Genomic DNA, 288,358 nt, shown 5'->3' with positions numbered 1-288,358 from the left:
CTATGGTCGGGATAAGAGGAAGCCTCGGCATCAACATCTACTGAGGCAGCACCAATTTCAAAACCAATAACACCTTTGCTGGCTCAGCCACTGAGATCTCTCTCCCCAGAGCCGACTCCACATCAGTTGTTTGCTCCTTCAGTGCTCATGGTTCGGCATAGAGAGCCTACTTTGATGTTGAAGGCTTTGATATCAAGACCTCAAACAGCTGTGACTCCCTCAGTATTGAAGACGTTGGCATCGAAACCTCAATCTCCACAGATAAGACCTCAAGCTCCATTGCCTCTTCAGCAGGCTTCACTTTCACCTGTGCTGACACCAATGCAATCTCCAGCTTCGACACCAACGGCTCGGCATTGAGAAAATCCTTCCTCTTTAAGCACCCCAACTTTCTCGATATCCAGACAAGTAACACCTCGATGTTGAGAACCAACACTGACCTTCAACAATGAAAACGATGATATCGAGGGGATTGAAGCAGGCTTGGACCCTTCCACTGCTCACACTCTTCAATGACTCCAACAGTATGGCTTACTATGGATGTGTCTCTAACAGGGTGGGAGCCCATTGCAATGGCCATCAAGTACAGGGACAGTGGTCAGTACAACAAAGCTGACTTCACATTCACTTCTTGGAACTGCTAGCTGTGGTACTGGGCATGAAGGCTTTCCTTTCTCAACTGAAAGATCAGGTGATACAAGTACAATTGGACAACATTACTGTGATAGCGTACATCAACAGGCAAGGGGGCACTGTGTCTAGGTCCCTTTATGGATTGAATCTATAGATGTGGCATTGGTGCATATGCGATCGCATATTTCCGATAGCAATACATATAAAAGGTATAGACAATGTCCTGGCAGACAACCTGAGCCATACATTTGCACGCCAGCAACAGCATGAGTGGGAAGTACACTCGGATTACTTGAAACCAATTTTCAGGGCATGGGCCTTCCCAACAACAGACCTATTCACAACATCAAAGAATGCAAAGTACAAGTGCTTCTGCTCATGAGCAGGGCACAACCCTCTTTCTCTCTCGGGAATGCTTTCCAGATGGACTGGTTGAGGGGAATTCTATACATATTTCCACCTCTACTTTTAATCGGTCGAGTGTTTGAAAACTTAATGACTATGCAAGCAAAGGGCATCCTTTTAACCCCTTGGTGGCCAAGACAATTCTGGTTTCCATTGGCACACAGACTGTCCCGCCAAAAGTACCAGAGGCTGCCGCAGACTGCCAGATCTTCTGTCCCGCAACAGAGGACAAGTACTGCTCCTGGATATAGCTACTCTACATCTAACAGCATGGAGAGTCGGCTTGTAGACAAGATACTGCTCAATAAAAGAAAGGTATCAACAAGACATAATTATGCTAGCAAGTGGAAGGGATTCAAACATTACTCAAAATAAAAAAACTTCAAACCAAGGAAAGCTTCAATTAGGGATGTTCTCCTCTACTTGACTACTTTAAAAACTCAAGACCTAGCAAATGTATTCATTAAGGTACGCCTTGCTGCGCTTTCAGCAATGCATCCCGGATGGGATGGTAAAACCTTATTTACTCACCCTGACTGTAAGAGTTTCTTAAAGGGACTAATGAATTTATACCCTCCTATTCGGCAATCTGTGGCTCAGTGGAGTATTTCACTTGTTTTGTCAGCACTGATGTTGGCACCCTTTGAGCCCATCGCAACAGCCCACATTAAATTAGATACATTAAAAACAGCATTTCTGATTACAGTCACGACTGCACAAAGAGTGAATGAGCTGGTGGTGCTTTGCATAGATGCACCATTCACATGGTTCTACCCGGATAAAGTGTTGGTGCATATGGATTGCCAAAAATAGTGTCAGATTTTCATCTAAATCAAGATATTGTCTTACCAACATTCTTCAGTCTGCCAGCTTCGCCACTGGAAAAAGCCATGCATTCCCTAGTTGTGCGCTGGGCCCTCCTATACTACCTTGACCATACAAAGGGATTTAGATTATCAAAATGCATTTTCATAAAGGGGTCTTCTAAGGGGCAGTGAGTGTCTAGACAATGCTTGTCTCACTGGTTGGTGGAACACATAATTTTGGTGTATAAAATTCAAAAAGTTGAACCACCTAAGATGATTAGAGCATCTTCCACCCATGCCTAAGCATCCTCAGCAGCACATTTTCTAGGGTTACATTTAAAGACATCTGCAAAGCAGCAATTTGGTCAACAGAGCTACCTTTTATCAAGCATTATGCCTTCAAACTGTGCTCTGCAGTGGAAGTAAGTTTTGAGAGAAGCGTGCTTAAAAGGGTGTTGCAATGACTTCTACACCCTCCTCTGAGGGGAGTTTGCTAAACACCCATTACTTATGGCTGGCAATGGATCACGATCCAGATAAACAGGTTGCTTACCTGTAACTGATGTTCTGGTAGTGATCTGTTGCCATCTATAAGACCCTCCCATAAACCTCCCCGCTGCAGTAATATATGTACTTACAACTGCACTATGTGCAAACAGAACTCACCGGATTGGATGGTCATCAACTTCAGTGGTCATCCAGGAATCAAGCAAGATGGTGTCTAGCTCACCTTAAATATCAACCATGCCAGTAGTATGGGGCGGAGTGTGGGCACCATGAGGAGCTTTAGAACTTAGCTGAGGAGGATCCTGCACAGGCGCAGAACCCATTACTTATGGCTGGCAATAGATCATTACCAGATCATTATATAGGTAAGCAACCTGTTTTCTTCTGTCTCACCCTTTGGCTCATGATGACTACTAGGCTTTGATCTTGGGTGTGCTACAGACCCTTGGCTCTTACTTGACCATCCTGGCCCCTGACTGTCTACCTGGTATGACCTGGTGTATTAATAGTTTGTACAACCTTGCATATATCCCAAAGAAGTCCTTCCACTACAGGCTGTGCAACATTGTGGAGCACCACAACTTCACACAGCTCCACAAACTACTTACGTGTGTGTAATTTCTCTTGTTGCACTAGTGCAACACTAGTCTGGATGTTAGCCAATATTATATATAATGCAACTCCCCCTCCCTTTCTGTTTCCATTCCTTTGGGACAAGTTCTGCCAGTGTGGTATAGTGGTTAGAGTGTTGGACTAGGAGTGGGGAGACCTGAGTTCAAATCCCCACTCAGCCATGAAACTCACTCTGGGCCAGTTACATATATCTCAGCCTAACCTACCTCAGAGGGTTGTAGTGAGGATAAATATAATGGTGCAGCGGGAAATGACTTGTTTGGCAAGCATGAGGTTGCCATTTCAACTCCCCGCTGGTATGTTTCCCAGACTATGGGAAACACCTATATCGGGCAGGAGTGATATAGGGAGATGCTGAAAGGTATCATCTCATACCATGCGGTGGATGGCAATGGTAAACCCCTCCTGTGTTCTACCAAAGAAAAACCACAGGGCTCTGTGGTCACCAGGAGTTGACACCGACTTGACAGCACACTTTACCTTTACACTGCTCTGGGTTCCTTGGAGGAAGAGCAGAATATAAATGTAATTAAAAATAATAACAATTTGTGTACTATATTCCAGTTTGGAGTCTCATTCCACCAAGCTTCAGCGGTACCTATTTTTGCCTTTCTGTATTAGGATTTCAAATTCATTTTGTTTGTTTCCCATACTCTGTGTATAAATAACAGAGATCATGGTTATCACCTTCTATTGGTTTCCCTGTAGTAGTTTCTCAATTCTACTTGCCAAGAGACCTTAGCCTTCATCCTTATTGCTAGGGTGAAAACAGATGTACATCAGTTTAATGGTAAGTCTGGACGTGCACTCACTGCATATTAATACTGATGATGATGATGATGATGATGATGATGATGATGAGGCCAGAGGCGTAACTAGGGAAAATGGTGCCCGGGGCAAGCACTGAAATGGCGCCCCCCCACCGCGCCCCCACCGCCGCCCCCCCAACATACTACATTATACTTAGGTTTTTCCTCACAAGCACCCGCCACCGCCGCCAAGCCAGGCCACTGACTGGCCGCCAGGCGCCAGCAAAGCAATGGGGGGGGCGGGCGCAGGTGGCGCAGAAGGGACCGCTCGTGGAGAAGGGGGCACCAACGCGCTCCCTTGACTGCTGCAGCGCTGCTGCACTGAGCAGGAAACATTTGTATTAACAAAAAAATTAAAAATTTAAAAAAAAAATTTGGTCATGGCAGCGCCCCCCACGTGACCAGAAAAGATGGCGCCTGGAGCACGTGCCCCCCCGCCCCCCCTATAGTTACGCCTCTGGATGAGGCTCAAAAGAAACCTGTTTTGTTTGGGAGCAGAAATTGACATTGCACAGCACTGATTGGTTGGCTCTTGTGACAGTCAGGAAACTACCTCCCTTCCTCTTAAGATAGATAGATAGATAGATAGATAGATAGATAGATAGATAGATAGATAGATAGATAGATAATGCCGAATCAGCTCGAATTCTAGCCAAGCCAGGATTCTGGTTCGGGATGGCAAAACTGAACATGCCCAATCTGGTTCAAGTCCAGTTTGGACTCAAATTGGACAAATCAGTTTTGTGCACACCCCTTGCCTCCAAGGCTGGGAGGAATCAGGATTTGATGAGGAAGAGGATTTAAACCCATGTTGTAGTCTCATCAAAAATGCACCTTCCATGGCTGCTTTTTGTGTTAGGAGGAAAATTTTCATTCACACTAGCAGCAGCTTCTCTTCCAAGGAAATAGCAGCTGTAAGAGTCCATTTTCATGAGGGCTGTGGTGTGGAGGTTGTTTAAAAAAACCTCCTGCCAGCTAGGATCTCAGTCCTGATCAGTCTTCTTCCCACAGAGGAGTAATTCCTCCTTTACACACACACATCATAGATGTGATTAACATCTCATCTTATTTGGTAGTAAATGGAACAGGGGTGGGGGGATTTCAGGAGGGAGGAGGGGGAAAAAGGGGTGTTCTTTTTCCTTCTCCTCCTCTTGATATGTCTCCCCCACCTCCATTGAGCCTGTTCCATCCTGGCTGAAGCCTCAACAAAATAGAAGTGCTTCTGTTCTGGGCCAGGGATATACAGCAACATTTTGATATGGATAACTACCATATATGTCCTTTATGTATTGCATCCCTAATATTAGGTGGCTTAGCAAGAAGTCAAAATTGTCTTTAAGGAAGAAAGGGGGCCCACACAAACTCTGGCATTCCTGGGTTACCTGAGCTGGTCTTGTGGTAGCATGCATGACTTGTCCCCTTAGCTAAGCTGCCCTGGTTGCATATGAATGTGTGAGCACTGTATGATATTCCTCTTAGGGGATGGAGCTGCTCTGGGAAGAGGAGAGGTTTCCAAGTTCTCTCCCTGGCATCTCCAAGATAGGACAAGATTTTTTTATTCAACCAACAAACTACCAAAGCATACAGTACGTTGCTAAAGCACAATTATATACAAAGTGGTTGTTTTTACATGATATATCTACAAAGATTTACACACAAGGATTTGGAAACCCACACGGTTATGAAGTATATGCAGGTAGTACTGTAACTTGGGGGTGGGGGATCACAAGGCACATCAGGTAATCGGGGGGGGGGGGTTACGTCCGACGTCCATTTCCACAATTTGTCCCATTGCTGTTTAGAAGAGATACTCTTGTCTTTTTGCACATAACCATACAAACTTTTCCAGAAGAGATTTACTGTCTCATCTGCGTGAACCTCTTGGTCGCATCTTCCCTCCCTATTCCTATGCACGAGCATTGCATAAATTACATACAGGTTTACTAACCTGATTACGAGAAGGGGGACGTTCCAATTCCCTAGTATGAGGGCACCCATTCCGTCCCGTTTCCTTGAAGGTTTCTTTCTGGGACCTCGAAAGGAGGTTCTATCGCTCAAACCCGAGGTTAGTTCTTCCCAAGTCTGTTTTTCCAAATCAGGCTACTCTAACAGCTTGCTTACTCCCTGCCACACTCCTTTGGCTACCACACACTCTTTTAAGAAATGTGAGTGGGTTTCCCTGAATGTTTTGCCTAGCTCACTAGCTTTCTGTTTGCAGGTGATTTTAGGACACTCTTGCTGGTCCTCTGGGAGCCATGGCTTAGCCGCATTAAGTGGCAGTACTTGGTGGTATAAGCACCGCCTTGTTTCCCATAAATGGAAAGGGACTTTTTTCTCCTTAAAGAGAGTGATAGGGTGATTGGGTTGCAACAAGTACTGTGAGGTGCGGTGTTTGTAGCGTTTACGTTCTAAATCCGGTTTTTAAAAACCCACTTCTAGAATCTCTCCATAAATTGTTTTCCTTAGCTGCTTAACTGAGGAGGATCCTTTAAATAGATCTGGTTCAACCTTCCATTTTTAAAGTGTGAATAACAAATCTCTCAAGTAGTCTGGGTGTTCTCTTTTTAATACTTGTGTGATATTATCATTGAAAGATCCTTTCCCCCACCATGCTATGCCCCATGCTGACTTGCGCCAACACAGAGCGAAAAGCGAGACCCAGGTTTTTTGCAGGAGGTTGGACATATTATGGACATTCATGAAAATCCATTTTCCAAAATTGTAGGACATGAATTCGGTTACAAAATAGGGTTGCAGGGCAGGTAGGGCTAGGCCTACCCGCTCAACCTCCTTAAATGCTACCGCACGGGCCAAAGGGAAGGATGCTGTGTGCCATACTAGACGGAAGATCTGGCTTTCAACTCTCCGAAGGAGATCGAGCGGGGGAGGATAGACTACCGCCAGGTTATGCACCAGGGGTATCAGGTAAGTCCGGATATAAACGGCTTTCTGGTACATGGCAAGGCTCCATTTTTTCCACATGGTGATTTTAAGCATTACTTTTTCTTCCCAATCTGTCCAATTCCCCCCCCCCAGACTTTTTCCTTAATCCCATATTCAATCCCCCAAATGTTTACTGTATCTACCCACTTCAGTTTGGACTCTGGGGCCCCTTCGCTTTTACATTCGGAGATGGGTAGGCATGAAAGTTGCTTGCGTCCGGGGTCCATTTTAACAAATACACTTTTGTCAGCATTTAATTCTGAGCCCGAGATCTTGCCATATTCCCAGAAGAGGTCTATTATTACAGAGATTTCATTTTCATCCAATAACAGTAATGTAACATCATCGGCATGAGCTACAAATTTTACCCTAAACTCAGAATGCGGTTCTGAGTGGACAGGTGGTTCGGCTATCCCATCACTCTCCCTCCTCCTCCCTCCTGGGAAGATCTCGCAGGGCGGAGGGATAGAGACTGAGAGTCCTTGCAGATGGGGTTCTCTCTGAATCCTGATCAGGATCGGATCCAGGGCAAAAACATAAAGTTATGGGCTCAGTGGGCATCCTTGGCGGACACCCGAATGCAAAGTTTTCGGGTCGCCCCGCCATCCATTAATCTGTGGTGTCACCTTTGCATTCGTATAGAGCAGCTGTATCCACGTAACGAAGAGGGGTGGTATACCTTTAGCTTTCAACAATGTCCACAGATAATTGTGGTTCACTTTGTCAAAGGCCTTAACTTGATCCAATAAGAGGAGGTGACCTTTCCAACTTTCATTCTGTATAGAGTAAAAAAGTTTTCTCAGCAGACACAATGAGTCTGTCATCTTTCTTCCCGAGATAGCGCTTGTCTGCAAGCTGTGGACCAATTTAGGGGCCACTTTCACCAATCTATTATTTAGGATTTTGGCAAAGATTCTGTAATCGATATTTGTGAGGGTTATCGGTCTCCAGTTTTGTGGTAAAGTGGTGTCACCTTTCTTGGGGGGAAAAATTAAGAGGCCGTCCCCAAAGGACCTATTTAAACGCCCATTGGCTAGGACAAAATTAAATAATTTTACTAAAACTGGTAGTAGCTGGTCTGCGTAAATCTTATAGAAAGGCCATGTCAGACCATCAGGCCCCAGGACTGATGTGTTCTTTCCCGCTGAGATAACTGCTCTGACCTCTTCTATTGTTACAGGATGGGTCAAAGAGCATTTTTCCCCCTCAGTGAGGGAATAGCCAAGATCATATTCATTCAGACTACAGAACCTACCTAGATAGGATTGAATGTCCTTTAGAGAAATATCCTTCAATGCATACAAGTTTGTATAAAACTAGGCCATGATCTTTAACATATCGTGTGGGTCGGCCATTAGTGGGGTACTTCCATCCGATTGCAGGCCTTGGAATGTCAAACTTAGATGCATGCGTCTTGTCCTTTGCCCACTCCCCTTTTTCAACTATAGATCCTTTGAAGCGATACCGCTTATTTTCTAAATGCCTGTGCCGGAGCTCATTTTGAAATGTCCTGATTGTCTCTTTGAAGCGGCGGCATGATTCCACATCGAAGGCTTTTCCCCTGTTCATCTTATCAACAATCCTCAGATGTTGGGTGATTGCTTTCTGATAATTTTTGACCCCTATCTTATATGTCCAGCTGGTCACTGCCCTAGTACGGCAGCCCACCCTCTTTTTAAGTGTCTCCCAGGCTTCCAAAAGATCATCTTCTGCTTCTAATAGCCGAGGGATCTATCACCTCAGTTCTGATAAAAGGACACCTTTGAGATATTCATCACTTAACATTTTGGGGCGTAATCGCCACAAGGGCTTACCATGTGGAATTACCTCAGAGAGATTACAAATAAATCCCACAGCCGCATGGTCTGACCATGGGGTAAGTACTAGTTTACACCTGTAGACTTCAAAAGAAGGGGGAGCCCAGAGTCTATCTAGCCGCTAGCTGATCTCGGGTGGTAATATGTAAATTTGACTCCGGTTTTAAATTTATGTCTATACTGCGATTTAAAGTTCTCTTCATGACGGATTGGGGGAAAATCCAAATCACTATATACCCCCAAGGCCTTATCATCTAAACCCAGAGTCTCACTCAGAAAATGTTGGAGAGCTTTTTCCTCATTCGTTAGAGAGGGACTTGAGGGGGAGACTGGGAGGCCTCCCAAAAAGGCTTTCCTGTCGCTCAGTTGGGCTCTGTTATTAAAATCCCCCATGATCAGGAGGTGGCGCTTGGTCCAAAGAGCCTTCCTAAGGTGTGATTGTACCAGGGCATATATGGCGCAGAGTCTAAAGACTCGGTCGAGCCTTAGAGTGGTTGTCGAGCTTGGGTCACCCCTGACAGTAAAATCTACATACATTAGTCTGCCCTGATCAATTTCCAATACCCTCTCGATTTTGAGATCAGGTCTGTCTTTGAACAATATCGCTACCCCTGCTTTGCCGCTCCCATCGTAGGACCAGAAGGATGGGCCCACTGTCCATTGCTGTTGTGCTAAAAAGTGGTGGCTCTCATTTTCGAAATGGGTCTCTTGCAGAACATAGATGTGATAGTTCCATTTTGTTAAAAAGTGTAGGATCTCTTGCCTTCGATTTGGTGACCGTAATCCATTAACATTCCATGTAAGTATATTATAGGAATTGGCCCGACAACCCATGATAGGAGGGTGTTATGTGTAAGGCATGGACCCATTTGGACAAAGAGTCGCTGTTCATGTAGAATCAAGGCAATAGAATGGTAGGCATTTGTTCCTCAGATCTAAGATCGTGTCAAGTATTGTTCAAAGGGGCTTATTGGGTTAATTCAACACTTACCTCCATGTCTTCCATGATAGTATAACAGTATTACGTCCTACCCCTTTCACATTTACTTCACATGAAAGTGTAGACCTACTTTGAGGCAGATGGGCCCCGGGGAAGGTTGGTAAGGGGGAGGGGGTTTTGGGTTCAGAGACAGGAGGCAAGGCAGGGTGGTTTGGGATGAGAATAAACCCATTTTTGCTCCCAGGTTCCTGGGAGGCCTCTAAGGGATGTTCTTTTTCTACATTTTTATCCCAGTTCTTTTTAGGATCTGTCCCTTCATAGGGCTGAGAGAGATTCCTGCCTGCAACCTTGGAGAAGCCGCTGCCATTCTGTGTAGACAATACTGAGCTAGATGGACCTATGGTCTGACTCAGTATGTGGCAGCTTCCTATGTCCCTATGAACTGTCTCCTGCTACTGCCTTGTGCTGTTCTGCCATCTGGTAGCAGAACATTGGCTTAGGGATGGATGGACTTCCCTTTATTGTTCCATAGGATTGCTCTGCTCCCACTCCTCCTGAACTCTGGAGTTAGAGCCAGCAGACTTTGCCACAGCTTTCTGTTCCTTTACTTGATTTGTATCTCTCCTTTCCACCAACCCCATCACCAGTGCACACAGGTGCATTGATAAAACATTGCAAAAATCAATCTGGATATGATCATACATATGACTGCATCAAGATCTTCTTTGAGTGGTGATTTACTGATACAAGTTAATAGTGATAACAATACACTAAAAATTGTGACAGTAATATATACAATCATATTGAATTTTCGGGGGGAGGGACGTTGTGTGATTTTTATTAATGTACCCATGTGCATCAATAAAGTAAAGTGAGGGGAAACGATAGGAATGATTGGAAGGAACTGAACTGCAAGAAAATGTGCATGTATAGTGCCCTATACAAAAATTCAGCATTGGACCCTCACTGGGAAATTCTAGCTTGCAACTCACATATATTTTGCATTTTATCATCTCCTGTACCCTTTTCTTTGGTTGTTTTATACCATCCCCTTTCCATATACTATTTATAATACTGTTATTTTAAAAATCTAATAAAAACATAAACAGTTAAAAGATTTTTTTTTAAAAAAAAGAACTTCAGAAACAAGAGTAGCTATTTTGGAAATTCAAATTTTGAGGAGAAATTTGGAAAAGGACAATTTTGAAAGCATTCCTACCTAGTTCACAATCTGGTAATTTTGTTATTTTATTAAACCTTTTGATAAATTGTAAATACTATACTTATTTAGTGATCATGCCAAGCAATTTGTTTTTGTTAAATATCTGCTCCCCACCTCCAGCTCTTAATGAAGAAATCTGTCAGAACGCTACATAAATCTACATGGAAAATATGACCTCTATGGGGAGAACAAAAGCACATGCATCACAAAAATGGGTCCTTAAAATACTGTATAATGTTTTGCTTTCTTATATTTTCTTGCTAGGATTTTTATCCTACACAGACTTTTACACATGGCTGTTTTAGACTAGTCCTGCGATTTATGTTTGTCCATAAACAGGTCTCTAATTTTAATTGTTAGCAACTTTTGATACAAGGCAGGTTTTAAACATTTTCATGTCCCAGGGGACTATTTCCTTTGGCAAGTACAGAAAACGTTTTGTGATTTATATTCCTCCCAAGAAGGAAATGCATAATAAAACCTAATGTATTCTATAGGCATGAATGATAATATCAACCAAAAATGCAGGCATATTTTGCATCGGATAATTTCATCCCCATTTCCGTCATGATTGTTCCAGTTTGCATCTTATCATGGAAATATAATCTTCCCAAATGTCTCAAAGCTTTGCTATATGTCTAGTCTCTTCCACTACTAGCATCCATATTCAGTTATTTTCAGTTGCATTTATTTAAATGTGCTTGCATATCTTGTGGCAGGAAGTATGCAATGAAAAATCAAAATGCCTTTATATATAAAACTTGTAACCATGTGGTATAAAATAAGAGGTCTTTTCCCCAAAATATATTCCATCCATCTAATTATAAGAGTCTTCACTAGAAGATGTAGGAAGTATAGGTATCCCATGTAATCACAGGGGCAACAGAGAGGGGCTACATTTCTCCTGTCTTCTGAGGAAAATTTGCACTCAGTCCTATGCATGTTTACTCTGAAGTATTATTTTCAATGGGGCTTATTCCCTAGTAAGATTCACCCTTCTAAGGGGATATCCTGGGAGAGTATAGTGGAAAACCTCTCCATTACAAGCAAGACTGAGCAGTCTTAGGCCAAGGACGTGTGACTAGGCAGGGTCCTATGAAGAGTGACATTCAATAACAACAAGGATTTGTTTTTTTAAATGCAATGATGAAAATGCAGAAGGCTTCAGCAAGGCTTCAGGGAGTACTTCTGGATCCAGGCCTCCCTCTGGTTTCCCAGGTTGAGGCGGTGGCCAGAGGTGCCTTTTATCAGCTTCAGCTGATATGCCAGCTGCATCCATTTCTTGAGATGAATGACCTCAGGACAGTGGTACATATGCTGGTAACCTCCAGCCTGGACTACTGCAATGCTCTCTATGTGGAGCTGCCTGTGTATGTAGTCCGGAAACTACAGCTGGTTCAGAATGCAGCATCCAGGTTGGTCTCTGGGTCATCTCAGAGAGACCATATTACTCTTGTATTGAAAGAGCTACACTGGCTGCTGATAAGTTTCCGGGCAAAATACAAGGTGCTGGTTATAACCTATAAAGCCCTAAACAGCTTGGACCCTGGGTATTTAAGAGAAAGTCTTCTTTGGCATGAACCCCACCGCCTATTGAGATAATCAAGAGAGGTCCATCTGGCTATTAGCTGGTGGCTATTCGGGGACGGGTGTTCTCAGTTGCTGCCCCAATGCTTTGGAACGCGCTCCCTGCTGAAATAAGATCTTCCCCATCTCTGACAATTTTTAAAAAATCTTTAAAGACACATTTGTTCACCCAGGCTTTTAATTAAATACTGTTTTAATAGTTTTAATTTCATTTTAAAATATTGTTTTAAGGTTTTAAATTCTTATAATGTTTTAACTTTTTGTTGTCATTTATTTTAACCAATGTTTTAATTTGTCATTTATTTATTTTAACTTTTTGTTTTTGTTGTAAAGCGCCCAGAGACGTACATTTTGGGCAGTATAAAAATATGATAAACAAACAAACAAACAAACAAACAAACAAACCCGGCCTCCTTTCAGACAAACTCCCAAAGAATTACAATAAAGTTACAACACAGACCCACGCACTTAAACAAAGATAATTCCCTGGCGTATCTGACTAAACTGGTCCCTATCCTTTCTCTTATTCCTAGGTAAGGAACTCCCAGATGATTCCCAGCCAAGGCTTCTGAACATGCTGCTCTCTCTGAAAGGCCTCCAGGGAAGAACTGACTCCAGAATAGAAACTCTTCCAGCGCCCCTATAGGCTGTTGTCCAGTAAACCCTGCCCCTCACTCTGGATTGGTCCTTTAGTTTTGATTTTCCCTGGCTTTCCTCTTTAGTAGGAAAGGCTCAACCTCCAAGAAATTACTCTGAGGCCTAGTCCTCACCTGAAGTCTTACTATCACTACATAGCCATAGAAAGCTTCATCTTCCCTCCAGCTCACTGGGAGCCCACAGTCACCACAAAACTGTCCCTGCACACACAAAACAGATAGGCCCGGTTCAGACATAACATGGAACTGCGGGTCCAATTGACCTGCGGTTCTGCACCACCCTCCCCCACTCTCTCATCCACATTCAGACATTGGGGAGAGCTGCCTCTCTGCAGTCAGTGAGACTGCAGAGAGGCAGGGAAGCTGACTGTGTGGACTTCCTTATTTTCTGAAGGACAGCCCGCACAACCAATCAGGCCTCAAGTCCCTGAGGCCTCCCTCCCTCAACACTGGCACTGCAGAAATTGAATTTGCAGTGGCAAAACTCTACTCTGTCCGAAGGTTCAGAGTGGAGCTTGGCGAGGGAAACTGCAGGCCGAAACCAGTCCATTTCCCCAAATTTGGACGTTCGGGTTAGGAAACCATAGATGAAGGGATCTCTGGTTTCCTATTACATCTGAACTGAGCCGTAGTTACTTCAGGAAAACAATTTATGTCCAGGAATTTATGTCTACCCTGATCTTCAAAGCCACCTGAGTAGAGATAGTGAGCAACCAGTCTGTGACTTCATTTTTAAAAGTCAGCAAAACAATGGCCACAGTGATTGGAATTTTCAGTTTTGCATTGATTCCAAATTATGCTGCTGAGATGAGCCGCTAGGCTGTTCTGTTGTGCTTCCAAGTAGGGATGTGCAAAACGTTTCAGGCACAGATCGATCTGTGCCCGAAACGAGCAATTTTGGGTGATTCGGGGCCGAGCCGAATCACCCCCGATGCCCCCCTATATTTTTGTGCCCGAGCTGAATCACCCCTGATTCGTGCCCAAAAAATTCGGGTGATTCGGGATGACGTCTCTTTGAATTTCCCGCCTTTTTGCATCCATTGATTTCAATGCAAAAAGGTCTGATGTGACATCTGCTCGAATTTCGGGTCCCAGGGGCAAAATAGTGGGGTGGGGTAGTAGTGCCTAATGGGTGGAGGATACCACCCCAATTGCAGGGGAATTCAGCAAAGGGCTGATTTTTGGGGAAATTTTGATGTTTTAGTGTCTTTGGGGCAGTTTGGGGGCATAGCGTAGGATCTGGGCAAAAAGAGTGGGGTGGGGTGGTAGTGCCTAATGGGAGGAGGCTACCACCCCAATTTCAGAGTGATTGGGCAGAGGGCTGATTTTTGGGGGGAATTTTGATGTTTTAGTGTCTTTGGGGCAGTTTGGGGGCATAGCGTAGGATCTGGGCAAAAAGAGTGGGGTGGGGTGGTAGTGCCTAATGGGAGGAGGCTACCACCCCAATTTCAGAGTGATTGGGCAGAGGGCTGATTTCTGGGGAATTGTTGAAGTTTATGCTTCTTGAAGGTTTTTCTCCATAAAGAAGCACGGAGGTGTCAGCAAATGTATAGCTTCACGTCGGGGGCAAAGGGGTGGCCTAGAGCAGTGTGGGGTTGGTGGTAGTGCCAGGTAGGGGCAAGGAAGCTACCTGAATTTTTTCAAAGGATTTGGGCAGAGGGCTGATTTTTGGGGAATTGTTTAAGTTTACACGTCTTTAAGGTTTTTCCTCATAAGGTATAATAATGGAGCTTTCAGCAGCCCCATAAGTGCACTTGGGGGGTGCTGGGGTGGCCCAGAGCGAGTGGTGGTGTTGTGCACATAGGGTTCCAACCACCCCCATGGGTTTCTAACCCATGGGGTACAGGGTTCTGTTGTTTCTGAGGTATTCTGAGTGTGGATTCTATGATAGCAAATTAGAGTGGATTCATGGTGTTTCATCGAAAATCTCATTTGCTATCGGGGTGGGGGGAGGGGGACCTCTGAGGACCCCCTCTGCCACCTTGGAGAAGCCCCCCAGGGGAGTAAGTTAAAAAAAGAAGAAAAAGATTTTTTTTTTAAAAAAGGCTTGATAATTTCACTTGCAAGCATATAGAATATCTGGCCTCCAAAAGATTAAAATATGGTATGATTAACTATCATTTGGCTCTCAAATTTTCACTCACAAGGAGAAAGTTTGTTTGACAGGAGAGGGTTAAACTAGCACAAGAAACACAAATTAGTTAGTATCAAAAGATTAAAATGTCACAGCACTACGGAGTCCAAGAATACAGAACAGGTGTTTATGTGTGTGTGCCTTGCAAATGGATTTGTCAAAAGAAATGGATTTTGGAATGGCCACCTGAATTTTTGGATCAGGATTTGAAAGTAATGAAACCAACAATCTGACTGAAATCTGTATATTTATTTTTCCAAATTTTGGCAACAAATGTACAAAAATCTATCTGGCCAGATAGAGAAAGCTCTGGCCTCTGAGCCAGGAGAGTCTTGGATTGAGTCCAAGCATTGCCAAGTGCACCAGATACAGAATAAAAAGTCTAAATGCCCAGTGCCAGAGATAGTGTGTGAATAGTTAGAAATGTCAGCATGAAAAGCCTATCTAAACTGGGGAGCTTGGTCTGAGCTTGGCTGGGAGTCAGTAACCCCAAGAAAGCATAATGTGCTTGATGCAGAAGTTTGAATAACCAGGATAGTGGAAGGAGATTTTCAGGGTTCAATTACCAGTCTATCTACTAGATTTTTAAAATAAGAGGTTTTAATTAGATTTTAATCAAGTTGCTTCTTGGCAAGAATATGATGTATAGTATTGTTGAAACAATCTATGTACATTCCTCTTTGGGAAATTAATTTCAGATCATTGCTCCAAGTTTTAAAATTGGTGGTATCATTTAGTCAAACTAGACTCCAGATACTGCCTATTTTAAAGTTTAGTCCCTCCATTAATTGATTAATATGTTAAAAGCAAGACAACTCATACTCTAAGTTGTAATCAGTTAACATTGCTAATTCTTATTTTTAAACTTATAATTCTCTCTCTCTCTCTCTCTCTCTCTCTCTCTCTCTCTCTCTCTATATATATATATATATATTCATTCATTCACTCTGTTCTAGTACTCTGTTCTGCTGAGTTGCCAGCATATTTCTGACAAAGCTTCTAATAATATATGGTATCTTAAAAGATCTGAGACTGAAAACAGCATCTACTTTGCATAAAGAAGAGCATAAATACACAAAGACATTAACAGCATTATGATTATTCAGATAATGTGTTTTGCTGACTTGGAAACAAGTTGTGAGATTAATAGCACAGAAAACATCTACGGGGAATAGAATTACCATTTAACATGGTGTTTCAGAGGGGTTTGCTTTAGTGATGTCTCATCTCAGAGATATTAGCAATTAGTCTGTAGTGGTGTACACCAGCCAATAGAGGAGAGTAGTACGTATTTTTATGCTATCAGGGATTCCAATTATCAGTTTCCTTTGCCATAGCTTTTAATGCCTGCTGCATATTGCCTAGGATAGACCTGTTTTCCTTGAGACAAAAACATTTTTTGAGCTGTCTGTCAACATGGCCCTTAATTGAGTCAATGGTTCATTAACTATCGGGCAGACAAGTGCAGCTAATAAAGGGAATATTTGTTGCAAGAGTGGCTGAGTGTGTGGCTGGAAGTCCTCCACTGAGCTCTCATCTCTGCCACACACTCACTAGGTGGCCTTAGACAATCCATTGTCCTTTCATCCTTCCTTAGTATTCCCACCCAGAGTCTAAAATATGGAGTTATTAATAACTGATCTAACTTGCAGGATTGTTTTAAGGATTACTGAGATAATGTACATGAAGTACTTTAGACAAGCCTATAATATGCCATTAATATTGATAAATTTAGTTGATTTACAAGACATTTATTTATACATTTATTCATGTAGTTATTTATATTACTTAGTTGTTTGAAAAAAAACTGAAGTGTGTTTCCAAGAAGCATTCAGGATGGTCCTCAAAAGTTATCGCTTAAATCAAACACAATAAAATAGAAGATTTAATGGCTGAACTGTTCAAAAAAGACCCTGCGTATTCAAGGGCTTTTCGTTAGGATAAACAAGTACAGAAGGCCACCATACGCAGCACCTTGGAAAGACTTCACCATTCACAGCTAAGAAAGAGGCCTGCTCGGCTCCCAGCCATTCCATTTGTTGCTGAGGCTGTTGTTGTCCAGTGATGCAGAGCGAGGGACAGGTTCAGGGCAGCTTCTTTGCTTGCAGGGGTGGGGTGGGGTGGTGAGCGTGTTTGTGTGTGTGTGTGTGTGGTGGACATGGGTTGGGAAAGGACAATAACTTTATGCCTCCTTCCTTTCCCACACATCAAAAATGCAGGGCTTTTAGCTTGTGCCAAAGAACAAAACCAAAGCCTCCCCTCACCCCGCCACCAAAAGTCTGAAAAGAATGACTGCTTCTGGATAAGACCCTTGCTTTGAAAACATTAATAACTACCTTGATGTCTCTGTGTTACGATGCCACCAGCAAACCAGTTCTCTGACTTAGATTTATGCATACTGCTTTTTAAACACACACACAAGCACACACCTACTCTAATAATGTTATGCGACAAATTTACAATAAAATTGTCTGTAAACATGTACACTAATGGTTTTTGGCACACATTGTCCTGATGCAACAACTGGTTTAACTTTAACAGAGTTTCAGGTCTTATGTGCTTCCTTTCTTTGGTGAAAAGCTTGTTTCATAAAAACTGAAGAGACCGCAAAACTCGCCTGGAAGAGCTTCCTCCAGGATGTCCAACCCAATGCCTGACAATAATTAGTTCAGGTTAATTACATCAAATCTGTAGATTTGTAGCCTCAAATCATCTCATCCTCTAAGCTGCAGCCTCCTGAGGTTCCTTTGATGAGCTCTGCATCCTAAGGGTGGATTTAAAGTAATGAATTTGCTTCTAATAAGATTCATAGGTTTGTTCCCTAAGCAATGGTGTCAATTATACAGTCTAACTCTGATGGCTTATTTTGCTGGAAAATGCTGAAAATTAGGGTTTGTTTGTTTTTTTTAAAAAGTCATGCAGGTTTTAAACATTCTTCTTTTATCTTTTTGTAATTGCAACTGTAATTTAGAGTAGAGAAATATAGAGGAAAGCCTATAACAACAAACAACACAAATTTCCTCTTCCTACTAAAAAGAAAAAATGGATTAAAATGAATAGGATTCTGCTTTTTGGAATAGTGCATTATACCTACAGTACACATAAATGGTTATGTATTGGTCAGCAATAATTCCTGTGCAGAGGGATTAAATATGAAGAAAACGGCACATTTAGCAAGAATGTCAGTTACTAAATGCTGTAGTCTGCTAACAATTAGTATGTGTTCCTTTATGATAGGAGATCAACAACGGAAGAACTCAGAGACAAATCCAGTCCCTAGCAATCATTGTTGCCTTTCCAACCCAGGCAAGAAAAGTGTGTGGAGGAACTGATGGGGGTGACAATGAGTACACGTGGTAGGAGGGACTAGGGATGTGCAAACAGTTTCACCCCCCAACCTGGCTGAAGTCAAACTGGTTCAGTTGGACCGTTTGAGGTGAACAGAACCGACCCCCCCCCCAACAGTTCGGGGGGTTCGCAAACATTTAAAGTTTTGTTTTTTTTAAATACCTTTGCAGCCCTCCGTGGGGTTCCTGGAGGTGGCGGGGGGTCCGTGCGGGTCCCCCCTGTCCCCGCCAGCCTGGGCCGTGCAGAGGCCTATTGTGCAGGCACCCAGTCCCCAACATGGCCACTGCCCTGCCGGGGGGAGGCCAAAAACTGGCAGAAGACTGCCCAAATGGGCGACAAACCGGCCAAATCGGCTCTTTGGGACCATATAGAAGGCAGGTGGGGGGAGGGGGATCCCCGTGGACCACCACCACCTCCTCCTGGAACCCCACGGAGGACTGCAAAGGTTAAAAAATATTTTTAAAGACCTTTAAACATTCACAAACTCCCTCAAATCGAACTGAACTCAAGGGGGTTTGCCAGGGTGCCAGATCGAACCGGCCCAGTAGGGTTCGAGTGCAGTTCGCAGTCGAATTGAGCCGAATCAGCTGGTTCCATGCACATCCCTAGGAGGGACTTAGCTCACTATCCTCAATCTCCTCCTATACAGTTACTTGCTAATCAAGGCTGTGGTGTTTTTGGTTAATCCATTCCTTGATCCAGGCCAGCTTTTGAATGGGGCTTTAGTTACTTGTATTCCAGTCCTGGTGTAGAGGTGGGGCTAACAAACAGCCAGCAGCAAGAGCACCGAAGAGCAGTCTGCACTTCCCTCTCTGTACATAATATCTATCTCATTAAACTGTTAATTTTCCTGATTCCACTCCACTGCCTTGTCCTTGCATGCCACAACTCTTTCCCTTGGATTCTACAAAGGCTTTATGGCTCTGATGACCAGATGCAAAGGAGAGCATTGTTAAGAAAGTCATCTAAAAGGAGACATGTTGGCAGATGCCATTTCTCATGCAGGAATGAAAAAAGCTATATATCATATGCAGAAATCCACTTTTGTACACATTACAGGCGCAGACTCTGCACTGTGCTGCAGAGCCCTCTCCATTGCACCTGCTCACCCTACCTTTATCTAGTCTGTGGTCATAAATAAAGCAGCAATTTGGTTTTGTTATGCTGCCGTTTGGAAAGAAGAGAGCACGCACAGTTGTCCCAAAGAGGCACCTTTTAGAGTGGTGCTTCTCTTATATTTAGCAGGGGGAGAGCAGCTGTCCCTATCCAATCCCAGCACAGCATGCTTACAGTCGTTGGTGGTGGTAGGGAAGTGCACGGAACCAGTTTGGCGCTCCTTTTCTGGAGAGCCGAACCGGTTCAAAATGCTGGCATTCAAGCCAGTTCGGAGGCCAAGGAGGTTACTTTAAGGGACAGGGTGGGTGCCTCCTACCTGCCCATCCTTGCCCCATCACTTTCCCACCTCCAGCGCTCTCCCCAGAAGCATGGGCACAGGGCTGCAGCATTCCTCCTTGCAGCCCCATTCAGCATTGCCACACAAATGGGCGATGCACGTGAATATTGATAGAGGCTATTCACACGATGGGAGAAAATCGGGCTAGCGGAGGCTAGCTCGATTTTCTCCCATCGTGAGAACCACTGGGCTCGGCTGTGAGCCAGGTGGTTCTTCAGCGGGTAACCCGCTAAACTACCCCTGCCCTTAAACCAGGCTTGCTGATCAAGCGCTCCACAAACCTGTTTTTTCTAATTGTGTGTTGCCATGGCACGACTCTGCCGCGGCAACTCACGAGTAGACCCCTGACCGGGAGGCTGAAAAGCAGCCACCCAGCTCGGGAGTCTCTCCAGCATGCTCGCGCAGGGCATGCTGGAGCTTCCAGGGGTCGCACGGCCCCTGAACCTCCCAGGCCCCTGCGGCTCTGTAATGGAGCCGGCAGTCGTGTGGGCAGCCATTTTTGCTGCCCGGAGAAGACTGCCTGCTTGTGTGCGGGGAGAGCGGGCTAAGCCCGCTCTGCCCACTAACCCTCCCCAGGCGGCTCCCACATATGCAACTTTTGTTTATAGGACATTATTAAAAATTTATATATCCTAGTTGTATTGAGCTTTTAGTAAAAAAATGTAGTATGTTTAATATTTAAGTGATCCAAAAACCTTCAGTTTAAGATGAGAGTTAAGATGCTTTACATTTTCACTCATGTTCTAAGAAGAATGGAAATTGCAAGTTAAGGTGCCCATCTTAAATTCTGTGCCATAAAAGCTGTAAAGATTTTGTACAGTCTGATATATGATGATGGCTTTAGAAATGAGGCTTCATGCACCCACAAGTGAAAATGTAAAGCATCTTAACTCTCATCTCAAACTGAAGGTTTTTGGATTACTGAATTTCCAGGCATTTTAAAAAAGGGAAATCTGATTGTACACTATGTGGAAGAGCTTACCCAATCCACAAGGTAGAACTTCCTGATGTTTAACACCAAAACCTGTGTAAAACCTTCAACTAAGATAAAATAACATTTCCCCCTCTGCCTGAAAAAAGCTGAAATTATTGGATTCAGTAATAGTAACAGTGTGATCCCACCTCATGATTATTCAGCAGTGAATAAGGACACAAGAAGTAGAGGGGAATTTGTGTTCACTTTAAATCTGTATTTTGATTTTTTTTCTTTTTCTTTTAAACACCACACACACACACACACACACACACACACACACACACACACACCAATGATCATTGAAATAGCAAATGCTTTAACAACCATGTTCAAAACTACAGATTCTCTTCCCAGAAATTCCCCATAAACCTGGTTCACCTGCTTAATTTAATTTCTTTTTGAATGGTGTTTTCCACTTCTGGTTAAGATGGTGATGAAGCTAGATGCACTTCAGTGTGCTCCAGAAGCACCTGATTTTCTTATTCTGAACTGCTTAAACTCCTCATAACCCTGGAGACTTGCTCATTAAACAGGTGATTATTTTTCCTTTTCTATTGGGAAAGTCCAGCTGGCAAATTTCATAATGGCTTCTAAGGGAGGGAGAGAGGAAGAGAGGGAGGAAGTTCTGCCTCCTTCTACGTCCCCCCTCCACCCCGAATCCTCTCCTCCAAGAAAGTTTTCAAAGGAAAAAGAAGGCGATCATACAATATTTGTTAAGACACAGAGGTTGTTCTCACGCACAGCCTAAACCAGGCTAGGGACACCCAAGCACTTCTTTAACCCCATTTACTTGATCATGTGGCAGTGTTGGCTGCTTTCAGCCAATGCTTCAACACTGACGGGTGCCCACCCATAGCTGGGGGTATCCCCACAATGCACTGCAGACTCATGTGGTGCATTGTGGGAGTTCTGGGGGTCAGGACAAAGCACCCCAAATCCCACACCTCCATGCTGCCAGGGGAAGTGCAAGTGCGCAGGGCATGCTGGCGAGACCCCCGAAGCCAGGAGGTGGCTTTTCACCTCCCCTCTGGGGGTCTCCTCATGAGTAGCTGCGATGCGGAGCCACGCCGTGGCTACTCATGATCAGAAAGCCCGGGTTTGCGGAGCACTCGCTCCGCAAACCCGGGCTTTAGGGAGGGCTACTTGAGCGGGTTACCCGCTCATAAACTACCAGGCTGGCCTGCAAGCCCGGTGGTTTACACGATCAACAAAAATCGGGCTAGGCTCTCCTAGCCTGATTTTTGTTGATCGTGAGAATAGCCCCTGAGTCTATTTACTTCATTAAAGAGTTCCTTCACAAAACCTTTACCCTGCTGGAGGAGTATGAGTTGGAAATCGAAAGAGCTTATTGTATTTCTACTCTTCCATCACTTGGCACCGACAAGCCTCATCCATTTATTGTAATGTTTTAAAAATCTACGGTTAAATAAGATCTTTTGAAGTGTGCCCAAGAAGGAAAGGAGTTCATGTGGGATAACTGTAGCATCATATTTTTCTTGGATTTTCCTAATGAAGTGGCTGCTAAACATCATTCCTTACAAAAGGCACATCAGTTGGTTAGAGAGAGAAATCTGCAACACCATGTTTCCTTCCCAGCAGTATTTTGCATTTATTAAGAGAATAAATTAAAACTACCTGATCCGGCACAGAACATCTGTGCCCCTAGTCCCCCCACCCCCACTGCTTTTTTGCTTCCCACCCCCACCGCATTCTTCCCAGCTGCCCCTCTTCTTCTCCCCCTGCCCACAGCCACTGCGTCTGCCTGCCGGGTCCATTTGCCATTCGCAGCCACTTCAGCTGCCCACTATTTGCTGCTCTGGCTGGCCACCTGCCCACTATTTGCAGCCACCTGTCTGCTGGGCCCACTCGCCAGCCATGGCTGCTGTAGCCACTCCGGCCGCCCAGCCCCCAGTCGCAGCTGCCCACCTGCCATTTGCGGCCACCATTTGTGGCCGCCCATCTTCTGGGGCCCGCTCACCGGTCACAGCCACTCTGGACGGCTGCCTGCCGGGGCCACTCACCTGTCCACCAGGCACCCATCTTCTCCCTGCTCCCCCCAGTAGCCGGCCATATTCCAGGCCGCTGCTTCCCCCCATGGCCAGCCATTCTCCAGGCTGCTGATTCTCCCCCACTGCGGTCCCCCATTGCTAATCAGCAGCTCTCTTGCAAGAGCTGCCACACATGGGATTAGTGATGGGTATGCCTAAGAGAATTAAATATATAGATCTTTCCAACATTTTGTAGCTACTGAGAAGTACATAGCTGGACTGAATCCTGCAGGAGCAGATTAATTGTTTTACCTATTCTCTCCTATTCACATTTGAACATCTGCCAGTGGACTCCTGCAATTGGTATCTCTGTGTAATGCAGGACAAGGTCTTTGTACTAAGTCCTATTTTGCAGTCTTCATCCTGATTTTAATTGAGGGTCCACTGGAGTTCTCTGTGAGCCAAGATTACTATACTAGACCTGGGAGTGCAAACTGGTTTTTCCCTTGGTTCCTCCCATCTTCTTCTGGTTTGTTGTTATATTTTTCCTCTTCACTTATTGCAGTAATTTATGTTGGTATTATGTTAGGTTTTGCCTGTTAATAATTATTTACTGGAGTATTTGCACCCTATTAAGCTCTATTCATTTACTTCTTTATTCTTGCATATATTTATCATTTTCTATGAGCCAGTTCACACTGTTTGTTTCTGTTTTGGCTTTTTTGTTATGATGTTTTCATTAATTGAGTATGGCAGTTTCCATGGTAACTTGTAATGTGAAGGGTCTAGGTCAGCCTTCAAACCTCCACTAGGGATGTGCGAAACGTTTCGGATACAAAACGTTTTGTACCCAAAACAGCCTGTTTCGGGTGTTTTGTAGACAAAACAAAATACCCATTTTCCAGATCCAAAAGTTTTGTATACAAAACAAAATGTCCCTGTTTTGGCTACAAAACGTTTTGTTGTTTCGGACCTCCATTTTGTAGTGATCTCTGAGTCAGTCTCCATTTTGTGTTTGACATCTCTTTGAATTTCCCACCCTTCCAGCCTTCTGATCGGTGACCTAAATCATGGGCTGACCTGCTGACAATTCCCTCCTTGTTCCCCATTGGCTCTTTTGCTTCTTGCCACTCTTTACTGACCCCACACTGGCCAAGGGAAGGGTTGCTAACCCATGGGGTGCTGGGTTCTGTTGTTTCTGTGGTGTTTTGAGTGTAGATTCTCTGGTAGCATATGAGAGTGGATTCTTGTTTTTCACTGAAAATCTCATATGCTACCAGAGAATCTACAATGAACACCTCAGAAACATAAAACCCATTACCCCACAGGCTTGTGGGTATGGGGGTGGTTGGCACCCTATGTGCACTACACAACCCCTCGCTCTGGGAAAGTCCAGTGCCCCCCAAGTGGAATTATGGGGCTGCTGAAACCTCCATTATTCCCTATGGGAGAAATCTTAAGACACGTAAACGTCAACAATTCACAAAAGATCAGCCCTTTGCCCAATGGAGAGGAGAACTGGTCTTGTGGCTGAGCGTGACTTGTCTCCATAGCTAAGCAGGATCTGCCCTGGTTGCATATGAATGGGAGACTTGATGTGTGAGCACTGCAAGATATTCCCCTCAGGGGATGAAACCGCTCTGGGAAGAGCAGAAGGTTTCAAGTTCTCTCCCTAGCCTCTCCAAGATAGGGCTGAGAGAGATTCCTGCCTGCAACCTTGGAGAAGCCCCTGCCAGTCTGTGAAGACAATACTGAGCTAGATAGACCAGTGCTCTGACTCAGTATATGGCAGTTTCCTATGTTCCTAATTCTTCTGAGATAATTCTGGAAGTTTCCTTGCCCCCATTGGGCACTACCACCCACCACACTCCGCTCTGGGTCATTCCTTTCCCTTTGATTTGAAGCGATACATTTGCTGGAATCCCCATTATTCCCTATGGGGAAATTCTTAAAGATGTGTAAACTTTAAAAATTCACAAAAAATCAGCCCTTTGCCTAATTCCTTTGAAATTTGGGTGGTAGCTTCCACCCATTGGACACTACCACCACCACCCACTCTTTTTGCCCTGGGACCCTTTTTAAAAATCCAAATCGATTCGGATTTGGAAAATTCAGCTACAAAACAAAACAGGGCTGATTCGGATTCAGAACATTTGGGTACAAAACAAAATGGGGGTGTTTCGATTCGGATACAAATCGAAACAAGAAAATTCCAAAATGCACACCCCTAACCTCCACCAGGTGTTGGGGGAAATGGCTGTTGAGGTTGCTTTTGTATAAAAAACCCCATATTTTGCAAGTTGATAAATTGCTTTTGTAATGGGCATGGGTGGGGAACATGGTAAGTCTAAGAGGGCGAGGAGTGTGACTATTTTAATTCACAAAACTTCTAAATTAATTATTGAACAGGAAATAACAGAGATGAAGATCGCTTTCTTATACTTATGGTTAGTATGAGTGGTCAACGTTTGGCGTTAATGAATTTGTATGGTCCAGTCAGTTTTATGTGGTGTCCAGTGTCTCTTGTGTATTTAGGCATAGTAATTTCTAGGAAGCTTTCTCTATTAGTAAATTCAAATTCTTCCAAATATTTGGTTCAAATGAAAAATAACTTAGATTGGTGGGCTACAATTCCGTTGAGTATCTCAACGTGAAATAATGTGATTAAGATGAATCTAATGCCAAGGCTCTCATATAGTTTAAGAGGTCTTCCAATTCTTGTACCTTCATCATATTTTAAGCAAGCCTATAAATTAGTCAATGACTTCTTATGGCAAGAATACCTGCCCAGATTTTCTCTTCATAAACTTCAGCTACCTATTGAAGAAGGCGGGTTTAACTTTCCACATTTTCAAGCTTATCATTGGGCATTTATTCTATTTTCAGAGTGGAACAATGAGATCCAGGTTTCAGTCATGCCTTGGGCACAGCTCAAAAGTTATTATTTCACCCACTGAAATCTTGGCAGGTGCTGGGTTCATCATATGTTCATGGATCTAGGTCATTACTGGTGTTTAAAGCCACAAGGCATATATGGAGAACTTTGGGTTCTAGACATGGTTTCAATCCTTTTTAGCATGAAAAGTTTACATTGTGGGATAATCCCTGTTTGAAGATTGCTCATAAATCTTTTTATTGGACTAACTAGACAATGTCATTATGCTAGATCAATTTATGTCTTTTGAATCTGTTTTTAAGTCTTTTGATGCTTTGAGAGCTGAGTTTTTAATCTTTAAATGCTAGCTGTCAGTTTATTCCACTAAAACATTTACTATCCTGGCTTTTTGGTCCTGATGTTATTGCAGCTTCTGAAATTCAATTTCTATTATTAGACCTGGAACATTTATTGGATGCACTCAAGTCTGCAACCTTGCTATTTTAGAAGCTTAAAGATATTGATAAGATTGATACTGATTATATCCAAGGTCTTTGGAACAATGATCTTGAATACCCTATCTTATAAAATCAATGGTGGGCTGCTTTGAAGGCAGTGAAACATGCCTCTTTGGATCTCAAAATGTGGCTAATACAGCAGGAACATTTATTCTGTCTTTATTGGACACCTCAGATAATGTTTAACAAAAGATGATCACAGAATTCTAGGCTGGAAGTATAATCTATATGGGGATAATGTAAAGTTGTACCCTCGAGTTGGTGTTGACTCCTGGCGATCACAAAGCAATGTGGTTTTCTTGGGGTACACTTACACATATGGTTTGGTCCTACCTGGTTATTGTGCCATTTTGGCTTGAAATTCATGAGATTGTTAACATGACATTGCAGCAATCATTGCCTGTCAAGAAGGACATTCATGTTTTGTTAGGGTACATCCCCAAAATATGGAATCTAGCATTACATCAAGAATTGTGGATTCTTTGTGCTTGGGATGGGGTCTCCAAAAGGATTATAATACAGCACTGGAAGGACAAATGCACTCTTGAACTTCAACTTTGGATAATTGACGTGTTCCTTGTCAGCTGTCAGCATTTGAACCCTCCCTCCCCCACACATACACATACAGAAAGGTAATGAAGAGGAATGTTCAGCTATTTGGTCAAATTTTAATGAATTGTTTATGCTTTGAAAACAGAAGATATATATCCTTAGAAGAAGGTGGGTGGACCGCCTTCTCTTTCATTTTTCCTAGGTAGGTTGTATCTTATTGTGTTATGCTATGTTTAAAAGTTATGTGAGCCACTTTGGAAGGGCAGTATATCAATCAATCAATCAATCAATCAATCAATCAATCAATCAATCAAATTTATTTATTTATTTATTTATTTATTTATTTATTTATTTATTTATTTCCCCCCCTTAGTTGTACATGCATAATTGCTATCCTTGATCATCTTATAAAATGGGGGGATGGGGTGGTGGTGGTGGTATTATCAGCAAAATAGTTGTAGGCCTTAAGTCAATTTAACTGAAATAGTAGGCCTTAACCCTCTGAATTGTGCCTTTTTACCATATATAGTGACATACTCTACTTTATGAGCCCCCTAGAGAGAAAAAGCCCCCCAATTCTTGAAATCCCAACTCTTTTAAGGGATGGAAACCTATAGGAGCCCTTCTGTCTTCTTCTTTTTCTCCTTCCTTCACTCAGGACTCATAGATCTTGAGCAGCAGCCCTCCCCCTACCTCTCCAGGGCCTGTTCTCTGACTACAGTAGAGCTGTGAGGAGCTGATATGAGCTCTTTTGACCTTGGCTCTCCTTCTTTTAATAAAGTTGTGGCATGTTTTAATGATACTTATTAGTGTCTGTCTCCTTTCCTTCTGTAGTACATTTTCTTTCCTTCCTAGTACATTTAAAAAGTTGCACACAAGTGACGTAACCTCCAAGTAGGGTTGCCAGCTAGGGACATTTATAGAGGACATGTGACTGTTTTGGGAGCCAAATGACTTTTTCTGGTGGAAAAGAGACTATTTTGGGGACCAAACAACTTTTTGTTGCCTTTGTTGTGGTGTCCAAAGATGTGGGGACAGCTGGAACATTTTATTTGCTAAGAACACCCATGAGCAGCTTCACTTGCTCTGTCTCCTTCCCCTGATGGCAGCCTACTGACCACCCATCCAATGGGGAAACCATCCAGCTCAACAGAGAAGAAGAGGGAGAGTCCATGCACTTCCCACCCGCTGCTGCCTGGAGTGAGAGACCAGATGGTTGCTGGGGTTCCTTCTGCTGTTGCCTGCCTGCTTCTGCTTCCCCTGTGGGGCTGCAGCCTCAGGTTAACATCTGTGAGAAGTGTGGGCAGGATTAGGACCAGCCCCTGAGTGACTCAGCTGTTCCTTGGGTCACCTGCTCACTTTTGGGCTTTATAGGAAGGCTCCTTGTGAGTTCAGGGTGTTAGAAGCCCAGCAGAGAGGTTGTAAAGTTTTAATAAAGTTCTACTGCCTGCTGTAGAAGTATATTTGCTTCCACTATGCTCTGTATATTTGTAAATAAAGCAAATGCTGTTCTTATAGTGATCCAAAAGAAACTAAACACAATAGCACTGCCTTAAAAGTATTTTTAAATATTATTAGAAATCATTGTATACATTACTATAACTGCTATAATTCCTATACCCCTGCTATAATTCTACCTAACACATTGTGCCAAAAAAGTATGACCATATAGTCAAATAGTATAAGGAACAGCTACTGAGATTCAGAATGGTAGCTTAGTTATGACATGTCACTATGTAAGAGTAACATGTCATAATAATAATACCTGACATCTATACAGCATATTAAAAAAATTAAAAATTTTGCACATGTATTATCTCAGTGTCCTTACATCAACCCTCAAAGGCAGATTAGTATCCCCAGACTGCAAGCAAGTCTGAGGCTGAGGCATAGTGACTTGCCCAGGCCACATAGTGAGACTGTGTATTCCTCTAATCTGGTGCATGAGCCCTAGTCACAGTTTTAGGGGTGAATGGGAACCCCACTGTCTCCAACAGCAAAGCTTTCATCAGGCAGCAAGACTAGCTCCTCCCATGTCTGTATGAAGGGGCGAGAGGAATTCTTGCTACAGATGACTAGTGGCCATACACCATGCTGCTAACAGAGGCATAGTGACAATTGAACAAGGGGGGACAATTTTCCCCAGGCTCCAAGGCTTCCCCTCACCCTCAGCCAGGTTGCCCCCTCACCCCCTCCCACCTCCTACAACCAGCCGGCAAGCAAAGCACTCACTGGCTGGGAGAGTGAGGCACACCTCTCTCAACTCCAGTCAGCATTTCAGTGAAACACTAGCTGGAGAGGGATGGATTCTCCCACCACTACCACAGGCATAGGCCCTTCCCCTGCAACTGATGTCAGACACAAGGAGGCAGGGCCAGCACTGATAACATAGTTTCATTTCTCCTGTCAGTGGTTGGTGGAATCGCTGAAAGGGAGCACCTTTGCAGGGAGAGGAACTCCTTCAGCAATTCCACCAACCACTTACAAAGGAAATGAAACTCTGCTGGGGCTGTGACAGCCCCCTTATCAGCACTGACCTCACCCCCTTGCATCTGACAGCAGATACGGGACATGGCTTGGAGGCACGCATGAAAGAACATCAAAGGGGTAGGGAAGCCGCCTCCTGTTTGACTTTGTCCCCAGCCCCCACCAAGCTCCCTACACCCCAGCTGCTAACCATTTGCAGCATTATTGCCATTGGCAGCAGCACTCTATCTGGCAACACCTAAAGAATTACCTTGGAAGCATGACACACAAACTCTCCAATGTGGTCCTTTCATGGAAGAACTAGCAATGAGATGACAACACCCATGGAATTAACTCTAGGAACTCAATGTAAGGTAGCAGAAATGCTACTGTGTGTTGCCAACTAGTAGAAAGATAATCATCTCTAGGATTTTGTATTCATAGCTGCTAAAAGAATATGCTTCTTTAATGGCATTTTCTGACTTGTGACTACCAGGTACAAGGCAAATCCCACTTAACTAGATCAGGATTGGAGGGAAACTGGCAGTGGGGGTGTAGCCAGAGAAAGAGAGAAAGATCTGAGTGTATGCAGCTGGTTGGTATGAAGCAGCCCTTTGGAGACACCAAAGGTTTATGTTTGGGGGAATTAAGGCTGCTTTACAAACAAGCACTGTCTGACTGGATGCTTATCTGCTGCCCCACAACCAACATGTAAATGCGTAAATAAAAATATATCACACAAAAACCTGCAGAAGCCTCACAAGGAAATTGATCCCATAAATGATGCCCCTGAAACTTCCCAACACTTGGGGAAATGGGGAACATAAAATGATGTCATATATTTTGTTGTACACAAAGTATTCTGTTTAGCAAGACCATTGAGTAAGGTTCAAATGTGTAAAATCTCCCTGGTTTAATCCTGTTTCTTAATAAGAACCCTCTCCGGTTGAAATTTGTAACCCGTTAATTACCTTCTCCTCATTTATATGATAAGTGGTTCATTTTCTTTTATTGTGATTGAAGCCTCTGCCAGTGTTCTGGGAAGGGGGGAAGTTACAGAGGATGTTTGATTGGATTTCATTGCTGTGGGCCATTTCTTAAACTGGTTACAGGCTGACAAACACAAGAGAAAGGGTCGATATCCATCCTCTGCCTCATTGACAAGCCAATCTTTTCTGTAAACATTTCATCAGTACCTGCCATTTGTATACATACCTGCCACATGGGGACTGGGGGAAAGCTTGGCTTTATATAGTTTTAGGCAACTAATAAATGAAACGAAACCTGTAAGTGGAACAAATCTCCAATAAATTTGCAAATTACCTTTTGTTGTTTAGCTTGCCTCAGAAAAAAAACACAGGCACTTTAAAAAAATAATACTTAGATTTAAGTGGGAGTTTGATATCTTGGTATTCTGGAATAAGCTGTACAGTAGAATTTCATTTAAATGGAAACATTTGAAACCATGCAACAAACAACTGTGGAAACACTTGAGTCAAAAGAAGAGTAATAATCCCCTCTTTCAAATATTAGATTGCTTGTAAGGAATAATTTGCACTATCGTTCAGGTTTCTCGCCGGCATACAACTGCCCAATTCTCCTCATTGCTCTACCTCCTGCTACCATTGTCAACAGCCAATATTTTACTGGTCCAGCTAGTAAAACTGTGCTTTGCCAGGTAACTGGCACCGAGATTTGAAAAGCCAGACAGTTCCAGATTCTGACACAGTTAGTACGTGAGCTGTCAGGTTCTGCTAGGCGCCACCTATAAAAAGTGCTGCTCTAGCTCTGCTTCCAAATTGTCAAGTTCTGTCCTAGCTCTGCCTCTGCCCTGCCAAGTTCTTCCCTGCCTTTATTTCCTCTGGCTCTGCTCCTGGCACAAGTGGGGAGCTTGTGGTTAGCCTGTTGGATTGGACCAAAGTACATCTAGTCCAGCATCCTGTTTCCCACAGTGACCCATCAGATGTTTCTAAGAAGCCCACAGGCAAGAGGTGAGGGCATGCCTTCTTTCCTTGTTCCTGTTGCTCCCATGCAGCTAGCATTTAGAGGCATCTTGCCTATGAGGCTGGAGGTGGCCAATAGCAGACCAGAAGCCTGTCCTCCATGGATTTGTCTAAGCCCCTTTTAAAGCCATCCAAGCTAGTGACCATCATCACATCCCTTGGCAGAGAATTCTATAGATTAATTATGTGCTGTGTGAAAAAGTACTTCCTTTTGTCAGTCCTAAATTTCCTGGCCATCAATTTCATTGGGATGACCCCTAGTGTTGTGAGAAAGGGAGAAAATGTTCTCTCTGTCTGTTTTCTCTGATCCATGCATAATTTTATAAACCTCTATCATGTCTCCCCATAGTTACCACTTTTCCAAACTAAAAAGCCCTAGATGCTGTAGCCTTGTCTCATAAGGAAAGTGCTCCAGGCCACTAATTATCTTGGATGCCCTCTTCTGCACCTTTTCCAGTTCTACAATGTCCTTTTTAAAATACAGTGACTAAAACTGCACACAGTACCCCCAACTGTCGTCATTAAATCAAAAACCCCATATAGCGGGATATAGATTGAGTGGGATACCTTGCAGTTGATAGATTTTACTCTGTGTCCTGAAGAGGGTTGTGCTGAAAAGAGGGAAGCTTGCAAAAAAGAAAGAAAGAAAAAAGCAGAGGAGGTTCATGAAATTATCTGGGTGTGGCTGTAGGGGTAGGCCTGCACAGCCTGTGACCACTGAGCCAAACACAGCTGACCAGCCAGGTATTGTGGCCTGCTGCCAAGGGCTTGACATCCTCTTGGTTTTGTGTTGTATTCTATCTAGTAATTTTTTGTATCAAGAGAACCTACTCTTCCCTGGAAACAATGGAGGTTTCATTTTAGCAATTACCTCCTCATTATACAGAGCCCTGATTTTACTCCAGCAAAGCAGAAAGCCATATTTCTTCACTGCCTGGGCCTTGAAGGCCAAATAATATATACTCATTTGCCCTTTCCTACCAACTTGGAAGGAGAGGCCAACCCTTATGAAGCTGTTCTTCAAGCCTTAAATGATCATTTCAACCCTACTTTGAATGTGATTGCTGAACGATCCCAACTGGCTGGTGAATCTATCGAACAATATGCCACAGTATTGCATGCTTTAAGTAATCTGTGAGTTTGCCAACTTTACTGATGAAATGATGAGGGATCAGATTGTTATGGAAACAAACTTCTCCCAACTGTGTGAAGAACTGCTACTGGAAGGGAAATTTACTTTGGGTAAAGTTATAGAGATGGCTAGGAAGGTGGGAAATGCTCTTCACTGTGCCAGATTGTTCTCTGGTACCCCAAACCCAGTCTCCTGAAATCCAGGCTGTGCAGTCTCTGTCCTTCCAAGTTCAATCTTCTCATATGGCACTGCCCCAGAAAGTGGATGCACAAGAAAGGAAGAACTACCAGTGCTACTAATGTGGAGACTCAGTTTGCCCACAAAGCCAAGTTTGCTCATTGTCCTGCACAAGGCACTTGCAACAGGTGCAAGAAAAGGGGACGGCTTGCTAAGGTTTGCAAGTCCGCAGTCCACTCCATTATTGATTCACCATATGATAAGGAAGGGGCAGATAAACCACTTCCTGACAGTGTTTTAAGTGTGACAGACTCAGGGCCTGCTTATCCACATTGTCAAGTAAAACGTAATAGCCATGAAGTGCAGATGATAACTGATTCTGGTTCTCTATACACTATCATTTCCCAACTACTTTACAAGAAACTCCTTACTAAATCAGATCTGCACCTGTAGCCTTCAGACATACACCCATGGGGATATGGAGGTTCCCCTATTGCCATAAATGGATACTTCACTGCTGTCCTATAATACAAAGGACATACTGCAGAAAGGACAGCACGCGTGTCACAAAAAGGAGTCTCAAAATTGGGCTGGAAACATCAGAGGGGTCTAGTGTTAGACCCAAATAGCACAGAACCTGTATTACAGATGATAGAGAATCCATATGCTAATATGATAGCTGATTTCTCAGACATTTTTGCTGTTATTTCTGGCACTGCCATACATTTCAAACATAAAATTCAAATGAAGGCAAATGCAATATCCATAAAACATAAAGTGAGGAACATACCCATTGCATTGTGCCAACTATTTAGAGAGAAGCTTTCAAGACTACAGCATGGTGACCTTATAGATCCTATTGATTCATCAGAATAGGTCTCTCCCATTCTTCTTGTACAGAAATCAAATGGTACACTTCGAATGTGCGTAGATTTAAGAGATGTGAATTCCAACATGGTAGTGAATTGTCATCCATTACCCAATGTCAATGAAATGCTGCTTACTCTGAAAGAGGCCTCCATGTTCACAACTTTGGACTTTTCTTTGGCCTATCATCAAATTCCTCTACTCAAAAGTTCCCACAAATACACAGCCTTTATTACCCCAGAGGGTCTTTTTCATTTCAAAAGACTGCCCTTATTTATTTATTTATTTGATTTGATTTCTATACTGCCCTGCCAAAAATGGCTCAGGGCAGTTTACACAGAGAAATAATAAATAAATAAGATGGATCCCTGTCCCCAAAGGGCTCACAATCTAAAAAGAAACACAAGATATACACCAGCAACAGCTACTGGAGGGGTACTGCGCTGGGGGTGGATAGGGCCAGTTACTCTCCCCCTGCTAAATAAAGAGAACCATCATGTTAAAAGGTGCCTCTTTGCCAAGTTAGCAGGGGTAACTTGGTAAGTTAGCATTAGCCTCTGCAGCTTCAGTATTTCAAACGATGCATGCAATTTTGGGGACTACAGATAACTTAATTTACATTTAGGATGACATTTTAGTGTATGGCAAAAATATTGCAAAGCATGATGCTAAATTGACAGAAGTCTTAAGAAAACATTGACAACACGGACTTACTATCTCTGCAGATAAATGTCAGTTGTGTACACACTCGGTGACATACTTAGGACACACAATATCTCAGAGTAGTGTATATCCCCAAACAGTGAAAGCTTTTCGGTAAGCACCAGAGCCACACAAGGATGCATTTTGATCATTTTTAGGACTGTATTACTCTAAATTTGGAAGACAATTTGCCTCCAAAGTAGCTCCACTGCATTTTATTTTTAAAATGTATGTAGCTTTAACTGGGATTCATCCTGCAAGGCTAGTTTTCAGACTATCAAACTGGCAACTGCTGAAAGCCCTGCTCTCACATCTGTTGACACCAACAGGAGGTACAATATTGTAACCACTGGCTGCCGATATGTTTCCGGGTGAAATACAAAGTGCTGGTTATTACCTTTAAAGCCCTGAATGGCTTGGATCTGGGCTACCTTAGAAAGCGCCTTCTTCTGTATGATCCCCATCACACATTGAGGTCATCTGGAGAGGTCCGTCTCCTGTTATGCCCGGTGGCGACCGGAACCGGGTCTTCTCTGTTGCTGCTCCTGTCCTATGGAAAGCACCCCCATCAGATATCCTCAGTTTAGGCTCACTGTTGGCCTTTAAGAGAGCTCTAAAGACTTACTTGTTTGGCCTGGCCTTCCACTAATTGCACAAGGTTTTTAGATTTTTTAAAGTATTTAAATTGGTTTTAAATTGTGTTAAATTTGTTTTTATATTGTTTTAAGTAGTGTGTTTTAAATAATATTTGTTTTTATGTTTTTTAGGCTAGTTGTACACTGCTCAGAGCCTCTGAATGGGGTGCTTTACAAATGTAAGAAGTAAGTAAATAAGTAAGTAGTAGAAGACTTTTAACACCCTTGACTCCAGTAGAGTATCCCAATAGTTCCAGGGAAAACCTTGATCTGGATATAATGGGGCCTTTTGATAACCAACCCACAAAACAAAGATTTGTTATAGTGAAGGTAGATTATTATTCCAGTTGGCTAGAAGTTTCATTTGCTTACAACATTACTACCATGTTTTCAAAGACAGCCAAACATACAATGCATTGTAGTAATCTAAGCAAGAAGTTATCAGGGCATGAGTAACTGTGGCCAAGCTATCCCTATCCTGGTAAGGTCACAGTTGGCGTATCAGCCGAGGCTGATAAAAGGTGCTACAAGCTACAGAGGCCATTTGAGCGTCTAACGACAGTGCTGAATCAATGAGCACCCCCAGACTGTGAACCTGGTCCTTCAGGGAGAATGTAACCCCAGCTAGAACACGCTGAACATCATTCACCTGGACAGAGGACCCACTGACCAACAGTACTTCTGTCTTCTCTGGATTGAGTCTCAACTTGTTCACCCTCATCGGATTCAGAACAGTTACCGCCTCACCTCGCCTGTGTCTGATGAAAAAGAAAGATACAACTGAGTGTCAACCGCATACTGATGACACCTCAGGCCAAATCTCTGGATGACCTCTCCCAGCGGTTTCATGTAGATGTTAAACAGCATAGGGGAAAGAATGGAATCCTGCTAGTGATGTTCCTGGTGACTGACAATTGTGTTTTTAAATTGCAGTTGAAAAAAATGTTACTCTGTCTGGCCTTTTAACATCTAGGATTTTATCAGTTGCTGACTTTCATCTGCTGCCTTTGTTATTTTTTGAACTGCATTTTCATGTTTTGTTGATTTATTGTTTGTAAGCCACCTTGAATGAATGCACCACTGAGAGACCTTAAAGGCCAAGTTGAAGAGAGATCATCCTGGAGAGAATCTATCTATGTGGTCGCTAAGAGTTGACACCAACTTGATGGCACTTAATCTATCAATCAATCAAGCCACCTTGCGATGGCATAAGTCAGAAAAGGCATAACATAAATGTATACAATAAATAAATAAGCTCTCAATTAGAAACACATGAAAAAATGTGCTTGGGAAAAGTTACTTGCTGAAGTAATGTGCAGCAGTACAGAGCTGCTGCACACCACATCAGGACTATTACAAACTTGGAGGACTGTAGAGAATGGACAGTTGTGCAGGCAGTGCTGCCACAGTTTCTCCCATTCACAACAATGGAAGAAACTGTGGCAGCACTAATTGCACAAAAGCCCATTCTTTACAGTGCCAGGGCTGCCTTCTGGGTCTACAGCAACCCCGAGGCAGGGTGTTACAGAGACGTAACACTGTGCATAATGTAGGCCACTATCCCTTTCATCTGACATGCATCTACATAACTACAGTAGTGTTTTCTGAGTGTTCAAATTATTCACATACATGATCTCGAGTGATCCTTACAACCACCTGAAAGGGAAGCCCGTATCGTCATCTCCCTATTGCAATAGAAGGAGTGAGAGTGAGAGAGTGAGAGTGAGAGAGAGAGTGAGAGTGAGAGAGAGAGAGAGAGAGAGAGAATATGACTGATCTAAAAATTAACATAACATATAAGAACATAAGAACAGCCCTGCTGGATCAGGCTCAAGGCCCATCTAGTCCAGCATCCTGTTTCACACAGTGGCCCACCAGATGCCGCTGGAAGCCACAGGCAGGAGTTGAGGGCGTGCCCTCTCTCCTGCCATTACTCCCCTGCAACTGGTACTCAGAGGCACACCCTTGAGGCTGGAGGTGGCCCACAGCCCTCTGACTAGTAGCCATTGATAGACCTCTCCTCCATGAAGTCATCCAAACCCCTCTTAAAGCCATCCAGGTTGTTGGCCGTCACCACATCCTGTGGCAGAGAGTTCCACAAGTGGATCACGCGTTGTGTGAAAAAGTACTTCCGTTTGTTGGTCCTAGACCTCCTGGCAATCAATTTCATGGAGTGACCCCTGGTTCTAGTGTTGTGTGAGAGGGAAAAGAATCTCTCTCTTTCCACTTTCTCCACGCCATGCATGATTTTATAGAACTCTATCATGTCTCCCCGCAGTCGTCTTTTTTCTAAACTAAAAAGCCCCAGGTGTTGTAGTCTTGCCTCGTAAGAAAGGTGCTCTAGGCCCCTGATCATCTTGGTTGCCCTCTTCTGTACCTTCTCCAGTTCAACAATGTCCTTTTTAAGATGTGGTGACCAGAATTGTACGCAGTACTCCAAGTGTGGTCGCACCATAGTTTTGTATAAGGGCATTATAATGTTAGCCGTTTTATTTTCAATCCCCTTCCTAATGATCCCTAGCATGGAATTTGCCTTTTTCACAGCTGCTGCACATTGAATAGACACTTTCAACGAGCTGTCAACCACAACCCCAAGATCCCTTTCCTGGTCCGTCACCGACAGCTCAGATCCCATCAGCATATACTTGAAGTTGGGGGTTTTCGTCCCAATGTGCATCACTTTACACTTGCTAACATTGAACCACATTTGCCATTTTGTCGCCCACTCCCCCAGTTTGGAGAGATCCTTTTGGAGCTGCTCACAATCCGTTTTGGATTTCACTACCCGGAAGAGTTTGGTATCATCTGCAAATCTGGCCACATCGCTGCTTACCCCTGCTTCTAGATCATTTATGAATAAATTAAAAAGCACCGGTCCCAGTACAGATCCCTGGGGGACCCCACTTCTTACTTCCCTCCATTGTGAAAACTCTCCATTTATACCTACCCTCTGTTTTCTGTCTTTCAACCAGTTAGCAATCCACACATGTACTTGTCCCCCAGATCCATTCCTAAATTGCAGATCCATTCCTAAAAAAAAAATCCAAGACCCACAGTAGGGCAATATTCATTCTCTCTCTCTCTCTCTCTCTCTCTCTCTCTCTCTCTCTCTCTCTCTCTCTCTCTCTCTCATATATTTATATACCACCTGATATGTGTATCTCTAGGCAGTATCTTTATTATAATATTTGTAATTTATCTTATTTTTGTAAGATATTTATATCTTTATCAGAACCAACTAAAAGGACACAGAGAAGTAAGCAAGCTTTCAAAGTAATAAAAACTCTTCATAAGTCTAGATGTTAAGCAAATACATACACAAGGGACTGAAAAGGAAGAAAAGGATGTTGTCAGGTCAATGAAAAAGTCCAAGTCTGCAGATTGAAACAATCTAAATGGAAAAGGGCCAGGGGTGGTTTGATGCAGACTCTGGTAGCTGTCTCACTTGAGCCCTTTAGTGCTGTTCAGTCCCTGCTTTCCCACAATCATTTGGAATCTTAATTAAAAGAGTGGTTTCACACACAGTATATAGCACAGCATCACCTGGTAATGCTGGTCTACATAAACAAGATCCTTCCATAAATGTTTGTGTAGAAGTAAGCTCTGTTCAGAAAAGGGTCCCCACAACTTAGCAGCTTCCTCCTTGTCACTTTTGCTCTAATGGCTTCCAGTTCAATACAGCCATGGCATGACTAATAAACTGGCCCTTAATTAGATAGATCCTGTTCTCAGGGGGTTGGGGGTGTTAAATACTGGTTTCCATTTTTTAAAATTGCAAAACAATTCTGAACAAGAAGCAATTAGAGGGAGAACTTGCAAGGGTGAAGCTTCCAATTAATTGCACAGTAGTTCTGAAAAACAAGAGTGCTTGGCCAGTCCACACTGGACAGGTTGGTGCTATAACTGCATTTTAAGTGAGGAAAGCGGACAGGGGGCAGGACTTAGATCAGCTCATGGAAATGTCAGGAGGGCACCACTGAAATGCAATGGGTTCGTAATGATGGGTTTGGGGTTGTCTGAAAAAAGTGAGCCAATGTGGGTGCAATGGTTAGACTTGGACCAAGAAGACCTGGGTTCAAATACCCCGCTGTCTATGGAGCTCACAAGGTGGCTAGCTCGGGCCAGTCACTAGCTCACATCTCATTCAGTGTTCTGTGGGTGTTTTGTGCACAGCAGCTTCAGCTTCCAAATGCAAGTTGCGCTAGAACACATTTGCACAAATGCCAAAATTGCACAAGGGAGTTGCATGATCACCTGGCCATTGGAAATAATGGCTGTGCAACCACGCAACTGCCTCACATAATTTTAGCATTTGCACAAGTAGCTGTAGCACAACTTGCATTTGAATGCTGCAGCAGTACCTGCAGTGCCCCAAATGCCTGCAGAATGCCGTTGTCCCCAGCGGCCTCTTGGAAGATGCACATGGAGGTGCTGGGAAGTGTAGTCCTACCCAGCACTTTCCCCATAGGGCTTGGTGGGGAGAACACTGAAGACTACACTTCCCAGCACCTCCGTGTGGATCTTCCAAGATGCTCCTGGGACTCAAGAGGGCTCTGTGTAGAATCCAGAGGAAAGAGTTGTGGTATGTAAGGACAAGGCAGTGGAGTGGAATCAGTTTAATGAAATAGATATTGTGTACAAAGAGGCAAGTGCAGGCTGCTTTTCAGTGCTCTTGCTGCTGGCTTTGTTAGCCCCTCCTCTACTCCAGGACTGGACTACAAGCCCCATTCAAAAGCTGGCCTGGATCAAGGAATGGGTTAACCAAAAACACCATACTCTGTTCCCCTTATAAGAGTCCTACTGGCCCTGGGCAAAACACAGCACTGCATGGTGAGAACAGCCACCTCCATGTGGTGCCAGGAAGGCTGTGTATAGACTTCACACATGCCTAATAAACAATTAGTCAGGGAGTTGCATTTAGGGTTGATGGGAACCAGCACAGGCTCCCAGACCACCCACTGTCATTGCATCTGACACGGAAAAGTCCCAAGATGAAGGGTTCATGATTCCCCAGCTGGACGCCAGGGGCTCTCAAAGTGACGTGGTGGTAACACATAAGCCTGACTCTGACAAAGACAACTTGCAGGATGAGGCAGGGATCAAAGGGTCCTCACCTCCACCAATAGAAACTCCAGCATCTGCTTACCCCATCCACACACCCTTGCCTGTGTCATCTGAGTTGGCGGAAGAACCAGAAACACCCCAATCCCCACCAGCAGCCAGTACTTAAGGGCACAGCCCCAGGCTTGGGCAGGACTGCAGTGCTGGCTCCATATTTAAGGCTTCAATTTGGCTCCACTGTTTGCTAAAGCAACTCTTTTTTTTGAGTGGATGTGTGCTCTCTGGTTTCTGCTCTTGCTCTTGGATTTCCTGGCTTCTGCTCCCTTGCTTGTTTTTAGACCTTGACCCTGCCTGCTCCTAATGGACTGATCTTTGGGTCCTTCTCACCATCTGTGTGGTTGATTTTGCTTTGCCTGCCCCAATGGATAGATTTCTGGCTTTTGACCCCTTGCTGGTTTGACTCTGACTTGTCTGCTCCCATGGTGTGCTTCCTGCCACATACAGGTATGACACCCATGCCCCAATGCAGAAGCAGTGGTTGGTGGGATTTGGGGCTATGAGCCATTCATTGGGGGGCTGAGCCCTGGGGGCCACCCCCTATTGATGCCCCTGCTCAATGGTGTGGATAGGGCTGTGGAAAGTACTTGGAGTCCTGGCAATTGCAAGGGTGCTGTTAGGCATGGACCTGGGGGCCCAGGTCTGTGTGCCCACTCTCCTAGGGGGCCCTATGGTGTTCTCTTATATTTATAGAATGGCTTTGCCTAGAGTTCTGAAATTAGGCATGTGGGACAGGTTAACAGAACACTGTGTATTGATCTTGAAGCAGATTAGTCAATCTGTTGGTTTTTAATGGTTTTTTTAATTTTCAAAAAACTTCAAAAAGTCCTATAAGTGGCTTGTTTCATGGCAGAAAACTACAAAAACTCCTGGAACTGAAGCCCCTCCCTGCCTCAAACCATGTAAAGGATTCTCCCCTTTGCCTTCATAAAAAAAGTTCAAGATGCTCCCCACCCTTGCCCAACCTTTTACATTTCCAGTATGGCTGGAATTAGAGTTCTGAAGTTGGGCACACATGCAGCCCAACATGGCAAGACTTTGTTTGTCTTTATTTCAAGTAAATTGGTTAGTGTTGTGATTTTTAATGAATTTTCCCCTACTGCAGTAAAGCTGCCAGAAAGTGTTATCTCTATCCATAGAACATATCACAACTAGTGAAAATGGAACTAACTGTTACATCTAAATAAAATTTTCTACCGATGCACTATGCTCAAGTTGGTTTGTGATCCAAAAGGTCTATATGAGAACAGTGAAGCAAGGGGCATGTGTTGTGGTTTTAATGTATTTTCCTTATGAATTTACTATATGTCCAAGTTGGTTTTGTGTTTGAAGTGTGGAGCAAGGGACACATGTTGTGTCCCAGTTAGTGAATGCTCAAGAAGCTGTGTGAATCCATTGGTTTGTGTAGTCTCTCCTCACCCCAACCCAACCCAAATGCTCCCTGGCCCAGACCTGTGGGTGTGTATATATACACAGAGAGGATACTTATTTTGTAGGGGTGGGGGCAGGGGCGTAACTACCATTAGGCAAGGGGAGGCAGTCGTCTTGGGGCCCCACTGCCTCGAGGCCCCCCCTGAGGCACATCACATGACTCCCCACCCACCCATGTTGCACCCTCTATGAATTATGTTGAGTCTCTTGGAGATCGGCAGGAGCAGAGAGTAAAAAAACTAGATTCAATGTGAACTGGATATTCACCGTATTCATAATGGGGATGTGAGTGTGAGTGCACTATATATTGTGAAGTGTGTTTATATCTGCGAGGGGCCCATTTTAAAATCTTGTCTCTGGGCCCCCTCCAACCTTGCTACGCCCCTGGGTGGGGGTGTAAACTCATTGAGTCCAGGGTCCAAAATTACCTAGCTGCACTTCTGGGCAATAGTGAATTAAGCAGCAGCCAGACAGGCATGGTGAGTAGGGCTGCCAAAACATACAGAAGCTATTCTGGGTGTTCCCCCACCCCCCAATATTTTTTGCAATATCAAGCCATTAACATCACCAAGATCACTTTCAGTAGTCACTTGGAAATTGATGTCTCTTCCAGGCCAGTCCTGGAGAGCTGACAACCTTAATGGTGAGCTCATAATCAGATGTCTCAGCTTGCAAAACCCCAGACAGGAATCTGGACTGAACAAGTGGGCAATGCTAGCAAGAGAAACCTGGGCCAGAATGTAAGTAATCTGGACTGCTGGTCAGAATAAATCTGCTAATGGCTGAAATACTGATGCAGGGAGTTCTGGATTCTATATCCTTGGAGAAGATCAGCTTTCAGTTAAAGGGGAAGCAGGCTGAGGCATTTTCTCCAGCAACCTTGGTAGGTCTGGTGCTGCTCACCTCCAGTGCTTGGTGTGTTGGATGACGTGAGCCATGAGCATAACAATCAGATTGCATTGGCAGGGAGACTTCCTCAGGTGACAAACACAGCTGGGTCCTTTTCCTCCTCATCTGTAGAGGTCTTTGCAGGGTTGGGTTCCTCAGGGGCTACTTCCCAACTTCATTTATTATTATTCAGTGTCTGTAATCATATATTCTAGGTGGTGGGATGGTTCCAAAAGTGGACTCCTCTTCCTCCCCTAATGCAGAACTCAGATCCTGGGCCTTGACAGTTCACTGTCTCACAGAGTTTACTATTAACATTTAAACATAGAGAAGTAAAAAACAAGCAGGGAAAGGAAGACAAGGGTAAGAAGAGTTGTTTCTTCTGGCCTTGCTGCAAAACTGTGTTTTCCATCACAAATATATTTTGAAGGTAAAGGGGGAGCAGTCTGCATTTGCTTTAAAGGTCAAAAGGATTGGTTTTGTTTGTATTAATTACCTTGTTCTTGAGACTTAGCAACACCTTTGGCTTAATTCCATTGGGGCTTCTCCTTGCCCATCAGAATGAGGGGGAAGTTCATTGATGGCAATTGATTAAATGGTCCAGAGCACAAATTATGATAACATAATACAAAGAACTGATTTAGAAGTTGGCCAAATATTTTGTTTTTTGAATATGGACTCTGAAAAAACTGTAAGATCATTTATCTACATCAAAATAATGTAGATGTATTTTTCTCAATCTCTGAATGCCTTTAGTGAGTGAAGAGACAATGCCTAAATAATGCGGTTGACGTGTAATAGTCTGGGGAAGGATTTAATATGAAACATTTCTCTCAATTAGTGGTCTCTTTTCATATTATTAAGTTAAGCCTTGCAGGTCTGAGAACTTTCATTCTGAACCTTTTATTTTTGTTGTTATGTCGGTTTAGACTAATTGGGTGAGCAGATTAGAATGGGCTAATTCAGGAGGGGAAAGTAGTTCCCATAACAGTAGGTTAATTGCTGTTAAATGCTGCACTAACAGTTTTGGTTATGTTGATTCATGGCCTTTGTGGGTAGCTGAAAAATCACTGGAGCTGTTGAAAAAAATCATTAATAGTTTTAAGACTTGGACCATTGTGATGGATGTGGAGAAATTGTTAGCATAGCTTTACATACTGTTCATCAGAACTATTTTGCATGCAAGCAAAATAATACTATGGTCCTGCCAAGATTACCACAGCTGCAGTTCTGCCTTCACCAACACAAATGACTAAGTGGCATCTATGTTTGCAGCATACATCGTTTTTATACCAGTTTAACTATGAGTACATTCACACAATCAAAAACTGTATTCTACCCGTGTTTGGGAGCTGTGTATACTCCCAATTTTCAGTTGTGTGGAAGCAAGGTAAGAAGAAAACCTGTGTAGGTGTGATTGTGTGGAAGCAGGGTAGGAGGAAAAGCTACCCAGTTTTTCCTCCTATGGTTCAGCAACAGTGAGCCCCTCGTAGCCTCAGTAACTGCACACCTCACCTCATTTACCACTGCATCATCAGCCATGAGCAATTCCCTTGGCAAGAGTGCATGGGAAGCAGTAATCGCAACTCACGTGCATGAGCAGCCCCAACATTTTTACAAATTGTTTTATGAAATAATGTTTTGTCATAAATTTCTAAGAATGAAGGGGAAGGAGTCAAGGTCTGCCCTGTTGATGCTCAAGAATGCTCTTCAAGGACTAGAAGGCATGGATTCAAATGCTGCTCAGGTAAGTGCTCCCACTCTCTCTCATCAGCTCTGAGCTTGGTTACAAGTCAAAACCATGTATTATGGTTACTGTCATGCTTGTGCAATAGTTTTAAATGAAGAGGGAGGCAGTAGATGCAGCAAATTCAATAACAAGGGTGGCTCTCTAGCTTAAGTCTCCCATTCAGGACAGCCACATTGTAACTGTCTAGTAGAGACATCACATTCCAAGATAATGCGAACTTGGTGGAGTTGCTTTGTTAAAATTCATTGTGGTTTTACAGTAGAAAGCTGCTAATTTTTCTATGTTTTTGTGAGGTTTTTCTTATACACTGGTCTTTGAAATGTGGAAAGCTTTTTCTGTTCACAGAGCTGTGGGTCTCTGGGCAGGATAGCATCAATGGTCCCCTTTCAATCTGCCAAGATCACATGCATGTACTCAGACATCAAGCAACCTACTAATGATGTCAGAAGAAGCAGACTTTCTAAGCCCCACCTGAACTGAGAGAAGACCTGAGGCAAAAATGATAGTGTTGATTCAGTTGAGGCATCAGTCAAGGTCAAGCATTTGCTAAGCCAGCCCAAAGTGGTTTGGCCCTTAGCAAATTCCAGGCCTTGCTACCTGCAGCTGCCACCATTTAATAATTTTTGTGGCTAGATACCAGCTTGTACCCAAACACAATTACTAACCAAGTCTAGAGGGATCTCCTATGAAAGCACTGTACAATTCTGCTATTTTTTTTCTTTGAATTCCTCTTAAGAACATAACAGCCCTGCTGGATCAGGCTCAAGGCCCATCTAGTCCAGCATCCTGTTTCACACAATGGCCCGCCAGATCAGGGACATAGCTAAGGGAGAGGGGGCCCGAGTTCACTCCTCTCTCGTGGAGTGAGGGAGATAATGAAGATGGGGGGATCTGGGGGGGGGGCTCTCGGGAGCTCGGGAGCCTGAGTTCTTTGAACCCATCCGCTCAATTATAGTTATACCCCTGCACCAGATGCCTCCAAGAAGCTCACAGGCAGGGAGTGAGGGCTTTCCTCCTCTCCTGCTGTTGCTCCCCTGCAACTGGTATTTAGCGGCATCTTGTCTCTGCAGCTGGAGGTGGCCAATAGCTACCAGACTAGTAGCCATTGATAGACCTGTACTCCATGGCTTTGTCTAAGTCCCTTTTAAAACCATCCAATCTAGTGTTACATCTCTGCCACCCTGCAAATCTCATCACCTTGGAAATTTTATACAAGTTACAATAGAGGCAGTTTTAAAAGTGTATTTGCTTTAAGGAAAAAATTAATATTGTATAAAATGACCCAATTACGTTAAGACATATGTACTCTTGGCCAAAAAGAGCAGTAAACACAGGCAAGTGTTCAGCAGCTGCCTAATCCAATGTTATGCTTCCCATTCAGGGGAAGAGTAACACTGCCATCTACTGGAAAGTAGTTAGCCTTAGTAAGTGGAATGGCTCTGTGCTTCAAATGTCACTTGCTGGAATCATTTATATGCTGAATGGAAAATATGTGTTGCTTTCCTACAACCCTAATATGTTAAAGGAGAAATAAAGGCCTCTTAGAAGCATACGATTCACATTGCTAAAGTTGTAAGAGAACATAAAAGACTTTCAAAGCCAAGACGATGTGGTGCGAGAGAGAGAGTCTTTACAGACAATAGTCCATTTCAACATGATTGCTGATTCCTATGGGCAATTTTGCGGTTGATCCAGATGACATTTTGCACATCCTGTAACTTTGATCGATCTGTGTGCCAATCCAAGAAACACCAGTATCTTTATAATTCCTACATTTATGTTTTCTTGTTTACAGAATGGGGAAAAATTGTAGATGGACCACAATGCAACTTGTAGTGGAATGCTTATCTGTGTAGGTAATGGTGTATGAGAGAGTTGCCTCCCACAGGTATGACCCCACCACACCCTCTCACTTCTGCACCTGAGTGCACTCTTCATCCCATTTTTTATTTATTTATTTATTTATTATTCAATTTATACCCCACCTTTCATTAAGAAAATCTCAAGGCGGCTCACAATAAAATGTAAAAACACAATTATAAAAAAGACACATTAAAATATTGAGCTAAAAAGTATAAAAACAGATCTGATTTTTTTTAAAAAAAAATTAAAACACCAGCATAAAAACAATACAAAATACAAGAAGCGGCAGCGGAGGCAATCATATAAAAGCCTGGGTAAAAAGCCACGATTTGACATGTTTTCTAAAAACTGTGATGGAGACGGAGGAGCCAATACCCACCGGGAGAGCATTCCAGAGTCTGGGGGCAGCAACAGAGAAGGCCCTGTCCTAAGTGCACAACAACCTAGCCTCCCTCATTGTCCCTCATTGTTTTCACCTTGTGTGGTTCTTGTTCATTTGGTGGTGCGGGGGAGGGGGTTAAAATCCAATTTGATCATATTGCAATCTTTCAGCCCTCTATTATATTTTCCATTTTTATCAGCTTACATTCTCCACATGGCTAAGACAATGGAAATAGTCCTGTGGGGATGCAAAAAGATTTGAATGAACTCCACAGCCCTAGCAGAGGCAGAAGGGTGGTCCAGCTCAAAACTCCAAATAATACTATATATAGTGGTGATGATATATGCATTCTCCCTTACTCCAGACAAGATATTAAGACCTCTTTAGTGAGTAAGTAAAACAATTTAAAACAAAGATCTTACCAAACTTGAGCAAACATGTTTCAATGTTAAGAGCATTGAGAATGATGCTTTATCTAGAATGTGTATATCATTACCACCACTATATCGTCTTATTTGGAGTTTTGAGCTGGACCAGCTTCAGACGCAGGTGATGCATGAAAGTTTGGATTTATGAACAGCATAGGAAGACAGAGAGCTCTTACAAGTTTCTTTGGCGAGGTCAGCAAGAGTGATTTATTCCTCGCATTATTGACCAGAAGACAAAACATATGTTTCAATGAAATGAGCACATTTGTGAACAGGTATGAGCCTTATAATACAGTTTATTGAAGAATGAGTTTTTGGACTGGTTATTTAGTTTCAGATGCTGTATTTAATCTCAAGAGTTTTCCATTGTTTGAGATGAGCATTGAGAATATCCTTTTCTTGCAGCCTGAAGTGATGCAATCCAGGAACAACTTCCAGAGGGGTAACCATGTCCGTGTACCAAAAATAATTGTGTGGCCCCTTAAAGAGTAACTAGTGTGTCGTAGCAAAGCTTTTGTGGACTAAAACTCACTTCATGTGATCTGTTGGTTTTGCAGACTGGCCACCGGTTTAGATTAAAGCTGGATATTTTTGCTCTAAATGTCCTTCTTGTCACATTTGCCTTTTGACATTTGGCATCTCTAAGTGATTGATAGACCACTTCTGAATGTAGACTTCATAAACTTAGCGGACTGTTAGAGGCAATCATGCAGACTACACGTTTGTGTTTAACATGTCTTGCCAAATCGTCATTCTTCCTCCATTTAGACTCTCACTCTCACACACAGATAGAGCCCTCCCTCCCTTAAAAGTGTAGAACCTCAGTGACGTTTATCTGCAGGGAAGCCAGTGAGTATCCTGATTATATACTCAAGAAACAAAAAATCCAAAAGGGGAATATTGTAACCTCACAATATAACTTTTCATTAACACTATCCTCCTCAAGGGAAATTTCTAATTTAAAGGTTAGACCAAACCACTAACCCCAAACATGTTGGGAGTGGGGCTTTTTTCACATCATGACCAACAAAAGTTTGTAGGAAGCGACACACAAGAATAATAATAATGGCACCTGCTTTTTATATTCTGCACAAGGTGCCTAAAGAAAAACTAAAGACAAAGGCAAAACAAATTTCTGGGGAGCAACATTCTCCTTACTGCTACCCCAAATTTTGGTAGATTACCTAAACAAATTAGTGCTGTCTGCATATGTTCCACTCCAATTCCACCACCCCATTCACAGTTGGCAATACGGGGGCACATGAGGGTGGGGATGAAACACATTGTGGGCATAACTCCTCCCAGCACTCACAAGCTGGCAGCCATCATTTCTCATCCCAGAATTCCCTGAGAATGACACTATGTTCTGGAGTTTCCCTCTGCAGGGACTTTTTGGGGGAAATGGTGGTTCCCAGTGCCACTGGCCACTTTCCCCCACAGAAGCCCAACCAGGTCAATACTACAACCTGATGTAACATTGCTGTCCAGGACTCTTTGGGGGAAATTACAGCTACTGGGAGGATTGCCACCCAGTTTGTTTGTTTTTAAAAGGGTACAAGGGGCAGTCCCTCCCCCTCTACCTCTGTGCATATTCAAGCCAGAAGACATCTGTTGCCAACTTTTGGCTTCGCTCCAGTACAAATGTAATGCCATCTTATTTGTTTGTTATCTTATTAATAATTGTTATCTTATTAATAAATAAGAGGCATCTTATTTGTTATCTCTCTTTGTAAACCACCCTGAGCCATTTTTGGAAGGGCGGTATAGAAATCGAATTAATAATAATAATAATAATAATAATGATGATGATGATGGAGCAGGGCAGGTGCTGCTAATAAACCCTGGGGCCTTTTGAAAGAACTGCTTGAGACCCAGCCTGGTGGTGTAGTTTAGGGGCGTGCACGGAACCGTCTGGCCTGGTTCGGTTTGAGGCCGGACCAGCTTCGAACGGAACCGGGCCAGTTCAGTCCAGCCCGCATCGAACCACCCCCCCCCCCCCCACCGGTCCAGTCCGCAAACTTAAATTTTTTTTTTAAAACGTAAAAGCAAGTACCTGTAACCCCTTCGGGGGGCTTGCTCTAGCTGCGGTGGGGGAGGGGTGTCCCGCGCAGGTTCCCTCTCCCCCCGCCGGCCTTCCTCACCACTGCTGCGGCCAGGTAAGCAAAGCCTTTTGGGCGCTTCCGGGCCTCTGTAAAAGCAAGTGGCTGCCATTTTGGCGGCCGCCGCACATGTACAAATGCCCTCTGCGAGGCCAGGAAGGCCAGCGGGGGGAGAGGGAACCTGCGCAGACCACCACCATCACCCCCGCTGCTACAGCAAGCCCCCCGAAGGGGCTACAGGTACTTGCTTTTACGTTAATTTTTTAAAAAAAAGTTTGTGGACCTTCCGGTCTGGTTCCGGTCCGACGGAACCGGGGCAGGGGTTCGGTTCGATCACGAACCCCTGGACCGAACTGTCAGACAGCGGACCGCTGGACCGGTTCTGCACATCCCTAGTGTAGTTAGAGAGTTGAACAAGGACTAGGGAGTCCCAAGTTCAAGTCCTCATTCAGCCATGAAACTCCCTGGGTGACTCTAGGTCAGTTACTTATTTCTCAGCCTAACCTACCTCACAAGGCGATGCATATAAATATAAAAATAAATGTTTCAAAATCCTGCAAAATCACATGCATTTCCCTGCCCCCCTCCCCAACTCAACATTATTGGCTGCTGCTGGAATATAACAAGACACTATGAAGTCATTCTCATCAGCACAACTGCAGGATGTGGAGAAGGTTAGTGGGGAGGCACCAGCTCGTCTTCCCCCACACAATCCTTGCTGCTCCCAGGATCTGCTGTGCTGCATGCCCACATGACAAGCATGGAAGGGCTCCCAGAGCAGCTAGAGGAAGGGGGGAGAACCAGGCTGCATCCTCCCATATCCCACAATGCATTGCATTGGGGGAGCTCTGCGCTGCCTGGCTGCTCCCCCCGCCCAGCTCCTTCCAGCAGCCCGAGCTTCCACGTGACCAGGCAGTGAAGTAGGAGGGCACACCCGGTGAAGGAACGCTGGGATCAGGACTGAACCTGGCGGTTCTCACCACTAACCTTACCCAGGTAGGGCTGGTCATGAGAACTACCTTAATAGGAGGGCAACGGAAAATAATACAATATGGGATTACATGTCAAGTTTTGGCTTTTACTTGTGTTTACTCCAATAATAATCAGCCTTCAATCCTCAAATTGCAAAGTAAATATCTACAGGGTTGTAACGTGGGGGGAAAGGTATTAAACCACCATTCTGTAGCAAAACAAGAGTGGCCATAACAGGAGGCATTTGTTTGACTTGCAAGGCACATGTCAAGTACCTGGGATAGTTATGTAGCAACCGGATCGGAGTGCTGGTGAGGATCAGTTCCCACCTCTAGCAAGTACCTGGAGCAGCCTGGACAAACAGCAGGTAGGCAAGAAATCCAACAGGACAGATGGAAAAGGCAGTGGCTTCACTTGAGGAGGTGCAAAGGCTTGGTGAGTGCAGCAAAAATATTTGGCAAGCACTGGCGTAGAACTGGCTCTCTGAAATTTCCTGAGACCCAAGAAGTCTAGCCTGGGGCATTCTGACTTGAACTGTCTTCAGGTCTCACCTCCAATGGTCACAGCAGCTAAGTAGCAGGGAATTGGTATCTGACCCACAGAGCTCCTGGATGAAACCCCATGGTGCCCAACAATGTTAAATTAAGCCTCGCCCAACAAGCAAATAAAAAGATGTCCATCAGTATCCCAACCTACCTTTTAAAAAGAGCTTTACTCATTCTATATACAACTATGGTTCCCAGACCTCACTCCCACTCCCTTTTGCCTGACATGACAAGTTCCCTCCTCTCCTATTCTTCTGTATGGGAATCTCTGAAGACTTCTACTCTCCAATTTAGATACAAAACTAGACGTGCAATTTACCATATTTACAATGATTCTCACTTCCTCATGGAGTCCCAATGGACTTCTCTTTTCTGTCAAATTACTGCTCAGAACATTGACAGCAGTTCTAAATCATCGCAAAAGTGATGAAGATCTGTTTAAAAACAGCCATAAATATTTAATATGAAAATACTTTATTTTCAAATATTCCTTATGCTGCATTGAATTCCTGGTAACATTTAAAGGGATCGCGTATACAGCACACATTGCAACATGATTGAGCTGGAACAATTTAATATGCAACGATGAAAGGCAACGTTTGTATTCTTTTTTAATCCTACTCCATTTTTTAAAAATACAAGCTTAAAAGTTGAATATTCACAAGCTGAATATTCACAAAATTCAATTTGATCAAGGCTATAAGAATATAAGGAAGTGTGGGATGGGGTGAAAATAATGACTCTTAGTGGCAGCACAGCTGGGATAAAGGGTCTGCCCACACCCTGGCCTGAGGCATTTTTGTTCCAAAACTTTCATCTATCAGTGTTTATTAACTATCTCTGGTATACTCCCTAGTATACCCTGAGGCTATTCACGTGACCACTTGAAAGTGGGGTAAGGGAGCCCAGCCTGCTTTCGAGCGGTCATGAGAATTGCTGGGAGCCGCATGGCTCCCAGCAGTGAGCCCACTTAATCCCCTCCCTTAACTGAGGTTAGTGGAGTGAGTGCTCCGCTAACCCTGTTTTGGCGATCGTGAGTCGCCATGGTCACGACTCCACACCGACTCATGAGGAAACTCCCAAGCCTCCCGGCCTTGGGGGTCTCCCCAGAATGCCCTGTGCACTCATATGGGGCGTTCTGGGACTTCTGGGGACTGGGTGGCCCCTGATCCCCACCACCCTTATTGGCTCCGTGACAGAGCCAGTAGTCGTGTGGGTGGCCGATCCAGGCGCCCAGGGCAAGCTCCCTACTTGTCTGCGGGGAGAGCAGGCTAAACCCACTTTCCCCGCAAAGCTTATTTAGGCTCTACACATAGATCGTGTGTAGAGCCTCACTAAGTAGTAATCCTATTCTTAGTTCTTGATGTTAGGTCTCAGTGAAGACAGAGGACTTAACCGCACAGAATTGTAGCTAATATTGACTCTGTGGTTACTATTTTTTTAAAGTGTTTGCATATGGTCACCCCAATAATGGGGAAATGCAGGATTGATTCCCAGTGTGCAGTTTCTTAACACGTGGAAACTGTAACTGAGTTCCAGATGCTAGCATTACAGACTACAGCACGAAATATTATAAACCATCTCAGTTTTCTTGGGAAACTACACACAGCATGAAATAACACCACATATTATTTCAGATGTATTAAAATGCCAACATGAAGAAGCAACACGAAGAAGCAAGAACAAAATGTCTATTTAGAATGCATGTACCCCACCACTTTAAAAAGTACCCAAGTAATCCAAATTTTGTACCAAGTAAAGCAGAATTATGTGACTTGCATCCATTATACAAACGGAGAGCATATATTTATAATTGCTCTTATGTGACTCCCCCCCCCCCTTTTGGCTATCTTTCATTATTTATTCTGGTTTGGTAGTCATTTAAGGGGAGGGAAAACAACACTGTAACCCAGCCCTTTCCTCCTGAATATCTTAGTCACACTTCTGGGTTTTTTTAGAAGAGTTTTTTAAAAGAGTTTTTCTTTTACAAGTGTCACCTTCTAAAGTGGTGATTCTCTTATATTTAGCGGGGGAAGAGCAACTGTTCCTATCCAACCCCAGCACAGCATCCCTCCAATGGCAATTGATGGTGTCAATTTTGTGTTTCTTTTTATTCTGTGAGCCCTTTGGGGACAGGGAAGTATCTTTATTATTTATTTTTCCATGTAAACTGCTTTGAGAACTTTTGTTGAAAAGCAGTATTTAAGTATTCGTAAATAAATTTGATATGTTAGCTGGTTCTGGCCACACATTTCCAAGCATATTTTTTGCAACCATAAGGGTTAAGAACTTTCTTCATTCTTTCTTCTTGGAAAGAAGAAAGCAGAGTTTTTCAGGAAGCTGAATTCTGCACCAATTTTTTCTTTGCATTTCCATGGAATTGCAGCATACACAAAACCCCGCAGTTCCACTTAGGAATCTAATAGTTCAGGAATGGGAATATTGTTCTAGGAGAGCAGCTGATTAGAGGGAATACAGTATTTCTCACACAGTCAAGGAGCTAAATTGGGGAAGGTCAGGAGAGAAAGAAGGGGTTTGATTTCTAATGATGGGGAAAGTATCTCAAACTATATGCCTTCCCCTAGTCACCATTAATCGGCCACCTAATGGTGCAGTGGGGAAATGACTTGACTAGCAAGCCAGAAGTTACCAGTTCAAATCCCCACTGGTAAGTTTCCCAAACAATGGGAAACACCTATATTGGGCAGCAGCAATATAGGAAGATGCTGAAAGGCATCATCTCATACTGCACGGGAGATGGCAATGGTAACTACCCCCTGTATTCTACCAAAACCAACAACAGGGCTCTGTGGTCGCCAGGAGTCAATAACGACTCAACGGCACACTTTCCCTAGTCACCATTAAGACAGACATATATGTATATTTTAATGTAAACTACTACAGACACCATATCATGTAAAATGTCAGCTGAATTGAAAGTGGAGGGAAAACTGTGCATACTTCATGCTAACCATTTTGAACTTTTACATCCAGTCAGTCTAAATTCTGCACCAAAGTGAATTCTACAACCTATTATGAATTATGCGCATATGCTCAATTTGCAAATTTTCTGAAGCATTTTTTATTTTTGTGCATAGTTGGTTCTGATTTTTGTTAGTCATTGACAGAGACAAAAAGCTGTATCAGGCACTGAAACTCTGCCCTCAACCACCAGAAATTTTATTCAGTCACCCCTCTAAGCTTTTGATATTTCAGCAGCATTACCCACATACTTTCAAGCATAACTTCCCAGTCAGAAGGGCTAGGAACCTGCTTCGTTTGTTTGCTTTATATGAATGCCTAGAATCTCAAGATGCTGGATTGGGCACCCAGTATATAAACTGCCTGTACTCGGGGCTCTGAGGGAACATACAGCATTTAACCAAATCTCATGAAGGTTCACTGTGTGCAAGTTTTGCAGCCAAGTTGTAGCTATCCTTTTATTCTAGAGCTGACTTTTAATTGAAACATATTTCATGACATCTCTGTACCGCATTGATTATAAAATAGATAGCAGTTTTCACATGCTGTATCCCAAGTGTTACCCAATAAGGCTTGTCTATCATAATCTACAAGATCACTATGATTTCCACACATGCAATTTGTCACAGAACACAAATGTTACTTTCAGCACACATCGAGGCTATAGGAGAGAGCCCTGAAACAGCTAATCAAAAGGCACTAAAACCATAACAGAATGAAATACCCCACAAAGTTGAAAGGAATGTATAAGCAACAATTTTGGTATCTTGGCCAAACTCAGACTATTTAATTAAAAATGTTGGAAAATCTGAATATATTAAAAATAATTTTAAAGTTGTTAAATTTTAATTAAAGCTTATAAATGCCTTTTAAGAAGACCCCACACAAATACAAAGTTTCTCAAACCATGATGTTTCTATATGAACTCATGTTTCCTTTTACTCTATTTTGGGCTTGCTGCAGATCCTCCAAACTTCAGCACCGTTTTCCACACAAAAGGAAATTTTGATAGGCATGATTGCATCTCCGTTAAACATGGCTGAAGTTTCTGTGTTAAATTCTAAACATTTTGTTCAAGCATGAGATACCATTCAACTTCATTTAATAAAATGAAAGTTCTGTCCAATCGAATCCAATCCTTAGTTCTGTTCTTCATTAACCGCTAAAATAGTCTTTTCCCCACTTCCACTCCTGACAGAGCTATTTCTTCGGTGGAAGAACATTTTGTTCGTAGTGGCCAGGATTTACAATATTCCCCGCAGGCTCATATCTTGCCACCACAAACGTAGAACCATCACTTGCTGCTGCCTTTCCAACTCCCATCTTCTTTGTGTTCTTCCAAACCATTGCTGTAAAGTGTCCTGAAATTGGGGGGGGGGGGAGTAACAATATAAACTATATTAGTTTATGAGAAGGGTTTCAAGCTAGACTCAGCAAAATCAAAGAGAGATCAAAGTGTTTGTTTCAGGAAAGTTACCTAATGTTATCATGAAGTACCAGGATATAATTTTTAGATACGGGTTTTTACCGGGGTCATCCATTCGTATGCACTCTCTCTGAATTTTTTTTGCTTAAGCAGATCATCCACCATTGTTCCCCTTCCCCATCTCACAGAAATAGCCTTCCTTACATAACCACATCAGTGGTACAGCATCAAGCCCAGGACATGTGTTTCATTTAGAATGCCTGTGTTACATGGGAATCCCCATGTTACATTGGGAAATTATAGTCAAACCTTTACTTTGTACTCAATAAAGCATTTTATTTAAAACTTTACACCTGTAGTTGTGACTTTCTGGGAAGACTGCCTGCTTTGAAATTTTGCATGTAAGCGCCCACAAGTGGGAACTGGTTTCCATTATAACACTTCCAGATCACATTCACTGAGCCAATTTGGTTTCTAGGTTACAGTGGATTATCAAAATGTGACTGAATTTGGACTTGTTTTCAACTGAAAGCATCTATTTCAATTTTTTAAAGGAATAGGATTATTACTTCCCTTAGCTTGCAATTTCCTGGTATGCTCAGTACAAACTAAGCGTCAAAAATCTGTTCTTATATAAACCACAAACACCTGTATTTTTCCAGGAAGAAAGCCCACAAGAAGGGCATGCTATTGTGCAGGTTAGCACAAAACAATCAACATAATTTCTCAGTAATCACTCTGCCATTTCATGAAAAATTAAGCTATACAATGCCTTTGGAAATGCCTTTTTAAATTATGATGTTAAAAATTAAGAATAAGTTCATAGGGCCAAACTATATATTATGTTAAATACATTATTGACCCTTGCAGGCTTGTTTCCATCCCCCCAAAACAGTAGCCAGCAGGAAGGGAGCATCAGGGCCATGGCAAGGGCAGAAAGGAGTTAATCTTTTACCCCTGCAGATCTGGATTCCCTGCCCCCACAATGGCTATTTGTCTCAGGAGAGAACGCCATTGGCACAAGTGGCAGCTTCTCTCCTGGGGCATATACCTCCATGAGGGGCCTCATCTGGAAGAGGACCCCTCTTCCTTCACTAGAGTCCTAATCCTGCTTGTCCCCCACAACACACACACACCTGCCATGGGGGGGGGGCGGGTTGGCGACTCAAGCACACAAGGGCCATTAATGTGCTTAATGTAACATGCAGTTTGGCCCAGTCACAAGTACAGCCATCAACTGGTCACTGTATCTTAAATGGAAAAAGGTGCAGAAGAGGGAAACCAAGATGATCAAGGGCCCGGAGCACCTTCCTTATGAAGCAAATCTACAGCATGTGGGGCTCTTTACTTTGGAAAAGAGGCGACTATGAGGAGACATGATAGAGGTGTATACAATTATGCATTGAGTGGCAAGGATGGGCAGAGAGAAAATTTTCTCCTCTCACAACACAAGAACCGGGGTCATCCCATGAAACTGCAGGTTTGGAAATTTAGGATCAATAAGAGAAAGTACTTTTTTACACAGTGCATAATTAATCTATTGAATTCTTTGCCATAGGGTGTACTGATGGCCACCAGCTTGCATGGCTTTAAAAGAGGCTTAGACAAATTCATGGAAGACAGATCTATCAATTAGAGATGTGCAAACTGATTCAGGTACAAATCGATTTGTACCTGAATCTAGCTGATTTGGGTGATTTGGATACAAAACAAATCATCCTTGTGGTCCATTGGCTAGATTCAGGTACAAATCAAATCGCGCCGGATTCAATTTGAATCGATTGAAGATTCGGGTCCCTCCTCTTAATTACCCGATTCCCAGCTTTCATTTTTTGAAAAAAGCTACACTCTAGCTCTTGTAGAAATGGAGTTATGGAGCAAAATGTGTGGTCACTATTTTTCAAGTGTTTGGATTCTCTGGTGTATAATAACTTCCCCTCAATGAATCCCTATGAAGATTCATTACACACCTTCATTTCTTCTATTCATTTTGACTGTCTTTTTGACAGTGCCATGTGCCAACTACATCCCACTCCCACCTGCAAGGCAGTGCGATACTACTCAGTTTATGTTCTAGGATTTTTTTCAAGTGTTTAGGCTCTTTGGTGTCTAATAACCTTTCCTGATAATGAATCCTTATGAGGATTCATTACACACCAGAGTCTAAACACCTCAAAAATTCCTAAAACATAAACTGAGTACCCAGTGGGTTTGGGGGGGGTAGTTGGAACATGGGATGCCACTTAATTCCCCACCCCTACCTGCAAAGCAGTGGGGTCAAAATGAACAGAAGAAATGAAGGTGTGTAATGAAGATCTAAACACTTCAAAAATACCTTAGAAATAAACGGAGTACCTCAGTGTGTGTGTGTGTGTGTGTGTGTGTGTGTATGTAGTTGATACATGGTAGTGGACAGTTGGCACTGTCCAATGATAGTCAAAATGAACAGAAGAAACAAAGGCATATAATGAATCCTCATAGAGATTCATTATGAGGGAAAGTTATTAGACACCAAAGAATTTAAACATTTCAATATTCCTAAAAATTAAAATGCCTTGCAGGGGTGTGTGTGTGGGGGGGGGGGTGTAGTTGGCACATGGCAGATGACAGTTGGCACTGTCCAGTGACAGTCAAAATGAACAGAAGAAATAAAGGTGTGCTAAGAATCCTCATAGGGATTCATTATGAGAAAAAGTTATCATACACCAAAAAATCCAAACACTTGAAAAATAATGGCTGCACATTTTGCTCCGTAACTCCACTTCTACAAGGGCTAGAGCTTAGTTTTTTGGGTTTTTTAAAAATGAAAGTTGAGGATCCTTTTTAGGGTTAGGATATGGCAACTTCGAATCCCCATTGTTTCCTATGGCAGAAATGTTCAAAATCAGTAAAAACGTAAAAAATTCATTAAAAATCAACCAAATGTCCCACTGCCTTGAGATTTGGCTGATAGGTGGCAACCATGGGGACCTACCCACCATCCAAATCTGGTGCCCCTAGGACCTTGTTAAGTGGCCGGAATTGGTCCAAATCTAAATCGAATCGAAGCAAATACAAATTTAATCTGGGGTGATTTGTAGGGGTTAGATTTGAATACAAAACAAATCAGGGGTGATTTGTTTTGGGCACAAATCGAATCAAAAAAATCAATGTGTGCACATCCCTACTATCAATGGCTACTACTCCAGTGGCTGTGGGCACCTCCAGTCTCAGAGGCACGATGCTTCTCAATACCAGTTGCAGGGGAGCAACAGCAGGAGAGAGGGCATGTTCTCACCTCTTGTTTGTGGGCCCCCCAGTAGGGATGTGCACGGAACCACAAATAGCACGGGCATGCACATTAGCCATTTGCGTGGCAACGCTGACCGGGGCTGCAGGCAGGCATGCCCACTTTTTGTGAGAGCTCCGGCAGGGGAAAGCAGCAGGGCAGGGGCTGGCAGGTAGGCAGCACCTTCCCTGCCCCCGGAAGAAAGCTCCCACCCTCCGAACTGGCTTGAACACCGGTTGATGGAATTGGTTCAGTGCTACTAGAATGGAGCGCCAAACAGTTCCATGCACATCCCTGGCATCTGGTGGGATACTGTGTGAAACAGGATGTTGGACTAGATAGGCCTTGGGCAGGGCTTTTCTTATGTTAACTCTCAATTTATTGCTGTCAGTTTGAATAACATGCTTTTAAAAACTACTATTCGTTCACCATAAGCTTATTTTAAAAGCTTACAATTTTTGAAATATAGTAGGAAAACAAACATTTTTTTTAATGCTCTCTTTAAATAAGTGCCTATACTCACCTGTCCCAGAGGAAAACCCTGGGCTCTGAAAGTTGTAACTTTTTATTTCACCATACCATCTGTCAGCTACTTCCTTTCCTGCAAGGTGAATGAGATTTAAATTTCACAGTATGAATGGATGAAGTAATTTTTTGAAAAAATATTGCCAAGCTATTAAGTCTTCCCTTTCATGCTATTTCACCTGTGCATTATCATGAATTCTTTTCAATCAAGCTGGAATTAAATTAGTAAAAATCTAAAATATTTAGAGAAGAGATGTTCATATACCACTTTTGACTAACAACAAGGGAAAGTAAGCTCTGGCTATAAAAACAAATCACGAAATTATAGTTCCTTAAAGACATGCACACTGGTAATTTATATATAATCTGCAAATGCCCCTCATAACCGTGGGGGCAGAAGAGGGGAAGAGAGGATATTTTATTTGTTTATTCAATTTATATACTACCCTTACTGAAGTGGCTCAGGGTAGTTTACATTAAAACGAAAAACACAGACTTCCAAGGAAGACAGTAGGGATGTGCACAAAGTGTTTCATACATCTGCAAGGTGGCAGAGAGTGGTAGCTTTAAAGGGAGGCATGCAGGTCCCTCTTGCTCCTCCGTTGCCCCCCACCCCGCAGCACAGTCCATTCTAAAAAGCCATGCTTCGTGGCAGCTTCCCTGTTCCCAGCAGCACATGCGCAATGCATTGGCACACAACACACATGGCATCAGCACATGTGCAGGTACAATTTGTGTGGTCAACAACACCAGGCAACTAACTAAAGTTTCTGAACTACGCACAAAGGCAGCCCTACATAGAACGCAGTGCAGTAGTCCAACCTGGAAGTTACTAGATGTTTGCACCACTGTTTTCAGGTCTTTCTCTCAGGAAGGGGTGGAATTGTTGAATCAAAAAAAGCTGGCAAAAAGTGCTCCTGGCCACAGCCTCAGCCTGAGACACCAAGGTGAGATCCAGCTCCAAGAGCTCTCTCAAGCTACAGATTTGTTCTTTTGGGGGGAATGTAACCCCATCCAGAACAGGAAATTCTAATCTGTCTTGCAGATTATGACCCCCAACAATGAGCACCTCTATCTTGCTTGGATTCAGCTTCAGTTTATCTCTCTGCTAGCCCATTACTGACTGTAGGCAGGCATTTAAGGGGCTAATGCCATTTCCTGATACCAATGACAAGGAGAAATAAGATTTGGGTGTCATCAGCATATTGGTAACACCTAGCACCAAATTTCCCGATGACCTCACCCAGCGATTTCATGTAGATGTTAAAAAGCATTGGTGACAGAATGCAGCCCTGAGGGACTCCATATAGCAGCTCCTGTTTTGAAGAGCAATTGTCACCAAGCGCCACCATCCGAAATCTACCTAAGATGTAGGAGCAGAACCTCTGTAAAATAGTTCTTCCTATCTCCAGGCGATCCAGAAGGATACCATGGTCGATGGTATTTAAAGCCGCTGAGAGATCCAAAAGATGCAGTCCACTTTATAAGAGCCAACCCTCACCTCCAAGTGCATTGATTCTCTCTTCACAAGAATGAATGGCAGCCATGTTCCATTCATATGAGAGAAAATAAAAGGATATACCCATTGTTTTGTTAAGGCAGATGTTTCTGAAGGCAGCACACAGCAAAAGCCTTTTCGTAAGGCTTTTTGAAAGGAACATCTGTCTTTCAAAATGTAACAAGGCTACATGACTGCTGTCCAATAACAACAGTTTTATGTGGAAACATAGACAGAGCAGCAAAGGACAATGACGGGGCAGCCAAAATCTCCAGCAGAAACTTTCTGCTTTGGGACAGAGAGGAAAGGAGTGGGATGGAACAGGATAGGGAAAGGAAGAGGAAAGATTTTCAACAAGTCATGCCAGGATTGCATGGACACAAGTGGGGGCTAGAATGTGCATGAGACTGAGAGCATTTTAGGAAGACCCTCAAGAAACACTTGTTCTCTCAGGCTTTTAACTGAAATTAATTTTAAACTGTCTAATTGTTTTTATCCCATGAAATTGTTTTAACTTTTTTATTCTGTGAATATTTTGTTTTTACTGTTGTTTTAAATTGTGTACACCGCCTAGACATACACATATCAGGAGGTATATACATATGATTAATCAATCAATCAATCAATCAATCAATCAATCAATCAGTAACCACAATCTTAAGGCATTGCAGCTGCAAAATTATGCACACTTACTTGAAAAAAAGTTTCACTGAATAGAGTGCAACTTACTTATGAGTAAGCATGCATATTGTTGGGCTGCATCACTATTACAGGCCACATCATTAAAAAGGATCATTACTATATGGAGCCTTAAATTGCAATTCTCACAGGTTTTCGAGTAAAATGTTTGAATCCTGCAGCCTTATAAGTAACTCCTGCATAGGAAGGAAGACACTTCTTACCTGACTGGTCATAAGAGGCCCAGGCGAGATTTTCTCCACATTTTCCACTACTGGACTCAGGACTATGTTTGAGGATTCTTGTGCTAGCAAGGGCTTCTGAATACCTAGATTAAAAAACAACAATAATTACAAAACAGTAAACAGATTACATTTAGCTTTGTGGTTGTGCAAAACATGCTTTGGCAAAAGAAAAGATTATAGATGGAGAATATGTAGCACTGAATTTGTATTAAAAAAAGAGGAAGTAAAAACACCACTAAATCCATTGTAAGAGCAGAAAACTGCAATTCTGGAACAAACACGTTAATAATATGCTTGTTCCCTAGGTAGATTTTAGCATATACTGTACCTATTTTACAGCGGCAATACCCTTGTGGCACTGATGAGATCAAAACAATAGCTCATGTTCTTTTGCGCTGCTGTTTCTATCAAGATTCGATTTTACCATTATTAGTCAAATTCCCAGGATATCTGGACGATTTTTATGTTAAGTTTCTTTTAGAGGATAGAGATTCCTATGTTGTCTACAAAGTAGTTTAATTTTGTTTTTTAACATTTAGGGTATGTCATATGCTTGTCTAGTCAATATGAGGAACAATGATAGTCAGTGAAGTATGTATGCTTGGTATAAATGCCTTTATTGTCTTGTCTTGCTGGCCACTGACTGTAATAAAGATTGTCTTGATTTGCTTGGTCCTTACGTGCTTAGTTTTTATTTACAGAAGGGGTACCAAGGGGAACTTACCTCCTGCACTAAATAGCAGCTATGGGCCCCCTGATCTTGATTAGAATCATAACAATATTTAAGCCCCCTCCCTGCATGACACAGTCCCAGTCTTGGTTGGGCATCCTGTGGCTGCTATCAGGTAAGAAAAACCAAGCACAAATGAACTAAGCACGTTCATAATGCAGAGTGTAGCTCGGGCCCCCTCTTCTGGATGTCTTGCGCTTCTGGTCTCTGTGCAGGGAGGGAAGGGTGAAGCAACTTCCAGAACATCATCAAGCCACAATTCTTTTATATGGGTGCTCTGCAAAGGGACAGATTAGAACACAGGAAACTGCCTTATACAGAGTCGGGCCATTGGTCCAACTAGCTAAGTATTTCTTACTCTGACTAGCAGTGGCTCTCCAGGGTTTCAGGCAAGATTTTCTCTCAGCCCTACCTAGAGGTGCCAGGGATTGAAACTGTAAGCTTCTGCATGCAAAACAGATGCTCTACCACTGAACTATATTGCCCCAACCCCAAGATCCCATGAATGTTCCCCAAGTTTACTCTGGGGTGCTCTTCAAGCATTAAAGGCACTCCCTCTATAATACACTACCTCAAGTGGCTCAGCAGGGAAATGCTTGAACAACAACAATAAATAAATAATAACAACAACAACAAGCAGAAGGCTGACGGTTCGAATCCCCGCTGGTACTATATTGGGCACCAGCAATATAGGAAGATGCTGAAAGGCATCATCTCATACTGCATGGGAGGAGGCAAAGAAAACCACAGGGCTCTGTGGGCGCCAGGAGTCGAAACTGACTTGACGGCACACTTTACCTTTACTTCTATAATACAGACACATAGGCTTCTTGATCAACAAGTTAGTACTTGCAGCTTTTTATTTTATTTTTAATGATAAAGAAATAAAAGTTATTTTCTTTCTCAAAACTAATGTACCTTAAAAAGGTCCAAGTTCGAGCAATCCAAGGTGAGAGGCATAGCTAGCATTATTTGAAGAAAATGGTTATTCCACCTATGGAATAACGTGCCACAACTCAGTCAGCTCATATATTTTCCTCAATGGCACCCAGTATTAACCAGTTCATTTTCAGAGACTAGATAGATAAGCATCAGAATCACACTTTGCAACTCTTTGCTGGACTGTGCCACTTCAGACTGCAGGTGTGAGATGACATGTTTGAATGTTCTTTATGTACTGTACAAAATATACCCTCCATACATACAGAAAAATAGCATTTCAGGAGAAGGCTAGGCTAGAAGCCCAGGGTGTCTGTGTTCTGGAAGCTTTTTTTGAACGCAGAAGCATTAATGAATTCTGTTTATATAGTTTTTTCTTCAGCTTGAAGAGAATGTTAACAATTCACATTGTTATTAGCAGAGCTAATAAACAGCCAGCAGCAAAAGCACTGAAGGCAGACTGCACCTGCCTCTCTGTACATAATGGGGCTATTCTGACAATCCGCAAAAATTGGGCTAGCCTCCGCTAGCCCGATTTTTGCTGATCGTCAGAACCACCGGGCTCACAGGTGAGCCCGGTGGTTCTGGAGCGGCTAACCCATTCCTGTAGCTCGCCCCTTAGCCCAGGTTTGCGGAGCGAGCGCTCCGCAAACCCGGGCTATCTGCTTGTGAGTAGCTGCGGTGCAGCTCCGCGACTACTCATGAGTAGACCCCCCCCCGATCGAAAGGCAAAAAGCCGCCTCCCGGCTCAGGGGTTTCCCCAGTATGACCTGCGCGCTTGCGCAGGGTATACTGGGGGCTTCCAGGGGCTGCGCGGCCCCCGAGCTCCCCAGCCCCCGCCGGCTCCATCTCAGAGCTGGCAATCGTGTGGGCAGCCAATCCGGCCGCCCAGGGCTCCCCCCCTGCTCTTCCCGCTCACAGCCCCAAACCAGGTCTCATGGATCGTGAGACCCGGTCCAATATCTATTTCATTAAACCGTCAATATTCCTGATTCAACTCCACTGTCTTGTCCTTGTATACCACAACTCTTTCCTCTGGATTCTACAGGCTCTAGCACAGAAGGCAATTAGTATCGTTACAGGAAGGCAGTGGGCCAGTTTGGATGGGTTTTTTTTAATGGCTCACATGATTAAAAGGGGGACATCTGAGTGCACCTGTCCTGATGTCTTTTATAGATGTCCATCTTCCTGGCATGTTTTTTTAATCACATGTGGGAAGCAGTTTGTTCATTATTGCCATGACCCTTTTCAGTCTCATGGAATAAGTATCGCCTGAACTGGCCCCACTGATACTATTATTAAGGTCAAATTAGATGTTCAGAGCAACCATGTGCTTGTTAAAGCACGTGCTTTACTCCATTTAGCTGTAATATGGAGGTGGGGTTTATGCTCTTTTTTTTCCTGCCAAAAGAAGCACACAGGGAAGGGGAGCAAATCCCACCCCCTCTAACTTTTGGGTGGCTTTAAGCAGTTAGCTCCTTGCCAGCTCACTTCTGGTATCTGAGACAGGCTGGGGGAAACTGCCTAAAATGATCAGCACAACTGCAGTCCCCTCACACATGAAAAACTTTCGATATAAAACAGAGACCCACAAGAAGCTTTTTTATGCACAAAGGAAGTATGTGCCTAACACACACAGAGTGACTCCTAACATCTAGACTGGCTCTCATCATTTTACGAGAAATGCCATTTGTTGATAGAAGAAATAGGGCTATGAGGACTGGAGTAACAAAAACAAACTAACATAGAACAGAGTATGCAAACCAGGTACAGTATTACAATACTAGTATGTTTCTAAATAAATAAAAAAGGGAACAGTTGTACTTACTGCTGTGCTTCTCTGTTTAGCTTTTTGCAAAGTTTTAGTGACGGAACACCATGCTTCTTCCTGTAGTCATTGTGGGTTTTTAAGACCTCTTCTGCAAATTGTTTGGAAGCTAAAACAGTATTAAACAGAAATGTTGCCAGTCTCTGCAATACACACAAAGCAAGGACAAAATCCCCATTGCAAAATCCTACATGGGTCTTATTAAGTTCTGAAGTCTAAAATAAGAACAAAATCAGTTTTATCAACTCAGCCAAGAATTGTTTTTAAAAGCCGGAGCCAGTGTCACTTGGTCACATGACTGGGTTTTGGCATTCAGGCAGCATTATAAAGAAAAGACTGAAAGACGAATAAAATTATTGTTTACATTTATATCCCGCTCTTCCTCCAAGGAGCCCAGAGCAGTGTACTACATACTTCAGTTTGTCTTTCACAACAACCCTGTGAAGTGGGTTAGGCTGAGAGAGAAGTGACTGGCCCAGAGTCACCCAGCTAGTTTCATGGCTGAATGGGGATTTGAACACGGGTCTCCCCGGTCCTAGTCCAGCAATCTAGCCACTACACCACGCTGGCTCCCAACACACGTGTAGTATTGAATACAGAATTTCAAATCAATTTTGTGCATGTTGAAAAACAATATGTTTCTGTATGATAATCTACTTAGGTTAATCTGAACAACCAATCCAACTGTTCAGCCTTGGCTAATTGGACTTACTGTTAACCTACAGTTCAATATTTAATGTTAACAATCCACAAGTGTCCTTTTTACTCTTGTTCATATCTGTCGCTTCTTTCATATTCATGCTTAGCTCTGATCAACTAGTTGTACTAGAGGGCGATGGAGGAGAGGGTGGAGCTGAGGGTGATCGCTATCACCCACTATTACCAGGTCCCCCACTATTACCAGGTTCGCACACACCAAAATCCCTCACATGCAGGGATTGTGGCTTGCAGTCAAATAGAAGTTGTGTATAGCTGATGGAGCCACGTAACTTCTTGGCAGCTGTATGTGGGGGTGCAGTCTATACAGAGCACATTTGTTACCTTCTAGATTCATATCAACAGCTGCCAAGAAGCTGGGTCAACATGTTATTTCTGCGTATATGTTACCTCTTTCATACAACTATGGCCATTAGACTGCTTCATAGAAGGGATTTTTACACATATGAAATAGGGCTGTGTCTCCCTGCATAAGGGAGAGGTGCTACCCCCTCCATTATATGTGTGCTTCTGTGGAGGCTTCCAAGGCCAGGTGGTCCCCCTCACAGACCCAGATTTGGCCAGAACTGTTTTATCCTGAGGTTTCAAGGGATGGATTCGTCCCCCATCCCCACCCCCGCTCCATTTTCAAGCCAGGCATATGCACTACAACATTCCCCTGTACACTGTAATGTATTGCTACATATCTACAATAGATTCAATTTTTGATTTTAGGACTACTATCCAGAAGATTTTTCTTTGTTATAAACTGAATATACTTCTGCAGGATTAACATTTTATCCAAATGGAGATAGGAATTCATCTTTCTGACATGTTTTAAGAATCACATTACTGTCTTCAATCTCTGAGGACGTTGCACCCAAGAAAGGATATGTTCTTTAGCATTTCTGTCTGCACAGAAGAGACTTCTAACAGGAAACAGAGAATCTGCACATGACTTTTTCATTTCCTTTTATTACTTTGATACGTTAGCTCTTTTAATAGGTTCATAAGTATTGAACCTTCACCTCGTCTCCAAGAAACAGGCAATTCTTGAATTATTCAGTTTAAAAATGCAACACTATGGCTGCTTCTACACTAGCTGCTTTCTCTGGAATCAACAGAATCTTTTTCACTCTGTTTCCAACTGTGAACACAATTGCAGTGCCAGTCTGGACTGGCAAAGTGCTATTGATATATGCCTGGTAGCATAAGTGGTTCATGAGGCAGTTGGTGAGGACACAGCTTTCTGCACTGCTTGCCCTGCAGTTTCTGGCCACACTGCCATTTCATGTTCTGCAACATAGTGATTTTTAACAATCAGAGTTTTGCCTTTTTCTCTTTTTTAAATTCTCATTTTGTTTTTGCTACGGGGGCAGAATTGTTATAGAGAATGTGGAACACAGTTTTAATTCTGCTTCCAATTGATTGCAGAAGAGCAATACCACACATGTGGAAAGGATCTAATATTTAATAACAAGGAATGACACTGGCACACAAATCTGGACCTTTTATTCATGCACTTCCAACATTTAATAGAGGAAAATGGGTATACTTGTTTCACATCCTGTTAACAATGGTTTTATTGATCAAAGGTGATCCAGTGGGTTCTAGTACCATAAGAAGTTGCCTTATACGGTGGTGTCTGGCCACTGGTTTCTTGAGCCCAGTGCTGTCTGTTCCAACTGGCAGTGGCTCTTCAAGGTCTCAGCCCAAAATTTTTCCCAGCCCTGCTAACAAATAGCTTTTTTAACAGGAGATGCCAAAGTAGTAAAGACTGGAACTAGGGTTTTCCATATGCAAAGTGTGTACATTACTGTTGAGCTTTGGCCCTCCCCAACATATTTTGAATTAAGAACTTCAAACTATGTCCTGCAATCTAGAAACCACAGCACATCTTTTTCGTTTAATGATGTCTCATTCTGTTGGGTAGGGAGGTGCACGAAACGGATTTTGCATTTTGTTTCAAGCTTGAAACAAAAACACAGATGGCTGAAATGTTTCATGAAAACAGTGGTCAAACTGGCCATTTCGATGAAACAAATTCAAAACAAACTCAAAACACCCCATTGTTCCCCATGGGTAGCTCCTAGGGACACCAAAGTGGTCTGGGTGGTAGGGCATGATGGGTGCTACCTACCACCCAACTGCAAAAGAAATGGGAAGTGGGCATTTTTTTAAAAAATTAACCTTTCCCCCAAACCCCCATAGAATCCTATGGAGGTTTGGGGGAAAGAGTACACATTTGTTTAAAATCGCCCACTTGCCAATTTCTTTTGTGGGTTGGGTGGGTGGAGCTACCCATGGGGAACAATGAGCTGTTTCAAGTCTCCCCATTGTTCCCTATGGCCAGAACAAACTGCACTCACAGTGCGCGCTGCACACATATTTTGCATGGCTATTTCCAAAGCATTTTGCAACTCTGCCTTGAAAAACACTGCAGAAGCACACAGTAAAAGGGAATCTGTCCCTCCAAACACAGAACATGCATTTCAAACACAGTCCAAAAACAGCCAAAATAGGATCACTGACCCAGAATCCAGTGCCAGCCACAGTGCCTGCACTCCAGTATTATCATTGGCACAAGTTTCTCTCTCACACACAATTATGACTCCTTACTTCCTAGCATCACAACAGCTGAAGAGCAATTTCAGCCACATTTTGACTGAGTATACCTTGCAATGCAGATTGTAGGTCAGACCAGAGCAGTGAGTGAAACACAAGTTAGTCTCAACATGGAGCTCGCCACAGCAATCACCAAGAAATACCACATGCACACATCTGCCCAATTCTTACCACAAAACTATCTCACAAACAAAACAAACCAGAACTCAAGGAAGGCAGGTACCCCAAGTTCTGTCTTTGAGATCCAGCAAAACCAGATAGTTATGGCAGCAATAGCACAGCATATACTCAGTGCCGAGAAAAGAAAACCACAAAATCAAGACTTCCTTCCTCCTCTACTCATGTAACATCTTCAAGAGAGGCACACTATAAGAGCTCTCTCTGCCTCCCAGTCCCTTTGAATACATTTTGAAACTCCCTCCTTTTGTGTTCCCCCTCCCTCCTCCTAACCAATGGGGGCACAGTTGCCCATGACTACACTTGATTTGTATTATAGCAAGCCAATTAAGAAGCAAGAAGATTGCAAATCAATCGGAAACCAGTGCCAGAAAACCAATTAGCAAGGGGAAAACAGACCTCCAAAATGGTGCTCAAAACATTTAGATGGGGTTGTTTTATTCCAAGTTCAAAACAGGCCCTTTATTTAAAAGGCATTTTGTTTCGAGCTCAAAGCACTCAAAATGGCTCGTTTCAAGTTGAAACGTTTTAACGTCAAACGTTTTGCACATCCCTACTGTTGGGTCTGTGTGCAATGTTCATTGTCTCACACTACCTTCAACATGGGAGAGCTAATGTGTAGCCCACTTCACAGACTTTTGTTAACTCAGCCTATATGTGAAGGAAGAGAACATTCTAAGTTTGCACATACCATTATAAAAATATGCAAACCAACAGCAGTCACTCCCACCCCCACCCAAAAGATATGGTGAGACTCCCCTAACACATGGTAATTATCAACTGCTTAAATCTAGCCTAAACCATCAGGACAACAGTCAAGGGATGCTAACATTCCTCAAAGCTGCAACTGTCCTAGTGCTAGGAAACATGAACATTCTGTTGCTAACAATAAAATACTACTTCACTTCCTGTCTCTGTCCCCTTTGGAGCCTGAAACACATCCAAACACAGAGAGTTCTTTGTCAGTTTGATCGTCTCAGCATGATGGATTTCTCAAGGACTGGGCAGTGGGGGTGGGGGGAGGAACAGCTGGACTTTCCAACAAACTTGAAAGCAGAAGTTATGAATGCTGCTTTAAAAATACAAGTTTCACAAGAAAAAGATTAAGTCAATTTGAACTGATATATCTAATACAATAATATATATCTCTATACACTACAAGCTCTAAGACTTTTAGTCCAAAAAACACATTCATTCAGAAGTCCTCTCAATTTAACTTTTAATAATTGCAGCCTGACTATGCTTTTAGTATCTTGAAGTTTTCTGAGCACTTCAGAAAATACATACTAATGTATTATGTTCCCAGTTCTGTGCAGCAGCCTGCAGCAGCAGCCATCAGTTAATCAACAGTAACCGATATATTAACTAAGTCTACCTGTGTTGAATTTAAATTGCTCTGTACTATATGGTTGCAGCTGATGTAGCAGGTGAAGCTTTCCCCATCAATTAAATCTGTCCACACAAAAAAAGAAAAGAAAAGCTTGCCTGCTAGCTTCCTGTGATTTCAAGTATTTGTACTCGAATTATCTGAGATAAAGCATGCTGTTTAATGACAACAATGGGAGGGTATTCAAAACAACACTCCTATACGCCAGCATTTCTCAAAGTGTGGTCCATGGGCCATAAGTACCTTCCTGAGGGTCTGTGGAGTGATGCCCAAGATACCCCCAGTCCACCACTTTTTTTTTTTTTGCTACCACCCAGGTTTCCGCCCTGCAACAGTTCTCTTATCAGAACTTGCACAGGGAGAATACAACTCTGCGAGAGAGGGGCGTAACGAGGCTGGAGTGGGCCCAGGTAAACATTTTAAAATGGGCCCCTCGCTGATACACACACACTCATTTCACATGTGACTTGCCTCTGGGGGGCCCCTTGAGGCGGGGGGGGGCAGGCAGCCGTCTCACCTTGCCTAATGGTAGTTACGCCCCTGCTGCGAGAGCTCAGAAAGCTCTCTCAAGAAGAGGTTTCAAAACATGTGCTGAAGCCCTTCCTGTCTGGGAGAAGGAAGGAACTCTGTGCAAGTTCTGATAAGAGAACTCTTTCAGGGCTGGAAACATGGATGGTGGCAACAACAAAAAGTAGTGCACTTCTTCTCAATTTTTGGGAGAGGGGGGCAAAATATGGGGAACCTTTTTTTCTTTTAACCTTAATTTTACTACTTGTGGAAGATCAGCTTGTGTGCAAACACTGCATTTTGTTCAGAACGTTGCCCATGCTATATACTCAGAATCTAAATTTTTGGGATACTTGGCAGGGCACTGGTCTTCTTTCACCCTTAAATTCATCTAAAGACTGCTCTCTGTTGTTGTATAAATATCAGTTATATGCTTTGAAAATACTGGGTATTAAAATAGGATATGTCCTTTTAAAAATATGAACATTGTGCTTTGATGTATTAAGTGGTCCTCAGAGGCCCCAAACAAGTAGTCTTTTGCATTTTGATCTGTCAGTTTTCGTTCTATGACAAATATGAGTATGACACATATTTCTATACCGCTTTTCAACAAATTTCCCAAAGTGGTTTACATAGAAATAAATAAAATAAGTAAATAAATAAAATGTCTCCCTGTCCCCAAAGGGCTTACAATCTTAAAAAGAATTGTAAGTCGCCACTGGAGGGATGCTGTGCAGGAGATGCATAGGGCCAGTTGCTCTCCCCCTGTTCAATAAAGAAATTCACCACTAAAAAGGTGCCTCTTTGCTCAGTTAGCAGGGGACTACCTGACTCACTTGCTGTTAGAAACAGGGAAGATTCACAACTTCTGGTAAATGGTATGGCTTCCCTTGCTCTGAACTTTCACTCATATTCAGTGATCCCAAAACCTTCAGTTTAAGATAAGAGTTAAGACACTTTACATTTTCACTCGTGCTCTAAAAAAAGGGGAATTGCAAGTTAAGGTGCCTATCTTAACCTCTGCACCATATAAACTGTAAAACATTTGTACAGTCTGGTATATTTATTTATTTAATCCATATACCACCTGACTCCACAGGCTCTAGGCGGTTTACACAACATTATATGATGATAGCTTTAGAAATGAGGCTCCATGTATCCACTTTGCCTTGATCAGAGATGCATCAGGAAGAAATTCATCAGGAGCATCTTTCTGAGGTGATTAGGGAAACTGCACCTGTTAAATGTCTGCCTGGGTGCATCCCTCCCCAGCCCAATGTCCAACTGAAAGACCAAGGCAAAGTATGGTAGGCCTTAAGCCAATTAGACTGAAATAGTAGGCCTTAATGCTCTGATTTGCGCCTTTTTACTATATACAGGAGAACCTCATGGGTGGCGGTGGGGTCCGTTTTCCGCTACTACTGCAGATATGGAAACTGCGAATACTGAGTTATTGGTGCAATGGGATCATGGGGGTTAGGTTCCAGGAGAGGACAATCGCCATTTTATTTTTACATTTTCCTCTTTAAAATGGGGCTAAAAGGCTCTAGAAATATGTGGGGGGGGGGGTAGCCTAATGTGTTCTAGGAGTCCCCAGCAGTCCATAATTGCCCCCCCCCCGAGTTGGAAATCAGCCAAAAACCGCCCGGAAATTTCCAATTTTTGCCAGTTTTTAAAAATGGGGCTAAATGGCCCTAGAAATGTGAGAGGGGGTGGCCTAGTGTGCTCCATGGGTCCCCAGCAGTCCAGGAGTGCCCCCAGGAGTCAAATAGCAGCCAAAGATCATCATTTATTTGCCCATATTTTTTAAATGGGCAAAAAGGCCCTAGAAATGCAGGGGAGTGCCTACCATTTATTTTTATTTTATCTTTTACATTTATATATTTTTACCATGGTCCATGGGTCCCCAGCAGTCCATAAATGTCCCCCAAGAGTTGCAAATTATTTTTTAAAAAATCACAATCCCCCCCCCCATTTTTTTAAACCAAGCCATAAAATAGCTCCCTATGTCAAAATGGAGTCAGGAAATGACCTCTGAGGTCATTTCCAGCCACCCCTGACCCACAGTTCTAAGCCTTCTTTTTACCTCCCACCCACCCACACATCTATACTGGGGTCGACTGTCTATTACCCGACCGTGGATATGCAATAATGAATCGGTCATTTACGAGCTTCTCCTGTATAGTGGTAAAAAGTGACACACACTCCTATACAGTGACTGCTTTATGAGTCTCCTAGAGAACAAGCCCCCCAATTCTTGAAACCCCAACTCTTTTAAGGGATGGAAATCTATAGGAGCCCTTATATCTTCGGTTTTTTCTCCTCAGGACACATAGGCCTTGAGCAGCAACCCTCCCCACACCTCTCCAGGACCTGTTCTCTGGCTACAGTAGAGCTCCGAGGAGCTGATATGAGCTATTCTGGCCTTGGCTCTTCTAAGAAAGTTGTGGCATGTTTAAATGACACTTATTGGTGTCTGTCTCTTTTCCTCCTGTCTAGAAAGTAGTATATTTTAAAAGTTGTATATAAGTTACATAGCCTCTGAGCATAGACGGAGTAGATTTCTTCCCATTAAGCCTCAAGCCTCCACTGAATGGTTAATGGCTGATAGGATAATGGCTTTCAATAAGTAGTCTCATTGAAATTAAAAGGACATTAGGCATTCCTTAATATGTTCTTTTAATTTCAGTAGGATAACTTTGAGTAATGTTCCTCATGTCAGCCAGCCACTGTCTCTTTCTTGCTGTATCTCTACAAAGTAGGAGAGGAGGGATTATTGGCATTTTTGTTTTAACTATACTAACAGATCTTATGCTCTGTGGGATACTTTGGCTAATGTCAGTTAGAGAACAATCTGTGTGCTGGGTGGGTTTACCTCAAAGAACTTTTACAATGTTTTCCACTCAAGTTTTTAAAAGAACCTTTCCATTATTCTCCCTGTCCCCAACACGATTTTCCATGGATTGTTTAACTGTTCCCTCATTATATGGAAGCAAGTCCCACTGACTTTAAAGGAGTTTACTTCCTTCTAGATGTGCATAGAATTGCAGGTTCAGTTATCAAAATGCTGCTGGAAAAGGCATGTGTACTCCAGACTAGCATCCCCTGACTCACAGTGCTCAGCTACATGCTTCCAGAAAGCTCCAAAGAAGTGCAACAAGTAAATCCCATAAACCAATCTGACCCAGTGCCAACAAACTACTGTTGTGACTGTCCTTGAAAATGGAGGTTTAACATGAGAGCCAAACCACTTGTAATATGGAGGCTTCATTTCTTAAGTATGGCCAAGTGAAGCTTCTTCACTGGCACTTTGGCTCTGATGGAGAACCTCCATGTTCAAGAGCAGTCTATACCAGAATGATGGTTTCTTGCTGCTGGGTGGGAATGTTTTTTTCGGATTTCCTTGAGATTCCTTCTTCAGAACTTCCTAGCATGGGGTCCTTGATCTTAATACTATCCATTTTTACTCAGAAGTAAGCCCCCAAAGAAATAAATGGGGTTTGCCCCTCAAATGGGTTCTCCCCTTCTATTCTTTGCTGACGGGCTGTGAGGAAGGGGGGAAAGAGGAGAACCCACATTCTTGCCTAGGATCTCTGCTGGTCCTGATTCCTGTGTGTTTACTCAGAAGTAGCCTCCAGTTGAATCAATGGTCTTACCTTCTAGTAATTTATTTCAAGCTTTGCCGAGGGCCTCTGCTTCCCCACTTTAGTGGGGGTGAGAAAAGGGGGCAGAGGGGGAAAACAAATTATTATTATTATTTCTTGTTTAATCAGTCAGACAGGTGTTATTGACTGGTTTGTTTTATCCAGACATCGAGCCCTTCCCAAGGACCTGGGATGGCTGAATTCTATCATCAATACTGTTGGTTATTATAGATATCGTCGCAAAATATAGGCTGTTCCCAGTAAAGCTGCTTTTTGTAATTGGCTGATGGTGATTTCTGTGGCCCCTATGGTGTTGAGGTGCTATGGTACTGAGGTTGTTTTGGAATTGCACCTATGCTGCCAATTGTTGGAAGTTAAGGACTTTGCGCTGTCTCTTGTCTCAAAGACAGTGGAGGACAGACTAGTAAGTCAGAGGGCTAGAGGGTCAAGACATTGGTCATGCCTTCTCTACTGCTCTGACACTATCCCTTTGGAATGTAGATTGCTACTCTTAGGGACTAACTTCCTTCCTCTCTTCTCTTCCTGTTCCTTCTACCTTGCAACATGCAAGCAAGCTCCTCTCCCTGCACCATGTGTGCAGAGAAGATGCAGAATCCATCTGCATCCAGCTAGCTAGCTAGATTAGAGATCCTAACTCCTCACTTTCCTATCTAGAATGGAGTTCTCTAATAAATGCCTTATATACAGGTGAAACTCGAAAAATTAGAATATCGTGCAAAAGTTCATTAATTTCAGTAATGCAAATTAAAAGGTGAAACTGATATATGAGATAGACGCATTACATGCAAAGCGAGATAAGTCAAGCCTTAATTTGTTATAATTGTGATGATCATGGCGTACAGCTCATGAGAACCCCAAATCCACAATCCCAGAAAATTAGAATATTGTGTAAAGGTTCAACAGTCTAGGCTCCAGGTGTCCCACTCCAATCAGCTAATCAATCCATAACACCTGCAAAGGGTTCCTGAGCCTTTAAATGGTCTCTCAGTCTGGTTCATTAGGAATCACAATCATGGGAAAGACTGCTGACTTGACAGTTGTGCAGAAAACCATCACTGACACCCTCCATAAGGAGGGAAAGCCTCAAAAGGTAATTGCAAAAGAAGTTGGATGTTCCCAAAGTGCTGTATCAAAGCACATTAATAGAAAGTTATGTGGAAGGGAAAAGTGTGGAAGAAAAAGGTGCACAAGCAGCAGGGATGACCGCAGCCTGGAGAGGATTGTCAGGAAAAGGCCATTCAAAAGTGTTGGGGACTTTCACAAGGAGTGGACTGAGGCTGGAGTTAGTGCATCAAGAGCCACCACACACAGATGGATCCTGGACATGGGCTTCAAATGTCGTATTCCTCTTGTCAAGCTGCTCCTGAACAACAAACAACGTCAGAAGCGTCTTACCTGGGCTCAAGAAAAAAAGAACTGGTCTGTTGCTCAGGGGTCCAAAGTCCTCTTTTCTGATGAGAGCAACTTTTGCATCTCATTTGGAAACCAAGGACCCAGAGTCTGGAGGAAGAATGGAGAGGCACACAATGCAAGATGCTTGAAGTCCAGTGTGAAGTTTCCACAGTCTGTGTTTATTTGGGGAGCCATGTCATCTGCTGGTGTTGGTCCACTGTGCTTCATTAAGTCCAGGGTCAACGCAGCCGTCTATCAGGAGATTTTGGAGCACTTCATGCTTCCTTCCGCAGACGAGCTGTATGGGGATGCTGACTTCATTTTCCAGCAGGACTTGGCACCTGCCCACACTGCCAAAAGTACCAAAACCTGGTTCAATGACCATGGGATTACTGTGCTTGATTGGCCAGCAAACTCGCCTGACCTGAACCCCATAGAGAATCTATGGGGCATTGCCAAGAGAAGGATGAGAGACATGAGACCAAACAATGCAGAAGAGCTGAAGACCCCTATTGAAGCATCCTGGTCTTCCATAACACCTCAGCAGTGCCACAGGCTGATAGCATCCATGCCACGCCGCATTGAGGCAGTAATTGCTGCAAAAGGGGCCCAAACCAAGTATTGAATACATATGCATGCTTATACTTTTCAGAGGTCCAGTATTGTTCTATTTACAATCCTTGTTTTATTGGTTTCATGTAATATTCTAATTTTCTGGGATTGTGGATTTGGGGTTCTCATGAGCTGTACGCCATGATCATCACAATTATAACAAATTAAGGCTTCTGTGGGCCAGGAGGTCCCCAAACCCTGCCGCTCACACCAGCTCCATGACGAAGCTGGTAATTGTCTGGGCGGCCAATCCGGTCACCCAGGGACAACTGAGAGATCATCTGCAGGGAGAGCAGGTCAAACCCACTCTCCTCGCAAACTCCTTTAGGATCTTCACACTGCTCATGTGAAGAGTCTTTGGTGGAAAAAATGTGGCCAACACTTTGAAACCATTTAAGAGTTAAAAACCTAAACTGCTGTATCTCAGCCATCTTGCAATGGATCTCAGCCATCTTGCAATGGATTTGCACCAAATTCAGAGGAGTGGTGTCTCTTGTCCCCTAGTCAATATGTGCACAATTTCAGAGGGATTGGGTGGACACTTTTGCCGTTATAAACAATAGAATGTTCAGGGCTTATAATGGCGGAAAGTTGGAAATATTCATCTTTATAAGCAAAGGAAAGTTCAGGGCTTATGGTGGAATGCTGAAATCACTCCTCATCTTAACTATACTTGCATGACTATGCCAATATAATATACAGAAATAAAATGTGTCATTGAGTCTTGCTTCTTTGCACGCAGCTTTCAAAGAGTGAATAAACAAATTCCACACAATCCAGCTGTTTACATGATTCAAAGGTTGCCTGTAGATGTGTTTCACTTTATACATGAATAGAGAGTTACAGGACATGGAGGACCTTTACAAATTCATCCATGGATTCAAGATGGAATGAAAGATCTACAGAGCATGATGAACAGATGCCTGGAGTACACAAAATGCTGCTTCAGTCAGCAGCATCAGGCTTCAACCACCATTTTTAGCCTGCTTTTCAAAGGGAAGACAATGTAGGAGATCTGTGTGTCTACCAATAATTTGTATGTTTACAGTCAGATACAAGTCAAATGTCAGTATATGGGAGGGGCATCCTAGGACATTTGTATTGTGATCACATTGTAAGCACTACTTCTGTACAACACCCATGTTTTATGGTCCAATACAAACCACATAATTATTAAGTATAACTGGTTACAGACTGCAACTTGTCTGTATTAAGCTGGTTCAATTATTTCCTTAGCTAAACAGGTTCTGCCCTTGTTTGCATTTGGATGGGTGACTAGACACAAGTGCTGTCCGATATAAGATATCCCCCTTAGGGGATGAGGCTGTAGCTCAGTGGTAGAGCATCTGCTTTGCAGGCAGGCAGGCCAAGATTCAAACCAAGATTCAAACCTGCTGCCAGTCAGAGTAGACAATACTGAGCTAGATAGACAAATAGTCTCACTCAATATAAGGCAGCTTTCTATATACCAGATAGCACCGTCACGGACTGTTATAAAATTTACCATGCTGGGGACTGGGTGCGGGGGGAGTAGAAAGTAGGCTACTTAATACTACTTTTTAAAAAATCACAAAGGCCCTGATAGACTTAACTTTCTCATCCTCCTAACCATGTTTAGATCATGACCATGCTGCAAGCTCACACATTCCTTCCTCCTCTTTCCTTTCTATGGCTTGCCTTAATCATGAGTAGCATTCTCTATCAATGGTAACTAGGAGTAACACTAGTCAGTATTTGAAACAAGGGTTTGAAGTGAGTTTGTAAATTCCAGTTTAGAGGAAATCTGGTCAATGATAGTGCCAATGCAGAAGTAATATATACAAGCTGACCCCCGCACAGAGCATCTGCACATTTTGGGGGGCCGGCTACCTCTCCCCCCCCCGCCCCAGTCTCCGGCCGGGCCGCCGCCTCTTCGCCTGGCCTCCGCACTGGGCCGGATCCACCTACTTCCACATCCGCGGCGGGGCTGGGCCCACCGCCGCCGGCCTCGGCCCACCGCCGCCACCGGCTTCTCCGGCTGGGCCAGGGCCCCTGCCACCCTCCCCGGCTGGGCCAGGCCCGCCGCTGCCCTGGCCTCCATGGCCCGGCAAGGCCCGCCGCTGCCTCTGTCCTTCACCACTGAGACGCGCCTCAGCCAATCAGGTGCGTCCCTCCGCTCCGCTGCCCAGCCAATCAGCTGGGTTGCCGGGACGCATTCCCACAGAGGCTGAGGCATGTCTACAGGGATTAAATATATAGATGCTTCAACTGTGCCTATTTATCATGGATGATCCCTTTTGGGGAGATAGTATACACATATGCATAAGAGTTCTTCAGGTTTTCCTTGAGTCTCTAGCAGATAAATCTCTGAATGGGTGGAGGCAACAGATGCCTCAAGCTCTAGTGCACATTAATCCAAATCACGGCCATGGACACAACTAGTTAGTGGTTAGAGTGCTGGACTAGGACCCGGGAGACCCGAGTTCAAATCCCCATTCAGCCATGAAACTAGCTGGGTGACTCTGGGCCAGTCACATCTGTCTCAGCCTAACCTACTTCACAGGGTTGTTGTGAGAAGAAACTTAAGCATGTAGTACACCGCTCTGGGCTCCTTGGAGGAAGAGCGGGATATAAATGTAAAAATAAAATAAAATACATAATAAAACTACCAATGCACTTCTTCCCTTCTATGTACCTCACAAAGTTAGTGAATGTTTACTGAATCAGTACAACCAGATCTACTGTGAGATTACTCTGTTAAACATTGCCATGGTTTTTTGTTTTGTTCATTTGTTTAAGGAAATTCTTCTGGTTAGTTTACCAACACACACTGCTTCAGAAGTCTGTGCATGAAGAGGTATAACTACAATGGAATGGGGTGGGGGGAATATCTGGGCCTCTGAGGGAAGGGGGCCCACCCTCACCCAGAAAAAGCGTGAAGCTTGCTCTTTGCTCTCCCCCTCACACCTCTCTCAAGAAGAAGGAAGAGGGCAGGGGCATATCTTCACTTTTTGTCCCAACGCTCACTCCAACCTGGTTATGCCCCTCAGAGCAAGATAAGCTATTACAAAGTAAATGGATACAGTCTACAGCCTTCTGTACTGTGCAATGGGGGAGAGAGCTTAGGCAGTGTCAGTGATTCTTGGTGTCAGAGAGTGCTTCAAGACCAATGGGATGTTCCATGTCCACAGAAGTGGCCCAGTTTCACCTGTGAAATGGAGGATAGTTATGCCACACATGGTGAAAGCAAACTATGAGGGGAAAGGGGGGAAATGTACAACCCCAAAACACTCCTGAACTCCTAAATGTAGTTAGAAGATTAAACAGAAACATTGTCTACACCAAAGGAGCAGGCCAGAGGGGTCTTTACAGCTACTTTGGAATGGAGATCACATTGATTCAATCCTTTAAGATTATAGAAGTATGTAACATGTATTATGATTATGTACCACCAATTTAACAAACCTGGGTGGGAAATATTGGAGAGCCAGTGTAGTATAATGGCTAGGACGCTGAGCTACAAAGCAGGAATTCCCCAGATCCCCAAATCTCACCTGTCACGAACTCACTTACATTAGGTGGTGGTAGGCAAGTCACTCCTACTCAGCCTCTGTCTGCAACATGTGAGTGATGATATTTACATACCATACAGGATGGTTGTAAAGATTACAGCAAGACAATACATTTGAATGAACACTTGAAAGTGCCATATGAATGCTTCTTAGAGGCATGTTGCCTCTGTCTACAACATGGGGGTATTGCAGACGTGTCGTTCCAGCCCTTGAGAATCCCACAATGCACCGCGTGAGTTCACAATGCACCATGTGAGTTTGCGGTGCATTGTGGGTTCCCCCCCCCCCCGGCAATGACCAGGAGCCTACTTCTGTGACAGCGCCGGCTGGAAGCAGCTCGCCCTGACATATGAGCAGTTAGCCCGGTTTAAGGGTGCACTTGCACCCTTAACTTCAGCTAACTGGCGGGCTCCCTAGGTGTGTTTGCCGCTGAGGCACTGCTGGGAGCCATGCAGCTCATAGCAGTTCTCATGGGCAGCCAAGCCTGGGCTTAGCTGTTCTAGCCCGGTCTTGGCTACTCGTGAGAACAGCCTCAATGACTGAAATTGAACTGTGAACCAGGATGTTCCTGCTTGAAATCTCACCTCAGCCATGAGTGGACTTAAGGCAAGCCACTACCTCTTGGTCTCAGCTTCCCCAGCTGTAACCTAATGGCCAGTAAGAATAATAAAAACAAGACCCAGAGCCAAACACAGCCCATGAGCCATATATGGTGACTTGCCAGAGACCTGATACAATTTGTTATTAAGATAAAGTTTAAGATATCTGTTCTGCCATATGCAGATTATACAGACAGTAAGGCTCTCCACACAAGCAGTGTGGAGAGCCTAAGAGGGTTCTGCGGGGAGAGCAGGCTTGATCCACTCTCCCCACAGATGAACAGGGAGCTCGCCTGAAGTGGCCAAATCGGCCACCCACACGATTATCGGCTTCATCATGGAGCGGCAGGGATTGGGGATCTCCTGGACCCCAGAAGTCCCAGAATGCCTCGCACAAGTGCGTGGGGCATTCTGGGGAGCCCCCCCGATGCCGGGCGGCTTGTTGTAGCCTCCCGGTTGGGGGTCTCCTTGAGAGTCGCTACAGTGGCACATGATCAGACAAATGGAGTTAGCAGAGCGGTCACTTCGCTAACCTCATTTGTGGGAGGGATTAAGAGGGCTTGCCACTGGAAACCACACAACTCCCAGCAGTTCACACATGTTTCCAGTGCATGTGAAAATAGCCTTGGTTTTTTTTAGCCCCAAGAGGGCTTAGACCAGGGCTGCTCAACTTCAGCCCTCCAGCAGATGTTGGCCTACAATTCCAATAATCCCTGACTATTGGCTACTGTGGCTGGGGACTATGGGAGTTGTAGTCAAGAAACAGCTGGGGGGGCTAAATTGAGCAGGCCTGGCTTAGACAGTTGTTAGACATTTAATGCTCTCTGCCACCACCTAAAAATCTAAATCTATGGTATTTGGTTCATGGGTGGTTCTAAATTTAGCTTAGTTTAAGTTCCTGAGGATTCAGCAGAATCAACACATATCTTGGCAGGGACAGAAATAAACTTACTATCTAGTTCTGGTGAAGCAATTTTAAGGTGCTCATAAAGGAAAGGAAGAAATATGGTAGCTACCAGAATCAAGAGTTCTGTTGTAAGATCATAAAACAAACAATATGTGAAACAGAATTATGGCGCCAACAAGATTTACAACTCCTATATATAATCATATATCATCTTAGGCATACCCACCACTAATCCCATGTGTGGCAGCTCTCGCAAGAGTTTGTGAGCAAGCTGTCACACAGCGGCGGGGATGATGGGGGGAGGAAACTGCGGCGGCGGGCAAAACCACCGGCAGCGGGTGGGTAGCACACTCCCTCTCCGGCCTACCAGCTGGCCAAAAGGCAAGAGCACTGGGGTCAGGAGCACGGGGTGGGGAAAATGGTGGGGGGGATGGTGGCGGCAGCGGGCAGGTGGGCGGCGGAGAGGGTGACGCAGCCTTCCTCTCCGGCCCACCTGCTGGCCAAAAGGAAGGATGGCCTGGTGGTGACAGCACCGGGGGTAGGAGCACGGGGGGGACAGCAACAGGGGGAGGGAAATGGCGGGAGCACCAGTGGGGGAGGGGGATGTGGGAGAACCAGAGGCGCAGATGCTCTGTGCCCAGCCCAGCAAGTTTATATATATAATTCTCTAAAGTGTACACGTGGCTAATCCCATGCATGGCAGCTCTCTTGAGAATTCGTGAGCAGAAGCACTATGATGACTGGGCAGTGAAGATTCCATATGCACATAGGGAGGAGGAGCCTGTGAGAGCAGAAGCACCATGGTGATTGGGCAGTGGTAGTCCATATGTAGATAGGGAGGAGGAGCTGCCTGCGGCAGCGTGTTAATTAGGCAGTGGGCATTCCATATGCAGATAGGAGGAGGAGCCTGTGTTGGTTAAGGTCAGTTGGAATGCAACTGTTACTGGTCAGAAGATGTTCTTGATTGTAGAGGAGAAGAATCTATATATAAAAAGAGAGTGGGCAGGGTCTGCGAAGAGAAGGGTTGTGAGGGAGGAAAGAGTCCCTTCAGGAGAAGGAGGCTGCCATTGTGTGAATTAGATGAGACAACAAGATGAACATGATCTGTTAACTCAGGAAGGGAGAGAGAAAGAAAGAAAAGAAGAAGGGAGGGGAAGAGCAAGTGGGAGAAAGAGGGGGGGGGAAGAAGGGAGGGGAACAGAGAAGGAAGGATGAGGGGAGGGCCTGAGCCTGTCAGTGGCCTGAGCAAAACGAGCGGTCATGGCGGCACCTATTGGCAGCAAGGAAGCAGTCAACCACTGCTGCTGTTTGGGACTACCAAGGCCATTGGCGGAGGGAGGGAGGGAGGCAAGGGATGGGCCTGGGCCTGTCAGCAGCCTGAGAGGTACGAGCGGCCATGGCAGTGGCGGCAACAAGGAAGGGCCTGGTCAACTGCTGCTGCTCCTGTGGGGAGAAGAAGAAGCGGGGCTCGGGTGAGGGAGGTCTCTGGGGATAGGGGGCTGCAGCTTGGCCAATAGGCACCAGCAGTGCTGCAGCCATGACCAAGAGGGATGAGGGGGATGGAGGAGTGACCAAGAGGGGTGAGGGGGGTGGAAGCAACAGGATGGAGGAGGAGCAAGAGTGTGGCTTAGGTGAGGATGAAGAGGTCTCTGAGGTGAGGGGTACTGTGACAGGGGGTGAGGGGAGCAATCAAGTACTAGCGCACAGTCTGAGTGATGACAGCTGAGTTAGGCCTCCTTTTCGTGAAGGCCAGAGTTCAAAGAGCATTGTTTTAGTAGTTAAGATTACATAAATGATCAGATACCCAATATATAAAATATTTTTTCAGTTGATAAATGTAGCTAGTCAAACCATTTTGAACCACTATTGTAGCAAAATTATTAGTCTGCAGAAATGTTGAAAACATTTATTTCCTAAATTATTCTATCTGTTCAGAGCAGATCACACTCAGCAAAGGCATCTATTATTTTAATATTTTATATTCTCTTTTCTTTATGACAGAAGTCTTACAAAGACTTATAATTAAACATGGTGAATATGCTTCCAGAGAAGTATATCTGTATGCACCCAGAAATGATCACGCTTGGAAAACTCACAGAATCAGTGAAAAATCTTCTGGTTGAACACTGTTCTTAATACAATCTTGCTGCATGAAGTCATAAGAAGCACACCATCCTTAGGGAGATGTGGGGCTCAGAGCAATGGGGTGGGTGTGTGGCGAGGCCTACTCTGTAAACACTGTAGAGCCAGGAGGACTGCATAAGGGCATCTCCTCCCTACCTCACTGGGCCACACTGTCCTGAACTGTACAATGCTCCTGTGCAACAGTTGGCTGGAGCTCACCCCCTTCCTATGAGGAACTCTAGCTGGGGGCGGGGGGAGCGTGGCAGAGAGAGCAGAAAAGAATGGAGGAAGTTCAGGGAACATTCTCTAGCAAAGGACCTTCTCCAGCAACCAAAATAAGTTTGCTACACTTATGATAAATATTATAAAACAGCCTTGACAAATATTATTTTGATCTAGAAAGTCAGACAATGGACACTTGACAAAATTACTGGACATACTGATGAACACTGGAGGGCACAACCAAAAAGCAGCTGAGGCTGGAGGCAGAACCTTCTTCCATCACTCTGAGTAGGGTTACCAGATATCTTAGATTCTGAGCCAGAACAACATTGCTCCAGAAAATCAAGGACATTCCTTGTTTCTGAGCAGCTTCTAAAACAACAAACTCCAGAGTCTCCTTTGTTACAAAAGTCTGAGTAATAGCTCTAAATGTGAGTCATGCAATGCACACATAATCCAGCTGCTAAATACCTGATCCAGTGATACAAGCAGTATATCAGAAGAAATGAAATATTACTCCCCTCTTACCTTAGCCTGCACAGCTGTGGAGGCTTAGCCAACACTGAAAGGAAACTATTTGAATTCTTGCCAAATTATGTAATGCTATTAACGTTTTTCCCGGATATCACTAATCACAAACTCATAGGAAGTGAGTGTCTAAATAATAAATACTTGCATTAAAAGCATTCACCCACAAAGGACTGTTTTAAAGATTTATGATCCTCATAGCAATTATTTTTGAAAGCACCCTAAGAACCAGTTTATTTATTACCACCCTGTTATATTCCAACAGCATCCTGTATAAAACAACATAACAGTTTACCACTATATCCAGTGAGCATTAGGTTTCACTGCCACAAAGAAACTCCTTCGAAGATATTGGCTAGATAAAGGTGAGCTGCTAACCATTAAGATTTACAGAACTTACCAAAGACTAGAGAAAGGTTTTAGCAGACATTTTCTTCTAGACAATTCAAAGAACAAGATTAATACAGAAATTCACCAACCTGACTTTCCCATTGTCACGTTTCTTCACTGTTGGCTGGAGAACCTGCTTCTCTAAATGCTCTTCAGTTTGCTAGAAGCTGTATGCAATTTCCTGGTAGTGCTCTGAGCCCGTTGCCTGCATGAAAGAGACTGAACAATACAAGTGTAGCCACCCATTCACAGTGCTCTAATAGTCTGGTGATGCCTTATAAGGAATACAGCCACTTTTTTCTCTCTCTAACTAGATGCCTCTGTTTGTGGTCAGGGGTTATTTATCTTTCAGGATAACTCAGCAACGCAAAAAACACTACATGATTTCACATACCAATTTAGTTAAGCAATAGAAAAATTCTGTGCACTGGGTTGGGGAAAATAGTAAGAGTAATTGTACTTGAAAACATGCAAAATCTTTCTTTCTTTCTTTAAAAACACAACTGTTGCAACTTTTAGCAAAATGTGCAAGATTCCCCAGAAGGATAAAAGTTCTTACATGGTGCAATCCTGAATAATTTTTTCCTAGGTTCCAGTGGCCAGAAATCACAATGCTAACCACAAAGGACATACATATTCATACATGTGCAGGATTTTTCGCTTGGCTGAATGGGTGAACCAACTCCTTGGGAAAATACTGTATCTGAAGTTATATAGAAATATGTATAAAGTTAAGTCTGTGATGGCTCATTCACACATTCAAGTTCTACTTGATGTTGCAATCACATTCGCGACCTGAGTTCAAATCCCCACTCAGCCAAGACATTCACTGGGTGACTCTGGGCCAGTCATACATCTCTCAGTCTAACCTACCTCACAGTAGGAATGTGCACGGAACCGGCATGGGTGGTTCGACCGGGGTGGGGTGGCTTTAAGGGCAGGGGAGGATGCACTTACCCCCCACACTGCATTTTCCCTGCCGGTGCACGATTCCCTAAAAGCCTGTTGGGGCAGCAGCGTAACCCCTGCCTCCCCGTTCCGACATTGTCCGGATATAACCGGAAGTAGTAGCTGCAACTGCACACATCACGTGCATGCACCCGACATGCACGAGCGTGAGCAAAGTGTGCCGTCGCAGCTACTACTTCCAGTTACATCCAGACAATGTCAGACCAGGGTGGCATGGAGGTACGCTGCTGCCCTGATGGGCTTTTAGGGTGGGGGAAATGCAGCGGGGGGTGGGGGGTGGGGCTAAGTGCATCCTCCCCTGCCCTTAAAGCCACCACCACCACCCCGCTGAACCTTCAAGCCGGCCAGGGTTTGAATCAGTTTAGAGGCCCGTAAAAGGGCCTCCAAAACGGTTCGTGCACATCCCTACCTCACAGGGTTGTTGTGAGGATAAATATAACCACGTATACTGCTCTGGGCTCCTTGAAGGAAGAGCAGGATATAGGTGAAAGAAACAAACAAATAAGTAAAAGGTTAGGAAGCATAACCTTGAGCAATTCTCCTTAAGTTCAACAGAGCTCATATATTTGCAGTGGCCTCTAGTACTGAACTCTGCTGGAGAAAGCTATACAAGCATGCTTCCAACCAGAAGTTGATTTTTGCTTTTGGACAAAAACAGTCGCTGGTGTAGCAGGCAGGAGGGAAGGACTTGTTCAGTGCCAGCACAGGCAGAAAGAGCTACTTTCCACCCATAATCCATTTTCCTACTGAAGATGGGAAGATTTCCATTTCCTACTGATTTCCTAATGAAAATACCCCACCCCAAGACAGCAATTTGCCTTGAAGCAAAATTGGTCCTCCATCTTGACTGGGTTCATCTCTCCCCAAGAGGCACATCTGGTTGGATGCACACCTTTAACACACATTTGTGTGGTTCTGTAGATTGGCCCTTAAAGATGCAACCAGGAAGTGAAGGTGTATATTTGGATGTGTCAGCATAAGGCTTACAATAGTATGGAAGGACCACTAAAAGTTTTATGCATTTCAGGAAACATTTTGGATTGTGTCTCGAAATGCTGTCAAGGAAAGGTGGAGAAGTGCTTAGTTGTTTTTTAAGTGTGGGTTTGGCCTTACCATCTGTCCTTGAAGGAATCTCTGTTCTAAATTCTAAGTGGGTTTGGTTAGGCTGCAGCTGCTAATTGCTACGTGAGGGGAAGGCACACACAGGGGTACTTTTTATTATATAGTATGCTTTCAGTTCTGCTTCTTTTAAAAAGAGGCAAAGTGAAGATGGGTGGGGTTATGCTGAATGGGCATAGCTAAAAAGAAAAGAGATGAGGTTACAGGACCCAGACCAACAGTAACTGCCAGGTAAATTAGACATCAATCATATTATTAAGGAACTAGTATTTTTAAGCCTGTTAAAATAACAGGCGCTAGTACCGTTCCCCCCCCTTTCTTCCTTCTCCCTCTCTCTTGCCCTCCTTTCTTTTTCTTTTTTCTTTTCCTCTCTCTCATTCATCCCTTCCTTTTCTCTCCCTCTTTCCTTTCCTTCCTTTCTTCCCCCTCTTCTCCTTCCCTTCTTTTTTCTTTCTCTTTCCCTCTTTACTTCCTTTCTTCTCTCTCTCTCTCTCCACTCTTGCCTTCTCCCTCCCTCTCGCACTCCTTTCCTTCTTTCTCTCTCTCCCTCTTTCCTCCCTTCCTTCTCTCTCCCTCTCTCTCCTTTCCTTCCTTTCTTCCACCTTTTCTCACTCCCTTCTTTCTGTTTTCTTTTTCTTTTCCTCTTTTCTTCATTTAACAAGCTCGCTCTTTGGGGCTGGCTGCTTCTGTCTCCCTTCCGTCTTTCTTTTGTCCTTCTCCCTCACTCCTTTCTCCTTTTTCTTTCTCCTTCCTTCCTTCCTTCCTTCTCTCTTTCGTTCTTTCCATCCCTCCCTCCCTCCTTCTCTCTTTTGTCCTTTTCCCTCCCTTCTCTCTCTTTTCTCTCCTTCCTTCTTTCCATCTTTCTATTGTCCTGTCTCCCTCCCTCCCTCACTCCTTCCTTTCTGTCTCTCTCTGTCAAAAAACCTCTTCATTTCCTTTTAGTGACTTCTTACTGCCCCCAGTTCAAGTTTAATAGAAAAGGACATGATGTAGTTTTAATGACAGGAAACCAATGCCTTCCAAATGAGTAAATTCCATCACTGGCTGTCACAAAGTGTGCTAATTTTTTCCTTTGATAAATTAAAAGCTATAAAAGTCTCTTTAAAGCGTGCAGCTTACAGTCATAGTCTGCCCCACTGTGCACTGAGAGTTGATAGAAAACTGTTTATACCTTATACGAAGGCGGTCAGTGAATCTAAAAGTGGAGAGTTTCTGGGTCGGGAACACTGTCCTCTACCCAGGGACTCTGAGTGTTCTTCTTCGCTCTGGGCTCTCCAGAGTGGTGACCCCCCCCCCATTATTAAGGGCCAGATCGGCCCATGTGAATGTTGCCGCTCCCGCCGGCTCAGCTGCCCTCTCTCCCTCCCACCCATGTGCCGAGTCCTTCACCCAGGCCAAATCGGGCCATGTGAATCCTGCCACGCCGCCGCCACCACTGCCCTCCCGCCCACCCTCCCAAGTGCCATGTCCTTCACCGGGCCATGTCCGTCGGGCTAAGAACTCCTTAATTTCAGAGGGAGAGAGGAGCTCGCAAGCAGAGCTCCTCTCTCTTGCAAAGCCTCTGCCCGTACTGGCGGTTTGGGCGTAAAGGACGCCTATTGTGTCCTTTACGGCCATAGTGTCAGTTCGGGCAGAGCCGTTGCAAAGAGAGGAGCTCTGCTTGTGAGCTCCTCTCTCTCTCTGAAATTAAGGAGTTTTTAGCCCGACGGACATGGCCGGGGTAAGGAGGGCTCGGCAGTTGGGAGGGCGGGCGGGCGGCCAACGGCAGTGCTTGGGGTGAAATGGTCGCCCGTGGGTTCCGTGAAAGGAGGACAGGGGATTGGGCCGAAATGGCCGCCGGTGTGGCCGGGACGGTGATGGAGGGCAGGCAGGCGGACAGCGATTGGGCCGTAATGGCCGCCCGTGGGGCCGTGAATGGAGGACCGGGGATTGGGCCGAAATGGCCACCGGTGGGGCCGGAACAGTGGTGGAGGGTGGGCGGGCGGGCAGCGATTGGGCCGTAATGGCTGCCTGTGGGACCACGAAAGGAGGACGGGTGATTGCTGGCAAATGGCCGCCCGTGGCTTTGGGACACTGGCGTCTGCAGTCCTGTCTCCCTTGGGCTGTTCTGGGCCTGCGCTTTGCGCAGGCCCAGAACAGCCCAGGGAGACAGGGACGCAGATCCCCAATGTTCCAAGGCCACGGACACTCACTTAGCCTTTTATTATATAGGATACAGCACAAGCTATATTTTGCTTCAGAACCATACATACTTTGTGCAGCCCAAGCTATTTTACCTAATTTCTATAATTAAATTACCTTGAGTTGCATTACATTTTTAAATAAACTATGGCTCAATATTTCTCATTGACAATAAAGCTGAGTACCTGCCATTAGCTACATCAATTAGTAAAATGTTGTTTCTTTTATTGTTGATTTATTTTACTACAGTATTTATTTACTACCTTTCAATAAGTTTTTCAAGTCACAACAGTTTAACTACGTAAGAACAGCCCTGCTGGATCAGGTGCAAGGCCTATCAAGTATAGCATCCTGTTTCACACAGTGGCCCACCAGATGCCTCTGGGAAGCCCACAGGCAAGAGCTGAGGGCATGCCCTCTTTCCTGCTGTTGCTCTCCTGCTACTGGTATTTAGAGGCATCTTGCTTCTGAGGCTGGAGGTGGCCTGCAGCCCTCAGACTTGTAGCAATTAATAAACTTCCTCTATGAATTTATCTTTCTTAAAGCCATCCAGGCTGGTGGCTGTCACCATCTTGTGGCAGAAAATTCCACAGGTTAATTATGCATTGTGTGAAAAAGTATGTGTGACGTGTGATGTGCTATGTGCGACGTGTGTGGCGAGCGCATGCGCAGACTATACTTCCGCGTTTCTGGGCAACAATGTGGGGAGGGGTGGCAGGGAGGTACGCTGCTGCCCCATGAATTTTAGCAAATAACAGAGCGTCGGTGGCGGGAGGGGTAAGTGCACTCTCCCCCGCCCTTAAAGAGCCACCATGTCAAGATATATCACTGTGAGATGTTGTTGTGTGTATAGCTTTAAGTAATAAGTGCAAGTCACTGTGGTTGCAGTAAGTGGCGACTGGCAACATGTGAGGCCAATTGACAGGTGATGAGGGCTCAAGTACTGACCTAGAGTGATTGGCCAAAGCCAGTATAAGAACAAGGCTCAAAGAAGAGCTAACTGTTCACAGTGGTAAATGCTGCACCACTGTGGTCCACCCGGCTGCTATACCTATGCTGTATCTACGTGCCTGATGTGTATATATATATGCCTACGTGTAACTGGATTTACTGAGCTGATATATCATGTAAGTGTCCTCTACCACAATATATTCTTCAGTTTGAAAGTTACCTATGTCGGGGTGTTTTTTGCTAAGCCTAGTGGGGTACAAGCCATTAACTCTGCAATTGAGGCACAGCACCAACACACCACCATCCCCGGCGTCAGACTAGCAGAACCATAAAGGGCTTCCAGACCAGTTCCGTGCACATCCCTAGTGGGTAGCTTCAGGCAGGAGATCACACATTTTTCTACCTAGAGCATGTTCTAGCTGAAGGCCCAAGAAAGGCCTAATAACTAGCTCTTGAACACAGGTCAGCTAGAGTTATTATATGCCTTTTCTGACACCACATTTACTGGAGAAAGTAATGAATGGGTAACACAGAGGACAAAGTTACATAATAAAGAACATGACTCAATGCAGAGTTGTAATGTTTTAAAGATTTGATATGCTATGTAGAGTGTCAGACACAGTAGTGTATGTACTTGAGAAGGCATACTGCTTGTGAGCTTTCATAACTTTTTAAAACCCACTTGCCTAAAATTTAAAATAGCAAAATGAAAATAAAATTTATTTATTACTTGTTAAAGTTCTATATTGCCTTTCATTGAAACAGGCTGTTCACTGAATCATTTCATTGAATCCCCAGGCGGTTCACACAAAAACGAGACTACAAAAATAACACAATCAAAATATTAACTATAATATAAAAATACAAATCAGATTAAAAGATTATAAAAACCAAAACAATATAACCATAAAAGATACAAAGCAGCAGCAATAGAAACAATCATATAAAAGCCTGGGTAAATAAAAATTGCAGGCCTGAAATTTAAACTATGGGGTGAAAATAAATCCAAAACAGGATTGGGGAAGCTCTCTTTACCTAAGCATTCAATGCCCCAGACTTCATATGTCAACACTTTCAAATATACAAGTTCAGTTTTTAATCTTGTCTAATTAGCTGGTCATGGATTCCTCACCAACTACAGACTACCACCCCACCCAGTTTTCCAATACCTGAATATGCTATTTATTGGTGAAGGTAAAGATACCCAAAGCAAATCTCATGCTGAGGAGCAGTGCTGAGTGCATTTTCATCAACATTAAATTCTACATTTGAACCTACAAAACTTGGGGGGCGGGGGGGCACGCTAGGGATTAAGGCTTTCATGGTCACCACTTACATTCTGAGATAAGTACATAAAACCTATGTACACCCCAAATGACTCTTTTTGATTTAGAATACTAGAACTGCCTGGAAAAGGTGGGGGAGAATTCATGGTGGCTTAAAGCAAAATTAAACACACACACCTACACACAAAACAATATCTATAGAAAACGGATGAAGACTACACTAAGTTTGAGATATTAATACCAGCAATAGGACAAAAAAAAATGCACTAAGCTTTACAGTTAAGGCTGCAATCCTATACACAATTACTTGGGAGATAATCTAATTGATACCAGTGGTACTTACTTCTAGGCATGCGTAGAATGGATTGCATTATAAAGCCAAAAAACCTTAAGGATGCAGACTACAAAAAGGGCAATTTTAAATTAATACAGGGGATTATTATTTATTTAACTGAGAATAGGAGGTTTGCTACTTACAAAGCCAGGTTGCTACTTGCTGGAGTTTCAGGAAGGAGAAAGAGGAAATCTTTCTGTTCCTAAGGTTCTCATGCTTTCAGTTGCCTGGAACTGAAAATGCTAATGGAAGTCTCTTCCACAACTTGATGGGATTATCTGGTGAACTCATCTAGCTTCTAGGGACCTCACCCTCCCTGAAAAGAAAGTAATGGTAAAGTGCGCTGTAGAGTTGCTGTCGACTCCTGGTGACCACAGAGCCCTGTGGTTGTCTTCAGTAGAATAAAGGGGGAGTTACCATTGCCTCCTTCTGCGCAGTATGAAATGATGCCTTTCAGCACCTTCCTATATCGCTGCTGCCCAATATAGGTATTTCCCATAGTCTGGGAAACATACCAGTGGGGATTTGAACCAGCAACCTTAGGAGGGCCTTAGGGGCACTGGCAGTCTACTGTAAGACTGAACGGCTGAGTATCAACTACCAGAAAACAAAGGTGCTCTCCTTTGCTAGGAGACCCAAGAGACGGGTCTGGAAAATTGATGGACAAAGGATAGAGCAGGTCCAAAACTTTGTATATTTGGGGGTAGCTGTTCACTCATCTGGTTCAAGACGAGCCCATGCCTTGCACGTGGCCCAGGCCACTCAAAACAGCGCCCGAGCTATTCTGCAGTTCTATAGATCCAGGGGTGGGCATCTTATCCCCGCGGCCATAAAACTTTTTCAGGCGAAACCATTGGCACAGTTATTATACGGTGCCCAACTGGGTCCCTATACAGATCTGTTCCCCTTAGAAGTGGTGCAGTCCAAGTTTCTGAGAGCATTATTTCAAACCCCTAAATGCACCTCCAATGTGAGGCTCAGACTGGAGGCGGGCCTTGTTAGAGTTGAGGCCAGATGTTGGCAAATGGCGCTGTTTTATTGGCTGAGAGTCCATTCCTCAGAGATAGGGCTGAGCCGCCTAGTCTTAGCGGACTCATACCAGACGACTTGGAAGCGTTCACTGAACCAAAAGATGACTTCTTTGGGCCTCGATCAGTCCGCCCTGCTCACGCAAAGTTTGGAGACAGCTAGGAAGTCCATCAAACAGAGAATTGAGGATATTGAGAGACAGACAGACATGGCAAGGGTACCTGATTTTCAGTGCCAAGAATCAGTTAGGTATTGCTTGGCCCCAGCACCCTATCTTACTGCCCTGGAGGTGCCCCCTCTTAGAAAAGCTTTCACCTTGGCAAGATGTAATGCCTTGCCTTCAGCCCTTTTAGAGGGACGATACCGAGGGATCCCCTATGGGGAGAGGCTTTGCCCATGCGGCGAGGGTCAAGTTGAAACAGTTACCCATGTACTATTGGAATGCCTGCTCTACAGAGACCTGCGCCGGGATTTCATTCACCCTCTGACAGTCAAATTCCCAGGTCTCGATCTACCTCAGATGACTGCCAGGCTCCTGGAAGGAAGTAATTCCTCTTCCACTAGACAGGTAGCCAAATTTTGCAGTGCAGCCCTTCGCTTTCGGAAGAGCCTAAAAATGGACAAATAAACGACACAATGCCAGAGCAATTTGTACTCATATCTCGGCTAGTTGTAGCTGGGCATGTGGGGATAGGTATTGCCAGCTTTAAAGTAGCTAATTCAATGCTAACACTTTATAGAGCCCCTGAATTGTATATCTCCTCCCAGATTGGGAGCTGAGCTGTGTTTGGAGTTGTAATTGTTCAATAAGCAGGAATAAGCTGCCCTTTTATTTTAATCTATTTCACTAGTATTTTACTAGCATTTTCAGTGACTCTGTGCTGAGCAGGACCCCACAGAATGCTGATTATCCCCTTTTAAATTTGTTCTGATTTTATACTGCTTTTTGACTGAAACAAAGTGTTTGGCTGAGTCCTTTTTAGCTTACATGCATTTTATCTATTCTGTTTGTGTTTTATATCATGTTTTAAAATTTTGTATTTTTAGATTCCCTCCCCCTCAGTCTTAATGCTACATCAATTTTAATCTCCGTAATACTGCAACACTTTCCTTATATTGCATCTACTGTATAGTATTACTGTTTTACAACTTGTGCTGGTCAACGACCGTAATAATAATAATTATTATTATTATAACCAGCAACCTCTGGCTTGTTAAGTCATTTCCCCGCTGTGCCATAAGTTAGACAGAGGCTATTTATTTCTTCAAATAAATAGCCTTGAATTTCAATTTATTTCTTCAAATAAATTTCCTTGAATTTGAAAAGTCTCCATTTTTGAGGAGCGGTAAAGGGGCATTGCAACTGGCTGGGGAGATGGTGTCCATGCTAATCTGAGCAGGAGAGACCATGTGTGAATCATTTGGTATAATTTATGGAATTTTTACCAAATTAGGCAAATTCCGCACATCCACGCGCCTGTGCCGGCGCGCGCAGGCACATCAGCAACTTCCAGTCATATCTGGAAGAGGAGGGCAACGGGGCATCAGGGAGGTATGCTGCCTCCCTGATGGGCTACTAAAAATATCTATGCTGGCAGGGGAAAAGTGGAGGGAGGGATAAGTACACCCTCGTCCGCTCTTAAAGGGAGACCCACCACCACCTTCAAACCGCCCTGCCGTGGTTCCATGCACATCCCTAGTGGGGGGCAGGTTGCAGGAGTTTGCACACATTTGGAGGTTGACGTGCAAGGATGCCTGGGTCTTCCAGACCATCTCCCAGGGATCCTCCTTGGAACTTGCCTCTCAACCTCCAGAGCCATTTCTTCTATCTCCAAGGTCGCAAAGGAAAGTCAAACACTCCCTGATGTTGGGTGCCATTCACCACTTGCTGCAGATTCACGCCATCGAACCAGTTCCGATGGGGGGGAGAGTTGGGGGTTTACTCAATTATTTTTCTAGTTCCCAAGAACAACACCTTTCCTCCAGAGGCTATACTTCCACAGACAGTGCACAAAATCTGTCAGGAGAAGGCAGAGGTACTTCTAGTGGCACCTCATTGGCCATGGTGGCCTTTGTTTTCAGACCTGGTGGAGTTGTCCCTGGAGCTGCCTATGGCTCTGAGGTTCCATGCCCATCTTCTTCACCAGGGACCTGTTTTTCACCCGGAGTCAGAATGGCTCAACTTATTCGCTTGGAGATTGAGCAGGAGTCTCTAGTGGCTTGTGGCTACTTGGGGGCAGTCCAGAATACATTCTTGTCCTCCCACCATCCATCCACCGTTAAAGTATATCAGTCAACATGGAAGGCTTTTAGCAAGTGGTGTAGCAGACAGGGTGCCTTGCCCGTGTCTGCTTCAATAAGACATGTTCTGGGATTTTTGCAGAAAGGGTTAGGTGAGGGGTTCGGTCAAAAGACCCTTCAGCGGCAGGTTTTTGCCCTATCTTCAGTCTGGGAAGGGCAAGGAGGGTCTTCTTTATCTGGTCACCCTTATGTCCACAGGTTCCTGAAAGGGGCAGCAGCCTTAAACCACCTATGGTGCACAAATTCCCTACATGGGACTTTATTTTGCTGTTACAGGTTCTTACCAAACATCCATTCGAGCCTCTAAGATCAGTGTCCCTTAAACTTCTTTCTTTTAAGGTTTTATTTTTGGTTGCTATAACATCTGCACAGAGGGTATCTGATCTGGGGGACCTTTCCATGCGGAAGGAACTATGTTTAGTCTTCCCTGATTATGTTCTCCTCCGAACTGATCCTACCTATTTACCAAAGGTCAATTCTGTTTTTCATAAGTCCCAGGAGTTGATGTTACCTTCTTTTTGTCCTAGGCCAGCATCTCCTAAGGAGAAGGAGTGGCACACTCTGGATGTGTGTAGGGCAATGAGGGTTTACCTGAGGTACACAAAGACCTTCAGCGTCTTGGAGTCCCTTTTTGTTTCTTTTAGGGATTGTACGCTGGGTAAGAAGGTATCTAAATCCACTCTATCTAGGTGGAACTGCCTATACAGAGCTGGCCTACCTGGCAAAAGTGATGCCTACTCCAGAAGGTGTTACCGCCCACTCTACCAGGAGCGTGGCGGCTTCGGCTGCTCTATCCGCCTCGGCTCCATTGGTGGATATTTGTCGGATATTGGTGGATATTTGTTGCTACCTGGTTGTGTTTATCTACCTTTGTTAAGCATTCTAAAATACAAAACTGGGCCTCAGCTGATACCTCTTTTGGTAGGAGGGTTCTGCAGCAGGTACAGATGCAGGTCCAAGGCCCACCCTGTATGTTGCAAGGGGCTCTAGTAGGTGGAGCCCCTTGCCTCCTATTGCTGGAGACAACCCTTTTCTGAAGGAGAATGAATCATTGGCACTTACCTGAAGGGTCATTCTTCTCAGAAGTATGGGTTGTATCCGCCCTGCCCAGGTTCGTCTTGGTTCCTTTTCTTCTTCTGCCCTTTTGTCTGTGGGCAGCATTCCTTTCTGGGTGGACTGTTCTCCCTTGATGGTGTTGTACTAGTGATAAGATTTATTTCGTGGGGGGTTTTCTTCCCCTCCGGTGTTTTGTGTTTGGTATCTTGGTCTGTTTGTAGGTTTCTCTACAGTTTTTTTTCTGGTTACAGAGCATCATAGAGCTGGCTAAATACTGAGGCTGAGGGGATTGCTCCTCTCTTCTGGCTATGAGAAAAGCCCTGTGATTGGCCCTGTCTGGAGCAGGAGGTCGAGACAACTCATCCTATTGGTGGATACAACCCATACTTCTGAGGAGAATGACGTTTCAGGTAAATGCCTGCCAACTATTCATTCTACCAAAGAAAACCACAGGTCTCTCTGGGTGCCAGGAGTCGAAATTGACTTGACGGCACACTTTACTTTACATCACAAATATATTTTTATAAACTCCTTTTATAAGTTGCCGTCCAAGTTGTACAGACTCTTCTTATCTTGATTATCTTCTAGATGACCAGAAAGATCTAATATTTTATGATGTGGCAAAGTTTTGTTTGACAGCCAGCAAAACTCGCCAGGAACTCATTATTGTTATAAATCACCTAGAGACTTCGGTAGTAGGTGGTATATTATTATTATTATTGTTTACACTGTCAGACAGGTATTATTGACTGGTTTGTTTTATCCAGACATCGAGTCCTTCCCAAGGACCTGGAATGGTTGAATTTTATTATCAGTGTTGTTGCTGTTATTATTATAGACATCGTCGCAGAATATTGGTTGTTCCCAGTAATGTTGCTTTTTGTAATTGGCTGATGGTGATTTCTGTGGCCCCTATGGTGGCCCCTATTTTTTATAATAATTATTTATTTCTTGTTTACACAGTCAGACAGGTGTTATTGACTGGTTTGTTTTATCCAGACATCGAGTCTTTCCCAAGGACCTGGGATGCCAGAATTTTATTGTCAATTGTTATAAAGATCATTGCAGAATATAGGCTGTTCCCAGTAAAGCTGCTTTTTGTAACTGACTGATGGTGATTTGTGGCCCCTATGGTGTTGAGGTGCTCTTCAACGTCTTTTGGAACTGCACCCAGGGTGCCAATGACCACTGAGATTATTTTGGTCTTTTTCTGCCACAGCCTTTCAAGTTCAATTTGTAGATCTTTGTATTTGGTGATTTCTTTCTATTTCTTTTTCTTCTATTCTGCTATCCCCTGGTATTGCTATGTCGATTATTTTAACTTGTTTTTCTTTCTTCTCAACTACAGTTATATCTGGTGTATTGTGTGGCAGATGTTTGTCTGTTTATTATTATTATTATTATTATTATTATTATTAATTACATTTATATCCCGCTCTTCCTCCAAGGAGCCCAGTACTACATACTTAAGTTTTGCCTCACAACAACCCTGTGAAGTAGGTTAGGTTGAGAGAGAAGTAAGTGGCCCAGAGTCACCCAGCAAGTATCATGGCTGAATGGGGATTTGAACTCAGGTCTCCTTGGTCCTAGTCCAGCACTCTAACCACTATATGTTCAATCAATCAATCCATAATGAATTCAACTTAGCTGTTCTGCTTTGAGGTTTAACTTGTTAATGTTTTATTACAACTTTTATGCTTTACTCTGTTGGGCTTCTGTGTGTATGTATTACTATTGTACTGGTCTGTGACTGCAATAAAGAATTTAGTTTGATAATACGGTAGAGGGTCAAATTACAAGCCAAATCAAATAATCTATTTAGGGTATCAGGACAATTTGCATGGTAATTTTCTATGCAAATCTGAGGGGAAAACAAAGCAACTTTTATACAAATGAGGCAAAAATTGCATGGGAAAAATTTCCAGTTCAAAAATTTCTAGAAAACCCACATCTGCCAAGCACCAATGTTTTGCTATAAGCTTTGAGGAAAGTGCCTTAAGTTTCACTTCCTTTTGCACTGATCAGGAGAACCTGCAAAAGAAAGCGGGGAGGGCTGGTTTGGACTGATCTGTCTTTCTTCGTTCATCCTCCATCTCTTCACTACACAATTCATTGCCAGGTAAGCTCTGCAGTCCCTCTCTTCTCATACATATCCAGCCACAACCATTAGGCACAGTCTCCTTGGTGCTTTTTGATGAGGTGAGAGGTTTTCTTCTGCCACAACATAGTACAATCAGGGACAAGAAAGAAATTTATAAAATTATGAATGGTGTGGAAAGAGTAGACAAAGAAAGCTTTCTTCTTCTCTTTTAATAGTTAACCCCTGCTAACTTGGCAAAGAGGCACCTTTTAATGTGGCGATTCTCTTTATTTAGCAGGGGGAGAGTAACTGGCCCTATCCACCCCCAGCACAGTACCTCCAGTGACTGTTGCTGGTGTCTATCTTATGTTTCCTTTTAGATTGTGAGCCCTTTGGGGACAGGGGTCCATCTTATTTATTTATTATTTCTCTGTGTAAACCGCCCTGAGCCATTTTTGGAAGGGCGGTAAGTAAATTGAAAGAATGAATGAATATACTAAAATTTGGAGTCACTCACGTGAGTCACTCACGTTCAAGAGAAGGAGGCACTTCTTCAGGAGAGTACATAACTGACTAGTAGAATTCATTGCTACAAGATACAGCAAGGGTCACAGTTTGAGATGACTTTAAAGAGCGGGGATGAAAACTTTATGGAAGATTGATCTATCAACAGTTATTAGCCATGATAGCGAAATGAAACTCTGAGTACAGGTGCTTGGGACAAAGATTAGGAAAAGGGTAGTTGGAGCCATCTACGTGGTAGTAGGTTCAAGAAAAATAAAAGGAAGCACTTCCATGCTGGTGAGTGTCCCTGGGGCTTACTAGCCAGTAGCCTGGCTAGCCTGATCCAAGAGGGATAGTCTATATGTTCTTAAAATCCCATTTCAAAGTTCTATGCCTTTCAGAGAATAACAGCACCTAAGAGAGAAAACCACACCATCATAGCACTCATGAAGTGTGTCTGTTGCCTCAGGCACTGTCCAACAAGCTGTGTCTATAGATTTTATCAAAATGCCCCACTGCATTCACAAGAATTTCCCCTTTCAAAGACAAGAGAGTATTTCCCCTAGACTTCTGTTAATACTGTCAAACTATCTTATGTACTAACAGCGAAGAAACAGGAAAAAAAACTCGTGCATAACCCTCACCACAACCAGTAAGCATGCCTCCTCATTCTTCTTGTAGGGAGAAGGGAACCACAATGCACTGTGAGTAGACTACAGCAGCATTCTTCACTGCAAGGCCTGGGAGCTGGGGATGTGCATGGAACTGGCGGGCGCTGGTTCGATGGCGTGGGGGAGATAATTTTAAGGGTGCACTTACCCCCTCCCCCTCCATGTTACCCCGACCAGCGCTCGGTTTCTTCAAAGTCCTTTACAAGAAGTAACCAGAAGTAGTCGATGCGCCTGCGCATGCCGGTGCACACTTGCAAGCGTGGTGTGCGCATGTGCCCGGAGCCGCAGGTGCATCATGTACTTCTGATAAAGGGGGCAATGGGGCAGCAGGGAGGTGCGCTGCCGCCTCGACGGACTTTGAAGAAACTGAGCACCGGCGGGGGAAATGCAGCGGGGGTGGTGGTGGTAAGTGCATCCTCCCCCCACCCTTAAAGTTACACACACACCCTCTGGTGAACTATTGAACTAGCCAGTGTTTGAATCTGTTCAGAGGCCCATAAAAGGGCCTCCCAACAGGTTTGTGCACATCCCTACTGGGAGCCAGTGGCAGCTCCTATCAACTCTAAGTGTGACTCCCTGACTAACTGTTTATTAGGCCTTTGCAAAGTTTCAGCCAAAGTGAAATATGCTACACAGCGTTGTGTAGGTTCCGTGTTAAGGCAACCATGCCCAGCACCAGTGTGGCTTCTTGAAGAGAACTTTAGTTGAAGAGCAGTATATGCATATTCATTGTAGTAGTAGAAACGAAGCCCTCTCCAACCCAAAAACCATCTTGGAAGGTGTACACAGAGCACTGGGAAGAGTAATCCTTCCCAGCGCTTTCTGTGTAGAGCTCCATGGGGAAAGTGCTGGGAATGACTGCACCTCCTAGTGCTCTCTACATGCCTTCCCAGACATTGCTAGAGCTCAACCGGGCGTGGTGGAAACGGCTCTCACATTGAAGGCTTGTTGCCAGAAGTTGCTCCCACTTGAAAAATAGTGAAGATCACTGGAGAAGCCTTCAACCAGAGTATATTTGCCAAATATTATCTGGAAACCATGATACAGATTACAAGAACAGAAACTACAACTATCTGGTAGAGCTAGGTGGATTCCCATTTGCTTGTTTATTGGAAATTTTCCCTCAAAGGGGAAAAAAATCATGTTTCCCAGGAAAGACTCCATTCAGTCAAAAGAAAGTATAAAGGCTATACTGCTTCTTTTTAAAAAGAAAATCACAGAGTGGTTTCCATATCAAATGGAATGAGAAAATGGTTCAGTGACTCAAAGAGGCTCACAATTAAACACACTCACAGAGACATGGAAAAGACCAGCACCAGCTAATGGGAGGGCTGCTAGGCTCAGGCTGAATACGGACAGTTGCTCCACCCTCAGGGGATTTTACACACAGCAGGCTTTATTGCGAGTTTACTGTGAGGCTTTACAGCAAAGTTGTCCCAAAAAACCAATGCAAATAGTGGAATTTTTTTACCACAGATATAAATCGGGCTACAGTTTAATATGCAGTGAAAAACTCGAACTGTGTGTGAACTGCTCCCTGATACCTCACAGGGACTTTGGTGTAAATCTGGCCGATATGTGAATGCACTCCCTCCATTCCGGAGGAGATGCAAGTTAAAGGGCTTTAAAAGCCCCATGTAAAAAACTTCCAGCTAAAATGTTTTGTTTGCTTGCTTGTTTGCTTATATACTGTAGGGATGTGCGTTTCGTTTCAGATACAAAACGTTTTGTGCACAAAACAGGCTGTTTCGGCTGTTTTGTAGCCAAAACAAAACACCCAATGCTCAAAACAGAAAATTTTGTAGCCAAAACAAAACGTCCCTGTTTCGGATACAAAACGTTTTGTTTCAGCTGTTTTGGAACTCCATTTTGCAATCGCAGAAAGTCTTTCTCCTTCAGGCTCCATTTTGAGTTTTGACATCTGTTTGAATTTCCAGCCCTTCCAGCCCGCAGATTGGCCAGCGAAAGCATGGGCTGATCTGCTGGCAATTGCCTCCTTATTCCTTTTAAGCAAATTTAAGGGTAAATTTTACCCTCATTGGCTAGTGGGGCAGTGTGCATTTACCTTCATTGCCCAGTGGGGCAGTGTGCATTTCATTGTTGTTGTTTCACACTGTTGTGTATAGATCAATTGCATTTGGGGCGGGAGGGATGTGGATTTGCATGACCTTTGGAAATCTGCCTGATTTTTTCCAAAGCTCTGCTGTTGTTAATGTGTGAAGTTGATGTTGTTTGGGGTGTATTCGGGGCAGAAAGGGGGCTTTGGGGGCAGAAGAGTGGTTCAGGTGGTAGTGCCCCAATGGGTGCCTGCTGCCACCCAGATTCCAAAGGAATTGGGAAACCCATGGGGTGCTGGGTTCTGTTGTTTCTGAGGTGCTCTGAGTATAGATTCTCTGGTAGCATATGAGATTTTCAATGACAAACCATGAATCTACTCTCACATGCTACCAGAGAATCTGAATCTACACTCAAACATCTCAGAAACAACAGAACCCAGTACCCCATGGGTTAGCAACCCATGGGGGTGATTGGCACCCTATGTGCTCTACACCACCACTTGCTCTGGGCCACCCTGGTGCCCCCCAAGTGCAGTTATGGGGCAGGAATTATGAAGGTCCATCATTCCCTATGGGGAAGAACTTTACAGATGTGCAAACTCCATTACATCTTTAAAAATCAGCCCTCTGCCCAATTCCTTTGAAATAATTCTGGCAGCTTCCTTGCCCCCACTGGGCACTACCACCCACCCTACTCTGCACTGGGCCACCCCTTTCCCCCCAACATGAAGCTATACTTTTGCTGAAACCTCCATTCTTCCCTATGGGAAAAATCCTATACTTCAAAAATTCACCAAAAATCAGCCCTTTGCCCAATTCCTCTGAAATTTGGGTGGTAGTTTCCACCCATTGGGCACTACCACCCCCACCCACTATTTTTTCAAAATCCAAAATGGGGCCATTTTTTCAAAATCCAAAACGTTTTGGATTCAGATTTTGCAATTTCGAACAAAGAACAAAATTGGGGTGTTTCGGATTGGCTGATTTTGAACAAAGAACAAAACGGAGGTGTTTCAGATTCGGGCCAAAAACAAAACAGAAAACAAAACACACAACCCTAATATACTGCTCATCCTAAAATTGCTCAGGGCTGTTCACAATCAAAAATAAAACCATTTTAAAAACATAATAAAACCGTTAAAATACTAACATAAAATTCATTTTAAACCATTAAAACCACTTAAATATTATTAAAAGCCAGGCTGAAAAGATGGATCTTTATGGCTCTTTTGAAGGCCACCAAAGGGTGATAAACCTCTTCTATTACTCCCTGCTGAGTAGAGAGGCACCTTTTTAAAGAGGTGATTCTCTTTATTAAGCAGCGGAAGAGCAACTGACCTATCCATCCCCAGCACAGCATCCCTCCAGTGGCTATTGCTGGTGTCTATTTTATGTTTCTTTTTTAGATTGTAAGCCCTTTGAGGACAGGGAGCCATTTTATTTATATCTATGTAAACCACTTTGGGAACTTTTATTGAAAATAAAAGTATATAAATAGTCATTGTATTTGTATACATGCTCAACACATGCCACAACCTAGGCACGGCAACTGAGAAGGCCAAATCCCAAGTTGCCAGCAGATGAACTGGTGGCACCCAAAGACAGGCCTCTCCTGGGCACTTTCCAGAATAGACCCAGCAATGGGGTCAAGTCGAATCTCAGAAGCACACTTCCTGTATTGTGACACTGCAGTCCCTACACAGACAGCAGAGTGCCCTTCACATTTCCAATGCTTTGCTTCAAATTTAATCACTGAGATATAGAGCTAGGGTGTTGTATATCTGGCGTAAGAAAGTTGCTGTTTTGGGGGGTTGTTATTTTCCATGAGACTGCTCTCCCTGCTGTTTATGTTTTGAATGTGACTTGCCTGAACGGAGGCATTTTGTAGCTAGTCTGGAAAGAGCCCTGATCTTAATGAGCAGTGAGGAACTTGCAGAGAAAAGTGCTCTCTCAGGTAACCCTGGCCTAAGCATAAACAGCACTTTATATTTTGCTCAGAAACATACCAGCAGCCAGTGCAACTGTTTAAGAATGGGCGTGATGTGGTCCCTCCAAATTAATCTGGAGACTAATCTGGCTGCCACACTTTGTACCAACTGAAGTTTCTGGATTATGTACAAAGGCAGAGCGCCAATAGTGTATGTACTGGTACTTTTCCAAACCCCAGGTCCCAGGCGGAGCGTGGGGGGGGGGAAAGGGCAGAAGCTGACAGGGGCTCCAAAGGTTGTGGAAAGGATGGCATGAGATTCCTTTAGAAAATGTAGCCTGCTCTTCGCTGCCTTCCTTGGGCGTCTGGTGGCAACCTCCTGAGAACATGCAGAGCGGGCGACATTCTTAAAAAGAATTGCCCCCACCCGCTGATCTACCTTCCAGACCGCTTCTCCTGGATAGCTGTCTGCACCTGCTCTCCACACCCTGCTGATCTACCCCATAACATTTCACCTCACACAACCTTGTGAGGTAGGTTATTTATTTAACACTAGCTGGGCTGGGCAGGAGCAGAGCATCTGCGACTCTAGTTCTCATCCCCTCATTCTCAGCCCTCCCCACTCCAATGTGTTTTCTCCCTCTGGCCGTCCGCCTGGCCAACTACTTTTCCCAGCCACCTGCTGCTCCCCGCCCCCCAGGCTGCTTTCTTCACCCGCCAGCCTCCGCTTTCTTCACACACACCCAGCTGCCGCTTTCTTCCCCCGACCCCATCACTTTCCCCGGTGCCGCTTTCTTCACACACAACCGGCCGCCACTTTCTCCCCCCCCCACCACCACACACACCACTTTCCCTGGCACCACTTTCTTCACACTCAGCTGCCATCTTCTTGCTTTCCCTGGCACCACTTTCCCCCCCATCCATCCATTTCTGCCAGTTCATTTTTACCCCCAGCAGCTCGCTTGCAAACTTTCATGAGAGCTACCACGCATGGGATTAGAGACAGTTATGTTTAAGAGAAATATAGAGAGAGGTATTTGTATACCTACTAACAAAGTCTCTCTCAGCAGTTAGGCTGAGAGAGAAGTGACTAGCCCAGGGTCACCCACTGATTTCATGGCTGAACAGGGATGTGAACGCACCTGAATTCAGAGGAGGGCTGGTTTTATGGTAGCAAGCATGAATTGTCCCTCCTGCTAAGCAGAGGCTACCTTGGTTTGCATTTAGATGGGAGTCCACATGTAAGTGCTATAAGATTGATTGATATACTGCTTTTCATTAAAATCTCAAAGCGGTTTGCAACAGAATTAAAACAATGCATAACTGAAATACAAAAGTACAGATAATAGAAATATAATCTATTTAAAAATTTAATAACCCATTAAAATAATACATAACACAAAGCAGCAGCAGTAAAAACAATACTTTCATTCAAAAGCCCGGGTGAAGAGCCATGTCTTTTCTTTCCCCCTAAAAACTGTCAAGGAGACTGAGGAGCAGATGCCAGCTGAGAGAGCATTCCAAAGCCAGGGGTAATGACTGAGAAGGCCCTGTTCCACATGCTCGACAACCGAGCCTCTCACTGATGATCTTGTCAAGCGGGCAGAAACCCTTGGGAGCAGGCGGTCCTTCAGATATCCAGGGCCCAAACCATTAAGGGACTTAAAGGTCAAAACCAGCACCTTGAATAGGACCCGGAACCAAATTGGTAGCCTCTGCAGCTCTTTCTGAATGGGTGTAATATGATCCCAACAGGCAGCTCCAGATACAATCCTAGCTGCTGCATTTTGTACTAGCTGCAGTTTCCGGATATTCTTCAAAGGCAGTCCCACATAGTTATTTCCCTTTGGGGATGGGGGGCATAGCTCAGTGGAAGAGCATCTGTATGTATCCTAGCACACAGAAGGTTCTCCCAGGTTCAGTCCTGGCATCTCCAGGCAAAGCTGGGAAAGACTCTCAGCAGAGAGCTGCTGCCAGCCAGAGTTGACAATACTGATTTATCAGTGTTCTGATTTGGTATATGGAAGCTTCCAGTGGGGATGGGGTCATAGCTCATTGGTACAGAATCTGTTTTTAAAACATTTGCATGCAGAGAGTCCTAGGTTCAATCCCTGGCATCTCCAGGTTGAGCTGGGAAAGACTCACACCTAAAGAGTCTTCTGTAGCTGTTCATCAGAATTAATGGGCTACCTCATTGCTACCATAAATGTAAATGGGTGGTGGAAACCAGAGAAATATGGTTATCTGTGGCTAAGAATTCATTGTGCTGCTGAGTTCTGGTGCTGAGGACACCAGAACCAGAGTGGCTGCTAACCAGACTGTTGAAATTAATCCAAGTTGGGAGGTCATAGAGTAAATCGACTAAAACTGGTCATTATGGGTGTCCACCATACAGTGCTGCATTTTTATCACCATCGCTTTCGCTCAAATAAGTGATTGGTGGTGTCCAGTATACTTTGGACAGGTTTCTTTGTAAAAGGAATCTGGTATTATTACTATTCTTACAGCCTGCATGTTTGCCCACAAAACAAAAAACACAACATTTAAAAATATGAATATAAAGAGGTCGTGTTACGTGTTTCTTAGGTCGGGGGCGGCGGCTGTGATTACGGCTTTGGGGGGCTGGGCGTGACTGTGGGGGCTACCATGGTGAGTGCGCTTCTGAATTTGCAACCACACCACACTGTCGAAGTCCAGCCCGGAGGATACCAGCAGCTGACGATGCACCACCCACTGTTTTGAGGCCGGCCGTGGACCTTCCACTTGGGTCGAGGGGCGCTTCCCCTCCGTGACCAAGAACTCTGGGCGGCGACGAAGCTTCTGGCTTCGCCAGGCAGCATTCCGTTTCCCCAGCGGCCAGCCTAGTGACTCTAGGAGAGGCTCACGCACTCACCAGCAGGGCATGGAGGCGACAAGTCCGTCCTTCCGCCTCCTCTTCTCGGTCCTCCGGTTCCGGATACTTTCCGATTCTTCTGCCACTGGAAGCTCCATTCAGCGATGATGCTTCATTCCGGTTGAGGGGCCTCCCTGCTCTCCCAGCCCGGGCTCGCGCCGTCCGCAGCCCTCCCCCGCGCGCTGGCCCTCCTGCTCCCCTCCCTCCGTCTCTCTGCCGCAGCCGCTGGCGCCGCCGCCGCCGGGGGAAGGGGCTCTGCCACGCACCCTGAAGGGAAGGGAGGGCGAGGCGATGGCGGCGCCGGCGGCAACGGCCTCACAGCAGCGCCAGCTCAGCCGCAGGGCGCTCCTTTTGGTATGCCCCCCACTGTTGCTCCTCCTTCTCCCCTCAGGGGTGGCCCGTAAGTAACCCAAAACTTGAGAATCGTCGAGAATTTGGGATTGATTGATTGTTCCTTTTGAAGAGAGTGGCTGTTTCCTTTTCCCTTCCCTACGGTCAAAAACACCTTCCTCGACTTCTTATCTTCTTGAGGCGGGTTTAAGTGGAGGAACCGGCTTTCACCACACCCCTTTCCTCATTCGTAGCCAGAATTGTCCTGCTCCGCTAAAACAAGCAGTCTGCAACTGAAACCCTCCCTGATGTCTGACTATCTGATCATGATATGACCGAGAGTGTTAACCATGGGGTAGGGAGGCCGTCCTTTTAAAACAGAACAGGTGTTTGTTTTAACAAACACCTGTTCCGCAGAGGTCTCTTCCGCAGAGGTCTCTCTCGCTGTGGCTTTTCCACCGCGGCGTGGCAGGTAGAAATTCAGCAAGAGAAATCTTCTTCCCTAGGAAAACTAGGATGTTATGGGAAAGTAGAGCACTACCTGATGGATTTCTGCCTGTCACAAGCAGCAGTGAAAAGTTACAGAGCCCCAGACAGGTGGCAATCCTACTGGCAGAAATGAGAAATAAAGGGCAGGGCTCTTTAATGCTTATATAGAAGAGGGCATTTAGGCAGGTGCAGTTTCTCAAACAAAGTTAGAAAAGCTGGCTATCTTGGAAGCATTATAAGTATGTGGCGGACGCTTTGAGGAAGAAAAATATAGCCTTTAAATGGCTATTGCCTGAAGGAATGTCTTCTTTAAATAAATCTAAGAAATTTGTTAAGAGGGATTGTTCGGAATTAGAAAAATGTTGGCGAAGATACAAAAAAGCTTTTGATTCAGATCCAGCTATTACTTCAGAAGAGAATTAAAGTTAGAAAAATTATCAAATTAATAATTATATCAAGAAATGGAGTATTATAAAAGATGTTATATTTATTCCAAATGATACTTTTAATTAATACTCTGACATGTTGTAAATGTTGGTGTTGGCATGTGTATTTATCTTATGATAAGATCAAAGTGGAAGAAGTTTGATAATAGTTTGGGAAATTATTAAAATGTATAATCTGTTATGTGAAGAAACGAGATGAAGTGGTAAAATTAACAATGGTAAAGTGGGTACAAGAAGCAGGTCATAATATTAATCTAGAGGATTGGGAGAAGCGGTGTAAGAAATTCACAATGTACTATAATGTAAAAGAGAATTTGATAAAATTGATGTATGGCATTTAATACCTAAGAAATTAGCTTTAATTTACAAAAATGTATCTAATAAGCGTTGGAGATTTAAAGAAAGCGAGGGGTCCTTTTATCACATGTGGCAGTCCTGCAGAGAAGTAAAGAGGCCTTAAGATAAGACTTATGATGAATTTAAAAAGATACTCAAATGTATGTCGCAAGACACTTGAACCCTTTCTGTTGGGCATAATCAATGAAGAAATCCCAAAAGAAAACAGAAATTTCTAAATTTACTGTATTACTAAGAGATGGCCATTTAGGAAGTTTTCTAGAAGATTGGAAACCCTCTTTGTGGTACAGGAAAAACAATGTAAATTTGGATTTATCAATGGGGCTTGAAATGTAAAAATAACAGTTAGGGAATTTGTTTGAGTAATGAAACTAAAGGATTATTATGGTAAAATATGAAGAAAATATTTATATGAGAGCAAATATAGATGTTACAGTATAACTATGTTGAAAGATGAACTGGAAGTCACGTTGGTATATAGAAAACTAATAAAAAATATAAATGCAAAGAAAAGCTGGCTATCTGATTTGGAGCAACATCATTGGCCAGTATACTATGTTTCTTCGTCTAGTGTGCTGCAGTTGATCTGCAAAGCCCTAAATGGCTTCCATCCTAGATATCCCCTTCCATACAACCTCCCTGAGGTTTCAAATAAGGCCTTACTGTAGGTATCCACTTTTTGCAGATTCCAGGTTGGTTTTCACACATAACAGAGCCTTTTCTGTAATTGTCTCCAGAGTTTTGGAACACTTTCTCAGGAGGTTTGCTTATCTTTCTCGTTGTCATTTCATAGGAAGTCTAGGATAATTTGCTAAGTTGGGTGGTGAGATTTTTTTTATTACTCTGCTGCTTTGCATTAATACTTCAGTTTTAATCTGTATGTTTTTATAATTGTGTTTTGAACTTATACTGTATGGTGGGGATGTGCACGGAACTGACACCTGTCGGTCCGAAGGTGGCAGGGTGGATAACTAAGGGTGGGGGAGTGTGCTCATATCCCTCCCGCCGCATTTTCCCCGCCAGCACTGTGTATTTAAACAGTCCGGCGGGGCAGGAGTGTACCTCCCTGCTGCCCCGTTGCTTCCTTGGACCAGAAGTTCCCGGTGCGCATGTTGTACATGCACCAGATACTTCCAGCCCAAGGAAGCAATTCATTTGAATTCCCTTCCCTCCGCACTCCTAGACGGGAAATATAAACGAGTCCTATATGCATTGTGTCGTTGCCCTTGTGGCTCAGGGGATATAGAGTCAGTTCTTCATGTTATTCTGTATTGTCATTTTTATAGGGATGCTCGTATTAAGTTTATTGTTCCTCTCTTAAAGAACCATCCTGATCATACAGATCAATTTTACTTGGATTTTTTTATTGTCAAATTTTAAACTTGTTACTTCTATAAATGTGGCCAAGTTCTGTTTTGTTGCATCCAAACTTCGTAGAGCTTGTATTAGCAATTTGAATATTTGTAAATTATAATTTACCCTTACCCTAACCCTAACTTTAAATGTTAAGCTGGTCTAAGGACTGTAATAAATTTACTACTAAAACAGGAAGCAATAGGGCAGAGGGAGATACGCTGCCACCCTGCCAGACTGTTTGAATACACAGCACCAGTGGGGAAAACGTGGCAGGAGGGGTAAGAGCACATTCCCCCGCCCTTAAAGTTATCCCACCCCCCACCTGCAAACCAGCTCGAATGCCAGTCCACGGAACAGGTTTGGCGCTCCTAGAATGGAGCACCGAATGGTTCCGTGCACATCCCTGCTGCATGGTTCAGGGCCAGGCAGCAACAGGGGTTAGCATTGTTGGACAGCTGCCCAGGGTCCTCAGAATGGCCTATTGTTGATCCTTGAAACCACCCCTGTGCTTATAGCCTTGTGTGGTGGTAGCAGAGTAATTCTCTTGAGGTCCACCCAGGTAGGAGCAGGCCCCCTGAAACCTGGAGCTGCCCTTGGTGCACTACTTAGGGAACACTTGTTGAAAAGCAGTTTATACACTACATAAATCACTCACTCACTCAATCAATCAATAATGGAAGGATAATGCACATATTATTAAAGAGACAAGTGTTTTTTAGCCCATTTAAATAACGGGCACTAGTAGGGGAGAGTGCTGCCGCCTCCAAGAGTTCCGCCCGCACCCGCCGCCTGTTTCGTGTGCTTCTGCGGCGCCGCCAGGCCTCGGCCGCGGCTCTGCCGCCGCCTCGGCCGGCTTCCCCCGCCGCCTCTTCCCTCCGGCCGTCTTCGGCATTGCAGCCAGGCCTCGGCCACGGCCCCGCCTCGGCCGGTTTCCCCCGCCGCCTCTTCCCCTCGCCCGGCTTCGCGGCGGCCACTTCTCCACGGCAGCCGCTTCTTCTTCCGGCCATCATGGCCGCCTGGTCGCCGCGGTCGTGTCTCCCTCGGCGCGTTTCCAGAACGGCCCAGGGAGGCATGGACACACGCCTTGGTGTCCATGGACGGACACCAAGGCTTTTATTAGAGAGGATAGGAGCTTTATTCTTTGCCTTTGGTCACCCGTAGGGATGGGTGTAGCATGTAGTATGGGCATAACTAGAATTGCCATGATTCTATTTATTTATCGATACTGCAGCTGCTGTTGATGATCCCTACCCTTTCCTTCACCTCCCACCCACCCCCATTTTTCCACTTTCTGAAGCAAGCAAGCAGGGCCTTTTTTTCCTCCCTTGCACCCTAGTACAATAGACTTAGTGAAGGGTGTGTGAGTGATTGGATGCAAGGATCAATAGAAGGAAGTGGTTACAGAGTGACGCTCTCAGTGTTGTGACCTGGCAACCCAAGGCACAACTCACACAAAATATTTGGTTTAAATGCTAATTCAAGTGAGTTACAAAAGTTAAATCTTTCTGCCTGCCTTCTCAAGGAAAAGTGCTATAGCCTTTAAGTTGCATTAAATAATAATAACACTTAGCACTCAATATAGCACTTCCACATATTCAAAGCATTCACATACCGGTATGTCTTGCATATATATGTAATCACCTTCTAAAGCACATACAATTCATTAAATTTTGACCATATAGCATATGAGCACAGTAGTCAATACTTCAATCATTCGCAACTGTTTAAGAACATTTTATATTGCACACACTGAAGATATGGGTTAGCTTTCAGGTCTCTCACACTTACTGTATGGTATTCATACTGCTCATTTCAGAAGCCAAAATAATGTGATCGCTACATTGATTGATTGATTGATTAAGTACTGTCAAGTCGGTGTCAACTCTTAGCAACCACATAGATAGATTCTCTCCAGGATGCTCTGTCTTCAACTTGGCCTTAAAGGCCTCTCAGTGGTGCCTTCATTGCTGTCGTAATTGAGTTCGTCCACCTTGTTGCTGGTCGTCCTCTTCTTCTCTTTCCTTCAACTTTCCCCAGCATTATAGACTTCTCAAAGGAGCAGGATCTTCACATAATGTGTCCGAAGTACGATAGTTTGAGCCTGGTCATTTGTGCTTCGAGTGAAAATTCTGGATTGATTTGTTCTATGATCCATTTGTTTGTTTTCCTGGTTGTCCATGGTATCCTCAAAAGTCTTCTCCAGCACCAAAGTTCAAAAGTGACAATGCTTTTCTATTTTGCGATAGCTAAATAGATGCCTTAATTTTATTTCAGATCTCTGCAATAAGAAATCATTTTCACAAATAATGCATAAATTCATTTCTGCATTTATCTGGCCTGTGGTTTAAATGTTCACCAACAGAATGGACATAGGCAGCCCAATCTTATGTTATGTCTGCTTGAAGATAGATTGCACTGAACTTAGGGAATTTATTTGAGAATAAGTGCTGCCTTAATTCCCCCCCAAAAAATGGCTTTCTTGTGCTAATTTCTTTCTTTCTCTTAATTGGGCTTTGAAATCAGGATTTGAGTTGATTTCAAATCCTGGTTAACAGGTAACCATAGCTAACATTGCTTGGCTAACCATGGTTTAGGTTGATGAGGAGAGGGATGTAAGAATTTACATTTGAATGGATAAGAGTTGAGGTGGGAGACTGGAGACAGAGGATGATTCTACTGTCTGCTCTTAATTTCTTAACCAAACTCTATGTAGTATTGCAAATGTTCTGTAGTAAAGGAAGCAATTAGTTATTTATATTACTGTATTTTGCAGAATAATTAATAATGAAATTTTTAAGGGTTTTATTTGTATGTTTTTGTTTTTCAAGTTGTGAAACTTTTCTGTATATTGTTCTAGCTGGAAGTCCATGTTTTATGAATAAAATGTGCCGTTTAAGGAGACGAACCATACACTTGAACAGAGAAATTAGAGATATATTGCCAGATTCAGAGGCTCAGTATGAAACTATTACATCTATCCCAGAAGCTCAAGAAACTTCTCTTCAAATATTTGGAAAAGAAGAAAGAACTGGTAATCCAAACTGTTTCCAAAACCTTTTGATTTCAGATAGTTATTGAAGGGCTGGGTTTTTGTACTGTTGTGTTCTGTGCTCTTGTTTACTTTCCACAGTAGAACTCAGTGTGCAGCTATATCTTATGCAGAGTTAAGTGCATCTAAGCTCATTGAAATCAGTGGGCTTGTCTACATCTAACTTTGTATTGAATTTTAGCTTATAATGTCGTTGGTGGTGAAGCTGTATTATACAGAATCAAACAATTCATTATCCAGGTCAGTATTGTGTACATCAAGGCTGCTCAAATTTGGCAGATGTTGGCCTGCAAACTCTCATAATCCCTATTGGCCTCTGTGGCTGGGGATTATGGGAGTTGTAGTTCAAAAACAGCTGAGGGCCGAAGTTGAGCAGCCCTGGTCTACACTGATTGGCAGTAGCTCTTTAGACTTTCAGATAGAGATCATTCCCAGCTGTACCCTTGGAGATTACAGGAAAGACCTGCTAGGACCTGTATGCAGAGCATGTGCTTACTACTGAGCAACAGCTCCTCCCTACTCTGGCCCTGATCCAGGGAGCCCTGTTACATTGCATACATGCTCAGCAGGGCTTTTAATTAATTTTTTGAACTGCTGTCCTAATTGCCACATCATGTATTGTTTCCCCCCCCCCCCCAAACTGAGAATGTTTAGGGTCAAACTGGATGTGACATTAAACATGTCAATACCTTTCTGTCTGTTTTAAATATTAGTCGTAGAGGCTATTCTCATGATCAGCCACAATCGGGCTAAGGAAGCCTAGCCTGAGTTTGGCTGATCGTGTGCTACAACAGGAACCGCACGGCTTCCGGCAGCAAACCTCCCGACGTACCCCTCCCCTTAGCCGAGGTTAACGGAGTGAGCGCTTCATTAACCTCATCTTTTTGATCGTGTGTTGCCGCGGCATGGCTCCACAGCGTGGCAACACATGAGGAGACCTCCCGGCCAGGAGGCTGCTTTCAGCCTCCCGGGCTCGGGAGTCTCTCCAGTATGCCACACACACACACACACGGGGTATCCTGGAACTTCCAGGGACGACACCTCCCCCAATCCTCACAGCCCTCGCCAGCTCCATGAAGGAGCCGGCAGTCATGTGGGCGGCCAATCTGGCCGCCCAGGGCTCCGCGGGCGATCATCTGCGGGGAGAGTGGGCTAAGCCCGCTCTCCCCGCAGACCTCATTTCAGCGAGTCCCACTGGTCATGAGACTTGCCTCATAGAGCCTTCAGATCAGGAGCAGTGTGGTGGAGTGAAGAGAGGAGTTTAACCATTACACACACACACACACACACACACACACACACACACACACACATCCTGTTGGAAATCCCCACCTCACCCCAACTCCCAAGCTGTTGTTTGGCAAAACAAGCATTAGCACCTGAGGAAGCAATTTTCATTGGGAGCATGACATGTGGGAGAAGGGTTAAACTGCCCTCCATGTCAGTCTCAAAATAATTAGGCCCCCTGAACCATTTTAAAAATAAAAACAAAAACACATAGTGATGTGTTCAATAATCACATCAAGCCTCTTGCGAAGTGACTCTTGGGAAGGTCTGTAAAAAGGTCTCTATATCTCATACACACACTTCTCTGGCTGATAAAACTGCCAAAAGCATCAAACTGATGAAGACATGAGTGAAGGCAAAATTAGTTATGTGTAAAAATACATGTAATGGTAGTCAAACTCTCTTCTAAAACTTTTTTTAAAAAGCTGTTTTATGAGGGGATTATTGGGATTTAAGGAATAGGGGAAGGGGAATTATTTTCTTCATCCATTGTTTCCTGCTTGAGATGTCTCTTTTCCACCTGAAAAATGTGGCCAAACCTCAAATGCTTCTGGGATGAACTTTATTAAAAGTCCAACACATTGTGGCAAGGCCTTTATCAAGGGCTCTTCTTATTCCATTGTGTCTCAGTAATTGGAAGAGGCTAAGGCAAAGCATCTGTTGGTCCTTCTGAGAGACATTGGAACCAAAGCCCTTGATAAAGAGTTTGCCGAAAAGTGCCAGGCTATTAATAAAGTTCATCCCAGAGGCATTTGGGGTGTTCCTCCTTTTTTGTTTGGCTTTGTGCCCTTCCTTTTCTGACATACTGTATATGCCCTCATGGGATGAAACGTTGCTGGGGGACACTTGGAATGGGGATATGGTAGGCAAAGAAAGGATCAAGTTCCACTTCTCCATTCCCAATTGCACACTCCCCAAATTGTTTTTCTAGCCATGAAAGAGCAGTCTGGATACCATTACATATATTTACATGTAATGTGTCTTTGTTGATTCTTCCAATAGAGAAAGAGCAACTGATTCTTCACCTGAGGCAACCAGGCAGTTTTAAAATTAATGGGTATTTGAGCAACTTCTTACATGTAACTGAAAGGCTTCCTTGTGGTAGGGAATTACAGTGAGAATAAATTTTTGTTGACCTAGCTAACATAAAATATAAAAATATATACAAACAGCCATATGTTTCTGGTGCTGATCCTACACCAGCACAAATCCTTTCATTACAGTAGACCAACTGGGTGTAATTTACCAAGTATTCTTGTGTGATTTTATTTCAGTGGGCTTGCACAGGAGCAGTGATTTGTTCAAAGCACTTGTATTATTATTGTATTTGTTCTATCTATTTATTTCGTAATATGACTTTTTTCCTATTTCAGCTGCAGTATACATTCCTATTTATTCAAATCATTTAATTCTTAATTGTTTGACTGAAAAACTATTAATGCAGAGAATCTTTGATCCAGTATACCAGTGGACTGGTCCTCTAGGACAAATAACTAAAGGTAACTATTATTTTAATTGTATGTAAATTAGGAATGCTGTCTAGTTACCCTGTAGTAACTAGAACACAGTTGCTGCAGAGTAAGCCCTGTTGAACTGTGGGCTTTGCTTCTGAATAAACAACATGCTTAGGATTGAAGAGTGTCTTAATAGATTGAATTGTGATTTTTTTATCAGTTCTGGTGGGCTCAAATAACTGAGAGAATGAATCATAGAGGAGCTGTTAGTATGCCTAAGTCTTCTTGACTCTAGCAATATGGAATGACCTTATGTGGCATTAACTGCAGTACTGCTATAAATATGTGTATACTGCTTTTCAACAAAAGCTTTCAAAGCAGTTTACATAGAAAGATAAATAATAAATAAGATGGTTTCCTGTCCCAAGAGGGCTCACAACCTAAAAATAAGTGCGAGGTAAGACACCAGCAACAGCCAGTGGAAGGATGCTGTGCTGTGGTTGGATAGGGACAGTTTCTCTTTCCCTGTTAAATATTAGATAATCACTTCTTCAAAAGATACCTCTTTGCCCAGTTAGAAATTCACTTCAGGAATATGGCAACTTACAGGAATACTGTGCAGTGTTTGTTCCAGGGGCATTTCCAAATGACAGTTTATTCTAACATGAACACAGATTCTGACAAGATTTCTCTAGGGCAGCTAGATGAAATCAAAGGAGATCAAACTATTTCTTAGTGCCATTTGCTGGGAATTCATGAAAGAACCAATCCTTTTCTGTATTACTTAACATCCGTTAACATATTCTGGATGCCCCCAAAAATCTCTCATCAGAATCTGTGATCATGTTAGAATAAATTGCCTTCTGGGAATGCCCCAGGGTAGGGTCCAGCAATGTCTGCAATGCCATTAGTTGTGATATTGTGTTGGTGGAAGGATGCATGTGCCTGATCCACTGGATTTTAGTCATTGGACTAATAATTCTGATAAGACTGAGCAGAGCAGGTAACTGACAAATTTTTAGCTTAATTGGTGTCATGGTTAGTTCTTTCCCATCTCTGTTAATATCTATCTATCTATCTATCTATCTATCTATCTATCTATCTATAATCTATATATATAATCCTCCTAGACGTACCCATCGCTAATCCCATGCGTGGCAGCTCTTGTGAGCTGCCGATTAGCAACAGGGATGGGCAGAAAGAAACTGCTGGCCAGGAGAATGGCTAAGCAGCCAGGAAGGAGAAGCAACAGCCAGGCCGGCCGGCCGCCAAGGGAGAAGTGGTGGCCCGGCCAGCCGCCAAGGGAGCAGAAGCAGTGGCCCGGCCGGCCAGCAAGGGAACACAAAATGGGGCTGAAAGGAGGGAGCACAAACTGGGGCTGAAGGAGGGAGGGAACACAGAATGAAGATGGAGGGAAGATAGGGAGAACTAGGGGCACAGATGCTCTGCGCCAAGTCAGCTAGTTAGAATATAAAATGCATGAATCTATCATCTGTATGGCAATTTATGAGTTTGACATTACATGTTTTATAAGAAATATTCATATAAAATGTTTTTTTAAACGGACTGAGCAGAGTAATAATACCGGAATTCATAATGAATGCATAACAACACAAACCTGTCTAGTTAATAAATATGTTCTGAATGTTGTCAGGAAAGATTCCCCTGAACCTTTTCTTTCTAGGTGACGGATACCATGTTTGGACATATAAAAAAATTACTACTACTACTAATTTTCTGAACAACTAAGCTGAAAAAACCTTTACAACCCAGAAACCAAGGGGAACAATACAAAGAGACTGTTCACACAACCAAACACTGGATAGGACAAGTGTCTTACCCAGGTTTGGGAGCTGTACACATTCTCAGTTTGGAGCTGGGTAGGACAGCTTTTCCTCCTACTTTGGTCAAATGCTGGGTATGAAAGCTGGGTAGGATGGTGCTGTCCTACCCAGCTCCTGTTTCCATAAAATCACTACCTTTCCTCCTAGCTAGTTGTTTGCTCCCACACAACCGAAATTGGGAGCATGTACATCTTCCAAACCTGGTTGTGTGGACAGCCTCAAGGAGTTTTTGGTTGTTTTTGGTTGTGTGGACAGCCTCAAGGAGTATGGTCTCTATTTGTCATATCAAGGATGCCAGCCCCATAATTGCAGCCCCACGCTTCCACTGTAAGTCAATTTATCTTAGGGTTAGTCATTCTAAGGGGCAAGGGGAGGAAAGGCTTGTTTGGCTGCATATAACTTGTAAGCATTCTATTGCTTATCTTTGTTATAAACAACTATTGGCCCAACAATATGCTCAACATGCTGCTAGTTAAGGAGATTAATCAATCAAACCTGTCCTTGAATTATACTGGCTGCATGAAGATAGGATTGCAACTAAATCCTTCATGCTGGCATAACTTCAAGGTTATGACAGCATAGAAAAGTTGATGGAGGGCTGTTGTTGCGTTGTTGTAAATCCTAAAACAGCATAGTTATGATGACAAAAGGAGAAAGAAATAGATTTGAGGATGTGATGGGGAAGATCAGATGAATGGCCAGGTTAGTTCAGATCTTATTCTTTCCTGTGACAAAGCCCCACCTCCACTTCAAGACTGAGCCAGGAAGCACATCTCATTTCTCAAGATCTATTGCATGTGGCTATAGTGCTCTGTGTGCAGGGCTAAAGTACTTGGAGCACACATGGGACTTGTGAAAGGGCACTTTGTGCAAACAATAATTAGTCAGGAGTAACTAACACAGAAGGAACTGCACTTGCCTTCCAAGGGTCTGTACAGTTACTCAGGACTCTGATTTGGAACACTTAACAGAGATTATCATCTGATTATTGCTCATTAGATACCCCTGCTGAATTTTGTATCACTTTTTCTTTGCTTGTGATAAATTCCTCTATGTATTATTAAAGGCTACAAATTTCTACTATATGCACATATATGTTAGGGGCGCATTGCTATGAAAAATTCTGCATTATTGCAGAACTGTAGGCTAGATTACCTTTATGTCTATGTCTTTATGATTAGTTTATTATTTAATGTCACAGTGTTGATATTTTTGGTTATATGTTTTTATTTGTAGAATCACAAAGATTTGTTTTAACTGATGATGGCAACTTGGAGCTCTATAATATTCAGGGCAGTGATTCTGGAGGTTTTACATGCAAAGTGAACTATATGTATAATGGTGAACAACTGACTACAGAAATCAATTTTATGGTCTATGGTAAGTAAGCTTTTAGTGATTTGATTTACTGAATTCATACTTCTTTTGGCCATGACATTCATCTATGAAATACTCAAATGCTTGTATACATGAAAAGCCCAATACAACAGTAGAATAAAGCAAGGTTTCCCAACTTGTGGTACTCCAGATTTTGCTGAATTACAGCTCCCATCCCCAGCCAAAATAAAACCACAGGTTGGGAACCTTTGGAATAGAGCATTTCAACTGTACAGAATTATCCATCAAGAAAAAAGTCTGGAATCTCTATCTATCTATCTATCTATCTATCTATCTATCTATCTATCACATATTTATACCGCCCCAAACACGAGTTCTCTGGGCAGTTTACAAGACAATAAAAACACCCAATAAAAAGATTAACACATTTCAACAATTAAAATTTAAAATGTTAAAACTATTAAAACACAATTAAAACAATGTCTAATAAAAAGCCTGGGTAAATAAATGTGTCCTGATTGCCTTTTTAAAGTTTGTAAGAGATGGGGAGGCTCTTATTTCAGCAGGAAGTGTGTTCCAAAGCCTTGGGGCAGCAATGGAGAAGGCCCGTCTCTGAGTAGCCACCAGACAAGCGGGTGGCAACTGCAGATGAACCTCTCCAGATGATCTCAATGGACGGTGTGGTTCATAGCAAAGAAGGTGTTCGCTTAAATACACTGCACACAAGCTGTTTAGGGCTTTATAGGTTACTAGTGTTTTCAGGCCCGTTAAATAACGGGTGCTAGTAAGTGCTCCGGGCCCACCCCCACTCCCTCTTGCCCTCCCCCCTGCCCAGAAGACTCTTCTACCTTTTATTCGCTCCCTGCGGCGGGCCCCAGCTTTCCCCGCGGCAGGGCCGGTTCCGCCGCAGCCGCCTCTGCCCTCCCTGGTCCCCGCTTCTCCTTCGTTCCGGGAGACCCCGGGCCCCTGAGTGCGGCCACCAGCGGGCCCAGTCCTTTCCTGTCCGTCCTGCTGCCCTGCCGCGGCTCCCGCTTGCCGAGGCCACGGCTTCGCCGCCGCCTCGGCCGCACTTCCGCAGCAGTGGCCCTGTCCGTTCCGCCGCGGCCCCCGCTTGCCGAGGCCGCGGCTTTGCTGCCGCCTCGGCCGCACTTCCACGGCAGCGCCCGCTGCCATGGGGCCAGTTGCCCCTCCGCCGCCTCACCCGCACTCCTGCTGCCAGTTGCCCCGCCGCGGCCACTGCCACCTTTGGCCGTGGCCGCGGCTCCGCCGCCGCCACCTCGCCCGCACTCTTCTCCCGGCGTGGGCGGCGGCCACTTCTCCTTCTCCCAGCCCCAACATGGCCGCCAGGTGCTGGCGTTCGCGGCTGCCTTGCTCTGTTTTGGGCATGCGCTTCGCGCATGCCCAGAACAGGCAGGCACGGACGGACACCAAGTGTTTTATTAGAGAGGATAACCAAAACCTTGTACTTTGCTTGGAAACGTATTGGCAGCCAGTGTAAATCTTTTAAGATGGGAGTGATATGGCCTCTCCGAGATGACCCAGAGACCAACCTGGCTGCCACATTCTGGACTAACTACAGTTTCTGGACTATGTACAAAGGCAGCCCCACATAGAGCGCATTGCAGTCGTCAAGTCTGGAGGTGACCAGCAGATGTACTACTTTTCTGAGGTCATTTATCTCAAGAAATGGACGCAGCTGACATATCAGCCGAAGCTGATAAAAGGCACTTCTGGCCACTGCCTCAACCTGGGACACCAAGGAGAGGTTTGTGTCCAGAAGCACCCCCAGACTGCGCACCTGTTCCTTCTGGGGAAGTGTGACCCCATCCAGAACAGGCAGATCAAAATCATCTCCCGAGTTCCACCCCACACAATAAGTACCTCCGTCTTATCTGGATTCAGCTTCAGCCTGTTGCCTCTCATCCAGCCCATCACTGACTCCAGGTAGGCATTTAGGGAGAGTATGCCTTCTCCTGATGATGCTGACATGGAGAAATAGATTTAGTGTTATCACTATACTGATAACACCCTGCACCAAATCTCCTGATGATCTCTCCCAGCGGTTTCATGTAGATGTTAAACAACATTGGAGACAATACGGAGTCCTGAGGGACACCATAACCAAGTACAGCTTTTGAAGAACAACAGTCCCCGAGGGACACCATTTGGAATCTGCCCGAGAGATAAGAGTGGAAGCACTGCAATTCAGTGCCTCCCACCCTCAACCCCACCAGATGCTCCAGAAGGATACATGGTCGATAGTATCGAAAGCCACCAAGAGGTCCAAAAGGACCAACAGAGTCACACTTCCTCTGTCCATTCCCAATTGGAGATCATCCAACAGGCCAACCAAGGCAATCTCCACCCCATAGCCCACCTGAAAGCCGGTCTGAAATGGGTCTAGATAATCAGTTTTATCCAGGACTGCCTGGAGTTGGGATGCCACCACCCTCTCAATTACCTTGCCCAGCTATGGAAGGTTGGAGACAGGCCTATAGTTGCTCAACTCTGAGGAATCCAAGGCAGGCTTCTTCAGAAGTGGTTTAATAATTGCCTCCTTAAGGCAAGGAGGTATCCTGCCCTCCCTCAGAGAAGCATTTATTATGATCTCTACTAGGCATTCTACAACAACCTCCCTGCCAGATAGTACTAGCCATGTCGGGCAAGGGTCAGGAGAACAGGTGGTAGGCCTCATCGCTCCAAACAGCTTGTCCACATCCTCACGAGTCACAAACTGAAACTGATCCAGCCTAACCACATAAGAGGAGTTGCTGGACACCTCCGATTCAGACACTGCAGTAATTGTGGGGTCTAAATCCAAGTCGGCCCGTATACGAGAGATTTTATCCACACAAAAATCATTAAACATGTCACAGCGGGTAATATATGGTTCCAAATTTGGATTCAAGGGAGGGGGGGGACTCACTAGCCCTCTCACAACCCTGGACAACTCCGCCGGACATGAACTTGTGGATACAATACGGGCCGAAAAGGATAGCTTCTTTGCCGCCCATATAGCCAGAGCATAGATCTTAAAATGTGCTCTGTGTCATAATCTGTCGGATTCAAGTTGAGTCTTCCTCCACTTGCGCTCCAGTTGTCTACCTTGCCACTTCAGCCCCTGTAGTTCTTCTGTATACCAGTGGGCCAATTTTGAAGCAGGTCGGAGAGGATGCTTAGGTGCAATCATGTCTACTACCCTGGTGAGCTTGCTGTTCCAGTTCTCCACCAGGGCATCAACAGGATCACTGACAGAGCAAACACTAAATCCCTCCAAGGCTTCTTGGAACCCTATTGGATCCAATAAACTTCTCCAGAGGACCATTCTAATGGGCCCCTCAGCCCTGCGAAAGTGGGGTGTGACTGTGAATCCAACCTTAACCAGATGGTAGACCGTCCATGACAATGGGGAAATCACAGGAGTCTCCACCCACGGAACACCACCCTGTTCAGAGTGAAAGACCAGATCAAGCGTGTGACCTGTAATGTGCGTCGGTCCCAAGACCCTTTGGGATAGAACTCCTGAGCCACCCCAGACAAATTGGCCCCAAAGTGGACATTGAAGTCCCCCAGCACCACAAGCCTGGGACACTCCAACACCAAACCCAAAACCAAGTCTGTCAGCTCAGTTAGGGACTCCATTGGGCAGTGGGGCGATTGGTACACCAAGAGAAGTCCCAGTCTATCCCTGGTCCCCAAACTTAGGAACACACTTTCAATATGGCCAGACACTTCGACAGGGATCCTGGCCAGGGAGAGGTTATTCTTGTAGGCCACATCCACTCCACATCCCAATCCCCGCGCCTGCTCCTCAACAAAGTACCCTGGAGGGAGAAGCTGGGACCAAGCTGAGCCACCAGCCTCCCCCAACCAAGTCTCTGTAATACATACCAGGTCTGCCCCTTCATCCAGAATCAGATCATGGATGGTTTCAGACTTATTCTGGACAGACTTGGCATTACAGAGGAGCAAGGTGAGAGTCTGTGGGAGGTTGGCACTGCTCCCCAAGGTCAAAGAGCTGGCAGGGCAGCCAGAAGGGGAAACAATAGATTTCTGACTTCCCTTCCCCTGTAACGACATGCTGACCTGCCAACTTTACTTCCTCTATTCCCCACCACGACCGGAATAGCCACCCCACAGTCAGTGGACACACCTCCTGTCTCCCCATCCCCAGACAAACCAAGACACATCTGAAACACCTAGGAGCCAAAAACAACAGAAGCCAAAATATATCACCAGGCCCTTGCCCTCGTTGCCTCCCAAGGTGGCTCCCCCAAAGGGGTGGCGCCCCTTCGGTGGTGGGCCCGCCACCACAGGAGCAGCCCTTTTTTACAAGCCCCGAAAAATGGCTAATCTGAGCAGCTGACCTTCAGGAACTGCTGACTCACCCCTCTGGCCCCAATCCCGCACAGACTCACCTGCTGGGCAACAGACACAGCCCCACACATTAGAGGGCACACAAGCTGGCAAGCTGACAACAGCAGACAGCAACCACACAGGCTCTCACCACTGGGCAGCTGCTGTCTCTGGGAAGCAGATGTTAAAGCCTCCTCCTCCCTACAAGGCTTCTGGCAAATTTTCACATTTGAGATAGTAACCACCTTTGTTTATGACAAGTACTTCCTGTGTAATTACTTCAATCATACCTCAGAAATCTAATTTAGAAGCTGGGGGTTCATGAGGAATAGTAGAGGGGAGATAAATGATTGGGGAATCCCCTCCCCAGTGTGAGACAGTTGAGGTGTGACTGCTGAGGTTTGGGGCTGGGTGAGCAGAAACATTCCACCAAGCCTACTCATTCCTCATTGGGCCCAGTGTTCTCTCTAACAGAGATTCCCAGATGTTGTTGACTACAACTCACATAATCCCCATCCAAAGGCCATTGCAGCTGGGGATGCTGGGAATTGCAGTGAAAAACATCTAGGAATCCCTGTTAGAGGGAATGCTGACTGGGCCTTTTAAAAAAAATGGTTGTTTCCCTTATTTTACAAACTATATTTGTAAGTCCATCCATCTTATTTTTCTTATTTCTCTGTGTAAACTGTCCTGAGCCATTTTTGGAAGGGCGGTATGGAAATCGAAATAATAATAATAATAATAACAACAATATATTTTTCTGCAGCATGCTGAAAGTCGGGATGTGCACAGAACTAGTTCCATGCACTCCAGAGAGGGTGGGGGGGGTTTGCTTTAAGGCGCGGGGAGGGTGTCCTTACCTCCCCTGCTACGTTTCCCCCACTGGTGCTGCTGTCAAAATTGCTGGTACGGGGCAGCTATATACCCTCTTGCCACCCTAGTAAACATAATAACGGAAGTGGCCGGGGCGTGTGTGCACGGGAACAAACCAACAAACCGGTTCATACACACCCCTAGCTGAAAGTACTATCTCCTCCCCCCCTCTTTTTTTTTTTTAAATGGATGGGGCAGTATTTTGCTGCCCAACTGATAGGCTTAGGACTACCAAGTTTGGTATTAGAAGCAGTGACTACAATATTGCAAAAATTGGGCTATGAAATATTCCACTTTTTGTGCTGTTGCAGTGATTATTTTTGCACTGTGCTATATAAACTTGACTTAAGTGAATATAATTTTCATATTTCATGTGATTGATCCTTAAAAGTCTAGCCCCGAATATAGTTTTGCAGTAGTCTCTTGAAAACCTTCACAAAAAATGAAGCTGACCATACTGATTTTAATAAGGATGTTCTTTGTTCTAGTTGTGCTAATTTTAAGTACTGGTCAATACAACCAGCTTGAGAAATTATCAAGAAATGCTTGGAGTTTTCTACTATTTTAATATTTTAGAGCCAGCCTACAGTATCTCCCTGTATGTATATTGCTAAAAGTTGCTGGATAAGCAGATTGGAAGTTTGTTTCAAGAAGCTAATGGCTCAGCTGCACTGACTCCCAAGTTAGCTTCCGGGCCTGATTCTCAGTACAGATATTACCTATAAAACTTTAGATCTGTGGTGGTCAATCTTTTTGGCAAGTGTGCTGGAAGTCCAACATCTGAGATAATGCCACTTTAGAAATTTAGAGTTCAGTTTTAACATATTTACTTAGGAGTAAGTGCTTCTGAGTTCAACAGGAACTTCGGAAACTGCCATATACTGAGTCAGACCATTGGTCTATCTAGCTCAGTATTGTCTTCACAGACTGGCAGCAGCTTCTCCAAGGTTGCAGGCAGGAATCTCTCTCAGCCCTATCTAGTTGCAGCTAGAGGTACACCTAGGTAATTTTGAAGCCTGGACCTAAAGGCCTTTGGAGGCCCCCTCTTCCCTGCAAATTAAGCATCATCATGCTCTGCTGGTTGACCACACCACCCAGGATAGACTAAAGAGGATTTTGTGTGGGGGAGGGGGGAGCCCAGGGGCTGTGGAGGCCCTGGACTTCGGCCCTGAAGTCCAGGGGTAAGAGTGCCTCTGGTTGCAGCCTATTTATGTGCAGAGTTACGTGTGACTAAGCTCACAAAGTTCACTGACTCCTACTGATTTAATTGTTGCTCCAGAACAGAAGAACAACCTTAACAATTAAGTTAGCCCAATGCTGTGTCTCCAAAAATAGCCAGACTTTATATAACAGCCCAGAGTCCTAAACGGGAGTCCAGTTGCTATTGATAATTTCCAGCTCTTGGTTTCAGGCTATGCTATGTAGAAGAATGCATGAAATTCCTTTACTGGTGGGGGCTGGGAATGGGAGGGAACATCGTGAAGATAACTGAAATTATGCTACATTGCCATCTGGTGGTGATATGTAGAGAAAACTGTTGTCTGTTTATTGCTCTGTGAGTGATCCATGTTTTTTTATGATTGGATTGCAATTATGGTCCAAAAGTACATACACAAATCAATTGCAAATTAGTTCATCAGAAATTTGCATTGCCTTGCCTATTTAAATACATTTGTACATGTTCTAAGCTGGACTTTGGATAAGGTTAGAAAAAGAGCCAGCTAAGATGTTTTTAGTCTGATATAAGGAATAGCATAAAGTCTAAATGAAAGAGATGAGTGTCAATGGGGAGAGGAAAACTGCAATAAGATACTAACAAGACAGTCCAGAAAAGCATAATAGCCTGTACATTTAGTGAATATCGTTTACTTGATATGCTGCATTCTATTTATACTGTTGTGCTTATTTATATAATACTATTTAAAATAAATAAATACAATTTTATACTATTGTGTGTTATCAGAAAAATGTTCAGTAATATTTAAGTTAAAATATTAATACAAGGAGTAATAAAGTGAAGGAACTGGAATGATTGGGGCACTATGCCCCACCAGTACTATAAGGATAGAAGAAACCTTTTGGAATAATAATCATGCCTTGTGAAAGAATGCCCAGGACCCCGTTCTGACAGTGCGCTCTCTCTCCTAAGCAGGGCCTTAGTAGCAGGGATGGGGGTTCATGCTAGCCACCGTCATACCTGCCAGAATGTCCACATCAGTGTGCCTTGCCTCTCCCTGGAGGACCAAGGCTGCCCTTCAGTCAGCTCTCCCTCATCATCGGCCCGAGACTGTTTAAGTACAGAGAGACACTTGGGACTTCTTGCTTGGGCCCCACCCTTCCTGCTTGCCCCCATCTTTATTAATTCTGCTTCGGTGCTCCCATTCCTTTTCCTGCCCCATAGTCTCTCCCTGCACTCTCTCCTAATCGTGTCCTCCTACTTCTCCAAGCCCAACCCCACCTCCCAGACACCCTGTCGGTGTTCATGCTGCTTGGCCGATGCCGAATGGATGATGTCATCTGTCCATGCTGGAAGACACAAGGAGGCTGTGGCTGTGTCCAGGATTGGGCATGCAGCATGGAGCTCCTCTTGCCCACGGGCCTCCACCTGCTCCCATGGCTGTTTTGGTGGGCTGCCTGGGCTCATCACCTCGCCACTGCCTCTGGTGGCCATGCCAGCGGTCTGTGCTGTATGGGCCGGATATGCCTGAAATACCTGTACTGATGAATATGTACTGTATAAAAAACAACAGAATGAAAAGCAGAGGAAGAATTTTAGAGGGGTAGCCATGCAGTTCTTCTTCAGTGGATATACATTATTCAAGAATGGGTTACTCGTCTCACTTGCTTCAGAGACACAGCTATGCAAATAACTTTGTGCTTGGTTCCCTTCAGTAGGAAGAACCTCCCGAGTTCCAGTTCCAGCTACTTTGAAACAACAGAGCTTCCACACAGCTCCAGCTCTTTGAACCTTCATTGTCATGCTAGCAGCCAGCTTCAGCATTTTGTTTACCTGAGCTGTTGTCTGGTTCCATGGACAGAAGGGAAAGGATCCAGTCCTCCATCACATCAGTTGCAAAATTCACCAGAGTAGATCTTAATGCAACTATTGAGTCACATGACTGCCTGCATGGATTTCATTCTAGGCCTTCTATACCAGGAGGTGGTTACAATGCAGTGTCACCTTTGTGTATCACTGACACAAGCTGTGACTGTGTCCTTCAAGCAATGGGTCACTTGGCATCCTCTACCTGTGCATCTCTCTCAGGAACATCTCTAGTCTACACAGTTTTATTTGGCTGGAAAACTTACTGTTATAGTAGCTCAAGGCAAATGGTTTCAGAGTCCAGTCACAGCAAAACTTTGGTTAGTGCTCATGGTGATTGGTCTCACTGTAATCAGGTTTCACTTTGAATATCAAAGGGAACATGTGCAGTTCAAACAGGCAATGCCACAGCAAAAGCAAATTAACAGTCAAGATGGGGCAAAATATAGGTCAAGAGGAAGTATTCTCTTTCTTTCGCTGGACAATAGTTATCCTACAGTCTTTAACAGTAGTTCCTGTGTGGGGAATTGACAGGATAATAAATGCTTCAAACAATGGCAGCTTCACCAAATTGTCATTCAGCTCGATAAGGATGACCAGTACAGTTAGGGGAAAGTTAGGTAGGGACCAATGTTATAAGTGTGCCGTCAAGTCAATTTCAACTCCTGGGGCCCACAGAGCCCTGTGGTTTTCTTTTGGTAGAATAAAGGAGGGGTTTACCATCGCCTCCTCCCGCGCAGTGTGAGATTATACCTTTCAGCATCTTCCGATATCGCTGCTGCCCAATATAGGTTCTTCCCATAGTCTGGGAAACATACCAGCGGGGATTATAGAAATCAAACAAACAAAACAAATACACAACACCAAAATGGACTGGCTGTGCTGCCACCAGGACCTGGGCAAGGGGAGTGGAGTCCAAATCTTCAGGATGTGTCTTTCTCTGTCTTGCACATGCATCCTTCCAGTCAGAGATCTCTTTGCCTTTACAATTAAGAACAAAGTTCACAGATTTGTTGCCAGTTTTATTTGTGACAGAAATTCTAATCACTCTATGTTCAGCACTCATACAGTCTATGCACAGTGTACACAGGTACAGTTATTCACATTATGCTGAACACAGGTACAGCAGTAAACTTCTTATGGTACAGTCATTCACCCCAAAATATATACAGAGATGCAGCTAGGTAATTTTGGACCCTAGACCTAATGAGCTTATGGGGGCTCCCCTGCAAATAAACATCCTGCCCCGTATATATACGTTTCACCACAAACTCACAGGCCTGGGCCAGAGTGCTTGTGGGGGGTGGGGGGAGCTAAACAACCTCCAAAGAATCCTTACATCTTCTTGATCATTCACCACAAACCCAAAGATCTGGGCCAGATTGCATTCCCCCCCCCCCACACACACAAGCTGCACAGCTTTATGGAGTCACACAGCTTCCTGACCATTCACAAACTAACTGGTACACAAGAAGTGTCCCTTGCTTCACAGTTCAAACACAAAACCAACTTGGACATATTGTACATTCATAAAGAAAATACATTAAAACCACAACACATGCCCCTTGCTTCACAGTTCTCATGCAAACCTTTTGGGTCACAAACAAACTACTGCAGTAGGGAAAAATTCAATTTACTTGAAATAAAAATAAACAGTCCTGCCATGTGTGCCCAATTTCAGAACTCTTTTAAGTCCAGCCATTCTGGAAATGGGGGTGGGGGTGGGGGTGGGGGGTGTTACACTTTTTTATGAAGGCAAAGGGCAAAATTCTTCACATGAGGGTGGGATGATGGTCCGGGGGTGGGGGGGCTTTTGTAATTCTGTATGTTAAAACATAGGATTTGGGGAAGGTTTTGTAAATTTAAAGAATCAAAAATCAATGGATGAACCAATCTGCTTCAAGATCAATACATATCTGTGCCCAATTTCAGAAATCTAGGCCAAGACATTTTGGAAATATAAACGGGGCCCTCTTTTTCCTTGGAGAATATCATGGGCACCCTAGGAGAGTGGACACATGGACCTGGGCCCCCAGGTCTGTGCCTCACAGCACCCCTGTATGTGCAGACATCTGAGCAGAGGTACAATATTATGTCTGAATAGGGCTAGAGCATAAACTATAGATGCATTAAGCACAATGGTTTATATCCAAAATTAGCCACAACTACATTGCATTGAAATTAATGGAACTTAAGGTAGTAATGATTTGTCTAAGTCCTTTTAATTTCAGCGGAACGTAACCATGACTAACTTTCTTCAGACACAGCCCAATGATCCTATATGTCTTCTCTCAACTCATGGTGTTTCTTGCCACATTTATTTTAAAATCTAAGACAGAGACATGAACTGTAATTCCGATAAGAGTCCCATTTATTTTCTGCTCTGATAGACAGGGTGACTGAGCCTACATAGATGCTCGGCTCCCAGTTCTTAATGGGACACGGTACTTAATGGTCCCTATCATAGGAACATCTGTTGAACTTTGCTCCTTAAAGTAAACCTTTGTCTATAAAAAGGGAAAAGTAGACACTCTCATAGCATTCAGAAGACAATTGACCAAGTGCATATATGTCTACTTAGAAAGCATCCCAAGGAGGGTATAGATTAAAGCAAAACAGATTGTTTCCTTGGCTAACATGGTGGAGACCTTTGCCTTTCTTCAAACAAGTTTAGAATGAGGTGTTTGCTCAAATACCTTCAAACTCTTATGTAGCAGCCAGGTTCTAGATCACATTATGGTCATCCTCACTTGAAGTGTTCCTCAAAGCTTCTCTGCTGAATCCTCCAAGCTGCTCACAAATATCCGCTATGGAGTGCACACGAATGTCATAATCAGGGCTAAATTATGACATGCTGAGGCCCTAAACTATGCCAAGCTTAAAAGGCCCCGTAGCATTACAAAATGGTTGGAAGTGGCACCTTGGTGCATCACTCACCCTGCCCCCTCACTGCCCTGCTCACGGTTACAACAGTCATCTAGAGAGGTGAACACTGCCTGTAACTAGGATGGCAGACCTTGGTCTAAACTGGGCTCTGGTCTAATAGAATATAACTTACAGTTATTTCTGCACTAATTTATAAACTCAATATCATAAATAATTGTGTAGCCATATACAGAATGATAATGAGGCAATTTTCATTATTGCCAGGGTGTGCAGGCGGGCACAGAGAAGCCAGGGTAAACCTTACATTCTGCACAAATGATCAAGGTGAAGGTGGTGGTAGTGTGTTCTGTGCTCATGGGCAGCTCTGCTCCGTGAAGCTCTGTGAAGCATGCAGCAGGGCGGAGGCCTCCAGGCATCCCACAATGCACCGTGTGGCACATGTGTTGCATTGGGGGATTCCCGCATCAGACAGGTGCAGAATTCAGCCTGAGGAGGCACACAATAAGTGGCACCTGGGTTATTTAGGAGGGTTAGGCGGGGAGGAAGCAGAGGGGTCTGCGAGAATCCCGCCACTTCTCACAACCAGCCTAACCCAAGCTGGGCTCTTGATGGGATGAACCTTTTCTGTGCCATTAGAGGAGAAAAACCATTAATGCAGGGTATAGTTATGGGGTACTTTAATATCCCAGAATTGACAGGACAATAAATGCTTCAAACAACGGCAGCTTCACCAAATTGTCATTCAGCTCGATATGGATGACTAGTACAGTTAGGGAAAGGTTTGGTAGGGACCAATATTATAAGTGTGCCATCAAGTCAATTTCAACTCCTGGGGCCCACAGAGCCCTGTGGTTTTCTTTTGGTAGAATAAAGGAGGGGTTTACCATTGCGCCTCCTACGCAATATGAGATTATACCTTTCAGCATCTTCCTGTATCACTGCTGCCTGATATAGGTGCTTCCCATAGTCTGGGAAACATACCAGAGGGGATTCGAACCGGCAACCGCTTGTTAGTCAAGCAGTTCCCCACTGCGCCAGTCACACATGGATATTAGCTTCGGGTAATTTGGGCAGCAATGTTAAGAGATAACTTTGTTTTTCTTTTTAATTTTTAACAGTTTATCATATGCCAGAGAAGAGTATAAATCTGTTATCTGAATTCACATCTGAAAGTTGTGAAAACAATATAGTTGCTTCATTTGAAAAATATCTGTTAGAGAAATTGGAAAGCTTAGTCAACAACCTGGGGTGTGAGATCCAGCAGTGGAGTACACAGTGCCATTCTTCCACAGACTCACTGGAAAAGATTACACACAGGATTACCTTTCAGTTTGTTGGTAAGCTTAATGTTTTACTCACTGGTTCTGTAGTATTGTTACTTTTGAATCTTTTCATGAAAAAAAATGCATAAAATTGCAGCAGTGATACAAGGACTGAGTAAAATTAACTGACTATAATAGTAGATATACAGTATTGGTTAAAATACAACCCAATACTGAACCAATGCAATTGTCTGAGAGACAAAAAGAGAAAATCTAGAGTGAATTTCATCTTATTTTGATTATGCAATTACCATATTTAAAAATGGTTGCTTCATGTTTCACAAATGTAGCAAAATATTCAATCAGTCATCTTTATTACAGCCCAAGACCAGCATATAAGATAAAACAGTAGAGCATGATTAAAACAAATTATGAAACCATGACTATGTTGTTTTAAATTTCTACTCTAATGCTATAAAGCTATAATATGATACTAAAAGGCTGCTACACTTAAAAAAGAGGGTAGCTATATAATTATTAAAATTATAAAATGTAGAATATATAAAATGCAAAAAGCAGTGGCTAAAACAGAGTATATAAAATGGAACATCTAAATAAGAACAATAAAAAATAATATAATCAGCAGTTTAAAACTATGCAGAGCTGATGCTAGGAAATGGCCTGGCAGTCACGACCTGGTGGATCCTACATATTGCCATGCAAAACTTGGCAGTGTTATACGTGAAGGCTGGGTCTTCATCCGAGAGCAGCAACTGGTATAGACATGGTTTGGGCAGCCAGGGTACTTGCGAAATAATGGAAATATAAATTTGACCTGAATGTCTCTGTAAAAGGGGCAAAAAAGGAGCCCATGTTCTGTGCTTTAGCAAAAAATTAGCTTGCATCTGTCCTGAGCTGGGCCAGTTTGAGCCTTGTGGATATATCCTATGAATCCCACAGACTTCAGTGGTGCACGCTTAAGGCTTTACAGCCTATGCATGCTATGCTCTACACCATCTCATGTGCTTATGATGGGGTATATGAGATCTGACCCAAGCCCTACTGGTACCTGAGGCAGGAGCAAGATGCTGCCCTCCACACCTGCAGCACATGAAGGATACTACAAGCCAATTCCCCTCTCTGATCTCCCCACCTGCAATATGCTTCCCCCCACCCACCCATCTCCCCAGTCACAGTGTACAGAGCTCACTGTGAGCCCCTTTCCCCTTAATTGGAGGTGGTGGCAGCTACTCTTCCTTCTCCTCCTCTTTCTGCTTGTCTGCTCCACTCCCTGCCACTTGAAAAGGCAAGGAGCAGGACATGGAATGTAAGGAACTATGGGGCCCTCCCACTCCTCCACACATTTCTTTCCACTCTGTTCCCTGCCCTGTGCCTTGAGCAGAATGAGGAAGGGTGGTAGCAGAAGGAGCAGAGGCACTACCTCTACCACTTGTGGCAGGTAGGGGTGTCCATCCACTACTGGAAATGGTCAGTGAGTTAGGTGGCAGGTTAGTGGAGATAGCTAATTCTCCGCATCCACCAGTTCACCCCTGAGTCAGCTGCCTCATCACATCACACCTAGTTGCCGAACTAGTCATTGGGCATACCAACATTTCTGTCCAGAGTCCAAGTATGGGGGAGGGAAAGGGCCCAAAGACCCATGGGGGCCCAGCTTGAGCTACAAACAAATTATCATGAAGGGAAAATTGAGGCTAAATTGTAGATCACACTTGTGTATGTTTATGCTAAAGTTGCCCTGTGGCTATATGGAGTATAAGATTCTGTTTATTTTATTTTATTTATTTAAAATATTTATACCCTGTCCCTCTAGTACACTACTGCTCGGTGAAGCTCACAACATCAATAAAATAAACACAATGTAAAATAAGAGATTAGTAAAGTTAAACAAGTTAAGTTAACCAAGTTAAAAGACTAGGCTAAAACCACATTTAAAATTACATTTCTTTTTTTTTAAAGTTTCAAATTAAAAGTTATTTAAAAAGCAAAAAACTAAGAACTATGAAAACCTATCAGATATAAGCAGCAGATAAAACATTAAAAAGCTTCTAAAGAGATGTGTACTTCATTGTTTGAAAACACTGAGGAGGGAGCATGGTGAAGCTCTTCGGGGAAGGTGTTCCAAAGCTGAGGGACCACAATCGAGGGGAGGGTATATGTGTTACAAACTTGTACTGAGCCTAAGAAAAATCATGGTTGGGCACTTGTTATGTCATTGCAAGATCACAAAATGTGATATACTGAACAGTTTATCTCCCTCCGCTAACTTGGTGAGATTTAACTCCTGTTTTTCCTTTTTCTTAAATGAACAGATATCCAGTCTATTCATTCCAATTCATAAAATCTAACATTTATTGGCAGACCTTCCCAGGACTTAGGAATAATAAGGACCTAACTGCCTTAGGGAAGAAGGGCAGCACTTAAGAGCACGGGTGAAGATGATGGGGGAGATTTTGTGTTTAGCTTCTTTTTTCTTGTTTGGCAAATGTAACAATCTAGGCCTGAACAGTGGTATGAATGTTCCTGACTTCCGTGTGAGAGTTGAATGACTAGGAAGAATCTAGGATACAGTGGGGTTTTCCCCTCTCCCTACCATATTGTTTTGATTTGGTAGAACTATATTGTTGGGCAGGGCAGCTGTTAATGGTAGTGTAACATTGGCATGATGTTACACACATCGGTTGGCACAGATCATCACAAACTGCCAGTTCAAATAACAGATACTGTACCAACAATACCCATGGCATCACCAGTCATAACAATATGTGCCAAGGATACTCCTACTTATTTATTTTATTTATGTATTCGATTTATTTACCACCCTTCCAAAAAAAAGCTTAGCCATACACAGAAGGAATCACTGAACACATGGCAATGGCAGAATGATTCCATTTTGGCATTTTGCCCAGCACAGCCTGGCAGTCACAGTGACATCAAAGTGTCCTTACCACAATGGCACAGCCAGAAGAGTGCCGCTCGCTGCCTCCTTGGTGGCGCGGCCGTTTGTCCCAGCCCCTTACCAGGAGCACACGGGGCTGGGAGCCACTTCCGATTGGCCCTGGCATCACTTCCGGGGCAGACCGGAAGTGTAAAGCAGGCAGCGCGCCTGCGCCGGCTCAGTCCGCCTCTCAATCTCGGAGAGGTCGGACGTACCGGAGGGTTGCTCTGCCGGGCACGTGGCTGGCAGCAAGCTCGGGGGCCTTCACTGCAGGGCAGGGCTGAAGCCCATCCCGCCGGCGAGCAGCAGCAGGCACCGGGCACCGTTTGGGGGCATACGATGGCAATGGCAGAATGATTCCATTTTGGCATTTTGCCCAGCACAGCCTGGCAGTCACAGTGACACCAAAGTGTCCTTACCACAATGGCACAGCCAGAATGAGTCCAGTAATTGACACATTACAGGGATCCTTCAGATAGAGGATTCAGATACTTTTGTACCATATAAACAGCTACCTTTTGACTAGCAAACTGCAAAAGAAGGTCCTACATGCCATTATAATAGTGTACCAGCTCCAGTTCCTATATGGGAGAAAGCATTGATGGTGGGCCAAAAAAGGTTGTGGGAATAGTGTTACCACACAATGCCTGTGTGATGGGAGCAGGCTTTTGCAAGAAATAGAGCCACAAGGAACAGTGAGAGCTGCCGTAAGGGCTGTGTGGTAGATCAGCAAGAAAGAATCTGAATCCTACACCTAACCACACAGTCCAGAAGAAACATCCATAAGGGCCTTTTTAATCTCCCCATGGTCCCAGCTATATAGATCAGGTTTTTTAAATATTTATTTATTTACTTACTTACTTACTTAATATATCGACTGACTCCAAAGGCTCTAGGCAGTTCACAAAACACTAAGCTAAAATAAATTTCATTTTAAAAAACTACTTGGTTTAAAATAAAATCTGAATGTAATGTTTACAGTCTCTTAAAACTGAATACAGTATACAGTATGACTGTCTTAGGAGCTTTGGGGAAAACATCATGTACTTATATGATGACTTGATACTGGGGTTCATCTGTGCATTCACACATATGGCATTTCACCTGTGCAGCTGACTCTTTGGGAAGTTTTCAAAAGCTCCTCGTGATGCTCTGATGTTGTCCTCACGTGGCTGGAGTGACAGTTAGGAGAGAGCCGTTGGAGTGTCAGTACCTCAGTTCCTTTGTGACCACTGCACTGGCAGCTCTTGGGAATGTCACTCCTATCAGAGAGTTTGTTTTGTTCTGTATTATAAGAGTTGTTATTTTTTTTCTTTTGGTGTGGTTCTGCTGCACAGCTTATTATTTATGTTTGATGGACACAAAGAACACTTCCAAAAAACATAAGAACATCTATCTATCTGTCAAATTTATACCCCGCCCAAACTTACATCTCTAGTGCCAAACTTTCATCCATGGGTTGGCATAGACTGTGTTTGAATTGCCATGGTGAGGACTGTAAGGTCCATCTACTCTGTGTGCAGAAGATCCCAAATTCAATCCTTGGCATCTCCAGGTAGGGCTGGGAAAGACTTTTGCTGAAACTTTGATGAACTGCTGCTGGTCAATTTAGACAGTATTGAGGTAGATGGGACCAATGGCCTTTTTTGGTATAAGGCAGCTTCCCATGTTCCCAACATACAAGAAAAAGTTGAAAACTAAAGCTTAGGGCAGCATTGTATGATTCAGTGCTACACCCTTGCATCACCACAACATCTACAGTGACCTTTGCATCAACTCTTCTGACATCACCAAGTTCAACAGGGATGTCAACAATGGACTTCAGTACCAGCAGTTACACAGATAGTGATTCCTACACCAGAGGTGCCAAGGATTATTCTGCCGGAGAGTCAGAATGATGCTTCAAGAGATACTGCTGAAGTGGTTTCTGAGCTTGATCAGACTAATAAGTCCTCCTCCACACCGAGGAAGATTATGGAACCTTTGGTGGACTCCTCCATTTTGAGAAAGTATTCTCATGAGCAGGGTGTGCCAAAGAAAAGGCATTCTTCAACTTCAAAAGATCCAATATTGAGATAAAAGAAGTTTCTCAAGCAAGGGGAACCTATACTGTCAACGAAGCATGTAGCATCAACTCCTCAGTTTAACAAATCCAGCACTGTGCACAGTAGAGAATGATGATAAACTCACTGAGGTTCCAAGAATTCCTTTCTTTTCTTTAGAACAGATCTGCTCAGATCTGTTTTGGAAGAACTCCAAAATTGAAGAGTGGAATGGAAACAAGAACGGGGGCCTTTGGATACTTTGAGACCGAGACACACTTTTCAGGATGTTTGTGTTTATTTCCAAATCCCAAAGAAGTATGAGACAACCCATTCTGGATTTAAGGTGCCTGAATGATTTTGTTCTGTAAAAAACAAAACAAAAAATATTTTAAAATCAAAGTTAAAGATGATTTCCATACAAACAATACTGCTTCTCCTTATAAAAGATGAATGGTTTGTGGTTATCAGTTTGAAGAATTCAGATTTATATACATATCCAGCATGGCACAGAAAATACCTTCATTTCACATTAGGAAGGGAGTTTTTTTAGTATAAAATTCTTCCTTTCAGCTTATCAATGGCTCCCAGAGTTTTCACAAAATGCGTGGCAGATTGTATTTTTGAGGTGCAGAAGCAATATATATCCTTTCATAGACTGGCTAATTGTTGCATCTATTGATGCTGGTAAAGATTTATTCAAAATCTAAGATTCACCTCAATTGGAAAAAAATCTCAGTTGACTCCCTCTCACAATACCGTTTGTAGGGCAGTCTAGGATTCAATTGAAAAGAAGGCATAGTTTTTTAAGTCAAGGGCTGCGAGTATTCAACACATAGTTATGGACTGTATCTCTCACCGAAATCAGCAAGCAAAGATAATTCAGTATTTACTGGGTCTTACAGCATCATGCAAAACTGTGGTTCCATTTGCATTAATTCAAATTAAACCATTTGAATTTTGGTCTCTGTCAGCTTTCTGCCATCAGAAAGTCTTTCGGTCCAAATCTTTAACCATTCCACAAAAGATTCTGCTTGCTCTAGAAAGGTGGTTACAGCCAACTGTTGTGATCACTTCAGAGGCATCCCTGACAGGATGTGGTGCCCACTGTCAAGGGCCCAGGGCAAGAAATTGTGGTCACGTGTGCATCATGACAAACCTTGGAGAGTTTTGCCCTATTCCTTGCACTAAGATCTTCAATTGATAAGAAGCAGGGTAGTGCAAGTGGCAATGGACAACATGACAGCTGTAGCTAATTTGAACAAGCAGGGAGGAACTGTCTTGAGGACCCTGTGCAATCTTGCCATAGACATTTGGGAATATATTCCAAAATGAGAGTTATTTCAGTTGCCATAAATATAAAATGTGATGGCAAATTCTCTCAGCACGCACATATAGCCCACCTGCCATGCACAAGTTGAGCATAGCATTACTTAAAAACCAATGTTTGAACAGTGTGGTTTCCCACTGAAAGGCCTCTTTGCAACTCAGACCAACACAAAAATGCAAAACGTTTTATTCTAGAGCAAGGATAGCCTCTAGGGGATGTGTTGCTTATAAAATAGAAGGAATCTTTTACATATTCTCACCATTTCCACAGATCCCAAGGATTCTCAACAGGATTCTATCACAGGGCATATCCTACATTCTCATTACCCCATGGTGGCCAAAATTATTTTTGTTTCCACTTCTGTAAATATCACAGGAATCTTACCTAACCAATTTTCATTGGTTAGAGACCTCTTTTTGCAGGACAAGGGCAAGATTCTCCACTACAGTGCAGGAACTCTGAAATTGACAGCATGGGGAACACAGAGCTAGATCAACATGAAAGATAACTGGATAATATTTTCTTATACTAAAAAGAAATCTGCTGGGAGATATTCCTTCAAGTGGAAGAGATTCTGAGCTACACTACAGAAATAAATTTACTCATAACTGCAACTCTACATCAGATATTACTCTACACATCATCTCTAAAATCCATGGATCTCTCCAACAATCCTTTAAAAGTTCACCTTGCCAGGTAGCAAGATAGTGATGTGAAAGTGAGAGGAAGCTTTTATAGCTCTGTCTGACATGCAGCACAGCCCTTAATTAAAAACAGCTGGTCAAAGCTGTTTTCAAGGTGAAGAGCTCATCATTTCTTGGGGGTTGCTGGGGTTTTTTTAATAGAAGCTTGTGGTAGCAAGCATGACTTGTCCCCATAGCTGAGCAGGGTCTGCCCTGGCTGCATATGAATGGGAGACTTGATGTGTGAGCACTGCAAGATATTCCCCTCAGGGGATGAAGCCGCTCTGGGAAGAGCAGAAGGTTCCAAGTTCCCTCCCTGGCTTCTCCAAGATAGGGCTGAGAGAGATTCCTGCCTGCAACCTTGGAGAAGCCGCTGCCAGTCTGTGAAAACAATACTGAGCTAGATAGACCAATGGTCTGACTCAGTATATGGCAGTTTCCTATGTTCCTATGAACCCAGAAAAGGGACTTTCTTCAATATCAAGGACTGCATTGAGACTCTATAATATACCATCAGGAAACTAAGTGTCAGCAGTTTTAAGATCAGACTACCATGTGTGAATGGCTCCCCTCCCCCCAGTATTTCCTTGCACCTAAGTATACTTATCTTTGATTTTCATCTTTATAATTACGTCTATATCCTCCCTATTCTCGTTCATTTCAACGTTTGGAATTTTGACAAGAAAGCTTGTTCGTCGGATAACTTACATCTCTAACTGCACTATAGGACACTATACTTTTACTTTGGAAAAGCCTCTTTTTTCTATATATATGTCGAAGTTCTAAGGAGAAATTTGTTGGACTATATTCAGGAGGACTTCTGACTCTCTTTTTTGCTGCAAAAAGTTGTTAGCTTTTACAGACTAATTACAGACTAATTGTTACAGACTAATTTGTCACTTGTTTATTCTTCGTGTGTAGCCATAAATTTCCCCAAGACTTATTGCTTTACTATTTCTGTTGTGTCATTACCTACTTTGGCCCTTTTGGTTAAGATTAAGTGTTCTTTCTTTCTTGTTTTTATTAGTACTTTGTAATTCTTTTGGATGACCACTTGAGGGACTCACTCCTTCATGTTTTGTATAACGTAACGCGTTTTGTTTACTAATGGTTGTCTTTATTTTAGGGTAGACATATTTACGTTTTTAACTGTAAAAAACTCGAGTTTGTATGGGTGTACCCTATTTTTATTATTATTATTATTATTATTATTATTATTATTATTATTATTATTATTATTATTTTACACAGTCGGACAGGTGTTATTGACTGGTTTGTTTTATCCAGACATCGAGTCCTTCCCAAGGACCTGAGATGGCTGAATTTTATTGTCAATGTTGTTGCTGTTGTTATAGGTATCATCGCAGAATATAGGCTGTTCCCAGTAAAGCTGCTTTTTGTAATTGGCTGATGGTGATTTCTGTGGCCCCTATGGTGTTGAGGTGCTCTTCAAGGTCTTTTGGAACTACACTCAGGGCGCCAATTACCACTGGGATTATTTTGGTCTTTTTCTGCCATAGCCTTTCAGTTTCAATTTGTCGATCTTTGTATTTGGTGATTTTTTTTTTCTATTTCTTTTTCTTCTATTCTGCTATCCCCTGGTATTGCTATGTCAATTATTTTGACTTGTTTTTCTTTCTTTTCGGCTACAGTTATATCTGGTGCATTGTGTGGCAGATGTTTGTCTGTTTGTAGTCGGAAGTCCCATAATATTTTTACATCTTCATTTTCTTCAACTTTTTCAATTTGATGGTCCCACCAATTTTTGGCTACAGGTAGCTTGTATTTTTTGCAGATGTTCCAGTGTATCATCCCTCCTACTTTGTCATGCCTTTGTTTGTAGTCAGTCTGTGCGATCTTTTTACAACAGCTGATTAGGTGGTCCACGGTTTCATCTGCTTCTTTACAAAGGCGGCACTTGCTGTTTGTGGTTGATTTTTCAACTTTTGCTCTTATTGCATTTGTTCTTAGTGCCTGTTCTTGTGCAGCCAGTATTAAACCCTCTGTTTCTTTCTTCAGGTTGCCATTCTTAAGCCATTGCCAGGTCTTGGTGATGTCTGATTTTCTACTTATATTGTGAAAAATTGACCATGCAGGGGCTTATTTTTCCATTTTTCTGCTCGGTTCTTGACTTCTTTTTTCTTGTAGGCCTGCTTTCTTTCATTGGTGTTGAATAGTTTCACATTATTGACCATTTGAAGTGCATCTTCTTCACTGTCCTTGATATATTCTTCAAGGCCTCTTTTCTCCTCCTCTACTGTTTGATGGACTTGCAGCATTCCTCTTCCACCTGAGCTGCGAGGGAGGTATAGCCTATCGACATCACTGCGGGGGTGCAGAGCATGATTGATGGTCATGATTTTCCTGGTCTTACGATCTAGCGTCTCTCTAGCTCTGCCTGGGTCCAGTCTATTATTCCTGCAGTGTATCTGATAACAGGTATAGCCCAGGTGTTTATGGCTTGTATGGTGTTCCCGCCATTGAGTTTGGACGAGGATTTTTCTAACTCTCCTGATGTATTCATTTCCAATTTTTCTTTTAACTTCAGTGTGTGCGATGTTATCAGCCTGGAGAATGCCCAGGTATTTGTAAGGTTCTTTCTCTTCCAGGTTCTTGATCTTGCTTCCATTGGGCAGTTCTATTCCTTCTGTTTTTCTTATTTTCCCTCTGTTCATTATTAATGCAGCACACTTGTCTAGTCCAAATTCCATTGCTATATCACTACTGAATATACGGACAGTGTTTAGCAGTGATTCAATTTCTGACTGGGACTTTCCATACAACTTCAGATCTTCCGTGTACAGCAGATGGTTGATTTGACTTGATGTTTTAGATGTTTGGTATCCGAGGCCTGTTTTGTTTAGTATTTGTGGAAGTGGGGTCATGGCGATTACAAACAACAGAGGGGACAGTGAGTCCCCTTGGAAAATGCCTCTTCTAATGCTAACCTGTCCAAGTGTCTCGCCATTGATTGTTAACTGTGTACTCCACATGCTCATTGCTTTTTTTTATAAATATCTGAATGTTTTTGCTAACACCAGTTGATTCTAAACATTTTAGTATCCATGTGTGAGGCAATGAGTCGAAGGCTTTCTTGTAGTCAATCCATGCGACACTTAGATTTGTTTTTCTTCTCTTGCAATTTTCTAAAATCATTTTGTCAATCAGCAGCTGGTCTTTTGTGCCTCTGGTGTTCGGGCAATTTCCTTTCTGTTCAACTGGAAGCTGCTTATTAGTTAATAAGTGTTGCATTACTTCATCTGCTATTATTCCAGTTAATAATTTGAACATGGTTGGCAGACAGGTTATCAGTCTGTAATTACTTGGAACTGCACCTTTTGCTGGATCTTTCATGATGAGATGAGTTTTCCCAGTTGTTAGCCATTGTTCAATATCACCTCCTTGCAAAATGTGATTGAACTGTTTTGATAGTTGTTTATGAAGGCTTGTTAGGTGTTTAAGCCAAAAGCCATGCAGTTCATCGTCGCCTGGAGCAGTCCAATTTTTAATTTTCTTTGCTCTTTCACTTATTAATTCTGGTGTTATTATTAGATCTTGCATTTGTTGGTTACATTTTTTGACCTCTTTCATCCAGCCTGCTTTTTTATTATAATCTATTGGATTGTCCCATAATTTCCCCCAGAACTGCACTGTTTCTTCTTTATTTGGTGTTTCTATGTTTCTTGCAGTTTCTCCTTCTATGCTTTGGTAGAAACGTCTCTGATTCAACTGGAATTGGAGATTCTGCCTGTGTTGTGTAGTTCTGGCTTCATATCTGCTAATCTTCTTTGACACTGTTGTTATTTGCTGCTTTATTATTTCCAGGACTTCTCTAATTTTCCTTGAATCTAGGTGGTATTTTTGGATCAGATACTGTTTGGTGTTTTCATTCCTCAGCTTCTTGTCTTTCATATCTTTCAATTTACTAGCATCTGATCTAAGCCTGGAGATTTTATTTTCTAGTCTAATCTTCCATTTAGGTGATGTACTACTTTCTTTTTTTACAGGTCCATTGATCTTATATCCGAGCTCTTGTGTTGTTATTGTTGCTGCACTGTACATTAGTTGGTTTGTTTCTTGCAAATTATTGGTTGTTATCTCTGCAAGTGCAGCACTGACAACTTTTAATTCCTGAGCAAGTTGTTTTTTGGCAACTGTTTTTAGAGCTGGAAGTCGAACCCTGGTGGTGGTTTGGTTCATGTGCTCAGTTATTTTTTGCTTTAGTTCTTGTTGCTTTTCTGTTAAATGGCATTTGGGTTTTTGAGGTGAAGGCAAAAGGGAGGTTGCCTGGTTTTGATTTTGAAACAGTTCAGCAACAGTGGTATCCTCTATTTCCAACACCTCCTCTACCTGCGCCTGAGCAACTGCTTCATTTGGTGGTGATTCTTCTTCCATCTCTTGAGCCTGTGTTGCTCTTTGCAGTTCTTCCAGCTCAACTCCTGTGAATACTTTATTTCTTATTATGAATCTTCTCTGGTCTGCTAGCCTTTGTTCTGTTATTTCTGTATCTGGATGCTTCTCTTTCCAAATTTGGTACATTCTTTTTAAATAACCTCTTCTAGTTGGACTAGACTTGTAATAGCAGATCATTATTTCCTTGTTGGCATTTTTTGTTTTTTTGTTTTTGTTTTTTTTGGTTAAGCGACGTTTCTTCCAGTAACTTTGCTGTCTTCAGCCCTGGTTGCTCAACTGAAGATCCTGAGTCCTGTTGCCCACTTGCCACCAGATGTCCAGGGACTCCAGCACCTTGCGCGGTCCTTGTTGACCCAGGCAACGACCGATCCGGTATAGATTTATTAAAGTTACGTCTCACCATATTGTTGATGGGAGAGGCACTTTTTGTCTGGCTCCTCTGGTGAGACCTGTCCAGTATGGTTGGACCTCTGGCATAGCTCTCACTTTCCTCAGAGCACGCAAGCCCCACAACCACGCCAAGGTAGTGCCTCACTGGGGGTATTATTATTATTATTATTATTATTATTATTATTATATTTCTATTTATATACTGCCCTTCCAAAAATGGCTCAGGGCGGTTCACAACATGATAAAAACAATTAAAACAAATTAACAATTAAAATAAAACTATTAAAACACAGTAAAATCAATAAAACAGCTAAAAGCCCTAAAACAGTATAAAATTAAAACTACACATTTAAAAAGCTGAAAAAGCTTGGGTGAAGACGTGGTTCTTCAGATGTTTTTAAAAATAGTCAGGGATGGGGAGGATCGCATCTCAGCAGGGAGTGCATTCCACAATCTCGGGGCAGCAATCGAGAAGGCCCATCTCCGTGCGGCCACCAGATGAGCTGGCGGTAACTGGAGACGGACCTCCTCAAATGACCTCAGTGGACCTTCTTTTGTACTGTATGGAAAGAGCATGCTGAAGTTAACTGAATTATAATAGCAGTGTTGCTTGTAACATAGGGTCTAACTTGTGAACCCAATTAATAATAGCTTTTATTAATCTGTAAATAGGGAATCATTTACTAGCTTAAAGCAAATGTAACATACACAGAGTGCAGGTTTAGCTTGAATTCCCGAGATTTAAATAGCGTTTTTTAATGACACATTTGTTAGGGGCTCATTTAGGTTTTGTTTTTATTTTGTATTACCCTAGTGTCTAAACTGCAAGTTAGTAACCAACACAATGGAAGGTTACCCTCAAGCTGAAATCTTATTTTCAGGACTTCAACAGTTAATAACCTTAGAGTGATGTAATTTTGGTACCAGAATTGAGAAGAAATTGGACCATTTATGCTTGCTTATTTTGAATATTGACTTGGATCAAGAGGAATCTGGATGTGATCGATATGATTCAGCTGAAGAGGAATCTTGATCTGATCTGTCTGGCCTGTTTGGAGAAATCTCCTCCTTTGCTCATCGTTGGACCAGAAGAAATACATGATCAATCACTGCAGAACAAGGAGATTGAGTTTCTCCTTTTACAGGCTGTGGCTTTTCTTACTCAGACCCATAATTTCACTCTCAGACAAGACACAGACAGAATCGCTTCTTTGAATTCTAAGATACTGCTCTGGTATGGATTAACCAAATAAATAGATTTTGTCACTTTAAGAAATCTTCTGCAAAACGACATGAGTGGTTTCCTAAAACTAAGTTTTATACTCAGATGGTCAGTGCTTTTCTGGCTTGAGTTCATTCTGGAAGATTGGGATATAGACATTTTCTGAGGTATAATGGCCTTCATTATTTTTGGACGGGAAAGAATAAACACAGCTGGATGATCCCCCCCCCCCCTTTTACCATTCTGTATTAGTGTTTGAGGCATACACGTCTTAGATCTTAACGACACTTAAATCAATTTTAACACTGACATAGTCATTGAATATAGTACTTAGATACTCAAGTCTTTATATTAAACATATCATTTAGATACCAAAATTTTACATATCCCTTAACTAGTAGCAACATAATATACTCTTACTCATTTTTAGTTATGAATGAGACAGCTTGGTAATATTACTTTACTTTATTACATAGTAAAATCTAGTTAACCCGCATTTCAGTTTACATTAAACATAATACTTAGATACTTTGATAACACTTACATATATTTTAACTGGTAGTAATGTAATACACCTTTACTTATCTTTAGATATGAATGAGATAATTTGGTAATATCACCTCACCTTATTACAAAGAAAACAGTCTTTTTTACCTTATTACATAGTAAAATCTAGTTAACTCGTATTTTAGTCTGAACTGGAGGTCCCAACAACTCCTTTTATGTGATTCGACTGGATCAGTTTCAGTTTGTGACTCCTGAGGATGTGGACAAGCTGCTTGCAGCAGTGAGGCCTACCACTTGTACTCTTGACCTTTGTCCGACATGGCTTGTTCTATCTAGCAGGGAGGCTGTTGTAGGTGACCTGGTGGAAATCATAAATGCTTCTCTGAGAAAGGGCAGGATGCCTCCTTGTCTTAAAGAGGCAATTATTAGACCTCTTTTAAAGAAGCCTGCATTAGATCCCTCAGAATTGAGCAACTATAGGCCTGTTTCCAACCTCCCATGGCTGGGCAAGGTAATTGAGAGAGTGGTGGCCTCTCAGATCCAGGCAGTCTTGGAGGAAACTGATTATCTAGACCCATTTCAAACTGGTTTTCGGGCAGGCTATGGGGTGGAGACTGCCTTGGTCGGCCTGATGGATGATCTCCAATTGGGAATTGACAGAGGAAGTGTGACTCTGTTGGTCCTTTTGGACCTCTCGGTGGCTTTCGATGCTATCAATCATAGTATCCTTCTGGAACATCTGAGGGTGTTGGGGGTGGGAGGCACTGTTTTACAGTGGTTCCGCTGCTACCTCTCGGACAGATTCCAGATGCTGTCTATTGGAGACTGCTGCTCTTCGAAATCTGAGCTTAAGTATGGTGTCCCTCAAGGCTCCATACTTTCTCCAATTCTTTTTAACATCTACATGAAACCGCTGGGAGAGATCACCAGGGGATTTGGAGCTGGGTGTTATCAGTACTCTGATGATACCCAGATCTACTTCTCCATTTCAATCTCTTCAGGAGCTGGCATATCTTCCCTAAATGCCTGCCTGGAAGCAGTAACGGGCTGGATGAGGGAGAATAAACTGAAGCTGAATCCAGATAAGACGGAGGTACTTATTGTGCGAGGTCAGAAATCCAGAGACGATTTTGACCTACCTGTTCTAGATGGGGTCACACTTCCCCGAAAGGAACAGGTCCACAGTCTGGGAGTACTTCTGGATCCATACCTCTCCCTGGTTTCTCAGGTTGAGGCGGTGGCTAGAGGTGCTTTTTACCAGCTTTGGCTGATACGCCAGCTGCTCCTGTTTCTCAAGATTAATGGCCTCAAAACAGTGGTACATTTGTTGGTAACCTCCAGACTTGGCTTCTGTAATGCGCTCTACATGGGGATGCCTTTGTATGTAGTCCAGAAAGTTCAGTTGGTTCAGTATGCTGCAACCAGGTTGGTCTCTGGGTCATCTCAGAGAGACCACATTACTCCCTTGCTGATGGAGTTACACTGACTGCCAATAGGTTTCCAGGCAAAATACAAAGTAAATACAATTTTATAAAGCCCTAAACAGCTTAGGCCCTGAGTATTTAAGAGAGCATCTTCTTCATTATGAGCCCCACAGCCCACTGAGATCACTTGAGGAGGCCCGTCTCCAGTTACTGCCAGCTCGTCTGGTGGCTACACAGAGACAGGCCTTCTTGGTTGCTGCCCCGAGATTGTGGAATGTGCTCCCTGCTAAGATACAATCCTCCCCATCTCTGGCTATTTTTAAGAAACAAAATACATCTTTTCACCCAAGCTTTTCCAGCTTTTTAAAATTTGTAGGATTTAATTTTGTGGTTGATTTTAAATTGTTGAATTGTTTTAAATTTTTATGTGTTTTAATTGTTTTATCTAACTGTTAACCGCCCAGAGACAAAAGTTTGGGCGGTATATAAATTTGATAGATAGATAGATAGATAGATAGATAGATAGATAGATAGATAGATAGATAGATAATTTCTTTTTGAGCTATTTCTCCTAAATCAAACACTGTCTTTTTCTATTATTATAATGCTACGATTATAGATTTGGGATGTACTTGTCTGTTCTTTACTTTCTGTTAATTTACTAAATCTTGTGTGAAGTTGCTTTTATATATGTTCTTATTGCTTAGTTATCTGGGAGACTGACGATAGGTTGGCAGTGGCGTTTCTTGAAATGTCATATGTATCTGTGGTTGTTTGGAAATTCTGGATGTAATCATGCTTTTATTACACTTTTTATTAAATAAAACCAATAAAAGGTTTTAAAAATAAATAAAAGTTCACCTTGAAGCAATATCTATGTTTCATACAGGAATGGACTCAGCTTTTTTTTTTTTCCTCATCCCATGCGCGAGAGATTCCTGTGGGGGTTAAATGACAAGAGAACCTGTTAGCAATTGAGTCTTTCAGCAGTCCTATCAGCCCTGATTTCTAAAAATTTTGTACCTATGGCTACAGTTTCTCTAAACTACTTTACTTAAGGATGGCTTTTCTAATAGCTGTTACCTCATCTAGTAGGGTGTGAGCTATCTGTGCTAAGATTTGACTCACCTACATTAAATTCCACAAAGGCAAGGTTGTCATATCACTGTCATTTCATGATATCATCCAAGACATTACATTACCGATCTTCTTCCAAATCTGGAATCAGATATGTTTGTAGGATGAATCAATTCAGGAATCATACTGCTTTGTTTACATCATACCAAGGGAGAAATAAAAGAAAGATAATTTCCAAAGACTCTCTCATTGGATTGTTGATACTATAGACCTCACTTATAAGTCTCTGTATATCTATCGCCTCTCTAAAGATTAAAGCTCATTCAACCAAAGCAGAGGGGTCTTTTGGCAGCTAGCTTGTCTGGCATGTGTATTCAAGACATGTAAAGCTGCCACATGTTCTTCAGAGTCACTGTTCATCAAGCACTATGTATTGGAGCTGCTTCTTTTGGTAGAGGGGTTCTGAAGCAAGTATTGCTCTGTCGCATTGGCATTCTTTTCCATAAGGGGGAGGTTGCTAATTTTCCCATATGTGTGAATGCATAGAACACTATGACAAAGTTGCATAGCTGTAAACATTGGTCCTTGAGTTATCCCCCTGCATTCACACAACCCACCCACCGACACCACTGCAGGTGTAATCTAGTTCTGTGTTCTTTAAACTTCAGTATCTCCATTTGACGTTATTCAGTTGTTGGCAGTTATCCAAGAACTGAGGTACTGATATGCCCTTTCCTAATTATTATACTGGCCATATGAGGGTGATGTCAGAAAATCACAAGCAACTTTGGGAACTTCTCAAAGGGTCAACTGCACAGGCATAATCCCTTATGCTCAATCCCTTAAATTCAAGGACCATTCAAAGATCATTGGTTACAGGTAAGCAACATGCTTATCCATCTGGATGAGCTTTTACTCCCATTATATACCTAGTTACTATCTGATCTCTGTAGGGATCCATGTTCCCACACAACTGGGTCCTCTGAGCCTGTGCAGGAGGCCCACAGAAGAATCTTTAGCTCCGTTTAGGTGCTCTCCAGCCCTTTAAGGCGTAATGATATCGAAGCCTACAAAGCTGACTATAGAGCGCCTGCCTTTTCTCATCCTCCACTTGTGCTGCCTCGTGAAGGATCTGCTCCTGTTCTCTCATTCCTGTGAGAAAGTGAATATTGTTATTTGGACTGTTTTCTGACAACTCTTTACTAACTCTCTGTGCTTTGACCTGGACTGTGTTTTTGACTATTCTTCTGTCTCTTGGATTTACTGCTGTATTTGGATTGTTTGACCTCGGTCTGTTTTTTGACTGCTCTCTGGACTGTGCTTCTGGATTTTGCAATTTATCTCTGATTAGGCTGATCTCAGATAGTTTTTTGGACTTGGCTATGTCTATGCCTAAAAGTTTTAAAAGGTGTGTGACCTGCAGGGACACTATGCCATCCTCTGATAGCCATGCTGACTGTCTCATTTATTTGGGAGACAGTCATAATACCAGTACCCGCAAGGTCTGTTTGTCATTTAAGAAAAAGATTCATTTAAGCAGGGAATTACGACTGAAGGCCTCTTTGTATGAAAATATTCTCCTCGACCCAAGGCCAAGCCTGCCATCACTGCCAAAATCGGCGCTGTCTAGCTCATCCAGATGGATAAACAGGTTGCTTACCTGTAACCAATTACCTTTGAATGGTCCTTGAACATAAGGGATTGAGCATAAGGGATTATGCTTGTGCAGTTGACCCTTTGGGAAGTTTCCAAAGTTGCTTGTGATTTTCTGACATCACCCTCACACAGCCAGTATAATAATTAGGAAAGGGCGTGTCAGTACCTCAGTTCTTAGATAATTCTCACCCACATCAGGTAAGTGGGACCTAGAGAGCTGTTGGGAGGAAGGGGACTTTTTTTTGTTAGAAGAAGCAGGCTGGGGGAGAGAGCAGGACATATGTCCATGGAGTATGGCTGTATATCTTGGACGATAGGACTGCAGGGGCTTGATTCTCAACCAGGGTTTTGGTGACAAAGGAAGCCAGGGTTTGGGGCTTCAGGAAGTTTAGTCTAAGGAAAGTTTGTTTAGTCAGATTTTGCATTAGACTTTCTGTTTCTTTTTTGTGTGCTTTGTATATCCCTGAGAGTGGTCTATTATTGTTTCCTGGAATGTAACTAAACTAAGAAACACTAGCCTTTGCCCATCCAGCCAGGGCATTGCAAAAGACTCTGTAAGCTTGTAATTTTGCTTTTGTATTTTCCTACATACCTTTTCCTTGCAACTGGATAACGATTTTTAAAGGGTGCCGCCCCAACATCACCCGGAGTGCTTTTTGACGTAATCTTGTAACCTACTGAGTATTTTTACCTTTAACTAAAAACTGAGAAAGCCTCAGATGGAAGAAGTCTGTAATATTTGAATACAACTGTTTCTTTTTGTTCTTTTCTTGTATAAGCCTCTGAGTTGATTTTTAACTCAAGAGAAAGGGAGGGGGCTGAAAGGGGGCTTTTTCTGTGGTGCAAACACGCCTCAGGAGCTCAGCAGCTATTAGTTTTCTCCCCATGTGTAGTCTTGCATGTGGAAGATTTTTGTACGTTTCCAATAGCAAAAGAAAGAGAGTTTTCCCTGGGAATTCCACCCCAAGCCTAGGGAGGTTCAAGTTCTGTAATAGAGAAGGGTGGTGGTGGCAGACATTTTTGAACCTACCAGAAATACAGAAGAGTTTTAGGACTAGCCCTTGCCAGAAAGCTCAGCAGGGATGATTCAGCATTTCTTTCCCTCATGTGAGCTTGCTCTGAGACAAAGGCTGTAATCTGCTACAATCCTACACTCCCACAGATGGACTGCAAATAAAAGATTAAGTGTTGCCACATTGCTTTTCTTTTCCCCTTCCAAACAGAAAAGGAAGAAGGGAGAAATCTGAAAAAGGAAGTAATTGGGAACTGATTTTAATAGGAAAAGAGAGAGAAAAGGATTGCCATTTGATAATCTGCTTCAGGCAGCAAAATGCTAGAGACTACTATGAGGGAGGGAGGATTGATACACCCTTTATTTGAGCCCCAATTTATAGAGGAGATGAGTCTGTATATGGAACAAAAATTGCTAACCTTGCATCCCTTGATCAGTTGATCAGTTCAAAAAGCGACCATGGTTAAATAGTAGCTTTTGGTGTTTGTTTAAACAGATGAATGCTTGGCACCTTAGATTACTGAGATCCTTTAAATAGTAGCATCCTAGAATGTACATACTAAATGAAAACTCGGAGTCATTTTTGGAAGGGCAATATATAAATCAAATCAGTAAGTAAGTAAGTAAGGCACTGAGGCCTGATTCCTGCCTGTGGTAAGGTCACTATGTTGTGAGAATTATTCTCAGGATTTTCTCCGAGGTGGGACAGAGTACTAACAGAAGAATACTTTATTAACTAAACATCCAATTAAAATATAACAATCCCTGTTTACTTTTCTTTAATTTGCAGTGTTTCCTTTAGTACTGACTGTAGCAGATTTCTGTAGGAGTTCTCAATGTGAAAATTCCACCAGCAATATCAAAAAGGTGAAATATAATTATTCTGAAGGTTCAAAATAATAATTTTTAATGGTATGTTTAAAAACTGTATGCTTCATGACTTGCATATGTCAAGAAGAAAAGTTTAAGAATATGCAAAATCTTTATAAATTCACAATATCCTTTTGATTTCCCTTGCATGGAAAATGTCTATATTATTAGATATTAAATGCTTCTAGTTTAATGGACTGACTTGAATGAGTTCGGAGGGACCATTCCCCCCTCCTTGCTTAACACTGGACAGTGGAAGAAATGAGAGTTGATAGAGCAAGGAAGAGTCATTGGCTTGGTAGAAGTGATGCAAAAGTCTCATGCATTGCTTTTACTATGAAGAGCCTTGTAAGCTGCTCCAACCTAGTCAGCCTCCTAGGTGGTATCCTGTTGTCAGAACTCTACTCCATCTTGCCTCATGCACAAGAATGGCTCAAAGCCTGCTACTATTGTAATCCTATTAAAGATGCTACTAGTCAGCACACTAGTATAAAAGAACACCTTGCATCATGTATCCATGAGCCACCATCCTAGCTAGGTCACAGTTTGGTCTGTGTGCTTTTAATGTGTTTCTCTTTATTAACTGTTCTGCCTCTAGGCATATGCGAGGATCAAACAGTTCTTTGACGTCCAAAATACCGACTCTTCTCCCAGTAATAGTTTGAATTACATTTCTGGCTCTCTGACTGGTGTCAAAGTAGACCACTGTAAACCAGGATTTGGGAAAAATGTAATAACCATAAACAACAATACAATGTGTCCAGGATGTTGTGGTGAGTGTCCAAGGGTTGTATATTAGATAATAAGACTACTTCTCATGATATGTTTTACCTTTTCCCCCCAAAATAATATTTTTATGGAAAATAAAGTATCCCAAATCTCAGGGTACTGAAGAGACAGAAAGAACATAACATTTTTACAAGGAGCATAAGATTGAATATATTATCATTAATTTTCTTATTCCAGTATTGAATAAACAGTGTGCTCACAAATCTATTATCTAACAGGTGTCCTCCCCTAACTCTTAAATAGCTTGTTAATTTTGTCAGTTCACCTATTTGCTAGATCGCTTAGAAGCAGCAACCATCTCCCCATTTGCCTCGAAATTAATCCTAGCACACAAATAATTCAGTGGCACATATTTTATTGTTTCCTTTCAGATCAGAAAGAAGTATGGTTAATGCATCTCATGGGAACTCATAACTCCTACGTTGAATAAGTATGAATTATTGGTTTCCAATATATTTCTATTGCTGAACATCAGAATCTTTTTAAGGCCAGGGGCTGAATGCTTGAGACTATGTTTCATCCTTTTCTCAGCTGGGATGTACTGTTTGTCAATGCTGAAGTGGTCCACCATGTGCGAAGCCCAGGGCAATTGCCCTCATTGTCATCCCTGTCCATATTTTAAAAAAGAACCTGACAAGCACTGCTACCAGATACAAATAAAAACAGCCAGGGATACACCACATGCTTTGTCATTTTAATATATTTATTGTAATCATAATTTTAAAAGTATGAAACACTACTGATAACCATACCACTTATAATTTTTTCCAAGTTTCCAGAAATTAATTTTAAGGGTACATTAATCCAAATCTATTTCCATGCACTTTGTGAGACTGACATCCTCAGATACCAAATCATTTCAAGAAATGTTAATATAATATATTTTAAACCCTATGTTCTTGCAGTTACTAAACCATTTCCTTACTGCTGCTGAAAATGCAGCATAATGTTAAATTTGACACCACTGATCTGCCATTTCCCACTTATCTTATAATGTCTGGTTAATATGAGGATTTTTACCAGCCCAGAAAAAATTAATACATCTATTCTTGCCAAATTTTTAATTTCATATTGAATTGTTTTGAAATAGGAATGATGTGCTTTACAAATCAGGCTATTATTACTATCCCTAGTAGATATTTTCCAGTTCAGAATGTAATGGAAGACAGAGGATACCATCCCTTCACCCATTCACATAGTACATTGTACTTAGCTGCAGTGTGGCTAAGTATTCTTCCCAACTTCCCTGGTGCTTGCATGTCAGGGAGATGAGGAGGGGAAGGTGAAGGTAAAGAGAATATGAGACCTTCCTCCTTGATGTTCTCTCTGTTGCTGCCAAAGCAGCAGTCATTTGGTAAGGGTCTTTGAGGGAGAGATTCACACTCCTGATTATGTCATTGGCATTGCACTAGTGCAGGGATACTCAAACTTGGGTCCTCAGATGTTATTGGACTTCAACTCCCATAATCCCCAACCAAAGGCCACTGAGGCTGGGGATTATGGGAGTTGAAGTCCAATAACACCTGAGGACCCAAGTTTGAGAATCCCTGCACTAGTGTCTGAATTAATCAGCGTATGAGGGGAAAGCATCACTGAGAATCACTGCACTAGTGTCTGAATTAATCAGCATATGAGGGGAAAGCATGAAGGCAAAATAGTGCCTACTAAAATATCTATTTGGGGGATTGAAGGGAACCTACAAAGGAGGAAAATAAAGAAAGCATTATTTATAGAGAAATTGAGACCTGACTTTAATGCTCGAGGGGCACTGGCTGGTGCCATGAAGTTGATTAGCCTCTAAGAAGAATCAGGTGATTCCCCTTCTCTCCCCCCCCCCCCCCATTAACTCTCCTCCAGTCATGGAACAGATCACATCTAAGAATAACAGTTGGGGGACAGAGGAGGTTTTTATCTGTGCTCATTTGCTTGCTTAACTGAGTGAGGACGGTGTGTATGTGTATCAACTTTTAGTTTTTCTTTTTGTACAATAAAGGGTCTTTTTGTTGAGAGTTATTATTATGCTCATTGCATCGCTGACATATCAATTTAATCAAACAGTTTTCCAGTTTCCAGATTCAGAATTAACTGAGCTATTTTCCTCAGTATGTGTGTGTGTGCTAGTTTGCTGAGATAAATTCTAAATCAAATGGGTGGGGGCACTTGGTCTTCACTTAATTTTTTTGTTTTGTTTTGGTTTTTTTAATCATTTTAGATGGAAAGCACTGTAAATAAAAGCAGCAGCTGACATGATGCACAGTGATATGATGCCAATGGGACGTCAGAGCTGTTGTGAACATTACTCCCATTATTGCGAATGGGAGTAACTGTGGTACCGTAGTGCTGACTGTGCAACTGATCATTCTCTGCAGCTTTGGGGCTGCCTTATGAGTCCAACAGCCCTGACATGGTGCACAGCAGCTCCATTCTGCTGCACATCATCTCAGCCAGCATCTTTTGTAACACTGCCATCTTTACTGTGGCTTCCCATTCATGATAATTTTGTCTTATCCCATAATACTTTTGCATTTATTTAATAATCCTGATATAGTTAGCATTCAATAATTTACCTAAGGAATCAGAATGCCATGGGTATTTCAAACGATTCCTAAACATAAGACAATGTTTTGTTTACATATTCCTGTCTAATGCTATTATTTCAGTCTATTTTAGGGGATTAATTTTATAACTAGACAGATCACAAAACATATTAAGCAATACCACAGGTTCTGGTGAAGATATTTTAGGAGCTTTTAAAGTTATCACAATATTATTCCTACCTAGTTCCTTTTTGCAACCAAAGTGTTGCTGCTGTTGTTGAAAGAAAGAAAACCATTAATGCAAGGCTGGGGTGGGGGGGAGCATAAGGACAAGAAATATGTTAGAACCTATTGTTCCAAAACATAATAAACAGGAGATAATGTTATTTTAACCAGATAAATAATGGTTTATTCCTTAAGTAGCTTTTTGAGAAGTAAGTCAAGTTGGTCATTAATGTGATAAGCCAGCTTCTTCTCTTCTATACCAAACAAAAGGTGGTGCTGCTGAAGCCTATTTCCAATAAGCCACAATCTAGATTTTTGCAGGTGTTGATCTTGGCCTGGGACCAAGCCCCAGTGGCACCTGAGATGGCTTGGTGAGCCCCTGGCCCCCATCCCTATGGCAGACAAAGCTCACCAAGGAATCTGCATCTGCTGCCCACACAAACCTTTCTCCTCCTCCTCCCCAGGAGAGCCCATTCCCTGTGGTATGTAAAGTGTTCCACGGAGGAATTTCCCCACGATCACCCACCTGGACCCTTTTCCTCCTTCCCTATATCCCACTCTACTACCCAGAACTCTCTTCTCAGCCCAACACACAGCCCTTCCCTCCCTCCTAAACCAGAACTTTCACCCCCATGCCCTTTCCTCTCCTTCTTACCTTGTGCTGGTGGCAGCAGTGGCAAGTGCTACCACTGCTCTTTCTTACTGTTTGTCTCTCTGCCCTCCCTGCCTTTTGAAAAGGCAGGAGGTGGGGAACTGCCTGAGCAATAAGAAGTGTGTACAATACTTCCTGCTGCTCCATTCCCTGCCCCCTGGCTTTTCAAAAGGCAGGAAGAGTGGAGAGAATAGCAGCAGTGGGGCAGGCAGGATGAAGGCAGGCATAGTGGGGTGGCGGGGACCAGAGTGTGGCTTCAACATCCACAATGTCCAGTCTGCTGCCTGAGGCTGTTGCTTCACTGTGACACAGTGGCAAGCCAGCCATAGTTGATACGCTAAGTTCAAATCTGTTGTTTCAGCATTAACTTTCAGATAATAGAGCAGTATCTTTTAAGGTTCAGGAGGTAATAGATTCCTTGTCATTTCACAGATTACACTAAGAACTAAGATTACACTAAGAACCTCTGTCTGAAATAGTTCTATGACTGGGGAAGATCAAAATATATGTCGTTTATAAATAATAACAGTAGTAGTGATAATATGTACACAGCCAGCCTATATTGCTGAGCATCTTCAGCAGACATTCAATGTAATATGATGAAGCTGGATATAATGGATACAATGAAATAGGGGTGGTGGGGTGGGTTTGGGTGCCATTAATATATGCTGGAAAAAAGGTTTATTGGGGTCTGATGCAATCATTCTTGTTAAGACATTAACATATATCCAAGACCATTCTTCATCTAATATGGGATGATTAAGGCCTTTCCTCCACCTTTTCCTTAATAGCATTAGATGGGTTTTAATGACAATAAAGTAAAAGTAAAGGTTGTGCCATCGAGTCAGTGTCGACTCCTGGCGACCTCAAAGCCATGTGGCTTTCTTTCCTGTTGAACAGGAGGGGTTCACCATTTCCATCTCCTGTGCAATGAGATGATGCCTTTCAGCATCTTCCTATATTACTGCTGCTTGATATAGGGGTTTCCCATAGTCTGGGAAACATACCAGCAGGGATTCAAACCAGCAACCTCCTGCTCCCTAGGCAAGTTATTTTCCCACTGCACCATTAGGCGGCAATAATGAAAGCTTATTTATATTTTTAAAAACTATTGATTGAAGTTATTAATATTCCAAAGGGGTTTTAGTAGAAAACCAATATATATTGATTGATTGATTGATTGCATTTATAAACCGCCCTATCCAGAGGCTTTGGGCAGTGTACAACTTTTTAAAAGACATAAAAACACACAATTCAAAACACAATGCTAAAATTAATATAAATACAATTCAAAAACAATTAAAACCATTTAAAACCATTTTTTAAATTTTTTTTTATTTAATACATTTATATACCACCCCAAAGCAAATATTAAAATACTTTTAAAAAACAACAGCACAACACTTTACAAGCCTTGGAAGGCCAGGCCAAACAAACAAGTTTTTAAGGCTCTCTTAAAGGCCTAAACTGCAGATATCTGCTGGAAGTGCATTTCATAGACCAGGAGCAGCTACAGAAAAGGCCCGGTTCCGAGTCGCCACCAGTGGTAACTGGAGATGGACGTCTCCAGATGACCTCAACGAGCGATGGGGATCATACCAAAGAAGGCGCTCTCTAAGGTAGCCCGGACCCAAGCCATTCAGAGTTTTAAAGGTAATAACCAGCACTTTGTATTTCGCCCAGAAACATATCGGCAGCCAGTGCAGCTGTTTTAAGACAGGCATAATATGGTCTCTCCGGGTTACCCAGAGACCAATCTGGCTGCCGTATTTTGAACTTACTGAAGTTTCCAGACTACGTACAAAGGCAGCCCCACGTAGAGCACATTGCAGTAGTCAAGCCTGGAGGTTACCAGCTGATGCACCACTGTTTTGAGATCATATTCTTCAAGGAATGGGTGCTGCTGTCGAATCAGCCAAAGCTGATAGAAATGGCTCCTGGCCATAGCCTCCACCTGAGATATCAGGGTGAGGCCTGTATCCAAGAGCACTCCCAAGTTGCATACCTGTTCCCTCTGGGGGAGTGTAACCCCATCCAGCACAGGAAGATCTCACTCATTCCTTAAATTCCGATCCCCACCAATGAGCACCTCCATCTTGCTTGGATTCAGCTTCAATTTGTTATCCCTCAGCCAACCCATCACTGCCTGTAGGCAGGCATTTTAGAGAGTAAATGCATTTGATGATGGTGATGATGATGATGATGATGATGATGATGATGATGATGATGATAAGGAGAAATAGATTTGGGTGATCAGCATACTGATAATACCCTGCACCAAATCTCCTGATGACCTCACCCAGTGGTTTCATGTAAATATTAAAAAGCATTGGTGACAGAATGTAGCCTTGAGGGACTCCATATAATTGCTCCCGTTTTAAAGAGGAACTGTCGCCAAGCTCCATCATCTGGAATCTGCCTGAGAGAGAAGCAGAACCACTGCAAAGCTTCTTCTTCTTACCCATTCAGTCGTGTCCGACTCTCGGTCACTCTATGGATCAATGCACTACATGGCATCCTGTCTCGTACAGCTTCCTTTAATTCCACCACGGTCATTTTAAATAATATCTAGCCACCGAGTACAAGGCCATCCCCGTCTTCTTCTTCCGCTGATCATTCCCAGCATAATTGTCTTTTCGAGTGGATCAGCTCACATGACATGACCAAAATACGTCAGTATTTGTTTAGTAATCTTGGCTTCTAGCGATCTTATTGGTTTAACTCTATCTAAACCTTATTCGTGATGCGTGCTGTCCATGGGATACACAACAGTCGCCTCCAACACCACATCTCAAAAGCATCCATCCTTCTCCTATCTGCCTTCTTCAAAGTCCAGGTTTCACAGCCATATTGGAAATATTGGAAATATTATTGCATTGACTAGTCTACATTTGATTGGAAGACTAATATATTTACTCTTCCAAATTTTGCTCATGCTGATCATTGCAGTTTTTCCAAGTGCTATACGCCTTCTGATCTCAGGCCTGCAGTCACCACATTGATCGATGTGGTGACTGCTTCCTATCCTGCCTCCTATCCTATCCTTTCCTGCCTCCTATCCCCAAATTCCCCCAGGCGATCCAGAAGGATACCATGGTCAATGGTATCGAATGCCACCGAGAGATCCAAAAGAACCAACAGAGTTACACTCCCTCTGTTGATTCCCCGGTAAAGGTCATCCATCAGGCCGACCAAGGCAGATTCAACCCCATAGCCCACTCTAAAGCCAGTTTGAAATGGTTCTAGATAATCAGTTTCCTCCAAAAACCACCTGGAGCTGGTTAGCCACCACTCTCTCAATCACCTTGCCCAACCATGGGAGATTGGAGACCGGCCTATAACTAGCCATCATTGAGGGATCTAGGGAAGGCTTCTTAAGAAGCGGTCTAATAATTGCCTCCTTCAAACAAGGAAGCATCCTACCCTCCCTCAGCGATGAGTTAATGATATTAACTAGGCCATCCCCAACCATCTCCCTGCTAGACAGAAGCAGCCAAGTTGGGCAAGGATCCAGAGAACAAATGGTAGTCTGCACCGTGCCAAGCAGCTTGTCCACGTCATCAGGCATCACAGATTGAAACTGATCCAATCTAATACTGCAAGAGGAATTGCTAGACACCACCTTAATAGACTCTGCAGAAACAGTGGAGTCCAAGTCGGCAAGGAGTATTGTGATGATGTGTTTAATCTGAAAGAACTGAAAGACTGGAGGCCCTCAAACCATCTAATCTTAGGCTTCTTATGAAATCATTGTATGAGAGAATAGAATCATAAACAGAAATTTTTTCCATGGAGCTTAAATATTTCTCCTTCCATCCTACATTGCTTTCTAAAAGTTGCATGTCTTCCATTATTTGCTGATTATAAAACAAGAAGTTCTAAAAAGAATTAATCTGCCTGTTTTCCTTTCACTATAATTTTAATTGACAATCATTATCTTCAGATCCATGCATTTTTGTTGTCAAACACCAAATGCAATTTGCAGAGTACATTAAAACAGTAGTCACCAGAGCCTCTTCTGTGGGAATGGGGTGCACCACACATAGGGCATGACAACTATACTAAATTTGATCCAAATTGGTCCAGCCATTGCAAAGTAGTTAATGTGGAAGATACACCACCACCATCTTTAAATGGGTTCTGAAATTTATTTATGGGATATCAAGGTTTAATGTCCTCTATAATCTTAACATGTATATCAAGTTGGGGGCAAATTGGTTAGGCGGTTCACAAGTTAGCCCACTTCCACCTCAAGCATTCACATATCTGCCATCTCGAATTAGGATGGATTATATCATCACAAAATATGGAGTTGAGGTGTCCCTATGTGGCATTACAATTGTAACAGATATGGTCCAAATTGATCCAGACATTGTGAAGTTGTTAAGGACACACACACAGGGACAGACAGACACAAATGCACAAAGCAAAGTGATCTCATAAGACTGCTTTCCATGAGGAAAGTTGTCCTATGAGATCACCTTGCTTTGTGCATGTGTGTTCCAGGAGGAAAGTAGGAGAGAGATAAGTTAGCAGTGACATACATGAGGACTTCAGCTTGTGCTAAATCACTAACACAACATCAGTAGAATTCAGGTTCTTAACATATACATTCTTTGTTTATGGAAATTAAAAATGGGCTAAATTCATCTCTAAAGATTGCTGTTCTTCCCTACAGGAGTGGAGCCAGGCTGGCAGCAGCCCGAGTGTGGCCGCTGCCATGGCCCCCTGGCCCTGCCCCTTGCATCTAATGTCAGATGCACCCAGCTAGCCATGCCCCCATGTCTGACGTCAGATGTGGGGGCGTGGTCTCCTTTCCAAACGGGGCTGTGCAGGGCTGTGTGTTTCCTGTTTGGAAAAGAGATCAGCCCACACTGCTTTGAGCAGAGTGGTCCGGAATGACTCTCCCTGCCTTAAAGGCAGGGAGAGCCATTCTGGCCATGCTTCCAATACAGCGCGGGCCGATCTCTCTCCTAAATAGGGACGCTCGGCCCCGTTTGAGAGGGAGATCGATTGGCCCCGCTGCATTGGCAGCGGGACCAGGAGTGGCTCTCCCTGCCTTTAGGGCAAGGAGAGTCGCTCCGGCTGCACTGCCAACGCAACACAGGCTGATTTTGAATCTGAATAGGGCCCCATGGCCCCGTATGGGACCGACGTCAGATGCAGGGGGCATGTCTGGGGCTGGGTTTGCGGGTCCCGATTGGGCGCAGCCTGGGTTCTTTGAACCCGTTCGCCCAGTGGTGGCTCTGTCCCTGCTTAAATTGTGCGTTTAACAGCATGGGCATATATTTAAATATTTGGAACTTCTAATCCCAATCTGACAGATTTTTCACTCAGTAGAATTTAGTTTAAAGATTGGAAGAAGTCTTCTGATTAGTAGGAGAGTGAAAATTCTGTTATAGGCTCTCTGGAATAATTTAATTTAATTTGATACCCCCCTTCCAAAAATCGCTCAGGGTGGTTTACAGGGAGAAATAATAAATAAATAAGATGGATCCTTGTCCCAAAAGAGCTCACAATCTAAAAAGAAACATAAGATAGACACCAGCAACAGTCACTGGAGGTACTGTGCTGGGGGTGGATAGGTCCAAGATCCTAAACTTGTAAAACTACTTGAAATAAGATTGTAAATCAGGGAACAACATGATTAATTCAAATTGTTGCTGTTGGCTATAAGAATATTTAATATGGGGCAGTGAAAATATCACTTTCTGGAAGTTCTGAAAAGTATTGCTCAGGGTTCACTATTAAATTACTTGGCATCAAGACACCTTTCCCCTCCACAGTTTTATTTCTCTCAGCATTAGTCAAGCAGTTTGTCATATTTAAGATGTCAGCAGGCACTGATTTTCATTACATTTGACTGCTATATGTTTGTGCAATTGTCTCAGTGGACAGATAAACCCCGCTGAGTTCTCTACTGCAAAACTACTGTGCCCACCAAAGGTTTTTCTTCAAGGGGAGAGGGGTGATATAAAATATATATTTCTGAAATAGCCAGGATGTCACGGAACAGGAAGCATGTGTCCTATTCTTTCACATTGGCATAATCTATAAAGCTGTTTCAGTCTACCACCAATGGAAGTCAAAAGCAGGCTTATCGAATAAAAATGGCTCATAAATTTTAAGTAAATGAGTCATAGGAAATTTAAATCTGTTGTCCCTTTTTCTTCTTTTTGATAGTAACATGCCCCCCAGGTAGATTCAGTGCTAAATATGATACTACCTGTACTCTCTGCGCTGCTGGATCTTACAATGAAAGGTATGGCCAAACAGCATGCAATAATTGTCCAGATGGAGAGAGTAGTGATGAAAAAGGTGCGAGAATAGAAGGAAAATGTCACAGTAAGTTACTGTTTGTATATTGGCATACAATATAAGGATGATTCATTCCGTTTTTCTTATCCAACTGAGCATTTTGTTACATGAGGCTTAAGGTGGTTCTTGCTTCACCTTGTTTGTAATCTATCTATATTATGACACCTACACTCTCTTTTCTGCATTAACTAAGATCAAAAGTCCACATCAATAGCACAAGAGAGGCTCAAAGAAAATTTCAGCCCCACATATGAAAACAATATTGCAGCTTCCCAGCCTAGAACTAACTTGACATAATGATTGTAGCTTCCACAGCCTAAAACTAAGCTGATATAATTTAATTTCCCATTGAAAATAAAAGGATAAGTTAGGTTTTTAATTTCAGTGGGACTACTTTGAGTAATTTTCCTCATGTCAATCAGTATATATTGCTTGGTTTTGGTTTTTTGTTTGTTTGAAGGCTCCAAGTGAGTGGGAAAGAAAAAAGGAGTCATTTCCCTCCTCCTGAAAACTGCCCCCTCCCTGCCCCACCACACACACCCAAGGCCTAAACAGCATTACAAGGTTTCGTGCTGGCTGGAGCCCTGAACAATAGTACTTCTCTTAGGGGCTGGGAACTGCGACATCTTGTTAGGGGTGTGCACAGACTGTGTGTAGTGGTTCAGTCCAAATTTGGACCAAACTGCCACTCCACACCCTGGGGCACTGGACAGACCGGTTGGGCTGGTCAAACCAATGAACCAGCTCAAACTGGTTCGGAGTGGTTCGCGGTTGAATTGCTTGAACCGCCTGGCTCACAGTGGACTGGTACAACCACGAACCGGTCCGTGAACACCCCTACATCTTGTTGCAATTCCACTTTTAGTAATAAAATATGAATAATAGGCAAATTAAATAGATTTGAATGCTTTTGTCTGTTTTCCATAATTCATTCTGCTTCTGCTAGTTATGGGAAGGGACACAAACTATATATGGTAATGAACAATGGAAAAATCTGCTTAGCTGTCCTAGCTTCTCACCAGAAATTGCCAGGCACACTTCCCTGCTTACGTTCAAGATCATTCTCATGACCAAAATAGGGAGCATTGGCGGGGAGGCAGGATCCTACTTGCCTTTGCACATACGATCAACCCTCCCCTTTAGGCTCTGCTGCTCGCACAGTACACATTTGGCGCCGCAGTGAGCAACATTCCTCTGGCATCCCACAGTGCACCATGCCAGGAGTGCGGGTGCATTGGAGGATTCTCCCGCTGCCAGGTGCTCTTGCTGCCTGGCTTTGTGCGCGCTTGGGCTGCAGGCAGCCTGAGTATGCACACAACCAGGTACTGTGGTAGATGGGCGTGGTCGCATCTTTCTACCTCAGTAATAACCCAGGTAAAAAACTCAGGTTACTCAGTAGGGCAGCAATGAGATTGGGCCTGATCCCCGCAATGAGATTGGGCCTGATCCCGGCGTTCCACACAACCCACACAACCACACAACCCTGGGAAGGGCTGTGCAAGCCCGGGTCAGGTGGCTCGTGTGCATGCCCTCGTTATGTCTCAAGGGCTACAAACTGGTGTTCTGTGCCCTGAGAATTGGGAATACAGTAAACAAATACAGCATGTTTTTGCATCCTCTTAATTTCAGAGCTTTCTGCCCAGCCATTTGGGAGTTATTAATCTTTTTGAGTTTCCCATTGACCCCTATGGGGAAATTATCTAATGTAGCCCATCAGATAATTTCCCATAGAGATCAATGGGAAACTCAAAAAGGTTCATAACTCCCAAAATGACTGGGCAGAAAGCTGGCCCCTTCAGAGGTTGTTCCACCACTGGTGACAATGATATGTTATTTTATTTAAGGCCTGGATATCTATCAGAAAAGCCCCTTAAGATGCAGAGCATGGGTGGTGTGCAGCAACCAATTTTAATTAAGCATGGCTGCTGGCCAAGGAGGAAAGGGCTAAGGGTTGAATGAGAAAGAGATGGTAGCTGCTAGGTATTGTGGTAATCCCTTCTGCTCACCCAAGGCTTTAAACAAGGATTGGGGGCAGGATTTTGGGGAGAAGAGCATGTGATTCACTAGTGGAGGTTGATTTAGGGCTGCCGTGCCATCCCCGCTTTTCTGATTCTGCCACAAGGGACATGGACAAGGCCATGCGGCCAGTGACTCATGTTAATAAGAAATACGATGACACAAGAATTGCTTGTCTGAAGGGAGAGCTAGGTATGCTGGTCCTGTGGTTGTGAGCATGAATTGTCCTCTTTGCTAAGCAGGGTCCACCTTAGTTTGTATTTGGATGAGTGACTACATGTGATGTGAGTGCTGTAAGACATAGGGAGATGGAACCATATTTCAATGGAAGAGCATGCTTGCATGTAGAAGGTCCCAGGTTCACTCCCTGGCATCTCCAGGAAGAGCTGAGAGAGACTCCTGCCTGAAACCTTGGAGACGCCAAAGCCACTGTCAATCAGTGCAGACAATACTAAGTGAGATTGACTAATGGTCTGACTCAATATAAGGCAGCTTTCTATGCTCCTGTGTTCATTAATGTTGATGGTATAGTAGGATAGCAATTAAAAGTGTTTGAGGGAAAATCAAACAGAAACCTGCTATCATTAGAGATGTGGGTGTTTCACAGTTGTTGTTTTTAATGTACTGTAGGATAAAAGAATTTGGAATTGGAAAGAGAATTCAGCATCAGCAGTTTCAGCTTTCATAATTTTAAAAAAAATGTAGAATTTATAACATATTGGCCAAAGTGCTCATCAGAAATGATGCCTTTTAGTACTTCCTAGGTACAATCTTAGTATTCTTTATGGATCTAATGGAGTGAGGGACCTTGAGGGGAAATGGCTAGTCTTATTTATTTATTTAATACATACCATCTCACCCAGATGGCTCTAGGCAGTTCACAAATATAAAAGCAAATAAATAACTCAATTACTCCTAGCCTGACTGCCCCATTTCTACTCTTGTTGCGCAGCTCTCACAATGGTAACAATGAATGTAAGGAGGATGTGAGGAGGATATGCCAAAGTGCTGAGTAAATAACCAAACAGTACAGTAATGTCAGAGGTGCTTGGATTTCACAGGAAGTTTTTGTTGTTGTTTTTTCATAACAGGGACTGTGTGGTGTGCTGGTAATACTGAGATCCTGTCTTGGTGATGATTGCTGTTTTTATGTATTGTGGTTTTTGTTGTTTTTTCTGTGTGGGCAGTTGTATTTTTTAACTATGGTTTGGAGAGTTAGTGATACATTTTCTTAGATGGCTAGCAGATGTCACTGGTCAACATAATAATTGTGAAAATGAAATGAGGTGGGAATTTGAATCAGAACTGGCTGCTTTCCTTTCCAGAGGCCTGGCCCTCCACTGAAAACAATTGAACTTATTTTAAAGTTAATTAATTAAGCTTCTGAGGGGGCATTTTCTGAGATATATGACAGGTCTGAATTTTCTAAACCCTTAAATGCCCCAGAAGGTGAGGAGAAGTATGAGTTTTGGAGCATGAACAATCAACCCATGGTACACACTTGGAAAGTATATATGCTAAATTAAAAACTGAAATTTGAAATTAGTTTTAAAATCCTCTTGAAAGTCTAATCCTGTCCATCACATTTTGACTGAAAACATAAAGAACATAACTGCCAACGAGATTCTTTAATTGTCCCAGTGGGCCATTACAAAACTTGGGTCTATCAAGCATGCAATTCTTCCAAGATTTAGAGTTTGATTGTAGAAGTTAAACAAGGGTTAAACAGGGATTTCAGTAATTAATTGTCAGTAACAACTTTGCCTGAAGATGGTGAGTTCTGGTAAAAAAGACTGTAATGGAGAGAGAGAGAGAGAGAGAGAGAGAGAGAAAGAGAGAGAGAGAGTTAGGAATGCTAAGTAAAGCTAAATAGATGTTTCTTTGTGTTTATGTTTTTCAGGAATTCTGTCAATGTGGATTGTTCTTTTAATATCTTCAGGAGCAACCAGTCTTATTCTAGTGACAATTTGGCTGTAAGAACCTCTAAACACTTACCTTTCAATATTTATAGCATGTAGATCTGATTTATTAAAGAAAGTTCCTGTGTTCCTCTTCACTTCTAGTAGCATATTACTGTAGAGCAGGGGGGAAATGGCTTCTACAGCAAGTTCTATAGGTGTAATCATTGAAGCTACTTTTGTGAAGGCAGCTGCTAGGTTTCTACTTGCGACTTCTCCTGTGCCCAGAATTTGCATTGAAAAGTCTGCATTACCTCTCTTGCTTTCCCTTTCCATTAATCATACTCTTGTCATCCATTGCTGATATATTCCCTGAAGTTTTATAAATATAGCACAAACCACTATACTATATACAAGAGATGCAGTGACTAGAGTGTTGAGTTCGAATATGGGAAACACAGGTTCTTTGGCATGGTCTCTGTCAATCACACCGATGGGTTTCACGCCTGCGCGGAAGCCCATTTGGGATCTCTTCAAAGCTCTAAGTCCTGCTTTTTGTAGGAGCCCCACTCCTCTGCAGTAGCGCCACCTTTCTCCCTCATGTCTTCTTTGCCCATCGACTGAAGAACAGCTCTGGTGAGGTACCTTTCCGAAGCTCTATAAGAAAGAAACCCTGCTATCTCCTCTCTTTAGTTTTCCCTTCTACCCAGTCTTTACTGTGTAGTCTATTTTCTGCCTTTCGCCTTCGGTGTTTTTTTGGGGGGGCCCTCCCTCCGCCACCGTGCCACAACTCCTTGTGGAGCTCCCCCCGCCTTCCCCTCTCCACGTGGGGAGCGCATCCCCCTTTACTCATTATTTTCCTCTGCCTTCTGTTGCACTGCGATGCTTTTAAAAAACTTTTTAGTGTCCCCCTTTTTATGGCTAGCAAGGTTATGCTCAAGCAGTGCACAGTTTGCCGGGTAAAACTCCCATCCACCAACAGCCATTCCTGTTGCCTAGTGTGCCTCGGTGAGGCCCATGAGGTGGATTCTTGTCACCACTATTTAACCCTTTTCTAAGTGAGGAAGAATGGGGCTCAAAGGCTTTGAGCCCTTCTCTGAGAGAAAACTCTGGCTGCACTACTCCAATGGCTTCTATTTCAGGACCATCAGCTCCATTATCAGATCCTTCCTTGATGGGGATGCCGGAACCCAGTCTGAAGCCTAAGGATCCTCCGATCCTAGCTGCTGAATCTGCTGCCATGGCCATTATGGTACCAGTGGCAGAACCTTCTTTGATGCCCAAGCCATCGATATTGGGCTCAATATTGATGAATGAGCCTGAAGCAACAACCTAAATCAAAGATTGCAAAAGCCGTCCCTCAAGCAAAAAAGAAGAAGAAGCAACTTGATCCTGTTGCCCATGCAATCCTGGGTGCGATTACATCTGTTGTGCTCCAGTGCTACAAGATACCAAAGAAGCCCACGGATACGCCTTCCTCTTCTCAGTCTACTCAACAACCGCACAAGCCGGCCTCGCCAGTCTTGGAATCTTGGCTTCCTCTACTATCTCAAGAAGAGATTCTCAAAGTTTAAAAGGGATTGGACCCACCAGAATGTGAGGCATCGCCACCTCCTTCAGTACTGAGCCCGAGGGCAAGACCAAGTGGACCTCACAGACTTCGCCCACGGACCCAACATGGTCGGGTTCAGGGTACAAGCTTGAGGAACAAGAAGATTTTTTTTCACATCCTCAGGGGTCACGAACTGAAACTGATTCAGGGTCATCACATAAGGGGAGCTGCTGGACACCTCGGCATCAGATTCCGTAACAATTGTGGAATTTGAATCTAAGTCGACCCAAATACAAGATATTATGTCCACAAAACACTCATTTAAAAGGTCACAGCGAGTAATTGTTGGTTCCAAGTACTGATTCAAGGGGGAAGGGGTGCACATTAGCCCCTTCACAACCCTGAACAACTCTGCTGGACGTGAACTTGCAGACACGATACAGGAGGAAAAGAATTACTTTGCCACACGTTTTGCCTGAGCATAGATCTTCAAATGCTCTCTATGTAATTATCTGTCAGATTCGAGTTGTGTCTTCCTCCACTTGCACTCTAGTCGTCTACCTCTCTGCTTCAGCCCCTGTAATTCTTCCGTATACCAAGGGGCCAATTTCAAAGCGGGTCAGAGAGGACGCTTAGGAGCGATCGTATCCACTGCCCTGGTAAATTGATTATTCCAATTCTCCACCAGAGTGTCGATAGGATCACCAGCAGAGCTAACACTAAATCCCTCCAAGGCTTTCTGGAATCCTATAAGATCCAGTAACCTTCTTGGGCGGACCATCCTAATGGGCCCTCCACCCCTGCGGAAGTGGGACGTGTTGTGAGTCCAACCTTAACCAGATGGTGGTCCGTCCATGACAATGGGGAAATCACCGGAGCCCCCATCCATGGAACACCACCCTGTTCAAAGTGAAAGACCAGATCAAGCGTGTGACCAGCAATATGCGTCAGTCCCAAGACCACTTGTGGTAGGCCTATAGTTGTCATGGCCGCTATGAACTCCCAAGCCGCCCTGGACAAACTGGTCCCAAAGTGGACATTGAAGTCCCCGAGCACCACAAGCCTGGGAGACTCCAACGCCAAGCCTGAGACCAAGTCCATCAGCTCAGTTAGGGTCTCCATTGGGCAGCGGGGCAGTCGGTATACCAAGAGAAGTCCCAGTCTATCCCTGGTCCCCACATTAGCCGCACACATTCAATATGGTCAGACACTTCAACAGGGATCCTGGTCAGGGAGATATACAGCCCCTCTACTGTTGTAGACCCGACAGGATTAATGGTCCCTCCAGATCCACTTCTGTGAGTTGAGATAATTATGTAGATAAGAAAGTAGCAGCTTAGCTGCACGGACAAAAGCGAAGGATGACTATCAAAAATAAAGCAGTAGAAACAAAATAAAGTCCCCTTGAAACTAACCTAGCTACCCCGCTCTACGATATCTGAGCAATAACTGAAATAAAGGAGCAAGGAAGGAACAGAACAAGGACAGGCTGAAACAAGAAAGGTTGAACAATTATAAACACGAGGAACACTGTCTGCGGTAGGCAACATTGCTGAGAGTCCCGTCTCAGGAACAGCATTTTCTTGATATAGGGCTCGAGATAACCGGCAGCCAATCAGGGTGTCCTGACTCAGCATTTCTGTTCCCTCTCCCGCGAGATCTTACGCCTGTGTGTCTCCCACTGAGCCTTTCTCTTGAGACAGGTGAAATTCCAGCTTCCTCCTGACCAGTCTCCTCAGCCCTCATCTCTGCCAGCTGTTCAGATTCCCCTGTCTGCTGCCGTTCCACCTCAGCTTCAGAGTCTGTTCTCACAGCCAAATCCTCCTGCTGTGCTTCTGAGCCTGCTCTCCCAACCAAATCCTCCCGCTCCCCCTTTGACTCTTCTGACTCAGAGGTCTGGGCCATGACACCTACCTCCCCGCCCATGTCCCCTCCCTGCTCCTCAACAGAGTACCCTGGAGGAAGAAGCGGGGGACCGCCCCTTCATCCAGAATCAGATCATGGATGATTTCAGGTTTATTCTGGGCCGACCTGGCATTACAAAGGAGCAAGACGAGGCTCTGTGGATGGTTGGCATTGCTTTCCAAGGTCAAAGAGCTGGCAGGACAGCCAGAAGGGGAAACAACAATTAAGCTTCTGATTTCCCTTTCTCTGCAACGGCCTGCTGACTTGTCAATGTTACTTCTTCTATTCCCCACCACCACTGGAATAGCTGTCCCATAGTCAGTGGATACATCCCGTCTCCACATCTCCAGAAAGACCCAGACACATTAAAACTCAACTCACCGAGGATTTTAGAGAGAAACCAAATTAGAATACCCACCCACCTTCACACACCACGAGGGCTCCTGAGCCAAACAACCCGGCCCTCACCCTCGTTATCCCCCCAAAGGGGCAACCCCCTTTGGTGTCTCTGCTTTGGTGGCGACCCCACCAGTGGCAGCCTGCTGCTACAGGCAGCTTTCCTATAAAGCCCAGAGCTAGGCAGCTGACCCCAGGAACTGCCGAGTCACCCACCCCTGGCCCTAGTCCTGCACACACTCCTCCCATCACCAAGAAGAGTTCCACTCCTCCCATCACCAAGAAGACTGTACAGCTTGTACCATGGCCACATCTATCGCCCTTTGTTGCCATGCCTGGCTTAGATTTTCTGGCCTCAATCCAGAGGCTAAGAAATGTATTGAAGATCTGCACTTGGATGGGGAGGTGCTGTTTGGATCAAAGACAGATTAAACTATGGAACACATCCACAAGCCCAGGAACACGGCATGCTCCACGAGTCTAACTTCTAACCAGCCTCGCTTATCCAAGCAATCTAAGTGGAACAAGTCACTATCTTATCGCTCTTCGTTGCAGTCTCAGGTTTCAGAGCACTTCTTTCACTCTCAGAAAACCTCACAATACAAGAAGCCCTCTCACTTTTCTAATCAGCATTCCAACCAGTCTAAGGGCAAGTCCTCTACCTTCCCAAAATGCTCATGACAACATTTTCGCCAAATTGGTACTCTTCTTGAGCCATACTTACCAACATAGGAGAGCATAACTACAGATACGTACTGGTACTTATCATCATGAGTATTGGATACGCAATAAAATTCACTTCTCTCCCTCCACCATCCCCTATACAGACCATGTACCTTACCACAGCCTTACTGGAGGAAGTAGAAGCCCTGTGGGAGGAGGACGCCATAAAACTTGTTCATCCCCATTCTTGGGATGGCTTCTCCCAGTACTGGAGAATACCCCTGTATTCTTTCCCCAGTACTCCCAGTGGTTCCCAAGCCAGATGGCGGACTGCGCCCCAGGGGCCTCAACAAATTCATCTGCTACAGATACTTCAGGATGCATACCATTGAAGACATCACTCAGGTCCTGTCAGAGGGGACTTGGTTCACGTGGGTCGATCTAAAGGACATATATTCTTTATGTCAATATCCATCCTCAACTTTGAAAGTATCTACATTTCCATATAGGCTCCCAACAGTACCATTTCAAAGCTCTTCAGCCTGTCTTCTGCTCCACAGGTTTTTACAAAGTGTATGGCTAGTCATCGCCTTTTTACATGAGTGCAACGCACACTTGTTCCTATACTTAGACGACTGGTTCTCATGGCAGACACTCCAGCACCACCATGTATGGATAACTCTGTACCTTCTGGAGGACCTCAGCCTCATAGTCAATCCAAAAAAGTCACAACTAATTCCCATGACAGTCATTCAGTTCATAGAGATCACATTCAATTCAGTCATGAATCAAATACACCTACCGGGAAAAAGGGTCAAAGCAATTCTCTCCTTAGCGAAAGGGTCGAAGCAATTCTCTCCTTAGCGAACCATGTGCTGTCTCACACCGTGCACTCTGCAAGAACCATCCAGAGACTCCTGGGGCTCCTGGCTTCCACCACGGCAGTCCTCCCACATGCTTGCGGATGAGGGTATTGCAGTGGTGGTTCCTCGATCACTTCAGCCCCCTCCACCAGCTACAGTCTATGAGACTAAGGGTGCCCAAAGTGGTCCACAGCTCCTTTTGTTGGTGGGCCAGATGCCCAAACTCAACTCTGGGACTTCCCTTCCTTTATTTCTCTCTGCAGTTAAGTGTGGTGATGGATGCCTCCAAATACAGTTGGGGAGCCCACTACATAGGCTTTCATCTGAATCGGCATTGGTCCCCCTCCAAGGCTTGGCATCATATAAATTATCTGGAGTTGCTGGCGGTCTTTAGGGGCCTCCAGACTTTCCTTCCACACATTTGGGGCCATCATGTATGCATACAGACGGACAACACAACGACAAAGTCTTATATCAACAGACAGGGCAGGGCAGGCTCACGTTCCCTGGGGGCTCTTACTCTGGTGATTTGGAATTAGATGATCACACATGACATAGAGTTTTCTGGGATCCACATCCAGGGTCACAAGAACATGATCACAGATGCACTACCCCATAAATGGCAAATCTACTAGCCGTCCCTGCAGCAGGTGTTCTGGTGCTGGAGTCATCTGGAAATTGACCTTTTTGCCTCTGAACACAACCAACAGTGTTGCCTGTATTACTCTCAAGTGGGACTGGGCAAGCACTCTCTATGTGACACTTTTGCTCTTCCCTAGAATGCCCACTTCATGTACATTTTCCCTCCAATCCTGCTACTCCCCCATGTCCTCCAAAAGATACAGATAGAAGGAATACGGGCGATCCTAATTGCTCCTTGGTGGCTGAGGCAGCCTTGGTTTCCCCTGCTTCAGGTCTGTCCATTTCTCTCTGTGTTTGCATGGCGGCCATTATGTCAGTCCTCTCAATGTCATCGGTACACTCACTCTTCCATGACCCAACTATAAAACAATTCCTAAAGGGCTTATCTCATACTTACCCAGATGCTCCACCGTTGGCACCTTCTTGGGACTTACCACTGGTGCTCTTCAGGCTGATGGGTATGTCTTTTGAGCTTATGGAGACGTAGGGCCTAGATCATCTGTCTCAGAAAACAATTTTTCTTGTCGCCATTACATCAGCAAGGCGGGTCAGCGCTTCAAGTGGACCCACCTTTCTTAGTTTTCCACTGAGATAAGGTCAGCTTCACTTGGATGTGTCCTCCTTGACAAAGATGGTGCCATATTTCCATAGAGCTCAAGACATTATGTTGTTTGTCTTTTTTCTCAAGCCTTCGGACTTGGCCAAAATGGCCCCACATACCTTGGATGCCCAAAGGGCACTAGCTTTTTATGTGGAGTGGACTGCATCCTTCTGCAAGACCAATCGCCTGTTTGTAACCTGTGGCAAGGAAATTTGGGGTTATTGCTCATTGACAGAGACCCTCTCCCTTTGGATTGCACAGGCCATTACCCTCACTTATGAGTTGGCTGGCAAGCATCTTCAGCACCCTGTATGGGCATATTCCACCAGGGTGCTGGTGACGTCAACTGTGTGAGACAGGAATCTCCCACTCTCAGCCATCTGCCAGGTGGACACGACCAACATCGTTCATCCGCCATTATGCCCTGGATGTTAAAGTACACCAGGATGCTGCTTTCGGCAAGGCGGTACTTCAATCCATATTCTGACTGCATCCCATCACCAGGTAAGTGCAGTGCAGCTTGCGATGCGCCCATCAGTGTGACCACGCTAAAGAACATCGGGTTGCTTACCTGTAGCTGAAGTTCTTCTAGTGGTCACCTGTCAATTCAAACACTCTCCCTATCTCCCCGCTGCAGTCTCTTTTCAGATTGGCAGACATATCAAACTGAGGGAGAACGGTGGCACTACCACAAAGGGGGCAGGGCTTCCGCCAAAAAGCAGGACTTAGAGCTTTGAAGAGATCCCAAACCAGCTTCCACGCAGGCACGAAACCCACTGGAGTGAATTGACAGATGACCACTAGAAGAACTTCAGTTACAGGTAAGCAACTCTGATGTTCCTGTTCCTGCCCAGGGCCAAGCTACATGTTAGGCTGGAGATATGATCAGGTCCTCCTGCCATTTTGAGCATCACGGGTGGCTCCAAATTGGATCAGAGGTGCAGCACTAGTGCTATCCCTATCCCCCATGCTACTTTCTCAATCTAAAATCCTCCTCCTGAAGTCAAAACTCACAGAACAGTTTTGAGAGTAAACTAAGTAAGCTAACTGAGCAGAAAGGCACCTTTTAAAGTGGAGAATAACTATCCCTATCCAAACCTTGCACAGCATTCCTCTAGTGGCTGTTGCTGCTGACTACCTTGTGCTTCTTTTTGGATTGTGAGCCCTTCTGGTAAAGGAAATAATCTTATTTCTTTTTCTATGTAAACCACTTTGAGAATGTTTTTGTTGAAAAGCGGCAGATAAATATCCATAGTAGTATTAAAACAGGATACTTCCCCATATTGCATGATGAGTTCTTTGGAGGAATTATGGGATAAAAATGATCATTATTACTTCTGTTCAAATAAGGGTGACTTGTGTGTGGAAGCAGACTGCCACGTGAAATTCTTCTTGCTGAATGTGTAAGTGATCAGCATCCAGGCATTTGCATACAGAACTCACCAGCAGAGTCAGCTTTGTCAGCATTGATCTACTTGTGTGTTGACTCAGGTCCTCTTGATTTTCTTTTCTTATTGTGGCCATTCATGTTCCTCACCTGCAATCTGTAGATCAGGATATTAAAGTAAGTCAGAAAACTAAACTTGCCCCAAAGTTCATTTTTCTTTCTGGAGGAATCTTTGTTGATGTCTGGCCTGATTCTGGTTGGTTTCATTGTGAATTATATCCACCACGCTGATTCAAAATTCATCAGCATCCATTAATAGGCTGTACAATACTAGAAAATGTGTTTAGATGCTGTACTGGTTTTTTTATACCCTGGTGTGCCTGTGTCTTCATTTTGATAAATATACAGTTTCTTTTAGTGAATTATATATAAGCGTTTTATGCTGTTATTATGCAGTGGGGTAAGTTTATCTTGCAGCCCAGTCCTAATTCCTTTATGAGTAAGCAAATCCCTTTTATTTTAATGGGGCCTAGCCCCAAATAATTGTGCTTAGTAGTGAGTGTTAAATTTGTCCTCTTGTAATACTGGGCCTGACCAATTTCCCCCTCATTTTCTCACAGGATCATAACTAAATGCTGCAGGAAAACAATAGCAGCCCAATACATCAAAGAGGCAGAATCTGAACTTAAGAAGAGGCTGCAAACATTTGCAAATATTGCAAGTGATGCAGAAATTCAAAAGCAAAGAAGTAAATTAAGTCCTATCAAAGTGCAAAGGAAAGATCAATCAAAATACAAAGTAGATTTTTTAGAAGAATCCGTGGGATTATTAAGCAATGATGAAGTGACAGAACCATCTACAACTACTGGTGCAAGTCCAACACCTGACCAAACAGGAGCAAGTGAATTAGAAACAAGCTTTGAAGACCAGCCATCACCCATTTTGGGAAATGATTTTATTCCAAAGGACTTGCCATCCAATCAGCAAAAATTAGTTGACATAATGAAGCACAACCCGTCCTAGTTGCTGTGAGTGAGATTCTGCAAAACTTTGCATGAATCTGCAGTTGGGAGGAGGAAGGTTGAATTGTGTCTTAAAAGAGTACATGTAAGAAATCTGGAAATTAAGTTCACTTAATAGTTGCAAATGGGGGCAACCTCAGAGTCTCTCTCCTTCAACTGCCTCTTGTAGCTTTTGCTTCATGGAGGGTACCAAAACATCTGATATATTGCCTAAAAACGCTGTGCATTTACACTGTGCTGTATGGTTGATTGTTTGCAAACTGTCCAGATTGGAACTAAGCTTACTTTGCAGGAAAACTCTGTGGAGCCAAAATAGATAAAAGATCAAAAGTGTTGCTTTAAACTGCTGTCTTTTCTAGGCTAATTAAAACTGCAGTAATCTGTGTACAAAAATGATGAATATATATATACTGCTTTTAAACAACAGTCTCAAAAGCAGTTCACATGGATATAAATAAATAAATGTATCATCTTCTTAGGGTTTGTTTCCCCTAACCTCCCCCCTCCCCCCCCCGGCCAACATACTTTAGCCTTTCTTCATTAGGGAAGGTGCTCCAGTCTCCCTCATCATTATGGTTGTCTTTTTCTAAACATTTCCTAGCTCTAAACATCTATTTTTGAGATTGGATAAGCAAATTTTGCACAGTATTCCAAATGCCGTCAAGGCTGTTAATTTTAGTTTTTTCTATCCCTTTTGTAATGATTCCCTTTTGTAACGACCAAATTGACATTGTTGTTTAGTAGTCTACCATGAACCTAGAGTTGGTTTCCAGCTAGACACTATAGTTCAAACTTCAGACACCACCATATGCACAATTAGAATTTTTTGTTCCTTTACACTTACTTACACCAACTCATTTGCCTTTTTTGCCCATTCAAAATAAGAAGTTATTTTGAGTGATTTATTTTATGTACTAAGTCAGGGGTAAAGTTAGAAATATGTATGTCATGGTATTTCTGTTAAGAAAAATCAATCTGAAGCCATGTGGCTTGGTCATATATGGTAATACTGAAAAGTATAAATAAAATATGTTGTGGCAAAAGGGCCACAAGGCTACCCCAAATTGGAAAAAACAACTTTGAAAAACATGTATTGGCATGACTTGAAAAAATAATCATCTTAGGTATACACTCTAGAATGGTATAAGCACATTTTATTTATTCAAATTCCTCTGTACTGCTCTTTTGCTCATTTAGCACCCAAAGCAGTTTACAAAGAGAAAACATCATTACTATGGTCCAAAATATTAAGCAGCTTGCTATTACAGTTAGGAATAGTTCACATACCATATGCATTTTCTACAATATTGATGAAGGTATTGTGTTACCATTCATTCTTCTTGTTCTCCCCAGAAAGTGTAATGCGGTGCTTTTCCAATCCAATCCAACCCAATCTTTATTACAGTCATAGACCAGAGTACAAAAACACAAAAAAGAACAGAGCTTTTCTTACATTACAAATGTTCACTCACAGATACTTTTACAGTCCAGGTGGCAGCCTACCCCCTAAGTAGGAAAGGAAGCAAGTAAAACAACTCACTTAGGCTTCTTTTTGCTTCTCCACTCTTACAGTCTTCACTGCTGTTGCCTAATGGACGTCTTTATTTTTTCCTGGCTGTCTCCATTCCATCAGACAGCCCTCACTTACTGCAACCTCTGAAAAGTATAAAACTCAGCCAACCTACTTGAGTAATATGGGATTGCAATTACAGGGGGGTGGCAAACAAATTTCAGATATCTAGTGAGCAAACAAAAAACGACAGGCTGCTTACCTGTAACAAGTGATCCTTGAGTGATCTTCTGGAATTCATACATATTGGAATGCACCTGTGCCTTTAAGAACCCAAGGAAAAATTCTCAAGCTCCATATGACACTCTGATGTCAGCTGCATGTGGGCGCGATGTTCATTATTCTGGATGGCTAGAGCATCTAACTCCCCAGTTCCTGAACAACTGCTGAGAGCCAGAAGATCATCCGCCAACCAAGGAAGACTAAAGATAAGTGTGAGAACTTTGTAAAAACACATCAGCAGTGGGTGGCTGAGTGGGTAGTATGAATTCCAGAGGATCTCTCAAGGATCACTAGTTACAAGTAAGCAACATATTTATCCTTGTCGTGATCCTCTGTTCATTCATACATATTGGAAAGTAGCTGGCTTAACTTCATAGTGGTGGGTGCAGGTGTGTTATCGTAGCACCTCTTTCAGCACAGATCTACCAAACAATGTGCCCTCTGCCCACTTGGTGTCCACGGTGTAATGTTTAACAAATGGAATTTCTGAAGACCAGACTTTGCAAATGTCTCTAATGGTTATACCTGAGAGGCATTTAGCAGAAGAACTCATTGATTTAGTTGAATATGCCTTAATCAATTCTGGCACTTTTAAATGCTGCTGTTCATAAGCTAATTTACTAATATCCAACATGAATAGTAACTCCATTTCCTTTGTTAGATCCTTTAAATGAAATGAAAAGGGATTTGTCCCTTCTGAAAATCTTAGTTCTGTCTAAGTAAAAAGCCAGTGCTCTCCTTGCATCCAGTGAGTGTGATGATCTTCCGAAGGCATGCTTAGGTGGGCCTGAACCAGCCATGACATGGTGGGGGTGCGGCCAAGGTAAATGTTCAGCACATTAATAATTACATTAAAATTAATCATTAAATATAAATGAAAAGTATTGGTTACTCATTAAAATGTTAATGAAAGCAATTATTAGTTCCCAAAGCTTGCAAAGGTTAATTTTGAAGGGGGGGGTGCCCCTCCCACCAGGGCCATGGGACAAGGCCATCATGTTTTGCATCTCACCTCAGGCACCACAAAGCTCTGGGCCATCCCAGGGCAAGCAAAAAAGTCCCTGCAGGCCGGATCCAGCCCCCAGGCCTTGTGTTGTGCAGGCCTAGCCTAGATGCATATGCAGTGAAACATTTCCATTTAAAAGCATAAGACCTCCTTGCAGATGGTTTCCTTGCATTAACTAAGATGTTCTGTAGTAGATCTTAATAGTGTTCTAACTCTCTATTTTCCACACTGTTAATCTCAGGAGATTGACATCACGGTGGAAGACCTGAGTCCTATCCTGGGATAGAAGATCTGGAGCCAATGATGACATTCAGTAAGTATTCTTTGAAAACTGTGTCAACTTTGATAACTGAAAACCATAACTGATGCGGCCACCAGGGTATTTTTAGACTGCAGTTTGTTCGATTATCTTGTTTGACAGACTTGAAATCAGTGGGAAAGATGAGAATAGATAGTGAAGACCATCTGTCCATGGTAGAATGAACACATCTTCCAGAGAACCCTTTCCTTGTCCTGCACCTGAGCAGTAAAAGTTGCACTTTTTAGCCAACTTTCCAGTAGGCTTATGAGACCACCCAGCATTCTTTTTGTGTGTCCCCCCACCAGCAACTTTGCAACGCCTGGACCAATGTGAATCAAATTGGGTGCAGTTGTAGGGACACAGAGGGAGACATCAACGGCATCGTTTGTGATGATGTCATCCACCCCGAACCAAGACGGCGGACACATACACTTTTGAGGCACAGGTGGGCTAACTTGTGAACTGCCTAACTGATTTCAACCAAATTTCCTACAACTATAGAGACACATAGGGATGCCCAAATGGTATGGAGTGTGATGATGTCATCCACTCCAATTCAAGATGGTGGCCATGTGAACATCTGCGGCACAAGCGGGCTAATTTGTGGACTCCCTAACCAATTTAAACCAAATTTGGTATAGTTGCAGTGAGTGACACACAGGGACACCTCAATGGCGTAGTTTGTGATGCTGTCATCTACCCCAATCCAAGATAGCAGATGCATGAACATTTGAGGTGTGTAGACTAACTGATTTGAACTAAATTAGGTACAGTTGTAGTGAGTGACACACCAGGACACCTCAGTGGTGTAGTTTGTAATGCTGTCATCCACCCCAAGCCAAGATGGCAGATGCATGAACATTTGAGGTGCAAGAAAACTAACTTGTGGAGTTCAGAGCCAAATTTAGTCCAGTTGTAGAGCCAGTGAAAGGAAAGTATTTATTTATTTTATTTTTTATTTTTACATTTATATCCCGCTCCTCCTCCAAGGAGCCCAGAGCGGTGTACTACATACTTAAGTTTATCCTCACAACAACCCTGTGAAGTAGGTTAGGCTGAGAGAGATGTGACTGGCCCAGAGTCACCCAGCTAGTATCATGGCTGAGTGGGGTTTGAACTCAGGTCTCCCTGGTCCTAGTCCAGCACTCTAACCACTACACCATGCTGGCTATCAGCCTACACCAGGCTGTTTTGTCTAACCACAAACAAGTCTATTCTTGGGAAGCCTCATTCTCTGAAGATTGGAATATGTATGTTATGTATGAGTGGCTGTATGATAGACTCAATTTGTGGGCGGTGATGATTCCTGCTCAGTTCATCTACAATAATGTTCTTGCTGCTTTGGATATGTATTGTAGTTGGAAAGATTTTTGTTGAGAATGCACCAATCCCATAGAGTCCTAACAAAGAGGCATAGGGATCTGGATATAGTAGCCCCTTGCTTGTTGACGTATGCTACTGCTGTAATATTGTCCACAGCCATTTGCACAATTTTTCTGCTGAGCAACAGAATGAAAGCAATGGGACTTCAATACCTGTAGTTCTGCCAGTAGTTTATGTGTAAACTGTAGTGTTCCTTCATCCATTTTACTTTTATCCTCTGACCTAAGCAATGAGCCACCCAGCCTATTAGAGATGCATCATATATCATCATGATCGTTGGTTGTGGAGGTTGTAAAGTTATTCTCTTCTGTAAGTTATCTTATGCAGTCCACCGTTTTAATGTTTCTGTCATTTCCTTTGAGATTGTGAGTACCTTGCTGTCAGAGGCGTATCTAGGGAAAATAGCGCCTAGGGCAAGCACTGAAATTGCACCCTTGTCCAAACAGGAATGATGGGACTTGTAGTCAACAATATCTGGGAATCCCTGTTAAAAGGAACACTGTACTATCTAGGCATGGTTGTTGATCAAAACCTGAAAACATGAGCCATCTCTGTAAAATACTTAGAACAACAGTCAGGAGTTATGTGAGGATTCCAAGTGTCATTTTCTCTGTCTCATATCATGCTTTTTAAAAAACATGACTTTGTCCTAGACTAGAGGATCACCTGCCCACATAGCCACTAGCAAAATAGGGGAAGAAGAAGGTGGTGAGGTGTGTGTGTCTATAAACCAGTGAATGATTCCTGCCAGCCTTTGTCTTATGATGACTGTTGGCTCATGATGGGGTATATGTGCATTCACCACACTAGTGCTTACTTTGACACCAGGAGGGAGGAGGATACATTAGTTTGCCACACTAGATAGAGGAATTTTCAACAGGAGCAGACAGCCAAGTTCTGCCAGGGCCAAAACAAGCCCCTGCCGGACTAAGAAATCATTGTAATTTGCCCCTTCCCATCACAAGCAGTGTGCTGTTCTTTTATTATTGATTCTAACTCTCAGATATCCCAGTCATGGATGGAAAATTCAGGGTCAATTTACAAGAGACACATTTTCTACATGGAAGTTTCTTCTGTGCAGGTGCTGTGCAGAAACCCATGTGTAGTGACCGCCAGGGGCATAGCAAGGTTGGAATGGGCCAAGATGAGATTTCACAATGGGCCCCCAGCCCCTCAAAGTCCAGGGCCTCCACACACCACAGGCCCCCAAGGATTTAAGTCAGGTCTTTCAAAATACGTATGCTGCCTGGAAATACATTTCACTGAATACACACACAGACACTTCACAATAAATAGTGATACTAGTATTTTTAAGCCCGTTATAATAACGGGTGCTAGGTCCCCCCCCCTTAATCCTTCTACCTTTCTCTTGCCTTTTTGTTCGTTTGTTTGTTTCTTTTTTATTTCTGTCTCTCTTCCTTTCTTTCCGGACCCTTTGCCGCCGTCTCTGCTCTTTTTGGCGGGCGGGCCAGACCCTGCGTCGCCTCTCCGATCTCCGCAGCTGGCCTGGAGCTGCCGCCGCCTCTGCCTCCCTGAGGCCACCGCAGCCGTTTCTGCCATCCCCGTGGCCGCCTTTGTCATCTCCACGGCTGGGCAAGGTACTGCCGCCTCTGTCCTCCCCGTGGCCGCCTTTGTCATCTCCGTGGCCGGGCAAGCAACCAACATGGCTGCCTGGTGCCTGTGTCCGTTTTTGCCTTGGCCGTACTGGGCATGCGCTCTGCGCATGCCCAGAACGGCCGATGGAGACACGGACACACACCTGGGTGACACGGACGGACAGGCAAGGCTTTTATTATAGAGGATACATTGAGTACTATATATTTGTGCTACTTTTAATGCCTAGAACACACCAGAAACACTAATTATTAAAATGGCCCCCTTGCTGCAGATTAGCAAAGGAGACTTTCAACCATGCAGGGTGAACCTATGTTTGTTTTCTCAGAATTCTTGAACAAATTCAGTAAAGTTTGATTCCAGGAGGTTTTTCACAGGAGGCTTTTAAAGCCCTTTAACACACATCCCCTCTGGAATGGAGGTGCTGCATTCACATGTTGGCCAGATTTACCCTGAAGTCCCTGCGAGTTATTGGGCAGCAGTTCACACACAAGTAAAATAAAATAAAATAAAATAAAAGCACAACACATGCTTCACAGTTCTCACTCAGACCTTCTGGGTTGCAAAACAACTTGAACATAAGTGCATTTATACATGAATGAATGAATATAATATTGTTTGTTCCAGAAGTTTTTGTAATTTTCTGCCATGAAACAAGCAATAGGCCTTTTTAGATAGTAAAAAGCCAGAAATTTAAAGCCAGAAATTTTTCAATCTGTTTTTAATTAAATATTCAGAGACTTCTCAGTCTCCCCCCCTCCCCATATCAAAGCCCTATGGCAAGCAGATCCCTATATACCTGGGGTGGGGGGAGGGTAACCACAAAAAGGAATTCACAGTCTACCTTGCAAAAGCTGTGTTGGATGGTCTGGGCAGAGAATCTGCTGCAGAGAACTCTTCCATCCTGTCTCCTTCCTGGCTTGCGGGGGAATGCCAAGTTCAGGCTTCAGGGAGAAGGGAGGCCTCTCTGGAAGCCCCGCCCACCTACCAATCAGCTGAGAGGCAGGGAGAGAAGAAGAGCTCTCTGCAGTTTGCAGGCCGCTTGGATCCTAGGCCAGAGCCGGAGGGCAAGGCAAGCAGGATGGCAAGTGGCTGAGGGGCCCTGGGGCCGGGCCGGTGGGCAATGGGGTGGGGGTGGCAGGAATTGGTGTGGCGCCCCCTCCTCAGTGGTGCCTAGGGCATGTGCCCTGGCTGCCCCCCCCAAGTTCCACCCTTGAATGTAGGTGGTGTGCCTTTCTCTTGACAAGATGCATGCTTTCTTGCCTCGTTGCAGGCACTGTCATTGTTAGGTGTGCAGTGGCTTGTGATATCCATGTTGAGATCTGATTTGGCAATTTTGCTGAGCCAAGGCAAAGGGATGTGTATTAGTTGCTAGGCAACAGCAAGGGACTTTCAGCTGCTGATTTGTTGGCTCCCCGACCCCTGGGCCAAATATCCCATTTACTTTTGGAGTTGGCCCTGGGCTGGCATATATTAATACAGATATGAACTATTCTCTATCGGAAGAAAAGAGAGAGAGAGAGAGAGACTATTTGCTAAATGTGCTTTCAACATTCAGCCATCTGGTCTTGGTAAAATAAGGAAATTCTATAAAAGTAGTTCCATTTTTATTAAGGGGCATCCAAAACAGTCATATCTCCTGGAGCTGTTTATTTCTCTTAAGTTAAAACAATTAGTAGACTAAATGTTGGTCACTCTGGCCAGGAAATTGAATCCTTTTAAGAAAATCAATGTATGACCATCCAGTTAGCATAATGTTAATAAAATGTAGTAATGGTGTCAGGATTACAGAAACTCTCTCTTCACTTTTAAAAGGAAACTGACATTGAAGATTGGGTGATATTCCTGAATCATTGCCAGAGTATCAAGCTTGTTGCCTAGAGCTGTCTGAATCAGGCGCACCATTTGTCTGAAACATCACCTCTTTGCATTACTGCATTCATGGGCACAGCACTCCCATGGTGATGTGTTGTTCTAGGTGCAAACACTCAGCCCAATGTATCCCATTAAGAAGGCATCTTCTGTTGATTCTAATGATTCTTCTCAGTGCATGCACAATGAGCCTCGAGCAAACATATTCTTGTCCTTACACTTGACCATCTTTAAGGGCTGTTAGAGATGGTCAAGGACAGGCATTCGACCACTGAGTTGTGTAGCTAATGCAGTGGTCCCTGCATTGCTGTCTTATTTCATTGTCATATCAACTCTAACATCTGCAGTGACAAGTGCTGTCTTTCAGGCTTTCCTTCTTCTCTCTTCTCCAGCAGAAAAACAGCCTGGAGGCTAAAGGTATAATCTCATTGCTGATCCTGCATTTGGGAGGAGGCCTGCTATGTAGGGGGCCTCTTCATTTTCTTTCCCTGAAGTATCAGCAGGGATGGATTGCCCTGGGTGGAGGTCTGATACAGAGCTCTCATGATATGAAGGTGGTCTCCTTGGGTTCTTCTGCCAGAGTACAAGCAAGGCTGGAAGGTCCTGGGAGGTGGCCTGATATGGAGGCTGCCTTTTTTTGGTTCTTTCCTGTCATACTCTACAGAGAGCCACCCCCACGGCTTTTCTTCCTGCAAAGGAAATGGAGGTGCCACCTCCTAGCTGTTCCCCCAGGGCCAAATCAGTCACTCAGTTTGACTCTGCCTGGATCTAAGCCTCCAGCTGCTGCTTTGGCTCTTGGTGGAAAATAAGAGGGCTGGAGAATAACATTTGGCCTCGAACTTGGGCCTTCCAGCTGTTGTTTGATTACAGCTCCCATAGTCCCCAGTAGTCACAGTAGCCAATAGTCAGGGTTGATGGGAACTGTAGCCAAACAGCAGTTGGAGGGCTGGAGTTGTGCAGCCCTGCCCTAAATCAAGCTTCCTCTTCCGCATCACCATTCCATCCTCTTCCACACGGGGCAGATCCCTTTTTCAGGGCCAAAATCCAGCCTCCTAGCCATACATGTTGGGGCAGACAAGCTCTGTATGAGCCTCCTGGCAAGGAACTGTCTATCTTGAGCTACATCTTGAACCTCTCAAACATCTCTTGGCCCTGAGTAGACTGGCCAAGAGAGTCTTTTCTGTAGCTGACCCAAAGACCTTTTTACCCAACTATACCCAAAGAATATTCAAAGCAAGACAAATGTATTTTCTTTAAAATAAAACATTTTATTTTTTAAACAATAAATATGCTAGTTTTATTGCTTTTCTATCTCTACATCCTATTAAAACAAATATTTAATTTTTAAAAAATATATACACAGCATTTTATTGCTACTTATGTATATCATATATCAAATAGTAGCACAGTTGTCTCTTTTAATTTGCCTTCCCCTTCTTCCTCAGCAACGTCCAGCTCCCTTGGAGGAACCACGATCCCCATAGTGGCTTCCACCCTGGCCAGTCTGCTCCTTAGCTGCCTCAATTGTCCCCTCAGTGCCTTGAAGCTTTGTAAGCATTCCTGGCAGCTGCGGAGGTCTCTTTGGCCTTGAAGGAGAGAAAACAAACAGGGTGAAGGGGCCTGTCCTCCACCATGTCAGTCCCTGCACGGACTTCTAGTCCCCTTCCATGCCCAGCACAGACTCCTCCTCTCTGTCTTGAAAACCCTCCATGGCTATGTACCACCACCCCCGCCGGTGAACTTGCACCTCGTCAGGTTGATTTTTGCTCTTCCAGCTTCTCTGTCTTCAGGAGCCACCTGAAGGTCTCCTGCTCTCTAAAACAACTCTTTCTCTTCCCTCTCGCTGACCCTTGGGTCTGGAACAGCCACTCAGATGTGGCCCCTCGTCTCTCTCCTATCCCTCCAATGATACCTGAAAACCCACCTCCACTGCGCAGCCTTTGGCGTAATGCCTCAGTAGAGGCAGCTCCATCGCCTTGAATTGAATGCCCCTTATGCTTTCCTCTCCCATTCCTCCTCTTCCTCACTTCTCTCTCCAAAGCCAAACTTTAGACTGTATGCTCCTGGTTGCAGGGAACTTTTGCCCATGTACATTGATGACACTATAAGGAGGATTTGCAATATGCACAATTGTATATCATCCTCCTTGGTTTCCTGTTTCATCTCAGCTTAAACTCAAAAGGGCTGATATTTTTTTTCCTTTTAGCATTCATATTCTGCTCTTCCTCAAGCAGCTCAGGGAGGTTTATACATGGTTATTTTTTCCTCACAATAACCCTAAGAGGTAAGTTAGGCTGTGGGACAAGTGACTGGCCCAAAGTCACCCAGAGAGTTTCATGACTGGATGAGAATTCAAACCTGGGTCTTCCTGGTCCTAAGGAGGTGCAGCTGAAATACATACACATCTTTCCCCCACTTGCCCCCACCTCAGTTTCCCTCTACTTCTTCTATTGTATCCCTGTCTCTGTTTTTAGACTATAAGTTTTTTAGATTGTAGAATCACAATGAGGATGGAAAAGGTAGAGGTTATGGAGTGCTGCCTCTGTGAGACTTACGGTCACGCAGCTGATGGACCTGCATCTCTACCAAACTCTGCAGAGTTTCTTTCACATTGCTGAGGTCCGGCTCCAGAGGAGGTGGGAAAGGAGGAGGAGGTGGAGAGGGATGCAGGAGGAGGGAAGAGGTGGAGGTGGAGGGTGGGATGGAGGCAACCTCAAGGGAGGCAGAAGACAATGATGAATCAGACCCAGAGGGCTGGAGAAGAGCAGCAGGGCCTGCAGGAACATCTGCAAGAGAGAAGAAGCAGGAGGTCAGCTGCGAAGGCTGACATCCTACCACACCCACCATCACTTGCCCTCACTGCTCACTCTGAGAAGCTGCTTGGATTACAGGCACTGGAGCTTGGACACATGAAAGACAGAAAACTAAGGAACACTTCAGCAAGCACTGACAACCCACTCACAGGCCTACCCCCGAAACCTTAGATGCAGACTCAAATCAAGCATTTCAACATGAAATAAACAAAAGAGCCGTTCTTAGCCCAGCAGCAATTTCAGGGGCATGCTGTGAACATACCTTCCCTTTCCCAAAGCTGCAGCCGAGCTTCACTGCGGATGAGCCTTGTCCGCATGTGTCCAGTTTGCAGGTTGATGGCCTGGAGAGAACGAGGGAACTGTTCGGAAATGTGGCGAACCCTCAGTTCTGCAACAAAGAGAACAAAAAGGAACAAATGTTGTATGTGCTGACCAGGCTGAGTGCTGGTGACCTGCACAAAGGGCAGTGTTAGGGCGTAGTCCATCATCTGGGCTGGGTATCAAAACTGCAGCTGATCTTTGTGCTGGGTGTATATGCAAAAGGTTTCTGAGGTGTCATAATACTTACGCTGCTGGCCATAGTCATGCTGTAACCCTTTGAGGAGTTCTACTTCTTGCTGAAGATAATTATCAGCACTGGAAGGCTCTAGTAAGGGCTCTGGCACAGAAGCTGCTTCCTTTGGAGTGGCTGTGAGGATGGAAGGACCTGGCACTGAGGTATCCCCAATGAGCACTTTCACCAGTAGGTCATTGGTGATGCAAGGTGTTGGAAGGGGCCCTGGCATCGAGGTTTCCTCAATGAGCACTTCGCCCAGAATGTTGTTGGTGATGCGAGGTGCTGGAAGGGGTTCTGGCACGGAGGGTTCCTCAATGGGCGCTTCCCCCAGGATCTTGTTGGTGATGTGAGGTGCTGGAAGGGTTTCTGGAATGGACGGTTCCTCAATGAGCGCTTCCCCCAGGATGTTGTTGCTGATGTGAGGTGCTGGACGGGGTGCTGGAATGGAGGATTCCTCAGTGAGCTCTTCCCCCAGAATGTCATTGGTGATGCGAGGTGCTCGAAGTGGTTCTGGCATGAAGGGTTCCTCAGTGAGCTCTTTCCCCAGGATGGTGTTGGTGATATGAGGTGCTGGAAGAGGTTCTGGCATGGAGGGTTCCTCAGTGAGCTCTTCCCCCAGGATGTCATTGGTCATGCGAGGTGATGGAAGTGGTTCTGGCATGGAGGGTTCCTCAATGAGCGCTTCCGCCAGGATGTCATTGGTCATGCGAGGTGCTGGAAGGGGTTCTGTCACAGAAGGTTCCTCAGTGAGCTCTTCCCCAAGGATTTTGTTGGTGATGCGAGGTGCTGGAAGGGGTTCTGGCATGGAGGGTTCCTCAATGAGCTCTTTCCCCAGAGTGTCCCCCAAAACATTGGGGAGTCCCCCAGAAAATGGTGCCACATGGGTTGGGTTTCTGGTATGAACTGAAAGAGAGGAAATAAATCAGGAATCAGGAAATGATCGTGGCTTGTAGTCCTTATAGAAATGGCCTCCCTTTTCTGCCTAGGTTAGCCAGGTGGGAAGTAGCCTGGGATTGTGGGTGAGGTGGGCCACCCAAGGAAACAAGCAAGGAATGAAGAGGAGTACATTGCATAGCACTGACTGGCAAGACCGCCCTCACCATGTACACTTCAGAAGGGAGTGCAATGGCCAGGCTCTGTCTGCTGTACATACAAGTGCAGCTGCCTTCTACCAAGTCATACTCTTGGCTCTCTTTGCCCTACTCTGGCTGGCATCCGCTCTTGGGCAGAGGCCTTTTCCTAGCTAGCTAAGATCCTTTAACAGAAGATGAAGAAGTCTCAACAGGAGACCTTGTGCATGCAAAGCAATTGTTCCACTACTGGGCTATGGGATCTCCCTTCTGTGTGAGGAAAGAAGCTTCTCCTTTGAGCAGAATGGGAGCTGATGGTTGACATGGACTATCTCTGGTTCACGAACCAACCCCCAGTTACAGCCTCTTGGCCTAGTTGGGTGGGGGGGGTCTTGAAAATCTGCCTGGATGCCATAAGCAGGAAGCATAGCTGTGATCTCAGGAATGCGGGCCTGGCTCCTAGAGGTAGAAAACTGTGGTCGGAGAAAGAAAGAGTCTCTTTGAACCAAGCTCAGAGCACATTGGCCAGGAAATGTTGCCCTTGTTTTCAGGTGATCCTCCAATTCCATCTTGACCCATGTAATTGTCAAAAAATGAGATACTTTGGAAATAATTAGCTTCCTCTTCTTGAAGGCAGGGAGAAAAAGACCCAGAGGATGTTTTGGGGCTGGGTGTGGGCAAAGGGTTCTTGCAGGACTTTTTCAAAAGTGCACAACCTCTAAAGGAGAATGACCAAACCTACCTGCCTGCTGCCACAGTCCTTTCCCCATCTCCTCCTCGAATGGAGGATAGCTAGATGTGACTCACAGAGCCCCACCCCCATCTCCTCTAACACTTTCGGCTGCATCAACAGCAAAGGATAGAGGTGGCTGAACCTGCCCTCCTGATATCCATCCATCAGATGGATGTCTGCCCATCTCTCTCCATTGTCTAAGAGAAACAGTTCTCCAAGGAGGCTTTCCCTGGGGGGCTGGGGAGCCCTAAGGAGAAGCAGGCACTCTCATCATCCACTTACCTGTCAGTGCCCCCTCTTCATCTTCATCCCTGCAGAGAGAAGGAGAAATATTTTTAGTAGCAAATCACAGGAAAGAGAGGGTCTCCTCCCCCAGTAATACTAAGGGTATTACTAGTATTACTAGGGGTATTACTAGTATGTGCCCTCCCTCTAATTTTAATTCACATGCAGCCAAGTATGTCCCCTCCCCTAATCCTTCTAGCTGGTCCTGCTAATTTTGGGTGATTCTATAGTTGGGAGCAGTGAATGTAATTGCTGTTGAATGTCGCTTACTGCATTTTGCTCAGAGTATTTTTCATTGAGGATTGACTGGTTGTGGCGGGGCGGGGGGTGGGCCTGCTCTCGTAGTTCACAGTCATGAGGCCAGCTTTCCCACCCCTCTCCAGTGTAGTTTCCCCACTTTTTAAAAAGTCCCCCCCCCAAGGGACACATACATGCTGTTTTGTGTTTTAAATAGGAGGGAGGCAGCCTGCCAAAGGTATCAAGGGGACAGTTGATGAAATTGGCATTTGATTCAGCAGCCAATTACTGGCATTCTGAACATGGAAAGGAGATGGGCTCACCTTGATGAGGCAATATATGCCACACCTGGGTTTGGGCTATGTCTGAACACCTCCCCCTCATCACTCCCCCCCCATCCCATCAGCTGGCCACACCAGAGCCAAAAGCATTAAGAGGAGTCAAGGAAATAATAAGGGTAGAGAAGAGAGCAACTCACTTTGGTTCTGCCTCTGGGTGAGACCTATGGGAACATGAAAGAAGAAAAGGTTAGGCATGTTCTTGGAAATAACATGGGGGTGCTGGGGCAGCTTTTGAAGTCAGCTTCAACTGGTGGGCAGGATTTCCCCACAACCCCCCAAGTGGGCCCACAGGAGCCAGCCAGTAGCTCCTGAGTGATACAGCTTCACCGTTCTAGGACCTCCAAGCTTAAGAAACACAGTGGAAATCAGCCAAGCAGGTGACCTTCAAGGGCCGCCTGCATTTCAAGGAGAAGCTGTGTGGTGTGAATAGTGGTGGTGAACTTGTGACCACTGAAGTTCCCACAAGGAGCACAAACACGTGTGAACACAGCAGGCTGGGCTTCAGTTATCTGCCCAGACAGGCTAAAACAACGGAAGGGCATCTTTAAAAACCAAGTCCACACCGCCATTAGATTTTGCTTCACCCACCATGCCAGAGACTTACCTGCAGGCCACACATGACCAACAGCCACCCATCTTGACAACTAAGCTGATAAGCTGCTAATAAACTGACAGCCGAAGACAGCCAATTTATCGAAGATGCTTCAGCTAATCTAAAACACTGCGAAGTGAGCCTGCTGCAGAATCTTTGCAGGTTTCCAAGGGGAACCATGATGGCAGAATTCTGTGGCTGACTGTGAAGTCACAAGTTACTGTTACTGGTCATGCTGGCTCTGGTTTGAATCCAAACACTGTCTTGGGGGTGCAGCTCAAAGTGTCAGAGCACCAGGGGCGAGTCATCCCAGTCCTGCCCTCCCTGCTCCCCACATGTCACTTTCTATTCATTTGACTTTCCCCTTCTGTTAACAAATTCTGAAGGAAGGGGATGCTTGTGGATAGGGGTGGGCTGCAGCTGCTGCTTGTACAGTTGGACACAAAGTTTATAATAAGCCTTGCATGAGTCCTCTGTAACATGTAAGAGGGCAAAGGCAACAGCCACATCCATTGCATATCCCCAGCTAATTTCCCACCTAATCACTTAGATTAGATTTCCACCTAATCACTTGCTGAAGTCCTTTAGCTAGGAAATTCCTCTAAATCACATTCAGCACTGAGGCCCATCTCTGTTCAGGATACACAAAAAGAAAGCCAATTAACTTGTGGAACTCACCACCTCTAGATGCAGTGATGACCACTGGCTTAGATGGGCTTGAAAAGGGGTTAGAAACATTCACGGAGGAGGAGAGATCCCTCTGTGGCTATTAGTCATGATGGCTATAGAGAACCTCCAGGTGCACAGGCAGAATCCCAGATGCTGGGGACATGCAGTGGGTGCGGCTGTTGCCTTTGCATTCTTACATGTTACAGAGGAAGCATGCAGGTTTATTATAAACTTTGTGTCCAACTGCACAAGCAGCGGCTGCAGCTCACCCCTACACACAAGCATCCCCTTCCTTCAGAATTTGCTTACAGAAGGAAAAAGGCGAATGAACTGAAAGTGACCGAGAGGGAGGGAGGGGAAATAAGAAGGACAAAGAAAGAGGTGAAGCACAAAAAATGAAGATGTCCCACAAAGAATGAGAGGGCGCAACAGAAGGCTGTAATGTACTTTTTGTATAAGGTTATGACAATGGAAAGCAAACAATTATCCCCGCCCCCTCTGTTTCTTCTTAGAAAACAACCCACATCCTTATTAAACTCAATAGGCCCAACTGTACAAAATCTTAGTTTCTGCTGCATATATTTTGATGTACTGCACATTAAAATGAACATTGGACAAAGGGACCTCCTTTCTGTCCTCTCAAAAGACCCACCATGGTAGCTCATGGCCCCACAGGGGATGGATGAATCCCGCTAAAGATGCTACTCTTACATTTTTAGGCATTCTAGCGATTGCCTCCTTACAGCTATTATTTCTGCCACTATAGTTAAACCATATGTTGTTGTTGGAAGTGCTTTTGCTTAATGTTTTGTTGACATTCTGTCAGCTGGTATGTATCCCTGGCTGCTGCCACCACCAACAGCACTGCAATTACTCTCCAGTATATTATTTTATCAGGAAGCAAAAAGGTGTCACATAGAAATACGGAAGCACTCAGTTGCTGTTGAAAGTCACTTTGCTCAGTGTGTGTTTTGCTCAGAATGCTTTTCCTTGAGGATTGACTGGTTGGTAGGGTGGGGGGCGGAGAGGCGCTCTTACCCCCGGACATTGGGGCCCTGGTCCATGGCCTCCAGGGGCAGACTCCAAATAGTCAGGGGGGGCCCTCCTGCAACCACCTGTGCCCGCCTCGCCATACCGTACGTCCGGTGTTTTTGTTTTGTATAATTTAAGCGAGGAGTGGCAGCTGGGGAGTGAGCTTAGCAAGACTTGCCTACCTGCTCCCCCGGTGTTGTCCGAAGTGACCGCTGGGCTTGTCTATTCAGCCCAGTGGCTCTTGATAACTGCGAGGCGCTCCAGCGCGTGGCATCATGGGCTTGTGGCAATCTATTTTAACTGCACCGGTGTGCTGTAGCACCTCACAGTAAATAAGAGCCTCTGGGCCTAATGGACAGGCCGAGTGGTCACTCCGGTCACCACCACCGGGGGGGGTGGGAGGCAAGTCCTGCTCAGCTCACCCCCTGGCCCACCCCTCAGCCACACACATGCCATGGTGGCTTGAATTATGCAAAAACAAAAAACAGAGGCATGGCATGGCGGGCGCAGGGTGGCTGCTGGAGGCACCCCAATTGCCTAGGTGCATCCCTGGCACGGGGAAGGGCGGACCTGCTCTCATAGTTTACAATCATGAGGCCAACTTCCCCACCCCTCTCCACAGAAGTTTTTCAACTTTTTAAAGAGTCCCCCCCCACAAAAAATAAATAAAAATAAAGGACATGTTTCAGGTGAAAGAATGGCCACAAAAAGAATAAGGACCTAGGTGAGTCCAATAGAAACTCTATATTGCACCACAAGAACCCACCCACACAAAACCTTTGCTCTATGCAATATTAAATAAATCTGTAAAAAGACATTAAGGGGACACATTCAACTGCAACCTAATATTGTAAGGATTTTTCTCAAAACATACCAAAGGATGAAAGTTGCTGGATATACGGTTTTGGAATTACCCACATATATACTCAAATCAATACATAAATCCTTAAAATCATCAAAATTCACATATACATACACATTAAAATAACCAATAATACCCATTATGTTAATATTTCATATGGGCTAATACATAAAATCTAAAAGCACCCAACTATTCTTTCAATAATCACTTCGTTTTATAGTTTCATGAGTTCCAAACTTCCAAAAGGTGCACAAATGCAAAGAATGGGTCACAAAACTCTATATGGACTTCTTGTACCACATGTGCTGATGTTTTAAAATCCACATCCATAAGTAGCTTCCTCTGTCTCAAAAAGGTGATAAAACCAACTCCACATTCTACAATGCATGTGTAAGCACTCCTTTCTGTACTGAGCTGAAAATGCCATCAGATGTTAGCCCTATTCAGATGTTAGATTATGTTCAGATGTTACAGATGCTACACATGTACACATTTTTCTGTGAATGTTTGTACATGCATTCATTTAAAAGGTGGACCTGAGTACAGGCCCCTCAAACACAGGCTACAGATATGAAGTGTACCATTGTTTGTGCATTGAACGTAACTTGTGAATAGGGCTTATTTGTACACATAATATGCTTTCAAGGACACTGATTCCAAGTATGCTTACCTGGCAGTCCAAGGAGCACACTTCAATTTCCTTAAAAGGAAACAGCACTAGCATTTTTTGCTGTTTTTGTAATATCTTTTATTGACCGACCAATCAATCAAACTATATCAGGGGCTATCAATGGCCAGTTATGGAGAAGATGGCATGATTCTGTCATGAATACAATGTAGCAAGACATGTATTTTGCCATAGGAATGTATACAAAATATATAATGCATAAAGGCGGCATAAAGACACTGGTTGATACCAGTGCTGACAAGGCACATGTGAATCCATGTCAGCATCCAGACTGCTGCTGCTCCATTGCACTCGTGGGAGCAGGGACGTATCTAGGGTAGGGCAGGCAGGGCACATGCCCTGGGCACCACTTGAAGGGGGGCGCCACTTTTTAAAATTAAAAAAAATTTAAAAATTACCACCAAAATCAAAATGGCCACTGTGCATGCTCAAATGGCCTCTGTGAGTCCCTAGGCCATGCCAGGCCTCGCAGAGGTCATTTGAGCATGCGTGGAAGCCATTTTGTTTTCAGCCATTTAAAAAAAATATTTTAAAAAATGGCCACCACACATGCTCAAATGGTCCCTGCGAGGCCCTAGAGGCCAGAGGGGGAAGGGGAACCTTTGCAGACCCCCTCATGGCCTTTAGGAAGCCCCTCGAAGGGGCTACAGGTGAATTGTTTTTTTAAATAAATAATAATAAGTCACTGTACACGTATTCAGATTGGCACGATGTACAGAGAATCAGGGCTTGTGAATACTGAGCTGAAGCTTATGACCTAGGATTGTATTCATTTGCTCTTACTTTGCTTCTTGTGATAAGTGAGTTAAATATGATGTCTTAATAATATGGCTATTAATGGTGAGTTTGAATCAGTGTGAAATCCTTAGTTTTAAGGCCCACTGGGAGTTTCTTGCTCTCTTTCTCTCATTTTAACTGTCTGAAATACTAGCATATATTCCAAGCAGTGACGCAGTTTACTCTGCATATCCTTTAATTATTTTCAGAGTATCTGGGAAAAGTCAAATTCTCCATTTATTTTTAAAACTTATGTAATAGTGATGCTACAGTGCATAGTAGAGAATTAGATAGGCACTTCTGTTTAGTTTTCCAAATATACCTCCACATAGTATTTGGGTATTTCATGAGCTCCAGCATACTGAAATTTGTAGTTTTCCATCATTTTTTGGTCTGGCTATGTCCACTGCCATATAGTTTTTGAAATATTAAAAGATTAACAAGCTTGACTTGTATTTTTCAGCTGATATTATGGTAAAGTTATCTGAAAGATGGGTGTCAGATGTTTGGACAGGGGGCGCAATTTCAGTGCTTGCCCTAGGCGCTATTGTCCCGAGATACGCCTCTGTATGCTATGGTGGGCATAGAGCGTTTCCACAGGGCTGTTACCGCGAATCTCCTTCGGAAGAGAGTGTCTGCGTTCACACCGGCCAAACTTACCCCAATGTCCATTCAAGATCTTTGGAAACACCCCAACACAGAAATCAGGCTTTATCTTCCAAATTCTAGCTTGTCTCGATGTATTTCTGGGGTTTTTTAATCCTGGTTTTAAGTGGGTTTTCCTGAAAATGTCAGGGCAAATAGGGAGAAGCACTGACATAGAGTCATTAAATTTAAGTTACAAAACCTCTGTGTATGCTCAAGTTGACTTTTTGAACAATATTAGTCTGCTTGCTTAAGGTTTTCACCGGTTAAAAATGGGGTTTTACTAACAAACCGATGTAAAGCACACCATGCATGTGCGTGAAAAAAGGGAAGAAATTTGTTAAGAGTCTACAAATGCTGCCAGTCTAGGACATGAAGTCTGGAAGGCAACATTGTGGTCCTCCCCATGGAGCTCCCAAACACACACTCACTCTCCCCCCTCCCCCGCCCATTGGCTAGAAGGAAAAAATGGAGGCATGAAATGTGAACCTGTACAAAAAAAACCCTGAGAGCAGAGGGGAGGGGCTGCTTCTCTCATGCCACGAGTGTAATTCGAAGTGGCTTTACCCAGTGGCCCCCCAACAGGTCGACCAGCCTCTGCATCTGTCGTAATCACTACTGCCATTGGGAATAATGGCAGAAGCCATTAAAATGAACCATTTTATACATTTGATTGTGAAAAGCTGCATATATATATATAAATATATATATATATTTAATGGCACATGAGAAAATAAAAATTCTTTTTATTAAAATAGAAGTTTTCATATTGCATTACAGGGGGCATATAAGAATCAAACAAAACACTTAATACACGTAGATGTTGAAAATAATTTTCAGTGCCACTTTTTAAAAGTACAGCTTTGGCAAAGATCATGCTAACTGTGTACATTTCAAAAGCTGGCTGTCATAATACTGATACAAAATACTTCATGTAGATAAAGTTCAGGTGCACAAAAACAGAAAGGGTGCAACCCAACAAGAAGGCTCCCTGTATATGTAAGCGGCACCAGAGGCATGTCTCTCCCCCCCTCCCTGCCGCCCCGCCCACTGTTGGAGAGATACTTGAAGGAAAGGCACTTTTCACATACTGAGAGTGCTTTAAAACAAACAATCGTTATACAAAGAGCAGTTCCCCATGGGCTCACTTCTGCTTATGATTAGGATGGAAGCCTTAGTGTGGAACATATAATATTATTTGTCTTTTTGAAATCTAGCTTGTGGAACAAAAGCGCATCCCTCTGAAATTCGGTTTGCCCATTCTGTGCCTCCTGCCCGCTGCCACATCAACATTGTTTTCTGGTGTAATCAATGCCTGCATAGACCTCACTGAAATGAATGGGAGTGGGGGTGCACTTAAATGAAACTCCCATTCATTTTAATAAGACTTGTACAGGAGACCTTCCTGCTGGTTGTGCCCTAAGAATTAAAATAGATGCTTTGTATAAAAACACCATACTAAAACTGTAAACTTAATCAGATAATATGCAAACACTGCAATCTTTAGACCAACATGTATAAATAGCTTAAAATTCTTCATTACTTTGTTTCTAAAAAGAAGAGTAAACGGTATTTGTATCATCAGTCTGTACATTGCATACATTTCTTACGTAAGTACTAGCTTAAAACATGATTGGCAATTGAGGGGCCGATACTCTGCAAACCCTTCTGTGCATGCAGAATGTGAGACTCCAACATGTCACTTTTTACAGACTCAGGCCCATGGCTATTCTCTTCACAATAAAATATATAACGTATTTACACAAAAAGTTATTCAATTCTTTTTTGGTAAATTAGTTAAGTAGCAGCAATTTGTTTCCTTCTGAAATTGATGTTAAAAATAGGTATGCTTATCATTGAATGATATACCTCTAAGTAATATAAAAATAATACTTTTCAATAATCTTATACAATATTTGTCTATGGCTGAAAATAAAAAAATAGTTCCACAACCATTTCCTCCTTTGGGGTAACAAAACAGTCACCCAAATATACTTGCCGGCACACTACAGAGCTGGCAAGTGTGGAAGAGTTGTTCTGCATGTGCAAACGTGTGCACTGGACAAATCAAAAGAATCACCTTCCCAACGCACGGCCTAGTCCTGGATGCCGCTGCATGGAAGCTGACCTCCACGGGTGCATGTGGGTGCAAATTGGGGGACAGCGACATGCATTTTCAGCATCCCTTTCTAGTGTAGATGAGGGTGAACATTCCCATCTGCCTTTTGATATGGATGGGACTGCCTATCCTTCTGTGCTGCCTGAGGCCTCAACATGTGGGTTCCCCCACGTACTACTAGTCGTGCCCAGCTTCTGGTCATGCATGACTATCTTTGGATCAAGTGCAGTGTGTGTACTTTGAAATATCACCTTATCTCTGCATATCTTAAATGGCTGCAATTCTATGCATACTTACTTGGGGGTGAGCACCACTGGATTAAGTAGAGCTTACTTCCAAGTCACCATGCACAGGGTCAGGCCACACGGCTGGAAGTCAGCAGCTAGGCTGCTTAAATTCCACTGATCCCTATGTTCTTGGCTGCAGATGAAGGCTGAGATAAACTATATGCTGTTTTCAGAGATTTTAAGGCAGTATGTTAGAGCCACCAGTGTCCAATGTGTAGAGATACACTTGTTTCTTTTGCCCTGCTATTATATTTGGTCAGAAAGGTTTTACTGGTTTTTGAAGTACAACAAAAACCTTCAAAATCTTCCTGACCAAAGATGGAGACAATTTTGGACACAAGCAGCACACTGTTTGCTCTATCATAACCCTTCAACTAAAAAAAACCACCCCTGTTTCCAAGGTAAATTATGCATGGCCAATTCTTTGATTTTTTTTTTTTTTGTAAATTAAAAAGGTTTTCCTTAAGATTATGCCAGATAATACGCTAATATTGCAATAAATGTTGCTAGCATTGTATGAAACAATCGCACTAGCCATGTAATTTACTCTCAGGTATATATATATATGTTACATTACTAATACGTCAACATTTCTGAATGTCCATCGCAAAAAAACAAAAAAACAAATACACATACAAAAACCCATTCAAGCAATTACACTTTTCACTGCCACTATGTATTACATACTGTGGCTGAGAAAGTGAGCATAAGACTCCAGAAGAGCATGTGCAGTGCTGGCATGCCTTGATTACAAGAAGACGATATCTTGAATGAAACTTCCACCTGGGCTGCTATAAGTGCCGAGAGTGGTACATGGGATGCTAATGCTGGACTGTCTGAGTTGATCAGCGATTCTATCTTTTCTGCTTCTTTATTGCAGGCTTCAATCTAGGAAAAAGATAAGAGTGAGCTTTCAAAATGTCTTATATATTTATTTAACAGTTTTATTTGTTCTGTCACTCTTTTCCTGCCCCCTGCTCTTGGAGGACACAGTCAAACTGTTGGGAGAGTGCCACCTTTTGTAGCAAGAGTGAGGACCTAAATTCCTGTATAAAGCCATCCAAGAATCCAAAATTCCTACCCAGATCAATCCTAATTAATTAATTAATTAATTAATTACTACTACTACAACATTTATATCCCGATCTTCCTCCAAAAAGCCCAGAGCAGTGTACTACATACTTAAGTTTCTCTTTCACAACAACCCTGTGAAGTAGGTTAGGCTGAGAGAGAAGTGACTGGCCCAGAGTCACCCAGCAAGTATCATGGCTGAATGGGGATTTGAATTCAGGTCTCCCCAGTCCTAGTCCAGCACTCTAACCACTACATCACGCTGGCTCTCTAATGGCAGGGAAGCAAGGGTCTTGTTGAACTCCTTGCCAAAGTGATGCCTATATATTTAGTGATGTCTATATATATTTCTTTCCCCCAACATTCTCTGGCCAGAAATGAAGCCTTTTCACAGGCTAAGCACCCTTTTCCAAGGATGAACAGGTGAGTTTTGAGTGTGGCCAGGTGCCAAGGCATCTACAGGAGAAACCTTTACAGCTGATCCAGTGGAGGATGCTGGTGACACAGTGCTCATTCCCAATTCCCTCCTCTATAAACAGGGCAGGAAGAAGATGACAATGCAGCCCCACTTCAGACCTAATACAGAGCATGGGATAGCAGAGGCAACTATGCCAACTGATCAATTATGAGACAACCACCTTTTAAGGAAGTGTGCTGCAATGGCTGCCTGATGCCAAACACGTAATTCTTTCTGGGGAAGGGGTGAGTTTCCCAGGCCCTCTCAGAGTTCCCCCTCACCCTTCTAGTTCTCAGCAGGAATTTAGCTCACCCAGAGTACCCACAAGAGTTAGGTCATAGTATATATAAAGGTTATACAAGCTCTACCATTTGTGGGGGAATCTACTCTTTGCCTATTTCTACACCAAAGCTATGTATCCTACAAAGGTAAGAAGTGTAACTGCCATTGCCATAGCTAGTCCCAAGGAATATCCAGGTGCAACAAAAGTGGAGTTCGGAGACTTGAGCAGCAACTGCTCAGATAGTTACTGTGATAGGGAGCTTCTGTTTCAAACCAGACAATACAGAGTAGGGTACTCGGAGACAAGGCACCTTACTCAGGCTCTAGCAGGCCAGGTACCATTACAAAGGAAAAACTCTGCCAAGGATAAAATGATTGGGCATCTCTCAAGCAACAATACCTAATGTCACAAAGACCAGTGGGGAAGGTCCATATCTGGAAGATAATGATCTTAACTCTACTGCCTCCTTCTCTGGGTAGATCAAGGCACCTATACCCTCTGTTCTTAAAAGGTTTGTTGATCAGAGGATGAATCAGACCAGGTGGATGCCAAACTGGGGGTTGGAGGGAGAACTGTTATCCACCACCACCCAGAAGCCCAATGGGGAGTCTAATGGGCAATGGTGGCAGAAGCAAATCCTCCAGGAGCTTCAGTGGTCAGCCAGCTGGACTCTCCCGTGGGTGTGGGCCCTTGGGCCTGTGTCTAATCTGATCAACCCGACACCACCCATCCTCTGCTGTTATCCCAGCAGTGAGCCTAAAAATCACTACAACAAACTGGAGACAGCTGCACTCTACAGAGGTTTTTGAGTCTTCAGTATCTGCTTTTCATGTCTCAATTATTAATTGTGGTTTCCCCCCCGCCCCAAGCAGTTAACTGTGGGTAGGAGAGCTTCCAAATAGCTAAAAGTTAGTCTAAGAAGAATGTCTCTGTCAGAAGCTCTCCTAGGTGACTTTTCATCACATGTTGCCAGTCTGAATTCAAGGCCATGTAGCCAGTGTGGTAGCCAGAGGAAGCACGTGGCTGTGAACCTGGGATATCAGGTTCACCTCTTATGCAGACTCTAAACTCTTTGGACAGCCATTGGAACCAGCTGTGAGGATTAAAGCCAAGACTTACTTGGACTTACTTCCAGGGAAAACGACCACAAGCCTATGTCTCAAAAGTGTGCAATGGCCAAGGTCAATTTTAAGCACATTAATTATTATGTTAACGGTAATTAAATAGTGAGGGGGCAGAAGTTTGGAATCAGGCAGGAAAATGAAAGGAAAGAGGGATAGTCTAGCAGTGCCGGGTCTGGCCTGTGGAGCTCAGCAATCCAGCCCCCGACAAGCCATCATCATCAGTTTTATTACGGCCATTGGCCAGCAAAAATAGCAACAAACATACTCAACACGTCAATAAAACAATGCTAAAACACAATATGACAGATTACAATCAGCCACGGATTACAATCAGCCGACAAGCCACTGATTCCCTCTCCTGCACTTTCCCCCTGCTTTGTTGCCTCACTGCACTCCCAGTCTGCTGGCCTCTGCTTCGGAGAGTGGCAAGGCAGGGTGGGAGAGAAAAGCACCAGCAGTGAGGAGGAGAAATGTGGTGGCGGCCAAGACCAGCCAGCCATTTGGCCTGAGTATTTGCCCTCCGCTGCCTCATTGCGCTCTGAAGCTGTCATGTTGAAATGGTGGGCACTTGCAGGACAGCTGTTGCTCTGGCAGAGGGGCTCAGCCAAACCGATTTCTTCCTTTCCTCCAGCCATTGAAGTCAGGTAGTTAATGTGAAAGAAGGAAACTAGCTGGCTAGAGGGAAAGCTGGCAAAGGCCAATTCTAAAAAGGCAAACATTCAAAATGGGAAATAACTAGTGAGTTTTTTTAGAGATCATTTTTGGAACTTATTTTTATTCAATATTTCCATCAGCAAATTGGGGGAGGGAAGTCAGAGCTTGTTGCTAAAATGTCCAGAGTACCAAACACACACAAAAATAGACCAGGAAGGATCTAAAGATCATATGGACCTACAGTAAATTATCTTCTCAATTGGAGTAACAGTAACTGAATGAAATGTAATGCTACAAAGCATAATGTATTATTTGGAGGTAAAAATACTCTTGTGAACTACTGGAAATAATACAGAAAGATTTGTTGAAAATCTTGAAATTGCACAAAATAAAATAGCAGTGTACAACTTGGAGGTAACTGAAGGTCATTGGGAAGTGACCCCTGCTAACTTGGCAAAGAGGCACCTTTTAATGTGGTGGTTCTCTTTATTTGGCAGGGGGGAGAGTAACTCACCCTATCCACCCCAGCACAGTACCTCCAGTGACTGTTGCTGGTGTCTATCATGTTTCTTTTTAGATTGTGAGCCCTTTGGGGACAGGAATCCATCTTATTTATGTATTGTTTCTCTATGTAAACCGCCCTGAGCCATTTTTGGAAGGGCGGTAAAGAAATTGAATGAATGAATGAATGAATGAATGAATGAATGAATAAATAAATAAATAAATAAATAAATAAAAAAGTATATCTTCTAAAGACACAAACAAAAATTTAACCTCCCCCCGAGCATATTCTGGTGTAAAAAATAGTGCACTCAGCCAATTTAAATGGCAGGACTAGAGAAGGAGGGAGAGGGGAAAAAGTGAAAGAAAGAGAGTGGAGGAGGAGGGAGACAGAAGGTGGCATGAGGCGGGTGCAAGGCTATGTGCAGCCGCCCAGGGGTGCATTGGAATCAAATCTGGCCCACCACGATTTGAGTTTGACACCCCTGGTCTAGTAGATCAGGGTCAGGGGACTTCTGGTCTCAAGTGGCCAACTGCACTGAGCCACTGCTGTTCATCAGCAGGACAGGACAGAAGCTCTTATGGCTCTCTGCCTGTCCTGCTGTTGCTATAGGATATTCCTACTTGTGGGCCAGCAGAAAAGTCCCCAAAGGCCAGATCCAGTCCCCGGCCTTATGTTGTGTAGGCCTGCTCTAAGCAAGTTCAATGGATCCAAGTCCAAGTAGTGCCACCCCAAAGCATCTAGCAAACAAGCACCACAATCTTGCTCAGGTTCCGCTTCATCCTTCAGAAGGGAAAACTTTCCACCTAATACAAGGCAGTCATTTCATGTGGCACTCTAGCAACTGGTTGCTGTCTGGGTATAAGGAGAAAATTTATCAAGGGTTTGAAAGACATCATTGAACAAGCTTAGTGTCTTCCAAAATCCAGGCATCTTGACAAGAACCAACCGAAATGCAAGTGATTCAGTATTTGCTAGATAATCTGCTACAAGCTACAGAACTGGTCTATGGTACCAAAAAGGGCTTTGAAGTGCATTACATTTTTTTCTTCATTTCCTAAGAAAAATTAAGTTGTGAGGGCTAGATCTGTAATGAATTCCTCCAAAGGAAGCACTAGGATGGAACATCAAGATACATCATATAGCACACGCACACATAAGTAAATAAGACTTACTGCCCTCCATCAACTTTTCTCAGATGTATTTGAGATGTCTCAATCAGAGTCATCCACAAGAGGTAACTTCACTTCTCATATCATTATCTACTCTTCTAGCACAGGGTATTACCATTTGGTTACACTTTGGCACCCATAGTGTTCATCAAGTTTCATCTGTTGCCCTGGAGATGCACCCAAGACTGCTAAGTATTTACCAGTACACTTGTTTTGATGACATTCTAATCTGTTCCTCACCCAAGAGTTAAGAGCAGAAGGACATTCGGACCACTTTGTCTTGCCTCTGAAACCATGGGTTTGTTCTCAACATGGACAAAAGGGGGTTGTTGGTTTTTTTAAACCATGGACAATAGTTTGTTAATATCAACACAATGTATGTTGTTCCTGGGCGGGGGGTGGGGTTCCTGGAAATGGATCAATGTAAAATTTCTCAAAGGAACAGTACAAGAAGATCTTGATATGGCATTCTCAATATAATGGGGGGAAATTGATCTCATTATCCAGGCCCAGCTCCTGGGCATGATAGTTGAACTCTTTTCAGCACTGTGCTCTTTACTGCTTAACCTCCTGATGTATGACCTTGAGTGTATTGATTGGCTTGCCTGCTCCTACTGCAGCTACTGAACTGTTGTCCTGCGTTCAGCCAGGATGTGCGAGCCGGCTCAATTTGAGCCATGATTCGAATCGAACCAGCCCAATTTGGATAGTCCGAGATTGACTGGTCCCAATTCATCCCAATTCAAACCCCAATTCAAGATGGTTAATGTGTGAATGTTTGAGGAGGAAGTTGGTAATGATAAATTTAGATTATACTGAAAGGAAAGTAGGCAGATCAGTTCTTACTAGAACTTCTTGTTAAAAATATAATCTGAGCCAGTATACACACCAAGGAACATAACCTTACTATGTTCATTTGCAACATTTCATCAATGTTCAGTAGGAACTAAACACAGTAAATAAAACTACATGTAAAGAATTGCTGCTTAAATCATACCTGAAGAGGCTTGGGGGTTTGATCTACAGGTATGATAAGAATCACAATTTCAGATTCTATGCTGAAGTATCCAAATACATCACACTGTGGCACAGAAACATGAAGGCGGATTTTTTGAAGTATTTCAAGCACAGTTATTGGCCTTTTGTTGGTTATCTGTAAGATAAACTCTATTTATAACATTCTGCAAAATTGTATTTCTGCATTAAAGAAGTGAAAGGTTAATAGCAGGCTAGAAAATGATAAATTCTCCATCTAAAAACAAATTTGTTAAGTGGTAAAAACTTCCGTACTATAATTGAAGTGCATAGTACTAGTTGTAAAAAAAATGTTTATATTCATTTCCCAATACATTGTTTTAAATTTCATTGACTACTTGCATATACATCACTACGTACCGGATTGCAGCCAAAATGCTGTAACAGTTTTTATAAGGAAGTTGAGCTACTCACCCTGGCAAAGGTATCCAGCTTTTCTTTATCATATAAGACTCTTAGCATTCCAGCATACAGTGGACAGCAAGCTCCTGTACCAAACAGAAACCACAGATATTTGTAAAAGGCACTTATGACTTTATGGTTCACATTGTGAGTAAAGTACGAATGCCCTGAAAGGAAATAAGAAGTGCTCTGCTGGATCACATCAAATATCTATCTAGTCTATCATCCTGTTTCACACAATGGTTCTGGTTCAGACAAGGAGGCTCTACACACGATTGGTGTGTAGACCCTAATAGGGTCAAGCCCGCTCTCCCCACAGACAATTAGGGGGCTAGGCCTGGGTGGCTGGATCAGCTGCCCACATGATTACCGGCTCCGTCATGGAGATGGTTGGGGCTGCAGGGGTCACCTGACCCCTGGAAGTCCCTGAATGCCCCCCACGAGTGCGTGGGGCATTCTGGGGAGACCTCCAATGTCGGGAGGCTTATTTTAGCCTCCCAGTCAGGGGTCTCCTCATGAGTCACCGTGGCATGGAGCTGCGCTGTGGCGACTCACGATCACAGCAATGGGGTTAATGGAGCACTCATTCCACTAACCTCATTTTAGGGGAGGAGTATTTAGGTGGGCTAGCCGCCACAACCGCTCGAAAGTGGGCTGGGCTTCCTTAGCCCGCTTTCGAGCGGTCGTGAGAATAGCCGCATTGTATTCCCAATCTACACCATGGATTGGAAATGCACAACATGTCTGCACCTCCCCTCTCATGCCAGCCTTAGTACAAGGCATCCTGGCTGGTCACACCAGCGTTTTCTGTGACATCTGAAATGGGAAACTGGCTTGGGTGCTCCTTACACATCAGGAGTACAAACCACAATTTGAACCTAATTTGCAAAAACTGCCCTGTAGGGAGCATTCAAGTCACAGTGTCCTGGTTCAGAAATTGAGATAAACTGATTTGATAAATTAGGAAGTCTTGTATGAAGCTGGGCATGCAAGGGGAGAAGGAACACACAAGTGTTTCTTGGATCAGGAAGAACAGGTTGCTTAACTGTAACCTGAAATACACAACAGTCGCCAGCCATTCCTTTTGATCCTCCTTCACATCTTCTTTTAGTAAACAATTCTCCTTTTTGCTGCCCATCATCTCTGGTTCCAAGCCCTCCTCACCAAATGGACATGATATGCCTGCTCCTCCCTTCTGTTCAATTCTCCAGCTTGACAAGCCATCACCTCAGATAACAATGTCATGTGCTTCAGCTATGCCACAGAATTTCATATCTTTCCCCCTCACAACACCAGAGGGAGTACATTCTCCATGGCTGCCCTCCTCAACAAAATTAGCATTTTATTACTCAAGGGTATGATCAAACCTTTCTCACAATCAAAAGCCAACCAAGGCTTCTATTCTCACTCTTTCATCATTCTGAAATGGGCTGTCCTTCCTATCCTGGACCTCAGAGACATCAATACCTGCATTTCCCACATACATTTTTGTATGGTCTCAATTCCCACCATTCTCTCCCTCATCTACAGTGGTTCTCATCCGTAGATCTTACCAATGCATACTTCCATGTATGTTTGATTAGAACAGGGATGCACAACTTTGGCCCTCCATCTGATAGACTACAGCTCCCATCCAATGTTCCCTCTATTTTTTTCCATCAGTGAGCGGAATGAGTTTTGTTCTGGGCAGCAGTATCAAGGCAGTGTGCACATGTGCACGATTATGTGCCACTATGGATACAACACACACACACACACACACACACACACACACCACAAATATGGAAGGAAATGTATGTGTCTTCTATTTTAATAGCAATTGTATTAGCCATTGGTGGTTAAAAGTGGCCCATAAAATAATAAAAAGACTTGTCTAAGTTTTATTTAAATTTGAGTTCATCATTGCTTTCTTGCTCTTATCTATAAAATGTTTATTGCCTAAGTATTAGCTGCCCCTACAATTGGATAGTTAGTTGCAGTAGGCTTCCCATTTCCTTCCAAATATCCTGGAGATCGGAGCTAACACATGCCTTTGATTAACCAAACTAGCTGCTTGCAAAAGTCAGAGTGTTAAATAAGGGCCTTAACTTACATTTATTAATTTGTACATTTGTGTCCCATCCCTTGGAGCTGATACGAACCTTCACAGCAGGTAATAATATCAGAAATTTAAAAGATAGATAAAAATAGGAATATAGGAAGCTGCCATATACTGAGTCAGACCCTTGGTCCACCTAGCTCAGTATTGTCTTCACAGACTGGCAGCGGCTTCTCCAAGGCTGCAGGCAGGAATCTCTCTCAGCCCTTGGTTGGTTTAAAAAAAAAAAAAAATCTTGTCCTATTAAGGAGGGAACTTGGCACCTTCTGTGTGCAAGCACTGTGGTTTGAATCCAGGGCTTGGGTTGAAAGGGCCTCCCTGGGGCCCACAACCTCCCCACATTTTCATAATTAAACCCTTTCATGCTCTCTAAAGGTATCCAACACTCTCCTCCCCACAGGTTTGCTTCGCAGGGCAGCAGAATGTCATATATGGAGTTACCCCAATTTTTTAGGATTTAAAAACATGCATGCATTTCAAGGGCTTTTCAAATGAGTTTCCTGTGATGAAGCAAATGCATAAAAATAGACTTTTGGTGGGGGAGAGGAAAGTGCTTAATATTAATTTTAGCAATTTGGAAGCCACTTTCAAGAAGTTGGGGGGATTTTAGTCCATTACAAGTGTATTAAAAATACAATATTATTTATTTTTGATTTGATTTTGATTTAAGTAAATTATTTATATGTGAACTACTGTTACAAGCACAAAGCAAAATAGATATTTATTATAAGGAGAAACATGTTGCAAAAGAACCATTTTCTCATATTTTGCTATTTAAGCCATTCTGAGAACTTTGTTGCTAAAAAAGGCAGCATAAAAATATTTTAATAATACATATAAGGCAAACAAAAAAAAGCCCACCAGATTAGAACTATAAGCAGTTTGATGTCTTCAAACTTTACTAAACAGCCGGCACATGGTAAATCTCTCTCTCACACACACATGCACACACACACAAGTTCCAAACCAGGGAAGGGGGTGTGGGGGTGGAAGAAAACACACAAGGAAACTGCCTTTCAAATGTAAACAGGCACACACAGCCTGGGAGGAAAGAAACACAGACAATAATCAATAGAAATTTTCAAGTGGGAGGACTTCTCTCACATTTTGCGCACACACGTCCGATAAAGGTTGGGGGAAGAGAAACCAAGTGTCTTAAGCAAGGGGAACAAATCAAATAAAATAAATATAAGCATTGGGGCTTTTCTGTTCTACTTCCCTTGAGAGCGTTCATCCACTTCCCATTCAGCTCCTCCCCACGCTTTGCATTTACATTCAAGTGCTGCAGAAGAATGCAGCTCAGTTAGGCTGCTGCTCATGCTAGAAGAGAGCAGGTCTAAGGCAGACATTAACCCTTTTTAAATCTTACTACTGCCTATCTCGCTACTGTGCTACTGCTGCTGTGCCAATCTCCTTCCACCTTCATAGGGACTGTGCAGGGACTAGAATCAGCTGAGCGGGGGGTGGGTGGTAGAATTGACTGCAAAGGTGCTCAGCTTAGAGAAAACAATGCTTTCGTCATCTCATCATCTGAGTATTGGCTGCTGTGGATGGGGTTTCTGGGAGTTGTCTTCCAACAACAGCTGGATGGCCAAAGTTGTGGAGCCCTGGACTAGAGCTTGTTCTGGGAGCGTTGAGAGAGAGAGATCTGCTTTTTTCCCATTACAGAAAGATTAATATGAAGACATGCAAGCTTGGTAACTCATGATCATAAATTGAAAACTGCTGTGGAATAGAACTTGTTCCTCGTGGAATCCAGTTTGCAGCCTTTATAATATGTGGGGCTAGAGAGAGATTTTGGCCAATTATGGGACTGGGCCACTTTGACCACAACTGAGTTAGAGGTGGAGTGTCAGAAAAGAAAAGAGTGATCCTCTTTAGATCTTTGGATCTAATGGTCTTATACAGTACATGTTCTTGAGATGAAGTGATGTAGAAGGGACCATGAATGGCTCATCTCAGGAGTTTTTAGCAACACTAAGAGAGCAGGGAGCATTGGGAGTGCTACAGATACATGCATGTCCATTTCAACCAACTGGAAGACCAGGTGTTTAATAGGAGATGGAGGCTGTTGGACCTATAGGCATACAGTAGGCCTTTCATAGGAGATGCAAATCTCGGGTCACTAACAAGTTCTGGCGATGAAAATCCTGAAGCAATGCCTTATGTCAGGGCAAGAGGAACATCTGACAGAGTCAAGTTAGATAAGGCATCACACATGGCATCTGGCTGAGTGTGGTAGAGAGGGAGGTTCAGATCCATATTGTCATATAGTAAGGAATGGCACAATGGTAGTGAACAGAAGATGTGACAGAGCTAGTAAAGTTACTGCAGGTGCAGAGTCTTAGCATGTGGCCTATAGGGTCATTGGTGGAGGAGCCACCAGAAGGAAGTGGGGCCTCATAGCTTGTGAGGGCTGAGTCATGGGGCCTAATGGGAAAGGTTATGATAAGGCTGATATTCTGGGTAGCTACAGTGATGGTGGGAGGAAGGTGACTGCTGTCTCATCACCCAGTGTTGCATTGGTGATGAGAGAGCAGTCCCTACGATGGGTACAAGACCAGGAATGGAAGTAGTGGTCTTTTGATGGTGAGAGGTGGTAGTGCCTGGAGTTGCTCCAGTTGTCATAGTCCATGCGTCTAAATGTGTGGGACTTCTGGTGCAGCACGTGATAGGGGCCCAATGCAAATGGGAAGTAGTGGCATTGATTCGGAGATAGTGGATGGTCACAAGCTGGGTCCTGTGGAGTGTCTGGCAGAACAAGTACTGCTGAGGATGTCTGCATTCCACGGTCATATCATAATAAGCAGCTGGGTGTTTAAATGAAGTGCCCTGTGAAATAGCCAGTTCCTCCACACTCGTGATGCTGAACCTGGCAGAGAGCTCCCTCTTTCCAGGGCATTTGTGAGTGGTTTGGGTGAGTGGTCATGAGCAGCTTGCCTGGTGGGGCTGCTGCCTGCTCAGGCCACTCTTCCTCAGAGGAATGGGAGGGGAGATGAAGAAAGCAAAGCATTGGCAGCCTCTGTCCTGCAGAGAGTGAAGCCAGCGAGGGAAAGAGCAAAGAGTTGGCTATGTTTGTAAGTCTCTGTCCTCTGGGACACTTCGCCACGGAGAGTCAGAGTCCTGCAGCTGCCTGGAAGCATTCTGAACAGCCACTGGCAAAGGTGAGCCCGGGCTTGGGAGGAGGTTAAAGCATACTCTCTGGGGCCATGGAGCAGAAGGATCACAACTGATTGTTGGTGTCTCTCAAGAGGGCAATTATTGGTCCATGGCCCGATGTCCCCTTGTGGGGGCCTTTTTTGGCTGTTTAGATTGCACTGAGGATTATTTGAGTACTTAGGCTTCCTGGAAAACACACACACACACACACACACACACACACACACACACACTTTTTAAGATAGAGGGGGGAAAGGGAAAAAACAAATAACTCCTCTTACAGGAAAAGAAAAGGGTGAAGGAGCAAAGAAGGGAAGAGAGAGGTTTTACCATAGACAAGGCACACAAGGAAGAGAACTGAATGAGAGTTGTCACTGGAGCAAGCAAGGAATGAAACTGAAGGGGGCTCTCTCCTCCAGCAACTAAAAAAGCTTCTAATTAGCATAAAATCTGCCTCTCTGGAGCAGTAGGAGGAGGTTGTGGGTCGCTTCCTATATCAACTGAGAAAGATGTGATCTAGCTGATCTAACGAGCTGGCTGACATCCAAGGCAAAGTCCCGAACAGCAGCATTCAGCCCCACTGGCTTAAGTGACCATTGTAATTGGAGAGGATAGGCTAATGGGACAAGTGTACTGGCTGCCTGTAGGTGTGGGGATTTCTGAGAATTCTGAAGAGGCTTCTTCTCCTTTCCTTGCAGCCAAGAAAACTTACCTAGCAGATTTTTGTTTCTTTGGAATCTTAAAGGGCGTGTGTGTGTGTGTGTCTCCAATTGGTGACAATGGTTTGTGCTTCTTGTGTCAACACTGGTGTGGGGATGGAACCGAAGGGTTGGTCTGAGTGCATGTAGAGGCCAGAGAAGTCAGAGTGGGGTTGAAGGGCTGGGGCACTCTAGAGTCTCCGCTTCCTAACACCACCATTAGAGAGACTGCAGACAGGTCTGGCAACACTAGCAGAATGACACACACAATCAACACTTTCTAAAGGGATTTGACTATAATGCTTTGAATCTGAGTCAAAGCCTGCGGTGCTTTCTCCCAAGTTACAGTGCAAAGTTTAGATGATCTGTTGCATCTTGCCTGTTTGGTGAATTTTGGGCAATGCTCAGACTTCCATCTTGTGCTTTTCTCCAAGGCAGAGAAGGCAATCATCATGATCATCTCTGGCAGGGAGCTTTCCTCTACACATCTTGCATTTAAAAAAATATTTTTTCAAAGGCTTATGCCTGTGGCCACTGCCAAGGGAAACAGCAGCAAGGTGGCAGAGTGGACACTTGAAATAAGTCTGTCTTATGTTTCTTTTTAAATTGTGAGCCCTTTGGGGAGTGGACACTTGAAATAATTTTTTTGTAAGATGACTTGGAAGAACTGACAAATAAAGGGGGAGGGGGAGGAAATTCAGAGTGAGGAGGAAGAAGTCGAAGTCACTTGGCAGTAAGCGATGCTAACAGAAACCCGTCCCTCTCAATGCCACTTCTGATGTAGTGGTTGAAGAACTGTGTGAGGAGGCAGGGCCACGCCCGTTTGGACATGCACACTCACCCCATGAAGTGTGGCTCATACCAAAACTCTTGATGCTTAGCTCTAGAGTGTTCCAACTGAGGTTCTGCACAGGCATAGATCTCATTAGGTGCAAAAAAGAATGTGATATATGAATCAAGACAGTGGCCAACCAGATGCTTTGGAGAATCCCACAAACAGGTACAAAATCCTTCCCTGCTATTACCCTCTGCTCTAGCAACTGGAATTAAACCACACGCTGTCTCTTAACATCGGTATAACCATCATCGCTAATAGCGAATGACAGACAAATTCATGGAGAAAAGAACTAATTGCCTTTTAGAGCCATCTAAGCTAGTGGTCATAATTCCATAAATTATTTCTCTATTGTGTGAAGAGGAAAAATAGACAATTTATTTTACAAATACTGGCTGATATCCCATGTAACATAACGTGGGCAGTCCTCAACTGCCCGTGCTGCTGTGTCTAAAGCAATGTCTGTGGTGTGTTCCAATGGAAGTAGTGTCATACAACTGCGTTTCTGCAATTTTAGGTATTAGCTTAAGAGCGCTCTTGTACAACATGGCAAGCATCACTTTAGACACCTGCAGCAGTATGGGTAGTTGAGAATCTCCAGCATTACTCTGTGTGAGCTGTCACTCACTTTTCTAAAATCTTTAAGTAAAAGTCAGTGAGAGATCGACTCCATTGCAGTAGTATACAGTTGATACTTACATGGTATTGGTTTACATAATTTGCACTCTCTTTATATCTGACTCGAGGCTGAACTGTACTTGAGCCACGAAGTTTACACATTATTGTGGAAAGATTACCATCACCATATGTCAGTTCAGATTTCTTCCACAGTGAAAGACATAGGAGGAAAGGAAGATGCCACTGAAAATAGGTCTCTGCACCCACACAGCCTTTCCCAATTTGCAAGTAGAAAGCACATAGTTGTGATCTATGCATACTTGAGAGTTACTGAACCCATGTTTCCCATCAGTAATTTTAATGTATGTATGGAACATCTGAAACAATGCTTTCTCATCATGGCTCAATGAGCCTATGAATATTGTTCAGCTGTTCTCTCACACTTCTGTTGAGCATTAACACTGATCAGCATTCTCACCTGGAGGAATAACTGGCTTATATCCAATTGCTGAAAGAGAACATTGGACAGACAGACATTCTCCTTGTGAACTGTAGTCAGAAAGGGATCCTACGGCTTGACAAGGTCCATGGTAATCTACAGCCACACGATCAGAATAGGCAGCACACACATTGCTGTAGGTTTCACCATTCTGGCCGCACACCAGCTCTACTGATTTGCAAAAGGACTGGGAAAATGAAAGGAGTTGTTAGTAAACATTTGCAAATTGCAGAGTGCACTTTCTAAAACTGGCACCAACAAAGTGGATAAAATCTATACCAGACTACCCAACTATCTTTCAGTACTTAGTTCTGATCAAATAGCGGAGAAATCAAATATATGCTTGAATAAGATAATGCTATTATTACTTTCAATGAACACTGAATCTGGTTGAGTGTCAATAACATAGAAACAATCACATTTTAAAACACATAACAGATTACTGAGAAACCACAAATATGCTATCCTTTTTAAAAAAAATGCAACTTGACCTAAGAGCGAGTTAGTCTTGTTCACCCTGACAGAAGTGAATGCGACTATTCTGAAATGAAGAATAAATGAGATCGACCAGTGTTTCTCAACGTTTTTGGAGTCATGGACCGATACATTATTCATGCACAGTTTCCTGGACCAGCAGTCAGTAAGGGTGTTGCCCCGCCCCCACTCACCCTACCCCCAGGCACCTCCCAAAAAACAATTTTGGGCAGTTCTCCGGAGCTTATTTTTCTCTGCTGGATAATGTTCATTTCAAGAAAGTGAAACTAATGTTATCCAGCAGTGAGGGCTGCCTGGAAATGAGCTCCACAGAGCTCCTGGTGGCCCTGGCAGCCCGAAATTGGTGGGTTTTTTTGTGGGGGGGGGGTTTTGATATTTATTAGTGATGTCTCACAGACCAGTACCCAATGCCTTGTGGACTGGTGGTTGAAAAACACCGAGATAGACCCACAGAGAAATGATGTTATGGTGAGTGTATGCAGAGGGTCCCAGGTTCACTCCTTGGCTTCTCCAAGGTAGGACGGAAAGACTCCTGTCTGAAACCTTGGGGAGCCACTTCCAATCAGTGTAAATACTGATCTAGATGGTCTGACTTGGTATAAGCCAGCTTCCTATGTTCCTTTGTATGGGTGAAAGACACACCTTTAAGTAGTGATTCTCTCATATTTAGCAAGGGGGAAGTAATAGTCTCTATCCATCCCCAAAACACTGCCTTTGATGTGGCTGCTACTGGTGTCTACCTCATGGGTTTGTTTTTTTAAGATTATGAGCCTTTTTGGGACAGGGAACCATCTTATTCCCCCCCCCCATAAGTTCTAGGAGAACTTCTGTGTTGGAACACATTATACAAATATTCTTAACAACAACAACAAAATGTCTAAAAGTACAGTCTCACATGATGCAGGGAAGAAACCTAAGAACATTTTCCAGTGTACTGAATGACTTTCAAATGTAGACTGTCAATCATCATACCCCATCCACACACTACAAAATTAGCAAATATATGTGATGTATCCATTAGCATGCAAAAGAGATACATATCTTTGTTTTTTACTTTGTGTACATACAACAGGGAACCAAGTTGGCCTCTTAACATGGCTACATACTGGTTCAAGAAAGTACAAACATTAAAAACAAAAAAAAACCTCAGAAAAAATGGACCAGAAGTATCTCAACATGATGTATCTGTTGCTGAAGGTGTACTCTTCTAGAGTGCAGGTGGGAAATCAAATGTTTGAATGATGATGCTCTCCCACATAAAATATTCCTTGCATAAAATAAGCATGCCAGGGAAAGGGCTCTATATCAGTGTTTTCTTTGACACGCTAATTTTGCATATGTGAGCAGTATTTCATGTGAAAGAGTATTCAAACAAATATGTCACACAGGGCTTCTGCTTGCCTGTTTTTGCTTTTTTACTCACAACTACTCTTCAGGAGACAACGGTGGGGGGGGGACAAAATATGCAAGGGAATATCTTCAATTGCTTCCTGTTGTGTGCATCTTTTATTGAGATATACAGATGTTATTTTCAAAAATTATTGAGTTTTTAGATACAATTTGTAAGAAGGGGAAGAAATTCTCGAAAATACTTAGGGTATATAAATGAGAGCCTGTATACAAGTGAAAAGAATGAGGGCTGCTTTGTTATGCCATTATTCTTTAATAGGCCTGTGCCCTGTTGGAATTCCAGTTTAGAATTCTCAACCCCTCCCCCCACCAGGAGGCAGTGCCCCAGGGTAGGAGAGGGATGGTGGGAGCTCTTTAAAAGATGCCCAGCACTAGCGTGGGGGCAGCTGGGCAGCACAGCCAAGTATGGGTGCTTTGGGGGCAGGAAGAGTGCCACAGGGCAGCCCGAGAAGCATGTCCAGCTGGAGATTTCCAACATACACAGGCCTCCTATTTAATGTACCTGCAAAGTATCCCATAATGTGTGAAAGGCAAACACACTTTTTTGAGCACATGTACAAGCTGGTCTAATTGCAGCTCCCCACCATGTCAAAATAAATAAAAATTGTCCTTCACACCTTACAAGATACATTGTGGGTGCATGTGACCAACATGCACATCAGTATTATTTTCACAAGGTATCTAAAATCAATAGGACGTTTATGTAGAAAAACCTTGTATAATGCCATAGAGATTTCTCTTATAAGCTTCTAATACTACTACTATTTTTTAAAAAAATTAGAGTTTGGATGAAGAGTTTGGGAAGTGACATACACAAACTCTAGCTCCCAAGACCCTCATGCAGACTGTGCTATGCTTCATAATGACTAGTAGAATCCATTTGGGAACTGCAGTCCAGATTAGTGACTCTAGAGCTAAACCCCCTTTTTAGAGTGTCTTTTAAAACTTCCTTAATTGCATATAGAAGATACTAAACATGAGAGCAAGCTTGGCTCAAGCCCCACCAACCTTGCCAGGGTTGGTGAGGCAGGTGCCGGAGGTAGCAAATTCATTGCTGAGATAGCTGCCTCATTGAATTTCATTAGCAGGCCAACGCTGCATGTGAGGTGAGTCTGAGAGACACAACTATTTAAGTATGTCTGGCTTTCATTACAACAATAAAAATGAACATAAAAAGATGCTGAGGGGAAAATAATGACATACCTGACATGGACCTTTGTACGATACACTTTTGCCTTTTTGGTGCAGGGTGCACAGATTGTTATATTCTATATTGTCTGTGTCACAAACAGGATCTCGTAACTGGTCACCACAACTGAATTGTCTGGGCACACATTCATACTGGTTACATCCAAACTTCTCAAAACTGGTTAAGCAAACTTGCGGCTTTGGTATACATCTGCATAAAACAGAACATGTTCATATTATTCAGGTGATTGCATTCAACAGCTGCAGTCCAACAACAGATAGAGGACCAAGTCTCAGAATGTTAGACCAACTGGGAAGGCTGGACAGAGTTCTTTGCTTTGGAAACCAGAACCTGGCAAGTCTGAGGAGGCAGGGAAGGCCACTCCTCTAGATAAGTGGGTGGCCACAAACCACTCAGCAAACCACTGCCTTTTAGGACTGGAGTGGCATTGGAATCTGATGTATCCCCAAAGGAAAAGAATAGCAGGATTTTCCTTAGACAGGGCTTTAATGATCCTGGTCCATTCCAAGACAAGACTTTATTGCTTCCTGCCATTATTCAAAAGGTTTTCAGAGATTGCTCTTCAATCTACCAACAGTACTGTAAACAAAAGCCAAAACTTCCTGAAAGGTGGCACTTGACTCATCCCAGTTTCCGCAAATCTGACCCTCTCTTCCTACCCACTCACATGATCATAGTTGTGAGTCACATTCCTTTAATCCTGTTTCAAGGAATGTGAGAATAATATGTTCCTTACATTTTAAAGTGAATCTTTCTGTTCAATAAAAATGTTTCAAAATGTAGTGTGTGTGTGTGGTAATTTGTTTGTTGTGTTTTGTGTTTTTGTTGGATGTGTTTTAATTTAATGTTGTGTTGTGAGCTTCTCAGAAAACAATTTTATGGGGTGGCTAACAAAGTTTTATTGTTACAAAATGAACATTTTAACTATGATATTTTGGGCAAGCAGGTTGCAGCATAGTAGTTAAAGTTGCTTGTTCCAATGCTGTTTTGGCTGCTTTTCTTTCCACATTGTCCTCCTCTTTTGCATTGTGGGATGCTTTATCTCACAATAAGACAGAAAGGCATGAGGCTCAATTTTAACAGGCTACCATGAGGGGCTTTTTAAAGAATACTCTTGTTTGTATTTATGTACGGTTTTTCTATTATTCCTAGCATTATCTTACTCCGCTGGCACCATTTTAAGGTACGGTCACCTCTGGCAGCATTTTAAGGTACGGATCCTCTGTATAAACAGGATCTCAGAATCTACATATGTATTGGTCTTCTATTCTGGTAATGTGGTGTTGTAGACGTGGGGGTGGAGGACAGACAGTCTCTCTCTGTTTCTTTAAAGTTGAATAAATTACAATTTTTATTTATTGCAAATTGTGATGGGTGCTTTACTTAGGAAGTGGGGTGACTTGCTTAGTTACTGATGTTTGGACATAACAGTAGCAGTAACTTTTCAATCACCTCAGGTATAAACAACACTTATATGAGTCTTGGGCCAAATTCGTACATAACATAGAACCAAGGGTCCAATGGACCCTCGGTTCCACACACCCACCCCCAACCACCACACACTTACCTATACAAATTCGGACGTAATCTTTGTGACCATAGACAGATGGAAGCTTTGCCTCACACTTGCAACACTTCTTAAAGGTGACCTTACCTGCCATAGACCCTCGGCCTCAATTGGGCAGCTGCACCAACCCCAGCTGTCTGTGTCAGACCGACAGAAAGACTCGCAGAGAGAAAGGAGGAAAAAGAGGCTAAAGAAAAAGGGAATGAGGCAAAGAACAAGATCACTAGACCACAGTGGTCGGAGAAGAACTCTCTTGAAGTATCTGCTTTGGTGGTCAAAAAAGAACTGAGGGAGCATAGGAACAGAGGAAGCTGCCATACACTGAGTCAGACCATTGGTCTATCTGGTTCAGTTTTGTCTACGCAGACTGGCAGTGACTTCTACAACGTTGCAGGCAGGACTCTCTCTCAGCCCTATTTTGGAGAAGCCAGGGAGGGAACTTGGAACCTAGATGCTCTTCCTAGAGTGGTGGCTCCATCCCCTGAGGGGCATATCTTACAGTGCTCACACATCTAGTCTCCCTTTCACATGCAACCAGGGCAGACCCTGCTTAGCTAAGGGGACAAGTCATGCTTGCTGCCACAAGACCAGCTCTCCCCGTGGAATGGCATGATATGTGCACATAGGCATTAGGGGCGGGGTTCCTGTCAAAATGCTCTGAGGCTAAACTCTTCAAAGTTCTAAATGAGCTGCTGCACAGGCACAGGACTCACTGGTGTGAATGCACAGGGACCATGAAGAAGAATGGCTAGCTGCCTGGATCTGCTGCCTGAAGATACTGTCACTTTGTTTTCCACAGAACTCATGAAGAGCTCTACAGAAAGTCTGTCCTCCTATTAAGGCAGGAAGATTGGTGGGAGTCTCAGTTTACAGGAAGTGATCTTTCAGCCTGGCTCCCAAGTCCCTGGAGGCAAGATAAAACGATAGTGCCCTCCTGTCCATGAGGGTAGAAACATGAGTTCTGTCATATTTCAGTACCTTTTAAGAAAAACCTTCTTCTCTAGCATAAGCGTTTTTGTCAACCTGGTTTTTAAATGTCTTTTCTAATCAATTTTGCTTTTGGAATTCAAGTTTCTTTCATTTTATGTTCTACATCTTATTGAAATGTTAGTCTTAATATTTATTTAAATGGACATAGTGACTAATTATAACCCCTGCTAACTGGGCAAAGAGGCACCTTTTAACGTGGCGATTCTCTTTACTTAGCAGGGGGAGAGTAACTGGCCCTCTCCATCCCCAGCACAGTACCTCCAGTGACTGTTGCTGGTGTCTGTCTTATGTTTCTTTTTAGATTGTGAGCCCTTTGGGGACAGGGATCCATCTTATTTATTTATTATTTCTCTGTGTAAACCACCCTGAGCCATTTCTGGAAGGGCAGTATAGAAATAGAATAAATATATAATATAATATAATATAATATAATATAATATAATATAATATAATATAATATAATATAATATAATATAATTCTTTGTGGGTTTGTTGTCCTCTGTGCTGAACTTTAAGGCTCATGATCACCTTCCAATAACTTTAAATTTAAAGCTGCCCGAAACATGTATATATCTAGATAAATTTTTCCAAGCTGAGCTGGAAGAAGAACGGGGAAACAGGCAGGTAAAATGGACAGATCAAGTGAGTTGAGCTACAGTATTGCTCACCTGCTCCCAACAGATAGGATACAACAAATACAGTCAAATTTAATGAACAATGAAGATAGCAAGATAGAAAGCAAGAGGGTCTCATTAAGGAAAAGCAGGGGCCGTTGGTGAGCAGGAAAGTGAACAACAAGCAGTTGAGTAAATTAAGCTCTAAACCCTGGTTTGATCAGGAATGTGAAATATTATTACCTACAAGCATTATAGGAATAAAAAATATCACCGTGAATATTACTACTGTGGAAAAAAGTAGTATAAGTGGCTACTTTCAGCTAAAAAGAAAGCAGCAGTTAAGGAAGTATGGCAGCGATTGACAGAGGCTGCAAGAACAAAAAGTGCTTCTGTTTTTTGGTGTAGTGTGCCACAAAATCCAGGTGCCAGATTGTAATGTCATATACCTGAGGTGGTCTGGGAAGCTCACTATATTTCAAGTCACTATATGCCCAACAAGGTGATGTCTTTTTCCATTCATCACTGGAGCATGTTCCTTCCTGGCATCTCCAAGATGGGACTGGGAAAGATTCCTGCCTGCAGCCTTAGAGAACCTGCTTCCATCTGTAGACCTGGGCTGCTAAACTTCGGCCCTCTTGCAGATGTTGGCCTACAACTCCCATAATCCTGGCTATTGGCCACTGTGGCTGGGGATTATGGGAGTTGTAGTCCAAAAACAGCTGGGGGGCCTAGGTTGAGCAGGCCTGGTATAGACAATACTGAGCTAGATGGACCAAGGGTCTGACTTGGTATAGGGCAGCTTCCTATGTTCCTATAGGGCCGAGGTTGAGCAGCCCTGCCTTAGATTTAGATGGGAGGAGAGCTGATCTTGTGGTAGCAAGCATTATTTGTCCCCTTAGCTCAGCAGGATCTGCCCTGGTTGCATATGTCTGGGAGACTTGATGTGTGAGCACTTTAAGATATTCCCCTTAGGGGATGGAGCCACTCTGAGAATAGCATCTAGGTTCCAAGTTCCCTGGCATCTCCAAGATAGGGCTGAGAGAGATTCCAGCCTGCAAGCTTGGAGAAGCCTCTGCCAGTCTGTGTAGCCAATAGTGAGCTAGATGGACCAATGGTCTGACTCAGTATATGGCAGCTTCCTATGTTCCTATCAGTAGCAGCTGGGGAGCTGAGGCAACTAGTTGAACATCTGAAAAATAATAAGGCCTCTGGTAGTGATTTTGGCCCTGCAAGATATTTAGAAGTAATATTGATTGGTGGGTGCCACTCTTGGCTGCATTATTCATATACATTGATACCTCTACCCATGTCCCTGAAGACTGAGGCATGGCAATTATAGTTCTAATATAATATATAGTTCTATTGCCCAATTAGTCTTTTGAATGTAATCAGTAAACCTTATGCTAAACATCTATTTGAGAAACTGACTGGATGGAAGCCAATAATATACTGGCTGATGAACAAGCAGGATTCAGGCCAGGGAAATCCACTATACCGGTAGATCAGGCAATGATATTACAGCACTTGGTAGAGAATCATGTATATGGACTTAAGTCCCCATTATATGCAGTTTTTGTGGACTTAAATCCGCATTTGACTCTCCAGAGAGAAGCTGTGGCAGAAATTGATATTTATGAGACTCTTATTATTAATATATAAACTTTGCAGTGACACTCAAATGAGAGTTAGAAATGGCAATCAAGGGCAATTAACTAACCCAATTCCCACAGTGCATGAAGTCGGGCAAGGATGTGCGTTTGCCCCACGACTCTTTAATTCTTATATAAATACTGTGGTACAAGATTTAAATCAGAATTTCATCTGCCTAAATTGGCTGAGAGGCATGTTCCTTTGCTTCTTTACGCTGAGGATATGGTTATTCTCTCATGAACCACTGTAGGATTAAGAAAAGCCCTAAGATCTTTTGCCAAGTTTTGTGAAGACCAAAGTTGGCTGATTAATTATCAAAAGATAAAAGTTAAGACATTTGTGAAGAGGGCAAAAGAGATCAGATGGACTAGTAATAAAATAGATCAGGTGAGATGTTTCAATTATTTAGAGGTAATCTTTCATTCATATGGTCAGAGACACACACAGTGTCACAAGTTGTGCAGAGGAGAGCCATAGCTTTCCTGACCATAGCATTTCCTGACCTATTAACACTCAAATGGAGGGCAATATATTCCAGCTGCACTGAAATTATTTGAGGCAAAAGTAATGGCACAATTATAAAACAGTGCACAGTTGGGCCCTTGTTCTAACTGCCCCAGCAGAGGTCGTACAATCAAAATTTCTAAGGTCTATCATACAAATGCCTAGATGTGTACTTAACATAGCCCTAAGATTGTAAATGGGAATCACAAGGTGGAGACCCGGATGTGGATCACAAATTTCAACTATTGGCTGAAAAGAACATTCACCCCAGAGGGATTAGTTCCACTGATCTTCAAAGATAGTTTTCAGTCATCATGGAAGTTATCTGTTTGTTTGTTAGCTTCTTCCTATAGCTTCTCACACAATGCATTGCAAGCCTTGGGGTATGAACAAGCTCAAAAGATTTTAAAGCAGCGTGTTTTAGATATGGAATGGCAGAAGGAGAGGAGTCAGTGACTCAAAGTATGGTGATCTAAGTGCCAATTCAGCTGATTATTACCAATCTCTGGCAATTTCCAAATACTGTAGAGCATTTAATTTGATGTACCTTGATGTTCTGCCTTCAGCTGTCTTAGATGGAAGGTATTAAAAGATTCCCTATTTGGAATGCTCTTGCCCATGCAGTGCAAAGGCAATAGAGGATGTAGGCCATGTTTTCTTATATTGTAATTTTTATAGAGATTTGCAGTCTAACTTAATATTGCCTTTCTTAAAGGATATGCCAGGTAGAGAAAATGAATCTTACATCCTATCTCTTTTGTCGGACCACCAATCTAATGTTACACATAATATAGCTAAAAGAAATTTTAACAGCTATGAGCGTTTTGATAATAAACAATGGTGGATATTTCTGAGCAATTTGTTATTTGATCATATAGTAATGAATGTATAGTATTAATATAGTATAGTGTATTTGGTATGGTACTTGCTACTGTTGTAAAGAACTGGTATATTATTTGTTTCTGTATATAAACACTGGTCAATGACCGTAATAAAGTCTATCTACCTACTTTAAGGCTCCTCTGGTATCAACTAAGAGGGCAACCTATTTGTCTTAAAACAAGATGCAGCCCAGTTCTATGCATGACTCAGAAGTAAGTTCTATAGTTGGTCCAAACACCATTAACTAACAGTGCTTAGACTGCAGCCAGAATCTGTCAATTAACTGCCGCCCGCCCCCCGCAAACAAAGAGGCTCTTAAGCACATTAAATATTTACCTATAATTTTTTAGGCAGGGATTAGGATTGCAAGGATTCTTGGATAGGCAGTATCCAAATTCAAACTGATTGTCCTGAAGTCCAACACAGCGTGCTATACATGCACTTGGATAGGTGCGTCCATTCTGCCCACACACTGGGACAAACTGATCAGCACAGTTACATGGCAAACCTGAAAGAGTAAAACCCTTACTAGAAATGTGAAAATCCAAACATGCAGGTGTAGTTCTGGGGTTTGTACTGCTACGGTAGTAGCTGAAACAAGTGCCTAGTAGAAATGCTCATTGGCTGTGATGGCCACACTCCAAAACAGAGTTAAAGTCTCTTACACTTAATTTTTAAACAAATTACAGCAGATTTCTAACTAGGGTTTGGGATTCAACCCGTCAACACACATTTGACAAATTATTTAACAACAGCAGTCAAAGGCCAAATATTTTCAAACTATTCATTGTACAGTTTAATCCTGTTTTGCATTAACAAACTGCAGTCCCCAGAGTTTTAATGTAATGGCGAATTGTAGTTAGCTCAAAAGTGAAAGCTCCTTGCATGTTCAAAGACTGAGAGGGGAGGGAGAGCATGTAAACCGGAGGCTCACACAGGTTTATTCATGATAATTAAACTAGGGGCTTACAATAGGGTACTAGTACCCCAGGGGATGCTCAGAGTCCTCCTGGCTCCTCATGCTGCAGCTGCGGTATTTGTTCCACATCCAAGGATAACTGGCTCAAAGCCAATACATTCTCAGCAATGTGTCCACTGCAGAAGGGAAGGAAGGTGAAGACCCACTCTCTGCCCCTGATTGGCTGGCTACGTACTGCATACCCCTTCCCTCAGCCTGCTTGATAGGGTTCAGAAAATTAACACCAAATACTCCCATTAAAATTAATGGGACAAGTAAACATGTTCAATTAATTACAGTGAAGTAGTTATAAATAACTTTGTCTGGATGTAATCCAGTAACTGGAGTAGTTCATCTCATAACAATGTAACATTTTAATCTGTGTACACATACATACTGTACTATACACATACATACACACTAAAAATTAAGAATGTGCAAAATGATTCGATTTGACTTGAATCTGGGTGAATCTGATTCGAATCACCCCTCAAAAGGGCAATTAACTTTGAATCAAATTTTTGAAATTCGATTTGGATTTGATTAGAGGGCCATTTGGCACTGTTTAAAAAACCATTCAGACCTCCTGACTGGTGAAAAAAAGGCACCAAAACAGGCTCAAATCCATTTTGATTCTAAACATATTTTCAAAATTCTATTCAAATAGAATAAAAAAATTCAATTCATGCACATCTCTACTAAAAATCTCTATGGGGTACTTGAGGTGAAGGTTTGCAAAAGAATAGGTACACTTGTTTTAAAAGGTTGGGAACCTCTGAACTAAACAATGGTGATAAAATAGAAAGCACCCTCAGCAACTCATTTTTCATCATTATTTGTTTCATTAAATCCATTATTGATGCACTTCTGATTACTGCATGCTAAATGGTACACAGTGCTTACCTCCTTCCCTTGGTAGCAAATGATACTATAATAATGAAATATAAAAGCCATTTACAGAGTGGCATTCTTCGCTTTGTGGAATATTTGCTAATGTTAGACCACAGTAAAATAATGGTCTGCTAATTGATCGGTCAGTTGACAATATTTGACCAGCAAATCAGCTCTATTCTTAACATTTTTGTAGATCATTTCCATTTGTAATTGTTGGGTCTGCTTTGCACTTAACTGTCTACAGGTGGCCCTCATTTTCCACGGTTCCAGCAACTGCAGTTTCTCATGTCTGAAGTGAGGTCCAAGAGATCTGGTTTCTATATCTGTTGGTGCAAGAACAGCGATTTTCGCCTCTATGTGGTTTCAGGGCCACTGGAAATGACTTCCGGAGTAATTTCTGGTGTCATTTCCAGTTTGGAGGCAGTGCAGAGCCATTTTGTGTCTCTCTTTAAAAAAAAAATCTGTGATTTTCTTTTTGTGCTAAAATTGGGGGTGTGGAGGACATTGCTGGAGCTGGAGACGTTGAGAACAAAGTAGAGTACTCTATTTCTCTTATTTATGCTCCCACCCCCTGATTTTTACGTGTGTGTGTGTGTGTGTGTAGGAACCTAACCTCTAGATTCCCATAGGGGTAAGGTTTCATTATTCACAGTTTCCATATTCATGCCTATAGGTAAGAACAGAACCCCAGGGAATTACGAGGACCACCTGTATTGAACAGCTATAGACTTCTCAAAGTATCTTGGGCAAGCCACTGAACTTTCTTTAGCATCAGCCAATTGAACGAATCCCAAGAAAAGTCACAGATAATAAATGGGCAAAGTAAAACCAGAGAGGGAAACACAAAATTATATTTTTCTTAGTATTCCAGTTAATAATGAACTTTAAAAAAAATTATTACTTGGAAATGCTACCTGTAAACATGTGACGCTCATCATCTGAGCTGTGTTCATTTAGACACTGACGAGTGGAGCATATCAAATTCCCAGCAAAACAAGAACAGACATTGCAATCTATTTTAAAAGATGTTCCGTGGCCTTAAAATAAAAAGCAGGGCATTAATCTGTCTATTGTATTCCCAATATAGTTACATATAAATAGTTATATGCATCATTAATATAGCTTAATATAAATAAAACAGTCATTCTGGCTGATTCAGTCAACTACCTCTGCCCAGTGCCTGCCATAAAAGGAATGAACTGGAAAAAATCATTTATCTACCTTTCTGAATACTGAAACAAAATCCTCCTTTATACTCTTTATCTACATACTCTTGTTTTAGATCGAATCTATTTTCATCTTGTTAAAGTAATCATATTTTCATTGTGAATAAATATTCAAAAATTGCATTTTACACAATCAGCCTTGTAAAAATATGCTGATATAAAAAAGCTAAGCAAGAGTGCATACTACATACAAGTAAGGCCTATTTGTTTAAATATAACTTATTTCTGCTTAACCCTCATCTGGAGTCATGATTTTTTACACATGAGTAGAATTTCCTACTCCCAAGCAGTCCCAATGGTTACACTGGATGCCCTCCAACTTTTTCAGGCCACAGAACCCACAAAAACTTAACATTTCACTCCGTGGGAGTGCAGCGATGACCCCAACATCTCAAGCATGGCATCCTGTGTGACTGCACGACTCACTGAGTATGTGAACTGTTAGCATTTATTTATTGATTGTTAAATTTTTAATAACACCTTTCAAGTTTATATGGCTTTAGTCCAGATGGTTTATTAGAAATGGATTTTTCTCGTGCAAGACTGATACTAAAGCAGTGGATCTATGACATGGAAATGCAGACTGATCGATCTTTAATCTCTAAAGAAGTTTTCCTGGGTCTACAAATGTATAATACTAAACCTGCGAATTACTTGGACAAGATTACCATTACTAAGTACCGCAGGATGTTCACACTGGCCAGATTTAATGTGCTACCTTCAGCTGAACTAGAAGGTAAATTTAGAGGGATACCAAAAGAGCAGAGACTATGCCCTTGCGGCTCTGGAGAACAGGAGTCTATCTTTCATATTTTACTCCGCTGTCTCTTCTATAGGGACTTTCGAACTCGTTATATTTCCTCATTACTGGCTGATTTCCCAGGACACACAGATGTATTTTATGTCAACTATCTGCTCTCAGATCAGAAGGAGGAAGTAACAATTAAAGTTGCTAAGTTCTGTGAGGCAGCTAAGAATGCTAGACAACAGATGGTAAACCAGATTATGCAAACTGGAAACTGATGATTAGGATGAGTCTATGTCTCTGTTTATATCATGTATATATTATTATTATATCATGTGTATTATTATGTATGCTTTAAATTTTGGTCTATGACTGTAAATAAACATGACTGACTGACTACTGGTGAAGGGACATACTTGTGGATATATTGTGTGCCAGAGTCCAGGTAAGAGTTTGATTACAAGAGCATAACTGAGAGCACAGTGGTTTGCTTGTTTATGTACCTTTATGCAGCTGGGGGTGGTAATCTACTCCAAAATCTGAATGAGAGTTAAGGCACTTAGGATTGTTGCCTTAGGGTCTAGCTGTGGAAGGCTCCAATCAGAATTTATCTAAGTATAAGGCAGAAATCTAAAATTCTGTACTGAAGCTTTCTCCACATCTTCCACTGTTACCCTCTCAGCTTCTCCATGTTCCCTCATTACTGTTCAGCAACCAGGTCTCCCCCGCCCCCCGACGACACCTTAAACTATGGTTATTCAGAGTATGATAACCTGCTATAATACTTACTTTTCCTCTGTCCTCCAACAATACATGACTTTTGGAGGTCAACACAATGCATTTCTATACAGTTTTCTAACAGTCCACTCTGGCCACACATGCAAATCTTATAGCAACCAACATCTCCGGCAGAGGATGGAACCTGGATGAGTGTACCCTGCCGGACAATAAAATCTGACGCTTCACCCAACTTGCAGCCTATGCAAAGGAGACAAGTATTATTAAATTAATACTTAATTTATTAATTTAATAATTTATTAATCTTATAAATTATACTTAATTTAATAATTAATTGAGGCAACTATATTCTACAAATGTTTGAGAGCTTATGTATAAATTATAAAGATTCCAAATGAGTAAAACTACTTCCGGGGAAGCTTTAAGCATATTCTGCCAGTCAGCTTTCCACACTGAAGGTCTAAAACAAATAGAAGATGCAACTTTTTCTTTGGGGTAATGTATCCCACAGCAAGTATCCTAAATAATGTTTTCCTTTTAGTATCCAACCAGCATTTTTTTAAAAACTGAAAAAAGTAACTTGGAGTAAGACTTACCCTGCACACAGAAATAAGGAAGGCAGGGTCCCCCGGGCTGGCATCCCTTTCTGTTTACTTCGCACAACTGATTGCCAGCACAAGGGTTTGGGTTACAGGGGTGTGTCACATCCTCCACAATATTACCTAAATTACTTGGACCTGAAGGGGGAAAAATATACATAGATCATCTATGGCTTTTATAAACAAAGTGGTGACTCTTTTTCTGCTGAAATTTGGCATTTCCATTCAGAAAGTGAACCTGTATTTCATAACACATTTATTATCGTGAAAAATGTCCATGAAAATTACTCCCCTCCCCCTTTCGATCAGCCCTAGAAATAACTACTTTTTAGCAATACTATAGGGAAAAAACTGAATTCTAACCCTGAGGAACAGGGCTAATTCTTCAGCACTTACGAATATATGTATCTAAGGGTATGCAAGTCTCCAAGTCATCTGTTGGAGATAAAAGGTCACAAATAGTTTCAGCCATATGTCCATCAGGAAATTTGCTTACATCTCCACATTTCTTGAGAATTTTCACACAATCTGACCTTTAGGAAAATAAAATATTTACACATCATGCACATGCACAATACTCGAACAAAAAGGAAAAATGCATTTGCATAAGAAGTAGAATTTTACACACACACACACACACACACACACACACACACACACACACACACCAGTAAAGAAGAGTCAGTCAGGGTTATAGACATATCACTATTATTATTGCTATCAATAGTACCTCATATATAGACAACTCTATTGTGTATATATGGCCCTAATCAAACCATCTGTATTTAATAAATGTTTTCAAAAAGCCCCCAACTGAAACAAAATCTCAACCTAGCAAGAGGTTAGGTTGGTTCTTGCGCCCCCTCCCCACTACCCCCCAACTGGCCAGGGAACATAATGAGCCCATTCTCACAACCAACAAAAAGAGGGCAGGAGGCAATATACTCAGGGATTCATGTTCATGTAAACCCACAGGAATCCCCTCAAGCCAAGTTCTTCAGAACAGGAATCTGAGTAACCCAGGTTCTGTACCCTGCTCTTTACCCAGGTAGAAGGAAAATAGAGCTCTCCTACCTTCTTGTTTTGGTTGTATGGGTAAATTTACCTTTTCAAGCAGTTCCCAGGACCCACTGGCCATGTTAACAATAGAGAGCTGTGGCTACTGGGGCTGCTATTCATGGATGTGCCAATCTACTGGTAGTGCAACGCCATGCTGGGATGGCTGACTTGTTCCTTGGAGGACCTTCTATTCTTCCAGGTCCGGGCTTTAGCAATGGCATCCGCAGATGCCTTGATCATCTGTGTGCTGAGTTTGGTGACCCAAACAGATGTTCTGCTCATCTGTGTCTACTAGGGTAGGTGCTCAGACCACCCCCATATGTTTGTGTGAAAGAGCTCAGTGAGCAAACTGTGCCCTACCACCTGTATCTAAACATTGGATCCCACCAACCCATGATCTCTACTTTTAATCTAGGGACAGAAGGTCCTACATTCTCCATGGGGGGCAGGGGGGTTATGTCCTAATACGCTGAAATTTCTCCAGTAAAATACCACCTTGGGGAAACCCCTCAGTTTCAGGTTCCTATGCAGTCCCTACTTAGTCCTAAATCACCATACTCAAGGAATCTACTCAAGTGGACTGAACAAGACCAGTCACCTTTTATGTGCCCTGTATAAGACATCTCTGCATCACATGTGATTGTCCACAGCCCTGCCCCAACCTTTCTCTACAGTCAGCTTAGTTAGCTCAACTTCCTTTTCAGCCATATTTCTTTAGGTCTGTCTGCAAGTGTCACAGCTTATTCAGCCAAAGCTGCATATTTTTCTGAGGTTTATTTGGGAATTCTGTGGCCCCAAAGAATATTTTCAAAGAGAGATGCTGAAAAATTAGTTAAAAGTAATGCTAAGCCATCCTATCTGAAAACAAGGACATCCAAGGGTGGGGGGACGCTTTCCCCAAACTTTGCCCAAACTGAGCTCCCCAGTGAGCCAATGGTCCTAGAAGCAGCAGCATTTCCCCCCTTTCCCCTTTTCAAGGCTGCTTTTTTCTGTAACTAGCTGACATCCTGGGAGAGTTAAGAAATCACAATCACTCTCAGGGCTTGAAACTGCACACCTCCTGCTGAGGGAGGGAGGGAGAGTTATTTCTGACCAGCTGGATCTTGCCTCAGCCAAATGTGGCATGAAGCTTCTGTGCTAGATTTGGATTGCAGAACTGGAGACTATAATTCTGCTGCAGAATTCAAAGAACTTGGATTTTCTGCTGCTGCTGAGAAATATTGTCTTTCTCCTCCATTACTTTACCCCATCACAGCAGTCAGAGACACAAGGGACTGAATATTTCCCCATCCTAAGAAATCAACTACTCTTTTCAGATAAAGGGGCATGTCAAAGAAAGCTAAAATCCCCTTAGGATCTTTTCTCATTTCAAAATTAAGAGCAGCTTCTTTTAGGCTGCTTTGCTTTAAAAAAAGAGTTTTCCTTCCTCCTTCAACTGATTAAATAAATACATAAATGATATTTTGCATTTATGAAATAGATTTTAGCTGGATGTGATTTCTGTTTGGTTGCTAAAGGAATCTGTGAGTGTCTGTGCTTTTGTTATAGGGCTTCAAAAATACAAATTGGAACTGTTGGTTGCTGTAATCTGTAATCAGACAAAATTTATTTGTGTTTTTTTTAATAGTCATTTGAATTTGCTTCTGAATCTATATACTTAGGATTGGTACATGTGGTTAAGAGGTCCATAAGTGTGTATTTTATTATTTATGACATTTATATCCTCCCCTTCCTCCAAAAAGCACAGGGTCTTCCCCCCCCACCCCATCCTCTGAAGGTGAGGCAGATTAGAATGAGAGAGAGTTACTGGCCTAAGAATTTGAACCCAGGTCCCAAATCCTAGTCTAACGCTACGAGGATGGGCCATAGCTCAGTAGGAGAGCATCTTAATGCAAAAGGGCTCAGGTTTAACCCCTGGCATGTAGGCTGGGAAAGACTCCTGCCTGGAACCTCAGAGCGCTGCTGCCAGTCAGTGTAGACCAGGGATTCTCAACGTTGGGTCCCCAGATGTTATTGGACTCCAACTCCCATAATCCCCAACCAAACACCACTGGGGCTGGGGATTATTAATAACATCTGGGGACCCAACGTTGAGAATCCCTGGTATAGACAATACTGAGCTTTGTCCAAAGAGAAAACTTGTGCATTTCCCTCAAGGAACATCAGCTCCATATGATGATGCAGCTCATGCAACTCACTACAGGCAAGAGTGCATGCTAGTTTGATTTTCAAACTTTTTTCCTGGAGCTCCTGAGCATGGGGAGGGAGAGAGAATCTATTATATGAATTCTCGTAGACGTGCCTCTGTGGGGATGCGTCCCAGCAACCCAGCGGATTGGCTGGGCGGTGGAGGCGCCGGATTGGCTGGTTGGACGCGTAGGGAAGTGGCCGTTTGGGGAGGAAAAGGAAGGAAGGAAAGCGGGCAAGTGCAGAGAAGAACTGAACGGACTGGGGCAGAAGGGAGGGGAGAGAAAGCGGGGGAGCCTGGCTGGGCAGAGACAAACAGTTGGCCGCTTCGGAAGATGCTCTCTAGAGGGAGGGCTGCAGGAAGGAGCTGGCTGAATGCTTGGCAGCGAGAGGGGCGCGCGGGGGCAGTGGCGCGAGCGAGAGGGGTGTGCGGGGGCGGCGGCAGCGCGAGCGAGAGAGCTGTTGTGGGGGGGGACAGAGCGAGTGAGAGAGCTGTGGGAGGACCAGCCAAACAAATTCTCCCAACTAACCCCCAAAAGGAAGTGAACTACCGCACAGATGCTCTGTGCGGGTTCAGCTAGTCTTGCATTAATGCTCTAGCAAACTTGATCTGGGTGGTTGTTGTTTTCGGGTCTGGATTTACCACGTGGTAGCGGTTTGTACCAGTGTGCGCTAGATTGTTTGCTGGCTTTAACCCGGACTGTGTTTTTTGGTGTGTGTGCGCTTTTGCCTTGTGGTTATTATTAAAAGAATATTTATATACTGCTTTTCAACAGAAATTGTTCTCCAAATGGTATATACATAGCAAAACATTTAAGAAAATGGTTAGCACCAAATGGCTAACAATTCCCTGTTCACAACTGGAAGCCAGGAGGAAGAGCTATTGGCTGCTGCTCTCTAGGGCCTAGAGGGTCAAACTAAAAAAAAGTTTCTTTTCTTTTTTGGGGTGGGGGTGGGGCTGAAGCTTCTTTAAAGCTTCTATCATCAAATCTGGCTTACTAGCAATATTGATGCTAGTATGGGGTTGTTGGTTTTTTTAATTATTATTCACAGCAGGATTTGCCAAACAAAGCAGTTTTCTATAAACAATATTTCTGTGGGCTATTTCCGAGTGGAACTTGGCTCACATTCCTCATCTGTGATCCTTTTCACATTTTTGCATCGTGATATTGCATCGAAACTGGCCTATAACTGTAATAAATTTGTACCTGGTAATATTCCTGCTTAAAGTAGACCCATTGAAATAACAGTACTTTATTAGTACTTTCCCTGGACAGGGTTGCGCTGCCCCTGAAGGAGGTCTGTGACTTGGGGGTCCTCTTGGACTTGTGGCTCCTGCTCGAGCAGAAGGTGGAGGTGTGGCCAGAGGTGCTTTTGCCCAGCTTCGGCTGGTCCGCCAGTTGCAGCCCTATCTCAACTGGCAGGCCCTGGCAACAGTAACACATGCCCTTGTCAACTCTCGTCTGGATTACTGTAATGCACTTTACCTGGGGTTGCCTTTGAAGACGACCCGGAAGCTTCAGTTGGTCCAGCATGCGGCAGCCCACCTGCTTATGGGCACTAGGAAATAGGATAGTGTGACACCTCTCTCGCGGTCACTGCACTGGTTACCTATTTGCTTCTGGGTCCAATTCAAAGTGCTGGTTCTCACCTCTAAAACCCTTCAGGGCTTAGCACCTGCTTACCTGCAGGACCGCCTCTCCCAGCCAGTCCTGTGAGATCTTCTCAAGTTGCCCTTCTTTTGGTGCCTGATCTCAGGGAGGTCCATGGTATTAGGGCCCGTGGAAGGGCTTTCTCTGTTGCTGCCCCTTCGCTTTGGAATTCTCTCCCCCCTCTGCTCAGATTCAGTCTGCCTCCTCCCTTTCAGCCTTTAAAACCTTATTGAAGACATTTCTTTTCCTCCAGGCATTGGCCCTTTCATTTTGCTATTATTATTTTTTAAATCTTGGATGCTGTTCTTGTTTGTACACTGCCCTGAATCTGTAGATTGGGCGGTATATTAAATCTTTTAACAAACAAACAAAGTACATCAGAAGTAGGGGTGTGCATGGTCCGGTGGGCCCCCGGTCCAGCACGGGGGGGACTGTTTCTTTAAGCGGGGTGGTGGTGGTACTCCCCCCCCCCGCCGCTCTTCCCCCTCCAGCGCTGGTCTTTTGAAAAATCTCCCTGCCGCCCCTGCCCCCGTCGTTGTTTGTAAAGGCTTTAAAGAGACGAGCGCTAGCGGCATACATGCACCCTCCTCGGCGCGAGTGCTAGTCTCTGACGTATGCGGCGCGCGCGCCGTGACGTATGCTGGGCGCGCGCGGCAGCGGCAGAGCCGAGTGCGCGCGCCGAGGAGGGCGCATGCACGCCGCTAGCTCTCATCTCTTTAAAGCCTTTACAAACAACGACGGGGGCAGGGGCGGCAGGGAGGAACTCTGCCGCCCCAAGAAGATGTTTAAACGGACCAGCGCTGGAGGGGGAAGAGTGGCGGGTGGGGTAAGTACTACCACCACCACCCCGCTTAAAGAAACAGTCCCCCGCCTATCCGGACCGGTCCAGCGGTCTTTTCTATTGTGCCAGACCAAAACCGTGCACACTCCTAATCAGAAGTAAGTCCTATTGAGGTCAATGGGGCTTACTCCCAGGTAAGTGGGTATACGATCGCAGCCTTAGTCATGACTAGTCTAAGTCCAATTATTTCAATGGGTTGAACTAACAGCAGAACTAATATAAGACACAACCTGTTGTGTTTTTATTTCTATTTACTTACTTTGTGTATGCATATCTTGCCTCCCACCCGCAAGAGGTCCTGTGGATACCCATGTCTGGCGGGGGAGGGGGGGAACCTCTTAAGGCTGAGTGATGTCATTATGCCAGGTTTAGAGCTGCTTGCCTCATTTGATTCTATGTCCTCCCAACACAACTTCCTAAGTTCAGTCCCAGCTCCACAATGAAGGTGATGGCCATAACTATGGTTTGTCAATTCAGAAATCACATTAAACCATAGTTAAGCTTCTTTAATTATGATTTGATGAGATTTATCCTGAGAATGGTTTCAGATCACCTCTAGAATAAAATAGGTTTACAAGTATTTTCTTATACTGCGAATAGGAGACAGTACAATGCATTGAAGAGATCTAGTTCCCAGCTTTGCCTTTTTTCTCCTTCATTCTTTTAATTTTACAGGGCTACAAACAACTTAGTTTACTATGCACAGATATATAGAAAAGCTACAAGTGTCAAATGTTAATAACCTACTTACTTGCAAATAATACTTCCTCTAGATTTACTGTGACAAGGCTTAATCTGCAGTGAACAAGCAATCGCCTTCCACATTTCTGGTTGGCATTTTTTAATATCAAGGACAGGAATATTTATGAATGGCATCTTAATGCTGCCTTTCTCCCAAAGTTTCATATCATTCATGGCTCCTTGGTCGGATTGAGCATTGCAGCTTCTGAAGAGTTCAGTTGGCCTGCAAGTGAAAATGCAACATACTTTCATACGGAAGAGGGGAAAAGAATTGCTTTCGAATCCAACATTAATATCTGTACATTTTAGGTCTATTGTGTAAAACAAAGCTCAGAATTCTAAGTGGAAATGAGTTATAAACATATTAGGAATACATTCCAACAGTAAATATGACAGGAAAAGAAGAACCACAGTTCCAATTATAATTAAGGATAGTTAAGCACATTGTTTTCTATGTACTTGATATGTGCTTAACTCTGTGCTAGATTGTAGTCAAGATATTTATCATGTTTTACACCTTCTTTAGATACTTAGAAAAAGAGTACAGAGACTGTTTTTTAAATTTCCCATGGGAAACACCTGTATCGGGCAGCAGCAATATAGGAAGGTGCTGAAAGGCATCATCTCACACTGCACAGGAAGAGGCAATGGTAAACCCCTCCTGTATTCTACCAAAGAAAACCACAGGGCTCTGTGGTTGCCAGGAGTCGATACCGACTCAAGGGCACAACTTTATTATAAGGTATGGCTCTGGAAATAGACAGCTGAAATGTGGGTGCTATGTGTCAACAGTATACAAGCCACTCTGAAGCTGTCTTTTAAAACGATTGTGCATAATTCAACAAAATGAGAAGAAAACACACCAAAGCCAGTAATGGATATGTGTAAAACAGTCCCTGCAAATCTAACAAGAAACACATAATGAGAGAGTCCAATAAGACAGGGACCTATCTTCTCATTGCTTGTAAAGTGCTATGAGCAAAGATTGCACAAAGAATATTGATTGATTGATTGATTGATTGATTTGATTTATATACCGCCCTTCCGATACAGCTCAGGGCGGTCCACAATATACAACTATATGAGTTAGATTCTGAAACCTTTTGATCTCAGTCTGAAGGACAATGCCTTAACTCAATGAACATCTGTCAATTAAGTTAAGACTCACCTATCTACCTGCCACAGAACCCTTCAGCTACAACTGACGCCAAGCTCTCAGAGTGTTACGTCTAAAGCCAACAGTTGCTGATGAAGGCAGAAACCAAAATGCTCAACCTATAAATCTCTCTATTCAATTCTGCTGTCAATCTCCTCTAACTTTTCAGAGTACAGAATAGTATATGATGAATTGGTCATGTATTGTAATTTAATGGGAGTGTGCAAGGTCACTGTTATCCAAGCTTCACAATATTTTGAGGCATACATGAAATTCTGTAATTGCAGGGAATGCTCCAAGTTCACAATTAGCTAGGAGGTTAAAGGTTGAACGAGGAGCCAATTCTTTCTTCTCTGCACCCAAGAAAGTCCCTCAGCATCCCCTTTAAACTGTCCATGTTCAAAAGGGACTAATCCATTGCCCCGAACCACAAGAACCAAATCAATTCCTACTAAGATAAAATTACACTTTTAACTATTAAAAATGTTTAGTGAACTGTTCCTACCTGTTATTAAAATTAGTGCAGTAAGAAAGATTTCTACAGCCCAGCTGACAAGGTTCACGTACATCTGCTAAACAGGTCAACATGGAAACCTCGACTGCACTGTACTCACAAATACGATCAAATTCTTGCCAGCTCTGCGTATTGCCCCAGCTGCTGCTATAAAGTTTAGTGCATAATTCTCTAAGGGGGGAAGCACACACAAAGGAATAACATAATTTTCTTTTAGTAAGACAGGATAACAACATGCTATAACTCATATATTTTATTGTCCAAAATACGGTTTTCCTGTATTGGAGAATAAATGAAGACTACAGAAGATGTAGAAATTAATAGATATGGGGAATCTTTTTAATACATGATCATTTGAAAGATGGAGAGATTTGGGGATATGGTTATCAGAGGGAAGCTACAGTTCTATGCACACTTATGAGGGAGTTAAGTCCCATTAAATTCAGAAGGCCTGACCTGAGCAAGTGCTTAGGATCATCCTGTTTTTCTCATATCAGGCTATATTTGAATGAAGAATTCTGTTACAGTTGTCCTTGGATAACTGAATATAGTCATCCCTCACCAACCACGGGTCTCCCAATTGCAATGTTGAGTATCCGCGAGCGGGAAATTGTGGCAGGTCTCGCCAACTGTGACCTGAGTATCTGCAATTTGGAAAGATTTTTTGGCAATTTGGGGGGAAGGTTGTGATTTTTGGGGGTCATTTTCAGGGGTCCCCTTTATTCCTCTTACTCACTCCTGGTAATTTGTGGGGAATTTTTTTTCTATTTTTAATGTATTTTTCGGTCTTTTTGCGACAGCAATCCCCCAACTCCTTGTTTGCCATTGATTTCAATGGCTCATCGACCACAAACTCACCAACCGCAAGGCTTTCCCAGAAAGGAACCTTTGTGGTTGGCGAGGAATGACTGTATAGTAAAAGAAGGTGATCAAATTAAATCTTCTTCTTGTAGCAAAAACTGTGTTGGTTAAAGACGGGAAACTCAGTAAATAGAAAAAATAATCTATAATTTAATAAATGGTACTCTGCATATTAATAATTTTAAACAATAACAATTAGGGGAGGAGAATTAACTTTGAAAATCATCAAAATTTACAAATATTATCTTATATATCATCAACTCTTGAAGAGACAAGAAATAAAATACATGAATTGTGTCGTATTGGTCCTTCTTTATCTTTTCAATAAAAAATAAAATTTAAAGTGCACATACAACAAAACAAACCACTTACTGTTCTAACAGTATTTAAAATACTCTGTTGTGAAGAGGTATTCTATTACAGTGGAATACTGCTGTACAGAGGCTTGTGCAACCAATTTCATTATCCTGGAAATAATCTTATATTTGACATAAGGATGGCTCATTTCACATGACTATTATTATTTATTATTATTTATTTATTACATTGCTATGCCACCCTATCCAAAGGCTAATGTTATGCCAATGTAACTGCCAAGGCATGCCCCTAACACATACTGTTCCACATTCACCCTCACAGAGAAATATCTGGATTTCCTTGAAATTGGCCAAATGACAGAGCTTTCTAATAGTTTAGTCTATCCATCCATCCATATTTATTTCTCTCTCTCTCTCTCTCTCTCTGTAAACCATTTTGGGAATTTTTGTTGAAAAGCAGTATATAAATATTTGTACTAGTCGTCATCTACATGGGCAAGCCAAACAAATGAAGTGTTCATTTAAACATTAACAAACAGAATGCTGGAAATGATGCGGGGGGTGATTTTTGCTAAGGCCTGTGGAAGTTGAAAATAGAGAAAATATATATACTGACCTACAAGTGGAAGTATTTGCTTTGGAACAGCAATGCAATTTAGCACCATCCAGGCCTGTCGAAGGTGGAGGGTGTACAGTGACCCCAGGGTGAACAGATCTTGAGCCCTCCAGAAAGCATTGCCAGAGAGGGTCTTGTGGCAGAGGCTTTGTTTTACAGCTTTCAATAAGTCCATCCACAATTTCATGTTCAGTTTTCATTGACATCAGAATTCTTTTACAAGCAGTTTGGCAGGCATACGCTTCTGCTCTATCACAGCAGTATAAACCTAAATAGTAAACAAAATATAAGCATTTAATTTATTTTAAAAGCTTACATACCTTCCTTCATTTAAAAACTATCAGGGTAGCTCACAAACACAGAATAGTAAAATACAAAACAATAAATACCTGATGGAAAATGTTAAGCACAGAACAGCTGACTAATAAAATCTGACAGTCACAATAAAAGAAACCATCAGTTACAATCAGCTTCAGTGATATGCTGGAAGACCTGGACAAACAAAAAGCTCCTCATCTGGCACCAGAAAGTGATCAGATTTGATGCCAGGCACACCTCTCTGAAAAAGGCATTTCACAACTGAGAAATCTTGTTTTCTGCTCACAACCTGCCTAACTTCAGAAGGCAGTGAGAGGAGAGCCTCTAAAGATGACTGTAAAGTTCAGATGGGCTCATGTGGATGAAGGCAGTCCTTAAAGTACAAAGCCCCAAGCAGTTTGGGGCTTTAGAGGAGATCACCAGCACTTTCAATTGTGCCCAGAAATGGACCGAAGCTAGTGCCATTAGTGGAGCAGATAAATGGCTAAAATAAGCTGAATTGTGCACTTTGGTCTACAAAGCATGCGATTTTGCAGAAATGTTGTCAGATGTGTGATTTTAAAAAGTAAGCGGGAGGGGTCCCTCCAAAAATCCAATATGATGGCTAGAAATCAAATATAGTGCTGCAATATTAAATGTTTAAGATCACCAGAATCATTCAAATAGTGATACAGGCCTGAGATTTGGCAGTCATGTTGTCAGATATGAATGGTTTTATAAAGTAATGGTGGGCACCCCAAAAATGCACGATGGTGGCTGAAAATAAACATGACATTGCTAAATTAACATGGCCATGTTAAGAAAATGCATATTTCCCTTCTGTTTTGCACATCTGAATGCAACAGAACAACTGTATTCAAAGTATTTCAATCAGCCCTCGTGTAACACTCCACTGAACGGCATTATCTGAACAGATACCATACTTTTTTGCTAACAACAATTCCAACTATTTCCATTGGCTTCCCCATCCACCTTAGAGAGATGATGTCACTGGAAGAACGGCACATACAGATAGCAGAACAATTCCAAAGAGGAAATTTTGTGGTTCACAAATCTGAGAAATACTCAGCTCTACCGCTTGATCAAGTGCACCAGCAGGCAAATAAAGTTCTTAAACGTGATGGAGGAGCAACTGATGTAACTGAGAATCCATCAGCACTTTGGCAGTGGATGATTGTTGGACCTGAGGTGAGCTGCTACTGAATGAATATGAGACTGCCTCCAGTATCAAAAGGCTAAGAAGAAGAGGTAGCAGCAGCAGTCACCACGAACAGTGTGGGCAAGCTCAACAAACATTCTTTGATAGAGTGTGCAAGTTCAGGAATGTGATTCTGGAAATGGGGTAGCCTTTCACAGAAGACTCAATAGACCTACTTGTTCTCCACACCTGAGATATTGCAGATCAGAGTTTTGCTGACATGATTTGCTGACATTACAGCACAGGTAGGGAACAGGTCAACTCATTCATGGTGAGACAATGAAGACAAAAAACTCTATTGACCTAGTAAGGAAGACAAATTGGGTTTCTTCAAGCAGCAAGTCATTGAGCCACAGGCTACAATGAAGGAAGATCACAACCTTTTCTCATGACTCTTTATCTTGTCAGCACAGAAACCTGAATTTGAAAGAGTTTTAAAAGTATGAAAACCAGTCCTCTCCAGCCTACTCAGTGACAATGGCAAACTTCACAGCTGTGATAAATCTCAAATGATTGAAATTATTGAAGCTGATATCAGAGTGCTACAGAAAGAACCACCAACAGATGACAATATAGTGGATGGGTCAGCACTGGTGAGTAGTCTACCACTGCAGAGAACAGGAATAACATTTGATAGTGATGTAAAGGATGTGTTTCTCTGTGAAGTGGAGAGATATTCTATGACATACAAGATGTGTGATACTGTATTTTATGTGTACTTGCACAACAGTCTGAAAACGGGAGATGAGACATGCCCGAGGAAAAGGTTTGAGGAGAAGGGTAGCAGGAACCAACACAGCACCAAACTGGAAAAACCTTTTAATCTTCCTTCCTTACCCCATCTTGATGTATCCTCTTCTTGCATAAGGGCGCTCTCTCTCTCTCTCTCTCTCTGCCTCCCAGCCCCTTTGAATATATTTTGAAATTCCTTCCAAAAGTATTCCTCCCTCCCTCCCCCCAGCCAATGGGGGCACAGTTGCCCATTCCAACACTTGATTTTAATGACAAGCCAACCAAGAAGCAAGGAGATCTCAAAACAATCGGAAGCCCGTGCCACAAAACCAATCAGCAAAGGGGGAAAGCCCACCAAAATGGCTGAATGAATTGCACGAATCAACTTGTGCTGAATCGGGACAGATTTGATTAAACCTTGAATTAGTCCCTTCATTTAAGGGGTGACATGATTTGCAGTTGAATCCGCATATCGCCCCTGATTTGGCATGAATTGAATTGCACATCCCTACAAAGCATTGATGGATTCCTGTCCATGAAGTCGCTGACTCATTAGGGCCTGAAAAAATTAGGTGACTACCCTTCCATGCATTTACTGGGTGTGATATATCATCCTTTCATGGCAAAAGCAAGAAGTCTGCATGGCGTGCATGGAAGAAGTGTTTGATAACATGTCAAGTGTGTTTACAAAACTGAGTCAGTGCCAGGCAGTGACAGAAGACCAAGATCTTCAAATCTTAGACAGGTTTGTGGTAATCATGTATGACAGAAGTAGTACAGCCATGCATGTAGATGATGGAAGCCTGGAACTTTTCACACAAAAACAGTTAACTTATTTTGCTATTCCTCTCAAAACGGGCTGCATAACAGTCAGGAATAGAATGGGGCCAAGCAACTGCACGCCAACCAAAAACAGCAAGTCCTGCTGAGTGGGGATGGAAAAAAGAGAGAGGAACATGGAAAATCCTTTGGACAACACTTCCACTTTTGGACAACATTCCACTGGAATGCTGCAAGGAGCCTGGGAAATGAGTCTGCAAGACTGACTGGAAGGAAGGTGTGTGTGTTTCAAAAGTGGTCTTGACTGCAGTGGACTGTGCAGCCAGGAGCGTAGCAAGGTTGGAGTGGGCCCAGAGACAAGATTTTAAAATGCCACCCCCCCACTGAAGCTCAGCCCATGAAGTAAAGAAATCTTAAATGAGGCTGAATAGTGGTAACAAAAAGCATAGTAACATTCATTCATTCATTCATTCTCTCTCTCTCTATATATATATATAATCTCCTATGTGCCACAATAGAACATAATCCTAAATTATTTTTAAAAGGTTTTGTAAATTATGGACGATGCAAGTCATTTAATGGTACTAGAGAAAGACATGCTGTTCTGGTACCTCCAGGTCTTAACACTCACATCAGTTTCGGAAGATGAATACAACTGAAGGAAGCCCAGGTGGGTGCGCAGCTGGGGGAGTCAGTCATGTGACTTGCCTCTGGGGAGCCCCAAGGCAGGGGGCCCCCAGACAACTGTCTCCCCTTGCCCTATTATAGTTACGCCCCTGTGTGCAGTTGTACATGCTTGGAGTAGAAAGCTATCACATGTGTTTGTTTTCACTAATCCTTTAAGTTAACTTTGCCATTTAAGTACCTTGTTTAATTATTCTAACAGGTTTACTTCTGCTCATAACCATTCAAATGAACCATACAGTAATGTAAGCATTCTTAATGATGGTTAAGATATAATAGCTCAATTTCTTCAGAAACGTGTTCTGCTGAAAATTCTGATGTTCCATTCTATCAATTAAAATGTATTCCACACAATCTGAATGATATTTTTTTTCAATTTTATATAACTATTTGAATGATTCTGAAGATTTTAAACATTTAATATCATGCCATAATTATTTTTAGGTACAATATTGGAATTTTAGCCTCCCAATTGGATTTATTGTATGTCTAAACCTTATGACCTAAAGTTACTTTCAAAAACCATAAACATCTGACATTTCTGCCAGATCTCAGGTCCGTATCACTATGAAACTGATTATTTTTAACATGTAATATTGTAACACCATATTTATATTTAGCAACCATATTTCATTTCTAGCTGTCATTGAATTTGCGGGGAGGCACCTTTACTTTCGAGAACTATACATATCTGACAACAGGTCTGCCAAATCTCAGGCATTTGAATGATTCTGGTGGTCTTAAACATTTAATTGTTTGATGCCATATTGGATTTCTAGCCACCATACTATATTGGGAATTGGGGTGGGTGGGCGTGGGGACGCGCCCCCTACTTTCTAAACCCATACATATCTGACATTTCTGCCACATCTCATGCTTGTAGCCCCAAATGCACAATACCATCCACTTGCTGCCCCACTATATATAGTCCCAGTTAGTAACCTAGCAACTGTATTTTGTACTGCTTAGAAACTTCAGTAGTAATTGTTATGTCAGAATTGTTATTATGGCAATGTGTTGAATGTGGATGGCTGCCTTTGAAGACTTCTTGAAAATTATTCAAAGGCATCCCTCCATGTTCAATACATTGCAACACTCCTGTCTGGAGGTTACAAGGGCATGGAGAACTTATGGGAAGGCTACGTCTGTTCAGGAATGGCTGCAGCTGGTACACCAGACTTAATTGATGGAAAGTGCTAAATGCCAAGGAAGCCATTTGGGCTTCCAGTAATGTTTGATCTATCACCACTCCCAAACCGATCCTTAAAATGGAGTGCAACCCTGCTCAGATAAGTGTTGTTGCCTAATTGTCTTTATGAAGCAGTGTCAAAATAACACCAATCATATTTTTAAAAATTATAGTAGTTAAGCAAAAACCACATAAAGGATAATCAACTATTTCTTCACTTTAATTTTAAACACGAATATACAGAACTGTATGAATTAAAAAAGGAATTAATATGTGAATTATAATAGAAAATAATACTTATATTATAGATACCTCAGTGAGTGTGCAAAATTTTCATTCTTCTCATACTTACTATCTGTTGAGTTTCTCATAGGATAGGACTGTGTGTAGTTGTTCACACAATGAATTAACTGAGGACTAACTGAGGCACAGTAACTTTCAACAGCTTTTATTTGGGAAGGACCTGGAGAAGAGTCTGTTCGAAAGATTGCTTGGCAATATTCTCGGCAGTTTGTGTGATGGCCTGCGTAACTGCAACAAACTGATCCCACTGGGGAAAAATACACAGACAAAACAATAAATTTAAAAAGTCACAACTAGGGCCAACATACATTATTGTATTCTATAGACATATTAGCTATCTTGGATGTAAAGTACTATATTTATATTGGTTGCAAATTTGCATGTGGCCTATAAGTTAAAGGATTTTAGACAAACATGCCTGAAATGTCTACAGAAAATATTTTATACTAGCTGGGCTGGGTGCAGAGCATCTGCACCTCTAGTTTGCCGGCCCGCTGTCTGGACCTCCACTACCTTCTTCTCCCCCCGCCAGCAGCCAGGGCTGCCGCCTTCTCTCCCCACCCACCAGGAGCTGCCTTCTTCCTCTTCCCTGCCCTCCCCCATCTTCTTTCCTGCTGCCTGCCCCCACCACAGTTTTCTGGCCACATCCAGGTGCCAGTCATGGCCAGGTGCCCGCCTGCCGCAGCCCCCTCCTGCTCGTGGTTTTCTTCGGCCAGCAGTTTTCTTCAGCTGCCACCACGACATCCATATTCTTCCTCTCACCTGTCCCCATTGCTATCGGCAGCTGCTTGCGACCTCTCGTGAGAGCTGCTATTCATGGGATTAGCGATGGGTACATTTAAGAGAATATATATAAGTGTGTGTGTGTGTGTGTGTGTGTGTGTGTGTGTGTGTGTGTGTGTGTTTTGTTTGAGCTTCTACATTGCCATCATGCTGCAACATGCAGTTGTGAAACAGATATATCTTATAATCTTCTTATAACAAATTATGAAAAACACAGGAGAAAAGGGAAATGAAGTTGGGAAAGACTGAAATGCTCAAAAAACATTTTTAGAAGTATACTTACTTTCATTTCTGTTAATGCAACTAAAAAGTACATTCTAGAAACAAACAAACAAAAAGAGAGAGAAGCATTACCAAAAGCTAGCAGGGGGTAAATGAAGGAGGACAGGTATGTTTAGTATATTCACAACATAATCTAATTAAATTGTATCTACACATACTTAAATTATATGAGGTGTTTAAAGTACTGCTCAACAAAATGCACTATTTTTTACACATCCTAATTAAATAATTAAGACCGTCATGAACTACTACTAAAGTAAGGAACAATGCAAGAACAGACGTGACGGCTACAATGGAGGAATCAGAGGAAAGGGACATACAAGTTTCCACAAGATAGTAAAGAGACTTTGCTGCTACACGCAAAAAAAAGTATGCTGAAATCAAAAGCTGGATCTAGTGAAAACAAACATTTCTGAATAATTATATAGACTTTGGTCCCCCCCCCCAGAACTTGAATTTTCTTCATTCAAATTTTAACAGCCCTACTTATCCATACTAGAATATGTGGAGACTGTAGAATGTGCTGCAGAGGTTTTGAACACTGTTGGGGTAAAGCAGGCCCAGCTCCACCCGTTCCTGAAGTGGCTTGGTGAGCAGCTGCCCCATCCCTGTAGCCAGGGCATGAAAAAATGTGCCACCAAGAAATGTTTCCTTGTCCTTCCATGAGTCTAAATCCTGTGGCACACAAAGCATGCTATGGAAGAATTGTCCTCCCAGGGTCACAGCATCCTCTCATCCATTCATTCGATTTCTATACCGCCCTTCCAAAAATGGCTCAGGGCAGTTTACACAAAGATATAACAAACAAATAAGATGGAACCCTGTCTCCGAAGGGCTCACAACCTAAAAAGAAACATAGGACAGACACCAGCAACAGTCACTGGAGGCACTGTGCTGAGGGTGGACAGGGCCAGTTACTCTCCCCCTGCTAAATAAAGAGAATCACCACGTTAAAAGGTGCCTCTTTGCCCAGTTAGCAGGGGTAACTCTCCTCCTCTCCACCCGCTAGTCCTGCCAAAGCCCATTCTCCATGGCATGCAAAGGGCACTAGAGAGGGAATTCTCTTCTTCTCCTCACACCTGTAAAGGTTCTTCTTCACTCCCCACCAACAAACCGCCCCTTCCCTGCACCCCTTACGAATATGACAAATATTTATATACTGCTTTTCATTAAAAGTCCCCAAAGCGGTTTACATAGATATAAATAAATAAATAAAATGGCTACTCTGTCCCCAAAGGGCTCACAATCTAAAAAAGAAACACAAGATAGACACCAGCAACAGCTACTGGAGGGGTACTGCGCTGGGAATGGATAGGGACACTGTTCCCTCTAAGGTGTGCGCATGCTCACAAGTTTTCTGATGTCAACTTGGTTAATTTTAGATTCCCCCTCAGGTTGAATTAGGAAGGCCCCACTCTAAATGCATGTGTGCACACAGTGCCTTGATACTGCCACCCAGAACAAAACTCATTCTGCACAGAGATGGAAAAAATCAGAGGGACCACTGGATAGCACCAGCTGCTCTCCCCCTGCTAAATAAAGCAAATCACCACTGACCAAAGGTGCCTCTTTGGTCAGCTGGGAAACTTCTCCACACCTGTGCCTTTCCCTCCACACACCCTTCTTACCTGGTGATGGTAACAGTGGGAAAGCACCACTGCCACTCCTGTGATGCTGGTCTCCCCACTCCCCCCGTTTTGTTTTGTTTTTAAGCTAAAAAGGGCAGGAAACAGAGCCACTGGAGGTATAGATTTCCTGCTGCTTCATCTCCCACTCCCTGTCTTTTCAAAAGGCGGTGGGGGGGGCAGAGAGATTAGCAGCAGCAGTAGCATGAAGGGAGGAGCAGCAGAGGAGGCAGCAGTAGTCTGGGTGTTGCCTACATCTTGTTCAATCCATTGACTGAAGCTACTGCCTGACTGCAACTCAATGGCAGGTCAGCCCTAGGGTAAAGATCATGGGACGTTTCCTAGTTTATTTTTTTCCTCATTTCTTCAGTGTGTGAAAGATAATGGCTTAGAAATGTATCTTTGTAATATACTAGACACTATGCAATGCCATCTATTGGAACTTTAAATGGGTTGTCATGGCGTCCTCTTTTGAAGGAAAGTAATCTTTGGCTACAATCCCATGTTCACTACTGGGGGCTTTTGAACTCATATCTAGCAATTAATATATTTTTACTTCCCTATTCAGGTTTTAACTATCCAAGTAGTGAAAAGTAGTATTAGTTTTACTGTCCTCAGCCATAGACCTTTGCAAAGTAGTGAAAAGTAATATAGGAAGCTTCTGTTGCCGTTAGGTATAAGGCTGCTTCTGCTTGGGCTTTAGCTCCCAAATTCCTCCTAGTAGGGGTGTGCAGTAGGATAGTTATGACAATACAATCAGATCTAATTGTACCACTATCAGAATTAATTCTGCCACAATTTTCATAGAGTTCTAGTATATCAGAAATGGAGGAATTCATTCTCTATTGTGTTGGAGCTATGCTGGGACTGTCAGGATTGTCAGAGTGGATTCTTTTGCTGTACTTTTTGTAACTGTTTCTACCATAAAACATTTTTTTAATCAGTCCACCCATTGATTTTTAATTATCTCCTTGAAAGTCAACACATTTAATGCAACCATCATATGCTATGACTATATGAGTTCTGAGGACTTTCTGCACAGCCATTCCAGAGTTATACTATGGGGTACAAAAAGTGGGGTATTATTCTTTTTCTATGAAGGCAAGGGGCAGTTTCCTCCATATAAGGCTTGAATGATGGTCAGAGTGGGGGCTTCCATTTCTGTACTTTTGATAACTTTTTGTTATGAAACAAGCAATGTATAGCACTTTTTTAAAAAGTGCCTATTAACAATCAGTGAGTGGGCCAATCTTCTTGGAAAGCACACACACTCAGTGATATCATCATGTAGGAAAACCATGGCCAATTTGACAGCTTTCTGCCAGGCATTCTGGAGTTATTAATTTTTTTGGTTTATCATTGATCCCTATGGGAGGGATTCCAATTTAAATCTGAATTTCTGACTAAAATTCTGACACGATTCAACATTAAAGGAGGTGTTAATTCAGAATCTGAACATTCTTAATGCCAGATCATATCATGTCAAATTCAATACAATATTTTTTCTGGTGCACAAATCTACTTCCTAGCAGCCCAGCCTAACCAATTCAGCAACAGATTCTTTTCCCCTGGATGAATAAGGCTCCTATTGGCAGGATTGCAAGTCTGGGCTAATTCCCCTGTTTAGGTACAGAGCTCTGTTGCTCTGCTGCTGTAGATATCAGTAAAGTCTAGAGATGTGAAAGATGGGGGGGGGGGACTGGAAAAATTTGGGGAGTAGGGACAGTTCTTCATTTTTCCCCAAAGGACTTTTTTTTTTTAATTTCCCAAAAACTTGAGGGGAAAATGGATTATGAAATATTTTCTTTTGGAATTTTGAATAAAATGTTTAAGAAAAGGTGTCCAGATATATTCATATAAGGAAAGGTGTTCTGGCCTTTACTCTCCCAAGATTCTGAAAGAAAATGATCTATGTTTGGAAATATACCAGATAAAGAAATAAAGGGACATGAGAAAAGGTAGAGAGGCTTGTCTCAATACAGGTAATTAGGTTTCGTAAGTAATTAAGATGATAAAAATGAAGGATCAGAAGAAGCAAAAACTACAGATAGCGATACAGCACTTCTAAATGTAATATACCAAACATGATCAATGTTGTGAGCAAAGCAGGTTATACATAATAAATGCTCATAAAGAAACAATGTTACTTTAGCTCTGTAAAGGGCGCTAGGAAAAAAAATGCATGTATTTCAATCCCCCTCCCCCAGTTTCCAGTTTAAAAACAAACATACACACAGAGAGAGAGAGAAATCCATGTTTTTTTCCCCATGACTTCAAAATTTCAGGAAATTTTACATCTCTAGCCAAGTCCAAATCAGTTATTGAACCTGTTACAATGTGTTTTGCGGGGAAAACATTTAACCTTTTGAAAGCCTGGTAACATATACACGATATAATGATACAAAAATGCTACCAACAAACATCTAAATTGCATAATTTAAATGCTACAGCAAGGTATGCAAGAGGAAAACATTATCTAGTATTAGCAGATAAAATAAATATGTATGAATGAATTCCAAATGAGTCACAAGAAACTTAAACACAGCATAGTTAAGTACAAGCAAAGAACTGGAAGACAATCCTTTGAACTACAAAACTTTGCTGTGCAGAGCACATGCGCGCCACTAGCGCTCGTCTTTCTGAAAGCCTTGCAAGCGACGACGGGGGCAGGGGCGGCAGAGCGGAGCTCTGTCGCCCCAAGAAGATTTTAACAAGGAACAGCGCCGGAGGGGGAAGCGCGGCGGGGGTGGGTAAGTACTACCACCAACACCCCGCTTAAAGTCACAGTCCCCCCCCTTCCAGACCGGGGGGGACTCCGAACCTTGCACACCCCTAAGGGGCTGCTAGCTACCAGTGACTGAACCAGCTAACATAACCAGCTAACATAAGAACATAAGAACAGCCCTGCTGGATCGGGCCCAAGGCCCATCCAGTCAAACATCCTGTCCAACATAAGGGCCCACCAGATGTCCCTGAGAAGCCCACAGACAAAAAAATGAGGGCATGCCCTCTCTTGCTCCCCTGCATTTAGAGTATTTAGGGTATCTTGATTCTGAGGCTGGAGGTGACCTATATCCACCAGACTAGTAGCCATCGATAGACTTGTCCTCCATGAATTTGTCTAAGCCCCTTTTAAAAGCCATCCAAGCTAATGCCATCCCATGGCAGAGAATTCCATAGATTAAGTATGTGCAGTGTGAAAAAGCACTTCCTTTTGTTGGTCCTAAAATTCCTGGCCTTCCGTTTCACGAGATTACCTCTGGTTCTAGTAATGTGTGTGTGAGAAAGAGATTCTCTTTATCCACTCTCTCTGCTCCATGCATAATTTTATACACTTTTATCATGTCTCCTTATAGTCACCTCTTTTCCAAGCTAAAAAGCCCCAGGTGTTGTAGCCTTGCCTCATAAGAAAGGTGTTCCAGGACCCTGATAATCTTGGTTGCCCTCTTCTGCACCTTCTCCAGTTCTACAATGTCCTTCTTAAGATACGGTGGCCAGAACTGCACACAGTACTCCAAATGTGGCCACACCATAGATTTGTATAAGGGCATTATAATATTAACCGTTTTATTTTCAATACACTTCCTAATGATTCCTAGCATGGAATTTGTGTTTTGCCAGCTGCCATGCACTGAGTTGACACTTTAAATGAGCTGTCCACCATAACCCGAAAGGTCTCTCTCCTGATCAGTCACATACAGCTCAGACCTCAACAGTGTATATGTGAAGCTGGAGTTTTTTGACCCAATGTGCATCACTTTACACTTGCTTACAATGAAATGCATTTGTCATTTTGTTGCTCACTCACCCAGTTTGGAGAGATCTTTTTGGAGCTCCTCACAATATGTTCTGGATTTCACTACCCTAAATAGTTTAGGATCATCTGCAAATATGGCTACTTCGCTGCTTACCCAAACTTATAGATCATTTATGAATATGTTAAAGAGAACTGGTCCCAGTACAGATCTCGGGGTGGGGGGCACTTCTTACTTCCCTCCATTGTAAAAACTCTCAATTTATTCCTACCCTCTGTTTCCTGTCCTTCAACCAGTTACCAATCCACACACATTCCTGTAACATTATCTCATGACTGCTAAGTTTACTCAAGAGCCTTTGGTGGGGAACAGTATCAAATGCTTTTTGGAAGTCCAAGTATTCTATGTCAACCAGATCACGTTTATCCACAAGCCTATTGATACTCTCAAAGAACCCCAAAAGATTAGTGAGGCAAGACTTGCCCTTGCAGAAGCCATGCTGCTTCTCCTTCAGCAAGGCATGTTCTTCTATATGTTTAACAATGTTATCCTTAAGTATGCTTTCCATCAATTTACCTAGTACAGAGGTTAAGCTAACCGGCCTGTAATTTCCCAGATGCCCCCTGGAGTTCTTTTTGAAAATTGGAGTTACATTGGCTACTTTCCAGCCCTCTGGTACAGAGCCTGATTGTAGGGGGAAGTTACATATTGTTGATAGGAAAACAGCAATTTTACATTTGAGTTCCTTCATAACTCTTGGGTGGATGCCATCTGGCCCTGGCGATTTGTTAGTTTTTAGTTTTTCAAGGCAGTTTATTATATCCTCCCTCATCACTTCAAATTGGCCCAGTTCTTCAGCCTCCAAGCCTGAGAAGCTCAGTTCCGGAGTGAGGATATGGTCAATGACCTCCACTGTGAACAGATGCAAAGAACTCATTCAGCTTTTCTGCAGTCTTCTTAACATCCTTAATAATCCCTTTAAGGGTCCAATCACACACCCCCGGCAGGTTTTCTGCTTCTATTTAAAGAAGTTTTTGTTATCCCCCTTGACACTTCTAGCTATATACTCCACAAACCATTTTTTGCATCCCTTATTGTTTCCTTGCATTTCTTTTGCCAGAGTTAATGTTCCTTTCCGTTCTCTTCATTTTGGCAGGACTTCCATTTTCTGAAGGAAGTCTTCTTCTCATTCGTAGCTTCCCTGACTCTACTTGTTAGCCACACTGGCGTCCTCCTGAACTTGGTGGTATCTTTCCTCCTTCTTGGTATACGTTCTACTGAGCTTCTATCATTGTGGTTTTGAATAAGTTCCATGCTTTCTGGAGTGATTTGACCCTCCTGACTTTCCCTTTCAGCTTCCTTTTTACCAGGCCCCTCATTTTTGAGAAGTTTCCTCTTCTGAAGTCCAACACATCTGTGTGGACTTGCTTGGCAGCGCTCCACTAGCATATACTGTAAACCAAATTGGATCACACTATGGTCACTATTCCCAATGGCTCTACAACTCTGGCATCTCGCACCAGGTCCTGGGCATCATTCAAGATTAAGTCCAAGGTCGCCTTCTCTCTGGTTGGTTCCGCGACCAATTGTTCTAAAGCACAGTCATTTAGCATCACTAGAATGTGGCCTCTCTGTCACTACCCGTATACAAATTTTCCCAGTGTATGTGAGGGAAACTGAATACTCAAATCATATATTGGAGGGTAATTGAAGTCACATAATTGAAGTCATTTCCATCTATGATTTTTTAAAATCCCATGTCAAACATTCAGTACCATTCAACGGTACTGGATTAAATTTATTTTCATTTTGACTTTTATTTTATTTTATTTATTTATTTTATTTGTTTTATTTGATTTATTTATTTGATTTCTATACCACCCTTCCAAAAATGGCTCAGGGCAGTTTACACAGAGTTTACTTTTGCACAGAGTTTACTTTTACTGAAATATTCTTATTTCTCCAGATTCTTTGTAGGCTCTCAAATACAGTGGATGCCAGTGCTGTCTACTATGTTGGTCCCATTATTCGAAATCAGGACTGTCAAATGTACAATTTCATTTATCAAAACTATATCCTTTCCATAAACAATGTATTCATCTCCATGTACTGAAATTATTATAGCCAGACTTTGTACAATAATCACATGAGCCAGCCAATGGGGCTTCAAAAATATCTAGGACTCAGGAGCTAGCATTCACAGCTTTTCTGCTGTCAGAACTTCTGAAATGATGATTTCTTACTTGAGTACTACTCTTCTCAAAGACAGCTGGATTCATCCCTCACTTGTTACACTCAGCATATTGATCATACTGCACTTTCTATAATACTGGATAAGAAGTTTTGAGGTTTTCTGGCACAGCCACAACTAGGCAATATTGCACCTAACACTGGAGAAATCTGGTGAAAACTTTGCATTTTACTTTTTTTTGGTTATGTTTTAGTCTTTTACAGGTGAAAAGACATTTTTGTCACTCAGTGATAGGCTTCTTGTGACTGAATAGATATCCGATTTCCAACACTGAGTTTTACAACAGTTGTTTTCAATGTCGCTTCCTTTCTGTTCAGAGGTTTTCCAGGAGGTCTTCCAAACAACAATTTATTCTTGCTTTGCTACTATTAGAGTTGAGGGGAGTTCATCCTAGAATGGTATTTACAGCTACTTCAATATCATGCTGTTCATACAGGCAGCAGCATTATTTGGCTTTCCTCCGACAACTGAATCTTGATGCATCCTTTAAAAGTTGCATTTTTGCGGAGTTTTGAAAATGGTTGTGCAGGATATTCTGACGTTTTTGGGGACGTGTATGGAGAGACCCACACAATAAGGCACAAATAGGGCACAACCGTGGTTCAAGCACTTTTAGAGAATTGGGACTGGGAACTTTAAGAAAAACGAGAGCAGATCCCTACCTACTTTCTGCCACCCCATGAAGGTTCCTGCTGTGGCATCTCAATAACCCCTGGTGCAGCACCAGCACATACATGGCATCCGTGCATACATGGGCACTATTTGCGTGGTCAGTATGGTGTTGCTGGCCACACAGGAAGCTGCATGGGGCATTGGAGAGCAGGTAAGAATCTGCTCTCCTTTTTCTTAAATTTATTGGTCCTATTTCCCTAAAAGTGCTCGAACTACAGTTTGAACCACGGTTTGTGCACCTCCCAACACGCAAGATGGAGTGTGTGTGGCGCTACCTGTTTGGGAGTGACTTTGGGGAGCATCAGAAGCACCTACTACCCCTCTGAATTCCACTCCTGAGCACACTTCCTTTCTGCCTCTTGCAGTATACTTCCAGACCAGAGCTCTATCAAACACCGAGATAGACAGATAAAAAATTATTTTTCCTGCTGTTCTAGGACTCTTTGTCACGCCCTCGATCTCAGAGAGCGAGGAGGAAGGAGAAGCTGTCAACTTTTCAGCCGATGCAGGGGTGTCTGAGATGCAGAGCCCGGCTGTCAGTTTCCAAGAAACAGCTGAGGCAGATTCGGCTGATGATTCAGAGCAGGCACAACAGCCTGAGACAACAGAATCCATGACGGACCAATCAGAAGAGGAGCTATGCAAGCAACCTCCACTAACTCCACAACAGAGGCATATTACAAGACAAAGAACTCAGCTAGAAACTATCACGAGGAGTAAACACCTCTTGCAGAGGGCTGATAAGCCTTGAATTCCTGCCAGCTGGGAGCTCTCCTCTTGTACTATAAATTACGTCACCAGCTTTCTATTCACTGCTGGAAAGCAACGTTTGTCAACTTTTGTGTCGACAGCTTGCAGCCAAGCCCGATAAAGAGGAACTGTTCCGAGCCGTATCTTGTTTCTTCAGCTCCGTTTGGTACTGTGAACTTCCCTGCCAGGTGGCCAGATACTGACACTCTTGCAGCAGTGCACAAGAACAAGACAGAAATCTATCCACCAAAAAACCCATAGCAGCTTTTGCTCTGTAGTGGGGGCATGTGGGTAAATTGAGTTTATATGCCGGTTTTCCATGTGGCTGAGTTCTGCATGGATCCCCTCCTCTTTTTTAAAATAAACATTTCAAGTTGTTCTTGCACAGGCACACCAGCACACCACCACAAGAGAGCAATGTCCAGCTCTGTTTCCTTTTATAAGGAAGCAAGAATAGTTCCTGCCATCTTAGGGAGTAGGGGTGTGCAGAACCAGTTCAAATTGAACCTGGTTTGATTTGAATCAGCCCAGTTCAACCAGTTCAAGCTTGAACTGGCCCAGCCCCCAGAAAGAGGGAACCGGTCCAAGTCCAAACTGATCCAGTGAACTGACCCACTGAAGTGGGCTTCAATTCAGATCAAACTGGTTTGGCCCAGTTCGAGTGCTCTGCCTGTGTGCAGCAAGGGGGCACCTTACCCTTCATGTGGTAAAGTCACACAAATGACCTCCGTGAATGCGCGGAGGCTGGAACTGGGCTGCCTGCTGGACTGCAGTGTGGGGTGGAGTGCCAACAGAGCCACCTCCACCGCCGCAGAGCCATGAAGGGTAAGGTGCCCTCTTGCCTGCCATGAAGGGTATGGTGCCCTCTTGCCTGACCCCCAAAGCCCTTTTTAGAAACTTAGGGAATCCCACCCTTTGCTTGTAAAGAGGAATCCGTACCAGATTCCCCTCTACAAGCAGTGTATTTGAACTGGGTCCCCTTTACAAGAAGAGCACTTCTTGTAAAGTTTGAATTTGAACCGAATTTGGTTTGAATTTGAACCGAACGGCCTCTGCCAGTTCTGTGCACACCCCTATCAGGGGGCAGGGATGATAAGAGTGAAAAGCCCCTTTCCTTTCCCTTTTTTCAGTTTGGATTTTAAAAAAAAGTTTTTCCATGCTACTCTTGTGCTAGTACACCAGAACACTAGTAGCACTTGTGCTAGTACATAGAGAAATTTTTATTTGTCTATGTAAACCACTTTGGGAACTTTTGTTGAAAAGCAGTATATAAATATTCGTTGCATTCACATTTCCAATCTAAGTAGCACTTCAAAGTGCAGGTGCACTACTTTATGTATTTGTGCTTGTAGCAGATTACAGCCTTTGTCTCAAAGCAAGCTCACATGAGGGAAAGAAGTACTGAATCATTCTTGCTGAGCTTTCTAGCAAAGACTACTCCTAAAACTTTCCTGTGACTCTTGGTAGGTTCAAAAATGGCTACTGCCACTCCTCTCTATTACAGAGCTTGACCCTCCCTGGGTGGAAAACCCAGGGAAAACTCTCTCTCTCTTGCTATTTGAAAAGACCAAAAAAACCCACCTTCCATGTGCAAGACCACATGTGGGGGAGAAAACTGATAGCCATTGGCCAATTGAGGCATGTTTTGCACCAGAGAAAAAGGCTCCTTTTAGCCCCCACTTTCTCCTGAGTTAAAAATCCACTCGGATGAGGCTTATAAAAGCCTCATGTTCCTTATAAAAGAAAAGAACAAAAAGAAAAACAGTTTTATTCAAATGCCACAGACTACTTCCATCTGAGGTTTTCCCAGCTTTTACTTAAAGGTAAAAATACTCAGTAATTTACAAGAATACTTCAAAAACCAGATGAAGTTGGGGTGGCACGCTTTAAAAATCATGGTTACCCAGTTGCAAGGAACAGTTATGTAGGAAAATACAAAAACACAATTAAAACTTACAAAGTCTTTTACAATGCCCTGGCTGGATAGGCGCAAGTTAGTGGTTTTTAGCTTAGTTACATTGCCGATGAACAATAATAGACCAGTATCAGGGATATACAAAGCACAAACAAAAGAAACAGAAAGTCTAAACACAAAATCTGATTAAACAAAACTTTCCCTAGCCAAAACTTCCTGAAGCCAAAGCCCTGGCTTCCTTTGTCTTGAACTCACCTAATCCTGGATGAGAATTCAAGCCCCTGAAGTGCTATTTTCCAAGAACTGCATTTATCCTTCTGCAGCCATACTCCATGGCCACATGTCCTGCTATCCGTACTCCCAGCCTCCTCCTTCTGACCAAGGAACCTTATCTTCCTCCCAATGGCTCTCTAGGTCCCACCCACCTGGTGTGCTGATTGGCTGAGCTCTGGAGCTCACCAGCCTGTCAGTCAGGACAGCGTTCACTTCCAGTTAACTCTTATCGAGGAGGGCTGGCTGGTCACTACAGCCCTCTTGCGCAAAACCACTAGTGGTTCATTAGGAACCTGCAGCAGCAAAGGTGGATCAGCTCCACCCACATTATGTTGTGGAACATATAAGCCTACATCATTAAGGGGGGGAAATGCAACTGGGCTGAGTTATATATTTTACTGACACAGCAGTTTCTAGAACTGAAATGCATTTGATCCAAATTAATTTGGAAGAATAATATCTCTACCTAGTATCTGGGAACAACACCTTTATCCAGATGAGAGAGGGAAATGACTGTGGACTACCTAACAACTTCACTCCATGCCATATATTTCATTCCTTGTCTTCTGAAATTGAAAGGTTTTAAGTCGAAGAGCCATTAATTGAGGGAGAAAATAAATTAGTACTGCTCCTTGAATTTTTTGTGCAAGTCCCCTCTTTCTGGGGCTTGGCCAGTTCGAGCTTGAGCTGGTTGAACCGGGCCGATTCAAATCAAACCAGGTTCAGACCAGGTATAGAACCACAATGTATCAGGGTAGCTCAAGAACATGGTGAATAAGGAAGATATAGGTTGCAGCATATAAACTCAAGTGAGAAGTTAAAAAAATTAAAAAGTCCTGAAAAGAGCTTATGAAATGTCTACACAAATAGAAGAACTTATCTGGATTTGGGAGCATTGATCTCATGCAATGCTCTTCCAAATAATCAGAAATAGTCCTTATAACAGCAGCAAAAACTTTCTGCTAACACAAGGACACCTTTGGCTCCTAAACTATGTTCTTGCAGCCTATCAACTGACAATATGGAGAAATGCTTAAAGTAATATCGGTTTACCATAGTTTACTATGAAGTATCTCAAAGCATCTAGCAACTAGGTATGTGCATGAATGGCTCGGGGCAGTTGCTGGCGGGGCTGGGAGCGGTTCCTACTTACGAAGCAGGAAAGCAGCTCTGCACCTGCTCATCCCTGCCCCACCACTTGGCCATTCTCCAAACAGCCACGCAGGGGTTCCACATGGCATTGGCATGCAAATGGCTGGAGGACACACTGCCAGAAAAGCAACAGAGCGGGGAAGAGCAGGTAAAGAGCTGCTTACCTGCTTATTAAGGGAACTTCTCCCCGCCCTGCCGAGCTGCTTCAAACGCCAGCACCTGAGCCAGTTTGGTGCTTCCCAGAGGAGGCACCAAACCTGCTCGTGCACATCCCTACTAGCAACAGAAATACTGCTTTATGGAGGGGATGTATACAATTTGTGAAAACACATTATTTTATAACTAATGCATGAAAAGCATTACATAGCAATATGTTTTTATTTTTAATCATTCTTGAAAGACCTCTGTTTATTTATATATGCAACCACAACAAAAGCAGGGGAAGAAGAAGAAAGGAAAGAAACTACTCTGAGCCATTAAAAAAAAAAATCACTATTTCACTCCCATTTTTGAAAACTCTCTTACCTGTCCTCTCCGTTCTCCAACATATATTGGTCAACCACCTACAGCAATGCAGAAATTCAGAAAAGAGAAGGAAATACACTAGCATAACAGAGGAAAGTTTATAGATATGGGCAGTGAAGTATAATACAGTATTAGAAGAGATAAAGCTGTTTAATGTAGAAGGTTATAGTTCAGGAAAACTCAAACTATGAAGATTCCAGCAAAGTTTTAAAATAAGAAATAAATGTCTCCCTTTCTAATATGTACTTGAAATGAGAAATAGAGCTACATAGTATAAACATAGTATAAATCTAAATCAAGCTTCCTGGAGAAAGAGCAAGTGATTGAATTTATCCTCTAAATCTAAAGAATAAAGGCATACAGAAGGATCAAACTGGCAAAGAGGCAGGATCAATATGGTGGATTTTGTTCACAAAGAAGCCTAATCCAGGCCTCCTTAACCTCCCCAATTCAAGTGCCACGGACATTGTGGCTTTGGGTTGCAGCTATCCACTTTCAGCAGCAAACTCAATAGTTCTTTTCAACTGTATGTTTTCACTGAACCAGAAAGAGTAAGAGATATCTTGAGACAACTGGGTAGAGCAGTGCAAGGGATACATGTTGTCCACCTGTGATCTAGTTTATCCATACTATTTTTACACAACTGTACTTTGGGAAACTAACTTTCTAATCTAAATGTATTGAGAGATTGAGAGAGAGAACGAAAATCCGAAATCAATAATCTTCTTGTAAGCAGGAAATGCAAGATAAAAACAGCTTATTAGGAGATTCTGTTTTGAAAAAAATATATTCTGAAGACAGATTTCCTAAAGTAGCATTGCCTTTTACACACTGATTTCACTCATCTCTAAATCACCAGTTGGCAATAATTGTTTTAAAAGATTAACCAAAACATCTAAATAGAAGTTTTGTACAAAATATTTTTCTGTTGGTTTTCAACAAAACAGTATACCAGCAATGAAATACACATTGCACTGATCCAAAGCCAAACTTCAAATTACCTCTTTAATGTATAAACAAAATTAAAATATATTAAAATAACTCACAGCTTTTTCCACAAAACATGTAAACTAAAACAAAACTGAGCAAACATTCCTGTGTAATACACCATCCTCAGTGCTCCATTTAGCATGCCAGCTGAAGGCACTGAAATAGAGAAGCTGAGAAAGCAGCAAACAGATAACAGATTTGCAGAGAAGACATTAACTCAGTGATCAGTGTATCTCATGGCTTCTTTCATCTCATCCTTAACATTAATATTAGGTTTCAATTGCTCTATGAACATTGATTCCTTGATCTTAGGTCTTATTGTATTCCTTTCAAGAGCCAATATTCATACTTTTGTTTTGCTCACTTTTCCATTTGATCCTCTTTCATACGTACAGGCAAACCCTGTTACGCGCAAATCCAGCATCCACATTTTCGTGTATCTGCGGTCGGGGAACTGACACCTGACCTCGGCATATGCGGGGAAAGGAGGGGAGGGTTAAATCCACATATCCGCGGGATGGGGGGGAAAAGACCTTGGAGGTCATTGCTGGCCATTTTGAGCACAGGAGCCATTTTATGGCTCGCTTAATTTTTAAAAACCCTTTCCCGCAGCAAAAATCACAAAATGACAACAAAATTTTGACTTTTGGGGGGCATTGCTGGAGCACAGTAAGGCACTTTACTTTGCCGTTTTTATGATATTTTGGGGCCTCCAGGAACCTAACTCCTGCGTTCCCATAGACTTAATGACATTCGCAGTTTCACTATCCACAGTAATTGGGGAGGAAGATGAGGTTTAGTGTAAGGTGAAAAGGGTAAAAGGGTAAAACTGAATGTGTGGAATGTGCAGTGTTCTATATTGGAGAAACAAGAAGACCACTAATGAAACAATATAAAGAACATCTGGCTGATATGCAGCATAATAAAAGTCGAACAAAACCATGGGCATTACATAGGAAAGAAGAACACAATGGAAAAGTGAGGAAAACAGAAGTATCAATATTGGCTGTTGAAGGGAATGTAATAAGATGTAAGATCAAGGAAGCAATGTTCATAGAACAATTGCAACCTAATATTAATGTTAAGGATGAGATGAAAGAAGTCATGAGATACATTGGTCACTGAAAGAGTTAGTACTTCCTCTGCAAAAGGTCTGCTTTCTTCTCCCTCACATGCTATGGTATCTATTATCTGTTTGCTGCTTTCCATTCTCAGCTTCTGTATTTCATTGCCTTCAGCTAGCATACTAAATGGAGCACTGAGGATGGTGTATTACACCAGAATGTTTGCTTGGTTTTGATTTAGCTTGAATGTTATGTGGAAAAATCTGTAATTTATTTTAATATCTTTTAATATATTTTATGAATTAAAGTCACCTGAAGCTTGTCTTTCAACAAACTTTATTTAAAACTATCAAAATAATTGGGAGACTTCATTACAACAATGATTTTTTCTACTGATTAGGCATGTTCACATTTATGACAATACAGCAGAGTTAGCTTTATGCTTGGGTAAAAAAACAGCACCTTCAGGAACACGCTGCAGGTTGTTTTCTGCATACTGCCTACATCATAAGATGTAAACTTCCAGATGTCAGAATTCAGTTTAGAGAGCTACTGTGGCTCCCAGCAAACTATGATTTGCAAATTGGGAACCAGCTTTGTGAGCACATTCTTCTGCTCCCTCCATCCTGGCTGGCTGTTATTAAAACCTGAATGCTAGACCAGATGGACCTCTGGTTTAATTCAAGAGGGCTCCTCTTTTCTCCTATTTCCAGAACAGGAGATGCTTTTCCCATCCCTGTGTTAATCATGCCACCTTAATCAGGTTACAGATCCCCTTGTAACCTTGGCTTGTAAACCAAGATTATAATATCAAGTGTACATTAACCATGATTTGTGCTGATGCATATGTAATGGAATAGAATGTGGAACAAGAGTTAATACTGAAAGCCAATTGAGCTATTCCAGAGAGGGAAATAGAAGAGAGAAGGAATGTATGTTCAATTGACTGGTTCCCTTGCAAACCATAACAATGCTAGCTCCCACCAAACATCTGCATGGCGGGGTGGAGTTAAACTTGGTTTATTTTATCTTCAAAAAAGTTTATGGGACAGACTGTTATCAGACTTTGTAATCTACCAACGTGTGGAAAACTTAAGAATGCTCATAGAAAATATTTACCCTTTTAATCTGTGATGTACTTACCTCATATTCTTTCCTGCAAATTTTCAAAATATCATTTTTCGAAGATGCCTAAAAGACATTTTATTATTCAAGACATGATATAGAAAAGATCTATCTTGTGATTATTTAGAAATGTTACCAATATATCTCAGGAGGTTTTCTATAACAAATTTGAATCACTGACTGGATGGTCTGCATTTAGAACATAATCAAAGGCAATGAGCAGCATCCAAAGTAACACCGCCCTCACATTCGAACACTGCCTGAGTGCAATAATGGTTTATGATCCCTCCCTCCCTCTGCTGCCTCCAATGTAGGTCTCTCAGGGACATATTTTCAGAGGGAAAGAGAGGACTGGGGGAAATAATGGTGTGCAGGCAGCGTTCTAACACAAGCACAGGGTTCATCTGAATGCTGTTCAATAATATTGCATATAAAACATTTATCATATTAAATCTGAGAAAAAATATAGGCAAGGTAGACTGATAACTGTATTAAATACTTTTTTAGTTAAACAAAACTATACAAATGAAATTAATTTTTATTAAACATGATAGGATTTTGTTCTAAACTGTTCATACAGTTCTATACTATATGAAAATTGTTCTATGGATTAAAAATTGAATTTCTTACAGCTTTTTGAGCATTTAGGTTTGAAAGTAACTGTGGTCCACATTATATATAAAAAGAGGGCTCTACATTAAGGGCCTTCCTCATGTGGCTGATCAGTTGATATTAATGTGATATAGTTCAAAAGACAGTCCTAATCTTTTTGACAGTCCTGTCACAAGACAGCAAAATACATCAAACTCCAAGAATGTATGTAAACAAGAGTAGCAAAAGTAGGTCTAAAGTGACACTAAAAAAAAGTTTTAATTTGTCTTGAATTAATACGAAATTTGGAACCAAGTTTTGCAGAAAGCAAAATGGCTGAAGAAGGAACTCTAGTTCCTCAGCTTCTGTCTCACAGATGATCACTCCCCGCTCCTCCTACCTAGTTGTTTGATAGCACATGACTGAAATCAGGAGCATGCACAGCTCCCAAAACTGGGCTCTTACCAGTTGTGTGAAGTACCTTGGTATCTCTCAATCCCCAATTTAATGAGTTAAAAACAAAGCAATTAAGCACCATATATCTCTTATATCCCCTGGCAGAGAGTATAAATAGGCTGAATAAACTGAATAGATGTGTGCCAAAAGACACATATCTGCTAAGTCACCAAAAACCTGACTGTTCAGACCAGTGCCACAAAGAAAAATCCCACCTGTTTACATGCTTGTCGACATTCTACAACAATGGCTAACTCACAGCAACCTAAGCCAACCCAGCCATCAGATTTCTTCAAAACACCTTTAAAGAAAAAAATTTAAAAAAACATATTACAGTATCATTGCTAAATATTCATGCTGTAACTAACAGCAAACACAGGTATGACAGATACACGGAAACTGAAAGGCCTTAAAGTGTAATTCTTTGAACTATTTTGGGGTGTTCTCAAAAATACAACCCTGATGCTCCTCAGAGTAGAAATGAGATAGTACCTGTAGTGATGTGTATAGAATAGCCTCCTCAGTGATGCTCGCCTGGGAGTTCTCCACACAGCAGGCTTTACTACAAGTTTTCTGCAAGGCTTTATTGCGACCTCAAAGTTATCCCCAAAACCCGATGCAAAAAGTGGGGTTTTTTTTTACCCTGGATACAAATCAGGCTGCATTCTAACACGCAGTGAAAAACCCGCATTGCGTGTGAAGTGCTCCCCAATAGCTCACTGAGTCTTTGGGGTAAATCCGACCAACATGTGAACACACACCCTCCATTCTAACTGGGCAAAGAGGTACCTTTTACCGTGGTGATTCTCTTTATTTAGCAGGGGGAGAGTAACTGGCCCTATCCACCCCCAGCACAGTACTTCCAGTGACTGTTGCTGGTGTGTGTCTTATGTTTCTTTTTAGAATGTGAGCCCTTTGGGAACAGAGAGCCATCTTATTTGTTATTTCTCTTTGTAAACCGCCCTGAGCCATTTTTGGAAGGGCGGTATAGAAATCGAATTATTAATTATTATTATTATTATTATTATTCCAGAGGAGATGCGAGTTAAAGGGCTTTAAAAGTCCTGTGTGAAAAACTTCCTTTTAGATGCCAGATGAAGACCTTCTGTCTTTTTAAAATTGATTTTTAAAAAAGGTTTTTAAATGTTTTGTATTGTATTTTATGTTCTAATTTGTGTTGTGTTTTATAATTGGATGTTTTTATTGTTGTGCTGTTGTGAACCACCCAGAGAACAATTTGTCATGGGATGGCTAACAACGTTTGTTATGTATTATTATTATTATTATTATTATTATTATTATTATTATTATTATTATTTAATTAATTAGGAGGAGGAGGAGGAGTTGAGGGGGTCCTTATTTTTCAACCCTTCGATTAAAATTAAATCAATCAATGGAAGTGGGAAGATTAACCTAAACTTGTTTTTTGAGATCAATTCCAATGACTCTATAAAAGAAGTAACATAGCTTCAGAAGTCAGAATGGAATAAATGTATTCCACTGCTTCTCTCAATATTATTTTTCAGATATGCAGTCATCAGCAGCTTAAGTGACCTAAAGAATTTTAGGTCAAAAACCATTTTGGCACAGTCTGATTAGACCTTAATGTCAGAGGTTAAAGCACCTCCTTTATTTCATATTATTACATTAAACCATGATTACAGAAGTTCTTTAATTTTTAACATGGTTTCTTATTAAAGGAGACCTGACTTTTTAACGTTCCAGCAGTTGCCCTGAATGGACACAGTAGAAGTATCCTATTTAATGTGACGTTTTGTACCTAATGGCGTAGCGGGGAAATGACTTGACTAGCAGGCCAGAGGTGGCCAGTTCGAATCCCCGCTGGTATATTTCCCAGACTATGTGAAACACCTATATCAGGCAACAGCGATATGGGAAGATGCTGAAAGGTCGTATCTCATACTGCGCGGGAGATGGCAATGAAGCTGTGGAGTGAGGCTGGCGGAGGCCCATGTTCGGCCACCGCCACTGCCCCCTGGCTCTGCCCCCAAGTCTGATGTCAGACATGGGGGCGTGGTCTCCCTCCCAAACGGGGCCATGTGACTCCGTTTTGAAGAGGGATTGGCCCATACTGCAATGGGCAGCACATGCCGAAGCTGGGGGTGTTATTCCGCTCCCAAATGGGACTGTGTGGCCCCATTTGGAAATGAAATCAGCCAGCGCAGCATTGGCAGCGCGGGCTAGAGGGACTCTCCATGCCTTTAAAGGCAGGGAGAGCCACTCCTGGCCTCAATGGCAATACAGCAGGGCTGGAACGGCTGTCCCTGCCTTTGAAGCGGCCCCGCTGCATTGGCAGTGAGGCCAGGAGTGGCTCTCCCTGCCTTTAAAGGCAGGGAGAGTTGCTCCAGCCCATGCTGCCAATGCTGCGCTGGCCGTTTTCATTTCCAAATGGGCCCACGCAGCCCAATTTGGGAGCGAAATAACAACCCCCGCATCTGGCGTCCAATGCAGGGGGCATGTTGGGGCCACAAGGCACAGCCCCTGATTGGCAGCAGCCTGAGTTCTTTGGACCTGTTCATCCAATGGTGGCTACACCCCTGTGGCAATGGTAAACCCTGCTGTATTCTACCAAAGACAACCACAGGGCTCTGTGGTCTCCAGGAATTGACACCGACTAGACGGCACACTTTACCTTTTGTATATGTTGGGAGAATATACCTGACAATTTATCTTATTACTTTCAGACTGGTCCAGTTTATGAGGAGATGGTCATAGGAAAAGTTCTGGCATTTCTCATTGGTCAAACCAATGAGAAAAAAAGAATTTTTGATGACAAACAAAAATTGCTATATAATTTTAAAGATTGCTTCCTTTCCTTTTACAGCAATACATGTATGCCAAAAATACTTCTTGGAGCATGTTGTGAATTGTTTTAATAATAAAACTATTAACTAGATGATTTTTTAAAAATATTGTATCTGTATGCTGCTTTTTTTAAAAAAATACAGACTGTGGTCTAAAGTAAATTTACTTATTTCTACATGTGCTTAGGATTACATGGCGGTATCTGAATTTTTCTTAGGTAAAAAAGAACACTGTACTCCTAAATCTTTACATGACTAACTCGGGATCTTAGGGAGAATAAATGCAGAATGCCTAAATGGAAGATCGCACATGGGCCACAATTTCCACTCTGAAAGCAAATCACCCCTTTAGGGGGCCAATTTTCAGTACAAAAATTGTGCAAAGGGAAATAATCCTCTTTCCATTTACCTTAGTCCAACCAGAGTCTCACACACACTCACACATACACATCACACAACTGCTTTTTCCCCAAGACAAAGTGCTTCAGGGGGAAGCATGTCACTTATTGAGACATTTGCATGCATATTTAATTTTTGTTGATAGTGTTGCAGTGCACCTGTGCAGCCAAAGGCAAGCTAGTGAAGGAAGGTCGGAAAAAGGGTTCCATTGAGTCCCATACTAATCATTCCCGGCATGTTCAGCTGCACCATGGGGGGTGGATCATGTACTTTTAGTATATTATTATTATTATTTCTTGTTTACACAGTCAGACAGGTGTTATTGACTGGTTTGTTTTATCCAGACATTGAGTCTTATTATTATTATTATTTACAGTAATACATCTTACCTGGCAAAGAAGAATTTATGCAAGCCCAAACCTCTCCCTGGAAAAGAGGAATTAAATTTTATAATTAACAGACAAGTTATGTGGTTAGGGTAGAATTTTTTTTAAATGAACAAAACAAATTGTGGCAGATTAGCATGTTTAAATGCATCAGACGTTCTAATCCCCCAAATAATCAAGGATCAGATGACTGCATCTGGAGACCTGTATCCACACACTGGATATCCCAATTCAAGGTTGACAGATTGAAACTGATTTTAGAAAAGCTACATGATAAAAGGTCACAAATCATATGAGAAACGCAAACTTGCAATCAGTCACATTCCTGGTCAGCTGTGAAGACTAAAAATGGTCTATCAGTGGTCCAGCCAAATTCCACTGTCTCGTCTAGCCTTAATATACTATAATACTTAATAGAACAGAGTACTATTGGATACTCTGCAGTTTCGGCTTCTCTCTCTAACGTCCACCCCACAACTGTTCTTCATACTGGTCTGTTCCAGCTTCTTGTGCCTATGTTGTTGTCCTACTTCATGCTTTCATTTCTTAAGCTGTATCTGAAAAAGAACACAGAGCCAAAGGGCTGAGCGCTTTGAGGCACTGGGGTCACAATAGGGAGTAGCAGCAGTGCAAACAACAGAAAGAATCTCGGAGATCTTGAAGAGAGGCTGAACCATCCCGAGGATAAAATACAATGAGGAGAAGCGGGGCTAAGCCACACATTATGAATGAGAGGGGGAAAGGACCCAGAGCAGTAAAACCAAGATCTCTGCCAGTCCCGTCATGCAAAGGGTTATAGGGGCACACTCTCTCAGCTCTCGGTGTATGGACTAAACTGGAATGCTTACAAAAATAAGGTAGTTTGCAATGCAAAGAAAGTGAGTTAAATTTTTTAAAAGGAATAGAATACAAGAGGCAAAAAGACCGAATACTCATTTGTTATGTTTCAGTCCATAACAACAGCCCTGCAGGATTGGGCCCATCTAGTCCAGCATCCTGTTTCACACAGTGGCCCACCAGATGCCGCTGGAAGCCTACAGCAGGAGTTGAGGGCATGCCCTCTCTCCTGCTGTTACTCCCCTGCAACTGGTACTCAGAGCCATCCTGCCTTTGAGGCTGGAGGTAGCCTATAGCCCTCCAACTAGTAGCCAATGATAGACCTCTCCTCCATGAAGTGATCCAAACCCCTCTTAAAGCCATCCAGGTTGTTGGCTGTCACCACATCTTGTGGCAGAGAATTCTACAAGTGGATTATGCATTGTGTGAAAAAATACTTCCATCTGTTGGTCCTAAATTTCCTGGCAATCAATTTCATGGGATGACCCCTGGTTCTAGTGTTATGTGAGAGGGAGAAGAATTTCTCTCTATCCACTTTCTGCACACCATGCATGATTTTATAGACCTCTATCATGTCTCCCTGCAGTTGTATTTATTCTAAACTACAGGTGAAACTTGAAAAATTAGAATATCGTGCAAAAGTTCATTAATTTCAGTAATGCAAATTAAAAGGTGAAACTGACATATGAGATAGACGCATTACATGCAAAGCGAGATAAGTCAAGCCTTAATTTGTTATAATTGTGATGATCATGGCGTACAGCTCATGAGAACCCCAAATCCACAATCCCAGAAAATTAGAATATTGTGAAAAGGTTCAACAGTCTAGGCTCCAGGTGTCCCACTCCAATCAGCTAATCAATCCATAACACCTGCAAAGGGTTCCTGAGCCTTTAAATGGTCTCTCAGTCTGGTTCATTAGGAATCACAATCATGGGAAAGACTGCTGACTTGACAGTTGTGCAGAAAACTCCATAAGGAGAGAAAGCCTCAAAAGGTAATTGCAAAAGAAGTTGGATGTTCCCAAAGTGCTGTATCAAAGCACATTAATAGAAAGTTATGTGGAAGGGAAAAGTGTGGAAGAAAAAGGTGCACAAGCAGCAGGGATGACCGCAGCCTGGAGAGGATTGTCAGGAAAAGGCCATTCAAAAGTGTTGGGGACTTTCACAAGGAGTGGACTGAGGCTGGAGTTAGTGCATCAAGAGCCACCACACACAGACGGATCCTGGACATGGGCTTCAAATGTCGTATTCCTCTTGTCAAGCCGCTCCTGAACAACAAACAACGTCAGAAGCGTCTTACCTGGGCTCAAGAAAAAAAGAACTGGTCTGTTGCTCAGTGGTCCAAAGTCCTCTTTTCTGATGAGAGCAACTTTTGCATCTCATTTGGAAACCAAGGACCCAGAGTCTGGAGGAAGAATGGAGAGGCACACAATGCAAGATGCTTGAAGTCCAGTGTGAAGTTTCCACAGTCTGTGTTGATTTGGGGAGCCATGTCATCTGCTGGTGTTGGTCCACTGTGCTTCATTAAGTCCAGGGTCAACACAGCCGTCTATCAGGAGATTTTGGAGCACTTCATGCTTCCTTCCGCAGACGAGCTGTATGGGGATGCTGACTTCATTTTCCAGCAGGACTTGGCACCTGCCCACACTGCCAAAAGTACCAAAACCTGGTTCAATGACCATGGGATTACTGTGCTTGATTGGCCAGCAAACTCGCCTGACCTGAACCCCATAGAGAATCTATGGGGCATTGCTGAGAGAAGGATGAGAGACATGAGACCAAACAATGCAGAAGAGCTGAAGGCCGCTTTTGAAGCATCCTGGTCTTCCATAACACCTCATCAGTGCCACAGGCTGATAGCATCCATGCCACGCCGCATTGAGGCAGTAATTGCTGCAAAAGGGGCCCAAACCAAGTACTGAATACATATGCATGCTTATACTTTTCAGAGGTCCAATATTGTTCTATTGACAATCCTTGTTTTATTGGTTTCATGTAATATTCTAATTTTCTGGGATTGTGGATTTGGGGTTCTCATGAGCTGTACGCCATGATCATCACAATTATAACAAATTAAGGCTTGACTTATCTCGCTTTGCATGTAATGTGTCTATCTCATATATCAGTTTCACCTTTTAATTTGCATTACTGAAATTAATGAACTTTTGCACGATATTCTAATTTTTCAAGTTTCACCTGTAAATAGCCCCAGGTGTTGTAGCCTTGCCTCATAAGAAAGGTGCTCTAGGTCCCTGATCATCTTGGTTGCCCTCTTCTGCACCTTTTCCAGTTCAACAATGTCCTTTTTTAGACATGGTGACCAGAATTGTACGCAGTGCTTCAGGGGTGGCTGCACCATCGTTTTGTATATGGGTATTATGATATTAGCCGTTTTATTTTCAATCTACTTCCTAATGATCCCTAGCATGGAATTGGCCTTTTTCACAGCTGCTGCACATTGAGTAGACACTTTCAACGAGCTGTCCACCACGACCCAAAGATCCCTCTCCTGGTTAGTCACCAACAGCTCAGATCCCATCAGCATTTACTTGAAATTGGGGTTTTTTGTCCGAATGTGCATCACTTTACACTTGCCAACACTGAAACGCATTTGCCACTTTGCCACCCACTCACCCAGTTTGGAGAGATCCTTTTGGAGCTCCTCACAATCCATTTTGGATTTCACTACCCGAAAGAGTTTGGTATCATCTTCAAGTTTGGCCACCTCGCTGCTTACCCCTACTTCTAGATCATTTATGAATAAATTAAAGAGCACCAGTCCCAGTACAGATCCCCACTTCTTTCTTACTCCCATTGTGAAAACTCTCCATTTATACCTACCCTCTGTTTCCTGTCTTTCAACCAGTTAGCAAGCCACACATGTACTTGTCCCCTTATCCCATGACTGCTAAGTTTCCTCAGGAGTCTTTGATGAGGAACTTTGTTGAAAGCTTTTTGGAAGTCCAGGTATATTATGTCAACTGGATCACCTTGATCCACACACTTGTTGACACTCTCAAAGAATTCCAAAAGGTTTGAGGGGCAAGATTTCCCTTTGCAGAAGCCATGCTGGTTCTCTTCTTCTATGTGCTTTACAATTTTATCCTTGAGGATGCTTTCCATCAATTTGCCTGGAACAGATGTTAAGCTAACTGGCCTGTAATTTCCAGGATCACCCCTGGATTCCTCTTTGAAAATCAGTGTTATATTTGCTACTTTCCAGTCCTCTGGTACAGAGCCTGATTGCAGTGAGAAGTTATACATTTTAGCAAGGAGGTCGGCAATTTCACATTTGAGTTCTTTGAGGACTCTTGGATGGATGCCATCCGGACCCAGCGATTTGTTAGTTTTCAGTTTTTCCACACAGTTTAGAACATAATCTCTTGTTACATCTATCTGACTCATCCTTAGCCTCCATCCCTTAAAAGCCTGTTTCAGGAACAGGTCTATGCTCAGTATCCTCTGCCGTGAAGATGGACGCAAAGAACTCATTTAGCTTCTCTGCAACCTTCATATCCTCCTTAATAATCCCTTTCACTCCCTCATTGTCTAATGGACCAACTGCCTTCCTGGCAGGTTTCCTGCTTCTGATGTATTTAAAGAAGTTTTTGTTATTCCCCTTGATACTTTTAGCTAAATGCTCCTCAAACTCTCTTTTCACCTCCCTTATTGTCACCTTGCATTCCTTTTGCTAGAGATTGTGCTCCTTTCTGTTCTCTTCATTTGGACAGGCCCTCCAATTTCAGAAGGAAGTCTTCTTCCCTTTTATGGCTTCCTTGACGGTACCCGTTAGCCATGCTGGCATCCTCCTGGACTTAGTGGTACCTTTCCTCCTTTGGGGTATACAATCTAACTGGGCTTCTTGTATTGTGGTTTTGAGCAAACTCCATGCATTCTGGAGAGAAGTTACTCTCCTGATTTTCCCTTTCAGCTTTCTTTTCACCATACTCCTCATTTTGGAGAAGTTTCCTCTTCTGAAATTAAAAATGTCTGTGTTAGACTTCCTTGCTGATTCTCTCCCTGCATGTATGCTGAATTTGATCGCAATATGATCACTGTTCCCTAAAGGGTCGATGACACTGACATCACACACCAGGTCCTGGGTGCCACTCAGGATTAAATCCAAGGTTGCCCTCTCTCTGGTTGGTTCCAAGACCAACTGTTCTATGGCACAGTCATTCAGCATATCTAGAAATTTGAACTCTCTGCCATTACCTGACTGTGAATTTACCCAGTCTATGTGTGAGTAACTGAAGTAACCCAAAATGAAGTCCACTGCATTTAGCATATAAATCCAAGCCATAGGATATTGGGAGGGCATAACCCTTGGGGGAGGAATCACTTCAAAATGTCATAATCCTGAAATCAACCATATGGTTTTAGCATTATATTTTACCAGGGGAAGCTCCTCACTAAAGTCAGATGGAGCCTTGTCCTCCTATCATCCAAGTGTCTCCCACTCCCTCCTGTCCACTACCCTTGCTTTGCAGAAGCAATGGACATTTGGAATGCTTTCCATCAGGCTTCAGAAGACTGCTTTCTCTGTCCCCTCCATCCTGGTCCCAGCATCACTCCAGTAAAGCAAAACACAACACACTTTGCTTTTTAAGCCTCTTTCCAGCAGGCTTATGGGAACACCCGACATCCCGTGTGTGTGTGTCCATCTGTGTCGTTTCCTCACCCCGTCCCATCACTATCAACTTCACAATGCCTGGTCCAATATGAACCAAATCGGGTACAATTGTAGGGACACCTCAATAGGTGTAGTTTGCAATCACAAACTTTTGAGGTGCAGGTGGGCTAACTTGTCAACCGCCTAACCAATTTGAATCAAATTTGCTACAGCTGTAGGGACTCATAGGGATGCCACAATGGCACAGTTTGAAATGATGTCATCCACCACAATTCAAGATGGAAGATGAGTGAATATTTGAGGCGCAAGAGGGCTAACTGGCAGACCGGACTGCCTAACTGATATGAACCAAATTTGCTACAGTTGTAGTGAGTGACATAGAGGGACACCTCCAGGGGCGTAACTATGATCGGGCAAGGGGAGGCAGCTGTCTAGGGGCCCTGGCCTCTGGGGGGGCCCTCCAGAGACATGTCACGTGCCTCCCCCCACCCAGCACCTGCCGCAGGTCCTTCAATTTGAATTATTTTATTTTTGTTTTCCTCCATGCGTGCGAGCCATATTTCCTTGCCGTCCCTCCCTCCCTCCCTCCCTCTCCACCCTCTCCACCCTCTCCCCTTGTAGGCTCCTCCTCCGTCGAAACCCCGCAGTCCCAGCTCGGTCGAGCTCCGGCGGCTCATAGATTTACGAGAAGCACTGACCTGTTTGGAAAGACCACCCTGCAGATAGAAAACCGGCTCCCTAGCCCAAATCGACTGCGGCTCGGCTGCCGAAGGGCAAGAGAAAAGCACTCTGCATGTGCTCATCTTCACTTTTGACTCTCACCGGCATAGTGCCCTGGCCCGTGCCAGCCGCAGGTGCCCCGCCCCTCTTTAGGCTGCCCTCGCTTGAAGCAGGAACTCAGGGCGCATAAGCCCACCCATACGCCCCACTCCCCACGCTGCTCCCGGGATCATGGGGTGGCGGAGGAGGCGCACCTGACCTGTTACCGGAATCCACCGGGTCCTCTTCCCTACATCGCTCTGCAACTTCCCAGCCCCATAACCAGTCGCCACCGCACCGCTGCCTTTGTAGTGGTGAAGTCTCCACCCCAGTCTGCTGGAGCTTCCCTCAGGTCCTAACAGGGGGGTTGGCTAGACCAGACCATCGAGCCGATTCAGGCTGAACCGTTCAGCACCGGAGGCACAAGGGAGGAAGAGGATGGGGCAGGACGCCGCTGAAACGGCCGCTGCTGGAAAGTTGCTGTGAACATCAGGCAGGCATTCAACTGGCAAAGCTTCTCCTTCCCCCGCCCTCACACGCACTAGTGGTTTTCCGCACACCTGTCAGTCCACCTCAATCCTCCTGAGTATTTTCCCAGAAGGGACCCCCCCAGCCCCCAGCCCCCACCTTCTTCTCACCCCTCTTTACGAAATCCTTATAGTGATGCAATATAGAGAAGGTGGGTCGCAGATTTCAGACGCGGCAGGTGACATTTCTCTCTATCCAACCTCCTCCATTCATTTTCATTTTCTTTATCATCATCATCATCATGAACTTGTTGATACGCCACACTTTATGGCAACATTCAAAGCACTTCAGACATTTTCACCCACTCTATGAGGGCCCCTGACCATGCTGACAGTTGTAGTTTGTTGGATTTTTGTGTATTTTTAATGAAACATTATTATTTGCTGTTTTTAATCTGAGGCTCACTGCTGGGGTTCCTATCTAGGACCAAGAGCAGCATACAAAAGAAAGAGATTAAAAGAAAATGGTGGGGTATAACTGACTTAGATACACAATGGAGTGTTAAGACCTGGAGCTACCAGAACAACATGTCTTTCTCTAGTAATATTAAATGACTTGTTCTATTGTGGCACATAGGGGATGTGTGTGTGTGTGTGTGTGTGTGTGTGTGTGTGTGTGTGTGTGTGTGTAATGCTTTTTGTTACCACTAGTCAGCCTCATTTAAGATTTCTTGACTTCGTGAGCTGAACTTCAGTGATGGGGGAGGGGGCCCATTTTAAAATCTTGTCTCTGGGCCCACTCCAAGCTTGCTACGCCCCTGGACACCTCAGTGGGATGGTTTGTGGTGTTGTCATCCACCCTGATTCAAGATGGCAAGCATGTGAATGTTTGAGGGGCAAGTGGGAACCGATTTTGACCAAATTTGGTACAGTTGTAGGGATGCATAGGAACACCTCAAACACATTTTTGTGATGATGTCATCCACCCCAATTCAAGATGGTGGGCACATGAACATCTGAGGCACAAGTGGGCTAACTTGGGAACTGCCTAACTGATTTGGACCAAATTCAGTCCAGTTGTAGGGATAGTCAGAGGAAAGTAGGCAGATTGGTTCTTACTAGAACTTCTTCCAGTTTAAAGTTGCCTTAGGCAGAGCATCATTCTGCAACACTTTGCTCTGTCACAAAGCCTCACTCACTGAATGGCTAAATATTTGTTCAAAAGCCAGTTAGGACCCGTAGTTTTGTTTTACAGTAGGGTGTCTTCCATAAGTGTCTGCAGCCAATAGAGGAGCAGCTGCTCTGTCCATTCCTGCCTCAGGAGAGGAAAGCTGCAGCCCTATGCATACTTACATGGGAAGTATGTGTCCTGTGCCCTTCCCTCTACCATTCCTAACAAATTTGCTGGTCTCAAAATTTTCTTTAGAGATGGTAGAATGAGAATAGGAAACCTGCTGGAACTTACTGATCGGGCTCTGGGCCACCCCAGCACACCCCAAGTGCAATTATGGGGCACGACCACCCACCACACTCTGCTCTAGGCCACCCCTTTGCCCCCAACGTGAAGCTATACATTTGCTGACACCTCCATGCTTCTTTATGGAGAAAAACCTTAAAGAAGCATAAACTTCAAAAATCACTTAAAAATCAGCCTTTTGCCCAATTCCTTTCAAATAATTCTGATAGTTTTCTTGCCCACATTGGGAACTACCCACCACACTCTGCTCTAGGACACCCCTTTCCCCCCGACGTGAAGCTATACATTTGCTGCAATCCTCATTATTCCCTATGAGGAATTCAAAAATACTTTTAAAATTCACCAATAATCGGAGGAATGCCCGATTGCCTTGGGGTTTTTTTTTAGTAGTAGGCACCCCTGAGTGCCTACCACCCACTCCACTTTTGTAGCCACTAGGTGCTCCACAATAGGGGATAATGGGCTGGTTTGGGTCCCATTATACCCTATGAGAAAAATAATTAAAAATATTTCAAATATTCATAAAAAATCATAGGAATGTCCGATTGCTTTGGGGTTTGGGTGGTTATTGGCACCCATGGGTGCTCCACAATAGAGAATAATTGGCTGGTTCAAGTCCCATTATACCCTATGAGGAAAAAATATAAATAAATTTCAAAAAGTCATTAAAAATCGTACAAATGTCCGATTGCTTTGGGGTTTGGGTGGTAGGTACCCATGGGTGCCAGCTACCACCACACCCACTTTTGGAGGTTCGAATAGAACCACCCCGTTTGGTTTGAATTTGAACCTGCAGCTCGAACCTGATGGCTGGTTTGGTTCGAATTCGAACCACCCCGGCTTGAATTCGAACCGGTTCACACATCCCTACTTTTTACATCACCTAATATAATATAACTTCATGTCTTGAATTTTCTAACTGCAGAAATGTTCTTTTGGAACTGCACATTTGTGTCTGGCTGCACATTTTAGAAAGCTCTGGTAATAGTAATAAAGGAAAGCTTGTGTTTGTTTCAGAGTTCTCAGCCATGGATCCACATAGATCTTCTTGTTGCCCCTGGCTCCACCTACCATTAGCTGCCTTGCTCTCTGCCCCACCAGTCCCAATGGGCACCAACTGCTACTATGTTTTACCAAACATAAATTATACCTACCATTGATTCTGGACAATATTCAGGTGCACGTTGCAATAGGTGTTTCAAATGAGAATCACTCTTAGATGCCAAAATCTGTCAAATAATTTTAAAAATATATTGCATAATTAGGGGGGGATAAATATGCAGCCTAGATTATTTTACTTCTTCACACCTCAAAACGTAAAACATTTTCTTTGAAATTCCTCCGACTTAAGTGAAATTTGCTTTCAAACAAATGGGGAAAACAAAGCCCCTCTAAAAACGCTGGCCCTTCAGCAAAGCACAGAAGAGTTTACTGGGGGGCGGGGAAATGGCTTCTCTGGTGTTTACATTTGAGTAAAAGTTGTGTAGGGCTAGGACCAAGGACCTCGGGCTAGGAAGCTCCAAAGCAGTACAGCAAAAAAGCCCACAACCATTTCCACCCACTGTCTACAACTAGTATTGTGGTGTTGATTGTGGTTGGACTGTGGAGCTGTTGAATTCCTGTCTGTACATCTCCTATAGGAGGTGCCAATGTAGGGAAGCAGTAGGGATGTGCATGGGACTGTGGCGGGGAGGCTCGAAGGTGGCGGGGGTGCTGCTTTAAGAGCAGGGAAGGGTGCACTTACTCTTCCCATCACTTTCCCCCTGTTTTTCAAAAAGCCCATCGGGGCAACAGCATACCTCCCTGGTGCCTCGTTGCCCCCGATTTCCAGATATGACCGGAAGTCTCCAACGTGCCAGTGTGCACCAGCACACATGGGGCGGAGACTTCTGGTCATATCTGGAAAAAAGGGACAATGGGGCGGCAGGGGGGTATGCTGCTGCCCCGATGGACTTTTTAAAAAACAGATGCCAGCAGAGGGAAAGCGGTGGGAGGGGTAAGTGCACCCTCCCCCACTCTTAAAGCGAGACACCCCCCACAGTCGAACTGGTGGAACCGCCAGTTCTTCGAACCGGTTCAGAGGCCCATAAAGGGCCTCCGCCCTGATTCCGTGCACATCCCTAGGAAGCAATACTTACTACACCATGCCTCTTACTACAGTAAGTTTACCAGCAGAAGTTCAGCAGTTCCACAAGTCAGGAATTCAATCAATGCAGCTTCCCCAATATTTCCCTAGAGATACTTCTGATGATTTTCTCAAAATGCCACCTACCATAGTGAGTTTACAGGCAGAAATTTAACAGCTCCATAATCTAGCCACAATTACTTTCTACGAATACACCTAGGAACATAGGAAGCTGCCATATACTGAGTCAGACCATAGGTCCATCTAGCTCAGTATTACTACACAGACTGGCAGTGGCTTCTCCAAGGTTGCAGGCAGGAATCTCTCTATCTTGGAGATGCCATGGAGGGAACTTGGAACGTAGATGCTCTTCCCAGAGCAGCGCCATCCACTAAGGGGAATATCTTACATTGCAAACACTAGTCTCCCTTTCATATGCAACCAGGGCAGACCCTGCTTAGCTTAAGGGGACAAGTCATGCTTGTTACCACAAGACCAGCTCTCCATCTGATGGATGGACAGAAAACCTGATTGATTTCTGTCTGATGCATCCCTATGAGCCACAGTGTTTCCCCAAAATGCTATGAACTATGGTCAATATTCAGACAGAAGTTCAGCAACTGTACCAGTTTCACTTATCACTTCTCCAGCAAACATTTCTCTCTCCTCCCCAGACTAATGGTGATGCAGTGACTTTCTTGATCCTCAGTCTAAATCAAAGCTGCACAACTTTGGCCCTCCTGCAGATGCTGGCCTACAACTCCCATAATCCCTGGCTATCAACCACTGTGGCTGGGGATTCTGGGAATAGTATTCCAAAAATAGCTGAGGGCCCAAGTTGAGTAGCCCTGGTCTAAATGGAAAATGGAACAAAGATTACCAAATTTAAAATCTTCCTAATGTTGTACACTTGTTTAATGGTGTTCCCTTGATTGCCAATAAAGGACATCAAAGATGGCGGACACTGCCAGCTTGCATCATGACTCCCTGATACATGTGCTCCCTCAAAATAGCAAAACTGTGGGGTACTGTAAGAGATGGCATGATGAATATGCTTATGAACCATGCTTCCCACCCTTTATTTGGCTTAGGTTTAAACTTGTAATGTATAGAGTAGCACTGGCAAAATAAACACTAGGGACTATGGAATCTCTTCCATTGCAGACATGCTATTTAAATATACATTTTCAGGTTTTCAAGTTTATCTTAAATACCTGGGAGGAATCAAACACTTGATCAGCTCTCTGCAATTCCTACAGTTGTTGATAGCTACTTCTGATGGTTGTTCTGTGAACAATTGGGGTCAAACTGGACAACTTTACAAGACTGATAGGTGTCTCTAGAATCTCTAGAATTTATTTCAGATACACAGCTGGTTATTGTCAGAATGCAAATCTACTGCAAAGGATTGCTATTCTCTTAGCCCATTTGTAGGATGCAGAGGATAATTTCACAGTACAACAGGCAGAAGTCCATCAGATGTATCTGTAGGACGTGATGCTGGACCTTTCCTATAGCAGGTGGCATTTTAGGGAAGCACTGTGCCTTGTAGAGATGCACCAGGCAGAAATTTTTCAGGGGCATCTCTAGAATGTGAATGGGGAAGCTGCACCTGTCGAATTCCTGCCTGCAAGCATCCTTCCCCAGGCTAATGCCAAGCCGAAAGATCAAAGCAAAGTGTGGGTGTATGGAGTATCATTTGTAAAGCTAGCATAATACACAAAAGACTGTACAAAGTCATTACTGCTTGCAGCTTTTAAACTTAGAAAGAAATTTATATGTTCTAAATTGTAGTATTGGTTTTAGCTTAACCTAACTGATATAACTTCTTTGTATGTTGTACTTTTTCTTTTATTATTATGTTATGTTTTGATCAGTGGTCACAACAATAAACCTTTACTTACTTATATGGCACAGAAGTTAAGGTGGCCACCTCCACCTGTAATGTCCACCCTTTTTAGAGCATGAGTGAAAAATGTAAGTGCCTTAACTATCATCTTAAATGATACTTTTAAAGATTTGAACTATAGGTGGATTTTCGAGGTTGTTGATTAACAAAAAGGCTGATCAGAGCTATATGTTCAAAGTCAAATTTATCCTTAAGAGTAAAGATAATACTAGGCTCAGCTGTGAACGCAGTGCTTCCCCAGAGGCAGCACTTCCCCAGAGGCAGCATTATTTGTAAACCGCCCTGAGCCATTTTGGAAGGGCGGTATAGAATTCAAAGAAAGAAAGAAAGAAAGAATACATACAAAAAGGGCATTTTGTGATGCAAGTGCTCAGTGCTTCTCCTTTATTTTCAAGAAGCACTCTGGGGGGGGGGGGGAGTGCCATGCCAACAGGAAGGGTACACTGGCAGTTAATTAAAAAGTAGATCCCGATGCATTTCAAGTGGAACTCTTCTTCAGAGGAAGTGATTCACAAAGCACGATACTCAACTTCTAAACAGCTTTTAGCTATCAGAAGCTAAAAGCTGTTTAGAAGTTGAGCATCGTGCTTTGTGAATCACTTCCTCTGAAGAAGAGTTCCACTTGAATTGCATCGGGATCTACTTTTTAATTAACTGCCAGTGCACCGTTCCTTTATTTTCAGGGCCTCAATTTCCTTATGAATCACTAATTTCAACCCAATCAGGCAAAATGGTTGCATAGATGCCATACAGGAAGTCATATAAGATTTCTACTATTAGTGAAGTGTGCAGGAAGAAAAACAGGAAAACTCAGGAAAACGTTTAGCCTTGACCTGAACTCTTGGAAGATGTAAAGACGAACTTCTTCCCATGGAATAACCTCCCCTTAATCTCTTTTTTTTTTTGCAATTCTCTTCTTTTTCTTAGGATGTGTCTACAGTACAGACATATACTAGTTTAACATTTGGGTATTGTAATTCTGTGGGAGTGGGGAAAGGATTAGGAATCTCATTACAGAAAATCCTCATCACCTTAACCAAACGACAGTTCCCAAAATTCTTCGGAGAAAGCCATGACAGTTAAATTAGCATCAGATCAATATACATGTATTTATTTCATTTATAGCCCACCTTTTCTCCTTAATGATATATATGCACAAACGTTCTTCTTGGTTATATATAAACTGATAACACAATGTAGAATTACTGTTTTATCGGCTTAGAACTTCCATGTTTCATCAGACCTAAACATCTCATGAGAATATACTACGATGGAGGGGTGTGTGTGTGTGGCATAAAGAGTGACAACAAGCGGGGGGGGGGGATGTCTACAAAAAGAAAAAAGCATTTTTGTTCACTGATCATCTAGATCTATAAATTAGGCCAGTTACAGAAGTGTAGACATCAAGAATTGTAACTCTCTGCACACATTAATGGACCTGAGTCAAACATTACAGGTCAAAATTTGTTCACAAAGCACTGAACGTACTAATGTAATTGTTTAAAATCCAGTGTTTAGGTTCAAGGTGCTAAACGTAATTTTAATATCCACATTTTATATGGCTATAGGCATGAGAATGCAAATTAGTTAGTTGGGTTCTGATCTAAATTCAGAACTAACATACCTGTTCACAAACATCACGACACATTAAGTTACTCTTTGCAAGGTAACAACATGATGAACCTGTATGAAAAAATAAATATGGAAACATCCATAAGATACTTGTGCTCACTTGATTTATTTATTTAGTACATTTATATACCCACACAAAAAGTCCCTGGGCGGTTCACAATATAAAACCATTAAAACATTAACATAATTAAAACAATTTAAAATACAATAAAAACTCTAAAACCGAGTAGTTTATAACTATAACTAAATGCCTGACTATGTCGGACTAAACAGGTATGTTTTTAGGTCCTTCTTAAAAATGTTCAGAGAAGGAGAAACTCTAATTTCATTAGGAAGCGCATTCCAGAGACCCGGGGCAACTCTAGAAAAGGCCCGGTTCCGAGTCATCGCCAATTGAGCCAGCAGCAACCACAACCGGACCTCCCCAGATAATCTTAAGAGATGGTGGGGTTGATGAAGAAGGCAGCACTCTCTTAAATACTTTGGGCCCAAGCCAAGTTTTAATGAAGTGTTAACTATGTCCAGATTTCTAATTTGTATATTTTTTATTTATGTAGTTCATTGTTAAAACCAATCATTGTAGCAATGAATTCAGCTAAAAGATCAGGACTAATAAATGTAGAAACTGCCGTGGCTACAGGTAGGTATCAAGGCTTAAAACATGGAGAATAAGATCAAAGACTACCCGCTCTACTGAATCTGAAAACTCCACCTCCCAACTTCCATAAGTTTTATTTATATCATGCCCCCCTGTAACTTTCTAAAAACAGTAGCTAAGTAGGCTATATTCTCCCTCAGTGCTTCAATTCAAGCACTAAGAAAGAATACATTTGGCAGGCAATAAAGAAATTGTAAAAAAACTGAACTGTGAACACTGAAATGCAGTAAAAAGGTAAAGTGTATAGTTGAGTCAGTGTCGACTCCTGGCAACCACAGAGCCCAGTGGTTTTATTTACTTGTTTATTTATTCATTCATTCAATCAATTTCAAAGCCCTTCCAAAATGGCTCAGGGTGGTTTACAATTAAAAACATTTAAAACAATTAAAATCAATTAACAGTTAAAACAAAAATTATAAAACACCATAAAAACAACAATTAAACCATCAGAACAATTTAAAAACCCTGAAAAACCAGTTTACAACATTAAAACCATTTACAACAATTTAAAAACCCTGGAAGGCTAGGCCAAACAGGGCTTTTGAGGGCTCTTCTGAAAGCCAGTCAAGAACTCAAATTAGGGATTTCTGCAGGGAGCACATTCCTCAGTCCAGGAGCAGCAAAAGAGAAGGCCCGCCTCTTGAGTCGCCACCAGACTTACTGGTGGTTACTGGAGACGGACCTCTTCAGATTACCTTAATGTGAGGTAGGGATCATGCAAAAGAAGGCACTCTCTAAGGTAACCTAGACCTAAACCACTCAGGGCTTTAAAGGTAATAATCAGCACTTTGTATTTTGCCCAGAAACATATCAGCAGCCAGTGCAACTGTTTCAAGACAGGCATAATATGGTCTCTCCAGGTTGCCCAAGAGACCAATCTGGCTGCCACAGACCAATCTGGCTGCCACATTTTGAACTAAATGAAGTTTCAGAACTGTTGTCTTTGGTAGAATACAGGAGGGGTTTATCACAGCCATCTCCCGTGCAGGATGAGATGATGCTTTTCAGCATCTTCCTATATCGCTGCTGCCCAATATAGGTGTTTCCCATAATCTGTGAAACATACCAGCGGGGACTCAAACCGGCAACCTCTGGCTTGCTAATCAAGTCATTTCCCCACTGTGCCACAATTATCAGATGTCACTGAAAGTGCATCATCCTCTTTATCCAAAGTAGTCAAATCCACTGAATCTTCATGTCAGCATTTTGGAGAGGGCACCAAGTATTTTAACAAGATCTATGTTCCAAAGGAAATCAGTGATGGGTTTTAGCATCCTGCCTTTTTGAAGGTCTCTGGATAGAGATCCTGAAAAATCTGGTTCTTGATCTTCCTATATATAACTGAACAGCTCTATCTTGCTCATTTATTAACCCTGTCAAGAATTAACTATGGTGTTTCTAGAGACTTTGAGCTCTTTCTCATGATCAGTGAGAAGGGCTTGGAATCAGAGGCGTAACTACCATTAGGCAAGGGGAGGCGGCTGCCTGGGGGCCCCCACGCCTCGAGGGGCCCCCCAAAGGCAAGTCACATGTGAAATGAGTGTGTGTGTATCAGCGAGGGGCCCATTTTAAAATTTTGTCTCTGGGCCCACTCCAGCCTCTTTACGCCCCTGGCTTGGTGGCAGGCAAAGTAACAGAAGCTCACCTTCCCCACAGACGATCCAATCCATTGTTTCCAGATGGGAAGGTCTACTGTTTCCAGATGGTCCACTGTTTCCCAGCAGCAGCATGGAGGTGCGGGGGTTGGGATGCGCCATCCTGGCTCCTGGAACTCCCACAATGCACCACCTGAGTGTGCAGTGCACTGTGGGGAGTCCTGGGGATCTCCCTGACGCTGGTTGAAAGCCTGCTCCTGTGTAGGCACTGCGTGACACCAACACACCAGTTAAGGGCGCCCTTGTGCCCTTAGCCCTAGTGAAGCGGCAGGCTCCCTAAGAGTGTTTGCCATCATGCCACCACCAGGAGCTGTGTGGCTCCCGGCGGTTTTCACAAGCAGACAAGACTGGGCTTGGCTGCCTTGGCCTGCTCTTGGCTGTGCATGAGAACAATCTCTTTGTTGGCTTTGCTCAAAGCGCATGAAGCTAATAGGCTCATTCAGTCTTCACGACTTCATGGCATTCCCCCTTTAAACACTTCTCTAATTTGTGGGCAGGCATAATTGCTTGGTTTTCCTCCATCCGCTCCTCAAAGCCACAAAACTAGAGATTCTGATATTAGTCAAAATTTTCTAAACTCTCTAGGTTCTCTTTAGGAGGCCTTTGCTTGTAGATAAGAGCAGCTGCATGAACTGATGTTTTGCAAGTCAAAAGGATTGCTGATGGTTCTGGCAGTTTTTCCACTTTGATCTGGTCTAAATTATTTTGCTAGCAGAGCAAACATAAAGATTACCTCAGTCCAAATCAATTTTTAGTTTCTCCTTAAACTACATTTTAATATTAGAAAGAGCAAAGAGTTAATAATATTGCCTTAACACAATGGGGATGAGAGCAGAATAGAGGCTTGTTATGAGGTTTTCAATCCCTTTGGCGCCATAATGACAGAAGCATTCTTGCTTTCAACAGGCTCCAAGAACAGCACACTCAGACTCACCAAAAAGAAAACATCCAGTTTTAAGGCTTTGGCCCCTGGTTGCTTATTGTCAATGGGGGGAAAGGTGACCAGGCCAATAAAGCTCCTGTGTCTTGGTACATCGTTCTGAACAAGAAAGGTGGGATTGGACCTGTCATTCTAACCCACCTTCCAATCGGGTGAGAAGATCTTGTTCTGTTATACACATACATACACACACACACACACACACACACACACACACACACACACTTGGTTAAAATTTAACCAAATTTAAAAATACACATTTGGTTAACCACATACACACATACACATACACATTTATACATACACATTTGGTATGCATACATTCTCACCAACAAACCCCCAACAAAGTCACAATACATGGTCATATAATAAGTTTGATTTTCTGATCAAATACATCATGTCAGAGATAATACTGAGATAAAGTAGAAAGGGGATCATATGTTTTGGATCACATGTACAAGCACGTGCATGAAATTCTATTGTGAAGTGACTGAATACAACTGGATTTCCACAGGATCAACAAGAGATCCCATATTATAAGATAGGATTACCTCCTATTGAGTTTCAAAAGTTTGTAGAAAAGACTAGAGCTGTCCTTAACATAATACCGAGGTATCAGAAGCTTTTCTGTCAGGTCTACACTCTGTTCGCCATCAAAAGTATGCTGACTAGTTTTACCCAAATTACTTTTGGTCCCGCAAAGAAAGCAGCAGAAAATATTTCAATCCAAATTAAATATTCTTGCTAAAACTTTAGCCAATTGAAATTGTATCTTTTAAGTATCAAATTCTATCTTACTTGTGAGATACAGTACCAACATGTTACTACTAGCATGAATATTTATATGCCGCTTTTCAACAAAATGTTCACATAGGGAACTTTTACATAGAGAAATAATTTAATTAATTAATTAGATGGTTCCCTGCCCCAAAGGGTTCACAGTCTAAAAAGAAACATGATAGGCACCAGCAACAGCCATTGGAGGGATGTAGTGCTGGGGGTGGATAGGGCCAGTTACTCTCCCCCTGTTAAATAAAGAGAATCACCACTTTAAAAGGGTACTTCTTTGCTCTGTTAGCAGTGGACTAGTAAAACTGCTCAGTTAGCATGGGACTAGTGATATGCCATAGGAATGTTTATGGGGATATTGCCTTGGAATGAGCGAGTTCTTGCATAATAAGCAGAATTTGTTTGTTTCCCCCCTTCCACTGCTATCTGCAGCCTGTGAATATGTTTCACAGTGGTGATGTATTGACTACCCCAATCCCTCTCTAGCTTCTCCATCCACTTTCTAACATCCTTGGTCCTCTTCCTCCATTCCAACTCTATGACCCACAACTAATCTTCCAAACTTATCTTGTGTATTAAAGGGGTATGGGAGTCAGTTTTCCCTCCAACTGGGATTCCCAGATGTTGTTGATTATGTTGATTACAACTCCCAGAATCCCCAAATGCCACTACAGCTGGGGATGCTGGGAGGTGTAGTGAACAACATCTGGGAATCCCTGTTAGAGGGAACAGTGATGGGAGTGCCCTTTTGGTTAAGGCAAGTAGCAAATACATACATACATAAATAAATAAATAAATAGCCATTATAAGCTTCAAAATTCTATTGCTTATAAATATGATATAAGCTGAGCTAATAACTTGAAACTTGGTGTGCATGACCTGCGTGATGAGGTTTACAAATACAGGTGAAACTCGGAAAATTAGAATATCGTGCAAAAGTCCATTAATTTCAGTAATGCAAATTAAAAGGTGAAACTGATATGAGACAGACGCATTACATGCAAAGCGAGATAAGTCAAGCCTTAATTTGTTATAATTGTGATGATCATGGCGTACAGCTCATGAAAACCCCAAATCCACAATCCCAGAAAATTAGAATATTACATGGAACCAAGAAGACAAGGATTGTAGAATAGAACAATATCGGACCTCTGAAAAGTATACAGTGTACTGTGCTTGATTGGCCAGCAAACTCGCCTGACCTGACCCCATAGAGAATCTATGGGGCATTGCCGAGAGAAGGATGAGAGACATGAGACCAAACAATGCAGAAGAGCTAAAGGCCGCTAATGAACCATCCTGGTCTTCCATAATACCTCATCAGTGCCACAGGCTGATAGCATCCATGCCACGCCGCATTGAGGCAGTAATTGCTGCAAAAGGGGCCCAAACCAAGTACTGAATACATATTCATGCTTATACTTTTCAGAGGTCCGATATTGTTCTATTCTACAATCCTTGTCTTCTTGGTTCCATGTAATATTCTAATTTTCTGGGATTGTGGATTTGGGGTTTTCATGAGCTGTACGCCATGATCATCACAATTATAACAAATTAAGGCTTGAATTATCTCACTTTGCATGTAATGCGTCTGTCTCATATATCAGTTTCACTTTTTAATTTGCATTACTGAAATTAATGGACTTTTGCACGATATTCTAATTTTCCGAGTTTCACCTGTATGCCTAATTTCAAGGAGATTTGATAAAAATTGCCACAGCTATAGTGGCAATATAAGTTTTTAAAGTGCTGACAATTGACACACTGACCCTGTTTTTCTCAAATTTGATCCAGGCATATCATAGATTTATTTCAAATTTTGATCAAAGTGCAATCTGTTCAGGCTTGTCTAGAAAAGCAATGGTTTGATGAAGTTTGGAGCAACAATTCAAAGTTTATTAAGGTTTTCCTGCCCCATTAAATTCTATGGCTAGCAAATGCTGACAAAGTCATACAGAGCATGTCTGGTTTGACAATGAAAGTCAAAGTTCCCCAGTATTCTGAGACTGGCAGTGGGAAACAGCTTGCTGGTTCTATTGCAAGTGCTATGCCCATTCCATTAGTTATGGAATGTGAACTCTCAGGGAAAGCGGGGGTGGGGGCGGAGAGACATGGATCAGGCGGGGGAAGCGTTAGAGCAGTGTGAGGGACGTATTTCAAAGCAAGACTGCTCGCTGCAACCTTTCCTTTCCCTCTCCTATCCTCATTAAATCTGTCAGGCAGAGAGTGACTCCCTCATACTTCTCTCACTTGCTCATTCCCCAGTGTCAGGATGCTGACAGGAAATCGGCACTTGACTTCTGCAGTAAGAGGGTCCCAGTGACTTCAATGGGAGTGGGCCACTTTAATTACACCTATTTTATTTTTTAAAGCACTTTGGTAATCTCAGCGAAATTTAGCCTACTTACTGCCTGTTTACAAAACTCAGCTTATCTCACAGTTCCCAACTTGCTAATTTCTCTCTCCTGCCTTCTAGACCCTAGAGGGGGTTGGGTCTTTGTTTTTACAGTGGGAAAACTCCATAGGTCAGTGATCGTGCATACATATGCACACCACACAAACACACAACGGACTCCGCACAGACATATGCCACACAAAAATATGCATAAAACACAAGCAGACACAGAGAAAAATAAAAGCCCTTCTGCACACAAGCACAGGTACACACAGATGCAGGCATACACAGGGGAACAAAAGTATAAATTTTCTTTTCACGAACCACGGAAATCCAACGGTAAAAAAAACACATGTCGTATTAAGACCAGGTAAAAGTAAAGTGTGCCATCAAGCCCTGTGGTTTTCTTTTGTAGAATACAGGAGGGGTTTACCACTGCCTCCTCCCGTGCAGTATGAGTTGTCAAACCAACAACCTTCTGCTTGTTAGTCAAGCATTTCCCCGCTGTGCCACTTAAGGTGAGTTAAGTCTATTTGAGTTAAGCTTCACAAAGCCAGGAAATTGGAATCTAAGGTTAATGCCTTAACAGATGTGCCATGTGATCAGTAATGATGATATGCAATGTCACAAATTGTACTCGCTTGCAGCTTGCTCTCTATGCACCCATTTTCTCCTTGATCTTTGAGGCCCAAATCAAGATGGGGAGGACGGAGTACCTGGCTCCAGCAAAGATGTCCCATGTTGTTTTGATCCTGTACTGCCTTATGAAGCATCTATATTGCTGGAGGAATTATCTTGTGAGTTGACCCATGACTGTTTGTCATTTACCGCATTGGCTTGCAGGGTGGGGTCAACAAGCTTGTCTCAAGCTTAGGGAGAAAAGTTATCAGATGTTTCTCTTTCAATGGCTTGCCTCTCTTCTGTCAGAGACTACAGACTTGGAAGATGCTAAAAACATAGAAGATGGTCCCATAGACTATAGAAGGTGCTAGAGTCACAAGTCTCTTCTATAGGCTCTATTCCCATCCAGTTCTGTTTTTAAAGCCTCAGCTGGCACACAGAGCACCCAAGGAGAAGGAGGACACTGCTCTAGCAGTTGAAAGGAGTCACATGGCACCCCAGGCAGGGAGGCTTGCCCTGGCATTCCAGGGACTGACTTCATTGCCCAGTCCTAAGAATTCAAGCTACTTACTCTGGATTTGGGAATGTAATTTAATGGGTTACAGTACAGAATACAGACTACAGTAAGGCAGTACAGAACACAGTAAGGCAGGGCAACTTGGGCTGCCAGATGTTGTTGGACTACAACACCCATTATCCCAAGTCACAATGGCTGGGGATCAGTTGTAGCCCAGCAACATGTGGCAACACAAGTTTGAGAACTTCTGCAGTAAGACTCAAATGCTTCATAAGAACCAGCACAACATGGGGCATCTTTGGTGGTGCCAGGCACTCTATCCTCCCCATCTTGTTTTGAGCCTCAAAGACCAAGAAAAAGTGAAAATGCACAAAGGGCAAGTTGTAAGCAAGCACAATTTGTGACATTGCACAACATCAGTACTGAGCATGGGGCATGTCTGTTAAGACATCAACCTTAGGTTCCAATTTCCTAGCTTTGTGGAGCTTGAGCCATATTGAGATAGCTATGATTTCCAGAATCATGAAAAAGGGAGAAAAGCATCTCTCTGTCCACCCATTTTCTTCACATTGTGAGTAATTTATACAATCTAAATCATGGGCCCCGAACAAGTCATTTCCCCCCTCAACTAAAACCCCCAAAGAACCACCATGCTCCCTCTCTTAGGGTTTTAAAAATATCTGAAAATCTACTTGTTCAGAGAGGCTTTTTAATGTGTTTTATTACAGCCTGGTGAGTTTTTAATTTTAATTGGGTTTGTTTTAATTGTTTAATTTTAATTTTAATTAAAATTAATTTAATTTTAATTGTTATTATTCTACATTGTGTTTTGTTTGTTTTACTGTATTATTGTGTTATATATTACTTTTACTGTTTTACTATTGTGAGCCACCCCAAGCAGTATTGTACTGGAGGGGCAGGACATAATTATTATTTATTTAAAATACTAATAATAAAAAGCTTTAAGTCTGGTCTTAAACCAGCAGGTTTTTTTTAACCACTGAATATTCATGTGACCACTGAATATTCAGTCACTTCACCATACACAACAACTGCATCTTTCTCTGTAGTTATATAATAAATAAAAGTTGCCCTAAATCTTTAGTAAATTTCTATATCCTAATACATTTATTTAATTCAGCCTGTCAAGTTGGTGTGGTATTTACTGCCCACCCTGATTTTCTGTAAATCAGTAATTTTCTGTGCAGATTCCCCCCTCCCCTTATTTCTTCGCTCAGTTCTGCATGCTTCTGAAATGCAACTGCTGTAGCACACACAGGAGACACACAACACAAACAGTGATCATAAGAACAGGATCTTAGACAAAGGCCAAGGTTATGATGTCTTTCTAATCCTGCTACACAAGGCAACAGTCCCTTGCCCAGAGCCCTTAAAGCATCTAGGTGACACTTTGAATAAGCACAGCATCTGTATATTAACTGGTGTGCTTAACATGACTGCACTGAGCTAGAACTGGGCTGACCTCTAAGATTTCTTCCAACTCTACCATTCTATTAAACTTTGGTAATGGAGAGGTAACATGCAAATAGGTATATAAAAAAGGAGATAGGGGATTCCTCGGCTGGCTGCTGATGTCACAAAGGCACTCACATCTGTATACTTAAGCAGCCTAACAGCATTATTCCCAACATAGTTCCTAAAAGGAAAGCATTTGAGGAACTTTCAGAAGAAATATTACCGGCTTCCAAACAGTCTTTTACTCACTCCTCCATCTGCTGGCGGCAACCTTCTCCCACAACCCCCGCACCACATTCAAAGCTTGCAAAAGTCCATTTTCTGGGTGGCCTTCACCAGAGTTGTGGGGCAAGGCAGCATTTTATGCCTTGCCTTGGGCACAGCAATGTCTCGGGTCATCCCTGCCTCCAGGAAATCAAATGGGGTGGGTGGGTGGAAGGTTTCCCTCACCCTTTTAAGCCATAAAACAACAGCAGTTGTGGGCAGACATAATACATTTTTGTGGACTAGTAACTTTTTGTGGACTTTCTTAAAAAACTAGCATATTTTACCTAAGCAAACAAATTCCCAGCCCTGATGTGAAATCCAACAAAAGGTTAGGCATGCTTAAACCCACTGATTTGTTGACACTGTTGTTCCACTGTTGTTCCAAAGAGCCCTCTCCAGCTAGGCAAAGTTCAGTCAGCTCCTTGGCTTACCTTGGAGCTTAGGTTGATGAAGTAACTCAGACATCAGCAAAAACAACGTTGGAGGAAAACTCAAAGTGAGTACAATTGAACACAAACTAGAGCTAATTTTAGGGTGCCATGGTAGTGATGGCAGCACAGAAAGCGTACTTCACCATCTTTGCATCTGCTCCATGTAGAACAAGAGAGCCATATCAGGTGGCAAAATCATTAATACTTACAACCCCCACCCTGAGAGAAAGAGGAGGAGCTTCTTCAATGTCCAAGGCAACTGTTGTCTGCTGTAACCTGTTTGAATGTCACATTGCAGATAAAGTCACTCAGATCCACTCTGATTTGGACTCATTGTAGTTCCAAGTGACTTGCCTCAGGAACTGTCTGAATCTACTGTGCTGGATATGTTCCAGTTGGTGGTGCCTAAGGATGTGGACAGGACCCCTGATAGTGCAAAAGCAGCCTATCTTGCCCATTTTGGGTAATTAATGCTGCCAAAGGTGGGATGGCCAAATGGCTGGTGAGGCTTATTAATGCATCACTGTGGGAGGGAAAGATGCCAACTCTCCTCAAAGAAGTCATGGTAAGATCATACTGCAGAAGTCCTCCCTTGACCCTTCCAGTCTTGACAATTACAGGTCAGTTTCTAATCTTTCCATCTTGAACAAGGTTACATAGGAAGCTGCCATATACTGAGTCAGACCATTGGCCCATCTAGCTCAGTATTGTCTACATAGACTGGCAGTGGTTTCTCCAAGGTTGCAGGCAGGAATCTCTCTCAACCCTATCTTGGAGATGCCAGGGTGGGAACTTGGAACCTATATGCTCTTCCCAGAGCAGCTCCAATCCCTAAGAGGAATATCTTGCTGTGCTCACATGTGGTCTCCCATTCAAACGCAACCAGGGTAGACCCTGCTTAGCTAAGGGGACAAGTCATGCTTGCTACCCCAAGACCAGATCTCCTCAAAAGGTTATAGAGTTCATGGTGATGTCTCAACTAAAAAGAGTCTTGGATGATGTAGCTTATCTTATCTAATTTCAGTCTGGCTTGCAGACTGGGTTTGGGATTGCAGCAGCCTTGGTTGTCCGGGTGGAAATGGATAATGGGAGTGTGTCCCTTTTAGTTCCTCTGGACCTCTCAGCAGCATTCAATACTATCAACCACTGTATCCTTCTGGGCCATCTTATGATACTGGGGCTGAGTGGTTCAGTTCTGGACTGGCTCCAGTTCTACCTCAAGAGTTGGGTTCAGAAGTTGGTATTGGGAGACTTCTGCTCAATCTCTTGGCCTTTGCTTTATGGAGTCCTGCAGGGTTGTAGTAACATGATAGGGACAGATAGCCTTGCACAAGAATATTGTATTATAGCAATAGTATAGCAATAGCACTTACATTTATATACCGCTTTATAGCCGGAGCTCTCTAAGCGGTTTACAATGATTTAGCATATTGCCCCCAACATTCTGGGTACTCATTTTACTGACCTCGGAAGGATGGAAGGCTGAGTCAACCTTGAGCCCCTGGTCAGGATCGAACTTGTAACCTTCTGGTTACAGGGCAGCAGTTTTACCACTGCGCCACCAGGGGCTCTTTGAACAGAGAAAGTTGTAGTTTAGTGTCTGTGTCAGGATCTCAGCCATGAAATGTAGTGTAATGCATGTGCCCTGTGTAGAGGGCACAGGACAGCTATCTTGCTTGAGAGTTAGTGGCTTCTATGAAGCATTCTCTCTCATCTCTAGGAACATAGGAAGCTGCCAAATACCGGGTCAGACCATTAGTCCATCTAGCTCAGTACTGTCTCCACAGACCGGCAGCAGCTTCTCCAAGGTTGCAGGCAAGAATCTCTCTTAGCCCTATCTTGGAGAAGCCACGGAGGGAACTTGGAAACTTCTGCTCTTCCCAGAACGGCTCCATCCCCGAAGGGGAATATCTTACAGTGCTCACACATCTAGTCTTCCATTCATATACAACCAGGATGGCCCTGCTTAGCTAAGGGGACAAGTCATGCCTGCTGCTGATCAGCACAGTTGCAGCATTTCCCTTTTCATACTAACAAGCACCATTGTAACCGTGAGTGACTAGAGAGGGGGGTGGGTGGGACTTCCTATCCACTTTCAGTGTTGTAACCGCGAGCACAGTTTATTATTTAAACATCTGGATGGGGTTACAACCCTCCACTGAGAGTTGAATTGTGCTTTTTATCTGGGCCTTCTGAGGCTTCATTGGGGCTTCACTGGGCATTGTAACTGAAATTTTTCTCTTCTATTTTTAAATGATACATTGTTTTATATTGGTTTTTATTGCTCCTTTATAACTGTATATTTTATATTGTAACTAACTTGTAGCTGATAGTGAAAGGGGGTCTCAGCTTTATAAATAAATACATACACATGCTGTATTTTGAGATGATAGCACAGTTGTGAACAATTTATGACTTCAGAAAAATTTGTGTTGTATTGAAAATGGCAATCCATCTTCTACACAATTAACAAATGTTGAGTCTTAACCCCCACCCCCCAATCATGCACTGCAATGATGCATTGCATTCAGTGGGTTTGAGTGTGCTTTAGTCTGTGCTATAAAATGGTTTATATGTTTTGAAATTATCAGTGCTAAGTAAAATTAAACAAAAGAGTTTACCAGTGTTTTACAGGCTTTACAGAGAACACAAGAATTGCCTTGTCAAAACGGCTTTGGAAGCTCACAAGCAACTGATGGTGTTCCCCTATTTGTCCCTAGAATCTACATTTTCAGAGGTGTACTGCCTCTGCACACACTCATATACAGAGCAAAAGTACTTGTGATATGCCATATTAGTCAATTATATAGAACAAAAAAAATAAAAAATAAAGGTAGCACTTTTCAGACAGCAGAAGTGTGCTATCTTGTGTACAGAGCAGTTATTAAACTCTGATAGAAATCTAAAGGGGATTTAACCATAGATATACTCCTACTGGATTTCTGGTGTTCAGTTTGTTTACAGTGTGTGTGTTCTAATTCTAAAAAATGGGAGTTCCATGGACATTTCAAAAACAATCAACAAGGGATATTGTGACATCAAAGAATTGCAAGAAAATGCGAACTGTTTCAGACAGTTCAAACTACAAATACATTTTTCACAATCATCTGTGTCAGATAAGGGGCAGGGGAACAGGGAAGGTTACAGCACAAAAGGTAACAACAACATTTAAGTTCAATGATGACTTCAACATTGTTTTCTCCAATTCAAAAGTATTCTAAATTTAAAACCCTAAACGATGTGAGGTCTACTAGCAACATACCCGATGTCACCCATCTTCTTCAAAATCAAATACATTCACACAATTAGCACAGAAGATGCAAATAATTTGCCCCTAAACATGTTTGCTCAGAAGCAAGTGACACTAGCTACAATTAAAGATCTATTTCTAATCTGACCTCCTGCAACTACTTACGGACTGTGTTGACCAAAAAGAACTCCCACCACAAATATTTTAACAGCTGAGACCAGATTTTCCTACTCATATCTATGTCTGCAGTGGCTCACTATGTTTACTTGGAAGTGATTTCCAGCGATTGCAGGGGGCTGGCTTCCAGACCAGCCTTCTTAGGAGCATAACCGAAGCCTCTCCGTGTTTACTCAGAAGTAAATTCCACAGATTTTCAATAGGGCTTTACTTCCTTAATAACAACTCTGCACATGGCTACAGGCTTTGGGGAAACAGTCGGGAGATCTTTTGTTGTTGCTTAAATTCCTCTTTGTTCAGACTCATAGTACTTCGCTGCCCTGCCCTGTTTTAATGGTGGCATAGATTTACTACGCGATTTCGACCTCCCTACGTTACAGCGGACTTTCAAAAGCACACACAGAGAGAACTCGCCGGCGAATCCTTAGCGCGTCCTCTCCACACCGGGGTGACAAGTTTACAGACTGAAGTTGTTAAGAACGTAACACAAAAGACACCAGCTAATTTCCCTCCGCCTTTCCTGCGCACGCGCTCCCTTGCCGCCCGCTGCTCCCCCTCGAGGGGCTCAGCTCGCGCGCGGAGCAGAGAGCCCCCCCCCCGCATCGCGGGTCGGCTGAAGCGATGCAGAACGAGGGGTCGCCCACGGCAGCACTTACTCCTCGGTTGCCCGGCGGTGCCCGGCTGTTACTCACCCACCACGCCCGGCAGCAGCAGGAGCAGCGCGGGGACCGTTACCAGGGCCATCCGGGTCTCGCCGGTCCCCCGCTGCAGAGGGACAGTCCGCGTCGCCATGGTCCGGTCCCCGGCGCTTGCAACCCTCCAGCCACCCCGGCGGCTCGCCATTGGCTGAGGGACCCCAGGAGCACCGCCCTCCTCGCTCACTCGCTGCTCCGGACGGAGGAAGGATAGCGGGAGGGAGAGAGGCTGGCTGCGGGGGGGGGGGCGGGGGAAGGAGGGCGCTCGGGCAAGAAAGAGGCGAACTTCCCCAAGTTCAGCTCTTCCTTCGCGAAGAAGGCCTCGGCGGCGGGGAAACATGCATCCACCCCTCGCCCTCAGCCCCGCTTCTCGCCC

The 288,358-nt window shown here is 43.2% G+C and overlaps 4 protein-coding genes and 1 non-coding gene across 16 annotated transcripts; 1 reads left to right on the top strand and 4 right to left on the bottom strand.

Moving 5' to 3' along the window:
• Positions 1-50,717: 50,717 nt before the first annotated feature.
• GLIPR2 (GLI pathogenesis related 2) lies at positions 50,718-105,259 on the bottom strand. Of its 2 annotated transcripts, none has more exons than XM_053260128.1 (6): positions 105,120-105,259; positions 83,851-83,966; positions 64,380-64,488; positions 60,862-60,965; positions 58,460-58,537; positions 50,718-54,603 (listed from the first exon to the last, which is right to left on the bottom strand). In XM_053260128.1, exons 2-6 carry the CDS (start codon positions 83,861-83,863, stop codon positions 54,443-54,445), a joined length of 465 nt encoding a protein of 154 aa, XP_053116103.1. In that variant the 5' UTR covers positions 83,864-83,966; positions 105,120-105,259; the 3' UTR covers positions 50,718-54,442. The 2 variants fall into 2 exon arrangements, with proteins under 2 accessions (XP_053116103.1, XP_053116104.1); XM_053260129.1 differs by having other exon boundaries at positions 83,851-83,980; positions 105,120-105,253.
• Positions 89,390-89,519, bottom strand: LOC128332190 (small nucleolar RNA SNORA13). Its single transcript, XR_008310609.1, has one exon. It is a non-coding gene; the product is annotated as a small nucleolar RNA SNORA13 (small nucleolar RNA).
• A 110-nt stretch (positions 105,260-105,369) lies between the features above and the next one.
• Positions 105,370-173,015, top strand: LOC128329260 (zona pellucida-binding protein 2-like). 6 transcript variants are annotated; one of them, XM_053260123.1, is made up of 10 exons: positions 105,370-105,473; positions 110,955-111,128; positions 113,807-113,932; positions 116,968-117,111; positions 129,346-129,564; positions 148,992-149,068; positions 149,670-149,844; positions 159,458-159,619; positions 163,509-163,581; positions 172,136-173,015. In XM_053260123.1, the coding sequence occupies exons 2-10, from the start codon at positions 110,972-110,974 to the stop codon at positions 172,536-172,538; spliced, it is 1,536 nt and encodes a 511-aa protein (XP_053116098.1). In that variant the 5' UTR covers positions 105,370-105,473; positions 110,955-110,971; the 3' UTR covers positions 172,539-173,015. The 6 variants fall into 6 exon arrangements, with proteins under 6 accessions (XP_053116098.1, XP_053116097.1, XP_053116101.1 ...); XM_053260122.1 differs by having other exon boundaries at positions 105,387-105,519; XM_053260124.1 differs by lacking the exon at positions 105,370-105,473 and adding an exon at positions 105,687-105,804.
• An 8,743-nt stretch (positions 173,016-181,758) lies between these two features.
• LOC128330483 (magnetosome-associated protein MamJ-like) lies at positions 181,759-185,978 on the bottom strand. Its single transcript, XM_053263468.1, has 5 exons — positions 185,960-185,978; positions 183,887-184,777; positions 183,581-183,706; positions 183,061-183,291; positions 181,759-182,091 (listed from the first exon to the last, which is right to left on the bottom strand). Exons 2-5 carry the CDS (start codon positions 184,677-184,679, stop codon positions 181,892-181,894), a joined length of 1,350 nt encoding a protein of 449 aa, XP_053119443.1. The 5' UTR covers positions 184,680-184,777; positions 185,960-185,978; the 3' UTR covers positions 181,759-181,891.
• Positions 185,979-192,534: 6,556 nt separating this feature from the next.
• On the bottom strand, positions 192,535-288,120 carry RECK (reversion inducing cysteine rich protein with kazal motifs). Of its 6 annotated transcripts, XM_053263467.1 has the most exons (23): positions 287,980-288,120; positions 274,104-274,162; positions 269,600-269,674; positions 260,274-260,310; positions 256,876-256,961; positions 255,632-255,679; positions 252,435-252,472; positions 240,435-240,444; positions 239,518-239,551; positions 238,501-238,698; positions 233,248-233,515; positions 231,445-231,624; positions 229,794-230,006; positions 223,700-223,836; positions 223,301-223,441; positions 222,756-222,944; positions 220,910-221,032; positions 218,480-218,651; positions 211,927-212,122; positions 208,798-209,005; positions 200,924-200,997; positions 200,472-200,627; positions 192,535-195,099 (listed from the first exon to the last, which is right to left on the bottom strand). In XM_053263467.1, exons 1-23 carry the CDS (start codon positions 288,077-288,079, stop codon positions 194,884-194,886), a joined length of 2,958 nt encoding a protein of 985 aa, XP_053119442.1. In that variant the 5' UTR covers positions 288,080-288,120; the 3' UTR covers positions 192,535-194,883. The 6 variants fall into 6 exon arrangements, with proteins under 6 accessions (XP_053119442.1, XP_053119437.1, XP_053119438.1 ...); XM_053263462.1 differs by lacking the exons at positions 240,435-240,444; positions 252,435-252,472; XM_053263463.1 differs by lacking the exons at positions 240,435-240,444; positions 252,435-252,472; positions 287,980-288,120 and adding an exon at positions 276,415-276,443.
• Positions 288,121-288,358: the final 238 nt, after the last annotated feature.

This window comes from Hemicordylus capensis, chromosome 6 (genome assembly GCF_027244095.1).
Source record: "Hemicordylus capensis ecotype Gifberg chromosome 6, rHemCap1.1.pri, whole genome shotgun sequence".
NCBI classification, from domain to species: domain Eukaryota; kingdom Metazoa; phylum Chordata; class Lepidosauria; order Squamata; family Cordylidae; genus Hemicordylus; species Hemicordylus capensis.
This window is presented reverse-complemented; position numbering and strand designations above follow the sequence as displayed.

Excerpts from the sequence above, each read along its gene's own strand:
- LOC128330483 (XM_053263468.1), bottom strand. The coding sequence starts at position 184,679 with ATGCCAGAACCCCTTCCAGCACCTCGCATCACCAACAAAATCCTTGGG. Across the intron at positions 183,292-183,580 it reads GCAGCTTTGGGAAAGGGAAG|ATGTTCCTGCAGGCCCTGCT; the intron begins GTATGTTCACAG and ends TCTCTCTTGCAG. Across the intron at positions 182,092-183,060 it reads GGTCCATCAGCTGCGTGACC|GCCAAAGAGACCTCCGCAGC; the intron begins GTAAGTCTCACA and ends CTCTCCTTCAAG.
- GLIPR2 (XM_053260128.1), bottom strand. Across the intron at positions 58,538-60,861 it reads GGCCTCTTATGACCAGTCAG|GAAAGGAAGTAGCTGACAGA; the intron begins GTAAGAAGTGTC and ends TTCACCTTGCAG. Across the intron at positions 54,604-58,459 it reads AGGGTTTTCCTCTGGGACAG|GACACTTTACAGCAATGGTT; the intron begins GTGAGTATAGGC and ends CCCCAATTTCAG.
- RECK (XM_053263467.1), bottom strand. The coding sequence starts at position 288,079 with ATGGCGACGCGGACTGTCCCTCTGCAGCGGGGGACCGGCGAGACCCGG. Across the intron at positions 256,962-260,273 it reads CATAAATTCTTCTTTGCCAG|GTGTTTTGAAGAAATCTGAT; the intron begins GTAAGATGTATT and ends TTTTCTTTAAAG. Across the intron at positions 252,473-255,631 it reads TTTGCAGGAAAGAATATGAG|GTGGTTGACCAATATATGTT; the intron begins GTAAGTACATCA and ends GCATTGCTGTAG.
- LOC128329260 (XM_053260122.1), top strand. The coding sequence starts at position 105,411 with ATGGCGGCGCCGGCGGCAACGGCCTCACAGCAGCGCCAGCTCAGCCGC. Across the intron at positions 149,069-149,669 it reads CCACCAGCAATATCAAAAAG|GCATATGCGAGGATCAAACA; the intron begins GTGAAATATAAT and ends TTCTGCCTCTAG. Across the intron at positions 159,620-163,508 it reads AATAGAAGGAAAATGTCACA|GAATTCTGTCAATGTGGATT; the intron begins GTAAGTTACTGT and ends TATGTTTTTCAG.